General features: G+C 47.4%; 2 protein-coding genes and 2 pseudogenes across 2 annotated transcripts; 3 read left to right on the top strand and 1 right to left on the bottom strand.

The window, feature by feature from the left end:
• Positions 1 to 62,525: 62,525 nt before the first annotated feature.
• Positions 62,526 to 113,272, top strand: LOC147087201 (putative G protein-coupled receptor 139). Its single transcript, XM_085978086.1, has 4 exons — positions 62,526 to 62,610; positions 65,781 to 66,684; positions 112,561 to 112,731; positions 113,185 to 113,272. The coding sequence occupies exons 1-4, from the start codon at positions 62,541 to 62,543 to the stop codon at positions 113,270 to 113,272; spliced, it is 1,233 nt and encodes a 410-aa protein (XP_085834212.1). The 5' UTR covers positions 62,526 to 62,540.
• Positions 113,273 to 128,580: 15,308 nt separating this feature from the next.
• On the bottom strand, positions 128,581 to 161,166 carry LOC147087200 (uncharacterized; annotated as a pseudogene).
• A 5,399-nt stretch (positions 161,167 to 166,565) lies between these two features.
• LOC147087199 (putative G protein-coupled receptor 139) lies at positions 166,566 to 225,087 on the top strand. The gene is made up of 4 exons (XM_085978085.1): positions 166,566 to 166,626; positions 173,408 to 173,473; positions 218,596 to 218,733; positions 224,183 to 225,087. Exons 1-4 carry the CDS (start codon positions 166,566 to 166,568, stop codon positions 225,085 to 225,087), a joined length of 1,170 nt encoding a protein of 389 aa, XP_085834211.1.
• Positions 225,088 to 276,266: 51,179 nt separating this feature from the next.
• Positions 276,267 to 277,314, top strand: LOC147087198 (uncharacterized; annotated as a pseudogene).
• Positions 277,315 to 288,358: the final 11,044 nt, after the last annotated feature.

Here is a 288,358-nt window from a genome sequence, read left to right as displayed (position 1 = left end):
AGTTTGAGAGACTTACACTCTCACATGGGCGGAGGACGGACCATGGGGTGAGTTTGTGACACTTACTCTCTCACATGGGCAGAGGACGGACCATGGCGGAGAGTTTGTGAGACTTACCCTTTCACTTGGGCGGAGGAATGACCATGGGGGAGAGTTTGTGAGGCCTCCCCTCTCAGATGGGCTGAAGAAGGACCATGGGGGAGAGTTTATGACACTTACCCTCTCACATGGGCGGAGGAAAGACCATGGGGAGAGTTTGTGAGACTTACCCTGTCACATGGGTGGAGGAAGGACCATGGGGGAGAGTTTGTGAGACTTACCCTCTCACATGGGCGGAGGAATGACCATGGGGGAGAGTTTGTGAGACCACCACTCTCACAAGAGCAGAGGAAGGACCATGGGTGTGTATGTGAGACTTAACCTCTCACATGGGCGGAGGAATGACGATGGGTGAGAGTTTGTGAGACTTACCCTCTCTCATGGGCGGAGGATGGACCATGCGGGAGAGTTTGTGAGACTCACCCTCTCACATGGGCGGAGGAAGGACCATGGGGGAGTGTTTGTGAGACTTACCCTCTCACATGGACGGAGGACTGTCCATGGGGGAGAATTTGTTGGACTTACCCTCCAACATGGGCGGAAGAAGGACCATGGGGAAGAGTTTGAGAGGCTTACCCTCTCACATTGTCGGAGGAAGGACCATGGGGGAGAGTTTGTGACGCTTACCCTCTCACATTGTCGGAGGAAGGACCATGGGGGAGAGTTTGTGAGACTTACCATCTCACTTGGGCGGAGGAAGGAACATGGAGGCGAGTTTGTGAGACTTACCCTCTCACATTGGCGGAGGAAGGACCATGGATGAGATTTTGTGAGACTTACCCTCTCACATTGGCGGAGGAAGGACCATGGGGGAGAGTTTGTGAGACTTACCCTCTCACATGGGCGGAGGAAGGACAATGGGGGAGAGTTTGTGAGACTTACCCTCTCACATAGGCGGAGGAAGGATTATGGATGAGATTTTGTGAGACTTACCCTCTCACATTGGCGGAGGAAGGACCATGGGAGAGAGTTTGTGAGACTTACCCTCTCACATGGTTGGAGGAAGGACCATGGGGGAGAGTTTGTGAGAGTTCCCCTCTCAAATGGTTGGAGGAAGGACCATGGGGGAGAGTTTGTGAGACTTACCCTCTCACATGGGTGGAGGAAGGACCATGGGGGAGAGTTTGTGAGACTTACCCTCTCACATGGGCGGAGGAAGTACCATGGGGGAGAGCTTGTGAGAGTTACCCTCTCACATAGGCGGAGGAAGGACCATGGGGGAGAGGTTGTGAGACTTACCATCTCACACGGGCGGAGGAACGACCATGGGGGAGAGTTTGTGTGACTTTCCCTCTCACATGTGCGGAGGAAGGACAATGGGGGAGAGTTTGTGAGACTTACCCTCTCACATTGGCGGAGGACGGACCATGGGGGAGAGTTTGTGAGACTTACCCTCTCACATGGGCGGAGGAAGGACTTGGGGGAGAATTTGTGAGACTTACCCTCTCACATGGGCGGAGGAAGTACCATGGGGGGAGCTTGTGAGAGTTACCGTCTCACATAGGCGGAGGAAGGATCATGGGGGAGAGGACGTGAGACTTACCATCTCACATGGGCGGAGGAAGGGCCATGGGGGACAATTTTTAAGGCTTAACCTCTCACATGGGGGTAGGAAGGAACATGGGGGAGTGTTTGTGAGACTTACCACCTCACATGGGCGGAGGATGGACCATGGGGTAGAGTTTGTGTGACTTACCCTCTCACATGCACGGAGGTAGGACGATGGGGGAGAGTTTGTGAGACTTACCCTCTCACATGGGCGGAGGACGGCCCATGGGGGAGAGATTGTGAGACTTACCCTCTCACGTGGCGGAGGAAGGACCATGTGGGAGAGTTTGTGTGACTTGCCCTCTCACATGGGCGGAGGAAGGTCCAAGGCGCAGAGTTTGTGTGACTTTCCCTCTCACATGTGCGGAGGAAAAACAATGGGGGAGAGTTTGAGAGACTTACACTCTCACATGGGCGGAGGACGGACCATGGGGTGAGTTTGTGACACTTACTCTCTCACATGGGCAGAGGACGGACCATGGCGGAGAGTTTGTGAGACTTACCCTTTCTCTTGGGCGGAGGAATGACCATGGGGGAGAGTTTGTGAGGCCTCCCCTCTCAGATGGGCAGAGGAAGGACCATGGGGGAGAGTTTATGACACTTACCCTCTCACATGGGCGGAGGAAAGACCATGGGGAGAGTTTGTGAGACTTACCCTGTCACATGGGTGGAGGAAGGACCATGGGGGAGAGTTTGTGAGACTTACCCTCTCACATGGGCGGAGGAATGACCATGGGGGAGAGTTTGTGAGACAATCACTCTCACAAGAGCAGAGGAAGGACCATGGGTGTGTATGTGAGACTTAACCTCTCACATGGGCGGAGGAATGACGATGGGTGAGAGTTTGTGAGACTTACCCTCTCTCATGGGCGGAGGATGGACCATGCGGGAGAGTTTGTGAGACTCACCCTCTCACATGGGCGGAGGAAGGACCATGGGGGAGAGTTTGAGAGGCTTACCCTCTCACATTGTCGGAGGACGGACCATGGGGGAGAGTTTGTGACGCTTACCCTCTCACATTGTCGGAGGAAGGACCATGGGGGAGAGTTTGTGAGTCTCACCATCTCACTTGGGCGGAGGAAGGAACATGGAGGCGAGTTTGTGAGACTTACCCTCTCACATGGGCGGAGGAAGGACCACGGGGGAGAGTTTGCGAGACTTATCCTCTCGCATAGGCGGAGGAAGGACTATGGGGGGGATTTTGTGAGACTTACCCTCTCACATTGGCGGAGGAAGGACCATGGATGAGATTTTGTGAGACTTACCCTCTCACATTGGCGGAGGAAGGACCATGGGGGAAAGTTTGTGAGACTTACCCTCTCACATGGGCGGAGGAAGGACAATGGGGGAGAGTTTGTGAGACTTACCCTCTCACATAGGCGGAGGAAGGATTATGGATGAGATTTTGTGAGACTTCCCCTCTCACATTGGCGGAGGAAGGACCATGGGGGAGAGTTTGTGAGAGTTACCCTCTCACATGGGCGGAGGAAGGACAATGGGGGAGAGTTTGTGAGACTGATCCACTCACATGGGCCGAGGAAGGACCATGGGGGAGAGTTTGTGAGACTTACCCTCTCACATAGGCGGAGGAAGGATTATGGATGAGATTTTGTGAGACTTACCCTCTCACATTGGCGGAGGAAGGACCATGGGTGTGTTTTTGAGACATACCATCTCTCATGGGCGGAGGCAGGACCATGGGGAGAAATTGTGAGCCTTACCCTCTCACATGGGCGTAGGAAGGAACATGTGGGAGTGTTTGCGAGAGTTTACCTCTCACATGGGCAGAGATAGGACCATGGGGAGAGTTTGTGAGATCACCCTCTCACATGGGCTGAGGAAGGACCAAGGGTGAGAGATTGTGAGACTTGTCCTCTCATATGGGCGGAGGATGGACCATGGGGTAGAGTTTGCGAGATTTACCCTCTCACATGGTCGGGGGGCGACCATGGGGGAGAGTTTGTGAGGCTTACATTCACACATGGGCAGAGGAAGGACCATGGGGAGAGTTTGTGAGGCTTACCCTCACACATGGGCGGAGGAAGGACCATGGGGAGAGTTTGTGAGACTTAGCCTCTCACATCGCCGGAAGAAGGTCAATGGTGCAGAGTTTGTGAGACTTACCCTCTCACATCGGTGGAGGAAGGACAATGGGTGAATGTTTCTGAGCCTTACCCTCTCTCATGGGCGGAGGAAGGTCCATGGAGGAGAGTTTGTGAGACTTACCCTCTCACATCGGTGGAGGAAGGACAATGGGTGAATGTTTCTGAGCCTTACCCTCTCTCATGGGCGGAGGAAGGTCCATGGAGGAGAGTTTGTGAGACTTACCCTCTCACATGGGGGCAGGAAGAACCATGGGGGAGATTTTAAGAGACTTACCCTCCCACATGGGTGGAGGAAGGACCATGGGGGAGAATTTGTGAGGCTTACCCTCTCACATGGGCGGAGGAAGGAACATGGGGGAGAGTTTGTGAGACTTACACTCACACATGAGCGGAGGAAGGACCATGGGGGAGAGTATGTGAGAATTACCCTCTCACATGGGTGGAGGAAGGACAATGGGGGAGAGTTTGTGTGAGTTACCCTCTCACATGAGCGGAGGAAGGACCATGGGGGAGAGTTTGTGAGACTTACCCTCTCACATGGACGGAGGAAGGACCATGGGGGAGAGTTTCTGAGACTTACCCTCTCACATGGGCGGAGGACGGACCATGGGGGAGAGTTTGTGAGATGTACCCTCTCACATGGGCCGAGGAAGGACCATGGGGGAGAGTTTGTGAGACTTACCCTCTCACATGGGCGGAGGAAGTACCATGGGGGAGAGCTTGTGAGACTGACCCTCTCACATAGGCGGAGGAAGGACCATGGGGGAGAGGTTGTAAGAGTTACCATCTCACACGGGCGGAGGAAGGACCATGGGGCAGAGATTGTGAGACTTTCCCTCTCACATGTGCGGAGGAAGGACAATGGGGGAGAGTTTGTGAGACTTACCCACTCACATTGGCGGAGGACGGACCATGGGGGAGAGTTTGTGAGACTTACCCTCTCACATGGGCGGAGGAAGGACCATGGGGGAGAATTTGTGAGACTTACCCTCTCACATGGGCGGAGGAACTACCATGGGGGAGAGCTTGTGAGAGTTACGGTCTCACATAGGCGGAGGAATGATCATGGGGGAGAGGACGTGAGACTTACCATCTCACATGGGCGGAGGAAGGACCATGGGGGACAATTTTTAAGGCTTAACCTCTCACATGGGGGTAGGGAGGAACATGGGGGAGTGTTTGTGAGACTTACCACCTCACATGGGTGGAGGATGGACCATGGGGTAGAGTTTGTGAGACTTACCCTCTCACATTTACGGAGGTAGGACCATGGGGGTGAGTTTGTGAGACTTACCCTCTCACATGGGCGGAGGACGGACCATGGGGGAGAGTTTGTGAGACTTACCCTCTCACGTGGCGGAGGAAGGACCTTGGGGGAGAGTTTGTGTGACTTGCCCTCTCACATGGGCGGAGGAAGGTCCAAGGGGCAGAGTTTGTGTGACTAACCTCTCACATGTGCGGAGGAAGGACAATGGGGGAGAGTTTGAGAGGCTTACCCTCTCACATGGGCGGAGGACGGACCATGAGGGAGAGTTTGTGAGACTTACCCTCTCACATGGGCGGAGGACGGACCATGGCGGAGAGTTTGTGAGACTTACCCTATCACTTGGGCGGAGGAATGACCATGGGGGAGAGTTTGTGAGGCCTCCCCTCTCAGATGGGCAGAGGAAGGACCATGGGGGAGAGTTTATGACACTTACCCTCTCACATGGGCGGAGGAAAGACCATGGGGAGAGTTTGTGAGGCTTACCCTCTCACATGGGTGGAGGAAGGACCATGGGGGAGAGTTTGTGAGACTTACCCTCTCACATGGGCGAAGGAAGGACCATGGGAGTGAGTTTGTGAGACTTACCCTCTCACATGGGCGGAGGAAGGACCATGGGGGAGAGTTTATGAGAGTTACCCTCTCACATGGGCGAAGGAAGGACCATGGGAGTGAGTTTATGACACTTACCCTCTCACATGGGCGGAGGAAAGACCATGGGGAGAGTTTGTGAGGCTTACCCTCTCACATGGGCGGAGGAAGGACCATGCAGGAGAGTTTGTGAGACTTATCCTCTCACATGGACGGAGGACTGAACATGGGGGAGAATTTGTTGGACTTACCCTCTAACATGGGCGGAGGAAGGACCATGGGGGAGAGTTTGAGAGACTTACCCTCTCACATGGGCGGAGGAAGGATCTTGGGGGAGAGTTTGTGAGAATTACCCTCTCACATGGAAGGAGGACTGAACATGGGGGAGAATTTGTTGGACTTACCCTCTAACATGGGCGGAGGAAGGACCATGGGGGAGAGTTTGAGAGACTTACCCTCTCACATGGGCGGAGGAAGGATCTTGGGGGAGAGTTTGTGAGAATTACCCTCTCACATGGGCGCAGGAAGGACCATGGGGGAGAGTTTGTGAGACTTTCCCTCTCACATGGGCGGTGGAAGGATCTTGGGGGAGAGTTTGTGAGACTTACCCTCTCACATGGACGGAGGACTGAACATGGGGGAGAATTTGTTGGACTTACCCTCTCACATGGGCGCAGGAAGGACCATGGGGGAGAGTTTGTGAGACTTACCCTCTCACATGGGCGGAGGAAGGATCTTGGGGGAGAGTTTGTGAGAATTACCCTCTCACATGGGAGGAGGAAGGACCATGGGGGAGTGTTTGTGAGACTTACCCTCTCACATGGATGGAGGACTGACCATGGGGGAGAATTTGTTGGACTTACCCTCTAACATGGGCGGAGGAAGGACCATGGGCGAGAGTTTGCGAGACTTACCTTCTCACATGGGCGGAGGAAGGATCTTGGGGGAGAGTTTGTGAGAATTACCCAATCACATGGGCGGAGGAAGGACCATGGGGGAGAGTTTGTGAGACTTACCCTCTCACTTGGCGGAGGAAGGACCATGGGGGAGAGTTTGTGAGACTTACCCTCTCACTTGGGAGGAGGAAGGACCATGGGGGAGAGTTTGTGAGACTTACCCTCTCACTTGGGCGGAGAAAGGACCATGGGGGAGAGTTTGTGAGACTTACCCTCACACTTGGGCGGAGGAAGGACCATGTGGGAGAGTTTGTGTGACTTACCCTCTCACATGGGCGGAGGAAGGACCATGGGGGAGAGTTTGCGAGACTTATCCTCTCGCATAGGCGGAGGAAGGACGATGGGGGGGATTTTGTGAGACTTACCCTCACACATGGGCGGAGGAAGGACCATGGGGGAGAGTTTGTGAGATTTACCCACACATTGGGGAAGGAAGGACCATGCGGAGAGTTTGTGAGGCTTACCCTCTCACCTGGGCGGAGGAAGGACCATGCGTGTGTTTTTGAGACATACCATCTCTCATGGGCGGAGGCAGGACCATGGGGAGAAATTGTGAGGCTTACCTAACTCTCACATGGGCGTAGGAAGGAACATGTGGGAGATTTTGCGAGAGTTTACCTCTCACATGGGCTGAGGAAGGACCAAGGGTGAGAGATTGTGAGACTTTTCCTCTCACATGGGCGGAGGATGGACCATGGGGTAGAGTTTGCGAGATTTACCCTCTCACATGGTCGGGGGGCGACCATGGGGGAACGTTTGTGAGGCTTAGCCTCTCACATGGGCAGAGGAAGGAGCATGGGGAGAGGTTGTGAGGCTTACCCTCACACATGGGCATAGGAAGGACCATGGGTGTGTTTGTGAGACATACCCTCTCTCATGGGCGGAGGCTGGACCATGGGGAGAGTTTGTGAGACTTAGCCTCTCACATCGCCGGAAGAAGGTCAATGGTGCAGAGTTTGTGAGACTTACCCTCTCACATCGGTGGAGGAAGGACAATGGGTGAATGTTTCTGAGCCTTACCCTCTCTCATGGGCGGAGGAAGGTCCATGGAGGAGAGTTTGTGAGACTGACCCTCTCACATGGGGGCAGGAAGAACCATGGGGGAGATTTTATGAGACTTACCCTCCCACATGGGTGGAGGAAGGACCATGGGGGAGAATTTGTGAGGCTTACCCTCTCACATGGGCGGAAGAAGGGCCATGGATGAGATTTCGTGAGACTTACACTCACACATGGGCAGAGGAAGGACATTTGGAGAGGGTTTGTGAGACTTACCCTCTCGCATAGGCAGAGGAAGGACCATGGGGGAGATTTTGTGAGACCTACCCAATCACATGGGCGGAGGGAGGACCACGGGGGAGAGTTTGTGAGACACACACTCTCTCATGGGTGGAGGAAGGACCATGGGTAGAGTTTGTGAGACTTACCCTCTCACATGGACGGTGGAAGGACCATGGGGGTGAGTTTGTGAGACTTACTCTCTCACATGGGCCAGTCACAAATTAGACTGTGGTAGAGCGGAGATGGACCCAGTTAGAGTCCGCGGTCCCTACCACGAAGCCCACCAACAACACCCGCTCTGATCAGAAGCCGAATGATCCGTTGAGTCTATAGTAGTAGACTTATTACCAACCGGTATAGTAACAAAGACCCACTCCCATACCAACTCTCTGGTGTGGCCAGTGCAGAAACCAGATGAATCCTGGAGAATGACCATTAATTATACGGCTCTGAATCGGGTCACTGCCATGCTCCATGCCTTAGTGGCGAATCCCGCCACTATTTTAAACGGCCTCCACCCAGCCCTATCCATATTCACGGCACTGGACATCCAAAATGGATTTAGGCATGTCCTTTGGATCCCGGTTCCCAAGAGCCCTTCGCTTACACTGTCTGATCCACCCAATATACTAGGACCCGGTTGCCTCAGTGATTTCACAATGCCCATATTATTTTTCACGAGAGCCTGGAGAATGTTCTCCAATCAGCTTTGGCAGTTACCCGAATGCAAGATTCTGCCTGTCTTCAAGCTGTTGATGACATTCTCATTGGTAGTTCCTCTCCCTCAGCTCATCTGGACGCCCTGACGTGTGTCCTGGAGACTTTAGTTCTAGGGGTTTTCAAACTAAATCCGATCAAAGCTCAAATTGGGCTTGCTCGGGTTACCTACCTTGGTCAGATCAACTCCCCAGAGGGGAGGACCCTGACCCTCGAAAGTGTACAAGCGCTCTTGCAGATGCATCGACCCGTCACTGCCTCTGGCCTGCGAAGTGTGATGGGATTGTTTAACTTTTGCCGTACCTATGTATCTGACTTCACCAAATTGGCAAGCCCTCTAAACGATCTCCTAAAGGGAGGGCCCCCGGGAGAGGCAAGGCTGAATTGGACATCAGAGGCAGTTGAAACCTTTGAGATGGTCCAAATCACTTTGGCCAACGCACCTGCCCTGGGTCTCCCAGACACAGTGAAACCATTCCACCTGTGGAATTGGGTGGGGAATTGGGCATATAGAGCGGTAGTGGGACAATCCCGGAACGATCGAATGCGACCGGTAGGATATTACTCGTGCCCAGTACCATCCTCCATGACGGGACAGGCCCCGTGCCTGGCGGCCACTGATTCTGCAGCCTGGGCGGTAGAAGCAATAGAGTCCATGGTCGGTCCCAGGAAGGTAATCCTTCATACCCGCCACAGCCTCGTGAAACCTCTTGCACCTAGCCTGATAACTATTTCCAACCAGAGGTGTGCGAGATGGGAGACTTATTTATTGGGTAGGGGGTTGTGGATCGAGGTGGTAACCGGCCCTGGAGTGAATACAGCATCCTTCCTATTCGAGGAAGGGACCCCCCATGACTGCACCACTATATTACATTGCGATAGTCAGGGACCCGTCCTAACCGAACCCATAGCTGAGGCTTGGCTAGAGATGTACGTGGCTGGGTCTAGTTATTAACACGAGGGCCGACGGGTCACTGGATGAGCAGTAGGATGTCCGTCAGGACAGACCCTCACCCAAGAGGACCTGGGCATGGGAGGAGCCCAGTTGGCGGAAATCACTGCCCTCACTAGAGCCCTTCAATTGGCAGAATGAACAACCGCCAATATCTATACAGAGAGCCAGTATGCCTACTCCATCGTCCACAACTACTCCCGCCTATGGCAGCGGCGGGGATATTTGACTACTTTAGGCAACACTATTAAACACACTTCCGCGATCGCCGAACTCCTTCGGGCAACGGATGGCCCCACGCTGGGGGTGGTAGTCAAGTTTCGCGCCCACCAGGCAGGGTAGAACCCAGAAATCCAGGGTAACCGACATGCCAATTTCACCACCTGATGGGCCGCGTTGGCTCTCCCTGTGATGGCCGTTAGTCCTAAGGAAGCAGTACAAAATGAAGAGGCTTCCCTGGCTGACGATTTACCGAACGATCCGCTCCTAACCGCGTACCTTTCCGAGTCCCCAGAGAATATACATTTTTGGTTTCATGATGGAGCGTACAAAGACCCAAGTGGGTTTTGGCATCACGAGACAAAGTACATGTTTCCTACGTCACTTTCACGTGCCCTGATACAATCTTATCACGAGCCTGCGCATTTGGGAGGGCATAAGTTATATTTCATTTTCGCTGACACCTGGAGGTGGCCCAGCATGGCCAGAGAGATCCACGCGTATGGGCGCCTATATCTACCTTGCCTCCAAACGGGATTCGGTTGTCACATGTGTATGTATGGGGCATGCCTGGCGGCCCAGGGGACACTGGACCACCGGGCGTGCCCCTTACCCCACAGCGGCATCGACATTCTTACCCGTTGGCTCGAGGCCTTCCCCTCTAGGAGGAATACAGCCGTAGCAGCTACGAAAATCCTAGCGATGGAAGTCATTCCCGGATGGGGGGTGCCTTACCAGATAGATTCCAACCAGGGAACACACTTCACCGGCAAGGCCATGAAAAAGGCTTTAGCCCTCCTGGGGGTTCGACAACGGTTCCACATCCCTTACCATCTGCAATCCTCAGGAATGGTGGAACGGATGAGCCGTACTTTAAAACAGTCTGTGACTAAGGCCATTTTACAGACCGGAAAGGGGTGGCACGCTGTTCTCCCCACCATTCTTTGGGGCATACGAGCCCCACCAGCCAAACGCCCTGGCTGAACCCTTTTCCAACTAATGACAGGACGAGCTATGGTGTTACCCCAAGACGCACCCTCTCAGGGTACTGGGGACACTGCCCAATTCCAGACAACTCTCCTGACATATCAATACCTGATCCCTATGGCCAATCAGGCCAACCACTTTCGGGTTCAACACTTACAGGAGGCACATGATGCCAAAAGACAAAGGGGAATTGAGAAGTTCCGCCTTGGGTTCGAGGTACCTTTGAGCCATGGTTGGATGGGCCCTTCCAGATCCTCCTAAGTACAGGAACCTCCGTTTGCCTACAGGAAAAATTGGATGTATGTTCGAGACACTGGAGCCAGAACAAGCCGGTGATGGAGCCCGGGGAAGATATTTCCACATCTCTTGGGGACCCTATGATTAAAAGGAAATAATAACGTGTCTTTTGTCCCTGTATTTGATCAGGACCGGATTTCGAAGGACTAATCGATTCTTCGGGTCGCTATTTTACCTGTCTCTTTCTTACAGATGTGCAGGCCCGACCTCATTAGTGCCACCACTTCCGGGGATGTCGACCTTTCAACGGTCCAGTTTTTCGACTTAACCAGAGATCCTGCGAACTCTCCCTACTATATTACACTAACCTTCCTCGGAACTCATTCCTTGACTCTCTTGTTCCGATTATCTCCCTTTTGTGGTAGGACTACCGGATCCCTCTTTCTACATCCCAACAGAACTCAGAATCTTTTATTTACCCTTCCCCGCACAGAGGAGATAGATCGGTTCCGAGACACAGCTGCTCTTTGGGAACAGCTGGTGTCGGGACTGGAGGACCTTCCCGAGGGGATATCCATCCCCTTTTATAGGCCCTCCTACCTCCGAAGGGGGACAGTCCAAACGAACTTCACACATTCCCGTCCGACGGCTGCTAACCATCACCAAATTACGTTAAGTCAGGTAACTTTCATTGAACCACTGTCACAAGGCCACCACCTCCACCTCAATGCCATATATGCGTAGCCTTAATCCTGCTCCAGCCTTGTGCTCATGGCTAATAGCAGGACAGACTGAAAGGGGGCCGGAGACAGAGGGTCAGAGGGGGAGAGAGAGAGAGTCTGCTAGTTACCACAAGCTAGTGCCAAGACGGGTAAAGGAACTGGACACCTTATGCCTAGTGCTGGTAAAGGATAACGATGGGCTGGCTTATCTTGGGAATGATAGGGTTACTGTTCGGTGTACAAACACATACCATGGCGCTGAGGTTCTACATCGACCGGCCGGGAGCCCCCTTTTTCTGTGAGATGACCACTGGTTCACACAAAACAGACAAGCGGGCATGTATCGGTAAAAGTGAAGGAAGGACAGGATATGCTGCCAGAATAATGCCGGGCGCTGGCACCCCTTATGTACGCCCACCATAGAGAGATGTCAAACTTTCGGAATTACAGAACAATGCGAGGAGCCCGGGCTACCACCTGTGATTGACTGCTACTGGGGTGCCCCACCCACACCCCTGCCCCAGTGTTTTCTGTGACACCATCCTCCCCAGTGACCTGTACTCCCCTCATAACAGAGGGACCTGCTAGTGGGCTAACGTTCACCCGTACTGGGGATATATTTAATGATAACATGCGTCATGAATTAGTGTCAGTGGGGCTGAACTTGGCCAACAACACCCTGCCTGCTTCGTGTTCACCACAAACTCAACAGATTTACCAGCATCTTCTAACACAGATATTGAAACAAGGCGCGTTTTAAAAAAAACATGTTGTATTCATTGATGGGATGTGGGCGTCGCTGGCTGGCTAGGCCTCCATTTAGTGCCCATCCTTAATTGCCCTTGAGAAGATGGTGGTGTGCCGCCTTCTTGAACTGCTGCAGTCCATATGGTGTAGGTACACCCACAATGCTGTTAGGAAGGGAGTTCCAGGAAATTGGCCCAGCGACAGTGAAGGAACAGCGATACAGGTCCAAGTCAGGATCGTGTGTGGCTTTTAGGAGAACTTGTAGGTGGCGATGTTCCCATGCGTCTGCTGCCCTTTTCCTTCTAAGTGGTAGAGGTCGCGGGTTTGGAAGGTGCTGTTGAAGGAGATTTGGCGAGTTGCTGCAGTGCATCTTGTCGATGGTACACTCTGCAGCCACGGTGCGCCGGTTGTGGAGGGAGTGAGTGTTGAAGGTGGTGGATGGAATGCCAATCAAGCGGGCTGCTTTATCCTGAATGGTGTCGAGCTTCTTGAGTGTTGTTGGAGCTGCACTCATCCAGGCAAGTGGAGAGTATTCCATCACACTCCTGACTTGTGCCTTGTAGATGTAGGAGTCAGGAGGTGAGACACTCGCCGCAGAATTCCCAACCTCTGGCTTGCTCTTGTAGCCACAGTATTTATATGGCTGGTCCAGTTCAGTTTCTGATCAATGGTAACCCCCAGGATGTTGATAGTGGATGATTCAGCGATAGTAATGCCATTGAATGTCAAGGGGAGATTGTTAGAGTCTCGCTTGTTGGAGATGGTCATTGCCTGGCACTTGTGCGGTGCGACTGTTACTTGCCACTTGTCAGCCCAAGTCTGAATGTTGTCCAGGTCCTGCTGCATATGGACACGGACTGCGTCAGTATCTGACGAGTCTCGAATGGTGCTGAACAGTGAGCAATCATCAGCGAACATCCCCACTTCTGACCGTATGATGGAGGAAAGGTAATTGATGAAACAGCTGAAGGTGGTTGGGCCTAGGACACTGCCCTGAGGAACTCCTGCAGTGATGTCATGTGATTGAGATGAATGACCTCCAACAACCACAGCCAACTTCCTTTGTGCTAGGTATGATTCCAACCAATGGAGAGTTTTCCCCTTGATTCCCATTGACTTCAGTTTTTCTAGGGCTCCTTGATGCCGCACACGATCAACTGCTGCCTTGATGTCAAGTGCAGTCACTCTCACCTCACCTCTTGAGTTCAGCTCTTTTGTCCATGTTGGGCCAAGGCAGTAATGAGGTCAGTAGCTGAGTGGCCCTAGCGGAAGCCAAACTGGGCGTCAGTTTGCAGGTTATTGCTGAGTAAGTGCCGCTTGATAGCACTGTCGATGACACCTTCCATCACTTTGCTGATGATTGAGAGTAGACTAATGGGACGGTAATTGGCCGGGTCGGATTTGTCCTGCTTTTTGTAGACAGGACATACTTGGGCAATTTCCCACATTGCCGGGTAGATGTCAGTGTTGTAGTTGTACTGGAACAGCTTAGCTAGGGGCGCAGCTAGTTCATAGCAGAGAAAGATACTGACAGAAAAGCAGGTGCATATGGCGACTTCAGAGGTCTTTAGTTAGTGATGCAGCGACAGTCTTTAACACTGTCATATCGGTTGTTAACACCATTGATCTGGCTACCATAGGTCAGAAGGTCCGGGAATGGGTTCCCACATTAAAGCCATCTTACAAGAGCAGAATAAGAGTTCAAGGAGGACCAGATATTTATTGTATACCTCCAGGATATAGCAACTGTATTAGAAACAGATGCACAGACTATAAATAAGTTAATTAAAGAGGAATACAATGCCTCACAGCAGGCAGCAGCAAACGGAGCTTGCAGCACATATGGGAATTGGATAGTGCAGCAAACTCGAGACAACTTGGAAAAGATATAGGCGGGGGAGGTACCCCTGTGGATTACCAACCAACAGTTAAAAGGGGCACCGACTCATGGACATGCTGGGGCGGGTACACCCAAACGTTTCTTAACGAGCCTCAATATGACAATTTGACAATTCTGTGCCATGGTACAGGTATACCCCACGCAGGTCGAATGCAAACCAGACGGGGGGCTCCTGGGTTTAGTTTTGTTCATCCCGGTGATGACACTGGAGACACAAGGGCGGGAGGTATATCAGGTACAAAATATTGGTAAAATAAAAGATGGCATACATATGTCTTACCACAACATGTTACCTTACGCAGTGATGGTGAAAGAAAACCGGATGGGTACCAAGCTGGAAGGACGTGTCTCCAGACATGCCATCATCATGTGCCCGCATGCAATCAGCCAAAGCCCGCAAGCCCAATGTGGTTTCAATAACACAGGCATGGAGATTAACTGCACCATGGCGGCACTGGTCGCAGCCTGAAAGCCCACCCAAGTGGCATATGCCAGAAAAGGCGAATACCGTGTACTGACCAACTTGGAGACGTTTGAATATGCCAATCTAACTTGCGACATCACCAGTCCAGTGTTCTGCTTCACACCAGCAGTTCTGGTATGGATTGGACACGAGGAGTTGCTGGACATACACCAGTTTAATATTGCCTCTCTTCAAGTGTCTGAAGATATCAAGTATGGATTGTGGAACTACATCAACACATTTGAGTATCATATACCCCTACTGCCCGAACACTTTATGCAGTTGTGGAAGGAGATACGGCTCTCCCAAAATGTGTAATATTCTCTGCAACAACGGAACACGGATTTGAAGAAAGACATCGACGCAATCAAGGTGACCACATGGGTGGATGGCATTTGGGACTGGAGACTAAATATACAGATCCATCCATGGATCCGACTGATTTCACATGTATTAGTCGAGGTGCAGTTAGTAATTGTCCTGACCTTGTTATGTATGACGTGCAGAGAATGTAAACGGACCCGGGCTGTTTGTGGTCTACATTAATGATTTGGATGTGAATGTAAAAGGTATGATCAGTAAGTTCGCAGATGACACGAAAATTCGTGGGGTGGTAAATAGCGAGGAGGGAAGCCTCAGTCTGCAGTACGATATAGAAGGGTTGGTCAGATGGGCAGAACAGTGGCAAATGGAATTTAATCCCTGAAAAGTGTGAGGTGATGCATTTTGGAGGGACTAACAAGGCAAGGGCATACTCAATGAATGGTAAGACCCTAGGAAAGACAGAGGATCAGAGGGACCTTGATGTGCTTGTACATAGATCCCTGAAGGCAGCAGAACAGGTGGATAAGGTAGTTAAAAAGGCATATGGGATAATTGCCTTCATTAGCCGAGGCATAGAATATAAGAGCAGGGAGGTTATGATGGAGCTGTACAAAACGCTGGTTAGGCCACAGCTGGAATACTGTGTGCAGCTCCGGTCACCACACTATAGGAAGGATGTGATTGCTTTGGAGAGGGTGCAGAGGAGATTCACCAGGATCTTACCTGGGCTGGAGCGCTTCAGCTATGAAGAAAGACTGGACAGGCTGGGGTTGTTTTCCTTGTAGCAGAGAAGGCTGAGTGAGGACCTGTTTGAGGTGTACAAAATTATGAGGGGCATAGATAGGGTAGATAGAAAGGAACTTTTTCCCTTAGTAGGTGGGTCAATAAAAAGGGGGCATAGATTCAAGGAAGGGGCAGGAGGTTTTGAGGGGATTTGAGGAAGAACTTCTTCACCCAGAGGGTGGTTGGAATCTGGAACTCACTGCCTGAAGGGGTGGTAGATGCAGGAACACCCAAAGCATTCAAGAAGCATTTAGATGAGCACTTGAAATGCCATAGCATACAAGGCTACGGACCAAATGCTGGAAAATGGGATTAGATTAGACAGGGCCCGATGGATGGTGCGGACGCAATGGGCTGAAGGGCCTCTTTCTGTGCCGTATAGCTGTATGACTCTAAACAAATTGCAAAACAAGTGATTAAAACTGCTACTGCCTGTACTGCACCTACTCCAAGAGTTTCAGATGATGACTTTAACAACTTGTTGGAAAAATCAAGTGTATGAATAATGAAGCAATCTTTTAAGGAATCGGGGCATGCCTAAATATTAACTTTACTCATCTGATTCATATCTGGTGCCCCGACGGGTACCCACCCCTACAGGATTCACACCAGATCATATGCAACAAATGTGCTGCCTACCTGGAATAGACAAAGGCCCAGGGGCTGGGGAAGTATAGAACAAATTGGGGGTGGGGGGGGTGGTGGTTATAGGAAAACCTTCATCATTCTTGCTATTTGATCTGGAATAACCTATATACGCATCTGACATACTTTAAAACCATCAGCGTATCACACTATCGTAGTGTAGAGAGCACACTCTCCAACCCCGCTTTAAGGGTCCTTTCTGGGTCTTGGAAGTGGATCTGAAAGGTCCAGCTTGTACCCAATGAATCCTGGGATACTTGACTATGTTAACCGTCTCAACGAAGGGAATTGTAAGAAATAGCTGTTACATTCAAAGATGGGTTTTAAATCTTAGAACAGAGACTGACAACATGCAACTGGGAACAGAGAGCAAAACATTAAGCAAGGCCGAATATCAAGCATCAAAAGACAAATAGAAGTGATAAGGGAATCGTAAAATGCAAGGAAACAAGCACATTTGCAGACTGCAAGGCGCCACTTCACTAATCAAGCTTCGGAATGTGTGTTCACAGCACCTCAGTAGAGCAATTGTCCAAATACGACCTGCACTCCCAGGAGATAAGGGTACAAATTAACAACCGACATTGTACTAGTCGCAGAATACATGAATCACAGTGGTCTTGTAGTCACCCTGCTTGCTCGACAGTTAAGGAGAAAAAATGTTTGCTCAAACAATCAACTATGCGTACAACGATGAAGAGATAACAGCAGGAATGTGGGGATTAGGATGAAACCACTAACATATGTGACTGGCATGGTCAGATAGTACCCGAGTTCAAGGGTTGGGCACGACAGTTGAGTGACTAACCACATAACCAATAAAGAGTAACTGTTGTGACACTGTTTGTACGTATATGCCCCATTCTGTAGTAGGTGGGCGTTGCTTATAGAATTGTATAACTTGAAGGAACAACTGCTTGTCCCTTCTGAGTGCACCTCGAGCTCGGTGGCTCTGCCTTCTGCACAAGTTATCTTAGTCATTTTAATACATTCTGTAGTTGTCCTCAATTCCGTCTCCGTCTGGGGTTTCTCCAAATTCGAATCTAACAAAATGTACTCTGAAATATTTCTGCCAATCATTTAAAATGACGACATCTCATGTTGTTGTGTGCAGCATTTTTTATATTGCAAAGGCTTAGAGAGGGTGACGGGGAAAGCTGGAGTGAGACAACATCAGTAACAATTTGTATTTGTATAGTGCCTTTAAGGCAGTAAAACCTCCCAGGGCGCTTTACAGGAGTGTGATAAAACAACATTTGACATCGAGCCACATAACAGAGGGAGGTAGCGATAGGCATGCAACTGAGTGAGCCCTGATCGAGAGAATCCAACAGAGGGAGAGAAGAGAAAGATGTGTAACTCTGTGCAGTGATAGAGAGACACCAGCAGAGGGAGCGAGAGAGAAAGGTGTGTAACTCTGTACTGTGATAGAGAGAGACCAGGAGCGAGAGCGTGAGACAAAGCTGTTTAACTCTGTGCAGTGATAGAGAGACACCAGCAGAGGGAGCGAGAGACAAAGGTGTTTAACTCTGTGCAGTCAGTCATACAGATGGAGAGGGAGAGTGAAACCACAAGCCCCACAGAGGAGCGGGTCCAAGAACAGGCCCCAGTGAAACAGCTCGATTCCATCAACAGCTCACACCCAAGCTCGCAGAGAGATTGGAAGGAACAAGTATGGATTGGGACCTACTCCTTCCCCATCCTCGCTCCTTCTCCCTCTCCCTCTCGCCTGCTGTAACCTCCCCCACCCCGGGGTGTGTATTCCAAGCCTGGGGACATCCCTCGTTTCCCAGCAAGTGCGAACCTATATCTTTACACCGGAATAAAGCTGCTGATTCCTTTGGGACACTTATTAAAGTTGCCGTCATCCTCATTATGAAAACACAGACACTGGTGATCCCCGTACATCTCCCACTTAGTGCCCCGTACCAAGTCGGCACAGGATTGGTGCTGTGCCTAATAAATGTTACAGTGCATCTCCCACTTCTGGTATTTAATATTCGGCGCCATCTGTGTCTCCCTCTCTCCCTCTGTCCCTATCTCTCTCTCCCTCTCTTTTGTTCTCTCTGTTCATATCGAGGCCGCCACCTCTGTCCTTCTTTTTCTTTAACTCATATGCTGTCTCTCTGTTTCTTTCTCTCTATCTCAGCTTTAATCATGCTTCTGTCTCTCATTTAAAATGAAGACAAATTACATTGCTGTGGGTGGCGTTTTTTACATGTTAAGGGGGGGAAACTCGGCTGCTTTGCAAAGAGAGAGAGAGAAAGCGAGACAGCAAGAAAGCTAGAGAGAGAGAGAAAGCTAGAGAGAGAGAATGCTGCAGAGAGACGGGAGAAAGCTGGAGGGAGATAACAACAAGAACTTCTGTTGCTATAGTGCCTTTAATGTAGTAAAGCCTCCCAGGGCACTTCACATGAGTGCTCTAGAACAAAATTTGACATCGACCCACTTAACAGAGAACGACGGAGAGAGAATATTATTATGAAAAGCGATATTACGTTGCAATGTGCTATTGTTGGCTCGAGGGGCCGAATGGCGTACTCCTGCTCCTATCATCTATGTTTCTATGTTAAGGGCAGTTGACGTAGAAGATCAGCCATGATCTCAATTAATGGTGGAGCAGGCTCGAACGGCCAAATGGCCAACTCCTGCTTCTATTTCTTATGATCTTATATTCGTAGAGCTCCCTGAATACTGTCCCATCAAACAATTCCAGGCAGGTGCAAAAAAGCAAAATACTGTGAATGCTGGACATTTCAAGTAAAAACAGAAAATGCTGGAAACACTCAGCAGGACAGGCAGCATCTGTGGACAGAGAAACAAAGAAACATAGAAGATAGGAGCAGGAGTAGGCAATTGGGCCCATCGAGCCTGCTCCGACATTCAATGAGATCATAGCTGATCAACCAAATTCAGTACCCCGTTCCTGCCTTCTCTCCATATCCCTTGATTCCTTTAGCTCCTTCTTGAATATATTTAATGAATTGGCCTCCACTGCCTTCTGTGGTAGAGAATTCCACAGGTTTACCACTCTCTGGGTGAAGAAATTACTCCTCATCTCTGTCCTAAATGGCTTTCCCCTTATCCTTATACTTTGACCTCTGGTTCTGGACACCCCGATCATCGGGAACATCCTTCCTGCATCTAGTCTGTCTGGTCTTGTTAGAATAATATAATTTTCAATGAGATACCCTCTCATTCTTATAAACTCCAGCGATTATAAGCCCAATCGACCCAATCTCTCCTCGTCATTCCTGCCATCCCAGCTATCAGCCTAGTGAATCTTCGCTGCACTCCCTCCATGGCAAGAACATCCTTCCTCAGATAAGGCGACCAAAACTGCACACAATACTCAAGATGTGGTCTCACCAAGGCCCTGTACAACTGTAGCAATACATCCTTGTTTCTGTACTCAAAGCCTCTCGCTATGAATACAAACATAAACTTTGCCTTCTTAATCGCCTGCTGCACCTGCTTGGTTACCTTCAATGACTGGTGCACAAGGATACCCAGGTCACGTTTCACTTCCCCTTTTCCCAATCTATTGATATTCAGATAATAATCTGCCTTCCTGATTTTGACACCAAAGTGTATAACCTCGCATTTATCCACGTTATACTGCATCAGCCACGCTTCTGCCCAATCACCCAACCTGTCCAAAGCATTCTGGCGTTTCTCAGCATCATCCTCACAGCACACACGCCCACCCAGCTTTGTGTCGTCTGCAAACTTGGAGATATTACATCTAGTTCCCTCGTCTAGATCATTAAAATACATTGTGAATAGCTGGGGGTCCAATGACCGATCCCTGCGGTACCCCACTAGTCACTGCCTGCCACTCGGAAAAAGACCTGTTTATTCCAACTCTTTGCTTTCTGTCCGCCAAACAGTTCTCTATCCAAGTCAATACCTTGCCCCCAATCCCATGTGCCTTAACTTTACATGCTAATCTCTTATGCGGGACCTTATCGAAAGCCTTTTGAAAGTCCAAATACAACACATCCACTGCTTCTCCCTTATCTATTCTACCAGTTACATCCTTAAAAAATTCCAGTAAATGATTCAAGCACGAATTACCTTTTGTAAACCCATGTTGACTTTGTCCGATCCAGTCACTGTTTTCCAAGTGCTCTGCTATTACATCTTTTATAATGAATGCCAGGCTTACCAGTCTGTTATTCCCCGTTTTCTCTCTACCACCTTTTTTGAACAGTGGGGTAACATTATGTACCCTCCAATCCATGGGTGCTATTCCAGTGAATATCGAATGTTGCAAGATGACCAGCAATTCATCTACTATTTCTAGCGCCACTTCCTTAAGTACCCTAGAGTGTAGCTTATCAGGCCCTGGGGATTTATTGGCCTTCAACCCCGTCAATTTCCCTAACACCATTTCCCTAAAAATACTGATTTCATTCAGTTCCGCCCTTTCATCAGACCCTTTGTTCCCCGACATCTCTGGGAGTTTATTTGTGTCCTTCTTGGAGAAGACAGAACTAAAATATGTATTTAGTTGGTCTGCCATTTATTTGTTCCCCATTAAAATTCTCCTGATTCTGACTGCAAGGGAACTACGCTTGACTTCACCAATCGTTTACTCTTCACATATCGATAAATGCTTTTAAAGTCAGTTTTAATGTTCCCTGAAATCTTACTCTCATACTCTATATTACCCCTCTTAATTAATCGCTTTGTCCTCCTTCGTTGAATCCTAAACTGCTCCCAATCCTCAGGTTTACTGCTTCCTCTGGGCAATTAATATGTCCTCTCCGTGGATCTTATGCTATCCCCAATTTCCCTTTATGGCAACTGTTGAGTCACCTTTTTGTTTTATTTTTACGCCAAACTGGGATGAACAAATTCTGCAGCTCATCCATGCAGTCTTTGAATTTTTGCCATTGCCTATCCACCGTCAACCCTTTGAGTGACATTCCGCAATCAATCCTATCCAACTCGCACCTCGTACTATTGTAGTTTCCTTTATTTAAATTCAGGACCCTAGTCCCTGAGTCAACTACTTCACTCTCCATCCTAATGAAGAATTCTATCAAATTATGATCGCTCCAACCCAAGGGGCCTCATACAACAAGACTGCTAATTAATCCTTTCTCATTACATAATACCCAGTCTAACATGGCCTGATCTCCAGTTGGTTCCTCGACAAATTGTTGCAGGAAACCATCCCGTATACACTCCAGGAATTCCTCCTCCACAGTATCGTTACTAATTTGGTTAGCCAAATATATATGTAGATTAAAGTCACCCATGACGACTGCTGTGTTCAGAGTTAACTTAACAGTTCTTTGAACTTTCATTGGAACAGGCAGCTCCACATGTGTTAGATCGAGAGTAATGCTCCACTCACCTCACTGTAACACTTTGAAATACCCCAACCTTTCCCTTTAAGACTCTGATTTACCTCTCACTTTGCTCCTCTCTTACATATCCCAAACCTCTCCCTGTAACAGAACGATAAACCCAACTGACCTCACTTTAACACTCCGGTGCACGCAACACCCCTCAATTTTACACTCTGATATAACCAACTCTGTTCACTTTAAAACACTGATATAACCCATAACCCTCATTCTAACATTCTGGTATACCTCACAACACTATATCCAGCACCCCTCACTGTAAAACTCAGATACACCCCACTCTCATAAATACCATAAACCTCTCACTGTAACATACTGATATACCCCACACCCCTCACTGTAACACTCTGACATACCCCTCACCCCTGAATGGAACACTCTGATATAACCAACGACCCTCATTGTAACACCCTCGGATATACACCACACCCCTCACTGTAACACACTGATATACCCCATACTCCTCACTGTAACACTCTGATATACCCCACACCCCTGAATGTAACACTTTGATGTAACCCACGCCTTTCATTGTAACACCCTAGTATATACACCACACCCATCACTGTAACACTCTGATATACCCCACACCCCTCACTGTAAGTCTCTGATATACCCCACACTTCTCACTGTAAGTCTCTGATATACCTCACACCTTTCACTTAAGCACGCTGATGTATCCCTTACTTAAATCCACTCTTTCATATCCCAAACCTCTCACTGTAACAGATCGATAGAACCAACTCACCACACTTTAACACTCTGATGTACTCCGTACCCCTCAATGTTAAACCCTGACATAAACAGTACTGCTCACTGTAACACTCTGATATACCCCAGAAACCACACTCTAACATTCTGGTATACCTCACTACACTCTGATATATCCAGCACCCATCGCGGAAACACTCAGATACAACATGTAGTGTATGTACCTTTAAGAGGAAATATGTTTTTGAAGCACCTGTATATTGTAGTACCAGTAGTGCCCACTCGGGTATATAAGCCTGTGCAGCGTCCTGTGTAGTTAGTTCACCTCCAGACTTTGTTCAGTAAACACTTGTTAAATCAACTCCTGCATTCCATATCTCCATTAACACACGGATCTAACAGTGGCGACGAGATAGAAACAAACTTAGCTGCAATTCGGCAGCACCTCAAGGGGATCGATTCCTCAGACGAAGGTCGAAGCCAGAAGCAAGAAAAAAAACCTGTGGTTTCACCAGCTAATCGGGCTGGTGGCAGGTAGTGCACTGATCCTTCCTGGGCTGCGGCGGGCTAGAGCTCGATCGGGTAGCTCTGCAAGGGGGCCTGGCAGCGAGTCGGGAAGCAGAAGCAAAGAGAGAGAGAGGGTGGAGCACTTATGGTGCGACCGGTGCTGCAAAGCAGGTCGGCGATTGGACCGAGCAGAGGGAGGGGAAAGTCCCAGAAGGTCCGCTCCACGACGGGAACGGTTCTCCAAGGAACGGAGAAACTATTGAAGAGATATATATTAAAAAAAAGTAGAAATACCGCGAAAAGCTGCAGGTCGCAATGGGAACCACGGAGAACGGCGTTGGCAGAAGCGGAAGCGGCGGGAAAGCGCGGAAGGCGGCATCTTAACTCGGTGGAGGAAGAAAGAAATGCACAGGAGGCGCCATTTTGATCCATTGGGGATGGAGGAAAAGCACCGGAAGTGCCATTTTAGATTTTCAAGATGCCGAAGACTGGCAATATTACTGCTTTCGATAGTGATATAGAAGATTGGACCACATATGTGGAAAGAGTGGAGGTATATTGCAAGACAAATGAAGTAGCGGATGATAAAAAGGCATCGTTACTTCTAAATCTGATGGGTGCAAGGACATACGTGCTGTTACGAAACTTGATCACTCCAGCCAAACCGTTGGACAAGAATTTTAAGGAGATTGTTGATATCTTACTGGAGCACTTAAACCCAACACCGCTGCTGATAGTGGAAAGATTCAAATTCTTCAGGAGGAATGAGCACAAGAATGAAAGTAACGCTGATTACCTCACCGAATTACGAAAGTTGTCAAAGCACTGCCAATTCGGGGCAGGACTGGCAGATTCTCTACGAGACAAATTCGTCTGCGGTGTCCTAAGTGAAGGAACACAGAAAACACTACTTTCTGAGGAAGATTTGACACTGGACAAGGCTTTCAGTGTGGCTGTATCATACGAAGCAGCAGCAAGAGGAGATGCAGAGATACAGCTAAAGCCAGATGATTTCGGCATCCATGAAATGACACGTGGTTTCGAGAAATTTTATCGCTGCGGCAGATCCAACCATGACCAGAAGGACTGCTGGTTCAAGGACAAAGCATGCAGGCAATGCGGAAAGATGGGACACATTGCAAGTGTATGCAGATCTGGAAAAAAATCTGCTGACCGTAAAAAGGTCAATAAGGAAAAGTACAGAAAGCTACAAATGATGACAGACAGTAGCTCCGAAGAGCAGAAGAGCAATAGCGACTCCGGAAACAAGAGACTAAGCTGTCTCAAATTACATAATGCAATTGCCAAAGAAGATTACCAGACCATTTGGGTTACCCTCACGATAGCGGGGTCCCCAGTCAAAATGGAGCTAGATACAGGATCAGCTCTGACCGTCATGAGTCGACGGGATTACGAGCGGCTATTTCCACATATACCTTTGAAAGCCACATCCATTATCTTGAAGACATATACGGGGCAGAAAGTATACCCCAGAGGGAAAATAAGGGTGCCTGTTGTATACAACGGCAAGGAAATACAGAAGTTGTATTTATACGTTCTGCAAGATGGTGGTCCTCCGTTGTTGGGATGCGAATGGAACAGAAAGATACGTTTAGACTGGTATTCCATTCAGGCACTGACGGTGACCAGTAAGAAAAAAAATGATGAAGACGTCATATCTGGACGATTAAAAGAAATCTTGGCAAATGCCAAAGAAGTGTTTCAACAGGAACTACGAACCCTGAAAGGCGCCACCGCCTCAATAAAAGTGGAAGATGCGGCAATTCCCAAGTTTTTTAAGGCAAGGCCGGCAATTCGTCCAGACATCGAGGCAGAGCTGGAGAATTTGGAAAAAGCAGGAGTGTTATCCAAGGTAGATTGGAGTGAGTGGGCAACACCCATCGTCCCGGTCATGAAGAAAACGTTGAATAATGATAAATCTGAAGAACTGGGAAAAATTCGCATCTGTGGGGACTTCAAGGTGACTGTAAACCCGGTTCTGCACACGTTACAGTATCTCGAGGATAGAAGATATTTTGCATCACTATCCGGAGGGAAACCTTTCACCAAAATTGACTTAGCTCAGGGATATCTACAGATGGAGGTTGAGGAGGCCTCTAAAAAGTATCTCACGATAAACACACACAAAGGCCTGTACCAGTACAATCGACTGGTTTTCGGAGTAGCATCAGCTCCGGCTATCTGGCAAAGAGCTATGGAGCAAGTCCTGCAAGGGATTACCGGGACTCAATGCTACCTAGACGACAATCTTGTAACAGGAGAAAACGACAACGAGCACCTTGCCAACTTGGAGCAGGTGCTCACGAAGCTGAGAGAACGGGCCCTACGAGCAAATCGCCCCAAGTGCGAATTTTTCCAGAAACAATTATCATATTGTAGCCATGTCATTAACGAACAAGGGTTGCATAAGTCACCTGAAAAATTGAAGCGGTCGTAAAGGTCCCAGCGCCTGAAAATGCCTCACAATTAAGGTCGTTCCTGGGATTAATAAATTACTATCATAAATTTTCACCAAACTTGTCGACGGTTCTGCACCCCCTTAACGCACTGCTACAAATGGGAGAAGTTTGGAAATGGATCGAAGACTGTTAAAGTGCCTTCCATAAATGCAAAGCCTTGATCACGTCCAGAGAAGTATTGGCTCATTACAACCCATCACTGCCAATCAGACTGGCGTGCGATGCATCCCCTTACAGCATGGGAGTGGTATTATCGCATAGATTCCTTGATGGCTCGGAACGGCCGATAGCTTTTGCGTCACGCTCATTGAAATCAGCTGAGCGTAACTATGCCCAGATCGACAGGGAAGCTCTCAGCCTGGTGTGGGGGGTGAAGAAATTCAAACATTACCTACACGGACAAAAGTTTACCTTGTTGACTGACCATCAACCCCTCGTCTCCATATTCAACCCTAAAAAGGGCGTTCCCATTATGACAGCGTAAAGGCTACAGAGGTGGTCCCAATTCCTAGGGGCACACCAATATGACACAGAATACAAAGGAACCAAACAGCATGGGAATGCTGACGGGTTATCGCGCCTACCATTGCCAATGGTAGAAGAGGCGCCTACAGAGGACCCAGTGGAGATGTTCCACTCGACCATATTGGAATGTCTACCGGTGATAAAATTCTACCATTGAAAAGGAAACGAGAAATGACCCGACTCTATCACGAGTCTACAATTTAACGGTGAAGGTATGGCCAGCACATGGCGAACCACTGTTGCCAGCATTCTCGCAAAGAAAAGAACAGCTGTCAGTGTGCCGAGGAACCTTGATGTGTGGATCCAGAGTGGTGATTCCACCCAAACTCAAGGATAATGTGCTAAAGGAACTTCACGAGGGGTATCTGGGTGGAGTGAAAATGAAGAACTTAGCCAGAGCGTTTGTGTGGTGGCCAGGTATCGATGGAGACATCGAAGAAATGACCAAGAGCTGTCTAGGATGCCAGAAGGTCCAAAACGCCCCACCACAAGCCCCCTACATCCATGGGAGTGGCCCTCATCTCCGCGGCAAATGGTACATATCGACTTTGCTGGTACATTTATGGACACAATGTTCTTAATCGCGGTGGATGCACACTCCAAGTGGCTGGAGGTAATTAAGATGTCCTCCACCACCACGGAAAAAACCATCACAGTATTAAGGACCATATTCGCCAGGAATGGGCTGCCTGAACAGATCTGTTCTGATAATGGACCGCAATTTGTATCAGAAGAATTCAGGAAGTTCTTAAAAAACAATGTGGTTAAGCACTACACCTCCGCCCCATACCATCCCGCCACCAATGGATTCACTGAAACGTTTGTCCAGACCTTCAAGAAGGCCATAAACGCCATGGGTAATGAAGACATAAATCTTCAACATAAGGTAGATAACTTCTTGTTTGCGTACAGGAATGCAACACATGTGGTTTCAAACCAAACCCCTGCCATGATGTTTTTCAATAGAAGACTAAGTTGCCGGCTGGATTTGGTCAAGCCAAACGTCAGAAGGGACGTAGAGAACCGGCAATTTCAAAGCATGAATGAAAGGCCAACTAGAACCTTCCAGATATGTCAACCAGTTTTGGCCCAGGACTACCGTACCGAGAAATGGCAGTCTGGAACTATTTGCACATGACTAGGACCGCTGATGTATACCGTGGACATTGGAGAAAGCATAATAAGGCGCCATGCTGACCAGATCATAGAGTCATCCGAAAAAGGACAACCTACACCACAACTCTATACGCCTAGTAATGAAGAAGAGATACCCATAGTATGTACCTCCGATTCGGTGATACTGGAACCAGATGAACGCGACACTGGCATTGAAGCCGAATCGACCTTGCCAAAAGAACCTACTACACCATCGAAACCTACTACACCACCGAGGCGTTATCCGGACCTAGTCAGGAAGCCTCCAAAGAGACTGAATTTGTAATTGATTAACTTCAGCCAATGTGTACATTATTGTTCTTGTAAAAATGTTATTTAATGAGTACTTAAAATGTTATGTACTATTTATCTAAAAGGGGAGGAATTGTAGTGTATGTACCTTTAAGAGGAACTATGTTTTTGAAGCCCTTGTATACTGTAGTGCCAGTAGTGACCACTTGGGTATATAACCCTGTGTAGCGTCTTGTGTAGTTAGTTCACCTCCAGACTTTGTTCAGTAAACACTTGTTAAATCAACTCCTGCATTCCGTGTCTCCATTAACACACGGATCTAACACAACCCACTCTCATAAATACCATAAAACTCTCACCGTAACACACTGATATACCCCACACCTCTCACTGTAACACGCTGATAAACCCCACACCTCTGAGTGTGAAACTCTGACATAACACACGCCCCTCTTTGTAACACCCTCGGATTTACACCACACCCCTCACTGTAACACTCTGAAATACCATACACCCCTCACTGTAACACTTTGTTACACACCACACCCCTCGTTGTAGCACTGGTATACCAACTACACCTCAATGTAAAGCTCTGATATACGCCACAGCCCTCACTGTAACACACTGATATACCCACACTCCTCAATATAAGACTAATCTACCCCACAACCCTCACTCTAACACTCTGAGATACTCCACCTCCTCACAGAAACATTCTGATATAACCCACACCAATCACTATGAAAATCTAATAATTCCCTTACCCCTCACTGTAACACGCTGATATACCCCACATCCCTCACTACAACATTCTGATATACCCCACGCCCCTGAAATTATCAGTCTGATATATCCCACGTCCCTCACTGTAAGATCCTCGGATATACACCACACACCTCACTGTAACACTCTGAAATACTACAGACCCCTCACTATAACACCCTGTTATACACCACACCCCTCATTGTAACATTGATACACCTCATACCCCTCAGTGTAACGCTCTGATATACCCCACAGGATTCACTTTAACACTCTGATATATCCCATACCCCTGAATGTAGCACTCTGATATACCCCTCACCCTTCACTGTAACGCTCTGATTTACCCCATACTCCTCAGTATAACGCTCTGACATTCACCACAGGATTCACTTTAACGCTATGATATAATCCTCACATAAATCCTCTCTTAGGTATCCCAAACCTCTCAGTATGACTACAGATATATCCCACTCACCTAACGTTAACACTCTGATATACCCCACACCCCACAATGTAACACTATGATATAACCCACACCCCTCACTGTAAAATTCTGATATATCCCACAACCCTCACTCTAACATTCTGGTATACCTCACTACAATCTGATATATGCAGCAGCCCTCACTGACAGACTCAGATACAAACCACTCTCTTAAATATCATAGAACTCTCAATGTAACACTCTGATATGCACCACACCTCTCAATGAAACACTCTGATATGGCCCACACCCATGAATGTAACACTCTGATATAACCCGCGCCACTCACTGTAACACCCTAGGATATACCCCATACCCCTCACTGTAACACTCATATATCCCATGCCCCTCAGTGTAACGATCTGATATACCCCACACCCCTAACTGGTGCACTCTGATATACCCCACAACTGAATGTAACACTCTGATGTACCCCATACACCTGTAAGTAACGCGAATCTACCCCACACCCTCACTGTAACACTCTGATATATTCTATCACTCTCACAGAAACATTCTGTTATAACCTACACCAATCACTATAACAATGTGACATATCCCACACCACTCAGTGTAACACACTGATATACAACACACCCCTCACTGTTACACACTGATATATCCCACACTCCTCACTGTAACACTCTGAGATATCCCACACCCCTCATTGTAAAACTCTGATATACGACACACTCCTCACTGTAGCACTCTGATATACCCCACACCCCGCACTCTAACATTCTGATATTCCTCACACTCCTCCCTTAACACTCTGATATATCCCACACCGCTCACTGTAAAACTCTGATATACCGCACACTCCTCACTGTAACACTTTGATATACCCCACATGCCACACTGTATCACTCAGGTATACCCTACACCCCTCACTGTAACACTCTGATGTACTCCAAACCAATCTCTGTAACACTCTTGTAAACCCACTGCCCTGCTTATAACAATCTGATAGGTCCCACACACCCCTCACTGTAGCACTCTGATATACACCATACCCCTCACTGTAACACTCTTGTAAACCCACTCCCCTGACTGTAATAATCTTATGTACCCCACAAACACCTTATTGTAACACATAGATATAATCCACGTCCCTCACTGTAGCACACCAATATAGTCCACATCCCTCACTGTAATACACCGATATACCTCACACCCCTGACTGTAACACTGATATACACCACACCCCTCACTGTAACACTCTGATATACCTCACACACCTGAATGTAAAACTCTGATATACCCCACAACCCTGAATGTAACACGAATCTAACCCACACCCTCAGTGTAACACCCTGAGGTACTCTATCCCTCTCACAGAAACATTCTCATTTAACCCACACCAATATCTATAACAATGTGATATATTCCACACCACTCAGTGTAACACTTTGATATACACCACGCCCCTCACTGTAACACTCTGATATATACCACACTCCTCACTGTAACAATCTGATTATACTTCCGACACCCCTCACTGAAACAATCTGATATAACCCACACCCATCACCATAACAATCTGATATACCGCACACCCCTCACTGTAACTCTCTGATACACCACACGCCCCTCAATGTAACACCCTCTGATATACACCACACCCCTCACTCTAACACTCTGTTATACACCACATCCCTCAGTTGAAAACTGTGATATACCCCACACCCCTCACTGTAACACTGCTGTACACCATACACCTCACTGTAACGCTCCGATATGCAACATACCCCTCACAGCAACGCTCTGATATACCTCATACCCGTCTCTGTAACGCTCTGATATTCCCCACTGCATTCACTGTAACACTCTGATATACCGCTCACATTAATGCTCTCTTAGGTATACCAAACCTCTCACTGTGACCCACAGATCTATCCCACTCACCTCACTTTAAAACGCTGATATACCCCACACCCCTCATTGTTACACTCTGATATATCTCACACCCCTCACTGTAACACTGAGATATAGCCCACACCCTTCACTGTAAAACTCTGACACACCCGACACCACTCACTGTAACACTCTGATAGACCCCTTACTTGAATCCTCACTTACATGTCCCAAACCTCTCACAGTACATATCGATATACCTCACTCACCTCACATTAACACGCTGATATACCACTCACACACCAATGTAACACTCTGATATAAACCAGACCTCTCACTGTAATGCTCTGACAAACCCACACCCCTCACTCTAACACTCTGATATACCTCACTACACTCTGATATACCCAGCACCCCTCACTGCAACTCTCAGCTACAACCCACTGACTTAAACACCACAAACCTCTCTATATAACATTCTGATATACCCTACACCTCTCATTGAAACTCTACTAGATATCGAACGACCCTCACTGTAACACTCTGATGATACATCCGACAACCCTCACTGAAACATTCTGATATAATCCACACCCATCAATATAACAATCCGATATTTCGCACACTCCTCACTGTAACACGCTGATACCCCCCACGCCCCTCACTGTAACACCCTCTGACATAAACCACACCCCTTAATGTAACACTGATATACCACAGACCCCTCACTGTAACACTCTGTTATACCCCACATCCCTCAGTTGAAAATTGTGATCTACTCCACACCCCTCACTGTAGCACTGATATACCCCATATCCCTCACTGTAAGGCTCTGATATTCCCCACAGCATTCATTTTAACACTCCGATATACCCGTCACTTAAATCCTCTCTTAGGTATCTCAAACCTCTCACTGTGACCCACGGATATATCCCACTCACCTCACTTTAACCCTCTGATATACACCACACCCCTCAATGTAACACTCTGATATACCCCAAACCCCTCAATGTAACACTGATATACCCCACACCCTTCAATGTAACACTTTGATAAAACCCAGATCCCTCACTATAAAACTCTGACATACATCACAACCCTCACTCTAACACTCTGGTATAACTCATTACACTCTGATATATCCAGCACCCTTCACTGAAACACACAGATCGACCCCACTCTCTTAAATACCACACACAGCTCAAACTAACACACTGATAAAACCCACAACACTCATTGTTCCCCAGACCCTTCACTGAAAAATTCTGATATAAACCACATCCATCATTATAACAATCTGATGTACCCCTCACCCCTCACTGTAATACCCTGATATACACCATGATCCTCACTGTAGCACTCTCAGATACACACCACCCCCTCACTATAACCATCCATCAGTAAGAAAGTCCTTGACTACACAAACCACTCTGGGTCCAGGTACATTGTGCATCAGTAAAGCAGTTCATGACTACACAAACAACTCCGGGTTCAGGTATATTGTGTATCAGTAAAAAAGTCCGTGACTACACAAACCACTCCGGCTTCAGGTATATTGTGTATCAGTAAAGCAGTCCATGACTACACAAACCACTCCTGGTTCAGGTATATTGTGTATCAGTAAAACTGTCCATGACTACAAAAACCACTTTGGGTTCAGGTATTTTGTGTATCTGTAAAACACTCCGTGACTACACAATCCTCTCTGGGTCCAGGTATATAATGTATCAGTAAAACATTCTGTGACTACACAAACCACTCTGGGTCCAGGTATATTGTGTATCAGTAAAAGCGTCCGTGACTACGAAAACCACTCCGGGTCCAGGTATATATTGTTTCAGTAAAACAGTCCGTGACTGAACAAACCACTCTGGGTTCAGATATATTGTGTATGAGTAAAACAGTCCGTGACTGCACAAACGACTCCGGGTACAGGTATATTGTGTATCAGTAAAATAGTCCGTGACTACACAAACCACTCCGGGTCCATTTGTATTGTGTATCAGTAAAACAGTCCGTGACAACAAAAACCACTCTGGGTCCAGGTATATTGTGTATCAGTAAAACAGTCCATGACTACACAAACCACTCTGGGTCCAGGTATATTGTGTATCAGTAAAACAGTCCGTGATTACGCTAACCACTCCGGGTCCAGGTATATTGTGTATCAGTAAAACAGTCCATAATTACGCAAACCACTCCGGCTCCAGGTATATTTTGCATCAGTAAAACAGTCTGTGACTACACAAACCACTCTGTGTACAGGTATATTGTGTATCAGTAAAACAGTCCATGGCTACACAAACCACTCAAGGTCCAGGTATATTGCATATCTGTAAAACTGTCCGTCACTGCACAAACCACTCTGCGTCCAGGTATATTGTGTATCAGTAAAAAAGTCCGTGACTGCACAAACCACTCTGGGTCCAGGAATGATCGCAAGATACTGCAGATGCTGGAAATCGAAAATAACAACAGAGAATGCTGCAAAAACACAGTCAGTAAAACAGTCCGTGACTGCACAAACCACTCTGGGTCCAGGTATATTGTGTATCAGTAAAACAGTCTGTGACTAAAAAAAACACTCTGGGTACAGGTATATTGTGTATCAGTAAAACAGTCCATGGCTACACAAACCACTCAAGGTCCAGGTATATTGCATATCTGTAAAACTGTCCGTCACTGCACAAACCACTCTGCGTCCAGGTATATTGTGTATCAGTAAAAAAGTCCGTGACTGCACAAACCACTCTGGGTCCAGGAATGATCGCAAGATACTGCAGATGCTGGAAATCGAAAATAACAACAGAGAATGCTGCAAAAACACAGTCAGTAAAACAGTCCGTGACTGCACAAACCACTCTGGGTTCAGTTATATGGTGTATCAGTAAAACAGTCCGTGACTACACAAACCACTCTGGGTCCAGGTATATTGTGTATCAGTAAAACAGTCTGTGACTAAAAAAAACACTCTGGGTTCAGGTATATTGTGTATCAGTAAAACAGGTTTATTAAGCATTAAACATCCAGTACAAGGCAGTAATACTGAACAAGGAAATAGTCACAGTCTGTTCCTCGATCCCAGCGGTCCTTCCCAGTGACTGTGTCCCACTCTCCTGATGCATGTTGCTGTGTTCTCTTGACCGATGCTCGCTTCCTTGGGATCTTGCTGTGTTTTGTTGACCGAAGTTCCAGTCAATCTCTTGTTACATGGTTCGCTGCTTTCGAAGTTCCAATCCTGTCTCTTTATACCCTTTTCCCTCTCGTTTTGCCTACGTGGCAGTAATTAACCCTCTGACACCTGGTAAAATGTCTTGCTTCCCTCGTTAGTCATCTTATGACCTTGTTGATCCCACTAGGTTTTTCTCTATGGATAACAGAGTACCCTTATCTCAGATGTTCACTTTTCACAGAACACTTCCTAGAATGTTGACAAAACAGTCAGTCCATCCGATAGCTGTACCAATGAAGGATGTCTCCAACTCTTATCTATCTCTCTAGTTTTTATCTCTTTAAGCATAATATTGCTGAATACCTCACCTGCATAAACTTAGCACAACATTGCGTTACTTCAGCAAATTTTAAACAATGGTTTTTAGTCAGGTTGGCATTATCCCATCCTGCTTTGCTCAGCCATTCACCATTTTATACAGGTGTTTAGACATTTGACAAACTATTTCACTCATTATAGTTATAGAAAAATGGTTATAGAGTCTTAATAATGTTTACTAAATCCTACAGGTACACCCTATCCTATATATCCCTACCTTGAGGGCGAGACATTTGCCGACCCCGTAAAACTAAAATCTTACATATGGATTATTTTGCTTCTGTTTATGTACCTCTAACATGTTCTGGGTTGTAATCACATTTAAACATGATCGCGTTTCGTGCATTAAGTTTTTCAGGTAGCAGCTGTAAACTAGTAAGCATATCAGTACAACATGTGTTCCTACATCCCACCAGTGTGCCTGATCCTCGATATCTGGGAAGTCCTCAGCTATTGCTTTATTCCCTTGCACCAGGGCGTAATAATGGCGTTGGTAGGTGCTCAGTTCATATATTAGTTGTTTAATGCTTCAGGTAGCTCAAGGATATCATATCTGAATGTAGTGACGAAATCTTGTAGGTTTATTTTTAAATAGTCTTCTGCTTGTAGTAGCTGTTGGCCATGTGAGGCCAATGCGAGGAGGATTCGTCCTTCTATCAATGGAGTCTTTGTAGGGTTAATAGAGTAGTTCCCTACACATTCAAGTGTTCCGTGACTATAAGAGTTTTCTAAGGTGGTAAAACAGCACTTAGGCTATGCCAGTCCATACATCTAAGGGGCCTGCCACTTCCATAGTACATTGTAATCTTTCCTTATTCCAACTATATCCACAGGTGTGTTTTGATTCGTCGTTTAACTTTTTGTGCAACAAGGGCGGCCTCATTTGTATTGGAGCCTTTAAGGTTTGGTTCAATCCAGGTTAGTTTTTCTAACTGTATTAACACTTATGGTGCCATGAGAAATCGACTAACAGTATTTCCTTTTACTACTCCTATATTCTCTGTTCTAAGTAGGGGGTTGGGCATCTTTGACCCCCTAACTCGTGGCATTCGTATTTGGCAGGGAGAATTCTAACTAAAATCTTGACCTTGCATAATTCCTCATCACCGTAATAACTGGATAGCCCTGACAGGTGTTTGCTAGTGACCTAAGTTGGGAGGCAATGGGCTCCGCAGATTTACCGAATCAATTACAGAGGGTAAGGCAAAAGTTGAAGGAGATACTTAGTAAAGAAAACAACATTGTAAGTGAGGAGCTAAGGAAAGATCAGGTAACGACCATACGCCTATAGGATATCACACATGCAATAAAACATGGCATAAAAGGAGCAGCGAGGAGAGGCCCGACCAGGGCGGACCTGGGAGTGGAACAACGAGCGGGGCTATAAAGGAGCAGTGAGGCAAAGCCCAACCAGAGCGGACCTGAGAGCGGAGCAGTGAGCGTGGCATATAAGGAGCAGCGAGGCGATGCCCGACCAGTGTGGACCGGGAGTGGTACAGTGAGCGCCGCTATAAAGGAGCAGTGAGGCGAGGCGGGACGAGAGCGGACCTGGGAGTGGAACAGTGAGCGCCGCTATAAAGGAGCAGTGAGGCGAGGCCCGACTAGATCGGACCTGGGAGTGGAACAGTGAGCGCGGATATAAATGAGCAGCGAGGCGAGGCCCAACCAGAGCGGACCTGGGAGTGGAACAGCGAGCGTGGCTATAAAGGAGCAGCGAGGGGAGGCCCGACCAGAGCGGACCTGGGAGTGGAACAGCGAGCGCGGCTATAAAGGAGCAGCAAGGTGAGGCCCGACCAGAATGGACCTGGGAGTGGAACAGCGAGCGCGGCTATAAAGGAGCAGCGAGGTGAGGCCCGACCAGAGCAGACCTGAGAGTGGAACACCGAGCATGGCTATAAAGGAGCTGCAAGGTGAGGCCCAACCAGAGCGGACCTGGGAGTGGAAAAGTGAGCGCGGCATAAAAGGAGAAGCGAGGCGAGGCCTGACCAGAGCAGAACTGGGAGTGGAACAGTGAGCATCTCTATAAAGGAGCAGTGAGGCGAGGCCAGACCAGAGCGGACCTGGGAGTGAAACAGTGAGCGCAGCTATAAAGGAGCAGTGAGGCGAGGCCCGACCAGAGCGGACCAGGGAGTGGAACAGCGAGCGCGGCATAAAAGTAGCAGCGATGCGAGGCCCGTCCAGAGCAGACTGGGGAATGGAACAGCGAGCATGTCATAAAAGGAGCAGCGAGGCGATGCCCGACGAGAGCAGACCTGGGAGTGGAACAGCGAGCGCGGCATAAAAGGAGCAGCGAGTTGAGGCCTGACCAGAGCGGAACTGGGAGTGGAACAGCGAGCACGGCTATAAAGGAGCAGCGAGGCGAGGCCCGACCAGAGTGGACCTGGGTGTGGAACAGTGAGCGGAGCTATGAAGGAGCAGTGAGGCGAGGCCTAACCAGAGCGAACCTGGGAGTGGAACAGCGAGTGCGGCATAAAAGGAGCAGTAAGCTGAGGCCCGACCAGAGCGGAACTGGAAGTGGAACAGTGAGCGCAGCTATAAAGAAGCAGCGAGGCGAGGCCCGTCCAGAGCGGACCTGGGAATGGAACAGTGAGGGCGGCTATAAAGGAGCAGTGAGACGATGTCCTACCAGAGCGGACCTGGGAGTGGAACAGCGAGCATGGCTAGAAAGGAGCAGCGAGGCGAGGCCCGACCAGAGCGGACCTGGGAGTGGAACAGCGAGCCTGGCTATAAAGGAGCAGCGAGGCGAGGCCATGCCAGAGCAGACATGGGAGTGGAACAGCGAGCACGGCATAAAAGGAGCAGCGAGGCGAGGCCCTACCAGAGCGGTCCTGGGAGTGGAACAGCGAGCACGGCATAATAGGATCAGCGAGGCGAGGCCCGACCTGAGCGGGTTGGGAGTGGAGCAGAGAGCATGGAATAAAAAGAGCAGCGAGGCAAGGCCAGACCAGAGCAGACCTGGGAGTAGAACAGCGAGCGACGCATAAAAGGAGCATCGAGGTGAAGCCCGACCAGAGTGGACCTGGGAATGGAACAGCGAGCGTGGCATATAAGGAGCAGCGAGGTGAGGCTTACCAATTGTGCAGCGGGAGAGAGAGGTAAAAAGTAATCAAAGTGTGACGTCAGCAGGAAGCAGGGAAGTGATTCGTTGGTGAGTATTTCTCTCTTGTTTAAACTTTAAATGGTTTGTAGTTACTAAGCTCTCTCTGGTGAGCTGCAACTGCTGACAGACCGCATTGCGGCACTGGAGATGTGAATTGATGCATACTGGAGCATTCACGATATTCGGAGCGTCGCGAATAGCACGTTTACAGAGTTGGCCACACCGCAGGTAGAGATTGAACAGGCATAAAGGGATTGGGTGACCAACAGTCAGAGTACAAGCCGCAGGCAGGTAGTGCAGGGGTCCGCTGTGGACATCCCCCTCTCAAACAGATACACCACTTTGAGTGCTATTGGGGGGGATGTCTTCTCAGAGGAAAGCAGCAGCAGCCAACTTCCTGGCAACAGGGGTGGCCCTGCTGTACAGGACGGGAGGAAAAAGAGGTGTGAAGCTATAGTGATATGGGTTTCTATTGTAATGCGAATAGATAGGCGTTTCTGCGGCCGCATACGAGACTCCAGGATGATGTGTTGCCTCCCTGGTGCAAGGGTCAAGGATGTCTCAGAGCAGCTGAAGAACATCTTGGAAGTGGCGGGTGAACAGCCAGTTGTTGTGGTGCATATAGGCACCAACGATATAGCTAGAAAGCGGGATGAGTTCATGAAAGCAGAATATAGGGAGTTAGGAGGTAAATTAAAAAATCGGACCTCACAGGCAGTAATCTCAGAATTGCTACCAGTGCTACATGCGAGTCAGAGTGGAAATAGAAGGATATTTCAGATGAATAAGTGGCTAGAGGAATGGTGCAACGGGGAGGGATTCAAGTTCCTGGGACATTGGAACTGGTTCTGGGAGAGGTGGGACAATTTCAAACCGGACGGTTTGCACCTGGGCAGGGCTTGAACTGGTATCCTAGGGGGAGTGTTTGCTAGTGCTCTGGGGAGGGTTTAAACTAAAATGACAGGGGGTTGAGAACCTGAGCAGGGAGACAGAGGAAAGGGAATCAAGGATAAAATCAAAAGATATTAAGGAGAATAATAAAATGGCAGTCAGAGAAATAAACGGTTTAAATCAAACGTGGCCACAGTAAATAATAATTCTAATAGGTCTAAGAGCGTTAAAGAAACAAGCCTGAAGGCTTTGTGTCTTAATGCGAGGAGCATTCACAATAAGGTGGATGAATTGGCTGCGCTAATAGAGGTAAAGAAATATGATTTGGTTGGGATTACGGAAATGTGGCTCAAGGATGGCCAAGGCTGGGAGCTCAACATCCAGGGGTAGTCGATATTCAGGAAAGATATGCAAAAAGGAAAAGGGAGGTGGGGTAGCATTACTGGTTAAAGAAGGGATTAATACAATTGTACAGAAGGATATTAGCTCTAATGGTATGAAATCTGTATGTGTAGAATTGAGAAATACTAAGGGGCAGAAATCGTTAGTGGGAGTGATATATAGACCTCCAAAGAGTAAGGCGGAGGTTGGGGATGGCATTAAAAGGGAAATTAAAGAAGCGTGCAATAAGGGCACAGCAGACATCATGGGTGACTTTAATCTACATATAGATTGGGCGAACCAAATTAGTAACAATACTGTGGAGGAGGAATTCCTGGAGTGTTTACGGGATGGTTTCCTGGACCAATATGTCGAGGAACCAACCAGAGATCAGGCCATCTTAGACTGGGTATTATGTAATGAGAAAGCATTAATTAGCAATCTTGTTGTACGAGGCCCCTTGGGTCGGTGCGCTCATAATATGTTCGATTTCTTCATTAAGATGTGGAATGAATTAGTTGACTCACAGACTAGCATCCTACATTTAAATGAATAAACTACAATGGTCTAAGGCGTGAGTTGGGTAGGATTGATTGGGGAATGTCACACAAGTGGTTGATGGTGGATAGGAAATGGCAATCATTCAAAGACCGAATGGATGAGCTACAGAATTTGTTCATCCCAGTTTGCCATAACAATAAAACAAAAAAGGCGACTCAACCGTGGCAACAAGGGAAATTAGGGGTAGCATAAGATCCAAGGAGAGTACTTATAAATTGGCCAGAATAAGCAATAATCCTGAGGATTGGGAGCAATTTAGCATTCAACAAAGGAGGAAAAAGGGATTAATTAGGAAGGGGAAAATAGAATATGAGAGTAAGATTCCTGGGAACATAAAAACTGCCTGTAAAAGCGTTTAATGATATGTGAAGAGAAAACGATTGGTGAAGTCAAGCGTAGGTCCCTTGCAATGAGAATCAGGGAATTTATATTGGTGAACGAAGAAATGGCAGAACAACTAAATAAATTGATGGGCCTTCAATAACCACAAAGCTAGAAGTTATAGACTTAAACAAGTTGGCTTTTATTCACTAAGATCAGAGCTAACATCTCAACACGCCGACTGGTTCACAGGAATGAGTCATACAGATCCTGGGATCTTTATTTTAGAGAAGTCAGGGGCGGAACCAAGAGCCAAGACCTGGAACCTCCCAGGTTAATCGGGAAGAAGGAAGTGTACCTATACACAGTGGGGAGGGTAATATACATGAGTGCAAAACGAATACAGGATCAAGACAAACAGATTTCATTACATTCACCCCTTCTATAGATTTAGTCCATCGGGGTGATGTTTCTTAAAATTTGGTATAAGTGAGTCTGTCAGGAGGTTTTGCAGTTCTCAGTGATCGGTGCAAAGCCGGTTGGGGTGCCTCTAGGGGAGTGGATTCTGGTTCCTCCACTGCCCGGGCCTCCGCAGTGTCTTCCAGGTTATCTGCAGTGTCCTCCAGGTTAAAGTTGGGTATCGATACCTCTGGGCGTCCTGTCTCTTTGTAGTGTAGGGCTTCATCGGGTAGTCTCCCATCATTCTCTCCGCTCCCCAAGGGAGCGAGGTCTTTTATGGAAACATTGTCCTCTCGCCCGTCAGAGTATTCGATATAGGCGTACTGAGGGTTTGCATGGAGGAGCTGTACCTTTTCCACAATGGGGTCCGTTTTATGGCCTCTCACGTGCTTCCGCAATAGTACTGTCCCCGGAGACGTCAGCCACGCGGGTAGAGATATGCCCGAGGTGGATTTGCGGGGGAAAACAAACATATTTTCGTGAGGGGCAGCGTTAGTGGCAGTACATAACAGAGACCTTATGGAGTGGAGCACGTCTGGGAGGACTTCCTGCCAGCGGGAGGTCGGATGACCTTTTGACCTTAAGGCTAACGTGACAGCCTTCCAAACAGTAGCATTCTTCCTTTCCACTTGCCCAATACCCCGGGGGTTGTAGCTAGTGGTTCTGCTAGTGGCTATCCCTTCGAGAGCAAGAACTGGTGCAGCTCGTCACTCATGAATGACGTCCCCCTATCGCTGTATATGTAGTTCGGCATGCCAAACATGCAGAATAGATTACAGAGACACTTGATGACCGTGGCACTGGTCATGTCTGGGCAGGGAATGGCGAAGGGGAAGCGGGAATATTCATCAATGATATTGAGGCAGTATACGTTACGGTCGGCAGAGGGAAGGGGTCCCTTGAAGTCCAGACTTAGGCGCTCGAATGGCCGTGTGGCTTTGATAAGGTGTGCACGGTCAGGCCTGTAGAAACGAGGCTTGCATTCCGCACTGATGCGGCAGGCTCTGGTCATTGCCCTGACCTCCTCGATGGAGTGGGGCAGATTGCGGGACTTCATTAAACTGTATAGTCGGGTGACCCCTGGGTGACAGAGGTCGTTGTGGAGACCCTGTAATTTGTCCGTATGAATGCTGGCACACATTCCCCGCGATAGGGCGTCTGGGGGTTCATTAAGGGCTCCCGGCCTGTACATAATATCATAGTCGAACGTGGATAGTTCGATCCTCCACCTGAGTATTTTGTCATTCTTGATTTTCCCCTTTGTTTGTTATTAAACATGAAAGCCACCGACCGCGGGTCGGTGAGCAGGGTGAAACGTTTGCTGGCTAGGTAGTGTCTCCAGTGCCACACTGCCTCCATTATAGCCTGTGCCTCCTTCTCGACAGAAGAGTGCCTGATTTCAGGTCCCTGAAGGGTTCGGGAGAAGAAGGCCACAGTTCTCCCAGCCTGATTGTGGGTCACAGCTAAGGCAAAGTCTGACGCATCGCTTTCGACTTGAAAGGGAATGCATTCGTCCACTGCACACACTGCAGCCCTTTCAATGTCCTGTTTAATACTGGTGAATGCCTCCCGAGCTTCAGCTGATAGTGGGAAGGACGTCGATTTAATGAGGGGTCGGGCCTTATCGGAGTAATTGGGCACCCATTGGGCATAATACGAAAAAAATCCCAGGCACCTTTTTAAAGCTTTGGGATTGTGTGGCAGGGGCAGTTCCTTTAGGGGGCATAATCGGTCAGGGTCCGGTCCAATTACACCATCTTCCACCGCACAGCCGAGGATACAGAGACGGGTTGTGATGAAGACACATTTGTCTTCGTTGTAGGTTAGATTCAGCTTTAGAGCAGTTTTTAAAAATCTCGCAAGATTTAGATCGTGGTCTTGCTGGTTGTGCCCGCAGATAGTGACATTGTCCAGATAGGGGTAGGTAGCTTGTAATTTATTCTTGTCAACCATGCGGTCCATCTCACGTTGGAAGACCGAGACACCATTTGTTACCCCGAAGGGCACTCTGAGAAAATGGTAGAGGCGCCCGTTCGCCTTGAAGGCGGTGTATGGGCGGTCCTCCATTCTAATGGGGAGCAGCTGATGCGTGGATTTGAGGTCGATAGTCGAGAAGACTCGGTATTGCACAATCTGGTTGACCATTTCTGATATGCGGGGTAAAGGGTAGGCGTCCAGCTCGGTATAAATATTAACAGCCTGGCTGTAATCAATTACCATCCGTTTCTTTTCGTTATTTTTAACTATGACTACTTGGGCAGGCCACGGGCTGGTACTGCATTCAATAATGCCTTCCCGCAGGAGTCTGTCCACTTCCGCCTTGATAAAGTGTCTGTCTTCCAGACTGTACCATCTACTTTTGGTCGCTATGGGCCTACAGTTCGGAGCGAGATTAGCGAATAAAGAGGGCGGGCTGATTTTTAAGATTGATAGGCCACAGACTGTGAGTGGCGGCTGGGACACACCATATGCTAGCGTGACACTTTCATAGAGATAGGAACAGGAGTAGGCCATTCGGCCCTTCGAGCCTGCTCCGCCATTCAATGAGATCATGGCTGATCTTCGTCTGAGATCTTAGCTGATCTTACCAGTTCAGTACCCCGTCCCCGCCTTTTCTCCGTAACCCTTAATCCCCTTAGCCTTCAGAAATATATCCAATTCTCTCTTGAAAATATTTATTGAATTAGCCTTCACAGCCCTCTGTGGCAGGGAATTCCACAGGCTCACCACTCTTTGAGTGAAGAAATTCTTCCTCATCTCTGTTTTAAATGATTTGCCCGCTATTTTTAGACTGTGGCCCCTGGTTCTGTGCTCCCCTGCCATTGGAAACATTCTCTCTGAATTCAGCCTGTCCAGGCCTGCCATAATTTTATATGTTTCGATGAGATCCCCTCTCAATCTTCTAAACTCCAGTGAGTACAAGCCCAAACTATTCAATCTCTCCTCGTAGGTCATTCCCGCCATTCCAGGTATCAGCCTGGTGAATCGCCGCTGCACTCTTTCCATGGCAAGAACATCCTTCCGCAGATGGGGCGAACAAAACTGTACACAATACTCCAGATGCGGTCTCACCAGCACCTTGTACAGCTGTAGTAAGGTATCCCTATTCCTATACTCGAACCCCCTTGATATGAAGGCCAACATACCATTTGCCTTCTTAATCGCCTGTTGCACCTGCATGCTCTCCTTCAGTGACTGGTGCACAAGAACACCCAGGTCCCTCTGCACTTCCCCATCTCCCAATCTATTGCCATTTAGATAATAATCTACCCTCCTGTTTTTACCCCCAAAGTGGATAACCTCGCATTTATCCACATTATAGTGCATCTGCCACGTATCCGCCCATTCCCCCAACCTGTCCAAATCGCACTGTAGCCTCCTGACATCCTCATCAGAGCCCACCCCTCCTCCTAGTTTAGTGTCGTCAGCGAATTTGGAAATATTGCATCCAATTCCCTGATCCAGATCATTTATATATATTGTGAACAGCTGGGGTCCCAGGACAGATCCTTGCGGCACCCCGCTGGTCACTGCCTGCCACTCCGAAAACGAGCCGTTTATTCCAACTCTCTGTTTTCTATCCGCCAGCCAGTTCTCTATCCACGTTAATACTTTGCCCCCAATCCCATGAGCCTTAATTTTGCATGATAATCTTTTGTGTGGAACCTTATCGAAGGCTTTCTGGAAGTCAAGGTACACCACATCCACTGGCTCTCCCCCATCTATTTTACCAGTTACTTCCTCAAAAAATTCCAGCAGATTAGTCAAACACGATTTACCCTTTGTAAATCCATGTTGACTCTGTCCGATCCTTTCCCCATTTGTCAAGTGCTCCGCTATTTTATCCTTAATAATGGACTCTAGCATTTTGCCCACAACCGATGTAAGGCTTACTGGTCTATAATTCCCTGCTTTCTCTCTACCCCCCTTTTTAAATATTGGGGTAACATTAGCTACCCTCCAATCCACGGGTACTGTTCCCGAGTCAATGGAGTTCCGGAAGATGATCCTTAGAGCATCTGCTATCTCCAGGGCCACCTCCTTAAGTACCCTAGGATGTAGTTTATCAGGCCCCGGGGATTTGTCGGCCTTCAGTCCCCTCAACTTACCCAACACCATATCCCTAGAGATACTAATTTCTGTCAGCTCCTCCCTCTCATTAGTCCCTATGTTTGCCGATATTCCTGGGAGGTTATTTGTGTCCTCCTTTGTGAATACAGAACCAAAGTATGAGTTTAATTGGTCTGCCATTTCCTTATTCTCCATTATATATTCTCCCGAATCGGACTGCAAGGGACCGACTTGGGATTTTACCAGTCTTTTCCTCCTGATATACCGATAAAAGCTTTTGCAGTCTGTCTTTATGTTTGCTGCAAGTTTACTTTCGTATTCTATTTTCCCCTTCCTGATTAATCCCTTTGTCCTCTTTTGCTGTATCCTGTACTGCCCCCAATCTTCCGGTCTGCTGCTTTTTTTTGCCAGTTGATATGCCCTTTTTTTTGATTTTATGCTGTCCCTAATTTCCCTCGTTATCCACGGTTGAGCCACCTTTTTAGGTTTATTTTTATGCCAAACCGGTATAAACATGTTCTGGAATTCTTCCATTCTATCTTTGAATGCTTGCCATTGTCTATCCACTGTCAATCCCCCCAGAAACACCACCCAATCAATCTTACCCAATTCCCGTCTCATACCCTCGTAATTCCCTTTATTTAAGTTCTGGACCTTAGTCTCTGATTCAATTTCCTCACTCTCCATCTCGACTGAGAGCTCGATCATATTATGATCGCTCTGACCCAAGGGGCCTCGTACAAGAAGATTGTTGATAAGTCCCTTCTCATTGCACAATACCCAGTCTAAAATGGCCTGATCTCGAGTCGGCTCCTCGACATATTGGTCCAGATAACCGTCCCGAAAACATTCCAGGAATTCCTCCTCCTCAGAATTTTTACTAATTTGGGTAGTCCAATCAATATGTAAATTAAAGTCACCCATGATGACAGCTGTGCTCTTATCGCACGCTTCTCTAATTTCCCTTTTTATGCCTTCCCTCACCTCCATATTACTATTTGGAGGCCTATATATCACACCCACTAACGTTTTCCTCCCCTTGCTATTTCTCATTTCTACCCATACAGATTCCGTTTCATCCGAGTTAATATCCTTCCTTTCCATTGCATTAATCCCCTCCTTTACCAGCAATGCTACCCCACCTCCCCTACCTTTTTGCCGATCCTTCCTAAATATTGTATATCCCTGGATGTTAAGTTCCCAGCCTTGCCCACCCTGCAGCCACGTTTCTGTAATCCCAATCAAATCATACTTGTTTACCTCTATTTCCACAACTAATTCATCCACCTTGTTCCTAATGCTTCTAGCATTAAGATACAAAGCCTTCAGGCTTGCTTTTTTCACACTCTCATTATGAATTAGTTTGGCCCTTTGTGTTTCTCTCCTTTGCTTATTGCTTCTCACCTTTCTACCATCTATTTCTGACTTCATATGACTTCCCTCTTTTCCACTACCTAGGTTCCCATCCCCTAGGTAGTGGACTTTCGTGGTGGCACTGGAAGTCCAGGCCCAAGATTACATTAACACAGAGTTCTGGCATCACGAGGAGTTTAAAATCCTTGTAGTCCATGCTTTTACAGTCAGTGTTACCACACAGTAGCCCAAAATGTCCGAAGTGTGGGCCTTAGCAGCCATAGCAATTCTGCTCCATGTAGGAGTTACCGTTAATGAGTGCCGCCGTAGCAGGCTAGTGTGGATAAAACTCTCGGTACTCCCACTGTCAATTAAACATTTCGTTAAATTCCCGTTTACCTGTATGTCCATCATGGATTTTGTCAACGGGTGTGGCTTGGATTGATCCACCGTGATCGAAGCCACTGTTGGGCCCTGGGCGGCCGTTGAGTCGGGATAAGATGGCGGATCCCAAGATGGCGGCACGCATGGCACGCACGATGCTGTGACGGAGTTGGAAATCGGATTCCCCCTGCAGACTTTGCTAAAATGCCCCTTTTTCTTACATTTGGAGCATGTAGCGTCCTTCGCTGGACATCGTTGTCTGGGGTGCTTGGCCTGGCCACAGAAGTAGCATTTCCGGCATCGAGACATTGCCGCTGTAGTAGGACTCCTGGGTGAACTTCTGTGTGGGGACTCCGGCGGCGTAGAGCTGGTCTGAGACCTGGATGGGGAAGATGGTTGATTCCAAGATAGTGGCCCCCTCGGTGTGCACGAGGCGGTGAGGGCCGCATGGCCAGAAGATTAAGAGTCAGAGTTTTTCCGGGCCACGTCCAGCGATCGCGCAGTGGCCACTGCCTTTTTTAAGCCCAGGACCTCCTTCTCCAGCAGTCTCTGCCGGATATAATTCGATTTGAGGCCCGTGATGAAGGAATCGCGGACCAATTCTTCAGAGTATGTTTTGGCCGTCACGGTCTTGCAGTTACAATCCCGGACCAGGTCCTTTAGGCCCTGTAAGAAATCGTCCATTGATTCCTCTGGTCGCTGCCTGCGTGTAGCCAGCAGATGTCTGGCGTACACTTCGTTTACTGGCCTCTGGTATTGGGCCTTCAGGATAGTGATGGCCTCCGTGTAAGAGGTGGTGTCCCGGATGAACGAATAAATCCAATGACTTACGCAAGTAGTCAGTAGACTAAGTTTATCTACCTCGCTAGTGGATGAGGCCCCCGCGAAGAGTTCGAAGCATTTGAGCCAGTGTCCAAATTGATTTGATGCTTCAGCATAATGTGGATCCAACTCCAGATGCTCTGGTTTTAGGAGTCGATCCATCCTGGTATTCATTAGTGATTAATATTGATGGGCCTTCAATAACCACAAAACTGGAAGTTATAGACTTAAACAAGTTGGCTTTTAATCACTAAGATCAGAGCATACATCTCCACACGCCGACTGGTTCACATGAATGAGTCATACAGATCCTGGGATCTTTATGTAAGAGAAGTCAGGGGCGGAGCCAAGAGCCAAGACCTGGAATCTCCCAGGTTAGTCGGGAAAGAGGAAGTGAAACTATACACAGTGGGGATGGTAATATACATGGGTGCAAAAAGAATACAGGATCAAGACAAACAGATTTCATTACATAAATGATTTGGTTCTGTCTTCTCAAAGGAGGAAACAAATAACATCCCAGAGATGCCGGGGAACTTCGGGTCTGATGAAAGTGTGGAACTGAAAGAAATCAGTATTTGTAGGGAAATGGTGTTAGGAAAATTGATGGGACTGAAGGCCGATAAATCCCCAGGGCCTGATAATCTGCAGCGTAGGGTAATTAAGGAAGTGGCCCTAGAAATAGTAGATGCTTTGCTGGTTATCTTCCAGAACTCGATAGACTCTGGAACAGTATCCATGGACTGGAGGGCATCAAATGTTACCGAACTATTCAAAAAAGGTGGTAGAGAAAAAGCGGGGACTTATAGACCAGTAAGCCTGACATCGGTAGTGGGGAAATTGCTAGAGTCCACTATAAATGATGTAATTGCAGAGCACTTGGAAAGCAGAGACAGGATCGGACAAAGTCAACACGGATTTACAAAAGGTAAATCGTGCTTGACAAACCTACTGGAATTTTTTGAGGATGTAACAGGTAAAATAGATAAGGGAGAACCAGTGGATGTGGTGTATTTGGACATTCAGAAGGCTTTCGATAAGGTCCTGCATAAGAGATTATCGTACAAAATTAAGGCACATGGGAGTGGGGGCAAGGTATTGACTTGGATAGGGAACTGGTTGGTGGATAGAAAGCAAAGAGTTAGAATAAAAGGGTCATTTTCCGAGTGGCAGGCAGTGACTAGTGGTGTACCGCAAGGATCGGTCCTAGGACAGCAGCTGCTCACAATATATATTAATGATCTGGACGAGAGAATTGGATGTAATATCTCCAAATTTGCAGGCGACACAAAGCTGGGTGGGAGGGTATGCTGTGAGAAGGATGCCGTGAAACTCCAGTACGATTTGGACAGGTTGGGTGATTGGGCAGAGACATGGCAAATGCACTATAATGTGGATAAATGTGAGGTTATAAACATTGGTGGCAAAAACAGGAAGGCATCTTATTATCTGAATGGCAATAGATTGGGAGAAGGGGACGTGCAAAGAGACCTGGGTGTTCTTGTGCACCATTCGCTGAAGATAAGCATGCAGGTGCAGCAGGCGGTTAAGAAGGCAAATGGTATGTTGGCCTTTGTAGCGAGAGGGCTCGAGTAGAGGAACATGGACGTCTTGCTGCAGTTGTGCAGGGCCTTGGTGAGACCGCACCTTGAGTATTGTGTGCAGTTTTGGTCGCCTTATCTGAGGAAGGACGTACTTGCCATGGAAGGAGTGCAGCGAAGATTCACCTGGGATGGCAGGAATGACGTATGAGGAGACATTGTGTCGATTGGGCTTTTACTCACTGGAGCTTAGAAGATTGAGAGGGGATCTCATCGAAATCTATAAAATTCTGTCAGGCCTGGACAGACTAGATGCAGGAAGGATGTTTCCAATGGCCGGGGTGTCAAGAACCAGGGGTGATAGTCTAAGGATAAGGGGTAAGCCATTTAGGACTGAAATGAGGAGGAATTTCTTCACCCAGAGAGTGGTGTACCTGTGGAATTCTGTGCCACAGAGGGCGGTTGAGGCCAGTTCATTAAATATATTAAAGAAGGTGTTGGATATTTTTTTTAATGCTAAAGTGATCAAAGGATATGAGGAGAAGGCAGGGACAGGGTACTGAATTTGGATGATCAGCCATGATCTCATTGAATGGCGGAGCAGGCTCGAGGGGCCGAATGGCCTCCTCCTGCTCCTATCTTCTATGTTTCTATGTCTGAAGGTTTTACCTAGATTGTTCAAACAGCCAATTCCCATACATAACGCATAAGTCATTATTGGCTGCTTGTTCAGAGGTAATTCTGTGTTCTCTAATTAGATCATTAATTCTTTTGGCATGATCCTCTAATTCATGTATGATATCCTATAGGCGTACGGTCATTACCTGATCTTTCCTTAGCTCCTCATTTACTATGTTGTTTTCTTTACTAAATATCTCCTTCAACTCTTCCCTTACCGTCTGTAATTGACTCTGTAAATCTGCAGTTGTCATTGCGTTGATTACTCAGGTTACTTTGTTGGAATCCGTGAGGCCATCATTTATTAATCATCTTTTCTGTCTATTCTTTTCCTGGCTTTCCTCTTGAGTGGTACTAAGCTCATGGCGGAAGGCCCCTTCTGTTTTCTGCATGCTTGCCAACAAAGTCGCATTTTCCCAGTATTGGTTAAAAACTTGCTGCAACATTCTTTCAGTCAATTGCGCTGTTTTGTCAGGGCAGCACTTTGGTAGTATTAGTTCTGTTAAACTGAGGATAACAGGGGCCAATTCCGGTATTACTTGATGATAAACTGCTTTAGAGGTGGGTATAATTACATGGCCGTTCCCAGGTCCCGGTTTTAAGTGGGGACATTGTTTCTCCAGTTCTTCCTGGGGTTCTGAATGGCTTGTTTTCTTATAACGTGTGAGTTCAACGCTGTAGACATATCCACCTTCCCTCATACACCCAGTTATTGAATCTTTGAATTCTACCATGGTATTTTCATGCCCGGGATCCTGGTAACTGACAAATCTGGAATGCTTCTAATTTCCCCCAACGGCTAAAGGGTACCATATAGTGTTTGTTTTCTGCTGAGGTGATCTCTACATTATCTTTGGGAATCTCATATCCTGCTGAATTAGTAATCTTTACATTATATTCGTGGATAGGAGGCCATTCATCATCCTGATTTTTAAGTTTCGTGATAATATTTGATCCAATATAAGAATACTGACCGGTCTTTTTCTTACACCACCGAGCCCAGCACAATTGTATATTTTCCTTCCTTTTCGAGACCACTGGGCCCTGGTTTGATTCTTGTACATGTTCCCAGATCCAATTACTTTTCTTCAGGAATTTCCATATATTTGGGCTTTTGTTGTCCCTTTCCTGCATCTGAAACACACACCATCTCCGTGATTTATTTCGCAACTATACACCTTGCCTTGTAATGTACCACAACCCATTACGTATGGTGTTGTTATATTATCTTTTGTACTATTTCAAATCCAAACGTGAACATCTTCCTTATATGTCTCAGATGTACCATTACGGTCTTTTGATTGTTTATGTCCACCAATGATTGGAGGTTCCATTCCATAGATGGGGAATGGGGCGCATTTGCCTCCTTCGCCCAGTGTACAGATGTACCTCCAGAAGTTTCACTGCACATCCAATCATCAATATCAGTTAGCAGCGCTACATCTCTGATCTGTGGGTAGACCAGAATGTAACATCTTAATTCGTAACAGTTTCCATCTGGCTGATATGGATCCATTTACGTTTACATTCTCCCTTTGGACCATATGGAACATTCAGTAGGTACACTGGATAAGGGGTAAGCCATTTAGGACTGAGTTGAGGAGGAATTTCTTCACCCAGAGAGTGGTAAACCTATGGAATTCTCTACCACACAGGGCAGTTGAGGCCAATTCATTAAATATATTCAAGAGGTAGATAGATATATTTCTTGAGGCTAAATGGATCAAGGGATATGGGGAGAAAGCAGGGGTAGGTTTCTGAATTCGGATGATCAGCCATGATCTAATTAAATGGCAGAGCACGCTCGAGGGGCCGAACGGCCTTCTCCTGCTCCTATCTTCTATGTTTCAATGTTTCTATGTTACACAGCTGGATTTCTTTTATCTGCTAAGGTATGCAGGCCTGTCCATTTTACCTCGAATGAGTGTTTCCTTGGAGAGAAATTTCGTAACATCACTTGGTCTCCAACATCATACTGAAATGGTTGACCCTCTTATCATAATATCGCTTGATTTGTTCACGTGATTTGCCTGTGTCAATGGACACTATTCTGTTCACCTCGGCCATATAATATATCAGGGTTTGTAACCATTTTTGGCTACATGGTTGCAATTTTAAAGTTGTATTATTCCCCAGTGTTTGATGTCCTGGTATTTGCATCTGCCTCCCAGTCATGGCTTCATATGGCTTTACCCTCGTAGTCTCGTGTGGGGCTGAACGTATTGCCATTAAGCATAAGGGCAACATGTCAGTCCATTGAGTGGGGTGTTCAGTACACAACTTCTGCAACATTGTCTTTAAAGTTCGATTCCACCACTCCACGATCCCTGATGATTGTGGATGGTGGGCAATGTGCAAATGATATTTTATTGTAACATTTCTTGTGGGGTTGTGAAAACTGCCCCCGTATAGTGTGGACCCTAATCGCTATCCACTTGTAGTGATAATCCCCACCTACAGAACACCTCACTCCATAGAATTCGGGCTGCTGTGCGTGCTGTATTATTTCTTGTGGGAAACGCCTCCAAACATTTAGTGAACTGAACAATGACAACGTGTGTGAACTCGTAGTTACACTTGGATATTGTTAGCGGGCCAATAAAGTCAATCTGCAGGTGTGTCCATGGTCCCTCGGTAGGAGGCTGTGACCTAAGTAAGGAGTGATTAGAATATGAAGGAGGGTTTGTTTGTCGGCATGGCAGGCAGCGATTAACATATTGTTCCACATGCTGCTCCTTTTCAGGCCACCAAGAAACGGGTAATACGTTTTGGAGTGTAGTGGCCACTGAGCAATGTCTCGCTGTAGGGTGAGAATGGAAAAGGACCAGAATCTCTTCCTTCAATTGGGGAGGAATGCAAACTACTAAGTCTCCCTCTATATTCCTCGCCATGAGCAGGGGAGGGTTTTTCACCGCACCATGTTGTACTAAAGTTAAGTCTGCCCATGAGGCTGGTGCAGATAATGGGCGCCCTTGCTCATGCTAGGCTATTACTTGTGCATAGGGTGTATGTGAGTCCTGCATGGCCAAGAGATCAATGGTTATAACTTTGGTAACCGCTACCACTACGGGTGCCTGTGTGTCATTCATCACCCACCAAGGTATTGGATAGACTGTTAACAAGGCGATCCGCTGCTAGGTTACCAAGGAGTGGGGGATCAAGCTTTCTGATGGGCTGCTACCTTTCCTACATGACAAGGGGCGAATCGCTCCTGGAGCACTTCCCATAGCTTACAGAGAAGAGCAGAATGTAATAAAGAATTACCATCTGATGAGCAAAAATCATTTATATGATATAGGGGAAGGGCCAGACGTAGCTGCTGTCGGACCAGATATTAGTTTCATCCGTAATTGTGTAGTGAGTGGCGAGAATTACTACAATTACTTCTGCTTGTTGAGAGGATTGGGCGGGAACGTGAAATCCCACCGGCAATTTTGGGGTGTCCATATCAATGAGGGCACATTCAGTTATAGTTTGGCCATCCACATAGTATGATGATCCGTCTATGTACACATTTCAAGTTCCAGGTATGACATTAGCCTTTATTGGATTTGGTTCCATATCTAGTACTGGGAATGGACACTGGTGTAAGCTTCCCTCATAGGCGAGCATAAGGGGTATCAGTGTAGTTCGTTTAGGAGAAAGGTATGATTCGCTGAGAGGGCATCTTAGTCTCACTTGGTTTTAGCAGCAGATTAAGGGGCGTGTGTGGTAAATGCAAAATTACTTTCTGTAGTCCGCTGATATAAGTAAAATGATTGACAGCCCAAAATATTGCCAACCGGTGCCGATCACACACTGAGAATGTGCCTTCCAGCCCTCGTAAGATATGTGAGGCATAAGCGATGGGGTGTAGTATCTCATTAATTGCCTGGTTCTGACTTAAAATGGCACTTTAGCTGGAAGGGGTGGAGCCTACTTCAAGGTGAAGGGGCTGAATATGATCCGGGGAAATGAGAGCTGTAGCCTGTATCTTGACTCGTTTCAAAGCACTAACCGCAGCAGAATGGTATTCTCCCGATACGGGTTGTATCTCTTCCACGTCGCCCTTTAAAAGATCATACAAAGGTTTAGCCAAGTCTGCAAAGTTCGGAATAACATTTCATTGATATCCAACCAGGCCTAGAAAGGATCGCAGTGCAGTCTTTGAAACTGGCAGTGAAAGCCGCTGAAAAGTCTCTACATTTAGATCGTCCAGACACAGGCCGTTTTCTGAAATTTTTACTCCCAAAAATGTAACCTCATCATTTGCCAGCTGAGCCTTTTTTGGATTTACTTTGAGCCCTGCCTTCTGTACTAACCCTATCAATTCATCTAGAAGTTCTAGGTATTCCTCCATTGTTTCAGTAGCAAGGAGCAGGTCATCAACATACTGTAGATGGACCGATGGTTTAGAAAAATCTTTAACTCTTGTGCCATTTATTGATGAAAGATCGATGGCGAGTTATGAAGCCCCTGCGGTTAACACTTAAATGTGTAGCCCTGCCCTTCAAAAGTGAACGCAAATTTATGCTGGTTCTCCTGAGCAACAGGAGTACTCCAGAAACCATTCGCTATGCCTAGAGCAGAGAAGACTGTGGCCTTGGTGGGTATGGATGTTAACAGAGAAGGGGCTCGACTAACAGTCGGACTCTGACGTGGGGAAGCTTTGTTTAGGGCTCGGTAATCAATAGTAAGCCTCCACGATCCATCTGGCTTCCTTACCGGCCATGCAGGGGAATTAGTGGCAAACGACCCTGTTCTTCTAATGAGACAATGGCTGTTCGCAAATACAAAATACTTTCTCGGGGAATCGGGTACCAGTTGCCTGCACGATGGAGTGGCTCATTAATTTGTGTTTCCCCTTCCTTTCTCCCGCAGTCGTGTTCAGATATAGCAAAGGCAGCTGCATGTTTGGTCACTAAGGATTTAACAACAGGCAGGGAATGTTTCGGCAGCGTGATCTGCTCAGGCTTCTTTATAGCAAACACCGTGAGCGTCTGAAATCTGCACTATGTCTCCTGGTTTAGGTTCAAAGCATATACAGTTCTGATTGTAATCTATAATAGCTGTCATTCCCCTTAGGGTATCATTCCCAAGTATTCCCATTCTATTTGTCATACACATATACAATGGATCGGTATTTTTACGGGGAAGGTCTCAAGGTAAATACTAAGTGCCTCCCCTGGATATACGGGTGCTTGTGCACCGGTGACTCCCGTTATGACGACGCTACTTTTGCCTATTTCAAGTTGGAGTTCGGTGTCTGGGGAATGCAGGATTGTAACAGATAACCCAGTGATTATTAGCATAGTCAGCTGTCGGCCCGCAGGCAGCAAAGCTGAGAAAACTGGTCGACCATGGCCATCTCGTCTGAACCCCACTTCAGACCAGGCCAGTGGGGTGGGACTCCGTCATTGTGGGCCATTAAATTGTTGGGGCGGTGGTGAGGGTGGGAATAATGAGCTCATGGCTGGAGCCACTGGACTCCCCGAACTCTGGTTCAATGCAAGAGTTTGCATTATTCTCTCCTTTTGTGAGCCTAGGGCATCTATTTTACAGTCCATTGGATTGGGTGAGCGGGACGAACCATATTTCGAGTAATTATTATTCTTCCTCCCACCTCCTGAGCCTGTCTGTCTCGGATTCTGCCAATCCTTTGCAAAGTATCACACGTTTCCACAGTTATAACATATGAACTGTTTTCTTCAGGAGTTGGACACCGGAGGGGCCTGAGGCCCCTGAACTACATTCACTGGCGTTTCTGTTATTGGTGTCCGGACCTGAATTTTACATAATCCCATTCAGAAGTAGCATCTCTTAATAGGTTGGTCCGCTGTGAGTTGTGGGTGACAGTGTGCCCCAAGGCTGTTCGCAGTGAGGTCTGAATATTCTTTAAGTATATTGTCTTAAATGCTGCTTCATCTTTCCCGTTTAATGCATCAGCATTGGGGCGGGCCTGTGTCATCTCATCAATAGTGTACAACCGATCCCCGATTGCAGCAGGGGTCTCATGAGCCCCTTGTTGGGTCTGGTTTAATTCCTGGACCAAATCAATAGTATCCAAACCTAGAGCTGTCTTTATGTATGTGATTAAAGCATTTAGGGTATTTCCCACATTAAATGCCAGGAATGGGAGACTGGTCCATATATCCGGAGTCAGGGTAGACAGTACAACATTTTTCATGTCACTATCCTCAAAATTGGTGTGTTAATTCCGGAATGCCACTGTACGTTGCCTTAGCTCTAGACAGCATTTATGTGGGTTAACTGGTCCGAATTGCTGGCCACATCCCTGTAACTCTGCATAGTTCAGGGGCTTGGATCGTTCGTAAGTACCTGCCCACAACATTCCCGGAGGGCCTGCCGCTGGTGGTACTGCTTGTGCTGCTTGAGCCTTATCACCTACCGCAGCTGGTGCTGGTGGTGGGTTAGGAATCACTTGGGTGCGGGTCAGAATTTTAACTGGGGCTTTAACAAGTACAGGCTCGCTCACTGAGGATTTTATACTGTTATTCGCGTAGGCTGGGGGCCTCCCAGCCAAGTTATTGGTGGCATACGAGATGGGGGCCTTTTGGGAAGCAGACACCAAGGGAGAGAATAGCTGTCCATTTAACCTCTCGTATTGCTGATCGCAACACCCGGGGGAGTCTATTCCTGTAACTGCCGCTGTTCCAGCCCATTGTTTCCCCAACAGTTTTTCTAATTGTTGTATAGTACTGTGGCATTGTTGGTGGTCTAACTCCCTGTGGGGACACTGAAGAGCCTCTCTAAGGGACCCTCGTGACTCATTTAGTTGACTGATCAGGCCGTCAATGGCCCAGAAATTCGGGTCGGGGGCTTCCCGCAGGTGAAAGCCCCCGACCTACACTAAACTAGCGCACCGACATTTGAGGCTTGGGCCTGCGTGGATTTCCTCTCTGTGGCCCGTTCCAGCTCCCGGCATGCTGCGCTTGCGTGATCCAGCGGCGTAGTTAGTGCAATGCGTCCACTGGGATCACTTGAGCCATGGGCAACCAATTGGAGCGGGTAAAAGCCCATTCATATGATTGACAGACAGACCTGTCAACCTTATGTATACTCCAGCCACCAAAACAGTAGTTAACCTTCAAATAATTTTTTTAAACACATCACACTTTTTAAATAAATTATAAATAACATTACATAACAATTTGAACAATAATTTAAATTAAAAAAAAATAATAATTTTTTTAAAGCGGAGCTAAAAATACACCTACCTTAGATTAAAGTATTTAAAAATATTAAACCTGTGGAAAAAAAATTTCAATTTTAAGTAATTGACCACTTACCTTTTAAAATGACGTCCTTATGCCTGGTTATTACATTTCTAAAATGTAGAGACTTATGTGCACGGAAAAACCTGTAAAAAAAAGGAAGTTCAACACGCACGCACAGACTCCCGCACGCATGTGTTCGACCTCTGAACCCCTTCGTTCAGATGAACGGAAGTGCCGGCTTTCCGCGCATGCGTAGTGCATGCAAGATACCGGCAGTTCCATTTGGTCCATGCGTGATTGCTCCGTGCATACTCACGTGTTGGGACCCGAATTTCTGGGCCATTATCTTTTGTTCAGAAGGCTATTTGGCTTTTAGCCTCTTCAAGGTTCTGCATTGCAGCGCTGGCGTGAACGGTGTTAATAATCTGTTGCTGCATTATTGCTGCCGAGTCACCGACATGTCCCTGAACAATTGTATTCTTGTTTTTTAACTCTAAGGCTTCTTTCTCCGATTTTGACTTTTCACTCTGTAACGTTAGATTCTCTCTTAACTTTTCCCACTGAAACGTTAAATTCTCCTCTACATGCTGCGAGTTTGCACCCGTAAACGTTAGATTGTCTTGTATCACCCGTAGTTTGTCTTTTTCTAATTCATCCTGATCATCTTCCATTTCTAGGAAGGTTTCTTTATCTTGTTCCACACAATACACTGCGGCATAGATCAGTAGCTGCACTGCCCTATCCGCCTTCCATCACTTCTCCTTAACTTGCTTTTCAATGAATGCAAAAACGTCCTCCAAAGATACTCTCACATCCTTTGTTAGACATTCTACTATCAATGGCTGCAATTGTGCATCATCGCACTTCTTCATTAACTTCGCTTTATAATCTAAAAAAAACAATCTCACTCGACATTCTAATATCAACTTAAAGAGACACTATCTGATAGATAACCTAACCTTTCACAACAACTTTAATTGATCAGACGAAAAGCCAAACGAAAATCCAAACGCCTGCCTTATGCACAATAGACCTGATCTCAATTAATATTCACTACCCCACGTTGGGAGCCAATCTGTAGCTTTTAAAAGCTCTTATAATAATGTGTCCGTGACTACACAAACCACTCCGGGTTCAGCTATATTGTGTATCAGTTAAACAGGTTTATTAAACATTAAACATCCAGTACAAATCAGTAGTACTGAACAAGGAGATAGTCAGAGTCTGTTCCTCGAACTCGGCGTTCCTTCCCAGTGACTGCTGCGTGGTCTCCTGATTTTATGTTGCTGTGCTCTGTTGACTGAAGCTCGCTTCCTTGGGAGTTTGCTGTGTTCTGTTGACCAAAGCTCGCTTCCTTGGGATTTTGCTGTGTTCTGTTGACCGAAGCTCGCTTCCTTGGGATTTTGCAGTGTTCTGTTGACCGAAGCTCGCTTCCTTGGTATCTCGCTGTGTTCTGTTGACCGAAGCTGCTATCAATCTCTGGCTACATGGTGCGCTGCTTTCGATGTTCAAAACCTGAATCTTTATATCCTTTTACCTCTCGTTTTGCCTACGTGGCAGTAATTAACCCTCTGACACCAGGTAAAAAGTCTTGCTTCCCTCGGTAGCCATTTTATGACCAGGTTGATCCCAGTAGTTTTGTCTCTATGCATTACTAAGTATCCTTATCTTAGATGTTCACTTTGCACAAAGGATTTCCTTGAACATTTTCTAAACAGACTCTCCATCCTATAGCTATACTACTGAAGGATGTATCCAACTCCTATCTCCCTCTCTAGTTCTTATCTCTTTACGCATAATATTGCTGAATTCCTCGTCTCCATAAACTTAGCACTACATTCCATTACTTCATTAATTGTAAACTCAGCAGTGTTTTTAGTCAGGTTGGCATAATTTCCCATCCTGCTTTGCTCTCAGCCATTCGCGATTTTATACAGGCTTGTATGCTTTTAACATACAATTTCACATATTATAGTTATGTAAAAATGGTTATAGAATCTTAATAATTTTTACTAAATCCTATGGTTACACCCTATCCTAAGGAACCACAGTGCCGTGGTCAGTTTGCCCATCCTCCCTGCATTCTTTTTTCTCATCCATACAGGTAGAAATTACCTTGTCCCTGTTGGAAAAGGTCCAGGCAGAGGCTCATCCATCACTACATCCTGGTTCCCCAAACCTTCCTGAATCGCAGTCACTACTTCCTGTCCCTGACAACTGATGAAATCTAAAGTGCTACTTAATCTGAAGGCTGTGACTGCCTCCTGGAATTAAGTGACCAGATCATTCTCCCCATCCATTCTGCATGGCAATGTCTTAAGCTCGTATTCCGGCTCAACAATTCTGAGCCCAAGTTCCTCGAGTTGCAGAGACTTACTGCAGATGTGGTGGCTCGGGATCGTGATGCTCTCCACAGAATCCAGTCGCTGCAGTTACGACACACCACCTGTCCTACCATCACAAAACTTGTTTTATTTATTAATTATTAGTTAATGATTTTATTCAATCGATATTTTTCTGGTTAATTGTTGTATCATTTTATTTAGTTTAATTTAGTAATTTAATAATACTAGCAAGTTATTGTTTATCAGCTCTTAATTTCCCCCCTTCGCTAACATAGAGAGCAAAACAGAGCTGCAACACTCACTAACCAATCACCTGTCTGCTCCTCTAAAACGTCACTCTTTGTTGTTTTACATTCGGAGCCTCCCGCTGACGCACCTTTTGACACAATTTTATTGTAGCATGTCTTTGCCACCCGTATTAACTTTTTCAATTCCCTCCTGTACTTTACATAATGTTCCTGGTTATTAACGTAATCTTTTTTCTGGCATTTTTCATAAGGCTACTTCTTTTTTAAAGCTCTGTGATCTTTCAGTGCAGGGCTGAATGTTGTACAGGTCTGTGTCCTTACACTGCAGGGCTGTGTGTTGTACAGGTCTATGTCCTTACACTGCAGGGCTGGATGTTGTACAGGTCTGAGTCCTTACACTGCAGGTCTGTGTGTTGTACAGGTCTGTGTTTTTGCACTGCAGGGCTGTGTGTTGTAACGGTCTGCGCCCTTACACTGCAGAGCTGCATGTTGTACCGGTCGGTGTCAGTTTATTCATCAGGCATTGATGAGCATTTTGATATCGGATTGTATGAGGATGCAATGGAGGTTTACGTAGGGCATCATTGCTATGGAATGACAAATAGGACTGAAGCATAAATAATGTTCAACAAGTGTCATTCTGAGCTAACAGCTAAGGTGGAACTTATGGTTATGATATAAAGCAGGTGCCTGGGACTAAAGATGCAGGCTTCAGTCTTGTCAATGTGTGCATCGAAAAATTTGTGATGCATCCAAAAAGGAATGTTGGCCCAGTAGTCAGACGACATGGTGACAGAGTGGAGGTGGTAGGATGTGCGGTGGGGAGGGGGATCGAGAATGATAGAATTTTAACGGGGGTACAAGAAGAGAAAGTTCGGTGGGAGTTTGGGCACAAATCTTTGAAGGTGACAGGACCGTGTAACCAAGCAGCTGATAAAGCCTAAGCAGTCCTGGGCTTTATAAACATAGGCGTAGATTACAAACACCAGAACGGTATGTTAAACCTATATAAATGGGGGCAGGTGGAGTGTTTTGCCCAATTCTCGGCACTGCAACTTAGGAAGGACGTGAAGCATTGCAGAGGGTACCGGAGGTATTTACTATATAGGATCCAGAGATGAGGAGTTGCAGTTACGTGGATAGATTGGATAATGTACGTTTTAATCGTTCATTGGAAGTGGGCATCGATGGCATTTATTTCCGTCCCTAGTTGCCCTTGAGAAGTTGGTGAAGAGCCAGCTTCTTGAACCGCTGCAGTCCCTGTGGTGAATTCACACCCACAGTGCTGTTAGGGAGGAAGTTCCAGGAATTTTACCCAGCGACGATGAAGGATCAGCGATATACTTCCAAGTCAGGATGGTGCGTAACTTATAGGGGAGCTTGCAGGCGATGGTATTCCCATGCTCCCGCTCCACTGTGCTTCTAGGTGGTAGAGGTTTCGGGTTTGGGAGCTGCTACCGAAGAAGCCTCGGCGAGTTGCTGCAGTGCAACTAGTAGATGGTCCACACTGCAGCCACGGTACGCCGATGGTGGAGGGAGTGAATGTTTAATGTGGTAGTTGAGGTGCCAATAAGGCGAGCTGCATCATCCTGGATGTTATACAGCTTTTACAATGTTGTTCTATCTGCACTCATCCACGTAAGTGGAAGTTATTCCATCACACTCCTAACCTGGGCCTCATAGAAGGTGCCAATGTTTTGGGGAGTCCCCAGGTTACCCTGCTTCTGACCTGGTCTGGCCAAGCTGGGGTTGTTCTCCTTAGAGCAGAGAAGGGTGGAGGAGATTTCATAGAGTTTTTTTTATATCTAGAGCGGTTTCAGATAGAGTAAATTAAGGTAAACTGTTTCCACTGGCTGAAGGGTCGAAAGCCTTAGAACACATATTTAAGATGGTTGGGGAAAGAACCAGAGTCGACATGAGGAAAATCAGTTTTATCCAACGAGTGGTTAGGATTTGCAATGCACTGCCTGATAGTGTGGTGGATACAGATTCAATAGTCGGCTTCAGATGGGCATTGGAAAACACTTGATGGAGGAACAAGTGTGGGGATGTGGAAAAACATCAGGAGAGTGGGACTAACTGGATTGCTCTTCGAAAGAGCCTCGATGGGGCGAATGGATGAACTATTCTATGACTCCATGATTTTGCAGTACTAGGAGATGGAGTTAAAACGATTGTCGTCAGCGTACATTTAAAAGCTGATCGCATATCCATGGATGAAATCTCTAAATGGAGCATGTAGATGAGGACAAAGAGCGGCCGATGATCGATACTTTAGAGGCAACAAAGGGAACGGAGCTGTGGGGTGGTGGCTGTGGAGAGAAAGCATTGCTGGAGATTCTCTTGCTCCGATCAGATAGGTAAACGTGGAAATATCAAGGGGAGTCACATCAGAAGGGAGGCCAAGGTCAGAGAAAATAAGAGGCAACGGAGCAGAGGAGAGACGGAGTTTCTACAGTTGATAAATGTAAGATTGAGGGTTTCAGTCTCAGCTGAGGCAGGGCAGAGGACGGCCATGTTATGCTGACAGAAGTACACGCCTCTTGTGATGGAGATGATATTCGGTCGGATTGTCAGGTGAGAGATGAATAGGGATCTGAGGTTAAAAATCCTCATACTCAGCCTGAGACAACAGCGAGGGATGAGGATGGAATCAGCGACAAGGGTATGGAGTTTGCGTTGGGGCCAAATATGAAGGCCACGCTATTCCCAATATTTTACTGGAGTAAATAGCATCTCATGGAATCAGGTTGTTGCAGTTTGATAACACAGAGGGTGTGGAGAGTCGAAAGAGATGGCGGCGAGCCGGAGTTGGATGTTGTCAGCAGACATGTGGAAACAGACCACATGTCTGTAGATGATGTCACAAAGGTCAGCATGTAGATGAAGAAGAGGAGAGGCAAGAACCGAAAGTTCAGAGACTCCAGAGATAAATGTGCTGCTATGGGAAGAGAATCCATTGCTGGAGATGCGCTGGCTACGATCAGATCTGTAAGACTGGAAACAAGTGAGGGCAGCCCCACCGAAAGAGGCCAGTGTCAGAGGTATGGAGAGATCACGGGTGGGTTTGCTGCTGGTTCGGAGGCGAGGTTGGAGATGGCGAGGGGTGAGGTCATGGAGGGATTTAAATCAAGGATGAGAATTTACATTTAAGTCGTTGGCAGACTGAGGGACAATGAGTCTCAGTGAGGGCGAGAGTGATGGGAAAGCGGGATTTGAGCAGGGCTGGAGGTTGACAGCAGAGTTTGGGTTCGGTTGAAGTTCATGGAAGGTGGAGGTTTGGTTCCGGCCAGGAGTGAACAGGAAGAATGGAGTCAGCTGTTGGCACTGTTCTAAATTTACTGGAGCCGTTAACCTATGTAGAATAAACAGGTAAATTTCTGCTGTAAAATAGCTGAGAGAGGAATGTCAATGGGGCACGTTCAGTTACTGAATCCTAATATAATCCACGGTAATTTCTAGTTTCAAATCCTGAACATGGACTTTAACTGTCCCTGAGTCAGAGACTGAAACTTCACATTTTAACTGGGAAACTCCAGGAACAGAGTGCAGCGTGTCTGCTCGAGTCCCTGGGTTCAGCGTACACTGCGGAGAAATCATTAACAATTATAATCGATCGATAGCAGTGAACGTGGCCAATACAACTACAGGAAACTGTAAATGAAGGCGCTCATTATTGTTGGATCCGCCCTGTAGGTGAGAGCTTTCTGCCTTATTCCCCAGAGAGGTGTGATTAACTTGTGGTCATTGAGATGTTTGTGTTTTATCCACCACATTAATTGGATCAGTGTCAATGATGTAATGTGTTTGTTCAAGTGACTGTAAATAATAGCAATGATCAGGGATATAACTGTGTCATTGGAGACTTATCCCCTGTATAAATCAGGGCCCATTGGAACGGATCAGCTCGGTGTGTCTGCCGGAGCTGTGGGTTCCACTCCAACAGCAGTCACCGCTTCTCACGGAAATGGGATATCCAGTAATCTATCAGATAGAAGACATTTACTATACTGTCCTTGCAGCCGTTGGAGTTCCTGGTAAGCCTGTATCTTTGCTACTAATGGTGTAAATCGGTGTTAACTGTGCTGCTGCACTGGGTAATGTTTCACTCTCTCCATGTTTTACACAGCTGCCTGTTCATTTCAACCAGTGGAAGAATGAAATGTCCTCAATCTCTGCTCTTTCTGTCTTGTCGCAGCTGCAGTATATCTGTAATGATCTTTGTACATCCAGCCCTGGCATTGCTCTGGGATTATTATCTGTACTGAATCAGCTGCCTGGGCTAAGAGTATGTATTAGCTGTTATCAGTTTCATCTTGTGGAACTACCCTGTTCTGGAATATTTTTACCGCAAATGTTTTTTCAGTGATTAATAATGAGAAAGTTCACGGTGTCAGTGTTACAATGAGGGAGTGCAATGTATTCCCTCCCCGATAACATGGTTCAGTTTGACTGTGATTTCAATGTGTGCATTGGTTATCACTGTTATGAAATATTATTTCACTGTGTGTGTATGTGACGGCGCTCCAGAGGTCTGTCGACTGAACTAAGATTGCTGCTGTCTCTTTAACATCTCCTTCTCTCCTTCAGTGGCGATGGATTCACTGACTGTCACTGGACCTCATTGTAAAATGAAATGTTTTGAGGTTATGTTTTATAAGTTTGCACTGTATCTGTTGGAATCAATAGCCCTTCTATTGATCCGGAGCTTATAGATAGCAGCGGTGAGGTTGGAGTTGAGTTAATTGTACATTCCCGCCATCTAACGCTGTATTTTATAATTACCGGAGAAGGGACTTCAAGTTTTGTCAGCTCTGTCTGGAAGAGGCATTCGAGTCTGTCTCTTCCTTGCATTGCAGATGAAGTTAACTGTGCAGAGGAACAGGTGGCGAAATGAGTGCCCTGAATAAACATTAAACGGTTCACCATTGGACAAACTTACGCTGATAATACGATCACTGAGCAAGGAGCTGGTGAGCAGAATTTGGGCGTAGGATTTTAGGATTGAATCGGATATGAACATGAGCTTTGACAGAGAGATTACAGACAGTGTGGAAATATAGAGGAGGGATATAGAAAGAGAGAAGTAGAGAGTGCTTTGACAAAGCGAGCAATGACAGTGTGGAAATATAGAGGATGGATAGAGAAAGCGAGAGGGAGAGAGAGCTTTGAGAAAGAGAGCACAGACATTGTGGAAATATAGAGAAGGGATAGAGAAAGAAAGAGGGAGAGAGAGCTTTGACAAAGAGAGCACAGACAGTGTGGAATTATAGAGGAGGGGTAGAGAAAGAGAGAGGGAGAGAGAGCTGTGACAAAGAGTGCACTGACAGTGCAGAAATCTAGAGGAGGGATAGAGAAAGAGAGAGGGAGAGAGAGCTGTGACAAAGGGAGCACAGACAGTGCAGAAATATAGAGGAGGGATAGAGAAAGAGAGAGGGAGAGAGAGCTTTAACAAAGAGAACACAGACAGCGCAGAAATATAGAGGAGGGATAGAGAAAGAGAGAGGGAGAGAGAGCTTTAACAAAGAGAACACAGACAGCGCAGAAATATAGAGGAGGAATGGACAAAGAGAGAGGGAGAGAGAGCTTTGACAAGGAGGGCACAGAAAGTGCAGAAATATAGAGGAGGAATAGAGATAGAGAGAGCGAGGTAGAGCTTTGAAAAAGAGGGTATAGATATTGAAGAAATATAGAGGAGGAACTGAGAAAGAGAGAGGGAGAGAGAGCTTTGACAAAGAGGGCACAGACAGTGCAGAAATATAGAGGAGTAACTGAGAAAGAGAGAGGGAGAGAGAGCTTTGACAAAGAGAGCACAGACAGTGCAGAAATATAGAGTCGGGATAGAGAAAGAAAGAGGGAGAGAGAGCTTTGACAAAGAGAGCACAGACAGTGTGGAAATATAGAGGAGGGATAGAGAATGAGAGAGGGACAGAGGGCTTTGACAAAGAGGGCACAGACAGTGCAGAAATATAAAGGAGTAACTGAGAAAGAGAGAGGGAGAGAGAGCTTTGACAAAGAGAACACAGACAGTGTGGATATATAGAGGAGGTATAGAGAAAAAGAGAGTGAGAAGGCAAGAGAGAAGCAAATGTTAGAGTGAAAGTGATTGAGAGAGAGCTACTGAAACTTCAAGTATAATTATAAGTAAGAGATGTGTTATTAGGTTGTGGTCAAATTGGGAGAGATTATATTGTTGTGTGTTTGTCCGTCAGCACTTCAGTCTGTTTTGGTAAATATTATTTTTCCTTACGTTATGAATTATTATTGCACGTAATTCTATTGATTTAAATAATAGGATCCATGATTTATTGATCATAATGAGTTATTAAATCGTGGATTGTAAATGCTGTACATCAGTTGAATTCAATAAAAAATGAGGTTGAACTCATTTGAATTTGATGCAACTGATGTGCTGAGTAAAAATATTGATGACAATTTACACCAACGAACCGTTCACCGACACCGGTAACCACAGACATTACTGATTGAATGCATTAATTGAGTTGTGTTACTGAAATGTATGAATTAGATTTCCACTAACTCTGCTACCGTCTCTCCCTGTGAATGCCATCCTCTCCTCCGACTGCATTGAATCCTCTAGCTCCTCCTCCGTTGCTTCAGGTTGTAGGATTTCCCAAAACCTGTGCTCCTGACTCCCCTGCAGCTCCCACATGTCCTTTTCCTTTTCTCCGCTTCAATCTCACTCACTGGCTCGGCCTGCAGCTGCCTCTTTCAATCTGATCCAAATCCTCAAACACACCACAGCGGCTCTCGGCCGTTCCCGTTTAATGCCAGCCCCTGTCGGCTCTCTGAACCCAGAGCAACGAACCAGCTGCACCTCCACCTGTCCCCAAACCTTCCCGCTTGAATCACTTTCCCTCGGTCTGGAGATCAAATCCAGATTTAACACTTTGGATTCCGACTCTGTAAAACCCCTTTTCTCTTCCCCACCGGCAATGTGCCCTCAGTCAGCCCTTCCAGTGTATCCGGTGCTTATTCACTTTCTGTGTGGATTTCACAATTCATTCTCGATAATTGTGTTTTAAAAAATATTACTTGCTGGAAAGTGCTGCCCAGGTCCATGAATGAGTTTCCACTGTTCGATGCAGCAACAATTCTGGAAATTTCAGCCCAGATCCTGTCAAACTGCTGCTTGGGCTCCAGGCCTGATCAGTAATTTATCTGCTTCTTTTTCTCTCTCTTACAGTTAACGTGGTGGCGATTGTGATCCTGTCCCGAGGAAAGTGCGGTCTCTCCAAATGTATCACTCACTACCTGGTGGGAATGGCAGCGGCAGATCTCCTGGTCGTTATCACTGATCCCGTATTGAAGTGGATTGTTCTGATCTATTTCCCATTTTCATTCTTGAACATTACTCCTGTGTGCAGTCTCGTTGGCTTCTTGGGTTTTGCAACCACGGTGGTTTCTGTCTGGCTCACAGTCGCTTTCACCTTTGATCGGTTTGTGGCCATTTGTTGTGAGAAGCTGAAAACTAAATATTGCACCGAGAAAACTGCGGTCGTGGTTATCGGGACAGTGAGCATGCTCGGCTTTTTAGTGTCTGTCCCCTGGTACTTCAGATATGAACCTGCCTATATATTTCATAATGTTCCCTGGGAATGTTCCATTCAACCGAGCTTCTACACTTCCGTTGCATGGGGAGCATTTGAGTTGTTGCACCTCATTTTAACCCCTTGTGCACCGTTCTTCCTGATTTTGCTGCTCAATGCTCTGACGGTCAGACGTATTTTAGCGGCCAGTAGAGTCCGCAGGGGACTCCGGGGCCGCAGCAATGGAGAGAATCACAAGGACCCAGAGATGGAAAACCGAAAGAAATCCATTGTTTTACTCTTCAGCATAACCGGCAGCTTTATAATGTTGTGGGTGACCCAGGTTTTGTTTAACATTTACCGGCGAATTTCAGATATTCGGTTTTATTACTCCTTCACCGACCCTCGTTATATCACAGAACTGACAGCAACAATGCTTCAGCTTCTCAGTTCCTGCACCAACACTTGTATTTATGTCCTGACCCAGAATAAATTCAGAGAGGAGCTGAAGATCGCGGTGAAATACCCATTCAAGCGAATTGTTAAATTAATTAAACCATAGTTAGATAGATAGATAGATAGATAGATAGATAGATAGATAGATAGATAGATAGATAGGTAGATAGATAGATAGATAGACGGACAAATAGACAGATAAACATACATAAAGAGACAGGTGAAAAGTGAAAATGTGAGATAGCGTGAGCCCTAAAAAGAGAGAAAAGCAGAGGTCAGAACTGGGAACCTGAGAGAGAGACAGAATGGAAACGTAGAGAAACAGAGATTGAAAGTGATTGCCGAGCATAGATTTGCGATATAACAAGCTAAAGAAAGCAAAAACAGCAAATAAGCAAAGATTACGAGATGGAGATGTTGAAATGGATACAAAAAGGAGCGAAAATGGAATAGAGAGAAAGAGGGAGAGTGGGAGAAATTAGACGTGTAGACACACTGAGAAGGCAGAGAGAGAAACCGGTAAAAGTTGAGGTGGCGAAAAATAGAAAGAGACAAATATAAGGAGATAAAATACACAGAAGAAAAGCAGAAACAGGAAAGGCACATGCACATGCATAAGAAAACATAGAACGTATAACACAGATTAAGGGAAAGAGAGGAGATTGTGAAAAGGGAAAGTTGTGTGAAGTTGTTAGACAAATTGAGAAAGAAACTGCGAGAGGCAGAGGGTAAGTTAAACAGGAATAATACAGACAAATAGCGAGATTAAAAGAGATACGTTAAACAAATATTCTGTTTCTGCCTTCACATTGGAAGACACAAAGAACAGACCTGAAATTTTCGGGAACCAAGGACCTATAGAGCGTGAGGAACGTAAAGTGATTAATATTAGTAAAGAGAAAATGCCAGAGAAATGAATGGGACTTAAAGCCGACAAATCTGCTGGACCTGATGGCCAACATAATAGGGTTGTGAAAGAGGTATCTGTAGATGTAGTATTGGTTTTGATCTTCCAGAAGTCCCTAGGTTCCAGAAAAATCCCCATGGATTGGACTGCAACAAAGGTAAACACAATGTAAAATAAAGGAGGGGGATTGGGCAGAAAACGGGGAACTGCCGTCTGTAGTTGGGAAGGGAAAAAATCTACTATTAAGGAAGATGTAACAGGGCACCTGGACAATCACAATGTGATTCGTTAGAGACAACACGGCTTTATGAAAGGGAAATGGTGTTTGACAAACCTATTAGCGTTTTTTCCAGGTGCAACTAGCAGGCTAAATAAGGCGGAACCAATGGATGTACAATTGGATTTTCAGAACCCATTCCATAAGATGCCACACAATAAGTTGTTAAACAATAATCGGGCTCATGGGATTGAGGGTACCATATTAGCACGAATTGCAGATTTGTCAACGGACAGAAAAGAGAGTAGGAATAAACGGGTCACTTTCATGTTGTCAGGGTGGAACTAGTGGAGCACGCAAGGAAGTGTGAAATTATCCACTTTGGTTGGAAGAATGGAAAAGCAGAAGACATTACATAAATCAACAGACTTGTAAATGTCGGATACAGAGGGATTTGTGTGTCCTGTTTCACGATTAACAGCAAGTTAATATTCAGGTACAGCGAGCTGTTAGGAAGGCAAATTAAATGTTCAGCATTATTTTAAGGGGCTTGCTTTATAAAATAAGGAGGTCTTGCTACAATTAAATAGGGCATCGGTGAGACCACACCTGGAGTACTGTGTACAGTTTAATCCACTTAATTAAGGAAGGATATACTTGCATTAGAGAGGGTGCAACAGAGGTTCAGTAGATTGATTCCTGGTATAAGAGGTCTGTTCTATGAGAAGATATTGAGTAGAGTGTGATTATATTATCTGGAGGTTTAGAAGAATGAGAGGTGATCTTATTGAAACGTATGAACTTCTTCGAGGGCTTGACAGGGGAGATGCTGAGGGGCTGTTCCCCTACTGGAGAGTATAGAACTAGGGGTCATGGACTCAGGATAAGGGATTGGACATTTAGGAATGAGATGAGTGGAAATTTCTTCACTCAGAATGTTGTGAATCTTTGGAAGTCTCTCCACCAGAGGACTTTGGATGCTCACTAATTGAGTATATTCAAAACTGAGATCGATAGATTTTTGGATATAAAGGGAATCAGGGGATGCATGAATAGGTTGGGAAAGTGGCTTTTGTCTAGCAGTTCAGCAATGAACCTACTAAATGATGGTGACTGCCCAAGGGGTCCTATGGCCTACTCCTGCTGCTCGTTCTTAATTGTTATGTTATTATAGGCAGAATAAGGCAATCAAAGCAAACTAGAGACACAGAAATAAACAATGCAGGAGATCTACAGACAGCAAATGAGACAAAGTGAGACTAAAATTTTGCGGCTACATTCTCGTCTACAACTGAACAAGTTAATTAATTAAAAATGAATTTTTTAAAGTGGCTATTATATTTAGGTGTCTCAAAACACTTTACACAATGAATTACTTCTGAAGTGTGGCGATGGTTCTGTAGGAAAATGTTGAAATGAATATAGTTTCATGCTATGTGTCTGAACAGATACAAATAGTGTCTTTATCTTGATTTACGAATTTTGCATTATAGATTTAATTTTCCTTTTTGGTATCAATGCTAATGTTCGAGTGATGTGCAATTATTCGTAATGCAGTTATGTAGTCTACGAGCCAAAAATTACAATTGATTGTATAATCACGTTAAATACAGCTGAAGAACATGAGGGGACAAACAGAGACTTTTAGATAGGGCAGAGAGACAGAGAAGGAAAGAGGTAAAAAGAGAGACTGAAGAGAAAAAGAAAAGCACATACGATAAATGTACAGAAAGGACACAGAGTGTGTAAGAAAGAAATATATACTTGGATTAATATAACGCATATCACGACCACCGGACGCCCCAAAGCGCCTTACAGCCAATGACGTACGTTTTTTTGAAGTGTTCTCAGTGTTGAAATCTGGGAAATGCAGCAGCCAATTTGCACACAGCAAGCTCCCACAAACAGCAATGTGATGAGGACCAGATAATATGTTTTAAATAAAACGAGCAAACTGTTGCTTGATGGATAAATATTGGCCCCAGGACACCTGGGAGAACTCCCCTGCTCTTCTTTGAAAGAGCGCCATGGGATCTTTTACATGCACTTGAGAGGGCAGATGGGGACTCGGTTTAACATCGCATCGGAAAGATGGCACCTCTGACAGTGTAGCACTACCACAGCACAGCACTGGAGTGTCAGCCTAGACTTTGGAGCTTGAATCTCTGGAGTGGAACTTACACCTACAACCTTCTAACTCAGAGGCATACACTGTGGTACAAAGCAATGATGAAAATGAGTTACATAAGACAGACAGACCAGAGAGGGAGTGAAACGAGAGATGGAGCAAATGAGTTGCAGTAGAGAGAGAGATCAAGCAATGCACAAAGGGAGAAATGGAGAGACAGAACACACAGACAAAGGCACACAATCAGAGAGATCAATTGAGAAAAAAAGAGGAACGAGATAGAGATAAAGCTGAATGGAAAGATGGAACACAGAAAGAAAGATACGGAAGAGAAGGAAATAATGAGATAGAGAGGGAGAAATGAAAATATAAAATATCAGGGGTAGATGAAAAGGAGATGGTCTATAGAAAGTGAGAGAAAATAGTAAAAGAACGAAAGATAATGACAGAACAGCGAAATGGAATGAAAGACCATCGGGATGGTACAGAAAGACTGAGATGAAAATACAAACTGAACGAAGTAGAAAAGAGGAAGTGATGCAACAATTGAGTCGGAGATAGTCAGAGGGAGACGGAAAGAGATAGAAAGAGTTGTAGACTGGGAGGAAAGGTAAAAAAAGAGAGACAGGCAGAGATGAGAGAAACAGCCAGGGTGAGAGCAAGTGAAATGGAAAGAGGAGACAAAGAAGGCTGAGACAGAGGGGAGGCAATTGCAGTAATTGGCAAAAGAACCAGCGGAGAGACGAGAAGAATTGTTTTACACAGCGAGGTGTCATTGGGGGGGGGGGGGTTTCCTGGAATGCACTGCATGAATGATGGTGGAAGAAGATTCAATTGTAACTTTCAAAAGATAATTGGATAAGCATTTGAAGGGGAGAACATTGCAGGATTATGGGGAACGAGTAGGAGAGTGGAATGTCTTGGAGAGCTCGATTAAAGATATGATGGGCACAATAGCATTATTCTATTATATAAGATTCTAAGAAGACATGAAGCATGATAGAGATACAGAGTGAGACAGAGTGTGATAGAAAACAAAAAAGGGAAATAGAAGAGTGAAAAACAGATATTAAAGATACTTCAAGAAATAAGACAAAAAAAGACTGTGATTACCATATATGCACAGGGAGAGCGAGAAAATGAAAGACAGACAGCTACAAATAAAAAAGGCCGGCAGAGATAGAAATTAGATTAACACACATAAAGCACTAGAACATACATTTCACGCTCGCATTGTAATCAGCCTTGTGAGTGGGAGAGCAGACTGGCAGAAAAGCAGATAAAGCTAAGGGGTCAGTTAATGTGTTTTCTGGGAAAACAACGTTTTGGGACTAACTTTGACAGTTGTAAAGGTGACTCCTGGAGTCTGCACAATGAAGGCACCGAGTCTTGTGTAACTGACCCTGCCCATTTATTACTGTAGGAGGTTTCCAGTGTCAGAGCTGATCTGTGCAATGCGTAACTATCCCAGTGACCTGCTTTATTGTGTAATATATACAGATGTACTCTTAACCTGTGTTACAAAAATGGACAGCGTCACGCAGCACTGTAACAAAAAAATAAAGTGTTATAAATCTGCAGTAAAACCCAGAAAATGTTAGAGATACATAACAGGACAGAAAGAATAAAGTTTAACGTTTCGTGCAGGGCAATCGTCTTGCTAAGTGAAACATAGAGAAAAAGATAGATCTATCACACCATATATATACATGCGTGTGTGTGTGTGTGTGTGTGTGTGTGTGTGTGAGAGAGAGAGAGAGAGATAGAGAGAGAGAGAGAGAGAGAGAGAGTGAGAGAGGGAGAGAGAGAGAGACTTATAAACTTCCTTGAGGAGCAAAATGTATTGAGTAAAATCCAAATTGGGTACTTACCAAATTATGTAACATCGGATCATATCTTCACTCCACACACCCTAATTGGCAAACATGTTCACCAAAACAAAAGCAAAATTTTTGCCTGCATAATAGATTTCCAGAAGGCTTTCGATTCTATTTGGCACGATGGTCTATTCTTGAAACTTATTGAAAGTGGTGTAGGGGGAAAAACATATGATGTAATTAAATCAATGTATACAAACAATAAATGTGCAGTTAAAATTGGAGACAAATAAACAAAATACTTCTCAAGGGGTGTGGTGTGGCGCAGGTCTCGCCCATCTCACCGACACTCTTTAATATTTACATAAATGAATTGGCAAAACTATTTGGACGATCTACAGCACCTGGCCTCGCACTAGATGACTCAAAGGTTAAATTCCTCCTCTATGCAGATGACCTGGTCCTGCTCTCACCAACAGAGGAGTGTCCACAGCAGAACCTGGATCTGCTAGATTCGTTCTGTCAGACCTGGGCCCAGACAATAAACCCCCAACAAAACAAAGTTCTTGTGTTCCAGCAAAGATTCAGACATCAGGGACCCAGAATAAATTTCACACTAGGAACAACTAAAATTTAACAAACTACAAACTACACATACTTAGGCTTAAAAATCAGTTCTATGGGAAATTTTCATCTGGATGTGAATGAACTGAAAGAGAAAGCAAAAAGGGCTTTCTATGCCATTAAAATATCAATACAAATAGAAATCCCAATTGGCATTTGGCTCAAAAAATTTAAATCAGTCATTGAACCAATTGAACTCCCTGGCAGTGAGGTGTGTGGTCCGCTAACACAACAAGAATTAGCAAAATGGGACAAACACCCAATTGAGATCCTACATGCAGAATTCTGTAAAAGCATCCTCCGGACTCAGAGGAAAACCGCAAACAATGCATGCAGGGCAGAACTAGGCCAATATCCACTACTAATCAATATCCAAAAAAGAGCCACCAAATCTTGGAAACACCTAAAAATGAGCAACCCCCACTGCTATCGTTACGAAGCCCTGAAATGCCAAGAGAGGATCATAAAGAAGAGTCCCCTCAGTCAACTAGTCCTGGGACTCAGTGATGTAACTACTAACAGTACTAATAATAACCAGCTCCAGGACAGTGACATCGTAGCACAGAGAATTCGACCCAACACAATTGTCACTAAACAAAAGGAAAAATATCTGACCTATTGGACAGAAACAACAAAAACCCAAAACAAACTCGATTGCTCCTTGGCCCTAAACAGACATTACACCATGGCTGAATACCTGACCACGGTAAAAGATAGCAAATTGAGAAAAACCTTGACTATGTACAGACTTAGTTAGCATAGTCTGGCCATCGAAAAAGGCAGACACAGGCAGACCTGGCTGCCAAGAGAGGGCAGGATATGCTCTCACTGCAGTCAGGGAGTGGTGGAGACAGAGATGCACTTCCGCATAGCTTGGGGAAACTATCAGGGCAAAAGGGGGAATATCTACCCAAAATTCATAAAAATATGCCCTGAATTCAAAAATTTGAATGACGACCAAAAACTCCCATACTTATTAGAGGAAAAGAGAAATTGTGTAAATTAGCGGCACACTATGTTACAGCTTGCCATATGCAGAGAGACAACCATTAAACCTAAGAAAAAATTATATGCATATTATATGAGTGTATATTTATACACACAGGGATATATATGTTTATACACTGTATGGATAGATCTGCGTTTATGTGTTCCACCATAAATGTTTCTTTGGTGCTTTTGCAACATAAGATGTACTTTGTCATGCCAATAAAGCAATTTGAATTGAATTGAAATTGAGTGAGAGAGAGAGAGAGAGAGAGAGAGAATATGTTTGTGTGTTCTGATATATTTAAAATTACAAACCCAGGCAGGAACCATGATTAGAGGGTATAACAGATTCCCACATGCATGAATCCTACACACAACAATAGCAAAAGAAGGGATTCCATACATAGAGCTCTCTGGATGACGAAAACCATAGAGATTAAAATTAAACAGAAAAAGGAAACTTTTGGTAAACTTGTATACACGTAGGGGGAGAGAGCAGATAAATGCATGGCTGGAAAGTTGGCGAGAGAGCTTCAGATTCATTGGACCTTGGGACCGCTTCTGGGAGATGAGCCCTTTGCAGGACTGACGGTTTGTACCTCAACAGAACCGGGACCAATGTTTTCGCTGAGGGTGGCGCCGAGTGAGCCGTTCCATAGTGCTGTTGGGGATGATTTAAACTAATTTGGCAGTGGGTCGGACACCAGGGTGTAAAATTAGGAAGGAGAAACAAGGTGCACAAAGTTTTGGGAGAGAAATATAGCACTCGAGTAAGAAATAGTACGTTATTAGAGAAGGTCAGACATTAAGAGAATATAAAAAGTTCTAAGATAGATTTACAGTGCATGTATGTAAACGCACAAAAAGTGGTGAGCTGTAGGCTCAAGTAGCCAAATTTGAAGATGATGCAGTAGCGATAACGCAGACCTGCAAAGAAAAGGGCGGGATTGTGTACTAAATATTCCTGGTTGTAAGATGCTCAGGCGTCCATCTTGCTGGTCTATCTAAAGACACCAACACTGCCCTTGTGACAATTTCCTCCACCAGCAGCAAAACATTATTTACCGCATCCTGCTCATAAGTCTGCTGGTCGGATCTTTGGTTCAATGAAGCAAGAGGAGGACGAGTGGTGGGAAGGGCATAGAGTAGTGAGAGTTCACATAACGAGGTCAGGAGACAGGATTAATGAAGGCTAATTTTTGGTGGTTGTGCTACCAGCTTGGTACGTCGTTAGACAGGATCTGGGGTCTGAGGCAGGTTCATCACACTATAGAGCTGATCCTGTCACATGTGCTCCAGTCCAGTGACATTGCACCACGTGCAGAGCCTTGCCATGTGACCCTGTCTTACCGCCAGTGTGCGGAGCCTGTGCTGGCTGCTGTGTGATTGTCTGCTGGCACCGTTTGTGCTGTCAGCAGGAGACTGGTTTCAGACCCTGGTTACGGTTCATCAGTTGTCATTACCGTGGGAAGGAGCTGGAGTTGGCAGCTGACACTGTGAGTGAATTTACTCCATCCAAATAGAGGAAAGGACAGAAACGCACAAATTAATATTAAAGTTATTTAATCAAATACTATTAATTACAAATATAGTGAACATGATTATAATCAGAGTTACAAGTAGTGCCCTATTCTATTCCAGGTACAGATTCTCGACTCAAACCAGCCGCTAGGACTGGTACGACTGTTGCCCATTATCTCTCGGCCTGTAATGGTTCCTCTCCTCCTTTGGTAAGCACCATTATCACTTCCAGTGCGACGAGGGTGTAGCGGGTGAACACCGAGGGGCAAGCACAACAGCCTCCACCCCAAGTTGCGGAGTACCAATGCACAATAGCTCTGCACACATCTGACTACTCACTTCAGCCATGACAACTTAAATTAGTATGGTACTCCGCATATACAGAGAGATGGCACAGAATATTGTGTATATGGCAGGGGCACCCACTGGGGCAAGCATGTGAGAAACATTGTAAATGGTATAGCGTGTTGAGCACTGAGTGAGGGAGAAGGTTATTGAGGAGGGTTTTTGAGGCAGGGTATATGGGGACTAGTTGAGGGCTGGAGTTCCAGATGCTGTGGGCGCAGTTCCTTGAGGAACATCTTGCGATGGTGGAGCAGGAGCAGCGGTTGCTGAGGAATAATGCAGTGCCACAGGAGCGCAGCGAGAAGTGGAGAGCCCGCATTGGGAATGATCGCTGTAGGAGATCGCTGTGGTTGGATGGAAGTCAGACACAATGCGATTGGAGGGGGTGGGCAACGATCTACATATCAACTCACAGGAGCACAGGGGGGGAGTGGAACATCGCATGAAGGCACAACACGGGACTGACTTTTTTTCATTTCAAGATGGGTACTGTGGAATTCTGGTTACGGTTTAGTTTGTGAAGCTGTTGTGGGGAGAATGGTAAGGAGAGCGCTGGAGACTTTGGACATCGAAGTGATGAAGGTTGAATAATGGTTTTGGCAGCGGTGGGTGAGCAGGCAATGTATTGGTGGTGATCTATAACAGGCTGGTAATGGATTGGGAGTGGGGTGAGGAAGCTTTTTTCTGGGTCGAGCAGGACACAAAGGTTCCACACTAATGGACTTATCATGAGGTTGCTTTGGGTTGACTGATAAAGTCAATGCTGCTATTGCGATGGTGCTCGTGGGAGTAATAGAGGGCAGCATCAGTCTGCCTGACATTAATCTGGAGCGAATGTTGACTCAGCGAGATTTCACGGTTGGACAAGCAGTTGAGAGTGGCAACACTCTGGGGTCATTTAAGGAGGCGTAGGGAGTCGCTGGCTACCTGTCACAGAGGGATATCATGTGTCTGGGGACAAAGGACAATGCCCCGGATTGCATCATATAAGGGAAGGAGGAGGAATTGTCGGATGTGATTCAGGCCCCTGAATTCCATTACTATTCATTTGGAGAATCGTTGTCCCGAGTTGCAAAGCTGGCGAAAAGGGTGGAGACACGTGACGCTGTCCCTCCATCCCTAGAATTCCCAAAGCTTCCCCTGGGATAGTGGTGGAGTATCTGTGCTCAGAACATGCGTAGTCATTGTAAAGGCAGGAGAATGAGGCAGATGGGCCGAACGATGTCTCCCAGTTGTTGTTTCTCCAGGTGGTGGCAACACTTTGAAGTGTGCATTAGGAATCTGTCATCAGCCCTTGTGGCTGGTCCCCTCTGAGCGGAGGTTCTGAGCGGGACTGGAAATAAAGCTGACTAAACAGGTAGGCTACAATTTCTCAACACAGGAATCTGGTACATATTTGAGGATGTCTAAAAACAACCGTCAGATGCCTCCAGCCCCAGGATGGTGTTAGGTTGTTGTGATCGTACTCACACTTTATTATCACAGAAAAAACAAACACAGAATCTCTCGAGTGGAGCAGTTTCCATTTACTGAGCAAGCACACCGAGGATTTAAGCTGCGGGAGAGAAAGTGAGACCCAGACTCACTGACAGAAGCAGCGGTGAGGGGGAAAATAAACACAGGAATTGATGTCATAGGAGAGGTGGTAACAGATTGGTTGTCAATGGTTGTATCGATTTCCTGTCAATTCAGATTCCGCTCTGGTAAGCGTCATAGTTTTTTTTACTTGACTAATGTTGTTTAGACTTTAATTTAGGGCAAATGGGAATACTAAATGTTTTGTTAATGTATCAAATAAATAGAGGCTTGGCAGGGCAGCTCAGTCCCATGGAGTGCACATCCTGTCACAAGCAAGAACCCCTGGATGCTTCTCCTAGCCTGGACGACAACGTGAATGGGAAGTGCCTCCAGTTACAGCAGGTCGAGTTCCCGGTTTCGGATCGTGAGCGGCAGTTGGGGACACTGCAGTTCTTTCGCAAGGCTGAGAACTTGTGGATAGCACGTTTCAGGAGGTGGTCATCTCCCAGCTTATTAGTGTGCAGGCAGAGATGAAATGTGTAAATGGCAAACAGAGGAGGAGGACCAGGCAGGTAGGGCAGGAATCCCCTGAGCGCATCTCGCTCGGTAACCGATTTTCAGCTCTGCCTAATGGTGAGGTCGATGGATGTCACTGAACAGCTGAAGGACATTCTGAGGGAGGACGGTGAGCAGCCAGAGGCCTTAGTCCATATCGGTAACAACATAATAAGTAGAACGACGGATGAAGTCCTGCAGGCAGCTTTTAGGGAGCAAGAATAGACTAAAAAGCAGGTCTTTAAAGATAGCAATCCCCGGGTTACTCCAGGTGCCACGTGCCAGTGAGTACAGAGAGAGTCTAGTAGATCAGATGATTGTGTGGCTGGAGAGACGTTGCAGGAGCGAGGGCTTTAGATTTCTGAGGCATTGGGAATTACTGGTCAGTGAGCATAACATCAGCGGTAGTGAAATAATTGGGGAAAAAAGTCTGAGGGATGCAATTATTCTCCACAGGGAGAGGCAAGAATCAATCAAGTATAGCCAGCATGGCTTTGTCAGTGGGAGATCATGTCTAACCAATTTGATTGAATTTTTCGTGGGGTTGACTAGATGCATGGATGAGGGTAGTGCAGTGGATGTAGTCTACATGGACTTCAGTAAGGCTTTTGATAAAGTCTCGCATGGGAGACTGGTCAAGAAGGTAAGAGCCCATGGGATCCAGGGCAATTAGGCACATTGGATCCAAAATTGGATTAGTGGCAGGAGGCAAATTGTAATGGTCGAAGGTTGTATTAGTGACTGGAAGAATGTGTCCAGTGCTATACCGCAGGGATCGGTGCTGGGTCCTTTGCTGTTTGTAGTGTACATTAATGATTTAGATATGAATGTATAATTCTTCATTAAGATGGAGAGTGAAGTTGTTGCCTCAGAGACCAGGGTCCTGAATTTAAATAAAGGAAACTAAGATGGTATGAGGTGCGCGTTGGGTAGGATTGATTGGGGAATGTCACTCAAATGGTTGACGGTGGATCGGCAATGGCAAACATTCAAAGATCGCATGGATGAACTACAGAATTTGTTAATCCCAGTTTGGCATAAAAATAAAACAAAAAAGGTGATTCAACCGTGGTGAACAAGGGAAATTAGAGATAGCATAAGAACCAAGGAGAGGGCAGAAAAAGTAGCCAGAAAAAGCAGTAAACCTGAGGATTGGGAGCAACTTAGGTTTCAACAAAGGAGGGGAAGGGATTAATTAAGAGGGGGGAAATAGAGTGTGAGAGTTAGGTTGCAGCGAACATTAAAACTGACTGTAAAAGCTGTTGTAGATATGTGAGGAGAAAAAGTTTGGTGAAGTCAAGCGTAGGTCCCTTGCATTCAGAATCAGGGGAATTTATAATGGAGAACAAAAAAATGGCGGGCCAGTTAAATACATACTTTGTTCTATCTTCACAAAGGAGGACACAAATAACCTCCTAGAGATGTCACGGAGCATAGGGTCTAATGAAAGGAAGGAAATGATAGAAATCAGTATTTGTAGGGAAATGGTGTTAGAGAAATTGACAAGATTGAAGGCCGATAAATCCCCAGGGCCTGATAATCGACATCCTAGGGTATTTGAGGATGTGGCCCTAGAAATAGTAGATGCATTGCTGGTCAGCTTCCAAAATTCAATAGATTCTGGAACATTACCCATGGATTGGAGAGTAGCTAATGTTAACCCACTGTTCAAAAAGTGTGGTAGAGAGAAAACGGGGAATTACAGACTGGTAAGCCTGACATCGGTAGTGGGGAAAATGATAGAGTCCAATATAAATGATGTAATAGCAGAGCACTTGGAAAACAGTGACTGTTTCGGACAAAGTCAACATGGATTTACAAAAGTTAAATCGTGCTTGACTAATCTACTGGAATTTTTGAGGATGTAACTGGTAAAATAGACAAGGGAGAACCAGTGGATGTGGTGAAAGTGGAATTTCAATAGGCTTTTGATAAGGTCCTGCATAAGAGATTAGCGTGTAAATTTAAAGCACATGGAATTGGGGGCAAGGTATTGACTTGGATAGAGAACTGGTTGGCAGACAGAAAGCAAAGAGCTGGAATAAATGGCTCTTTTTCCGAGTTGCAGGCAGTGATTAGTGGGGTATTGAACGGATCTGTCCTTGGACCCCAGCTATTCGCAATATATGTTAATGACCTGGACGATGGAACTAGATGTAATATCTCCATGTTTGCAGATGACACAAAGATGGGTGGGCGTGTGTGCTATGAGGATGATGCTGCGAAACTCCAGTATGGTTTGGACAGGTTGGTTGATTGGGCAGAAGCATGGCAGATGCAATATAACGTGGATAAATGCGAGGTTACCCACGATGGTGTCAAAAACAAGAAAGCATATTATTATCTGAATGGCAATAGATTGGGAGAAGGGCAAGTGCAACGAGACCTGGGCGTCCTTGTGCACCAGTCGCTGAAGGGAAGCATGCAGGTGCAGCAGGCGGGTAAGAAGGCAAATGGTATGTGGGCCTTCATAGCGAGAAGGTTTTGAGTACAGGAACAAGGATGTCTTGCTGCAGTTGTACTGGGCCTTGGTGAGATCACATCTTGAGTATTGTGTGCGGTTTGTTCGCCTAATCTGAGGAAGGATGTTCTTGCCATGGAAGGAGTGCAGTGAAGATTCTCCAGGCTGATAGCTGGGATGGCAAGAATGAAGTATGAGGAGAGATTGGGTCGATTGGGTTTGTACTCGCTGGACTATGGAAGAATGAGAGGCGATCTCATTGAAAATTATGAAATTCTAACAGGACTAGACAAATTACATGCAGAATGGATGTTCCCGATGGACAGGTAGTCAAGATCCAGGGGTCACAATCTAAGGATAATAGGTAAGCCATTTAGGACAGAGATGCGAAGGAATTTCTTCACCCAGAGACTGGTGAACCTGTGGAATGATCTACAGCAGAAGTCAATAGGGGCCAATTCATTAAATATATTCAAGAAGGATTTGGATATATTTCTTGAGGCTAAAGGGAGCAAGGGATATGGGGAGAAAGCAGGGACAGTGTACTGAATTTGAAAGATCAGCCCTGATCGTATTGAATGGCGGAGAAGTGTCGAGGGGTCGAATGGCCTACTCCTGCTCCTACCTTTTATATTTCTATTTAGCAGGTATGATCATTAAGTTCGCAGATGACACGAATATTGGGGGAGTGGTAAATAGCGAGGAGAGAAGCCTGAGGCTACAGGACGTTATTGAAGGTTTGCTTAGATGGGAAGAAGAGAGGCAAATGGAATTTAACCCTTTAAAGTGTGAAGTGATGCATTTAGGGAGGACTAACAAGGCAACGGAATACACAGTGAATGGTAGGACCCTAGGAAGGATAGAGGATCAGAGAGATCTTGGTCTGCATGTACATTGATACCGAAAGGAAGCAGGACATTTTGATAAGATTTTTAAAATTCATGTAGGATACTTGCCTTCATTACTCGAGGCATCGAATATAAGTGAAGTTATGATGGAGCTTTATAAAACGTTGGTTAGGCCACAGCTGGAATACTGTGTGCAGTTATGGTCACTGCACTTTGGGAAGGATGTGATTGCATTGGAGAGGGTGCAGTGGAGATTCACCAGGATGTTACATGGGCTGAGGTGCTGCTGCTATGAAGAGAGACTGGAGAGGCTGGGGTTGATTTCCTTAGAGCAGGGAAGGCTGATGCGGTACCTGATTGAGGTGTATAAAATTATGAATGGCATAGATTGGGTAGATAGAAAGGAACTTTTCCCCTAGTAGAGGGGTCAATATCCAGGGGGTTTAGATTCAATGTAAGGGGCAGGAGGTTTAGAGGGGATTTGAGGAAATGCTTTTTCTCCCAGAGCGTGGTTGGAATCTGGAACTCATTGCCTGAAAGGGTGGTAGAGGCAGGAACCCTCACAAGATTCATGAAGCAGCATTTAAGTGGGCACTTGAAACGCCATAGCATACAAGGCTACGGGCCAAGTGCTGGGAATGGGATTAGAACAGATGGGGCTTGATGGCCGACGCGGACACCATTGTCCGATGGGCCACTTTCTGTGCTGCATAACTCTATGATTATAAGACCGTTTCTGGTGCTAGTCGAACCTGTACGAGCCGGACGGTTGACACCTCAACAGAGCCGCTTCAAATATTTTCGCGAGGGAATGGGGGCGGGTCGGGGGTGGGGGGTGTGTCCTGGTTTGCTCGTGCTGTTGGGGAGGGTTTGAACTAGCTCGGCAGGGCGATGGGAACCTGAGATTATTTTCAGAAGGGAGAGAAGCAAAGCTGGAAATTGCGGTAGAAAATTAGTTTAGCGAGTTGGGAAAGCAGAGGAAACAAGGGCTAGCAAATAGACAACAAGGCAGTTTGGCAAGGCTGAATGTTATATACTTCAAGGAAAGGAGTCTAGGAAATAAAGGAGATGAGCTCTTGGCACAAATAGACAGGTGGGTGTATAATAAGAAAGCCATTACTGACGCATGGCAGAAAGATGGGTAGTAATGGCATACTGGTCGCAGCATTTTCAAGCGAGATAGAGAGGCAGTGAGAACATCAACGGTGGGTGCCATATTGATTAAAGAGTCAATTTCAGTTGTGTGGAGTTGTGATATTTTGGGAAGATCATCAAATGATGCCACATCGGTTGAACTAACTAACAAACAAGGGTCAATCAGACTGCTGGGTGTATGCTATAGAACGCCAAAGAGTCCGATGGAGTTAACAGAGCAAATTTGTATGCAACTTTCTGACAAGTGCAAAAATATTAGGCAATAATAGTGGGGGATTTCAATTACACCAATATTAAATGGGATACTACCAGTGTAAAACGTATAGAAGGCACAGACTTCCTAAATGGTATTCTAGAGAACCATTTTAGCCAATACGTAGCAAACACAAAAGGAGGGGGCGCAGTTCTCGATTTAGTTTTAGTGAAAATAGCTGGCCAGGTGGAAGGATTATTAGGTGGAGAGCATTTTTGTAATGGTGATCATAATTCATTTAGTTTTTGCATAATTACGGATAAGGACAAATAAAAAACATGGGGAAAGGCTTCTAAGTTAAAGTGCAGTTTTGGTTTCCATATTGAAGAAAAGATATACTTGCTCTCGAGGCAGTTCAGAGAAGGTTCACTCGGTTGATTCCGGAGATGAGGGGGTTGACATATGAGGAAAGGTTGAGTAGGTTGGGACTCTACACATTGGAGTTCAGAAGAATGAGAGGCGATCTTATCAAAACATAAAAGATTGTGAGGGGGCTTGATCGGGTGGATGCGGTGAGGATGTTTCCACTGAAGGATGAGTTTAGAACTAATCCTTGAATAAGGGGCTGCCCTTTCAAAACTGAGATGAGGAGAAAATTCTTCACTTAGAGGGTAGTAAATCTATGGAATTTGCTACCCCAGAGAGCTGTGGAAGCTGCAACATTAAATACATTTAAAATGGAGATAGACATTTTCCTAGCAGATTAGGGAATTGGGGGTTATGGGGAGAGGGCAGGGAAGCGGATGTGAGTCTAGATTCCGATCAGCCATGATCCTCTTGAATGGTGGAGCAGGCCCGAGGGGCCGTGTGGATACTCCTGCTCCTATTTCTTATGTTCTAAGGCCAATTTTACTAGGCTGAGAAGTGATTTAGCAAAAGTAGACTAGAAACAGTTACTTGATGGTAAATCAGTGTCAGACCGGTGATGGCATTCAAGAGGGAGATAAATGGAGTTTAGGGTAAACATGTTCCCCGAAGGAACTGCCCAAATTAGAGCCCCCTAGATGACAAGGTGCATACAGGGTAAGGTAAGGCAAAAAAAGGGAAGCCTATAGCAGATACCCTAAGTTCAAATCTGCAGAAAGCCAAGAAGAATTTAGAAAATATAGGGTGAAATTAAGAAGGAAATTAGGAAAGCAGAAGTGGGCATGAAATAATACTGGTAGAATCAAAGAATACACAAAGATCTTTTATAATTACATAAAACTTAAAGGATAATTGGAAAGATAGTCGGGCCTATCCGGGAACAAAGTGGTGATCTATGCGTGGAGGCGGAGGAGACATTAAAGTGTTGAGCAGCCTTGTATTAAGGGGTTGAGCGTCGTTGGTATTAGATAAGTCGCCAGGTCCAGATGAAATATATCAGAGGCTATTAAAAGAAGCAAGTGAGGAAATTGCGGTGGCTTTGACCATAATTTCACAATCCGACCTGGCTGCAGGAATAGTGCCACAGAATAAAAGAACGGCTAACTTTGTACCATTATTTAAAAAGGGAGGAAGGGATAAAACATGCAATTACAGGCCAGTTAGTTTAACCGTGGTGGTGGGCAAATTACTGGAATCAATTCTGAAGGACAGTATAAACCTTCATTTAGAAAGACACAGATTAATCAAGAACAGTCAGCATGGTTTTTTTAAGGGAAGATCGTGTCCGAATTACCAGATTGAATTCTATGAGGAGGTAACATGGAGGCTCTGTGAGGGCAGTGCGTTTCATGTTGTCCAGATGGCTTATAGCAAGACTTTTCACAAGATCCCGGTTGGCAGGCTGATCCAAAAATAAAAAGCCCACGGGATCCAAGGGAGAGTGGCAAATTAGATTCAATATTGGGTGAGTGGCAGGAAGCAAAGCGTAATCGTTGAGGGGTGTTTGTGCGACTGGTAAGCTGTTTCCAGTGGTGTTCCAAAGGGCTCATTGCTCGGTCCCTTATTTTTGTGGTATATATTAATGATTTAGTTAGAACTAAAGTGGGCTTGATAAAGACATTTGCAGATGACAAAGAAATTGGCTGTGTGGTTGACCGTGAGGAGGAAAGCTTTAGACTGCAGGAAGATATCGACAAACTGGTCAGTTAGGCAGAAAGGAGGCAAATGGAATTCAGTCCGGAAAAGTGTGAGGCAATGCATTTGCGGATGGGCAACAAGGCAAGGGAATAGACAAGTAATGGGAGGATACAGAGAGGTGTGGAGGAACAGAGCGAGCTTGGCGTATATGTACACAGATCCTGAAAGGCTGTAGGACACGTTGAAAAAGTAGTTAAAAAGTCTTGTTGAATGTTTTCCTCTATTAGCCGATGCATAGAATAAAAGAGCAGGAAAGTTGTGCTAGTACTGTATACAATACTCATTCGGCCACAGCTTGATACTGCGTGCAGTTCTGGTCACCCTATTACAGGAAGAATGTGATTACACTAGAGTCGGTGCAGCGGAGTTTTACGAGGATGTTGCGTTGACTGGAAAAAAATAGTTATGAGGAAAGATTGAATAGGCTGGGGTTGTTTTCCTTAAAACAGAGGAGGCTGAGGGGAGGTTTATTTGAGATGTACAATATTATGAGCAGCCTAGATAGTGTGGATGGGATTGAGCTCTTTCAGTTAGTAGAGGGGACAAGACCCAGGGGGCATACATTTAAAGGAGTTGGTAAAAGAATAAGAGGGTGCTGAGGAAAACGTTTTCCACCCAGAGGGTGGTGCGAAGTTGGAACTCACTGCCTGAAAGGTTGATAGAGGGAGAAACCCTCATCACATTTAAAAAGCACTTGATTATGCACTTGAAGAGCCATAACCTACAGGGCTACGGAACTAGTGGTAGTAGGTGTGATTAGGCTGGTTAGCACGGATACGTTGGGCCGAATGGTCTCCTTAAGTGTGTATTTGTTTCTATAATTCTACGATTCTATGATTTTCGAGGCAAACATGTGTGTATTCTGTAATGTCAATCCCAGACAACCAGCTGCCCAGAGGTGAATGAATTCATAACCTCACTGTAACAGGTTAGGAAACTGAATCTTGAATTAGGGCAATTGATGGGCTGGCGGCAGGAAAATAACCATGAAACAAGCGGGAGGTCGTAAAAAGTCAACTGGATAATTAATCTCCTTCAGGGAAGAGAATGATAGTCTACAGTATGGGGTGAATTGTCACACCGCCGGGTGGAAAACGGGCGGTAGAGATTTGGAGGCCCGTTTCTCAACCCTCCTGATTTGTGTTGCCAGTGATTAGTGTCTAATAATCCAACGTTGTCACGTTGGACCTTTCAACTTTCCAAACCATATTGCATTCCAGCATGTAAAAATAACTCAGTGTTGTTGCTTTAATTTTGGGGACCACCTCAATTCCTCCCAGGCTCTCTTTCTGCTCTCATTGCCTCCACGCTTCCGGGAATGATCTTCTGCGAAGTGGAGCAAGAGACTCAGTTGCTTTTCTTACAGCTCTCAAGTCTCAACGCAGGTAACACTAGAACATGGAGAGAGCCGCCATGTTAATGCTGTTTGGTGAGTCGTGAACAATTTTATTCCTAAATTACTGGATTCCGGGTCTGTGAGATAAATGAGTGGGCAAAGATAAGTGGGAAACTGGGACTGAGTCCGTTGGTCTCCGATCTCCGGTAGCTCAGTGGCTTAAAGCAGCTCCTAGTTTGGTGTGGACCACTTTAGATTGGGAACCTTTCGGAGCGGTTCCATGCTGGTGCTGAATTCTCCATGTGTAACATTGAAAGATTGCAAGTGGTATCGATTTTCGGGAGAGGTGGTGGGTTCAGTGCGTACATAGAAGTAGAGAGAGTGCTCGCTGCTGATCGTTAACTCGTGGCCCCGTTGTACAGCGTTGATGAGTGGATATCCACTGAGGACACTGATGTTTACACCTTCTGTAATCAACCGTTCATGGACACACAGCGTCTGAGCTCAGACATGGAAATTGTCCACTATAGGCGAGGGCAAAACAGAAAAGCCACGCCCTTACAACCGTATTCCAGAGTGAGTCGCCTCCTTCACAAAGGAAAGGGGAAAGATTAGACTAATTGAACTGAGACGGTTAAGTTTATGTCTGATAAAGCACAATATCAGCTAATGAGATTTGAGGTTTCACAAAGGTGTTCAGTTGAACTAAAAGTTCTTCTGTCGATTCGGCAACACATGGTAATTTGTGGAACAGAACAGAAAGGTGTCCAGTGGACAAAGGAAAATCCTTTCCAGCCGACACAGATACGATGGGCCGAATGGCCTCCTGTGTCGTACACTTCTATGATTCTATGGTTCAGGAGCGTTGGAGAGAGAAGGAGGAGAAACATCTTAACACAGTGGATACTCCAGTAAATATATTTTTAGCTCTGCCGTTGGTCCTAAGAAACTATTATTTCTGTGAGCAGATTAGTTCCTCTTTCTTTAAACAAAAGCTCCTTCGAGTTGAAACCGCAGCCTTCAGTTTTCACACCAAACTGCTGCTCCTGTTCTCTTCTGTATTGATCATTTCCCCTTTGTTTACTTATTTTTCGTTCTCTTTTCGATCTTGCATCTCAATTTAAGGTACTTTTTGATATCTGTGAGCGTGTGTGTACTGTCTGTACAAGTAAATCATTCTGATGAATATTTCAGGCAGCGTTCAGGTCTAGGAATTTATTTTAACTCCACTTCCACATTCAATGTGCAGGAGCTGAGCACCTCACTGAGATATAGATCTGCACAGTGGGCGGAGTCTAATGTTCTTCAACAAATACAGTGCTGCAGCTGCCGTTTGTGCATAGAATTTGATCTTAAACTTAATGTTTTTCAATCTCAATTCCCACCGTTAATGGCTCCAACCATTCCATAAAGAACCTTCCAACCTAGACTTGCCAAAATGTTCTGTGGTATGGTCGCATGTGGGGCTCTGTAAAGATGCTCAGTGTTTTCGAACACCCACTGTCCTGTTGCTTCCCTTTGTGTTTCAGTGCTGGTTTCACCCAGTCACAAAATGGACCGCTTTTTTACCTGCACATCATTTAACGTTTATTTTTCCTTTAAGCCCAAAGGCAGATCTTGCTCCTAGCCATGAATTATTATAATTGTTCACAAACGGTCTTCTGAATAGACCTTATTCAGTTAGAATCTTGGAATCTTACATTGCAGAAGGAGGCCCTTCCGCATATCGTGTCTGTGTCGGGTCTTTGAGAGATCTGTCCAATTTAGTCCTACCCTCGATCTTTTAACCCATAATCATGAAAATTAGTGCTCTTCAAGTACATGTTCATTGACCTCATGAAATTTCCCATGGAAGCTGATTCCACCACCCTTTCAGGTGCTGCTCCAACTGAGCTGTAACCAGTGATTTGTATATGTTTAGCATGACTTCCTTGTTCTTGTGTTCAGTTCCTCATTTTTAGAAGCCAGTTATCCCATACACGTGTTTTACTGCCTTATCAATTTGACCTGTCACTTTCAATGATTTGTGAGCATGTACTCCAGGTTCTGTCTTCTCTTTCACCACCTAACATTAGTGCCATTTAATTTATACTGCCTATCCATGGTTTTTCTCCCAAAGTGCTTCACTGCACAATTAGCCGCAGTAGATTGCACCTGACATATTTCTGCCCATTTCACCACTCTGAGTGTAACCTCCTGAAGTCTGCTGCTATCCTGCTGAAGCTTACAAAGTTTAGAATCAAACACAATATTCTAAATGTTATCCCTTATGCAGAAGTCTACGTCATTTATATATAACAGGAAAATCACCGACCCCTTGGATGTACCTGCACATGGTCAGAACAACATCTGTTCACGACTATTCACTGCCTCTTATCCCTTAGCCATTTAAGAATACAATTCACCACCGTCCCTTTAATACCATGTGCTTCTACTTTTCGAGTGAGTTTGCAATGTGATACATTATTTAAATTCCAGATATACAACATCTAGTTCACTACCTTCATCAATCCTCATTGCTACTTCATCGAAGAACTCAATCAGGTCAGTCAAACGCGATTATACTTGAAAAATATATTTCATTAAGTGACAGCTGGCTACCCTTATTAAACCAAATAATTTTCTCAATGACTGTGGTTTCCAGGAGTTTTCCCACTGCCGAAGGTAGACTGATTAGCCTGTAGTTATCAGGTTTATCTCTCTCCCCGTTTTTGAACATTCAGTGACATTTGCAATCCTTCAGTCCTCTGGCAACACTCGCATTTCCATGGAGGATTGGAAGACTGTGGTCAAAGCTTCGGCAATTGCCACCATGGATTCTCTCAGCAAAGTACGATGCATCCCATATGGACCAGGTGACTTGTTACCTTTGAGTGATTCCAACCTATTAGCAAGCTCCTTTCTATCTATTTTAACCTATCCGATATATATAAACCCCTCCTGTACGGAAACATTAATTTCAGCCTCTTCTTTTGTGAAGACAGATCTAAAATCCTCATTCAGTACCTCAGTCATGCTCTCTGACTCCACACAAATCAATTTTTGCATTCGCTTTCATGTTATCAACTAATTTGTTTTCAAAATCTCTCTTTGCCATTCTTATATCGTTTTTCAATTGCCGCCTGCAAACTTGGACTCTATGTGATGTTCTGCACTTGACATCTGTCATAAATTCCCGTCTCTGTTTATTTTAACCTCTATTCCTTTCTCATCCGGCAATCCAGTTACGGAAACCCCATCTTTCCTCCTTATGGGCACATGTTTGGTTTGTACCAAGGGGAACAACCACAGATTCTCCAGTCTCTCCACATAACTGAAGTTCACCATCACTGGAACCAGTGATGTAAATCTTCCCTTATACCTCTCTGCCATAAGGAGACCATACCAGCTTCTCTAGTTATTCTACACAACTGAGTATCCTCATCCCTGCTACCATTTTGGTAAATTTCCTCGCAGCCTCTACAAGGTCGTGACATGCTTCTTCATATGTGGTGCCCAGAATGGGGCACAATGCTTCCACTGAGACCGAACCAGTGATACATGGCGGTTTAGCATAACCTTCTTCCGTTTTTACTTTATGCTTCTACTTTTAAGGACACAGACTTTAAAGTTTTCGTTGAACATATTGACCAAGTTCTCCTCTTTACAGGCACTCTGATCCTGAATGCCATGTAACATTTTATCATTTCCTTTATATTGTATTTTCTCATTCATGTTCCCAAAGATCATCACATCACATTTCTCTGCATTAAATGTCATCTGCCATGTGTCTGCCCATTTCACCAGCCTGTCTCTGCCCTCCTGAAGTCTATTGCTATCCACCACACTGCTTACTACAATGTCAAGTTTACTACATTTCCAACCGTGCTCCAAGAAGACTTGATTTTAGATAAAAGAAATATAAAACAACAGGATTTCATTTTCTTGCAAAGGGGGTTTAAATTTGTAGTTTCGGAGCAGTTTACTCACTTAATTCTTTCAACTCTGAAACAATCTACATTGATTTCAATGGACAATTACATCTGTAGCACAATACAAGACTAAGAGGCAGTTTGTATCCTCCTGTTTCTCACGTTGTGTTTGTGTACACAGCCCTTAATTTATAGTTTAGGAGATTCTAGGTAGAATATTATCACTCATGTATTTTAAGAGACTTGAGGTAAATTTTATTAATAAATGAATGTCTAAGACTCAATCCATTACTGCACTCCAAATTTAAATGCCCAAAGTGAATTGGGTAAATGCTTGCACAGAAAGCAACTTTCAGGGCTCCGTGGAAGAAACATATGAGAGGGTATTTGAAAGAGCCTCAGAGGCAGGTTGGACCTAGTGGCCTCATTCTCTGCTCTAAAGTTCTATAATTTTATTATTCTATCTGTGATGGTATTCAAAGCAGTAACTAATTATACACTTAAACAATATCACAGATTGCTACGCTGCATTTTCATTGAATATGTTTAGCATCAGTCTGTATTCTGACGCCCTGATCTTACAGTCAGGGGTTAAATTCCTCATAGCCCGAGATAACACGCTTCTGAGCAGACACCACAGGTTTCTGTCGTAAGGATTTTCTGTCACTTTAAACTTCTGCCTCAAATATGGTCATATTCTTCGCTTATCAGTGCTTGTTTCACGCAGATTGCACCCGAACTGCCCCAGGCTCTCTCATCTCACTTCAGTCCCTTTCCCTGTTACCACACTGGTAAATCTCCACTTAGAACTCTCTGCTCTAAGGGGAAGAATCCCACATTCCCTAGTGTCTCCACAGAACTGAAGCCACGCATCCCATGTACACAACTGGTGAAACTCCCCTGAAATCTCTGTGCTCTAAGGAGAAGAATCCTAATTCTCTAGCCTCTCTACATAGCCGAAGTCACTATGATTCGGACCATCCGTTCAGTTGCCTCTGCTACATCCCATAATTCCACTTGTCACAACGTTTACACTCCTTTGTGCCTCCGTCATCTCCAAGCTCTGATTCTGACTATTCCCACAATATATCTCCTATCCCACACATGTTCTTCTGCTGTTTAGTTTGCAAATGACAATCACCACCTTTACCTTGACATTATTCGCAGTATGCAGTCTCTGTAGGGACCAAAGTGGCAATCTATGTTTAGAACCGAAAAATGCAGGTGAGGTTTTAAATGAATAGTTTGCATCTGTGTTCACTATGGAACGGATGAAGTAGGCATAGAAATCAGGCAGGGGGATTGTGAATTACTTGATCAAATTAGTATTGAGAGAGAGGAGGTATTAGCGCTTTTAGCAGGCTAAAAGTGCAAAAGTCCCCAGGCCCTGACTGGATGTATGCCAGGCTGCTGTGTGAGGCAAGGGAGGAGATGGCAGGTTGTCTGAAACAAATTTTAAGAATCTCTCTGGCCACAGGGGAGGTGACAGAGGACTGGAATCCAACTAACGTAGTACCATTATTCAAGAAGGTTAGAGGGAATATATATTAGGGAATTATAGGCCAGTGAGTCTAACATCAGTGTTCGGGAAATTATTGGAAACAACTCTGAGGGACAGAAATAGTCTCCACTTGGTGAAGCAAGGATTAAGCACGGATAGTCAGCGGGGCTTTTTCAGGGGGAGATCATGTGCAATCAATTTGAATGAATTTTTCGAGCGGTGAGGAGGTGTTTGGATGAGGTTAGTGCATTTGATGTAGTCTACATGGACTTCAGTAAGGGTTTTGAAAAAATCCCACATGGGAGAATGGTCAAGAAGATAAGAGCCCATGGGATCCAGGGCAATTTGGCACGTTGGATCTAAAATTGGCTTAGTGGCAGGCGGCAGAGGGTGAGGGTCGAACGTTGTTTAAGTGACTGGAAGCCTGTGTCCAGTGGTGCACTGGAGGGACCAGTAAGTTCGCAGATGACACGAAAATTGGTGGAGTGGTAAATAGCGAGGAGGGAAGCCTTAGGCTACAGGACGATATAGACGGGTTGGTTAGATGGGTAGAACAGTGGCAAATGGAATTTAAAACTGAAAAGTGGGAGGTGTTGCATTTTTGGGAGGACTAACAAGGCAAGGGAGAACACAATGAATGGTAGGACCCTAGGAATAAAAGAGGATCAGTGGGACCTTGGTGTGCATGTACATAGAGCCCTGAAGGCAGCAGGACAGGTAGATAACGTGCTTAACATGGTATATGGGATAGTTGCCTTCATTAGCCGAGGCATAGAATATAAGAGCAGGGAGGTTATGTTGGAGCTGTACAAAACGCTAGTTAGGCCACAACTGGAATATTGTGTGCAGTTCTGGTCGCCACACTAGAGTAAAGATGTGATTGCATTGGAGAGGGTGAAGAGGAGATTCGCCAGGATATTACCTGGGTTGCAGTGCTGCAGCTATTGAGAGATATTGGACAGGCTGGGGTTGCTTTCCTTCGAGCAGTGAAGGCTGAGGGGGGACTTGATTGAGGTACACAAAAAAATGGGGGGCATAGATAGGGTAGATAGAAAGGGACTTTTCCCCTAACTCGAAGGGTCAATAACCAGGGGGAATAGTTTCAAGGTAAGGGGCAGTAGGTTTAGAGGGGTTTGAGGCAAAACCTTTTCACCCAGACTGTGGTTGGAATGTGGAACTCACTGCCTGTAAGTGTGGCAGAGGCAGGAACCCTCAAAACATTCAAGAAGCTTTTAGATGAGCACTTGAAACGCCATAGCATACAAGGCTACAGACCAAGTGCTGGAAAATGGGATGAGAATACACAGGGCTTGATGGCCGGCGCAGACACGATGAGCTGAAAGGCCTCTTTCTATACTGTATAACTCTCTATGACTCTCTATGACTGCTGACCATCTAACTTCCTTTCAGAGCTGAAACCAGCTGAAGTTATGCATCATCAGTTTCTTCAGTTACTGTCATTCTCTTGGAAAACTGCATTGTGGCAAAGAGTATCATCCGATTGATCCCATTCTGCTCGTGTGGTCTCCCTAACATCATCGCCTTTTCATAGTTTAGTAGATAATAGTGGAATATGCAATAACGTTTTGAATTTTCATAATTTGAATTGAATTGTATTAATAAATGACAGTATGGAGTTTCAGCCTGATACTGCACCACACATGGTGGTGTTTGATCCAATAATTTATTAATTATTCGGTTGAAAGTGTATGAGAAAATTACCACAAGGTATTTATTTCACTGTGTTAATACACATTCTTGGTTCTGATGAGCTGCTCTTACTGTCAGGGGTTAAATTACTCTCTCTCTGAGCTGATGTGCGTCTGAGCTGAAAACACAGGCTTCCCTTTACATCATGTGCTGTCACTGTGAACTTCAGCCTGAAATTAAATAGAATTACATGGAACTTACAGCACAGAGACAAGGCCATTCGACCCCAACAGGTCTATGCCGTTGTTTATACTCCACACCAGCCTCCCCCACTCTATTTCAATTCTAATTCAGCTGACACTTTCAGCATATCCCCCTATTCCTATCTCCCGCATGTTCCCAACTAGGTTCACGTTAAATGCTTCTGTTATTATCGATAACTACTCAATGTGCTACCATGTTTCATTTTCTAACCATTCACTGAGTGATGAAGTGTCTCTTAAATTCTTTACATCCCCAGCAGCGAAGCTCTGACCACGCTCAATCAGCTCTGATGGACGGGTCACATTGTCAGCATGCCCGGTATGAGACTCCCAAAATAAGCGCTCTACTCGGAGCTCTGGCATGGCAAGAGAGCCCCAGGTATGCAGAGGAAATGCTTCAAGGACACCCGCAAAGCCTGCTTGATAAAGTGTAACATCCCCACCGACACATGGGAACCCCTGGCCCTAGACCGCACAAAGTGGAGGAGAAGCATCCGGCAAGGTGCCGAACACCTTAAGTCTCATCGCTGGGAGCAAGCGGAAGCCAAGCGCAGGCAGAGCAAGGAGCGCACTTCAACCCAAGCTCTCACCTCACCCACCCCTTCAACCACCGTCTGCCCCATCTGTTTCAGAGACGGTAGGTCACGCATTGGACTCATTAGTCACCAGCGAACTCATTTTTAATGTGGAAGCCAGTCATCCTCGGTTCTGACGGACTGCCTAAGAAGAAGAAGATATTTGTGGAATGCAGAACCAGGGGGCAGAATCGAATAAGACCATTTATTGATAGCTTAGGTGATGATCAGTAATATTAAATATCTTTCTGTATTTGAAGTAACTAAAATTTAATTATATTAATAAATGTATATATGAAGAAACTCTGTGCTACTGCGTCTAATATGTGGGTGTTTTATAAGGTTGAAAGCGTATCAGAAAGATTGCCAGTTTATATTTTCATTCAATTTGTTTGAGCACATTCTTTTTTCTCCTGCACTGTTCTTGCTGTCAGGGGTTAAATTCCTCTTTGGACGAGGTGAAGCGCTTCTGATCTGAAACCACAGGCTTCCTTTGCAAGCATTTGCTCTCACTTTTCAATTAAGCCTGATATATTTTACATGCTTTACTTATCGGTATTTAATTTTCCTTCCTTCTTCCATCCAGATTACTCATCAGAGTGATATTTGTGACAGGGTTGAAATTTTGGTATAAGCACCAGTGTCAACTGAGTTCAAACACCATTCGGTTCTAATTATATAGAGTCCATTTCCTCCTTCAGTATGCTTCAGTTGCCGTATCACTGACATTCAGATCTGCACAGTGGGCGGAGAATAATTCCCTTCAAAAAGTAGTGCAGCAGATGCACGTTGTGCCCAGTTTATACACCTTAAGCTCCAATTAACCCCTTCACATAATTGTCTATGTCAACCGCCATGGCCCTGATTCAGCTTCACATGTGCAATTTAATAATTTAGGTAATACTGCCTACCCTCCTTATTCCTCCCAAATGCATCACTTTACACATCTCTGCATTAAATATCATCCTTTTGGAAATCCCCTTCTCTTACCGTTATCTCTATCTCCACAAATATCTACCCATTTTAATTTTAATAGTTGGCCTCTATTTCCCTTCCAAGGCAGGTGTAACCTTCCTTAGATAAGGAGGTCAGAACTGTGCAGAGCACTCCAGCTTTGATCTCAGCAATGCCCTGTACAATTGTAACAAGACTTACTTACTATTATACTTAAATCTCCTTTCAATGAAGGCCAACATGCCGTTTGCATTCCTTATTGCTTGCTGTACGTCCATGCGAGATTTCTGTGTTTCTTGCACGAGGACACATAATTCTCCCTGAGCACCAACATTTGAAAGTTTCTCACCATTTAAAAAACATTCTGTTTTTCTATTCTTCCTGCCAAAGTGAATAACCTCACATTGCAATGCATTATATTCCATCTGCCACCTTACTGCCAACTCACTTAGTCTATCTATATCCCTTTGCAGACATTAATGTTCTGCTCACAGCTTACTGCCCCAACTAGCTTTGTATCATAAGCAAACTTAGATACAATACACTCGGTCCCTTCGTCCACGTCAACAATATATATTGTAAGTAGCAGAGGCGCCAACAATGACCCCAGCGGCTCACCGCTAGTTGCAGCCTGCTAAACTGAAAAAATCCGTTTAATCCCTACTCTCTGTTTTCTGTCTGTTAAGCAATCATGTACCCATGCTACTGTAATGACCCCAAACCCCATGAGCCCTAATCTTGTGTAATAAACTTTTATATGGCACCTTATCGAATACCTTTTGGAAATCCATATGTACTACATTCCCTGGTTCCACTTTCTCTACCCTGCTTGTTACCACCTCAAAAATGTTTAATAAATTTCTCAAGCTCGGATTCCCTTTCATAAAACTATGTTGACTCTGACTAATCATGTTTTGATTTTCTAAGCGCCATGATACAGCCTCCTTAACGATGGATTCCAGCATTTTCCCGACGACTGATGTCAGGCTAACTGGTTTGTATTTCTCTCTTATTACTCTTCTTCCTTTATCTAATAGTGGTGTTTCATTTCCGACCTCCCAATCCGCTGGGACCATTCTAGAATCTGGGGAATTTTGGAAGATCAAAACCAAAGCCGCCACTATCTAGAAAAAGATTGGTGAAGTCAAGCATAGGTCACTTGCAGTCAGATTAAGGGGAATTTATAATGGAGCACAAATATATGGCATAAGAATGAAATACATATTTTGGTTCTGGCTTCAAAAAGGAGGGAACAAATAACCTCCCAGAGATGTCGGGCAACATAGGTTCGAATGAGAGGGAGGAATTGAGCGAAATCAGTATTTGTAGGGAAATGGTGTTAGGGAAATTGACGGGATTGAAGGCTGATAAATCCCCACGGCCTGATAATCCACATGCTAGGTTACTTAAGGAAGTGGCCCTAGAAATAGTAGATGCATTGCTGAAATTCCATAAACTCTGGACCAGTTCCCATCGATTAGAGGGTAGCTAATTTAACACCACAATTTAAAAAGGGTGGTAGAGAGAAAACGGGGAATGATAGACTGATAAGCCTGACATCGGTAGTGGGGAAAATGCTGGAGTCCATTATAAAAGATGTAATAGCAAAGCGCTTGGAAAGCAGTGACAGGCTCTGTCAAAGTCAACATGGATTTACAAAAGGAAAATCATGCTTTACTAATCTACTGGCATTTTCTGAGGATGTAACTGATAGAATAGATGAGGAAGGAGCAGTGGATGTGGTGTGTTTGGACTTTCATAAGGCTTTTGATAAGGACCCACATAAGAGATTAGCTTGCAAAATTAAAGCACATGGGATTGTGGGTAAGGTACTGTCTTGAATAGAGAACTGGTTGGGAGACTGGAAGCTTGTGTTGGAATAAACGGGTAATTTTCTGAGTGGGAGGCAGTGACTAGTGGGGTACCGCACGGATGGGTGCTAGGACCCCAGCTATTCACAATGTATAGAAATCATCTAGACGAGGGAACTAGATGTAATATCTCCAAGTTTGCAGACGACACAAAGCTGGATGGGCGTGTATGCTCTGAGGCGGATGCAGAGAAACTCCAGTATGATTTGGACAGGTTGGTTGATTGGGAAGATGCATGGCAAATGCAGTATATGTTGGATAAATGCGACGTTATCCACTTCAGTAGCAAAAACAGGAAGACAGATAATTATCTCAATTGCAATAGATTGGGAAAGGGGGAAGTGCAACGAGACCTGAGTGTCCTTGTGCACCAGTCGCTAAAGGTAAGCATGCAGGTGCAGGCGGTTAAAAAGGCAAATGGTATATTGCCCTTCATAGCGAAAGGATTCGAGTACAGGAGCAAGGACGACTTGCTGCAGTTGCACAGGGCCTTGGTGAGACCACACCTTGAGTATTGTCTGCAGTTTTGGTCGCCTTATCTAAGGAAGGATGTTCTTGCCATGGAGAGAGTGCAGCGAAGTTTCTCCAGACTGATACCTGGGATGGCAGGAATGACTTATGAGAAGAGATTGGGTCGATTGGGCTTATATTCGCTAGAGTTTAGAAGAATGAGAGGGATCTCAATTTAACTTATAAAATTTTAACAGGACTAGACAGACTAAATGCAGGAATGATGTTCCCGATGGCAGGGAATTCCAGAACCAGGAGACACAGTCCAAAGATAAGGGGTAAGCCATTTATGACCGAGATGAGGAGGAATTTCTTCACCCAGAGATTGGCGAATCTGTGCAATTCTCTTCCACACAGGGCATTTGAGGCCAATTCATTAAATATATTAAAGAAGGAGTTGGATATAATTCTTGAGGCTAAAGGCATCATGGTATATGGGGAGAAGGTTGGGATAGGGTACTGTGTTTGGATGATCAGCCATGATCTCATTGAATGGCGGAGTGGGCTGGAGGGGCCGAATGGCCTATTCCTGCTCCTATATTCTATATATCTATATTTCTTTCTCATCTGCCACCTCTTTCAGAACACTAACATGTAGACCGTGTGGTCCAGGGTATTTGTCGGCTTGTAGTGCCATTAATTTATCTAGTACTTTTTCTCCACTTATGTTATTTACATTACGTTCCTCGCCCTATTTAGACCCATGGTTCCCCACCATTTTTGTTACGAGTCTTGTGTCTTCTATTGTTTTAGACAGGTAAAAAATAATTGTTTAACGTTTTTGCCAAACATATATTTTGTATCTGTCACATCCGCAAATAATTCTCTCCGCTTTGACAAGTATATTCTTACTTTCTGAAAACTGTGTTTGCTGCATCTGATTATTTTACTTTCAGCTACATTTGTAGTGATTTCATCTTGAATTAAAGTTTCAGATCATTCCCATGGCACAGATTTAACCTCCGCAGCTTTAAAAACCGAAAATACTGGAGATACTCAGCAGGTCAGGCAGCGTCAGAAGAAAGAAATAGAGTTAACGTTTCAGGTGTATCACCTTTCGTCAGTTCTGGAAAACAGCAGTAAATGGAACCGATTTTTAAGCAAGTGTCGGGGCTGAGAAATGGGGGAGTGCCCGAAAGGGCAAAAGGGAAGGCCTGTGAATGGAAGGCCGGAAAGTTTATGAGATATTAAGAGATATTCAAGGCAAAAGGACATGTTAATGGGACAGGTTAAGAAACAAAGACTGGCTCCACATGAAGTGTAAATTGCGCTGGCAGAATGAAAGGCAGCAGCCTTGTGGAAGAGAAGAACAGAAAGAGTGGATAAAAATATATATATGATAGGGGCCAGGTTATGATCTGAAATTGTTGAACTCTATCTTGAGTCCAGAAGGCTGTAAAGTGCCTAATCGAAAGATGTGGTGCTGTTCCTCGAGCTTACGATGAGCTTCCATGGAACTATGGAAGAGGCCGAGGACAATTACCTTTAACTGACACATTTGTACAATAAGGTTCTGTTTTCTACCGTTAACAGATTCTGCGGGTTAGCTCCCTAGAACACGTGTATTGTATTGGCCACTCTTCAGTTCTACAGCAGACATCATCTCTCTATAGGACACTGAAATTTGATTACTACAGCAATGTCTTCCCCCATATCTCCTAGGATTCATCAATGGCTCTCGCTACTTTGCCCTACTTCCAGCTTAAATAACTGATTTGAAACTTTCCTTTTATTTAATCTAATTGTTCTGATCTTACTTTTAACCTGTGCATGATTCACCCACTTCCCATTAAGCTTCTGCTCTGTAAACACGTGAATGTAGAAATCGCTAAGCACCCAGAGCTATGTTCTGTACTGACTTACAATCCTCCCCTCTCAGTCTACCACCTCATGATGAATAATTATTTTTTACTGATTCACTTGTACAATAAGGTTCTGTTCTTCTACCGTTTGAAAATTCTATCCTCCCACTCCCTCCTTGCTTTACTTATCATTTTTCATTACCATATTTCTTATTTTCTCATATTCACTCTTAGATTTTTTTAAATTAATCTTGGCGACTAAATATGGATCATTCTCCAATTTTATTTTGATTCTAATCTCTTAGCTACAAGATTGTGAACGATAAAGTACTAATTTCCAATTGTATATCTTTATCCTGCAACTTTACAATAGGCTTCTGCAAAATGTCCTATTGCTTGTCTTTAACCCAGAGTACCAATGTGTCTTTCCATCTCACCTTGCCAAGCACAGGCTTCCTCTTTCTAACACATGGCCCATTCCAATCTAGTGCCCCAATCTCTCTCCATTATGTGTTCGCTCACTAATGGACTTTATCAATTATAATATAATGGTCATTACCTCTAAGGATCTCTCCCACAAATGAATCATCTCCCTGATCTATATTATTACTGGTAACTATGTCTAACATTAACTCCCCTCCAGTAAGGTTCCAATATGTTGCTTGAGGATTGAAAACCCCTCGCATTTGATGAAGTTCATTATTTTTACTCTATTTTTAATCCCTGTTCTGATAGATTATTCGGTAATTATGACCTCTCAGAACAACAATTTATTCCGACTCATCCCTGATCTGTCAATTTACTTCATAATTGGGGCCCATTACTACTACCCCAGTAATTTAACAATCCCTTTGTTATCTTTGACCTCTGAACATACTGATTCTGTTTCAATCATTGTTTTGTGTAAATTAGTCCGCTCTACAGCAGATTTTACCTCATTCGCAGTGCAACCTATTCTTCTCTATTGCATACCTCTTCAATAGAATATAACGTGCTATGTTTATATTCCTCACTTGGCCAGTTGATAGGCATGTTTTGTTACTGATATTACATCAATATCTTCCGGTGATATAATTGTTTCTAATTCCCCCAAAGTTTTTTCCACACAGAGTAAAATAATACAAACAATTTAGAATTTTGTCCATATTTAAGGCAATTCCCTTTCCCTTGACTCCTTTGTCCAAGTTACACTGTGTTCCTGTTTCTCAGACTTTCCCCTGGTTATATCACGTGACTAAGCTAGTGTGAAGTGCGTTACATCATTTCTTTACAGTAAAGCCGCCAACTAAATGTCTGATCTTTCTGTAGCTCTTGGATTTACACTGAGGTTGGTGAGAATGCAGAATACTCTGGCACGTGTCATTCTCGAATCACAGTCCATAAAAAGTTACAAATAAAATTGGGCTCTGCCTCGAGAAGAAGTAATGTAAAAGCTGATGGGAAGTGAGCAGGGGAGCGGATTTACACCAGGGGAATAATACTGTGCATAATTGTTCGACAGTATGATATATTTCTGTACTGCCGAATGAGAAATATTTCCACAATATATTTTCATTCAGTATGTTTAATCACATTCTCAGTTCTGATGCACTGTTCTGAGTGTCAGCGTTCGCTTCCTGTTGCTCCAAGGTGAACACGCTTCACCCTGAAACCACAGGTTTCCATTGGAAACTTTAAGCGTCACGGCTAACTTCAGCCTGAAATATTTTCCGATACCTTACCTATAGCTGTTTAATTGTACTTCCTGCCTCCATACCGATGAAAGGCGAATTGTGATATGTGTGTTATTCCTGCTTTTCAGTGGATTGACGGAGAATTTGTTATTAATTATTTAGATCAAACTTCCTCATTCAGCATGCTAGATTTCTTCCTGTCACTGAGATATAATTCAGCACAATGGGTGGATATAGCTTTCCTTCAATGAACACAATGCTTCAGATAACCTTTGAGTTCATCATGTCACTGAGATATAAATCAGCACAATGTGTTTAAACTGCTGTCCTTCAATAAACGCAGTGCTTCAGATAACTGTTGAGTTCACCATGTCACTGAGATATGGCACAGCGCAATGGATGGAAACAGCAGTCCGTCAATAAAGCCAATGCTTGAGCTGCCCGTTGAGCTCTGCAGTTATCTATTAATATCCAACTTTTGAGTCGCGATTCCCAACTGTAATACATCCATCCATTCAAAAATGGAGCTCCGAATAATGAATTGCAATTGTGGTTCATTGTGTGGCCGCATTAGGAGATCTGTAAAGATGCTCAATATTTACACACACTCTCCACCGAGCTGCTTTCCTCTTCTTTCAGTGACGGTTTCTCCGCCACAAATTGAAGGCATTGTCTATTTTGAGTTACTTTTCACGCTGGTTTCTATTAGGCACAAGGACATATTTTGAAACTTGCCAACAATTATTGGAAATAACTTCTCCTGATAAAGTATTCAGTTATACTGAGGTAATCCATATTATTATTAAACCTAGGACATTTACGAGTGAATTTAGGAAGTATTCATTCAAGCATCGAGTTGTGGAAATCTGGAGTAGTCTCACATAAGGCTGCGGATGGTGGGTCACTGATGGTTAAAGACTGAGATCTTTAGTTTTTTTATTTAATTTTATCAATGAATACAGACCATAGGCTGGAGGTACACATTAGTTGAGGTACAGATCAGCCATGATCTAACTGAACTGCAGAACGCATTCGAGTTGCTGAATGGCCCATTCGTCTTTCGTTGGGCAGATATTGGCATTACATTTTCACAGGAGTTTGAAGTAACGGCGAATAAAGTTCATCAAAATGACTAGGGACTCGTGACGTTCAGTAAACCTGGAACAGCAGCTGTTCTTCCAGTTCTGTTTTCACTGTTTAAACATAACTTATGGTTTGCGAACACACTGTTATCACGTGAACCACTGGAGTCAGCAGATATTATATAGATAAAGCTGAATGTATTGCATTCAAATTCAGGATATATGACGCAGTCTTTAATCCATCTTTCTTAACAGTTGTGTTCAACCAGGCACAGCGCTGGTGGATATTCTACGGACACATAGGCGGATGAGATTTCCCCCTGAATGTCTTATTTTCATTTAATCTATATTTCTCCTCTGTTTTTTGGAACAAGTATGTTTCATTCTACCTCATATTTATGACTCAAAGACTCTCTCAGATGTTCCTCTGCTCTCTGTTCATTTCCAGGACTAGTCTTTCCTAAATTGTCATTGCTATGGAACCCGAATTCGTTCTGTATTCATTCGGCTGCGCATTCTGGCTGACTTTGAACAACAGAGTCCATTTTACTTCTATCTTCCAATTTTTGATTGATCTGTTTACCTTCACTCCTGTTGGGCTGTTCTTTCATGTCTCCTCCCGTTCCTTTGACAAAGTCAGGACACCTGCCATCTCTCCACGTTCGGGTACATAACTCTGTTAATCTGTGCCACAAACATCCACTATTGCTTTGAGTTTCTACTCTAATGACGCCGTTCCAGGCTTGAATATGGCTTGAATAAGCCAAGGACGATCACTGTGCCTCGTTCGGCATTCTCGACAGGCCCCATGGAGGTATCCGTCGCTGCAGACTGCTGAACACCAACCAAAACTGCACCAACCAACTCTCCCACCGACCTTCCTGTCTAGTGTGCACTGCAGTATCGAACCACGCCAATATTATTCCTGCTCCTCAAACGTCACCCACATTAGACTACTGGCCTCTGTTGGAAGATCAGCAACCAATGTCGCCCGCTGTCTTTCCCGGCAGAATGTCCATTCATTCTCACATAAATCGTTTCCCATCTAGCACCATAGTGTGTATTAATGTAATCTTATCATGGCTTTGACGGATCTTTTCTCAGTTATGGTAATAACTTGCCCTTCGTTGAAACGACCTGCCTGGATATTACTTCCATTATTTGGTCCTCTCACTGCAGTGGCAGTGTGGCCATCATCTGAAAATCTCAGTTTCATATGTTCTCAAACTCATCTGGCACCATCCCAACTGAGGAGCTCACCCTGTTCCATCTCTTTCGAATCTTATGTTTTCTAATTTACAACCGCAGTCCATAGCAACACTCTGAGTTTCTCTTCGGGAGATGTCCACTCACATTCTACCTTAGCCTAATCAGTTACAGACTCCTCATCTTCTGTGATTTCACTCTCCATCTCAGCTCATTGTTATGCGTCTGCTCTGAGCTCACTGCCCTACTATTCTTCCTTTAGCTCCTGCCAATATTCACGACCGTACTTTTGACTTTGTCATGTCACGTAGTTTCTAAATTCGTTGAGCTAAATTCAGAAACTATGATCTGTACAGTAAGGGGCGCACTTCAGAGGTTTGCTTTGAATCACTTTGTCATTAATTTTCCTCTAGTGCGCATGACTTTTGATTGTTTGATGCTGACACCAAGAGGCTGAAGTATGAAGCGATCTGTCGCCAGAACTTGAGTTTCTGACCATGTTGAGAGTGACGGTTCTAACTAATGACAAATTATTGATGGGGTTGTACTGTGTTCATTGTCCAATCTAGGCTCTTCATCTGAGGTTATGGTGTGAAATTAAAATGCTCCCATGTTGGACCTTGCTAAGATCCAATCCTTATTTTATTGTGGTGCTGTTCATTTAATTGTGGGGCCACATCACTTCCTCTCAACCTCTGTTTCTGCTCTCATTCTCTGAACGCTTCCAGGTATGATATTCTGGGAGGCGTTGCAAGCGACTCAGTCACCGTTCCTGGCAGCTCTCATGTCTCAAAGTAGCTCACTCTAGAACATGGACACAGCCGCCTTGTTACTGATGTTTGGTGAGTCGCGAAACAATTTTGTACCTAAATTATTGCATTCCAGTTCTGTGAAGTAACTGAGTGGGCAAATGTAAGCTGTAGTTCGGGACTGAGCCCGGCGGTGTCCGATGTCCAGTCGCTCAGTGGATGAAAGTATCTCCTCGTTTGGATTGAAACTGTTTAGATTGGAAAGCCTTCGGAGTGGATACTTGTTTCTGCAGAATTCTCAGTTAAAAGAATGCTCCTGGTGTCAGTTTTCCGGAGAGATGAGTGATTTTGGGCGGAGTGTGAAGTAGAGAGAATGCCCGCTGCTGGACATTACCACGTGTCTCCTTTATAAAGTGTTGATTAGTGGATGTCCACTGAGAACACTCTCAGGGTCCATGTTTACACCTTCTGTAATCAGACTGTTCACGGACACACAGCGGCTGGGCTCAGACATGGAAAGTTTCCACTCTCCCCAAGGGCAAAACAGAAAAATGTCGCCCTTACAATCGCATTCCAGTGTGAGTCGCCTCGTTTAAAAAGGAAAGGGGAAGGATTAGACGAATTGAAATAAAACGGTTATATTTGTGTCTGATAATTCACAATAGCAGCTGATTATGTTTGAGGTTTCACAAAGATGTTCACTTGAAATAATGTTATTCTGTCGGTTCTGTAAAGCCTGGTAATTTGCTGAACAGAACAGGATTGTTTTCAGTGGGCAAAGGCAAAGTCTTTCCGGCTGACGCAGGCACAACGGGCCGAATGATCTGTGCCTGTGCTGGACGCTTATCTGATTCTATGATTCAGGAGATTTGGAGAGGGAATCAACAATAAAAAATATTAACAGTCAGTGGATTATCCAGAAAATATATTTTCAGCTCTTCCGTTGGTGCTGAGACACTGTTCTTTCTGTGAGCAGATCAGTTCCTCTTCATTTGAACTAAAGCTCCTTCAATTTTAAACCACTGCCTTCCGTTATGACAACTAACTGCTGTTACTGTTCTCTGCAGCACAGACCATTTTCCCTTTGTTTGCTTATTTTTCATTCTCTTTGACATCTTGCACCTCCATTTAAGGCACTTTGAGGTATTTATGAGCGTGTGTGTATTGTCTGTAAAACTAAACTTTTCTGGTGAATAATTTAGGCTGTTTTCAGATCTATGAATTTATTTAAAGTCCCCTTCCTCATTCAGTCTGCTAGAGCTGAGCAGCTCACTGAGAGATAGATCTGCACAGAGGGCAGAGACCAACGTCCTTCAACAAACACTATGCTACAGCTGCCTTTTGTGCTCAAAATTTATCTCTTAATCTCCATCATGTTCAATCTGAATTCCCACCGTTAATGCCACCAGCCAGTCCATAATGGATCTACGTCACTTGCATTGCCATCCTGTTCCGTGGTATGTTTGCATGTGGAGATTTGTAAAGATGCTCAGTGTTTGCACACATACTCCACCCAACTGCTTTCCTTTAGCTTTTACTGATAGATTCACTCAGTCACATAATGGACTGTTTGTGTATCTGATCATCATTTAAAGCTGCTTTGTTTCATTAGGCCCAAGGTACAGCTTTATCCTAGCCTTGGGTTATTGGAATTGTTTACAAACGCTCATCTCAATTGACCTTATTTAGTTAGAATCATAGAATGAGGTATTCGGCCTGTCCTCCATGTGTCGGCTCTTTGAAAGATCTGTCCAAATTAGTCCCAGCCTGGAACATTTTACCCGTAACCATGCAAATTAGTGCTCTTCATGTATATGTCCAATGGCCTTTGGAAAGATCCTATGTAACCTGATCCCACCACTGCTTCAGGTGGTGCTTTCCAGATATTACCAACATCCCGTGTCAAATAATTTCCTGTCATTTCCCCTATCTGCGATTTTCAGTTTAATTTTATATCTGTGACCTTTGGTTGCCGACCCACTTTTAAGGGGAACAAGTTTGTCGCTATTTGCTCTATCAAAGCACCACATTATTGCGAGTACCTTTATCTGCTCTCCCATTGCCATGTTCTGTTATAAGGTGAACAAGTTCAGCCTCTCCAATTGAGGTCCCTCATCCCTAGTATCATGCTGGAAACCTTCTCCCTACCCTCCAAAGAACTTGACATCGTTCATAAAGTGCGGTGCTTAGAATTGTACACAATGCTCCAGCTGAGGCCTAAAAAGTGATTTGAAAATGTTTAGCATGACTTTATTGTTGTTGTATTCAATGGCTCTTTTTTGAAAGCCAATTATCCCACGGATGTTGCCTGACTTGCTGAGTTTTTCCAGCATTTTCTGTTGTTATATCCCATACACGTTCTATGCTGCTTTATTTACTTGCCGTGCCAGCTTCAATGCTTTGTGAGTGTGTTCTCTTTGAGCTTTTACCCCTTGAAGATATTGTGACTTACATTATGCGGCCTCTCCATGGCTTTTCTCCCGAAGTGCTTCACTGCACAGTTAGCCGCAGTAAATTGAATCTGTCATATGTTTTTCCATTTCAACACTCTGACTATATGCGCCTGCAGTCTGCTGCTATCCTGCTCAAAATTTACAACTTTGCCAAATTTAGCATGAAACGCAAATTCGAAATTTTATCCCTTAATCATAGGTCCAGCTCATTTCTACATAACCCGAAAATCAATGGTCTTAACACCGACTCCTGGGGTACACCACTGCGTACTTCCACATGGTCAGAACAACACCTGTTCACCACTACTCTCTGCCTCTTATCCCTTAGCCATTTAAGAACACTATTCACCACCGTCCCTTTAATACCACGTGTTTCTACATCTCTAGTGAATCTGTTATGTGATATATTATTGAAATTCGTGATATACACAACAGCTACTGCAATACCTTCTCCAACCCTCATTCCCACTTCATCAAATAACTCAATCAGGGCAATCAAGCAATATTATCCCTGAACAATATACATTAATAAGGGACAAATGGCTCTCCCTTACTAAACCATGTTTCTCTAAATGAGAATTAATGTTGTCAATGACTGTGGTTTCCAGTAGTTGTCCCACTGCTGAACGTAGACTGATTAGCCTGTAGTTACCAGGTTCATCGGTCTCCCCGTTTTGAACAGTCACTGACATTTGCAATCATTCAGTCCTCTGGAAACACTCACATTTCCAAGGAGGGTCGCAAGACGGTGGTCAGAACTTCTGCCATCTCACCATAGATTCACCAAGCACTGTAGAATGCATCCCTTGTGTACCAGAAAACTTGTTACCTTTGAATGATTCCAACACATTTATCACCACTTTTCTACCTATATTTATCCTATCCAATATATATACTTCCCATCTTCTACTGCTATTTCATCCTCTTTTGTGAATACAGATGCAAAATACTCATTCCGCACCTCAATTATAGCATCAGCCTCCACAAGAATATTGACCTTTTTACTCTGATCGGCCCCACCATTCCTTTAACTGAACTTTGAGGTTTTATATATGGAAGGTTGTTGTATTTCTGTTAATGTTACCCGCCAATCTGTTTTCATAATCTCTCTTTGCCCTTCTTATATCGTTTTTCAATTGCCACATGCACTCTCTGGATTTTACGTGGTGTTCTGCTGTATTTGTGCACCCTCCCCCTGCCCCGGCCCTCCACCGACCCTCCCCCAACCTTCCAACGACTCCCGCCAGAACGCGGACCTGACCAACCCCCGAACCTCCCCCGGCCCTCCCCCGACCCTCACCTGACCCTCCCCTGATACCGCCCCTCCCCTTCCCCCGGCCCCGAACCACCCCCGATCCGAAAGCCCTCCCCCACCCCTGCACCCGGTCCTCCACTGGCCCTCCACAGACCCAGCCCCCGCCCGACCCAAACCCACCCCCGGCCCACCCCCGGCCTTTCCCCGACCATCCCCCGACCCGGCCCCGACCCTCCCTCGACCTCGACCCTCCCCCTACTCTCCCTCGACCACGACCGACCCCAACACAGGCCCTTCCCCAGTCTTCCCCTGGCCCCGTCCCTCAACCGGCTCTCCCCCGCCCTCGAGCCCGCCCATCCCCCGAACATCCCTCGAACCCGACCCTCCCCGACCCTCCCTCGAACCCGACCCTACCTCGACCCCGTCGCTGCCCCTCCCCCCGACCCCGGCCCTCCCCTGGCCCTGGCCCTCCCCCGACACTCCCCTGGCTCTGACCCACTCCGACACTCAACCGGCCCTCCCCTGGCCCTCCCCCGACCCTCCCCCAGCCCTCCCCCGACCCTCACCCGAGATTCCCCCGACACCGGCCCACCCTGCCCCCAACCCCGGCTCTCTGCCGACCCTACCCCGACCCCGCCCCGACCCTCCCCCTCCCCCTCCCCCGACCCTCCTTCTCCCCGAACCGCGACACTACCCCGACCCTCTCTCGACCCCTACCCTCCCCTGACCCAACCCTGCCCGCCCCCGGCCCTCCCCCGACACTCCCTCGACCCCTCCCCTCCCTGGACACCCCCCCGGCAATCCCCTGACCCTCCCGCAACCCGCCCCCGACCCCGACCATCCCCTGGCTCTCTCTCGAACCCGACACTCACTCGACCCTCCCTCGACCGGACCCTCCCCTGAAACTCCCAACCCCGAACCTCCCCTGACCATCCATCGACACCGACCCTCCCCCGACACCGGCCCTCCCCCTCCCGCGGCCTTCCCTCGACCCTGGCCCTCCCCCAACTTTGGCCCACCTCGACACTCCCCCGACCCCAGCCCTCCCCCGGCTCTCCCCCAGCCCTGCCCCGGACCTCCCCCGGCCCCCAACCTCACCCGGCTCGGCCCTCCACCGGCACTCCCCGACCATCCCTCGACCCAGTCCCTCCCCCAGCCCGCCCCGACCCCTGGCCGTGAACCTCCCCCGGCCCTTCCCCTCACCTGGCCCCGGCCCTACCGCGGCCCAATCCTCCCCCAGCCCTGGCCCTCCCCCGACCCCGGCACTCCCCCACCCACTGCCACGGACCTCTGCTGACCCCGGCCCCAAACCTCACCCGACCCCGGCACTGACCCTCTTACGACCTTCCCAATCCCCCGACTCTCCTCCGGCCCCGACCCTCCCCCGACCCTCCCCCGGCCTTTCACAGCTTTCCCCCATCTCTCCCTCAACCAGGACCCTCCCCCAACCCTCCCCCGACACTCCACCGACCACGGCCCGACCCTCCCCTGGCCCTCCTGTGACCCCGGCCCCGGCCCTCCCCCGAACCCGTCCGCTGCCCTCCACCGGCCCTCCCCTGACCCTCCGCCGACCCTCCCACGAAACTGGCCCCGACCCTCCCCCGAACACGGCCTTGACACTCCCCAAACCCCGGCCTTCCCCCGGACATCCCCGACCCTCCACCGACCACAGCCCTCCTCCGACCCTCCCTCGACCCCGGCCCTCCTCCACGCCACTTCGACCTCGACCCTCCCCCGGCCCTCTCCCGAACCTCCCCCGACACTCCTCGAAGCCTCGACCGACCCCGACCCTGCCTCGACCCCGACCCTCCCCTGACACTCCACCAACCCGGCTCTGACCCTCGCACGGCTCTCCATTGATCCCGACACTTCTTCGACCCTCCCTCGACCTGCCCATCCCCCAAACCTCCCTCGAAACTGACCCTCTCCCGACCCTTTCTCGACCCCGACACTCCCTCGAGCCCGACCCTCCCCTGAACTTCCCTCGAACCCAACTTTCCCCGGACCCACCCCCGGCCCTCCCCCGACCCTGCCCCAACCCGCACCCAACACCGATCATCCCCCGGCTATCCCTCCACCCCAACACTCCCTCAAATCTTCCTTGACCCGTCCCTCCCCCGAAACTCCCAACCCCGACCGGCACCCGACCCCGGCCCTGAACCTCCCCCGACTCTCCCCCGACCCTCCCTCGAACCCGAAACTGACCTGACCCTCCCCCGATCCTCCATCAACCCCGACCCTCCCCCGACCCCGGCCCTCCCCCGATACTCCCTCGACCCTGGCCCTCTCCCACCCTCCCCCGACCCCGGCACTCCCCGATACTCCCTCGACCTCGGCCCTCCCCCGGCACCAGCCCTCCCTCGGCCCCGGCCCTCCCCAGGCTCTCCCCCGACCCTACCCCAAACCCGGCCATCCTCCGACCCTCCCTCGACCCCAGGCCTCCCCCAACCCTGGCCCTCACCATGCCCTCCCCGACCCTCCCCCGACCCCAGCCCTCCTCTGACACTCTCTCGACTCCGGCCCTCCTCTGACCCACTTCGACCCCGACCCTCCCACGGCCCTGCCCCAACCCACCCCCAACACTCCCCCAACACTCACCATAACCCGACCCTGCCTCGACCCCGACCCTCCCCCTACCCTCCCCCAACCCGCCTCTGACACCAACCCTCACCCAGCTCTCCATTGACCCCGACACTTCCTCGACCCTCCCTCGACCCGCCCCTCCCCCGAACCTCCCTCGACACTGACCCTCCCCCAACTCTCCCTCTACCCGGACCCTACCTCGACCCCATCCCTCCCACTCCACTGACACCAGCCCTCCCCTGGCCCTGGCCCTCCCCCGGCACTCCCCCGGCATTCCCCGACCCTCCCCTGGCTCTCACCCGACCCTCCCCCGGCCCTCCCTCGGCTCTCCCCCGACCCTCCCCCGGCCCTCCCCTGACACTCCCCCGACCCTCCCTCGACCCCGACACTCCTTCGATCCCGACCCTCCCCCGACCTTCCCTCGACCCCGACCCTCCCATGACCCTACCCTGGCCCTCCCCAGCCCTCTCCGACCTTCCCTCGACCGGACGTTCCCCCGAAACTGCCAACCCCGACCCTCCCCCGACCATCCATCGACACCGTCCCTCCCCTGACATCGGCCCTCCCCCGACCCCGGCCCTCCCTCGACCCTGGCCTTCCCCCGACTTTGGCTCTCCCCAACACTCACCCGACCCCGGCCCGACCCCGGCTCTCCCCCAGCCCTGCCCCGGGCCAGCCCTCCGCCTGACCCGACCCTCACCCGGCCCCGACCCTCCACCAGCCCCGGCCCTCCCCGACCATCCCACGACCCAGAACCTTCCCCAAACCTGGCCCTCCCCTGCCCTCCCTTGTCCCCGGCCCTCCGCCGAACCTCCCTCGACCCTGGCCCTACCCCGACCCCTGCTTTCCCCTGACCACGGCCCTCCCCCGGCGCAGGCCCTCCCGCGACACGACCCCGACCCTCTTCTGAACCTCCCTCGACCCCTGCCCTCCTCTGAACCTCCCTCGACCCCGACCCTCCCCCAGCCCCAGCGCTCCCTCGGACCCGGCCCTCCACAAGCCCTCAGCCGACCCTATCACAACCCCGGCCCTCATCTGACCCACCGTCGAAACTGGCCCTCCCACAACCCCGGCCCTCCCCCGGCACTTCCCCAACCCTCCCACGAGCCTGGCCCTCATCCGACCCTCCCTTGACCCCCGCCCTCCTCCGACCATCCCCCGGCCCTCCCCCAGCCCTCCGCTGGCACTCCCTCGACACCGACTCTGCCCCGAACCGCCCTCGACCCCGATACTCGCCCGACCCTCCCTCGACCCCAGCCCGACACCGACCCCGGCCCTCCCCCAAATGTCCCTCGACCCCGGCCCTCTCCCGACCCTCCCCCAACACTGGCCCTCTCCGGCCCTCCCTCGATCCCGGCACTCCCCCGAACCTCCCTGGACCCCGGCCCTACCCCGACCCCAGCACTCCACCGAACGGGGACCTCCCCCGGCCCCGACCCACCCCCGGCCCTCCCCCGGGCCTCCACTGGCCCTCCCTCGACCCCGAACCTCGTCCGACCATGGCACGACCCCGGCACAGTGCCTCCCCCGGCTCTCCTCCATCGCCGACCCCGACCCTCCCCGACCCTCTTCGAGCCAGACCCTCCATCAACCCCTGCCATCCCCCATCCCTCCCCCCGGCCCCGAAACTCCCACGGCCCTCCCCCGACCCCATCACTCCCCCTCCCCCAGCCACGGCCCTCGCTGACTCTCCCCCGACGTCGGCCCTGACCATCCGCCGACCATGCCCTGATCCTCCCTCAGCCCTCCACCTCCCCCGACCCCAGCCCGCCTCTGACCCCGGGCCTACCCCGACCACGACTCTCCCCCGACCCTCCCTCGTCCCCGACCCTCCCCCGACCGCCGCTCACCCCCGAACCTCCCTTGATCCCGACCATCCCCCGACCCTCCCCTGGCACAATCCCAATCCTCCCGCGGCCCTACACTGACCCTCCCTCGACCCCGACTCTCCCTCGACCCGACCATCCCCCGACACTCCCCCGACATTCCGCCGACCCTCATCTGACCCTCCCCCGACCCCGGCCCCGAGCCTCGCCCTAACCACCCCCGGCCACAGCACTCCCCTACCCCTCCATCAACCCCGACCCTCCCTCGACCCCGACCCTCTCCCAGCCCTCCCCTGGCCTACCCCGACCTTCCCACGACCTCGATCCTCACCTGACACTCCCCTGGCCCACCCCAGCCCTCCCCTGACCTTCCCTTTACCCCGGCCCTCCATCTACCACAGCCCTCCCCCAAACCTGGCCCTCCCCCGGCCCTTCCCCTTCCCCTCCCCCGGCCCCGACCCTCCCCCGAACGTGAATCACCCCCGGCCCTCCCCCTCCTCTCCCTCGTCCCTGACCCTCCCCTGTCCCTGGCCCTCACCCGATCGTCCCCAGACCCCGGCCCTCCCCTGACCCTCCCCCGGCTCTCCCCGACCCTCCCACATCCCCAGCCCTACCCCCGAGCCTCCCCCGGCCACGACCCTCCCCCGGCTCGCCCCCTCACCCGGCCCCGACCCTCCCACGACCCCGACACTCCCCTTCATTCCCCCGACCCCCCTCAAAACCGGCCCTCCCCCAACCCTCCCCCGGCCACGACCCTCCCTCGAACCCGACCCTCCCTCGACCCCGGCCCTCACCCGGCCCTCCAACAAACCTCCACTGAACCTCTACTGACCCTCCCCCAACCCTGGGCTGGACCCTCACATGGCCCTCCTGGGTCCCCGGCCCAGACCCCAACCCTCGCCCTACTCCGGCCTCAGCCCTCCCCCGACCCTCCCTGGCCCTCCCCCGACCCTCCCCCGAACCTACCCTTACCCCGGCCCGGACCCGACACTGACCCCGGCCCCGAGCCACCACAGACCCTCCTCAGCCCCAGACCCTCCATCATCCCTGACCCTCCCCCTACCTTCCACCTCCCCCGACCAGCCCCCGACCCGATCTCAGCCCCGACACTCCACTGGCCCTACGCCAAACCTCCTCCAGCCCCTTCCATTCCCCTCCCCCGGCCCTTCCCCGACCCCGGCCCCAACCCTCCCCCGACCCTGGCCCCAACCCTCCCCCAGCACCGACCCTCCCCCGGCCCTCCCCCAAACCCGAACATGACCGTCCTGAACCATGGCCCTCCCCCGGCCCTCCCCCGACCCCAGCTCTCCCCCGACCCCATCCCGGAGCCTCCCTGATTCAGACTCTGATACTTACTATTTCTCTCCCTGATCCCCAGTCTACAGGCTGTCGGTCTCAAAGATTCTTGTGCCAAGGATCTCGCCTCCGCTCTCAGTACAAACCGCTCGCTGACGGTTATGAACCTGGGTAATAATAAACTGGGAGATTCAGGAGTGAAACTTCTGTCTGTGGCTTTGAGGAACCCGGAATTTAAAATACAGAAACTGCGGTAAGTACCAGACTGTGTGAGATTGTGTTTATAATAACTGGATGTCTGACACTGAATATTTATTATTAGTATCAGTAACAGTGTTATTAATAAACTCTGGGGATTTACTCCGATTCTTGTTATTTCTCTGATCCCCAGGTTGGTTGATGTCGGACTCACAGATTCTTGTGCCGAGGATCTCGCCTCCGCTCTCAGTACAAACCGCTCACTGACTGTTCTGTCGCTGGGATTAAACTCCTTCACAGACCGATCTGTCCCTGCTGGTGTCTGGAGTGGATTGGGTGAGTGTTTGTGGTAATGTTTAATGTTATAAATAAAATATCAATGGGATTCAGTCACTTTTCTGGGTAATATTTGACTGTAATTATTATTGAAATATTAACCCCAGTCTCGCGGTTATTTACACTGTTGTTCAATCTGTTTATTTCCTGTTTAATCTTTAATCTGTTTCAGGCTGAGGAGGAATCAGTTCACTGTAAATGGAAGGAAACAGCTGAAGTTACTGCGGGGAAGAAGACCCAGTCTGATTGTGACAGTGTGAACATTCCAAGTGATGAAATCACTGCTCCGATTGTGTGACCTTTCCAAGAGATGACGTCACTGCCCCATTGTGTGAATTGTCCAAATGATGACGTCACTGCTCCCATTGTGTGAACATTACAAGTAATGACATCATTGCTCCCATTGTGTGACCATTCCAAGTGATGACGTCACTGCTCCTATTGTGTGACCATTTCCGGACGATGATTTGATTTGAATTTAATATAAGTGTTTCCAGCTCGAGCTGATCGCATCATCTCCCATTGTGAGGTCAGAGGCCCAGCCACAGGGTCACCCCTATCAAAATGCTTTGTGCATTGAGTGCTGTTGGAGTTTTGCTAAGTGGGAGAAAAATCATTTAAGGGTATTTTGTGAATTTTAGTGTGTTAAGAAGTCAATTATTTGAAGTAAGTTTAATTTTTTAAGGGTTTTTTAAACTCTTGGGCAGTTTAAACAGGAAGTAGAATCCGGGTATAAAAGGGGAGGGGCTAGTGCGGTGCACGGAGTACTTTGTGCATTGAGTGCTGTTGGAGTTTTGCTAAGTGGGAGAAAAATCATTTAAGTGTATTTTGTGAATTTTAGTGTGTTAAGAAGTCAATTATTTGAAGTAAGTTTAATTTTTTAAGGGTTTTTTAAACTCTTGGGCAGTTTAAACAGGAAGTAGAATCCGGGTATAAAAGGGGAGGGGCTAGTGCGGTGCACGGAGTGGTTTGTGCATTGAGTGCTGTTGGAGTTTTGCTAAGTGGGAGAGTTCGGATAAGTGGGAGGTGAGGGTGTGTTTTTTGCTCTGTTTTGTTCCCCACTCCCAGGCTTAGACATCACTGCAGAGGCGGAGCAGCGAGACGAGTCAACCAAACAGGCTCCACAGACAGTATTCAAGGAGGAGGTTGGTGATCAGCTGGTTGGTTGGTTTTCTTCCTTCTCTTCTCTTTCATACCTTTAAGTTGGTAAGTTCTATTGAATAGTGGTGTGATATTATCATATATATCCAGGCAGGGTCTTCATAACTAATAATAAGAAATTAAATTAATTATATAGAATGGAGCAAGTGATGTGTTACTGTTGCGAGATGTGGGAGCCGGTGAACCCCATTGAGGCTAACGGTGATTACATCTGCGACAAGTGTTTGCTGCTAGAGGAACTCAAGTTCCATGTTATGGAGCTTGAGACCGATCTTCGGACACTGCGACACATCAGGGAGGGGGAGAAGTTCCTGGACTCTATGTTTCAGGAGATGGTCACACCTATGAAGTTAATTACTGCAGATGTAGTCCGTGGTCAGGGACAGGACGGTGTGACTACGAGTGAGGGAGGTACAGGGATCCAGGATGTAGTGTTGAAGGAGACGCAGCCCTTGTTCTTGTCCAGCAGGATCGAGGTTCTTACTCCCTGTGAGGGCGGGAGCGGGGACTGCAGGGAGGATGAGCAACCTGGCCACAGCACCGTGGTACAGGGGGCCATTCAAGTGGAGGGAGTAAAAATAAATGTTGTAGTGGTAGGGGATAGTATCATTAGGGGGATAGATAGGGTTCTCTGCAGTCAAGAGCGGGAGTCCCGAAGGCTGTGTTGCCTGCCTGGTGCCAGGGTTAAGGACATCTCTTCTGGGCTGGAAAGAAACTTGCAGTGGGAGGGGGAGGATCCAGTTGTCGTGGTCCATGTTGGTACAAACGACGTAGATAGGACAAGGAAGACGGTTCTGTTAAAGGAGTATGAGCAGCTAGGGGTCAAATTATAAAACAGAACCTCAAGGGTAATAATCTCTGGGTTATTACCTGAGCCACGAGCGAATTTGGCTAGGATAAATAAAATTAAAGAGTTAAATGCGTGGCTCAAAGACTGGTGTGGGAGAAATGGGTTTTGCTTCTTGGGACACTGGCACCAGTACTGGGACAGGAGGGAGCTGTTCTGTTGGGACGGACTCCACTTGGCCAGTGCTGGGACTAGAGTCCTGGCGAATCATATAACTAGGGCTGTAGAGAGGGCTTTAAACTAATTAGTGGGGGGGAGGTTTCTATAGAGCAAATCATAGAAATGACAACAGAGAAGGTCATAGACTTAGGTAGCAGTGGGGGAATTAAAAAACAGAATGTGTCAGGAAGGGACAGAAGGTATGGAGTAAAAAGTAAAGTACTAAAAAGGGAAAAAACAGGAACTAAGTGTTACAAAACATATTTGAAAGTTCTTTATCTGAATGCACGTAGCATTCGTAACAAAATGAATGAGTTAACGGCACAAATAATGACATATGGGTATGATCTTGTGGGCATTACAGAAACATGGCTGCAGGGTGACCATGACTGGGAATTAAACATACCATGTTATTTAACAATCAGGAAGGACAGTCAGGAAGGGAGAGGAGGTGGGGTGGCTATGTTAATAAAGGATGGAATCACTATAATACAGAGAAATGATATTGGGTCAAAGGAGCAGGATAGTGAAACAGTTTGGGTGGAGGTAAGGAATAATAAGGGGAAAAAAACATTAGTGGGTGTAGTCTATAGGCCTCCGAACAGTTGCAACTCTGTTGGACGGAGTATTAATCAGGAAATAGTTGAGGCTTGTAATAAGGGAACAGCTATAATTATGGGGGATTTTAATTATCATATTAACTGGACAAATCAAATTGGGCAGAGCAGCCTTGAGGAAGAGTTCATTGAGTGTATTAGAGATGGGTTTCTTGAGCAGTATGTAACTAAACCGACCAGGGGGCAAGCAACCTTAGATTTGGTCCTGTGTAATGAGACAGGATTAATTAAAAATGTCCTAGTAAAGGATCCCCTTGGAATGAGTGACCATAACATGGTTGAGTTCCATATTCAATTAGAGGGTGAGAAGGTTGGATCTCAAACAAGCATGCTGAGCTTGAATAAAGGAGACTATGAAGGTATGAGAGCGGAATTAATTAGAGTGGACTGGGAAAATAGATTAAAGGGTAAGACGGTACATGACCAGTGGTGTACATTTAAGGAGTTATTTTACAACTTCCAAGAAAAATATATTCCACTGAGGAAAAAAGGGTGTAAAAGAAAAGATAGCCATCCGTGGCTAAGTAAAGTAATTAAGGATAGTATCCGATTAAAAACAAGGGCATATAAGGTAGCCAAATCTATTGGGAGGATGGAAGATTGGGAAGTCTTTAAAAGACAGCAAAAAATAACAAAAAGATTGATTAAGAAAGGGAAGATAGATTATGAAAGTAAATTAGCAAAAAATATAAAAACAGACAGTAAAAGTTTCTATAGTTATATAAAAAGAAAAAGGGTGGCTAAAGTAAATGTGGGTCCCTTAGAGGATGAGACCGGGAAATTAATGGTGGGAAACATGGAGATGGCAAAAACACTGAACAATTATTTTGTATCAGTCTTTACAGTAGAGGACTTTAAGAATATCCCAACACTGGACAAACAGGGGGCTCTAGGGGGGGAGGAATTAAATACAATTAAAATCACTAAGGAAGTGGTACTTGGTAAAATAATGGGACTCAAGGCAGATAAATCCCCTGGACCTGATGGCTTGCATCCCAGGGTCTTGAGGGAAGTAGCGGTAGGGATTGTGGATGCATTGGTAATAATTTTCCAAAACTCACTGGACTCAGCAAAGGTCCCGGCAGATTGGAAAACTGCTAATGTAACACCATTATTTAAAAAGGGTAGTAGGCAGAAGGCTGGAAACTATAGACCTGTTAGCCTAACATCTGTGGTTGGTAAAATGTTAGAGTCCATTATTAAGGAGACAGTAACGGGACATTTGGATAAACATAATTTAATAGGGCAAACTCAGCATGGTTTCATGAAGGGGAAGTCATGTTTAACAAATTTGCTTGAGTTTTTTGAGGAAGTAACATACAGGGTGGATAAAGGGGAACCAGTGGACGTAGTGTATTTAGACTTCCAAAAGGCATTTGACAAGGTGCCACACAAAAGATTATTGCTCAAGATAAAAAATCACGGGATTGGGGGTAATATTCTGGCATGGGTGGAGGATTGGCTCTCTAACAGAAAGCAGAGAGTTGGGATAAATGGTTCGTTCTCAGATTGGCAACCAGTAACTAGTGGTGTTCCACAGGGGTCAGTGCTGGGTCCCCAACTCTTTACAATCTACATTAACGATTTGGAGGAGGGGACCGAGTGTAACATATCAAAGTTTGCAGATGATACAAAGATGGGACGGAAAGTAGTGAGTGAGGAGGACATAAAAAACCTGCAAAGGGACATAGACAGGCTAAGTAAGTGGGCAGAGATTTGGCAGATGGAATACAATGCTGGAAAGTGTGAGGTTATGCACTTTGGCAGGAAAAATCATGGAGCAAGTTATTATCTTAATGGCAAGAAACTGGAAAGTACTGTAGTACAAAGGGATCTGGGGGTCCTGGTGCACGAAACTCAAAAAGTTAGTATGCAGGTGCAGCAAGTGATCAAGAAGGCCAATGGAATGTTGGCTTTTATTGCTAGGGGGTTGGAATATAAAAACAGGGAGGTATTGCTGCAGTTGTACAAGGTATTGTTGAGGCCGCACCTGGAATACTGCATACAGTTTTGGTGTCCATACTTAAGAAAATACATACTTGCGCTCGAGTCAGCACAAAGAAGGTTCACTCGGTTAATCCCGGGGATGAGGGGGTGGTCATATGAGGAGAGGGACTCTACTCATTGGAGTTCAGAAGAATGAGAGGCGATCTTATTGAAACATATAAGATTGTGAAGGGGCTTGATCGGGTGGATGCGGTGAGGATGTTCCCAATGATGGGTGAAACTAGAACTAGGGGGCATAATCTTAAAATAAGGGGCTGCTCATTCAAAACTGAGATGAGGAGAAACTTCTTCACTCAGAGGGTGGTAGGTTTGTGGAATTTGCTGCCCCAGAAAGCTGTGGAAGCTACATCATTAAATAAATTTAAAACAGAAATAGATAGTTTCCTAGAAGTAAAGGGAATAAAGGGTTACGGGGAGCGGGCAGGAAATTGGACATGAGTCTGGGTTCGGAATGGTCATGGCCCTGTGGGTAGTGGAGCGGGCCCAGGGCCCGTGTAGCCTTGTTCTGCTCCTACTGTGTTCTAATTCTGTTAGATTTCAGGAGATGGTTTTATTCATGTTCCTGGCTGGGGTGGAGATCGCCTTTACAGAAGGTAAGTACTGTAGAAAATATAGGGACAGAGTGATCTCCTGGAAGAATTTCGATCGCCTAGATGGGTCGGAGAGGAATTTCCCAGATTTTTTTCTCCCAAATTGGCCATTGGGTCTTTATCTGGTTTTTCGCCTCTCCCGGGAGATCACATGGGTTCGGGTGGATGCAGAGTGATAGAAGATTTGAGGTTAGGATCAGATCAGCCATGATCTTATTGAATGGTGGAGCAGGCTCGAGGGGCCGATTGGCCTACTCCTGCTCCTATTTCTTATGTATGTTCTTATGAATGTGAGAGTGTCTGCAAATTGCAGAGTCTGTCAGAGTGTGAGTTTCTGCAAATTGCAGAGTCCGTTTGCATGTGCCTGTATGTGAGTGGGTGTCTGTGTTTCTGCCATTTGCAGAGTCTGTGTGAGTGTGTGTATCATGTAGCTGTAAATTTCAGTTCAATGTGGGTATGAGGGAGACTTTGAGTGAGAGAGACAGACAGACAGACAGTCAGTGAGAGCGAGAGAGACATGAAATCAATAGGCAAGTAGCAGAATAGAAAGCCTGTTTCTGTAGGCCACAAAGTGAAATGATAAGATACTGAAAACTGTCTTTTTGCTTTTAATCATCCAACATGGCAGTCATCCCTCTGCAGGCTGGCCAGGTTGTGAGTGTGTGTGTGTGTGTGAGTGAGAGGGCAATAGCTGGTGTTTGTGTGAGGTATGATCTGCTGTCTTATTAACTGCTGTTGTTGTATTAAACCCTTCTGAATTCATTCTTACGTGGTCCACATGTAATGCTGCTGTGTATCACTTTATTGCACTTTTTTTCATTTCACTTCACTTCAAGACTGACAGTCAGTCAGTGAGATACTGAAAAATGTATTTTTGTACTTTCTGACAATAAAAGCTGCTCTGGGATCTTTGCATATGTTCCACCCCTTCTCAAATCAAGACAAGGCAGGCAGGCTGGCAGGCAGTGAGAGAGACACATGGAATCAAGTCAACAGGCAGAACAGAAATAAAAACAGAAAATGCTGGAAATACTCAGTATGTTAGGCAGCATCAGTGGAGATACAGAGAAACTGAATAAATGTTTCAGCTCGATGACTTTTCATCAGAACCTTGCCAGAATCTCTCAAAGGTAATGAGCTGAAACATTAACTCTAATTCTCTCTCTCTCCACTGATGCTGCTTTGCCTGCTGAGTATTTCCAGCACTTTCTGTTTTTATTTCAGATTTCCCACATCCACAGCATTTGCTATTGATGCAGAATATAAAGCCTTTTTCTGTAGGCCGCAAAATGAAAAGTTATAATACTGAAAACTCTGTTTATATTTAAACTGCCGAACATAGCAGAGGAATGATAGAAATCAACCTTCTTTCAATGCTATATAATTGCACAATACTGCGGATGCTGGAAATCTGAAATAACAACAGAAAATACTGGAAATACTCAGCAGGCCAGGCAGTATCCGTGGAGAGAGAAACAGAGTTAACGTTTCAGGTCTGGGACACTTCATCAGAACTAGAAAAAGCTGGAGATGTAACAGATATTAATCAGGTGCAGAGACCGGAGGTGATGGTTAGGAGGGGAGGAAGGAGTAGAAAGAACATCCTGTACTTTTGTAAGAGGCAGGTAACATTAAATGTTGCAAATGGGAATGGCAAAAATCATACTGCATGAAAAATGGGGGCAGGGATAATTATCTGAAATTGTTGAACTCAATGTTGAGTCCGGCAGACTGCAAAGTGCACAATCGAAAGATGAGGTGCTGTTCCTCGAGCTTACATTGAGCTTCATTGGAACAATGTAATAGCCCGAGGACAGAGAGATCAGAGTGGGAGTGAAGCGGTGAATTAAAGAGACAGGTGACCGGAAGCTCAGGATCACCCATACGGACTGAATGGAGGTGTTCCACAAAGCGGTCGCCCAATCTGCGTTTGGTCTCCCCAAAGTGGAGGAGACCGCATCGTGAGCAGCGAATAGAGTATATTAATTTGCAAGAAGTACAAGTAAATCGCTGTTTCACTTAGAAGGACTGTTTGGGGCCCTGGGCATTGGGAAGGGAGGAGGTAAAAGTGCATGTGGTGCATCTCCTGCGCTTGCACGGGAAGGTGCCAGGTGAAGGAGCAGGGCTGTTGGGGGTGATTGAGGAGTGGACCAGGGTGTCGCGGAGGGAGCGGTCCCTTCGGAATGCTGAAGGGGAGGTGAGAGGTAGATGTGTTTGGTGGTGCGATCACGTTGGAGGTGGCGGAAGTGGTGGAGGACGATCCGTTGAATGTGGAAGCTGGTGGGGTGAAAGGTGAGGACAAGGGGAACCATATCATGGTTCTGGGAGGGAGGGGCAGTGGTGAGAGCAGAAGTGCGGGAAATAGAATGGACATGGTCAAGGGCTGTGTCAACCACGGTAGAGGGGAATCTTCGGTTGAGGAAAAAGGAAGACTTGTCAGATGCACTAGTATGGAAGGTGGCATCATCAGAACAGATGCGGCGGAGACAGAGGAACTGGAAGAAAGGAATAGAGTCCTTAAAGGAAGCGGGTTGGGAGGAACTGTAGTCCAGATAGCTGTGGGAGTCGGTGGACTTGTAGTGGATGTTTGTTGAAAGCCGATCACCAGAAATGGAGATGGAGAAGTCAAGGAAGGGAAGGGAAGAGTCGGAGTTGAACCATGTGAAGGTGAGGGCAGGGTGTAAATTGGAAGTAAAGTGAATGAACTTATCCAGTTCAGGGCGAATGCAAGAAATTGCACCAATACAGTCATCGATGTACCGGAAGAAGAGGTGAGGGAGGGGACCTGAGTTGGACTGGAACAAAGAATTTTCTACATGTCCCATGAACAGACAGGCATAACTGGGGCCCATGCGGGTTCCCATAGCAACACCTTAATTTGGAGGAAGTGAGTGGAGTCAAAGGAGAAGTTGTTCAATGTGAGAACAAGTTCAGCCAGGCGGAGGCAGGTGGTGGTGGATGGGAACTGGTTGGGCCTCTGTTCAAGGAAGAATCAGAGCGCCCGAAGGCCGTCCTGGTGGGGGATGGAGGTGTAGAGGGATTGGACGTCCATGGTGAAAAGGAGACGGTTGGGGCTAGGAAATTGGAAACTGTTAAAGTGACGGAGGGCGCTGGAAAGGTCAGGAATGTAGGTGGGAAGAGACTGGACAAGGGGAGAAAAAATAGAGTCGAGATAGGAAGAGATATGTTCCGTGGGGCAAGAACAGACTAAAACGATGGTTCTACCAGGGCAGTCCTGTTTGTGGATCTTGGGAAGGAGGTAGAAGGGGGCTGTGCGGGGTTGGGGGACTATGAATTTGGCGGCCATGGAGGGAAGATCTCCAGAGGAGATGAGGTCAGTGACACACTTGTAAACAATGGCTTGATGTTTGCTAGTGGGGTCATGGACCAGGCGGAAGTAGGAGGCTGTGTTGGAGAGTTGGCATTCAGCTTCCACACGTTAGAGGTCAGTTCGCAAAACAACAACAGCACCGCCCTTATCAGCACATTTAATGATAATGTTAGGGTTGGATCTAAGAGAATGGAGTGCTGCAAGTTCAGAGGGAGTTAGGTTGGAGTGAGTGAGGGGAGCAGAGAAATGGAGACGGCCGATATCACGTCGGCAGTTGGCAATGAAGTGATCTAGAGAGGGTAAGAGGCCAGAGGGAGGTTGTAGTGTATGTAACCGTCCACCTTTAAGAGAACTATTTTAGGTGTGGCACTACTTTATCTTGTCTGCTGTATACTGTAATACCGATGGTGACCACACCGGTATATAAGTGCTGTGTCAGGATTTATTGGGCAGATGCGCCCTGACCTTCGAATAGTAAAGTCCTGTTAAAGTTACTCTTGTAGTCTGTGTATTAATTCGCCATAATACCTACAGACTTTACAATGGCGACGAGTTCGAACTTACCCTGCGGCAATAATACTTCTGAAGCAGTTAACGAACGTCGAGAAGAGGCACCCGCCCTCGTCGTTCTGCTGAGAGAAAACTCGAGTCTGCAGAGCAAGGAAGAAGGAAGAATTCAGACACGAAGCCTTCCATCAGCAACAGGCAGTGATTGTCCCTTCTGCCACGGTGGTGAGTGAGTCGATCAGCACGAGAAACAAGTCGGCCACGGTGACTGTGAGTAAAGGGAAAATAAAAAAATAAACGGAGGATAAGGGCGGTGAACTCGACCACGGTCGGGGGAAAGGAGCCGGACAGAAGTCGGGCCCAGAGGCGCTGAGACTGGGGCAGCGTGGAGCATGGAAGCCGCAGTACAATTGGGCTGGGAGACGCAAAGGCGTCGTGAGACAGCTAGGCCGTGACCGGCGAAAAAGGCCGGGCAGCTACTGAGGCCACGAGGCACTGCGACCGGGATCGTAAGGCGCGGGAAGATATAAAATTACATAAACCGTGGTGAACTCAGCCGCAGCCGGGGAGGAAAGCACCGGACTGCGAGAGGGCTGGGAGGCGCGATTGGAGTGAAAAAGGCCGGGCAGCGAGGAGGCCACGAAGCGCTGCGACCGGCATCATAAGGTGCGGGAAGATATAAAAATAAATAAATCGCGGAGAACTCAGCCGCAGCCGGGGAGGAAAGCACCGGACTGCGAGAGGGCTGGGAGGCGCGATTGGAAGCCGCTGAGGGAGAGACAGAGCCTGAGCGAGCGGGAGAGACAGAGCCCGAGCGAGGGAGACTGAGCGAGATCCAGCCCAGCGGCTGAAACTGTTCGCCGTCAACGGGTTGTACCCAGCGCCGGTTGCCCTGCCGAGAAAAGGGGACAAGGAATGCACTGAAGCCGACGCGCAGGCTGCGAACCCCGAAATCCAGCGGTCGTCACCCGAGGGAAAAGCTTACCCCTCCCGCCAGGGGAAGCCGCCAGTAGGCGGGGAAGAAGACAGAAGCGGGAAACCGCCATTTTGAAAGTGGGCGGGGAAAGAAGACAAGCGCGGGAAACCGCCATTTTGGAAAAAAAAACATTTAAAGAAATATTTCGTTGTTGTTTCTCAAGAAGAGTGTGAAGATGCTTAAGCGTAGTAACATCAATGGTTTCGATTCCGATGTGGAAGATTGGGCCACGTATGTAGAACGCATCGAGATATATTGTAAGGTCAATAAGATAGCAAATTATGACAAAGCTCTAACCTTACTAAACTCAATGGGTGCGAAGACATACGGGTTATTGAAGCATCTTCTATCACCAGCTAAACCGACGGATCAGTCTTTCGCTAATATTGTTGCTGTCCTGAAGGATCATTTTAACCCCGCACCGCTGATGTTAGCGGAACGATCAAAATTTTACGTGAGAACGCAACGAAAAGAGGAAAGCAATGCGGAGTACCTGGTTGAACTGCGTAGGCTAGCAAAGTACTGTCAGTTTGGGGTAAATCTGACAGAGGCACTGAGAGACAAGTTCGTGTGCGGGATGTCGAAGGAAGGACCACAAAAATGACTGCTCGAAGAGAACGATCTTACACTTGATAAGGCTGTCCCTATTGCAGCATCGCACGAAGCCGCAGCGAGAGGCACGGCGGAAATGTAGCGGAAGACAGCGGTACTCAGTGTGGATCAAATGACTTCGGGTACAACGAAATGTTATCGTTGTGGGAAGACAACACACGACCAGAACCAATGCTGGTTTAAAAACCAGGAATGTAGAAAATGTGGCAAGCTTGGTCACATAGCTAAGGTATGCCGGTCAGGAAAGAAGACCAGCAATAATAAGTCACCGCAGAGGAAGTACAGAAAGGTACATGAGGTGACTGGGAAGAGTCCAGATGAACAGAATTCGGACTCAGACTCCAACAGCAAGGAACTGGGTAGTCTGAGGATTCACAATGTGAGTAAAGAAGCTGCCCGACAAACTATCTGGGTCACACTACAGATTGCAAAAGTCCAAGTGAAGATGGAAGTGGACACCGGATCGGCGTTGACGGTCATGAATAAGCAAGATTACAAAAAGTTATTCAAACATATTCCCCTACGGGATACGGAGATAGTATTGCAGACATACACGGGGCACAAAGTATACCCCATCAGAAAGATAAAAGTCAAGGTGAGATACAAGGACAAAGATCACCAAGGGATGGACATGTATGTGCTGCCCAAGGGAGGTCCACCACTTCTGGGACGGGAGTGGATCAGGAAAATAAAGATAGACTGGCATTCACTAAACACAATGACGGTAGATTCCGGAAAGGAAGATGTCAAACCTGAACGGTTGTCCAGAATATTGGACGAAGCTAAAGAGGTATTACAGCAAGGACTGGGAACACTGAGAGGAATTAAAGCAAAAATCAAGATTGCAGAACATGCAAGCCCAAAATTTTTCAAAGCCAGATCGGTACCTTACGCGATACGACCTGCTGTGGAGGCAGAACTGGAAGAGCTTGAACGTTCAGGGGTACTGTCTAAGGTGGACTGGAGTGAGTGGGCCACGCCCATTGTTCCCGTCATGAAGTCTTCATCAAGTAACAAGCCAGGGGGACCGGGAAAGTACCGCATCTGCGGAGACTTCAAGATCACGGTTAATCCGGTGCTTCACACGGTACAATACCCGCTCCCGCGGATTGAGGATATCTTTGCTTCATTGCCTGGCGGGAAACACTTCACCAAGATAGACCTGGCACAAGCATACTTACAAATGGAAGTCGAGGAAGAGTCGCGCCAGTATCTCACAATCAACACGCACAGAGGCTTGTATTGTTATAATATACTGGTTTTTGGAGTAGCTTCGGCTCCAGCAATTTGGCAGAGGGCCATGGAGCAGGTCTTAAAGGGTTTTCCAAGCACGCAGTGTTACTTGGACGATATCCTGATTATGGGAGAAGACGAGGAGGAACACCTCACAAATTTGAAACTGGTGCTCACCAGGTTGAAGGAATATGGCCTTCGAGTTAATCGCCAGAAATGTGAGTTCTTCCAGAAACGGATCTCGTACTGCGGTCATGTCATTGACCAAGAGGGGCTGCACAAGTAACCTGACAAGATAGAAGCTGTCACGAAGGCCACCGCTCCGGAAAATGTAGCACAGTTGAGATCGTATCTGGGGTTGATTAATTATTACCACCAGTTTCTGCCAAATCTATCCACGGTGCTGCATCCGCTGAATGCTCTGTTGCGGAAAGAAGTACCATGGAAGTGGAGCGAGGACTGTAAGAAGGCCTTTCGCAGAAGGAAGGCATTGATTACCTCTGAGGAAGTGTTGGCTCATTTCAACCCAACGTTACCTCTTCGTCTAGCTTGTGATGCTTCCCCTTATGGAATTGGAGCAGTACTTTCACACAAGTTACCAAATGGCTCGGAAAGGCCAGTCGCATTTGCGTCCCGATCTTTGACCTCTGCTGAGCGAAATTATGCTCAGATAGATAGGGAGGCCCTCAGCCTTGTGTGGGGAGTAAAGAAATTCAATCATTACCTGCAGGGCAAGAAGTTTACATTACTGACAGACCACCAGCCGTTGGTGTCCATATTCAACCCTAACAAGGCCGTTTCCACTATGACAGCGCAAAGGCTACAGAGGTGGTCCATGTTACTTGGGGCGCACCAATATGACATCGAATACAAAAGTCCAAACAGCATGAAAATGCTGATGGGTTATCGCGCCTACCGTTGCCAGTAGTAGAAGAGGCGGCTACAGTGGACCCGGTAGAGATGTTCCACTCATCCATAGTGGAATGTCTACCAGTAACAAATTCGGTGATCGAAAATGAAACAAGAAATTACCCGACTCTCTCACGAGTCTACGATTTAACAGTGGAGGGATGGCCAGCACATGGCGAACCAACGCTGCCCGCATTTTTGCAAAGAAAAGAACAGCTGTCAGTGTGCCGAGGAACCTTGATGTGTGGATCGAGAGTGGTGATTCCACCCAAACTTCAGCATAAGGTGCTAAAGGAGCTTCACGAGGGGCATCTGGGTGGAGTGAAAATGAAGAAGCTAGCAAGAGCGTTTGTGTGGTGGCCAGGTATTGATGGAGACATCGAAGAAATAACCAAGAGCTGTCTAGGATGCCAGAAGGTCCAAAACGCGCCACCACAAGCTCCTCTGCATCCATGGGAGTGGCCCTCATCTCCTTGGCAAAGGGTACACGTCGACTTTGCTGGTTCATTTATGGACTCAATGTTTCTAATCGCGTTGGATGCACACTCCAAGTGGCCGGAGGTAATAAAGATGTCCTCCACCACCACGGAAAAAACCATCACAGTATTAAGGGCCATATTTGCCAGGAATGGGCTGCCGGAACAGATCTGTTCTGATAATGGACCGCAATTTGTGTCCGAAGAATTCAGGAAGTTCTTAAAAAGGAATGTGGTCAAGCTCTACACGTCAGCCCCATACCATCCCGCCACCAATGGATTAGCTGAAAGGTTTGTCCAGACCTTCAAGAAGGCCATAAAGGCCAAGGGTAATGAAGACATCAACCTACAACATAAGGTAGATAACTTCTTGTTGGCATACCGGAATGCAACACATGCGGTCACAAACCAAACTCCCGCCATGATGTTTTTCAATAGAAGACTAAGATGCCGGCTGGATTTGATTAAGCCAAACGTCCGAAGGGACGTAGAGAACCGGCAATTTCAGGGCATGAATGAAAGGCCAAATAGATCCTTTCAGATAGGTCAACAAGTTTTGGCCCGGGACAATCGTACCGAGAAATGGCAGCCTGGAACTATTGGGAAAAGGCTAGGGCCGCTGATGTATACCGTGGACATTGGTGACAGCATAATAAGGCGCCATGTTGACCAGATCATAGGGTCATCCACAAAGGACCAACCTACTCCACAACCTTACACGGCTAATGTTGAAGCAGAGATACCCAGAGCACCTACCTCCGATCTGGTAATACTGGAATCAGATGAACCTGACACTGTCCTTCAAGCCGAATCGACCTTGCCAGAAGAACCTACTACCCCGCCGAAAACTACTACACCACCGAGGCGTTATCCGGACAGTGTCAGGAAGCCTCCAGAGAGACTGAATCTGTGAACTGTTTTGCATAAGTTGTATATATGTTATGATGTTATGTTAATGGGGAATAAGTATGTTGTAAGCTAAAAAAGGAGGATCGTAGTATATGTAACTGTTCTACCTTTAAGAGAACTATTGTATGTAACCGTCCACCTTCAAGAGAACTATTTTAGGTGTGGCACTACTTTATCTTGGCTGCTGTATAATGTAATACCGACGGTGACCACACCGGTATATAAGTGCTGTGTCAGGATTTATTGGGCAGATTCGCCCTGACCTTCGAATAGTAAAGTCCTGTTAAAGTTACTCTTGTAGTCTGTGTATTAATTCGCCATAATACCTACAGACTTTACAGAGTTGTCCAAGTAGAACGAGAATTTTGAATGCTGGAGAAAGGATCAGCCGTGCGGGGGGAAGACTCATGACCAGAGGAATGGGCACGGAGATGAAGGCGATGGAAGAAGAGATCAGCATCGTGCCGAGCTCGAAATTCATTAAGATGGAGGCATAAGGGGATGAAGCTCACGCCTTTGCTGAGGACTGATCGTTCGCGGTCAGAGAGGGGAATGTCAGAGGGGATAGTGAATACATGGCAGGGGGTTAGATTGGAAGAAATGATAGGATCGCAGGAAAGTAATGGGGAAGAAGGTTCTGGGGGGGGGGCGTTGGTGTCCACGAGTTGATGAAGCTTGTGATCCTTGACATCAGAAAGGAAGAAAAAATGTTTTTTGTTGAAGCGTTGGATGAATCGAAGGATGAAATGGAACTGTGGACCCGGACAGCATTGATATAGAGTGCGTCGGTGCTACTGAATATAAGAAGTCACACAACACCAGGTTATAGTCCAACAGATTTATTTGAAAGCACAAGCTTTCGGAGCGCTGCTCCTTCGTCAGGTGAAGTGGAGAAATGCATAAAGACACAGCTTATATGGTCAGAGAATAATGTCAGATGTTTACAAGTAATCTTGCCAACTGCCATTTATCACACCTCGGCAGAGAGATGATCACAGCAATGAAAGGTGTGAATGGTGTCCAAACAGGTCATTCAGGAAAACATTACATCAAAGAACAACGAGGTGGGGTCACAAGGGGTCAAATATTGCAGATGCTGGGGTCTGTATGAAAAACAAAAAAAGACAAATATCTTTTTTTTTTTTGCTGGAAATCACAGCAGGTCCGGCCGCATCTGTGTAGAGAGAACAAGCCAATGTCGACTCGAGTCTGGATGACCCTGCATCAGGTGGGGTTACATGTAGCGTGACATGAACCCAAGATCTCGGTTGAGGCCGTCTTCATGGGTGCGGAACTTGGCTACCAGTTTCTGCTCGACGATTTTGCGTTGTAGTGTGTCTCGAAGGTCGCCTTGGAGAATGCTTACCCGAAGATCGGAGGTTGAATGTCCTTGACTGCTGAAGTGTTCACCGACTGGGAGGGAACACTCCTGCCTGGTGATTGTTGTGCGGTGTCAGTTCATCCATTGTCGCAGTGTCTGCATGGTCTCGCCAATGTACCATGCTCCGGGGCATCCTTTCCTGCAATGTATGAGGTAGACAACGTTGGCCGAGTCACATGCGTATGTACCATGTACCTGGTGGGTGGTGTCCTCACGTGTGATGATGGTATCTGTGTTGATGATCTGGCATGTCTTGCAGAGGTTGCTGTGGCAGGGCTGTGTGGTGTCATGGTCGCTGTTCTCCTGAAAGCTGGGTAATTTGCTGTGAACGATGGTCTGTTTGAGGTTAGGCGGCTGTTGGAAAGCGAGTAGTGGAGGCGTGGGGATGGTCTTAGTGAGGTGTTCGTCGTCATCGATGACATGTTGAAGGCTGCGAAGAACATGACATAGTTTCTACGCTCCGGGGAAGTACTGGACGACGAATGGTACTCTGTTGGTTGTGTCCCGTGTTTCTCTTCTGAGGAGGTCGGTGCTGAAGAGAGAGGTCAAGTTTGTTCAAATGGCGGCGCATGGCGTTGAGCTTGGATCTCAAGATGCGGTGAGAGCAGTAGTTTGAAGAACGATGAATGTCGAGGAGATATTTGTAATCCTGGGTGGATTGAAAACATGAAAGGTGGAAGTTTAGTTGGAATCCACGTGGAATAACTCTGAACCGGAGACAGTTACTGAGGAAAGAGATGTGGCTGTGAAACCGAATCCTTGGAAGGTACCTGGTCAAAAACGAGAAGGGAAACTGAAAGCAATGAAGATGAACAAGATTGAATAGATAAACGGAACTCCCGTCGGAGAGAAAAGCAGAACTTCTTCAAGGTAGGCGTTCCCAGCAGAGAGGTGGCAGTGAATCAAACACTAATATAATTGCAAAATACTGCGGATGCTGGAAATCTGAAATAACAACAGAAAATGCTGGAAATACTCAGCAGGCCAGGCAGCATCCATGGAGAGAGAAACAGAGTTAAAGTTTCAGGTCTGGGACACTTCATCAGAACTGACAAAAGCTGGAGATGTAACAGATATTAAGCAGGTGCAGAGACAGGGCGGGGGGTGGTTAGGAAGGAGGAAGAAATAGAAAGAACATCCTGTACTTTTGTAAGAGGCAGGAAGATAAAATGTTGCAAATGTGAATGGCAAAAATCATACTGCGTGAAAAATGGGGGCAGGGATAAATATCTGAAATTGTTGAACTCAATGTTGAGTCCGGCAGTCATGAAGAGCCCAATCGAAAGATGAGGTGCTGTTGCTCGAGCATACGTTGAGCTGCATTGGTACAATGCAATAGCCCGAGGACAGAGAAATCAGAGTGGGAATGATGCGGTGAATTAAAGTGAGAGGTGACAGGAAGCTCAGGGTCACCCATACGGACTGAATGGAGGTGTTCCGCTAAGCGGTCGCCCAATCTGCGTTTGGTCTCCCCAATGTAGAGGAGACAGCATCGTGAGCAGTGAATACAGTATATTAAATTGCAAGAATGCACGTAATCCTCTGTTTCACCTGGAAGGGGTGTTTGCGGCCCTGGCCAGTGGGAAGGGAGGAGGTAAAAGGGCATGTGTTGCATCTCCTGCACTTGCATGGGAAGGTGCCAGGTGAAGGAGCAGGGTGGTTGGGGTGATTGAGGAGTGGACCACGGTGTCCCGTCATGAGCTGTCCCTTCGGACTGCTGAAAGGGGGGGAGGGGAAGATGTGTTTGCTGGTGGGGGGATCATGCTGGAGGTGGCGGAAACGGCGGAGGATGATCCGCTGAATGTGGAGGCTGGTGGGATGAAAGGTGAGGACAAGGGGAAACATATCGTGGTTCTGGGAGGGAAGGGCAGGGTGAGTGCAGAAGTGCAGGAAATAGAACGGACATGGTCAATGGCCGTGTCAACCACGGTAGAGGGGAATCCTCAGTTGAGGAAAAAGGAAGACATGTCAGAAGCACTAGTATGGAAGGTGGCATCGTCAGAACAGACGCGGCAGAGATGGAGAAACTGGGAGAATGGAATAGAGTCCTTACAGGAGGCGGGGTGGGAGGACTTGTAGTCCAGGTAGCTGTGGGAGTCGTGGGCTTGTAGTGGATGTTTTTTGAAAGCCGATCGCCAGAAGTGGAGATGGAGAAGTCAAGGAAGGGAAGAGAAGAGTCGGAGATGGAGCATGTGAAGGTGAGGGAAGGGTGGAAATTGGAGGTAAAGTGAATGAACTTATCTAGGTCAGGGCGGGAGCAGGAAACTGCACCAATACAGTCACCGACGTAACGGAAATAGAGGTGATGGAGGGGACCTGAGTAGGACTGGAACAAAGAATGTTCCACATACCCCATGAACAGGCAGGCATAGCTAGGGCCCGTGCGGGTTCCCATAGCAACACCTTTAATTTGGAGTAATTGAATGGAGTCAAGGGAGAAGTTGTTCAATGTGAGAACAAATTCAGCCATGCAGAGGAGGGTGGTGGTGGATGGGGACTGGTTGGGCCTCTGTTCAAGGAAGAAACGGAGTGACCGAACGCCGTTCTGGTGGGGGATGGAGGTGTAGAGCGATTGGATGCACATAGTGAAAAGGATACATTTGGGGCCAGGAAACTGGAAAATGTTAAAGTGACGGATGGCATCGGAAGAGTCGTGAATGTAGGTGGTAAGAGTCTGGACAAGGGGAGAAAAAATAGAGTCGAGATAGGAAGAGATAAGTTCCATGGGGCAAGAACAGGCTGAAACGATGGGTCTACCAGGGCAGTCCTGTTGGTGGATCTTGGGAAGGAGGTAGAAACGGGCTGTGCGGGGTTGGGGGTCTATGAGATTGGCGGCCATGGAGGGATGATCCCCAGAGGAGATGAGGTCAATGACACACTTGGAAACAATGGCTTGATTTTTGCTAGTGGGTTCATGGTCCAGGCGGAGATAGGAGGAGATGTTGGAGAGTTGGAATTCAGCTTCTGCACGGTAGACGTCAGTTAGCGAAACAACAACAGCACCGCCCTTATCAGCAGGTTTAATGATAATGTTAGGGTTGGATCGGAGAGAATGGAGTGCTGCAAGTTCAAAGGGAGTTAGGTTGGAGTGAGTGAGGGGAGCAGAGAAATGGAGACAGCCGATGTCACGTCGGCAGTTAGCAATGAAATGATCTGGAGAGGGTAGAAGGCCAGAGGGAGGGGTCCAAGTAGAACGAGAATTTAGAAAGTGGTAGAAAGGATCAGCCATGCGGGGGGAAGACTCATGACCAGAGGGGTGGGCACGGAGATGAAGGCAATGGAGGAAGAGCTCAGCATCTTGCCGAGCTCGAAATTCATTGAGATGGAGGCGTAAGGGGATGAAGCTCAGGCCTTTGCTGAGGACTGATCTTTCGGGGTCAGAGAGGGGAAGGTCAGAGGGGATAGTGAAAACATGGCAGGGGGTAAGATTGGAAGAAGTGATCGGATCGGAGGAAAGTAATGTGGAAGAAAGTTCTGGGGGGGCGTTGGTGTCCACGAGTTGATGAAGTTTGCGATCCTTGACATCAGAAATGAAGAAAAAATGTTTTTTGTTGAAACGTTGGATGAGTCGAAGGATGAAATGGAACTGTGGACCCGGACAGCATTGAAATAGAGTGCGTCGCTGCTACTGAATGTAAGATGTCACACAACACCAGGTTACAGTCCAACAGCTTTATTTGAAAGCACAAGCTTTCGGAGCGCTGCTCCTTCGTCAGGTGAAGTAGAGAAATATATAAAGACACACCTTATATAGTCAGAGAATAATGTCAGATGTTTACAGGTAATCTTGCCAACTGCCATTTATCACACCTCGGCAGAGAGATAATCACAGCAATCAAAGGTGTGAATGGTGTCCCATAAGATCAGCCAGGAAAGCATTAAATCAAAGAACAATGAGGTGGGGTCACAAGGGGTCAACTATTGCAGATGCTGGGGTCTGTATGAAAAACAAAAAAAGATAAAACATTTATTTTTTTTTGCTGGAAATCACAGCAGGTCCGGCTGCATCTGTGCAGAGAGAACAAGCCAATGTCGACTCGAGTCTGGATGACCCTGCCTCAGGTGGGGTTACATGTAACGTGACATGAACCCAAGATCTCGGTTGAGGCCGTCCTCATGGTTGCGGAACTTGGCTATCAGTTTCTGGTCGACGATTTTGCGTTGTCGTGTGTCTCGAAGGCCGCCTTGGATAATGCTTACCCGAAGATCGGAGGCTGAATGTCAGTAATTGCTGAAGTGTTCCCCGACTGGGAGGGAACACTCCTGCCTGGTGATTGTTGCGCGGTGTCACTTCACCCATTGTCGCAGTGTCTGCATGCTCTCGCCGATGTACCATGCTCCGGGGCATCCTTTCCTGCAACGCATGAGGTAGACAACATTGGCCGCGTCACATGTGTATGTACCATATACCTGGTGGGTGGTGTCCTCAAGTGTTACGATGGTATCTGTGTTTATGTTCTGGCATGTCTTGCAGAGGTTGCTGTGGCAGGGTTGTGTGGTGTCGTGGTCGCTGTTCTCCTGAAAGCAGGGTAATTTGCTACAAACGATGGTCTGTTTGAGGTTAGGTGGCTGTTTGAAAGCGAGTAGTGGAGGCGTGGGGATGGTCTTAGCGAAATGTTTGTCGTCATCGATGACATGTTGAAGGCTGCGAAGAACATGGCGCAGTTCCTCCGCTCCGGGGAAGTACTGGACGACGAATTGTACTCTGTTGGTTGTGTCCCGTGTTTGTCTTCTGAGGAGGTCGGTGCTGAAGAGAGAGGTCAAGGTTGTTCATATGGCGGCACATGGCATTGAGCGTGGATCTCATGATGCGGTGAGAGCAGTAGTTTGAAGTACGATGAATGTCGAGGAGATATTTGTAATCCTGGGTGGATTGAAAACATGAAAGGTGGAAGTTTAGTTGGAATCCACGTGGAATAACTCTGAACCGGAGACAGTTACTGAGGAAAGAGGTGTGGCTGTGAAACCGAATCTTGGCAGATACCTGGTCAAAACGAGAAGGGAAACTGAAAGCAATGAAGATGAACAAGTTTGAATAGGTAAACGGAACTCCCGTCGGAGAGAAGAGAAGAACATCTTCAAGGTAGGCGTTCCCAGCAGAGAGGTGGCAGTGAACCAAACTCTAATATAATTGCAAAATACTGCGGATGCTGGAAATCTGAAATAACAACAGAAAATGCTGGAAATACTCAGCAGGCCAGGCAGCATCCATGGAGAGAGAAACAGAGTTAACGTTTCAGGTCTGGGACACTTCATCAGAACTGACAAAAGCTGGAGATGTAACAGATATTAAGCGGGTGCAGAGACAGGGCGGGGGGCGGTTAGGAAGGAGGAAGAAATAGAAAGAACATCCTGTACTTTTGTAAGAGGGAGGAAAGATAAAATGTTGCAAATGTGAATGGCAAAAATCATACTGCGTGAAAAATGGGGGCAGGGATAAATATCTGAAATTGTTGAACTCAATGTTGAGTCCGGCAGTCAGCAAAGAGCCCAATCGAAAGATGAGGTGCTGTTGCTCGAGCATACGTTGAGCTGCATTGGTACAATGCAATAGCCCGAGGACAGAGAAATCAGAGTGGGAGTGGTGCGGTGAATTAAAGTGACAGGTGACCGGAAGCTCAGTGTCAGCCATACGAACTGAATGGAGGTGTTCCACAAAGCGGTCGCCCCTATCTGCGTTTGGTCTCCCCAATGTAGAGGAGACATTATCGTGAGCAGCGAATACAGTATATTAAATTGCAAGAAGTACACGTTAATCGCTGTTTCACCTGGAAGGAGTATTTGGGGCACTGGCCAGTGGGAAGGGAGGAGGTAAAAGGGCATGTGTTGCATCTCCTTCACTTGCACGGGAAGGTGCCAGGTGAAGGATCAGGGCTGTTGGGAGTGATTGAGGAGTGGACCACGGTGTTGCGGAGGGAGCTGTCCCTTCGGACTGCTGAAAGGGGGGGAGGGGAAGATGTGTTTGCTGGTGGGATCATGTTGGAGGTGGCGGAAATGGCGGAGGATGATCCGTTGAATGTGGAGGCTGGTGGGATGAAAGGTGAGGACAAGGGGAACCCTATCGTGGTTCTGGGAGGGAGGGGCAGGGTGAGTGCAGAAGTGCGGGAAATAGAACGGACATGGTCAAGGGCCATGTCAACCATGGTAGAGGGGAATCCTCAGTTGAGGAAAATGGAAGACATGTCAGAAGCACTAGTATGGAAGGTGGCATCGTCAGAACAGATGCGGCAGAGATGAAGAAACTGGGAGAATGGAATAGAGTCCTTACAGGAAGCGGGGTGGGAGGAATTGTAGTCCAGGTAGCTGTGGGAGTCGTGGGCTTGTAGTGGATGTTTGTTGAAAGCCGATCGCCAGAAATGGAGATGGAGAATTCAAGGAAGGGAAGGGAAGAGTCGGAGATGGAGCATGTGAAGGTGAGGGAAGGGTGGAAATTGGAAGTAAAGTGAATTAACTTATCTAGTTCAGGGCGAGAGCAGGAAACTGCACCAATACAGTCACCGATGTAACGGAAAAAGACGTGATGGAGGGGACCTGTGTAGGACTGGAACAAAGAATGTTCCACAAACCCCATGAACAGGCAGGCATAGCTAGGGCCCATGCGGGTTCCCATAGCACACCTTCAATTTGGAGTAAGTGATTGGAGTCAAAGGAGAAGTTGTTCAATGTGAGAACAAGTTCAGCCAGGTGGAGGAGGGTGGTGGTGGATGGGGACTGGTTGGGCTTCTGTTCAAGGAAGAAACGGAGCGCCCGAACGCCGTTCTGGTGGGGGATGGAGGTGTAGAGCGATTGGATGCCCATGGTGAAAAGGAGACATTTGGGGCCAGGAAACTGGAAAATGTAAAAGTGATGGAGGGCGTCGGAAGAGTCGCGAATGTAGGTGGGAAGAGTCTGGACAAGGGGAGAAAAAATCGAGTCGAGATAGGAAGAGATATGTTCCGTGGGGCAAGAACAGGCTGAAACGCTGGGTCTACCAGGGCAGTCCTGTTGGTGGATCTTGGGAAGGAGGTAGAAACGGGCTTTGCGGGGTTGGGGGACTATGAGATTGGCGGCCATGGAGGGAAGATCCCCAGAGCAGATGAGGTCAATGACACACTTGGAAACAATGGCTTGATTTTTGCTAGTGGGTTCATGGTCCAGGCGGAGGTAGGAGGAGGTGTTGGAGAGTTGGAGTTCAGCTTCCGCACGGTAGAGGTCGGGTAGCGAAACAACAACAGCACCGCCCTTATTAGCAGGTTTAATGATAATGTTAGGGTTGGATCGGAGAGAATGGAGTGCTACAAGGACAGAGGGAGTTAGGTTGGAGTGAGTGAGAGGTGCAGAGAAATGGAGACGGCCGATGTCACGTCGGCAGTTAGCAATGAAAAGACCGAGAGAGGGTAGAAGGCCAGAGGGAGGGGTCCAAGTAGAACGAGAATTTAGAAAGCGGGAGAAAGGATCAGCCGTGCGGGGGGAAGACTCCTGGCCAAAGAAGTGGGCACAGAGATGCAGGCGACGGAAGAAGAGCTCAGCATCGTGCCGAGCTCGAAATTCATTCAGGTGGGGTGTAAATGGATGAAGCTCAGGCCTTTGCTGAGGACTGATCGTTCGGAGTCAGAGAGGGGAAGGTCAGAGGGGATAGTAAATACACGGCAGGGGGTGAGATTGGAAGATGGGATCGGATCGGAGGAAAGTAACGGGAAAGAAGTTTCTGGGGGGCGTTGGTTTCCACGAGTTGATGAAGCTTGTGATCCTTGACATCAGAAAGGAAGAAAAAAAGTTATTTGTTGAAGCGTTGGTTGAGTCGAAGGATGAAATGGAACTATGGACCCGGACAGCATTGAAATAGAGTGCGTCGGTGCTGCTGAAGAGAGAGGTCGAGGTTGTTCATGTCGCAGCGCATAGTTTTGAGCTTGGATCTCAAGATGCAGCGACAGCAGTAGTTTGAAGAATGATGAATATCGAGGAGATATTTGTAAACTTGGGTGGATCCAAAACATGAAAGGTGGAAGTTTAGTTGGAATCCACATGGAGTAACTCTGAACCGGAGACAGTTACTGAGGAAGGAGATGTGGCTGTGAAACCGAGTTTTGGCAAATACCTGGTCAAAAACGAGAAGGGAAACTGAAGGCAATGAAGATGAATTTGGTTGAATAGATAAACGGAACTCCCGTTGGAGAGAAGAGCAGAACTTCTTCAAGGTAGGTATTCCTATAAGAGAGGTGCCAGTGAACCAAACACTAATATAATTGCAAAATACTGCGGATGCTGGAAGTCTGAAATATCAACAGAAAATTCTGGAAATACTCAGCAGGCCAGGCAGCATCCGTGGAGAGAGAAACAGAGTTAATGTTTCAGGTCTGGGACCCTTCATCAGAACTGGAGAAAGCTGGAGATGTAACAGATATTAAGCAGGTGCAGAGACAGGGAGGGGGTTTTAGGAGGGGAGGAAGAAATAGAAAGTACATCCTGTACTTTTGTAAGAGGCAGGAAAGATAAAATGTTGCAAATGGGAATGGCAAAAATCATACTGCATGAAAAATGGGGGCAGGGATAATTATCTGAAATTGTTGAACTCAATGTTGACTTTCACAATCTCTAGCTCACTCTCTCCCTATCTAGCTCTCTGTCTCTGTCTGTGTCTGTCTGTCTCTCTCTCTATCTCTCTCTCTGTTTCTCTCTCTCTCTCTCTTGCTCTCTCTCTCTCTATATATATCTCTCTCTCTCTCTCGCTCTCCATGTCTGTCAGTCTCTCCATTTATTTGCAGTGCTCCTATTTTGATCAGGCCCACAGCAGCGACTGTGATTGGCGGGTTTGCCCATTGTTCTTTCGGTGCAGGGCGGCCATTTACTGGATATCCAGCTGAGCTCTTTAGTGCCGCCTTTTTGAGCAAAAAGCCCGCCTCAATAGGTCAGACTATCAATAAAATGTAACATCAGATTAAGATCTTAGATCATTTCAGTGCTCTGTGCTGCTAATATTAGATGTAGTTTAGGTCCAGTGGGGAGTGTAGGGGAATGGAGTACTCTTGGTGATCTTTGCCAGAGTAAAACCCTAACACATTGTCACAGTGAGGAGACGGACAGTAACACAGGACATATTTGCACAACAGGAAAAAAATTACGCAATAAGGAACATGTTTACAAAGCAGACAACAACTCTAAACAACAGGAAAAAACTTAACACAACAGAAAACATCTACAGGAAACAAATTTCCCTAACAGGGAACATCTTTACACAACAGATAATTAATTTAATCAGCAAAATGCACCTTCAAGAAAGTCTCTCTCTTCATCTCAACTCTGTTTCCCTCTCTCTCTACCTCTGTCTCTCTCTCTCTCTCGCAGTTTCGGTCTTTCCCACAGTCTCTGTTTCTCTGTCTCTCCCTCGTGTTATTCAGTCTATTTTTTTTTCTCTCTCTCTGGTTTCCTCAGTGTCTTTCTCTGTCCCACCATTTGTGTGGCCTAAAATAATTTGCTGGTTTTCTGTGTGTCATTCTGTCTCTGTCCCTTTGTGGCTGGTGCAATACTGAGTGTCCTTATGACATTGTGCAGCCGTGTGAGCCTCCCAACCTCTGGGCTGTTTGAGGCAATGCTATAGCTTAAATGCTAAAATTTGTCTCTGAACTGTCCCCTCTCTCAGACTAAACCACTCACTCTCTCAGACTGAAACGCCCCCTCTCTCAGACTGAACAGTCCCTTCTCAGACTGAACCTCCCCCCTCTCAGACTGAACCATCACCTCTCTCAAAATGAACACCCCCCTCTCTCAGACTGAACCGCCCCCTCTCTCAGCCTGAACCGTCCCCTCTCTCAGACTGAACTGTCCCTCGGTCAGAATGAAACGACGCATCTCTCAGACTGAACCATCCCCTCTCAGACAGAACCGCCCCCTCTCTGATTCAACCAGGCCATCTCTCAGGCTGCACTGCCCTCTCTCTCAGACTGAACCCCCTCTCTGTCTGGACTGCCCCCTCTCTCAGGCTGCAGTCTCACTCTCAGACTGAACACCCCCTCACTAAGGCTGAACCGTCTCCTCTCTCAGGCTGATCCACTCCCTCTTACAGACTGAACCCCCCTCTCTCATTCTGAAGCAGCCTTCTATCAGACTGAACTGTCCCCTCTCTCAGTCTGAACCCCCTCTCTCAGACTGATCCCTCCACTCTCTCAGACTGAACCTTCCCCTCTCTCAGACTGAACCGCCCCCTCTCTCAGATTGATCCCTCCACTCTCTCAGACTGAACCTTCCCCTCTGTCAGACTGAACCGCCCCCTCTCTCAGACTGATCCCTCCACTCTCTCAGACTGAACCTTCCCCTCTGTCAGACTGAACCGCCCCCTCTCTCAGACTGAACCATCCCCTCACAAACTGAACCGTCCCCTCTCTCAGACTGAAACACCCCCTCTCAGACTGAACCGTCCCCTCTCTCAGACTGAACCATCTCCTCTCAGACTGAACCGTCCCCTCTCTAAGACTGAACCGTTCCTTTCTCAGACTGAACCGGCCCCTCTCTCAGAATGAACCGCCCCTCTCTCAGAATGAACCATCCCCTCTCTCAGACTGAATGCCCCCTCTCTCAGACTGAACCGTCCCCTTTCAGACTGAACCATCACCTGTCTCAGACTGAACACCCCCCTCTCTCCGTCTGAACTGCCCAATCTCTCAGTCTGAACCATCCCTCTCTGAGACTGATCCGACCCCTCTCATACTGAACCGCCCCTCTCTCAGACTGAACTGTCCCCTCTCTCAGAATGAACCTCCCCCTCCCTCAGACTGAACAGCCCCCTCTCTCAGGCTGAACCGTCCCTTCTCTCAGACTGAACCATCCCCTCTCAAAATGAACTGCCCCTCTCAGACTGAACCATCCCCTCTCTCAGACTGAACCCCCCTCTCTCAGACTGAACCGTCTCCTCTCTCAGACTGAACCCTCCCCTCTCTCAGACTGAACACCCCCTCTCTCAGACTGAACCGTCCTCTCTCAGACAGAACCACTCCCTCTTACAGACTGATCCGACCCTCTCTCAGTCTGAAACCCCTCTCTCAGACTGATCCATCCCCTCTCTCAGCCTAAACCATCCCCTCTCTCAGTCTGAACCCCCTCACTCAGACTGATCCCTCCCCTCTCTCAGCCTAAACCATCCCCTCTCTCAGACTGAACCATCCCCTCTCAGACTAAACAGTCCCCTCTCTCAGACTGAACCACTCCTCTCTCAGACTGACCCGCCCCCTCTCTCAGGCTGAATCCCCTCTCTCAGACTGAACTGCACCCTCTCAGGCTGAACCGTTCCTCTCTCAGATTGAACCCCCCTTGCTCAGACTGAACCGCCTTTTCTCAGACTGAACCGCACTCTCTCAGACTGATCCATTCCTCTCAGACTGAACCGACACCTCTTTCAGACTGAACCGTCACTTCGCAGTCTGATCCCCATCTCTCAGAATGAACCGTCCCCTGAACTGCCCCTCTCTCAGACTGAACCGACACCTCTCAAAGACTAATCCGCCTTTCTCTCAGACTGAACCGCCCCTCTCTCAGACTGAACCGCCCCCTCTCTCGGACTGAAGCGGCCCCTCTCTCACGCTAAACCCCCCTCTCTCCAACTGAACCGTCTCCTCTCTCAGACTGAACCGCCCCTCTCTCAGACTGACCCGTCCCATCTCTCAGACTGAACTGCACCCTCTCTCAGACAGAAACATCCCCTCTCTCAGACGGAACCATCCCCTCTCTCAGACTGAACCGCCACTCTCTCAGACTGAACCATCCCCTCTCTCAGTCTGAACCGACCCCTCTCTCAGACTAATCCACCCTTCTCTCAGACTGAACCGTCCCTCTCTCAGACTGAACCGCCACTCTCTCAGACTGAACCATCCCATCTCTCAGTCTCAACCGACCCCTCTCACAGACTGAAACCCCCGCTTTCAGACTGACCTGCCCCCTCTCTCAGACTGAACTGTCCCTCTCTCAGACTGAACCGTGCTGTCTCAGACTGAACTTTCCCCTCAATGTAGCTCAGTGTGCACAGTGGTGATGGGTGAACAGGGAGTGGCCCTGAATAACATCCAGTCACCTGAGAGATGTAACCCTGGATACATCATTTCTTCCCTCAGACTGAACCGTCCCCTGTCTCAGACGGAACCGCCCCTTTCGTAGACTGAACCGTCCCCTCTCTCAGACTGAACCGTCCCCTCTCTCAGACTGAACTGTCACCTCTCTCAGACAGAATCGTCCCCTCTCAGTCTGAATCCCCTCTCTCAGACTGAAACACCCACTCTCTCAGGTTGAAAAAAACCCTCTCTCAGAGTGTTATCCCCGCTCTCAGACTGAGCTGTGCCCTCTCTCAGACTGATCCCCGTCCTCTCTAATTCAGAGCTATGCCCTCTCTCAGATTGAACTGCCCCCTCTCAGACTGATCCGTGTCCTCTCTCAGACTGAAGCCCCCTCTCTCAGACTGAACCCCCCTCTCTCAGACTTAAACCCCCTCTCGCAGACTGAACCGTCCCCTCTCTCAGACTGAAGCCCCCTCTCTCAGACTGAACCCCCTCTCTCAGACTGAACACCCTCTCTCAGACTGACCGCACTCTCTCAGACTGAACCTCCTCTCTCAGACTGAACACCCTTCCTCAGACTGAACGCACTCTCTCAGACTGAACCCCCTCTCTCAGACTGAACCCAACTCTCACAGACTTACCCTCTTCCTCTCAGACTGAACTATTCCCTCTCTCATACTGAACCCCCCTCTCTCAGACTGTACCGCCCCCTCTCTCAGACTGAACCGCCCCCTCTCCCAGATTGAAACATCCCCTCTCTCAGACTGAACCATGCCCTCTCTCAAATTGAACCGCATCCTCTCTCAGACTGAAACATCCCCTCACTCATACTGAAGCCCCCTCACTCATACTGAACCCCCCTGTCTCAGACTGAATCCATCCTCTCTCAGACTGAACCGCTTCCTCTCCCAGACTGAACGCCCCTCTCTCAGACTGAACCCCCTCTCTCAGACTAAACCACCCCCTCTCAGACTGAAGTGCTCCATCTATCAGACTTAAACCCCCTCTCACAGACTGAATCGCCCCTCTCTCATATTGAACCATCGTTCTCTCAGACTGAACCGTCGCCCTCTCAAACTGAACGGCACCTCTCTCAGACTGAACTGCTCCCTCTATCAGACTGAACCCCCCCTCTCATAGACTGTAGCGTCCCTCTCTCAGACTGAACAACCCCCTTTCTCAGACTGAACCACCACCCTCTCAGACTGAGCGGCCCCTCTCTCAGACTGAACCGCCCCCTCTCTCATACTGAACCATCCCCTCTCTCAGACTGAACCGCCCCTCTCTCAGACTGAACTGCCCCGTCTCAGGCTGAACCACGCCCTCTCTCAGACTCTACCATCCCCTCCCTCAGACTGAACCGCTGCCTTTCTCAGACTGAACCCACATCTCAGACTGAATCGCGCCCTCTCTCAGACTGAACCACCCCCTTTCTCAGACTGAACCCCCCCTCTCAGACTGAAACCCCCTCTCTCAGACTGACCTGCCCCATCTCTCAGACTGAACCAACCCCTCTCTCAGACTGAACTGTCCCTCTCTCAGACTGAACCGTGCTATCTCAGACTGAACTTCCCCCTCAATGTAGCTCAGTTTGCACAGGGGTGATTGGTGAACAGGGAGCGGCACTGACTACCATCCAGTCAACTGAGAGAAGTAACCCTGGAGACATCACTTCTTCCCCATTCCAGGGCAACGTCATTCAGCAGTTAAATGGTTCGACGTGGCTCGCCCTCCCCGCACTGAAACACCAGTCACTGGCTCTGAGGTGTTGGTCTGAAAGTTCAAACATCAGTGAATCTGTGGAACGGTTCTTAAAGTCCCAGGTAGAGGCATTACAATTCATTCCTAGAGCTGGGTCTCTTTTATTGTGATAATACGTGACAAAGAATTGATTTGAACTAATTTTGTTCATAGCTAAAAGAGTTGTCAAACCGGTTCGATTGATATTTTGAAACAGCAGCTTTCAGTCAGAGGGCGGAGATTGGCTCAAATCTCAAATAACAAGGATCAGCTCCAATTACCAAACTGTGATTGGCGGGAAGAAAAGCAGGAAAAGCCTCCTGATTGGTGGCAATGTGTTTACAAAGACAGAACTAGCAGGCTGCACACAGAAAGGGTGAATCTGCGGATCCAGGTAAGGTTCGTGTAGTTCGCAATCTGTGTCCAGTGTCTAACTTTAATTTCCCTGTTTAAAGCCGGTGTCTCCCGGGGAGATTATGTTCCTCGGGCCCTCTCCCCGTGGCTCTAGCCAGCCTCTCAGTGTGAGCTTGGATAGTGACCCAAGGCAGAGGCTGTGTTTAACAGCGTAGGTTCCGGCCGGGTACCTGGCCACTCATGTTCTGCACTGCCCTTCTCAATCTTCAATGGGATGGAGGGAGATGAATGAGAGCAATACCCACCCTCGGCAGCTGAGCCTGCTGCAGGCCCTGGACCCTCTTCCTTTCAGAGGATGTTCACTACCACAAACACTGTGTTCACACACTGCCTCTTCTGGGGGACCCTCTCAGTTTTCAAGGTGAAGGGGACCAGGTTGAGGAACTCTGGCGCTCACCACCCACACACCGTGTGTTCACACACAGCCTCTTCTGGGGGGCGCTCTCAGTTATGAATGTGAAAGGGACCAGGTTGAGGAACTCTGGCGCTCGCCACCCACACAGTGTGTCTGCGCCCATCCCCTCACTCGGTCCTCAGTACCTCAGCTGATGAAAGCGCTCTCAGGTGCTTGGCCCAGTCTCCAAACCTCAGTCGATCGGTGGGACTTTCCACAATGTCCCAGATGTTAATGCAACAATTGGTGTCTAATGCTGGGCCTGTTTTGCTTCACTGACTGAACAGGAAGTGATAAAGAAATGTTTCTAACTCCCTTTGTCCACAGTTAAACGGGGCGAGGACTTGTCAAACTGGCTCGATTGGTGTTTACCAGAAACTCCACTCCTCTTTCCAAAGATAGAAATTCCTCAGATAGGAATCAATCTCCGAGCAGAAACAATCTTTTCACCAGAAGGTGAAACTCGGGCACAAATCTCAGAAACAAGGAGCAGCTCAAATGATCAAACTGTGACTCGCTCCATGAAAACCAGCCATTGGCTGCAATGAATCTCCACAGACAGAGCTTTCAGAGAGACGGAGAATCGGGCACCAATGTAACGTGAATCCAGCTCTGAACCTGTCATCTGTCTCACTCTGCATTGATTCTTTAAACTTCCCGTTTAAAGCCTGGCTCTTCCAGGGAGATTCGGGGACCAAGATATTGTGAATGGAGCTCTGAACATGATATCTGTCTCTCTCTGCATTGATTCTTTAAAGTTCCCGTTTAAAGCCAGGCTCTCCCGGGGAGAATCAGGGACACAGGTATTGTGAATGGAGCTCTGAGCTTGTAATCTGCCTCACTCTGCATTGATTCTTTAAACTTCCTGTTTAAAGCCAGGCTCTCCCGGGGAGATTCGGGGACCAAGGTAATGTGAATGGAGCTCTGAACCTGTCATCTGTCTCACTCTGCATTGATTCTTTAAACGTCCCGTTTAAAGCCAGGCTCTTCCGGGGAGACTCGGGGACCCAGGTAATGTGAATGGAGCTCTGAACCTGTCATCTGTCTCACTCTGCATTGATTCTTTAAACTTCCCGTTTAAAGCCAGGCTCTCCCGGGGAGATTCGGGGACCCAGGTATTGTGAATGGAGCTCGGAACCTGTCACCTGTCTCACTCTGCATTGATTCTTTAAACTTCCTGTTTAAAGCCAGGCTCTCCCGGGGAGAATCGGGCGCCAAGGTAATGTGAATGGAGCTCTGAACCTGTCATCTGTCTCACTCTGCATTGATTCTTTAAACTTCCTGTTTAAAGCCAGGCTCTCCCGGGGAGATTCGGGGACCCAGATATTGTGAATGGAGCTCTGAACCTGTCATCTGTCTCACTCTGCATTGATTCTTTAAACTTCCCGTCTAAAGCCAGGCTCTCCCGGGGAGATTCGGAGACCCAGGTAATGTGAATGGAGCTCTGAACCTGTCATCTGTCTCACTCTGCATTGATTCTTTAAACTTCCTGTTTAAAGCCAGGCTCTTCCGGCGAGATTCGGGGACCAAGGTAATGTGAATGGAGCTCTGAACCTGTAATTTGTCTCACTCTGCATTGATTCTTTACTCTTCCTGTTTAAAGCCAGGCTCTCCCAGGGAGATTCAGGGACCAAGGTATAGTGAATGGAGATCTGTGCCTGTAATCTGTCTGACTCTGCATTGATTCTTTACTCTTCCTGTTTAAAGCCAGGCTCTCCTGGGGAGATTCGGGGACCCAGGTAATGTGAATGGAGCTCTGAACCTGTAATCTGTCTCACTCAGCATTGATTCTTTACTCTTGCCGTTTAAAGCCAGGCTCTCCCGGGGAGATTCGGAGACCAAGGTATTGTGAATGGAGCTCTGAACCTGTCCTCTGTCTCACTCTGCATTGATTCTTTTAACATCCTATTTAAAGCCAGGCTCTCCCGGGGAGATTCTGTTACACGGGCTGCTGTGGTCAACTCATTCCAGAGTAAAGATCGCCATTCTCTGTGTCCGCTCAGACAAGGACCGAGGATGATCTGTTCAACATTGGGACCCTCGGCTCAAACTGTCCCCGTTCCCCACAACAACAAGTTGTATTTATATAGCATTTTTAACGTAGCAAAATATCCCAAGGCACTTCACAGGAGTTTCATAAGACAAATAAATTGACACCGAGCCACATAATGAGATATTAGCGGCAGGTGAGCAAAAGCTTGGTCAAAGATTCGGTTTTAAGGAGAGCCTTAAAGGGGAAAAAAAGGGGGATAGGTGGAAATGGTTAGGTAGCGAGTTCCAGAGCTTCTGGCCGAGGCAGCTGAAGGCACTGTCAGCAATGGCTGAACGATTTCTAATCAGGGAGGCTCAAGAGGGCGGAATTTGAAGAGTGCAGATATCTTGGTTGTGGTGCTGAAGGAGATTACAAATATAGAAAGGGCCGAGGCCATGGAGGGATTTGCAAACAAGGATGGGAATTTTGAAATTGAGGCTTTGCTTAACCGCGAGCCAATGTATGTCAGCGAGCACAGGACAGATGGGTGCGAGTTAGGACATGGACAGGTGAGTTTTGGATGACTTCAAGTTTATGCCACCATCACAGTCATTAAGTGGGCTCGAGCGAGAGTGACCAGGAACATGGACTCCAAAGTGTCCGCCAGTCCTCGGCTGGTCAGGCAGACAGTGGTGGGATTGTAGAATTGTTCAGAGTGAGAGCTAGATGAAGCGACGAAGCTATGATTAGAGATTGGTTTACGTTACTTATATTTCCAGGGATAACCCAGTGATCGAATTTAATATTATCCCCCTTGTTCTGTTTTACCCAGAGTGACAATTCTTTCTCTGTATTATCCTGTGAATTCCCTTCATTGTGATAAACGTGGGCTGGTAAAGAATTTTCACCCTGTTCGGGCAAACCAGGAAATGGGGACAGAATATTAAAATGATAAGGGACCCGGTTAAAAGCCGATGATAAATCATTGATCCTGTTATGAAGGACTGTGGAACTACAGCCCGCCCGGTGATATATGATGGATTAATTGTTGTGTTGCAAAGTGGGCGTTGTTGATCACGGAGTAGAAGGGGAGGGAGAGAACAGTTCAGCAAAGGCCCCTTGTAACCCTATCTGTAAATCACACCTTGGGCTGGCTCTACTCCTCTGGCAACCTCTCCCCCTTCGAGCATCTGTCCCTGTTCCAGGCCTCTTGCCTCTCATTCCCGCCCTGCACCGTTGCCCCTGGAATCCCCAAGGATCTATCCTGTGCTCCCTCCTATTTCTCAGCTGCATGTTATATTTCGTCGGTTTCCACATGTACACTGACAACATCCAGCTCTACCTAACCACCACCCTCTCCCTGGACCCAATGCCTCCGAGTTATCAGACTGATTGTCGAACATTCAATCCAGGATGAGACACCATTTCCTCCAATTAAACATTGGAAAACTTTGTCTTCAGCCCCACCCCCACCCGCTACAAACTCCATACTCTCGCCATGGATTCCAGCCCCTCTGAACCAGACTGACCGCATCCTATTTGACTCTGAGCTGAGATTTCCACCCAGATCCCCTCCATCACCAAGATAGCTGAGTTCCACCTCCGTGACATCGCCTGTCTCCACCTCTGCTATTCTGCTGTTGGAATCTTTTGTTACCTCTGGTCCCGATATTCTCCTGGCTGGCCTCCCATCTTCCACTTTCCATAAACAGAAACTCATCCAAGACTCTGACAGCTGTATCATAACTGGCACCAAGATTGGTCCACCTGCCCCACTGAGATCAACACCCCATTAGCTTTTTAAATTGGTTTCTGTACCTGTGTGCTGGTGTGTAACCATTTATGTACTTGGACTCTCAAATCTCTTTGCTCCTCCGACAGTTCCTACTTCCTCACTATTGAGATAATAATCCGATTTATCTTTGCTGGGTCCAAAGTGGGTGACCTGAGACTTGCCCACGTTCAACTTCATTTGCCGCAGTGTTTCCGCTCAATTACTCTCTCAATGTCCCTTTACAGCCGCCTGCTCCAGTCCGCACTACTTACTGTCCCCTGAACGGAGAATCATCCATAAGTTTGTATATAAAACTCTCTTTTCCTTCATCCAAGACATTAATAAATAAGGTGAAAGGTTGGGGCCCCAGAACTGAGCCCTAGGCAACATCACTTGTTACTTCAATGGTAATACACATTGGGAATGATGTAAAACGGGTTGCCGACTCGCTATCACTTGTTTTACACAATTGCATAAAGCCAAGATTCCCCCCCCTTGTTAAATAATAGCAAATGAGAAACAAATACATCGCCCGGGGTGGAGCATAGGTGCCAATTCGCTACCTCCTCTTTTAACCAGGTGACTAATGTTTTCTGACATTTCAACAGTGACTACACTTCAAAAGTACTTCATTGGCTGTAAAGCACTATGGAACGCCCTGAGATCCTGAAAGGCGCAATAGAAATGCAATTCTTTCTTTCTGACTAAAATTACCCCCATGTCCAACATTGATTAAAAGAAAATCTGCTGAGGACTTTAACAATGTTCCAGGTTTCTCCAACACCATGTCCTGAATGTACAGAGTCTATTTCTGCTGTAACCTCTCGTCAAAATCAGTGACCTTTCAGTATCAATTCATGGATTAACTTGTCCATGACTTGCTTCAACTTCTGTCCACAGCTCCAAATGCCACAATCATTGAGATGCTCCAAAAGTGGGATGATGTCCAGCTCTACAAACTGTGACATTCTCCCGGGACAGACTGGAACAGGCGATGAAGGAGGGCTGGACGGTGTCACGGTGGGGTTAAACTAAGGGGAAGAACTCAGTGGATTACAACATCGGGTAAGTGGCAGAAACACAGATTGAGTTTGGTTGGTTTCAATATCATACCAGCAGCAGGAAGCTGCAGCCCAGAAATTGCTGATAATGATTTTGGATGATAAACACGTCACACTTTACTGTGAGGTTGCTCTCGGAGCTATTTTAGCAAAAGGTTTATCCCCTTCAAGTAAAAAAATTCCAGGGCAAGGTGATCTGATTGTGTGAAATGCTCATCTGCAAATATCGCCAATGACAATTGCTGCCTCGTGTTTCTTCCCGTCACATGCCCTGAAAGACTTTATTTCTGATCAACTATTAAACACGTTGGGGTTCAAGTTAGAGGGATGATTTCCAAATTGTGATTCGGTTGGGGGGCGGTACTGGGTCGGTGAGGGGCGCGGCTGGGTCAGTGGGGTGGGGGCAATGGGCGGGGTCGTTGGGGTGCATGTCTGGGTCAGTGGTATGTAGGCTGAGGCACTGGGTATCGCTGTGGGGCTGCGTCAGATGGGTTGGGACTTGTTCAGTGGGGTGTAGTACATAGAAACATAGAAACATTGAAATACAGGAGCAGGAGTCGGCCATTCGGCCCCTCGAGCCTGCTCCGCCATTCAATGAGATCATGGCTGATCATCCAAATTCAGTAGCCTGTCCCTGCCTTCTCCCCATATCCCTTTAGCCTCAAGAAATATATCTAACTCCTTCTTGAATATATTTAATGAATTGCCCTCAACTGCCTTCTGTGGTAGAGAATTCCACAGATTTACTACTCTCTGGGTGAAGAAATTCCTTCTCATCTCTGTCCTAAATGGCTTACTCCTTATCCTTAGACTGTGACCCTTGGTACTGGAGTCCCCCGCCATCGGGAACATCCTTCCTGCATCTAGTTTGTCTAGTCCTGTCAGAATTTAATAAGTGTCAATGAGAGCAACTCTTATTCTTCTAAACTCCAGCAAATATAAGCCTAATCGAAACAATCTCACCTCATATGTCATTCCTGCCATCCCAGGTATCAGCCAGGTGAATCTTCTCTGCACATCCTTCCTCAGATAAGGCGACTAAAACTGCACACAATACTCAAGGTGTGGTCTCATCAAGGCTTCCTTGCTCCTGTACTCGAGTTCTCCCTATGAAGGCCAACACACCATTTACCTTCTTAACCGCCTGCAGCACCTGCATTCTTAGCTTAACGACTGGTGCAGAAGGACATCCAGGTTTCGTTGCACTTCCCCTTCTCCCAATCTATTGCCATTCAGATAATAATCTGACTTCCTTTTTTTGCCACCAAAGTGGATAACCTCACATTTATCCACATTATAGTGCATTTGCCATGTTTCTGCCCAATCACCCAACCTGTCCAAATCGTACTGGAGTTTCATGACATCCTCCTCACAGCTTACCCTCCCACCCAGCTTTGTGTCGTCTTCGAATTGCGAGATATTACATTCAATTCCCTCGTTCAGATCATTAATATATATTGTGAACAGCGGGGGTCCTAGGATTGACCCTAGCGGTACCCCACTAGTCACTGCCTGCCACTCAGAAAACGATGCTTTTATTCCAACTCTTTGCTTTCTGTCCACCAACCAGTTCTCTATCCAAGCCTTAATTTTGCACACTAATCTCTTAGGCGGGAACTTATGGAAAGCGTTTTGAATGTCCAAATACACCACATCTACTGGTTCTCCCTTTTCCATTTTACCAGTTACATCCTCAAAAAATTCCAGTAGGTTAGTCGAGCATGATTTACCTTTTGCAAATCCATGTTGACTCTGTCCGATCATGTCGCGGCTTTCAAAGTGCTCTGCTATTACATCTTTTACAATGGACTCTAGCATTTTCCCCACTACCAATCTCAGGCTTACCGGTCTATAATTCCCTGCTTTTTCTCTGCCACTTGTTTTGAATAGTGGGGTAACATTAGCTACCCTCCAATCCATGGGTACTGTTCCAGAGTCTATCGAGTTCTGGAAGATGACCAGCAATGCATCTATTATTTCTATGACCATTTCCTTAAGTACCCTGGGATGTAGATTATCAGGCCCTGGGGATTTATCGGCCTTCAGTCCCATCAATTTTCCTAACACCATTTCCCTACAAATAGTGATTTCTTTCAGTTCCAAACTTTCATCAGACCCTATGTTCGCCGGCAATTCTGGGAGGTTATTTGTGTCCTCCTTTGTGAAGACAGAACCAAAATATGTATTTAGTTGGTCTGCCATTTCTTTGTTCCCCATTATAAATACCCCCGATTCTGACTGCAAGGGACCTACGCTTGACTTCACCAATCTTTTTCCCTTCACATATCTATAAAAGCTTTTACAGTCAGTTTTTATGTTCCTGAAAGCTTACTCTCAAATTCTATTTTCCCTTTCTTAATTAATCCCTTTGTCCTCCTTTGTTGAATTCTAAACTGCTCCCAATCCTCAGGATTATTGTTTTATCTGGCCAATTGATATGTCCTCTCCTTGGATCTTATGCTATCCCTAATTTCCCTTGATAGCCACGGTTAAGTCACATTTTTTCTTTTATTTTTATGCCATACTGGAATGAACTTTTCTGTAGTTCATCCATTCGGTCTTTGAATGATTGCCATTGACTATCCACCGTCAACTCTTTGAGTGTCATTCCCCAATCAATCCTACCCAACTCGCTCCTCAGACCATCGTAGATTCCTTTATTTAAATTGAGGACCCTAGTTTCTGAGTAAACTACTTCATTCTCCATCTTAATGAAGAATTCGAACATATTATGATCACTCCGACCCAAGGGGCCTCGTACAACAAGATTGCTAATTAATCCTTTCTCGTTACATAATACCAAGTCTAAGTTGGCCCGATCTCTGGTTGGTTCCTCGACATATTGTTCCAAGAAACCATCCCGTAAACAATCCATAAATTTCTCCTCCACAGTATTGTTACTAATTTGCTTAGCCCAATCTATATGTAGAGTAAAGTCACCCATGATGACTGCTGTGCCCCTATTGCACGCTTCTTTAATTTCCCTTTTAATGCCATCCCCAACCTCCGCCTTACTGATTGGAGGCATATATACCACGCCCACTAATTTTTTTTCCACTTAGCATTTCTCAATTCTTCTTTGTCCGATCTTGCCACTGTTTTCCAAGTGCTCTGATATTACATCTTTTATAATGGACTCTAGCATATTACCCACTACCGTTGTCAGACTTACCGGTCTGTGATTCACCATTTTCTCTCTACAACCATTTTTGAATAGTGGGGTTACATTAGCTACCCTCCAATCCATGGAACTGTTCCAGAGTCTGTAGAATTTTGGAAGATGACCAGCAACGCATCTACTATTTCTAGGGCCACTTCCTTAATTACCCTAGGATGTAGATTATCAGGCCCTGGGCATTTATCGGCCTTCAATCCCATCAATTTTCCTAACGCCATTTCCCGACAAATACTGATTTCATTCAGTTCCTCCCTCTCATTAGCCCCTATATTACCCAACTTCTCTGGGAGGTTATTTGTGTCCTCCTTTGTGAAAACAGAACCAAAGTATGCATTTAATTGGTCTGCCATTTCTTTGTTCCCCATTATAAATTCCCCTGATTCTGACTGGAAGGGACCTACGCTTGACTTCACCAAACTTTTTCTCTTCCCAAATCTATAAAAGCTTTTGCAATCTGTTTTTATGTTCCCCGCAAGCTTACTCTCATACTCTATTTCCCCCTTTTTAATTAAACCCTTTGTCCTCCTTTGCTGAATCCTAAACTGCTCCCAATCCTCAGGTTTGCCGCTTTTTGTGGCCAATTTATTTCTCCTCTCCTTGGACATTAGGATATCTCTAATTTCCCTTGTTAGCCACGGTTGAGTCTGCTTCTTTGTTTTATGTTTATGGCAAACAGGGATGAACAAATTCTATAGTTCATCCCTGCGATCTCTAAATGATTGCCATTGCCTATGCACCATCAACCCTTTAAGTAACATTCACCAGTCCATCCTAGCAAACACACGCCTCATACCATCGTAGTTTCCTTTATTTAAATTCAGGGTCCTAGTCTCTGAGTCAAATACTTCACTCTCCATCTTAATGAAGATTTCTATCATACTATGATCGCTCCACCCCAAGGTGACTAGCACAACAATATTGCTAATTAATCCTTTTGCATTACATAATACCCAGTGTATGATGGCCTGATCTCTAGTTGGTTACTTGACATATTGGTCCAGGAAACCATCCCGTATACGCACCAGGAATTCCTCCTCCACAGTATTGTTACTAATTTGGTTAGCCCAACCTATATCTAGATTAAAGTGACCCGTGGTAACTGCAGTGCCCTTATTGCATGCATCGCTAATTTCACATTTAATGCCATCTCCAAACTCGGCATTATTGTTTGTGGGTCTGTATATAACTGTTACTAACGTTCTCTGCCCCTTGGCATTTCTCAGCTCTACCCATACATATTCCACATCATCAGAGCTGACATCCTTCCTTACTATTGTGTTAATCACCACTTTAACCAGCAATGCTACCCAAACTCCTTTTCCTTTTTGCCTCTCCTTCCTATATATTGAATACCCCTGGATGTTGAATTCCCAGCCTTGGTCTCCCTGGTGACATGTCTCCATAATCCCAATTATATCATGTCTGTTTACATCAATTTGCGCAGCTAATTCATCCACCTTATTACGAATGCTCCTCGCATTAGATCTGGGTCATTGGGGAGTAGCCTGGGCCAGTGGGTGTCGCTGTGGATCCGCATTAGTGGGAGGCTGGGGCCGTGGGGTGCGGGGTTGGGTCAGTGGTGGGCGGGGCGGAGTCAGGGGGGAGCGGGGCTGTGTTAGTGGGGTGCGGGGCTGGGTCACTGGGGTGTGGGGCTGGGTCAGTGGGGTGTGGGGCTGGGTCAGTGTGGAGAGGGGCTGGGTCAGTGGGGTGTGGGGCTGGGTCAGTGGGGTGTGGGGCTGGGTCAGCTGGGTGTGGGCTGGGTCAGTGGGGAGAGGGGCTGGGTCAGTGGGGTGTGCGGCTGGGTCAGTGGGGCTGGGTCAGTGGGGTGTGGAGCTGGGTCAGTGTGGTGTGGGGCTGGGTCAGTGGGGTGCTGGGCTGGCTCAGTGGGTGTGGGGCTGGGTCAGTTGGGTATGGGGCTGGGTCAGCGGGGTGTGTGGCTGGGTCAGTGGGGTGTGGGGCTATGTCAGTGGGGTGCGGGGCTGGGTCAGTGGGGTGCGGGGCTGGGTCAGTGGGGTGCGGGGCTGGGACAGTGGGGTGCGGGACTGGGTCAGTGGGCTGCGGGGCTGGGTCAGTGGGTTGTGGTGCTGGGTCAGTCGTGTGCGGGCTGGGTTAGTGTGGTGCGGGACTGGGTCAGTGGGGAGTGGGGCTGCTTCGCAGGGGTGCGGGGGGCTCTGTTATTGGGGTGCGAGGCTGGGTCAGTGGTGTTTAGGATTGGGTCAATTGGGTGTGGGGCTGAGTTAGTGGGGTGTGGATATGGGGCTGGGACAGTGGGGTGTGGAGTTGGTTCAGTGGGGTGCGGGGCTGGTTCAGTGAGGTGCTGGGCTAGGTCAGCGGGGTGCGGGGCTGGGTCGGCGGGGTGCGGGGCTGGGTCGGCGGGGTGCGGGGCTGGATCGGCGGGTTGTGGGGCTGGGTCGGCGAGGTGCGGGGCTCGGTCGGCGGGGTGCGGGGCTGGGTCGGCGGGGTGCGGGGCTGGATCGGCGGGTTGTGGGGCTGGGTCGGCGAGGTGCGGGGCTCGGTCGGCGGGGTGCGGGGCTGGGTCGGCGGGGTGCGGGGCTGGGTCGGCGGGGTGCGGGGCTGTGTCGGCGGGGTGCGGGGCTGTGTCGGCGGGGTGCGGGGCTGTGTCGGCGGGGTGCGGGGCTGTGTCGGCGGGGTACGGGGCTGTGTCGGCGGGATGTGGGGCTGGGTCGGCGGGGTGCGGGGCTGTGTCGGCGAGGTGCGGTGCTGCGTCGGCGGGGTGCGGGGCTAGGTCGGCGGGATGTGGGGCTGGGTCGGCGGGGTGCGGGGCTGGGTCGGCGGGGTTCGGGGCTTTGTCGGTGGGGTGCGGGGCTGTGTCGGCGGTGTGCGGGTCTGTGTCGGCGGGGTGCGGGGCTGTGTCGGCGGGGTGCGGGGCTGTGTCGGCCGGGTACGGGGCTGTGTCAGCGGGCTGCGGGGCTGTGTCGGTGGGGTGTGGGGCTTTGTAGGTGGGGTGTGGTGCTGGGTCACTAGGGTGCGGTGCTGTGTCTGTGTGGTCCGGGGTGGGCTCAGTCATGTGTGGGTGCGGGGCTGGGTCAGTGGGGAGTGGGCCTGGCTCAGTCGGGTTTGGGTGTGGGTGCGGGGCTGTTTCAGTGTGGTTTGGTGCTGTATCAGTGGGGTGTCGGGCTGTGTCAGTGGGGTGCGGGACTGGGTAAGTGTGGTGCAGGGCAGGGTCAGTGGGGAGCGGGGCAGGCTCAGTGGGGAGTGGGGCAGGGTCAGTGGGGAGTGGGGCAGGGTCAGTGGGGAGTGGGGCAGGGTCAGTGGGGAGTGGGGCAGGGTCAGTTGGGAGTGGGGCAGGGTCAGTGGGGTGTGGGGCAGGGTCAGTGGGGAGTGGGGCAGGCTCAGTGGGGAGTGGGGCAGGGTCAGTGGGGAGTGGGGCAGGGTCAGTGGGGAGTGGGGCATGGTCAGTGGGGAGTGGGGCAGGGTCAGTGGGGAGTGGGGCACGGTCAGTGGGGAGTGGGGCAGGGTCAGTGGGGTGTGGGGCTGGGTCAGTGGGGTGTGGGGCTGAGTCAGTGGGGTGTGGGGCTGTGTCAGTGGGGTGCCGGGCTGGGTCAGTGGGGAGTGGGGCAGGGTCAGTGGGGTGTGGGGCTGGGTCAGTGGGGTGTGGGGCTGGGTCAGTGGGGTGTGGGTCTGGATCAGTGGGGTGTGGGGCTGGGTCAGTGGGGTGTGGGGCTGAGTCAGTGGGGTGTGGGGCTGGGTCAGTGGGGTGTGGGGCTGAGTCAGTGGGGTGTGGGGCTGTGTCAGTGGGGTGACGGGCTGGGTCAGTGGGGTGTGGGGCTGGGTCAGTGGGGTGTGGGGCTGGGTCAGTGGGGTGTGGGGCTGGGTCAGTGGTTTGTGGGTTTGGGTCAGTGGGGTGTGGGGCTGGGTCAGTGGGGTGTGGGGCTGAGTCAGTGGGGTGTGGGGCTGGGTCAGTGGGGTGTGGGGCTGGGTCAGTGGGTTGTGGGTTTGGGTCAGTGGGGTGTGGGGCTGGGTCAGTGGGGTGTGGGGCTGAGTCAGTGGGGTGTGGGGCTGGGTCAGTGTGGTGCGGGGCTGTGTCAGTGGGGTGCCGGGCTGGGTCAGTGGGTTGTGGGTTTGGGTCCCTGGGGTCTGTGTCAGTGGGGTGTCGGGCTGTTTCAGTGGGGTGCGGGACTGGTTAAGTGGGGAGCGGGGCAGGGTCAGTGGGGTGTGGGGCAGGGTCAGCGGGGTGTGGGGCAGGGTCAGCGCGGTGTGGGGCTGGGTCAGCAGGGTGTGTGTCTTTGTCAGCGGGGTGTGGGGCTTTGTCAGTGGGGTGCGGGGCTTTGTAGGTGGGATGTGGGACTGGGTCACTTGGGTGCGGTGCTGTGTCCGTGTGGTGCGAGCTCAGGGGTGTCTCTGGCTCAGTTGTGTGTGGGTGCGGGGCTGTGTCAGTGGGGTTCGGGCCTGGCTCAGTCGAGTGTGGGTGCGGGGCTGTGTCAGTGTGGTTTGGGGCTGTGTCAGTGGGGTGTCGGGCTGTGTCAGTGGGATGCGGGACTGGGTATGTGTGGTGCAGCGCTGGGTCAGTGGGGAGTGGGGCAGGGTCAGTGGGGAGTGGGGCAGGGTCAGTGGGGTGTGTGGCAGGGTCAGTGGGGTGTGGGGCAGGACCAGTGGGGTGTGGGGCTGGGTCAGTGGGGTGTTGGGCTGGGTCAGTGGGGTGCGGGGCTGGGTCAGCGGGATGCGGGTCTGGACCGGCGGGGTGCGGGGCTGTGCCGGCGGGGTGCAGGGCTGTGCCGGCGGGGTGCGGGGCAGTGCCGGCGGGGTGCAGGGCTCAGTCGGCGGGGTGCGGGGCTGGGTCGGCGGGCTGCGGGGCTGGGTCAGCGGGCTGCGGGGCTGGGTCGGCTGGGTGCGGGGCTGTGTCAGCGGGGTGCGGGGCTGTGTCGGCGGGGAGCGGGGCTCTGTCGGCGGGGCGCGGGGCTGTGTCGGCGGGGTGCGGGGCTGTGTCGGCGGGGTGCGGGGCTGTGTCGGCTGGGTGCGGTGCTGTGTCAGTGTGGTGTGGTGCTGTGTCAGTGTGGTGCGGTGCTGTGTCAGTGCGGTGCGGGGCTGTGTCAGTGGGGTGTTTGCTGGGTCAGTGGGTTGCGGTGCTGGTTCAGTGGGGTACGGGGCTGGGTCCATGGGGTGCTGGGCTGGCTCGACGGGGTGAGGGGCTGGGTCAGCGGGGGGAGGGGCTGGGTCAGCGGGGTGCGGGGCTGCGTCAGCGGGGTGCGGGGCTGGGTCAGCGGGGTGTGGGGCTAGGTCAGCGGGATGCAGGGCTGGGTCAGCGGGATGCGGGTCTGGGCCAGCGGGCTGAGGGGCTGGGCGAGCGGAGTGCGGGGCTGGGCCAGTGGGGTGCGGGGCTGGGCCAGCGGGGTGCGGTGCTGGGCCAGCGGGGTGCGGTGCTGGGTCAGCGGGGTGCGGGGCTGGGTCAGCGGGGTGCGGGGCTGGGTCAGCGGGGTGCGCTGCTGGGACAGCGGGATTCGGGTCTGGGCCAGCGAGGTGCGGGGCTGGGTTAGCAGGGTGCGGTGCTGTGTTAGTGGGGTGGGGGCAGGGTCAGTGGGATGGAGGAACAACAACAAGTGAACTTTACAGCGTCAGTGAGGATCCAAGCTCCAGATTACACAGCCTCACTGCAAAGAAAACTAACATTTAAGGGAAAGCTGGAGAAACACATGAGGGAGAACGGAATAAATGTTTATGCTGATGGTGTTAGATGAAAATCGGTGGGAGGAGGAGTGTGTCGAGCATAGACGCCGGCACGGAGTTTGGCTGAAAGGCCTCTTCCTGTTCTGTACCTTCTATTTAATTCTATGTTTAAAGGGAGGTGACGATGACACATTTTCTGAAGCAGTTTTGTACAAAGTAAATATCGAAGCTTTGCTCTAATTCTGTAGCTTGCAACCAGCAAACTCCTCCGGTGGATCTGGGAGATTCCAGTCACCCAGCCAGAGCACGTGGATTATTCTGCAAAAGTGAAATGAGTTTAACTGTTTCTATAACATTAAACCATAAATCAGACTTGTGTATTTCAGAGGAGAGGCTTTGATCTAAGAAATACGTTCAGTTTCACACGTGGGTGTAGAGTTCGCCACGTGTATCTCATCTTTAACCTTCATTTCCTCCCAATGTTTAGTTGCCTCCCGAATCTCTGCGCACCTTTCACACAACTCCATATTTCAATCTCTCCAATCGGGTTTCAGCTCCTGCCACAGCCCTGAAATGCCAATAATCAAGGTCTCAAATGAAACGCTCTATGACTGACCATGGTAAACGATCCCACCTCATTCTCCTCGACTTCAGCCTTCTTTGACACAGTCGAGCACAACATCTTCCAACGCCTCTCCTCCGTTGTCCAGCTCAGTGGGACTGCCCGCACTTGGTTCCACTTTTACCCATCCGATCGTACCAAGAGAATCTCCATCAATGGCTTCTCTTCCCGCTCCCGCACTGTTACCTCTGGAGTCCCCCATGGATCTCATGTTAGCCCCTCCTATATCTCATCTACATGATGCCCCTCGGAGACATTATCCAAACATAATAGATCAGCTCTTATATGTACACTGACAGCAAACTGCTCCCCCTCTCCGACCCCTCTGCTCTCCCTCTCCGGCTCCTCTGCTACCCCTCTCTGACTCCTCTGCTCCCCCTCTCCGGCCCCTCTGCTCCCCCTCTCCGGCCCCTCTGCTCTCAATCTCTGGCCTCTCTGCTCCCCCTCTCCGGCCCCTCTGCTCTCCCTCTCCGGCCCCTCTGCTCCCCCTCTCCGGCCCCTCTGCTCTCCCTCTCCGGCACCTCTGCTCCCCCTCTCCGGCCCCTCTGCTCTCCCTCTCCGGCCCCTCTGCTCCCCCTCTCCGGCCCCTCTGCTCTCCCTCTCCAGCCGATCTCTGCCTCTCCAGCCCCTCTGCTCTCTCTCTCCGGCCCCTCTGCTCTCCCTCTCCAGCCGATCTCTCCCTCTCCAGCCCCTCTGCTCTCTCTCTCCGGCCCCTCTGCTCTCCCTCTCCGGCCCCTCTGCTCTCCCTCTCCAGCCCCTCTGCTCTCCCTCTCCGGTCCCTCTGCTCTCCCTCTCCAGACTCTCTGCTATTCCTCTCCAGCCGATCTCTCCCTCTCCAGCCCCTCTGCTCCCCCTCTCCGGCTCCTCTGCTCTCCCTCTCCGGCCCCTCTTCTCTCCCTCTCCAGACCCTCTGCTCTCCCTCTCCAGCCGATCTTTCCCTCTCCAGCCACTCTGCTCTCTCTCTCCGGCCCCTCTGCTCTCCCTCTCTGGCCCCTCTGCTCTCCCTCTCCGGCCGCTCTGCTCTCCCTCTCCGGCCGCTCTGCTCTCTCTCTCCGGCCCCTCTGCTCTCCATCTCCGGCCCCTCTGCTCTCCCTCTCCAGCCCCTCTGCTCTCCCTCTCCAGCCCCTCTGCTCTCTCTCTCCAGCCCCTCTGCTCTCCCTCTCCAGCCCCTCTACTCTCTCTCTCCAGCCCCTCTGCTCACCCTCTCCAGCACCTCTGCTCTCCCTCTCCAGCCCCTCTGCTCTCTCTCACCGGCCCCTCTGCTCTCCCTCTCCGGCCCCTCTGCTCTCCCTCTCCAGCCCCTCTGCTCTCCCTCTCCGGCCCCTCCGCTCTCCCTCTCCGGCCCCTCTGCTCTCCCTCTCCGGCCCCTCTGCTCTCCCTCGCCAGCCGCTCTGATCTCCCTCTCCGGCCCCTCTGCTCTCCCTCTCCAGACCCTCTGCTCTCCCTCTCCAGCCCCTCTGCTCTCTCTCTCCGGCCCCTCTGCTCACCCTCTCCAGCACCTCTGCTCTCTCTCTCCGGCCCCTCTGCTCTCCCTCTCCGGCCCCTCTGCTTTCCCTCACCGGCCCCTCTGCTCTCCCTCTCCAGCCCCTCTGCTCTCCCTCTGCAGCCCCTCTGCTCTCCCTCTCCGGCCCCTCTGCTCTCTCTCTCCGGCCCCTCTGCTCTCCCTCTCCGGCCCCTCTGCTCTCTCTCTCCGGCCCCCCTGCGCTCCCTCTCCGGCCCCTCTGCTCTCCCTCTCCAGCCCCTCTGCTCTCCCTCTCTGGCCCCTCTGCTCTCCCTCTCCGGCCCCTCTGCTCTCCCTCTCCGGCCCCTCTGCTCTCCCTCTCTGGCCCCTCTGCTCTCCCTCACCAGCCGCTCTGCTCTCTCTCTCCGGCCCCTCTGCTCACCCTCTCCAGCACCTCTGCTCTCTCTCTCCGGCCCCTCTGCTCTCCCTCTCCGGCCCCTCTGCTTTCCCTCTCCGGCCCCTCTGCTCTCCCTCTCCAGCCCCTCTGCTCTCCCTCTCCAGCCCCTCTGCTCTCCCTCTCCGGCCCCTCTGCTCTCTCTCTCCGGCCCCTCTGCTCTCTCTCTCCGGCCCCTCTGCGCTCCCTCTCCGGCCACTCTGCTCTCCCTCTCCAGCCCCTCTGCTCTCCCTCTCTGGCCCCTCTGCTCTCCCTCTCCGGCCTCTCTCTCCCTCTCCAGCCCCTCTGCTCTCCCTCTCCGGCCCCTCTGCTCTCCCTCTCTAGCCCCTCTGCTCTCCCTCTCTGGCCCCTCTGCTCTCCCTCTCCGGCCTCTCTCTCCTTCTCCAGCCCCTCTGCACTCCCTCTCCGGCCCCTCTCTCCCTCTCCAGCCCCTCTGCTCTCCCTCTCCAGCCCCTCTCTCCCTCTCCGGCCCCTCTGCTCTCCCTCTCCAGCCCCTCTGCTCTCACTCTCCAGCCCCTCTTCTCTCTCTCTCCGGCCCCTCTGCTCTCCCTCTCCAGCCCCTCTGCTCTCCCTCTCCAGCCCCTCTGCTCTCCCTCTCCGGCCCCTCTGCTCTCCCTCTCCGGCCCCTCTGCTCTCCCTCTCCGGCCCCTCTCCTCTCCCTCTCCAGCCCCTCTGCTCTCCCTCTCCGGCCCCTCTGCTCTCCCTCTCCGGCCCCTCTGCTCTCCCTCTCCAGCCCCTCTGCTCTCCCTCTCCGGCCCCTCTGCTCTCCCTCTCCGGCCCCTCGGCTCTCCCTCTCCGGCCCATCTGCTCTCTCTCTCCCGCCCCTCTGCTCTCCCTCTCCAGCCCCTCTGCTCTCCCTCTCCAGCCCCTCTGCTCTCCCTCTCCGGCCCCTCTGCTCTCTCTCTCCAGCCCTTCTGCTCTCCCTCTCCGGCCCCTCTGCTCTCCCTCTCCAGCCCCTGTCTCCCTCTCCGGCCCCTCTGCTCTCCCTCTCCAGCCCCACTCTCCCTCTCCGGCCCCTCTGCTCTCCCTCTCCAGCCCCTCTGCTCTCCCTCTCCAGCCCCTCTGCTCTCCATCTCTGGCCCCTCTGCTCTCACTCTCCGGCCCTTCTGCTCTCCCCCTCCGGCCCCTCTGCTCTCCCTCTCCAGCCCCTCTGCTCTCCCTCCCCAGCCCCTCTGCTCTCCCTCTCCGGCCCCTCTGCTCTCCCTCTCCGGCCCCTCTGCTCTCCCTCTCCGGCCCCTCTGCTCTCCTTCTCTGTCCCCTCCGCTCTCCCTCTCTCTCCGGCCCCTATGCTCTCCCTCTCTGGCCACTCTCTCCCCCTCTCCAGCCACTCTGCTCTCCCTCTCCGGCCCCTCTGCTCTCCCTCTCCGGCCCCTCCGCTCTCCCTCTCTCTCCGCCCCTCTGCTCTCCCTCTCCAGTCCCTCTCTCGACCCTCCATTGCTTATGGTTTCTCACACTGCTTGTCCCACAGCCAGTCTGTGATGACCTACATATTTCTCCAATTACACATTGGGAAGACCCAGGACATGGTCTTCGCCCCCTGCCATGAATTCTGTTCCCTCGCCGGTGATTCCCTCCCCGTCCCAGCCAATGTCCCGGATTGTTCACAACCTCAGTGTTCTACTGGCACCAAGCTGAGCTTCTGACCTGATCTCCTCTCATCACAAAAACCGTCTACTTCCAACTGAGTAACATCAGCATTCATCATCCCTGCTTCAGCCCATCTGCTGCTGAAATCCTCTTCCATGCTTTTCTCACTGTAGACTTGATTTTTCCAATGCTGTACGGGTTGGCTTTTATCCTTTCACGCACCGTGAATTAAGTGCATCAAAACCCTGCTCACTGCTCACCCTGTCCTTGTGAACCTACCTTGGCTCCTGGTCCCCCAGCAACTCCAAATTAAAACTCTCACTCTCGTTTAAACCCCATTCATTGATCCGGCACTCCTGTCTCTGTAACCTCCTCCAGTCCTACACTCCCCCACCACCAATATCTCTCTGTTCCTCAGACTCAGGCCTCTTGTGCATTTCACCCTCTCCTCACTCTAACCAGATCACATCTCCATGAACCCACGACAACCTCACTGCTCATGGAGACCAGAGGAATCCCGACTAGCTGTATAATCTGTATGTGGATACATAACATATTCATAAAATACCATAATTAATATCCAAACTCAACAAATATCTGTAAATAACATAAGTCAATACCGCCACTTTGTGTACAGTGAAGGATCATATAATTTATCAATGATCACCCGCTCCATATTTACCTGCAGAATATTCTCTACCTCAGTAATAAGTCTGGTTTTGGCCTGCACTGTTAGGGTACATCTCACCAATGGGTGCTCCCAGTGCAGAGTCTCGGCCTGCACTGTTAGGGTACATCTCACCAATGGGTGCTCCCAGTGCAGAGTCTCGGCCTGCACTGTTATGGTACATCTCACCAATGGGTGCTCCCTGTGCAGAGTCTCGGCCTGCACTGTGTGAGTAAATCTTACCAATGGGTGCTCCCTGTGCAGAGTCTCGGCCTGCACTGTATGAGAAAATCTCACCAATGGGTGCTCCCAGTGCAGAGTCTCGGCCTGTACTGTGAGTAAATCTCACCAATGGGTGCTCGCTGTGCAGAGTCTCGGCCTGCACTGTATGAGAAAATCTCACCAATGGGTGCTCCCAGTGCAGAGTCTCGGCCTGCACTGTGTGAGTAAATCTCACCAATGGGTGCTCCCAGTACAGAGTCTCGGCCTGCACTGTGTGAGTAAATCTCACCAATGGGCGCTCCCAGTGCGGAGTCTCGGCCTGTACTGTGAGTAAATCTCACCAATGGGTGCTCCCAGTGCAGAGTCTCGGCCTGCACTGTATGAGTAATTCTTACCAATGGGTGCTCCCTGTGCAGAGTCTCGGCCTGCACTGTGTGAGTAAATCTCACCAATGGGCGCTCCCAGTGCGGAGTCTCGGCCTGTACTGTGAGTAAATCTCACCAATGGGTGCTCCCAGTGCAGAGTCTCGGCCTGCACTGTGTGAGTAATTCTTACCAATGGGTGCTCCCTGTGCAGAGTCTCGGCCTGCACTGTGTGAGTAAATCTCACCAATGGGTGCGCCCAGTGCGGAGTTCGGCCTGCACTGTGTGAGTAAATCTCACCAATGGATGCTTCCAGTGCAGAGTCTCGGCCTGCCGTGTGTAAGTAAATCTCACCAATGGGCGCTCCCAGTGCGGAGTCTCGGCCTGCACTGTGTGAGTAAATCTCACCAATAGTTGCTCCCAGTGTAGAGTCTCGGCCTGCACTGTGTGAGTAAATCTCACCAATAGTTGCTCCCAGTGTAGAGTCTCGGCCTGCACTGTGTGAGTAAATCTCACCAATAGTTGCTCCCAGTGTAGAGTCTCGGCCTGCACTGTTAGGGTACATCTCACCAATGGTTGCTCCCAGTGCAGAGTCTCGGCCTGTACTGTGTGAGTAAATCTTACAAATGGGTGCTCCCTGTGCAGAGTCTCGGCCTGCACTGTGTGAGTACATCTCACCAATGGGTGCTCCCAGTGCAGAGCCTCGGCCTGCACTGTGTGAGCAAATCTCTCCAATGGGTGCTCCCAGTGTGGAGTCTCGGCCTGTACTGTGAGTAAATCTCACCAATGGGTGCTCCCAGTGAAGAGTCTCGGCCTGCACTTTGTGAGTAAACCTCACCAAAGGGCGCTCCCAGTGCGGAGTCTCGGCCTGCACTGTGTGAGTAAATCTCACCAATGGTTGCTCCCAGTGCAGACTCTCGGCCTGTACTGTGTGAGTAAATCTCACCAATGGATGCTCCCAGTGCAGAGTCTCGGCCTGCACTGTGTGAATAAATCTCGCCAATGGGTGCTCCCAGTGCAGAGTCTTGGCCTGTTCTGTGAGTAAATCTCACCAATGGGTGCTCCCAGTGCAGAGTCTCGGCCTGCACTGTGTGAGTAAATCTCAGCAATGGGTGCTCCCAGTGCAGAGTCTCGGCCTGCACTGTGTGAGTAAATCTCAGCAATGGGTGCTCCCAGTGCAGAGTCTCGGCCTGCACTGTTTGAGTAAATCTCACCAGTGGGTGCTCCCAGTGCAGAGTCTCGGCCTGTACTGTGAGTAAATCTCACCAATGGTTGCTCTCAGTGCGGAGTCTCGGCCTGTACTGTGTGAGTAAATCTCACCAATGGTTGCTCCCAGTGCAGAGACTCGGCCTGTACTGTGTGAGTAAATCTCACCTATGGGTTCTCCCAGAGCAGAGTCTCGGCCTGCACTATGTGAGTAAATCTCACCAAAGAGTGCTCACAGTGCGGAGTCTCGGCCTGCATTGTGTGAGTACATCTCACCAATGGGTGCGCCCAGTGTGGAGTCTCAGCCTGTACTGCGAGTAAGTCTCACCAATGGGTGCTCCCAGTGCGGAGCCTCGGTCTGCACTGTGTGAGTAAATCTCACCAATAGTTGCTCCCAGTGCAGAGTCTCGGCCTGCACTGTTAGGGTACATCTCACCAATGGTTGCTCCCAGTGCAGAGTCTCGGCCTGTACTGTGTGAGTAAACCTCACCAATAGTTGCTCCCAGTGCAGAGTCTCGGCCTGCACTGTTAGGGTACATCTCACCAATGGTTGCTCCCAGTGCAGAGTCTCGGCCTGCACTGTGTGAGTAAATCTCACCAATGGTTGCTCCCAGAGCAGACTCTCAGCCTGTACTGTGTGAGTAAATCTCACCAATGGGTGCTCCCAGTGCAGAGTCTCGGCCTGCACTGTGTGAGTAAATCTCGCCAATGGGTGCTCCCAGTGCAGAGTCTCGGCCTGTTCTGTGAGTAAATCTCACCAATGGGAGCTCCCAGTGCAGAGCCTCGGCCTGCACTGTGTGAGTAAATCTCACCAATGGGTGCTCCCAGTGCAGAGTCTCGGCCTGCACTGTGTGAGTAAATCTCACCAGTGGGTGCTCCCAGTGCAGAGTCTCGGACTGTACTGTGATTAAATCTCACCAATGGTTGCTCTCAGTGCGGAGTCTCGGCCTGTACTGTGTGAGTAAATCTCACCAATGGTTGCTCCCAGTGCAGAGTCTCGGCCTGTATTTGTGAGTAAATCTCACCAATGGGTGCTCCCAGTGATGAGTCTCGGCCTGTACTGTGTGAGTAATTCTCACCAATGGGTGCTCCCAGTGATGAGTCTCGGCCTGTACTGTGTGAGTAAATCTCACCAATGGTTGCTCCCAGTGCAGAGTCTCGGCCTGTTCTGTGAGTAAATCTCACCAATGGGTGCTCCCAGTGCAGAGTCTCGGCCTGCACTGTTTGAGTAAATCTCACCAGTGGGTGCTCCCAGTGCAGAGTCTCGGCCTGTACTGTGAGTAAATCTCACCAATGGTTGCTCTCAGTGCGGAGTCTCGGCCTGTACTGTGTGAGTAAATCTCACCAATGGTTGCTCCCAGTGCAGAGACTCGGCCTGTACTGTGTGAGTAAATCTCACCTATGGGTTCTCCCAGAGCAGAGTCTCGGCCTGCACTATGTGAGTAAATCTCACCAAAGAGTGCTCACAGTGCGGAGTCTCGGCCTGCATTGTGTGAGTACATCTCACCAATGGGTGCGCCCAGTGTGGAGTCTCAGCCTGTACTGCGAGTAAGTCTCACCAATGGGTGCTCCCAGTGCGGAGCCTCGGTCTGCACTGTGTGAGTAAATCTCACCAATAGTTGCTCCCAGTGCAGAGTCTCGGCCTGCACTGTTAGGGTACATCTCACCAATGGTTGCTCCCAGTGCAGAGTCTCGGCCTGTACTGTGTGAGTAAACCTCACCAATAGTTGCTCCCAGTGCAGAGTCTCGGCCTGCACTGTTAGGGTACATCTCACCAATGGTTGCTCCCAGTGCAGAGTCTCGGCCTGCACTGTGTGAGTAAATCTCACCAATGGTTGCTCCCAGAGCAGACTCTCAGCCTGTACTGTGTGAGTAAATCTCACCAATGGGTGCTCCCAGTGCAGAGTCTCGGCCTGCACTGTGTGAGTAAATCTCGCCAATGGGTGCTCCCAGTGCAGAGTCTCGGCCTGTTCTGTGAGTAAATCTCACCAATGGGAGCTCCCAGTGCAGAGCCTCGGCCTGCACTGTGTGAGTAAATCTCACCAATGGGTGCTCCCAGTGCAGAGTCTCGGCCTGCACTGTGTGAGTAAATCTCACCAGTGGGTGCTCCCAGTGCAGAGTCTCGGACTGTACTGTGATTAAATCTCACCAATGGTTGCTCTCAGTGCGGAGTCTCGGCCTGTACTGTGTGAGTAAATCTCACCAATGGTTGCTCCCAGTGCAGAGTCTCGGCCTGTATTTGTGAGTAAATCTCACCAATGGGTGCTCCCAGTGATGAGTCTCGGCCTGTACTGTGTGAGTAATTCTCACCAATGGGTGCTCCCAGTGATGAGTCTCGGCCTGTACTGTGTGAGTAAATCTCACCAATGGTTGCTCCCAGTGCAGAGTCTCGGCCTGTTCTGTGAGTAAATCTCACCAATGGGTGCTCCCAGTGCAGAGTCTCGGCCTGCACTGTGTGAGTAAATCTCACCAATGGGTGCTCCCAGTGCAGAGTCTCGGCCTGCACTGTGTGAGTAAATCTCACCAGTGGGTGCTCCCAGTGCAGAGTCTCGGCCTGTACTGTGAGTAAATCTCACCAATGGTTGCTCTCAGTGCGGAGTCTCGGCCTGTACTGTGTGAGTAAATCTCACCAATGGTTGCGCCCAGTGCAGAGTCTCGGCCTGTATTTGTGAGTAAATCTCACCAATGGGTGCTCCCAGTGCGGAGTCTCGGCCTGCACTGTGTGAGTACATCTCACCAACGGGTGCTCCCAGTGTGGAGTCTCAGCCTGTACTGTGAGTAAATCTCACCAATTGATGCTCCCAGTGCGGATTCTCGGCCGACGGGAGCCCGCGTGGTACTCGGTTGTGATGCTCAGCGGGACTCACTGGATTTCACTGGGCAGCTGTCTGTGTCACACCTGATATGGAGTGTTGATCGTAACACTATGGAAATGTTCGCTCCCAGATCTAACTGCTGTTGTACTGATGGGGAGGAGGGACTTGATATCATCTTTAACAAGGCAACGTTCTGCTTTTTATTTCAATATTTCCATCTAGACCTCTTAATAATATTGTATTTAATGCAGAGCGTTAGAATCTGGGAACGCCTGTCACCAACATGGCTGAAGCTCCAAACAGGGGAGAATATCCAACATCTTCAAGAATGAGAAAGGACAAAGGTAGGTTCAGAAAATTCATTTAAATATCATTTCTGTCCCAACAAAGGGTCCAGATCTCGTGCAACAACCTGCAGCTCACACAGGAAGAGGGAATAGAATAGGGGCTGAGTAGGAAGAGGGAAGTGAGTGACGATATGGAGGGGCACTGCAGTCACAGGTGGAGCCAGACCCTGAATACTGGAAATGTCCAATACATACCTAGAATTGGTGACTGTAATGTGGATAGAGACAGTGACTCAGAGGATGGTCTTCCTGAGCAGGAAGCCACTCCGAGTGGGCGTTCTGGAGAGGCAGGTGGGGTACAAGAATAGGAGAGCAATAAGGGAATATTAAGACTGAGGCTCAGGTCTAAAAATCACGGCCTCAAGGTGGTGGTCTCTGGAATGCTTTGCACTGCGCTGCATAAGGAGGGAGATATGAGGCAGGTCAATGTAGGGCGGCAAGGCTGGAGCAGGAGGGAAGAGTTCACGTTCTTGGAGCAATAGAGTGAGTTCATGGAGAAGGGAAGGGACGGCCGTGATCTGCACCGACCAGCAGCAATCATTTTATGGAATCGGTGAATGGAGCAGCGGGAGGGTGGGTGAATGGAGCAGCGGGAGGGTGGGTGAATGTAGCAGCGGGAGGGTGGGTGAATGGAGCAGCGGGAGGGTGGGTGAATGGAGCAGTGGGAGGGTGGGTGAATGGAGCAGTGGGAGAGTGGGTGAATGGAGCAGCGGGAGGGTGGGTGAATGGAGCAGTGGGAGGGTGGGTGAATGGAGCAGCGGGAGGGTGGGTGAATGGAGCGGCGGGAGGGTGTTTGAATGGAGCAGCGGGAGGGTGGGTGAATGGAGCAGTGGGAGGGTGGGTGAATGGAGTAGCGAGAGGGTTTGTGAATGGAACAGTGGGAGGGTGGGTGAATGGAGCAGCGGGAGGGTGGATGAGTGGTGCAGCGGGAGGGTGGGTGAATGGAGCAGTGGGTGGGTGGGTGAATGGAGTAGTGGGAGGGTGGGTGAGTGGAGCAGTGGGAGGGTATCGGTTGATTTGACTGGAAGGTGGGGAATGTGCAGATCCGAGACTAGAGAGTGGAATAAATAAAATTGTTGAAACAGGAACACTTGGGTAGAGGTTTCCATGATTTTGACCCAACGATGATGACTAACAGGTCGGGCCTGGTCCAAGTGTGGTCGCTGTGTGACTTGGAGGGTAAATGGGAGGTTATGGGGTCCCCATGCACCTTCTGCCCTTGTCCACTGGGTGCTGTGATCTATTAACTATGAGACAGAATTTAGTTTTGAATGGGTGTCGGAAAGAAACGATCCTGATTATAACATTTTGAGGAGAGTGAAAATATATTTGTGGATACCAGTATTACTACATGGTTCTATGTCCACCCTGGAACACTAGGATGTTCCCTGGAGCTATCTTAAGATATAATCTATATGTACACAGTTAAAGAATAGGAATGTAAATAGGATATTTTGTGGTGGGAATGAGATAGAGGGGAAGACTGTGTTGTGAGCAAACTCCTGGAATCTCTATTTGAAGGACAAATTAGTGAACATTTACAGATAGAGGGGATGATCCGGGTGGCTAGAACTGATTAGCTGTCAATAAGTCGTGTTTGACAAATTTGCACACAGAATTGCCTATATAGATTGATGGAATGTAACACATGTGATGTATGCGGGTTTTTAGAAGCTGTTTGTTAATGTGGTTCTTTGTGTTCACAGATCCGAACTCGACAATCAATAAGTTCTTCACAAAGTGCGATGATTACCAGCTGTTCCAGTTGACGAAATTCTACCGGGACAGACTGGAACAGGCGGTTGAAGAGGGTGTGGAGGGACTCGGTCTCTGGTTAACAGGCGAGGACCATTTCAGTGGACAAGAGTATCACGTGAGTGGAAGGGACAAAGAATGAGTTTAGATTATTCTAACATCGCAGCGCTGACAGAATATTCTAACATAGGAGCCAAGGAATTGCTTGATGAGCAAAGACCAAGGTCTGTGTAAGTCTCCTCCAAACCCTGGTATTGAATGCTGCAATGATGATGGAGTTGTTGACTGACCGATCTCTATTAATTAATCTACAACAGACTCATGAGTTGAGGAAAACCCCAGAGGTGGAGAGCTTTGTGAACCTTAGATCCAAAGTCATCTCTTCCTCCCAAGCATGCTACATACCACCTGTCATATCTCAAAATATTCATATACTGCAACCCAACATATGATTTTCTGAAATCAATCTATCTAATTTGCCGTTTAATGATTCAATATTAACTGCTTCCAACGTCTCCTGAGGGAGCCTGTTCCCCAGATTGACCACTCGCTCATTGAAATGTTTTTCCACAGAGTAGTTTTGAATTTACCCTTCAAGCACTTGTTGTGTCCTCTGTTTCTAATACACTGGACAAAGTGAACCAGTAATCACATCACCTCTCAACCTTTTCTCTTCCAGTGAGAACAGGCCCAATTTACACAATAGCTCCTCCTAATCCAACCCCTCCACTCTCTCAATCACTCTAGTCGATCTCTTCGATAGCTGCGATAACCTTGTTAACTGAGGAAATCAGAACAGTATTCTAAGTACCGTCACACCAATGATTAATAAATTAGCGGGATTATCTCACTACATCTGCTTAATATTGATCTGCTAGCACATCCAACATCTGATTTGATTTGGTTTCCTCACTGCCACTGAGAATTGTTGCAATATCAAATATTGGAATCGTAGAATGTTAAAGAATGGAATTGGCAAAATATCAAAGAAATGGATAAAACTGCAAATATTGTGAGTCTGAAACAATGATACGAAGAGGTGAAAATACCCAGCGGATCCATCAGTATCTGTACAAAGGACAGGGGAACGGTTCAGGTATAACTCTTGTGCGGACTGAAAACAAAGGGAAACGGTTTTACTGGGACTGGGAAAGGAGAGACCGGAGGCAACAGACAGGAGTTAGAGGGAAGACAATGAGCTGAGTGACCAGGAAACTATTTGTTAGTAAATCGGGGAAATGTTAGATGACACACAAAAATCACCTCTGGGTTAAAGAAAAGACATTAAAAAACAGAAGAGCTCATATGGTGAAAGATTGAGACAAAAATAAAGGAAAAAATCCAAAAAAGCAGTGTGGGGATGGAAAACGGGACTCTCCCCATTCAAAATAGTGCAATTGTTTGTTTTCTCGTCCGAGGCACCGAGGTTAATCCCAACCTCCTGCTCACTGCCCATTACCGTTAATATCACACCTAGTTAATCCCAACCTTCTGCTTTCTGTCCATTAACGTTAATATCCCACCTAGTCTAATCCCAACCTCCTGTTCACAGTCCTTTTCAATTAATATCCCACCTAGTCTAATCCCAAACTCCTGCTCACTGCCTATTACAATTAATATCCCACCTAGTCTAATCCCAACCTCCTGCTCACTGTCCATTACAATTAATATCCCACCTAGTCTAATCCCAACCTCCTGCTCACTGCCCATTACTGTTAATATTCCAACGAGCCTAATCCCAACCTCCTGCTCACTGTCCATTAAAATTAATATCCCAACTAGTCTAATCCCAACCTCCTGCTCACTGTCCATTAAAATTAATATCCCACCTAGTCTAATCTCATCCTCCTGCTCAATGCCCATTACAGTTAATATCCCACCTAGTCTAATCCCAACCTCCTGCTCACTACCCATAACTGTTAATATTCCACCTAGTCTAATCCCAACCTCTGCTCACTACCCATTACCGTTAATATCCCACCTAGTCTAATCCCAACCTCCTGCTCACTGCCCATTACTGTTAATATCCCAACGAGCCTAATCTCAACCTCCTGCTCACTGTCCATTACAATTAATATCCCACCTAGTCTAATCCCAAACTCCTGCTCACTGCCCATTACAGTTAATATCCCAACGAGTCCAATCCCAACCTCCTGCTCACTATGCATAACTGTTAATATCCCACCTAGTCTAATCCCAAACTCCTGCTCACTGCCCATTACAGTTAATATCCCACCTAGTCTAATCGCAAACTCATGTTCACAGCCCATACCGTTAATATCCCACCTAGTCTAATCCCAAACTCCTGCTCACTACCCATTACTGTTAATATCCCATCATTTTAATCTCAATACCCTGCTCTCTACCCATTACCGTTAATATCCCACCTAGTCTAATCCTAACCTCCTGCTCACTACCCATTACCGTTAATATCCCATCAATCTAATCTCAACATCCTGCTCTCTACCCATTACCGTTAATATCCCACCTAGTCTAATCCTAACCTCCTGCTCACTACCCATTACCATTAATATCCCATCTAGTCTAAACCCAACCTCCTGCTCACTACCCATTATCGTTAATATCTCAGCTAATCTAATCTCAACCTCCTGCTCACTACCCATTACCGTTAATATCCCACCTAGTCTAATCCCAACCTCCTGCTCACTACCCATTAACGTTAATATCCCAGCTAGTCTAATCCCAAGGTCCTGTTCACTACACTTACCATTAATAACCCACCTAATCTAATCCCAACATCCTGTTTACTACCCAGCACTGTTAATATCCCACCTAGTCTAATGCTATCCATCTGTTCAATCCATGCACTCTAACATTGCTTTTTCTCGAAAGCAAATTATCTTATATAACAATTTATCGACTTGCTTCCTCAAAGTTTGTGGGAGTAAATTATACATTCTAACCACCATGTACGGAAAAAAGTGTGTCCACCCTCACCCTTAATACTTCGAATTTGCCTAAATTCGTGGCTTTTGACCAGAAAGTGGAAACCATCTGTAAACATTTCTTTCATCATAAATTTTCAGAAATTGAAGACTTCCATCAACTCCTCACCTAATCCGCTCAACTCGCAAAGCATGAGCCCTAAGTTCTCAAACTCCCTTTATAAAAGGAATTCCACATCCCAGTGAACGTGCTGAACAGTTTTTCAAAGAGATGTATTTCCTTCCTATAATTGAGTTTCCAAAACTAAATGCATCTGTGTAAATGACCTGCCGCTGCGATCTTGGTGTGGAACGTCACTCCCCATTTTCCTCCAGTTAAACATTGGAAAGACTGATGCAATCGTCTGCTACCCCACCAGAAATTCCATCTCCTCATTGCTTGATTCCATCTCCCTCCCCGGCCACTGCTGGTGACTAAGCTAGGCTGTTCACCACCTCCACACCCAACCTTGAGCTGTACTCCCTGCACCATATACTCGCCATCACAAAGATCGCCTACTTCTATCCCCGTAACATTGCCCGCCCCTGCCTCGGCCCATCTCTAAACCCGACTGTCCCAATGCTCCCCTGGCCGGCCTCCCTCCTTAAACCCTCTCTAATCTTCAGCAACTCCCAAATTCTGCTGCCTGCAACCTGCCCAGTTGTCATTCAAATATCTCTGGTGTGCTCACTAACCTTTCCTGGTTCCCGCTCCTCGAATGCCTTCATTTTAAAATTCCCATTCTGCTCTTTAAATAACTTAAAGTCCTCGACCCTTCCTATCTCTCTAACCCACTCCAGCCCTAAAGCCTGCCATGCCATGGGAATTCTCCGTTGCTCTGATTCTGGCTTCTTTTGCACGCAGTCCTTCACACCACCACTGGTGGCTGAGCGTTCAGTTGTCTTGAGCCCCACGCTCAGGAATTCACTCCATCAACCCCTCTGCCCCCACCTCCCTCTGCTCCTTAACCCTTACCTTTCCTCCAGCTTCAGAGCACATCCGCTAATTAAAATGCTTTGCCTCGGGTTCATTGTTTGATTCCGCCTCTCTGAAACACCCTGGGACTAGTTTCTACTTTAAAAGCCCTATATAGATATCAGTTGGTGATTGAAGTCCTGACTATCCATTGGTGGACACGTGCTTCCGGTTACTGAGATTTCATACCGGCAGTGATTGTGCAAAAATTCAGTGTCTTTCATTTCAATTGCAGGAGAAGCATTCGATTGGCGTGATTGGAGTTGTTGTCCTTATTTTTATTATTGGTCGATTCTGCTGACGAATTAACCAACAGTGGTTTTTTCCATCAGTCAGTTTAATTTCCCAGGAAGTTTTGCAGCTGCTTCCCTCACTTCAGATTCATCCCTTTCCTGCCAGGGGAGTTCTGATTCGCTGGTGTTTTAGTTCTCAGTATATTAAAAAAGTGTGACAGCAGGAAGTAAGTGTGAGAAACGAGTGTATCATATTGTCAATCAGGAATCTGATGTCATGTTGGACACTGAGGGAGAGAGAGAACTAATCCCATTAAAACTATTGCTGATTCTCTTTGATTCCTCACTCTCCTAGAACAATATTTCTGATTTCTATTTTCCTTCTATCTCAATTATTTCCCGTTAATGAGCGAATCAAGATGTTTACAGAATATTTAGCTCTTGTTCAAAATGGATCAGTACCCGTCCCAGTGATTACCTTCTGTGCTCAGAACAATGGGGAGATCCCATCACTATGCAGACCCTTTCCATCTCATTATCAGTGCTTGTCTTTGACTCCGCACCTCAATAGATTCATTACTATTCTTTACAGAAAGTCACTGAGCTCGCGGAGGAGGGAAACCGGGCAGACAGTTCCAAACTTCTCCTAACTTTGGTGATGGAGAAAGGCTCTGGGGCCCGAAGGGTGATGTGGGAATCCTTGATGAAAATGCACCACAGGTTACCAAAGCTGGACAAAATACTGAAAGAAATAGAGGAACATGGTACGGTAACATCACACATGGAATGCAAATTCAGATTCAAACACTGCAGAGTTTACTATAATATCACACAGATCTGATTTCATGAAAGGTCATTGATTTCAACAGGTTGTGACCCATTTGTTTGCATGAACATCGGACAAGGTTTATCCGAAGTACCCAGTCACCTGAAAGGTAAGTGAGGAAAGTTTATTTCACTTGAGAATCAGAATGTTTGACAGTAGCCGTTTGTTGAGAGGTTGTCAGAATCTGCCAGTCAGTGGTACAAAGGCTGGAGATACAGCATTAAACGGCATTTGGATTCGTGATTAATCCACCAAAGTTCTGCATAGTTTCAAATTACAATTAACTCAGATTTTGAATTATTGGTAAATTTAGAGGTCTTGTATTCTCCAGTTAATCCAACTGCTCATTGCCTACACGTGGCAGGATCCTGGTAGATTGTGAAACCCCAAACACACATCGCAGGGTCCTGGTACACTGTGAAACCCCAAACACACATCGCAGGGTCCTGTTACACTGTGAAACCCCAAACACACATCGCAGGGTCCTGGTACACTGTGAAACCGCAAACACACATCGGAGGGTCCTGGTACACTGTGAAACCGCAAACACACATCGGAGGGTCCTGGTGCACTGTGAAATCCCAAACACACATCGCAGGGTCCTGGTACACTGTGAAACCGCAAACACACATCGGAGGGTCCTGGTACACTGTGAAACCGCAAACACACATCGGAGGGTCCTGGTGCACTGTGAAACCCCAAACACACATCGCAGGGTCCTGGTACACTGTGAAACCGCAAACACACATCGGAGGGTCCTGGTGCACTGTGAAATCCCAAAAACACATCGCAGGGTCCTGGTACACTGTGGAACCCCAAACACACATCGCAGGATCCTGGTACACTGTGAAACCCCAAACACACATCGCAGGGTCCTGGTACACTGTGAAACCCCAAACACACATCGCAGGGTCCTGGTACACTGTGAAACCCCAAACACACATCGCAGGGTCCTGGTACACTGTGAAACCGCAAACACACATCGGAGGGTCCTGGTACACTGTGAAATCCCAAACACACATCGCAGGGTCCTGGTACACTGTGAAACCCCAAACACACATCGCAGGATCCTGGTACACTGTGAAACCGCAAACACACATCGGAGGGTCCTGGTACACTGTGAAATCCCAAACACACATCGCAGGGTCCTGGTACACTGTGAAACCCCAAACACACATCGCAGGGTCCTGGTACACTGTGAAACCCCAAACACACATCGCAGGGTCCTGGTACACTGTGAAACCCCAAACACACATCGCAGGGTCCTGGTACACTTTGAAACCCCAAACACACATCGCAGCGTCCTGGTACACTGTGAAACCCCAAACACACATCGCAGGGTCCTGGTACACTGTGAAACCCCAAACACACATCGCAGGGTCCTGGTACACTGTGAAACCCGAAACACACATCGCAGGGTCCTGGTACACTGTGAAACCCCAAACACACATCGCAGGTTCCTGATACACTGTGAAACCCCAAACACACATCGCAGGGTCCTGGTACACTGTGAAACCCCAAACACACATCGCAGCGTCCTGGTACACTGTGAAACCCCAAACACACATCGCAGGGTCCTGGTACACTGTGAAACCCCAAACACACATCGCAGGGTCCTGGTACACTGTGAAACCCCAAACACACATCGCAGGGTCCTGGTACACTGTGAAACCCCAAACACACATCGCAGGGTCCTGGTACACTGTGAAACCCCAAACACACATCGCAGGATCCTGGTACACTGTGAAACCCCAAACACACATCGCAGGGTCCTGGTACACTGTGAAACCCCAAACACACATCGCAGGGTCCTGGTACACTGTGAAACCCCAAACACACATCGCAGGTTCCTGATACACTGTGAAACCCCAAACACACATCGCAGCGTCCTGGTACACTGTGAAACCCCAAACACACATCGCAGGGTCCTGGTACACTGTGAAACCCCAAACACACATCGCAGGGTCCTGATACACTGTGAAACCCCAAACACACATCGCAGCGTCCTGGTACACTGTGAAACCCCAAACACACATCGCAGGGTCCAGGTACACTGTGAAACCCCAAACACACATCGCAGGGTCCTGGTACACTGTGAAACCCCAAACACACATCGCAGGGTCCTGGTAAACTGTGAAACCCCAAACACACATCGCAGGGTCCTGGTACACTGTGAAACCCCAAACACACATCGCAGGGTCCTGGTACACTGTGAAACCCCAAACACACATCGCAGGGTCCTGGTACACTGTGAAACCCCAAACACACATCGCAGGGTCCTGGTACACTGTGAAACCCCAAACACACATCGCAGGGTCCTGGTACACTGTGAAACCCCAAACACACATCGCAGGGTCCTGGTACACTGTGAAACCCCAAACACACATCGCAGGGTCCTGGTACACTGTGAAACCCCAAACACACATCGCAGGGTCCTGTTACACTGTGAAACCCCAAACACACATCGCAGGGTCCTGGTACACTGTGAAACCCCAAACACACATCGCAGGTTCCTGATACACTGTGAAACCCCAAACACACATCGCAGGGTCCTGGTACACTGTGAAACCCCAAACACACATCGCAGGGTCCTGGTACACTGTGAAACCCCAAACACACATCGCAGGGTCCTGGTACACTGTGAAACCCCAAACACACATCGCAGGGTCCTGGTACACTGTGAAACCCCAAACACACATCGCAGGGTCCTGGTAAACTGTGAAACCCCAAACACACATCGCAGGTTCCTGGTACACTGTGAAACCCCAAACACACATCGCAGGGTCCTGGTACACTGTGAAACCCCAAACACACATCGCAGGTTCCTGGTACACTGTGAAACACCAAACACACATCGCAGGGTCCTGGTACACTGTGAAACCCCAAACACACATCGCAGGGTCCTGGTACACTGTGAAACCCCAAACACACATCGCAGGGTCCTGGTACACTGTGAAACCCCAAACACACATCGCAGGGTCCTGGTACACTGTGAAACCCCAAACACACATCGCAGGGTCCTGGTTCACTGTGAAACCCCAAACACACATCGCAGGGTCCTGGTACACTGTGAAACCCCAAACACACATCGCAGGGTACTGGTACACTGTGAAACCCCAAACACACATCGCAGGGTCCTGTTACACTGTGAAACCCCAAACACACATCGCAGGGTCCTGGTACACTGTGAAACCCCAAACACACATCGCAGGGTCCTGGTACACTGTGAAACCCCAAACACACATCGCAGGTTCCTGGTACACTGTGAAGCCCCATACACACATCGCAGGGTCCTGGTACACTGTGAAACGCCAAACACACATCGCAGGGTACTGGTACACTGTGAAACCCCAAACACACATCGCAGGGTCCTGGTACACTGTGAAACGCCAAACACACATCGCAGGGTCCTGGTACACTGTGAAACCTCATAGACACATCGCAGGGTCCTGGTACACTGTGAAACCCCAAACACACATCGCAGGGTCCTGGTACACTGTGAAACCCCAAACACACATCGAAGGGTCCAGGTAAACTGTTAAACCCCATACACATATTGCAGGGTCCTGGTACACTGTGAAACCCCATACACACATGGAAGGATCCTGATATACAGTGAAACCCCATACAGACCTGGAAGGATCCTGATATACAGTGAAACTCCATACACGCCTGGCCGGATCCAGATACACTGTGAAACCACATACAGACCTGGCAGGATCCTGATATACTGTGAAACCCCATACAGACCTGGCAGGATCCTGATACACTGTGAAACCCCATAATGACCTGGCAGGGTCCTGATATACTGTGAAACCCCATACAGACCTGGCAGGATCCTGATACACTGTGAAACCACATATACACCTGGAAGGATCCTGATACACTATGAAAACACACACACACCTGGTAGGATCCTGATACACTGTGAATCCCCATACACAACTGGCAGGATCCTGATCAACTGTGAAAAACCAGACACATCTGGCGGGATCCTGATACACTGTGAAGCCCCATACACACCTGGCAGGATCCTGATACACTGTGAAACAACATACATACCTGGCAGGTTCCTGATACACTGTGAAACCCCATACACACCTGGCAGGATCCTGATACTCTGTGAAACCCCATACACACCTGGCAGGATCCTGTTACACTGTGAAACTCCATACACACCTGATAGGATCCTGATACACTGTGAAACCCCATACATACCTGGCAGGTTCTTGATACACTGCGAAACCCCATACATACCTGGCAGGATCCTGATACACTGTGAATCCCCATACACACCTGGCAGGATCCTGATACACTGTGAAACCCCATACAAACCTGTCGAGATCCTGATAAACTGTGAAACCCCATACACACCTGGCAGGATCCTTATACACTGTGGAACCCCATACACACCTGGCAGTATCCTGATACACTGGGAAACCCCATACACACCTGGCAGGATCATGATACACTGTGAATCCCCATACACACCTGGCAGTATCCTGATACACTGTGAAACCAAATACATATCTGGAAGGATCCTGATACACTGCGAAACCCCATACACACCTGGCAGGATACTGATACACATTGAAACCCCATACACACCTGGCAGGATCCTGATATACTGAAACCCCATACACACCTGGCAGGATCCTGATACACTGTGAAAACCCATTCACATCTGGCAGGATCCTGATATACTGTGAAACCCCATATACATCTGGCAGGATCCTGATACACTGTGAAACCCCATACACACCTGGCAGGATCCTGATACACTGTGAAACCCCATACACACCTGGCAGGATCCTGATACACTGTGAACCCCCATACACACCTGGCAGGATCCTGATACACTGTGAAACCCCATACACACCTGGCAGGATCCTGATACACTGTGAAACCCCATATACACCTGGCAGGTTCCTGATACGCGGTGAAACCCCATACACACCTGGCAGGATCCTGATACACTGTGAAACCCCATACACACCTGGCAGGTTCCTGATACACTGTGAAACCACATACACACCTGGCAGGATCCTGATTCACTGTGAAACCCCATACACACCTGGCAGGATCCTGATACACTGTGAAACAACATACATACCTGGCAGGTTCCTGATACACTGTGAAACCCCATACACACCTGGCAGGATCCTGATACTCTGTGAAACCCCATACACACCTGGCAGGATCCTGTTACACTGTGAAACTCCATACACACCTGACAGGATCCTGATACACTGTGAAACCCCATACATACCTGGCAGGTTCTTGATACACTGCGAAACCCCATACATACCTGGCAGGATCCTGATACACTGTGAATCCCCATACACACCTGGCAGGATCCTGATACACTGTGAAACCCCATACAATCCTGTCGGGATCCTGATAAACTGTGAAACCCCATACACACCTGGCAGGATCCTTATACACTGTGGAACCCCATACACACCTGGCAGGATACTGATACACTGGGAAACCCCATACACACCTGGCAGGATCATGATACACTGTGAATCCCCATACAAACCTGGCAGTATCCTGATACACTGTGAAACCAAATACATATCTGGAAGGATCCTGATACACTGCGAAACCCCATACACACCTGGCAGGATACTGATACACATTGAAACCCCATACACACCTGGCAGGATCCTGATATACTGAAACCCCATACACACCTGGCAGGATCCTGATACACTGTGAAAATCCATTCACATCTGGCAGGATCCTGATATACTGTGAAACCCCATATACATCTGGCAGGATCCTGATACACTGTGAAACCCCATACACACCTGGCAGGATCCTGATACACTGTGAAACCCCATACACACCTGGCAGGATCCTGATACACTGTGAACCCCCATACACACCTGGCAGGATCCTGATACACTGTGAAACCCCATACACACCTGGCAGGATCCTGATACACTGTGAAACCCCATATACACCTGGCAGGTTCCTGATACGCGGTGAAACCCCATACACACCTGACAGGATCCTGATACACTGTGAAACCCCATACACACCTGGCAGGTTCCTGATACACTGTGAAACCACATACACACCTGGCAGGATCCTGATTCACTGTGAAAACCCATACGTACCTGGCAGGATCCTTATACACTGAAACCCCATTGACACCTGGCAGGATCCTGATACACTGTGAAACCCCATACACACCTGGCAGGATCCTGATACAGTGTGAAACCCCATACACACCAGGTAGGATCCTGATACACTGTGAAACCCCATACACACCTGGCAGGATCCTGATACACTGTGAAACCCCATACACACCTGGCAGGATCCTGATACACTGTGAAACCCCATACACATCTGGCAGGTTCCTGATACACTGTGAAACCCCATACACACCTGGCAGGTTCCTGATACACTGTGAAACCCCATGCACACCTGGCAGGATCCTGATACACTGTGAAACCCCATACACACCTGTCAGGATCCTGATACACTGTGAAACCACATACACACCTGGCAGGATCCTGATTCACTGTGAAACCCCATACACACCTGGCAGGATCCTGATACACTGTGAAACCCCCCACACACAACTGGCAGGATCCTGATACACTGTGAAACCCCATACACACCTGGCAGGATCCTGATACATTGTGAAATCCCATACGCACCTGGCAGGATCCTGATACACTGTGAAACCCCATACACACCTGGCAGGATCCTGATACACTGTGAAACCCCATACACACCTGGCCGATTCCTGATACATTGTGAAACCCCATACACACCTGGCAGGAACCTGATACACTGTGAAACCCCATGCACACCTGGCAGGGTCCTGATACACTGAGAATCCCCATACACACCTGTCAGGTTCCTGATACACTGTGAAACACCATACACACCAGGCAGGCTCCTGATACACTGTGCAACCCCATACACACCTGGGAGGATCGTGATACACTGTGAAAATACATACACACCTGGCAGGTTCCTGATACACTATGAAACCCCTTACACACCTGGCAGGATCCTGATACACTGTGAAACACCATACACACCTGGCAGGACCCTGATACACTGTGAAACCACATACACACCTGGCAGGATCCTGATTCACTGTGAAACCCCATACACACGTGGCAGGATCCTGGTACACTGAAACCCCATACACACCTGGCAGGATCCTCACAGCGGGGAGGTTTGCTAGCACTGCTGGTGTGGGTTTAAACTAACTTGGCAGGGGGATGGGGTAAAGAGTGGAGCTATAGTATGGGGTGATTTACAGCCAAATACGGAGGAAAAAACAAGTCAGCTGGGAAGGCAGAGCAAACATGTGATGGCAAAAGGGAATATGGCAGGGCTGGAAGGCATTTATTTTAATGCAAGGAGTCTTGCAAATAAGGTGGATGAACTGAAGTTGTTGTTGAACACATGGGAGTACGATATTGTTGCTATCACAGAGACATGGTTGAGGGAGGGTCAGGACTGGCAGCTCAATATTCCGGGGCATAGAATCTTCAGGCGAGACAGAGGGGGGTGTAAAAGGGGAGGGGGAGTTGCAATATTAATTAAGGAGTCAATTACTGCTGTAAGGAGGGATGATATATTAGCGGGGTCCTCTAATGAGGCCAAATGGGTAGAACTTAAAAACAGAAAGGGGGCAAGGACTTTGCTGGGAGTGTACTATATGCCCCCAAACAGTGAGGGGGAGATAGAGGAACAGATATGTAGGCAAATCTCAGAGAAGTGCTAAAATAATAGGGTAATAATCGTGGGGGATTTCAACTTCCCCAATATTAATTGGGATGGTCAGAGTGTGAAAGGCTTAGAGGGTGCAGAATTCTTAAAGTGCATCCAGGAGAGCTTTTTGAGCCAGCATGTAGAAAGTCCTACAAGAGAGGGGACGGTACTGGACCTAATTCTGGGGAATGTAGCTGGGCAAGTGGTGGAAGAGTCAGTAGGAGAGCATTTTGGCGACAGTGACGATAACTCGGTGAGATTTAAGGTGGTCATGGAAAAAGACAAAGACGGCCCGGAAATAAGGGTTCTAAATTGGGGGAAGGCCGATTTTAATACGATAAGGCAGGATCTGGCCAAACTGGACTGGGAGCAGCTACTTATAGGAAAATCCACATCAAAACAGTGGGAGGCTTTCAGAAGGGAAATAGAGAGAGTACAACGCCAACATGTTCCTGTAAATGTCAAGGGTGGGACCAACAAGCAAAGGGAACCTTGGATGACAAGGGATATACAAAAATGCATTAGGGAAAAAAGGGGGGCTTTTGGCAGTTACAAAAGACTAAAGACGGCAGAAGCCCGAGAGGAGTATAAAAAGTGCAGGGGCATATTTAAAAAAGAAATTAGGAGGGCGAGGAGGGGCCATGAAATAACACTGGCGAGCAAAATAAAGGAAAATCCTAAGATGTTTTATAAGTATATTAAGGGCAAGGGGATAACCAGGGAAAGGGTAGGGCCCATTAGGGACCAAAGTGGCAATCTGTGTGCAGAGCCAGATGATGTAGGCGGGGTTATAAATGAATTTTTTGCATCTGTGTTCACTATGGAGAACGACGATGTAGACATAGAAATCGGGCAAGGGGACTGTGACATACTTGAACATATTAGCATCGAGAGGGAGGAGGTACTAGCGGTTTTAGCAGGCCAAAAATTGGATAAATCCCCAGGCCCGGACGAGATGTATCCCAGGCTGTTGTATGAGGCAAAGGAGGAGATTGCAGGGGCTCTGACACAAATTTTCAGAACCTCTCTGGCCACAGGGGATGTACCAGAGGACTGGAGAACAGCTAACGTAGTACCATTATACAAGAAGGGTAACAGGGATAAACCAGGGAATGACAGGCCAGTGAGCCTAACATCTGTGGTAGGGAAATTATTGGAAAAAAATTCTGAGGGACAAAATTAGTCTCCACTTGGAGAGGCAAGGATTAATCGGGGATAGTCAGCATGGCTTTGTCAAGGGTAAATCATGTCTGACAAATCTGATTGAATTTTTCGAGGGGGCGGCTAGGAGTGTGGATGAGGGAAATGCTGTGGATGTGGTTTACATGGACTTCAACAAAGGTTTTGACAAAGTCCCGCATAGGAGACTGGTCAAGAAGGTAAGAGCCCATGGGATCCAGTGTGCCTTGTTGCGTTGGATCCTAAACTGGCTGAGTGGCAGGAGGAAGAGGGTGATGGTCGAAAGTTGCATTTGTGACTAGAAGCCTGTGTCCAGTGGGGCACCTCAGGGATCGGTGCTGGGTCCCTTGCTGTTTGTGATCTACATAAATGATTTGGATGAGAATGTGAAAGGTATGATCAGTAAGTTCGCGGATGACACGAAAATTGGTGGGGTGGTAAATTGCGAGGACGAAAGCCTCAGGCTGCAGGACGATATAAACGAGTTGGTCAGATGGGCGGAAAAGTGGCAATTGGAATTTAACCCTGAAAAGTGCGAGGTGATGCATTTTGGACGGACAAATAAGGCAAGGGAATACACAATGAGTGGCAGGATCCTAGGAAGTACAGAGGGTCAGAGGGACCTTGGTGTACATGTACATAGATCCCTGAAGGCAGCGGAACAGGTAGATAAGGTGGTTAAAAAGGCATATGGGATACTTGCCTTCATTAGCCGAGGCATAGAATATAAGAGCAGGGAGGTTATGATGGAGATGTACAAAACGCTGTTAAGGCCACAGCTGGAGTCTTGTGTGCAGTTCTGGTCGCCTCACTATAGGAAGGATGTGATTGCTTTGGAGAGGGTGCAGAGAAGATTCACCAGGATGTTACCTGGGATGGAGCGTCTCAGCTATGAAGAAAGACTAAACAGGCTGGGGTTGTTTTCCTTGGAGCAAAGAAGGCTGAGGGGGGACCTGAGTGAGGTGCACAAAATGATGAGGGGCATAGATAGGGTAGATAAAGAGGAACTTTTCCCCTTAGTAGAGGCGTCAATAACAAGGGGGCATAGATTCAGGGTAAGGGGCAGGAGGTTTAGAGGGGATTTGAGGAGGAACTTTTTCACCCAGAGGGTGATTGGAATCTGGAACTCAATGCCTGAAAGGGTGGTAGAGGCAGGAACCTTCACAACATTCAAGAAGCACTTGGATGAGCACTTGAAATGCCATTGCATACAAGGCTATGGACCAAATGCTGGAAAATGGGATTAGACTGGACAGGGATGGATGGGCGGCGCAGACACGATGGGCCAAAGGGCCTCTTTCTGTGCTGTATAACTCTACGACTCTATGAATCTATGATACTGCTACACTGTGAAATCCCATACACACCTGGCAGGATTCTGATACACTGTGGAACCCCATACACACCTGGCAGGATTCTGATACACTGTGAAATCCCATACACACCTGGCAGGATTCTGATACACTGTGAAATCCCATACACACCTGGCAGGATTCTGATACACTGTGGAATCCCATACACACCTGGCAGGATTCTGATACACTGTGAAATCCCATACACACCTGGCAGGATTCTGATACACTGTGGAACCCCATACACACCTTGCAAGATCCTGATACACTGTGAAACCCCATACACACCTGGCAGGTTCCTGATACAATGTGAAACCCAATACACATCTGGCAGGATCCTGAAACACTGTGCAATCCCATACATACCTGGCAGGATCCTGATACTCTGTGAAACCCTATACACACCTGGCAGGATCCTGAATGCACTGTGAAACCCCATAGACACCTGGCAGGATCCTGATACACTGAGAAACCCCATACACACCTGGCAGGATCCGGATACACTGTGAAACCCATACACACCTGGCAGGATGCTGATACTCTATGAAAACACATACACACCTGGCAGGATCCTGATACACTCTGAAACCCCATACACACCTGGCAGGATCCGGATACACTGTGAAACCCATGCACAACTGGCAGGATCCTGATACATTGTGAAACCCCATACACATCTGGCAGGATCCTGATACACTGTGAAACCACATACACACCTGGCAGGATCCGGATAAACTGTGAAACCCATACACAACTCGCAGGTTATTGACACACTGTAAAACCCATTAACACCTGGCAGTATCCTGATAAACTGTGAAAACCCATACACACCTGGCAGGATGCTGATACACTGTGAAACGCCATACACACCTGGCAGGATCCTGATACTTTGTGAAACCCCATACACACTGGCAGGATACTGATACACTGTGAAACCCCATACACACCAGGCAGGATCCTGATACACTGTGAAACCCCATACACACCTGGCAGGATCCTGATACACTGTGAAACCCCATACACACCTGGCAGGATCCTGTTACACTGTGAAACCCCATACACACCTGGCAGGATACTGATGCACTCTGAAACCCCATACACACCTGGCAGGATCCTGATACAATGTGAAACCCCATACACACCAGGAAGGATCCTGATACACTGTGAAACCCCACACACACGGCAGGATCCTTATACACTGCGAAATCTCATACACACCTGGCAGGATGCTGATACACTGTGAAACCCCATACACACCTGGCAGGATCCTGATACACTGTGAAACCCCATACACACCTGGCAGGATCCTGATACACTGTGAAACAACATACACACCTGGCAGTATCCTGATAAACTGTGAAACCGCATACACACCTGGCAGGATCCTGATACACTGTGAAACCCCATACACACCTGGCAGGATCCTGATACACTGTGAAACCCCATACACACCTGGCATGATCCTGATACACTGTGAAACCCCATAGAAACCTGGCAAAACCCTGATACACTCTGAAACCACATACACACCTGGCAGGATCCTGACACATTGACAAAACCCTTAACTACCTGGCAGGTTCCAGATGCACTGTGAAACCCCATACACACCTGGCAGGATACTGATACACTGAATCCCCATACACACCTGGCAGGATCCTGATAAACTGTGAAACCCGATACACACCTGGCAGGATCCTGATAAACTGTGAAGCCCCATACACAGCTGGCAGGATCCTGATACTCTATGAAACCCCATACACACCTGGCAGGATCCTGATACACTCAGACACCCCATACACCCCTGCCACGAAGCGGATACTCTGTGACACCGCATACACACCTGATCGGATCCTGATACACTGTGAAACCCCATACACACCTGGCAGGAAGCTGATACACTGTGACACCCCATACACACCTGGCAGGATCCTGATACACTGTGAAACCGCATACACAACTGGCAGGATCCTGATACACTGTGAAACCCCATAAACACCTGGCAGGATCCTGATACACTGTGAATCCCAATGCACACCAGGCAGGATCCTGATACACTGTGAAACCCCAATCACACCTGGTAGCATCCTGATACATTGTGAAACCCCACAAACACCTGGAAGGATCCTGAAACACGGTGAAACCCCACACACACCTGGCAGGATATTGATACACTGAGAAACCCTTTAACTGCCTGGCAGGGTCCTGATACATTGTGAAACCCCATACACATCTGGCTGGATTCTAATACACTGTGAAACCCAATACACACCAGGCTGGATCCTGATACATTGTGAAACCCCATACACACCTGGCAGGATCCTGATACACTGTGAAACCCCATACACACCTGGTAGGATCCTGATACACTGTGAAACCCCATACACACCTGGCAGGATCTTGATACACTGTGAAACCCCATACACACGTGGCAGGATCCTGATACATTGTGAAACCCCACACACACCTGGCAGGATCCTGATACACTGTGAAACCCCACACACTCCTGGCAGGATCCTGATACACTGTGAAACCCCACACACAACTGGCAGGATCCTGATACTCTGTGAAACCCCATACACACCTGGCAGGATACTGATACACTGTGAAACCCCGTACATACCTGGCAGGATCCTGATACACTGTGAAACCTCATACAAAGCTGGCAGCATCCTGTTACACTGTGAAACCCCATACACACCTAGCAGGATCCTGATACACAGTGAAACCCCATACGCAGCTGGCAGGATCCTGATACACTTTGAAACCCCATACATACCTGGCAGGATCCTGATACACTGTGAAACACCATATGCACCTGGCAGGATCCTGATACACTGTGAAACCCCATACACACCTGGCAGGATCCTGATACACTGAAACCCCATAAACCTGGCACGATCCTGATACACTGTGAAACCCCAGAGACACCTGGCAGGATCCTGATACATTTTGAATACCATACCCATACACACCTGGCAGGATCCTGATACACTGTTAAACCCCATACACACCTGGCAGGATCCTGATACACTGAGAAACCCCATACACACCTGGCCAGTTCCTGATACACCGTGAAACCCAACAGACACCTGGCAGGATCCGGTTACACTGTTAAACCCCATATAGACCTGGTAGGATCCTGATGCATTGTGAAACCCCATACACACCTGGCAGTTCCTGATACACTGTGAAACCCCATATACACCTGGTAGGATCCTGATGCATTGTGAAACCCCATACACACCTGGCAGGATCCTGATACACTGTGAAACCCCATAAACACCTGGCAGGATCCTGATACACTGTGAAACCCCATACACACCTGGCAGGATCCTGATGCACTGTGAAACCCCATACACACCTGGCAGGAACCTGAAACACTGTGAAACCCCATACACACCTGGCAGGATCCTGATACACTGTGAATCCCCATACACAACTGGCAGGATCCAGATACACTGTGAAACCCCATACACATCTGGCCAGATCCTGATACACTGCGAAACCCAACAGACACCTGGCAGGATCCGGTTACACTTTTAAACCCCGTATACACCTGGTAGGATCCTGATGCATTGTGAAACTCCATACACACCTGGCAGGCTCCTGATACACTGTGAACCCCATACACACCTGGCAGGATCCTGATAAACGGTGAAACCACATACCCACCTGGCAGGATCCTGATACACTGTGAAACCCCATACACACCTGGCCGGATCCTGATACACTGTGAAACCCCACACACACCTTGCAGGATCCTGATACGCTGTGAAAGCCCAGACACACCTGGCAGGATCCTGATACAATGTGAAATCCCTTAAACACCTGATAGGATCCTGATACACTGTGAAACCAAATACCCAACTGGCCGGATCCTGATACACTGTGAAACCACATACACACTGCTGGAATATGGGATTAGATTAGACAGGGCTTGATGGCCGGCGAGGACACGATGGGCCGAAGGGCCTCTATCCGTGCTGTATTACTCTATGACTCTATGACTCTATGACACCTGGCAGGATCCTGATACATTGTGAAACCCCCAAAACAACTGGCAGGATCTTGATGCACTGTGAAACCCCATACACACCTGGCAGGTTCCTGATACATTGTGAAACCCCAAAAACACCTGCCAGGATCCTGATAAACCGTGAAGCCCCATATACATCTGTCAGGATCCTGATACACTGTGGAAGCCACCTACACACCTGGCAGGATCCTGATACACTGTGAAACCCCATACACACCTTGCAGGATCCTGATACACTGTGAAACCCCATACACAACTGGCAGGATCCTGATATACTGTGAAACCCCATACACACCTGGCAGGATCCTGTTACACTGTGAAACCCCATACACACCGAGCAGGATCCTGATACTCTGTGAAACCCCATACACACCTGGCAGGATCCTGATACACTGTGAAACCCCATACACACCTGGCAGGATCCTGTTACACTGTGAAACCCATACACACCGAGCAGGATCCTGATACACTGTGAAACCCCATACACACCTGGCAGGACCCTGATACACTGTGAAACCCCATACACACCTGGCAGGATCCTGATACACTGGGAAACCCCATACACACCTGGCAGGACCCTGATACACTGTGAAACCCCATACACACCGAACAGGATCCTGATACACTGTGAAACCCCATACACACCTGGCAGGACCCTGATACACTGCGAAACCCCATACACACCTGGCAGGATCCCGATACACTGTGAAACCCCAGACACACCTGGCAGGACCCTGATACACTGCGAAACCCCATACACACCTGGCAGGACCCTGATACACTGTGAAACCCCATACACACCTGGCAAGATCCTGATACACTGTGAAACTCCATACACACCTAGCAGGATACTGATACACTGTGAAACTCCATACACACCTAGCAGGATACTGATACACTGTGAAACTCCATACACACCTGGCAGGATCCTGATACACTGTGAAACCCCATACACACCTGGCAGGATCCTGATACACTGTTAAACCCCATACACACCTGGCAGGTTCCTGATACACTGTGAAACCCCACACACTCCCCGCAGTATCCTGATACACTGTGAAATCCTATACACACCTGGCAGGATCCGGATACACATTGAAAACCTAAACACACCTGGCAGGATCCTGATACACTGTGAAAACCCATACACACCTGGAAGGATCCTGGTACACTATGAAACCACATGCACACCTGGCAGGATCCTGATACACTGTGAAACCCCATACACAACTGGCAGGATCCTGATATACTGTGAAACCCCATACACACCTGGCCAGATCCTGATACACTGTGAAACCCAACAGACACCTGGCAGGATCCGGTTACACTGTTAAACCCCATATATACCTGGTAGGATCCTGATGCATTGTGAAAACCCATACACACCTGGCAGGTTCCTGATACACTGTGAAACCCCATACACACCTGGCAGGATCCTGATACACGGTGAAACCACATACCCACCTGGCAGGATCCTGATACACTGTGAAACCCCATACACACCTGGCAGGTTCCTGATATACTGTGAAACCCCACACACATCTTGCATGATCCTGATACACTGTGAAAGCCCATACACACCTGGCAGGATCCTGTTACAATGTGAAGTCCCATAAACACCTGCCAGGATCCTGATACACTGTGAAACCACATACCCACCTGGCAGGATCCTGATACACTGTGAAACCGCATACACACCTGACAGGATCTTGATACATTGTGAAAACCCATACACACCTGGCAGGATCCTGATACATTGTGAAACCCCAAAAACACCTGCCAGGATCCTGATACATTGTGAAACCCCATACACACCGGGCAGGAACCTGATAAACCGTGAAGCCCCATATACAACTGTCAGGATCCTGATACACTGTGGAAACCACCTATATACCTGGCACGATCCTGATACACTGTGAAACCCAATATACACCTGGCAGGATCCTGATACACTGTGAAACCACATACACACCTGGCAGGATCCTGATACGCTTTGACACCCCATACACACCTGGCAGGATCCTGATACACTGTGAAACCCCATACACACCTGGCAGGATCCTGATACACTTTGAAACCCCATACACACCTAGCAGGATCCTGATACACAGTGAAACCCCATATACACCTGGCAGGATCCTGTTACACTGTGAAACCCCATACACACCTGGCAGGATCCTGATACACTCTGAAACCCCATACACACCTGGCAGGATCCTGATACACTGTGAAACCCCATACACACCTGGCAGGATCCTGATACACTGTGAAACCCCATACACACCTGGCAGGATCCTGATACACTGTGAAACAACATACACACCTTGTGGTGTATGTAACCTGTTCCACCTTAAGAGAACTTAAGCCTGTTCCACCTTAAGAGATGTACTACTTTCTCTGGCTGCTGTATACGTAATACCGGTGGTGACCACCGGTATATAAGCACTGTGTAGTAAGATTGTATTTAGTATAGTCCTGACCTCCAACCAGTAAAGACCTGTTGAACTTTAATCTTGTAGTCTGTGTTTTATTAATTACAACTAGAACACACAGACTTTACAATGGCGATGAGTCAGATTCTTACCCTGTGGCAGTTATATCCACCGCGGCTTTGTCACAGAACGGACGTCGAAGAGAGGCTTCCACCCTCATCACCGTGCTGGAAGACACGTCGCGCCGCAGACATCGAGAAACCAGAGTGCAGAAGATATCCTGAACTCGAAGCCTTCATCAGCGGCAGTCAGCTATCTTCTTTCTACCTTGGTAGTGGGTAAGCCGGGCAGCGACGTGACCAGAAAGTCGGCCGCGTTGGCTGTACAGACGCGGAGGGAAGACGGAGGAATAAGGGCGGTGAGATCGATCGTGACCGGAGATAAGAGCCGGGCCGCATTCGGGCCGAAAGGCGCAGCACGGGGACAGCGATCGCAGCTGGTGATAAGGGCCGGGCCACATTTGGGCTAAAAGGCGCAGCGTCTGGGGGCAACTGAAGGCGCGAGAGCCGCGGTGAAGCTGAGACAGTGTCGGGGGACGGGTGAAGATCGCCAAGCGCGGGAAAACCGCCATTTTGTAGGCGGAGGATGAAGACAAGAGCGCGGAAGCCGCCATCTTGGATAAAAATAAAAATGAATTAAATTGCAACGATGCCTAAACATGGGAACATTAATACCTTTGATAGCGACAACGAAGATTGGGCTATGTATGTATCATGCATACAAAATTATTGTAAAGCAAATAAAATCCCAGATGAAGAGAAAGCACTAACATTATTAAACTTAATGGGTGCGAAGACATACGGGCATTTGAAACACCTTTTAACACCAGATGAACCGGCGGATAAGACGTTCGAGGAGATTGTTACTGCCTGAAAAATCACCTAAACCCCACGCCGCTGATGCTAGCGGAACGATTTATATTTTACAGCAGAAGGCAGCTGAAGGAGGAAAGCAATGCTGAATATTTAATGGAATTGCGTAAGCTAGCAAAGTACTGTCAATTTGGAACGAGACTGACAGAGGCACTACGAGATAAATTTTTGTGTGGTTTATTAAAAGAAGATACACAAAAGCGATTGCTCGAGGAGAATGAGCTGGCACTTGAGAAAGCGGTCACTATGGCAGCAGCACACGAGGCCACAGCGAGAGGCATGGCAGTAATGCAGCTACGGTCACCGGAACTCAGTACAAATCAATTGGTTTTGAGTACTGTAAAATGTTATCGTTGTGGAAAGACAACGCACGATCAGAACCAGTGTTGGTTTTAAAACCAAGAATGCAGAACGTGTGGCAGGCTTGGCCACATAGCTAAAGTCTGCAGGTCAGGAAAGAAGACCAGCAACAAAAAGTCACCGCAAGGAAAATACATAAAGGTACACAAGGTGACAAAGAACAGTTCGAACGACCAGAAGTCAGATTCAGACGCCAGCAGTAATGAACTGGGTAGCTTAAGAGTACACAACGTTGGTAAGGATGCAGATCTCCAGGCAATTTGGGTCACTCATCAGATAGCAGGAGTCCAAGTAAAGATGGAATTGGACACTGGATCGGCATTGACGGTCATGAATAAGAAAGATTACAAAAGGTTATTCCAACATATTCCCCTACGGGATACGGAGATTATATTGAAAACATACACGGGTCAAAGAGTGTAACCCATCGGAAAGATAGAGGTAAAAGTGGTCCACAAGGGCAAAGAAAGCCAAGAAATTGACTTATATGTGCTACCTGAAGGAGATCCACCACTACTGGGACGGGAGTGGATTAGGAAAATGAATATGGACTGGCACTGCTTAAAGGCACTAACGGTAGATTCCGGGGAAACAGATGTCAAACCTAAACGATTGTCCAGAATATTGGATGATGCTAAAGAGGTGTTCCAGCAGGGACTGGGAACACTGAGAGGAATTACGGCAAACATCAAGATTGATGAACATGCACACCCAAATTTTTTCAAAGCCAGACCGGTACCCTATGCAATACGACCAGCTGTAGAAGCGGAACTGGAAGCGCTAGAACGTTCAGGTGTACTGTCTAAGGTAGATTGGAGTGAGTGGGCTATGCCCATTGTTCCCGTTATGAAACGTCCTTCGAGCAACAAGCCAGGAGAACCAGGGAAGGTTCGCATCTGTGGAGACTTCAAGATCACCATTAATCCAGTGCTTCCCATGGTGCAGTATCCGCTTCCACGGATTGAGGATATTTTTGCTTCGTTGTCTGGCGGGAAACACTTCACCAAGATAGGCCTGGCGCAGGCGTACTTGCAGATGGAGGTTGAAGAAGAGTCACGACAGTCCCTCACGATCAACATGCATAGAGGTTTGTACCGGTATAATAGGCTGGTTTTTGGAGTGGCATCGGCTCGAGCAATTTGGCAGAGGGCCATGGAGCAGGTATTACAGGGAATTCCAGGCACACAATGTTACCTGGACGATATTCTGATTACAGGAGATGGTGATGAAGAACACCTCGCAAACTTGGAACTGGTGCTCAACAGACTGTAAGAGTATGGACTTCGAGTTAATCGGCAGAAATGTGAGTTCTTTCAGAAGCGGATCTCTTACTGTGGTCATGTCATTGACCGGGAGGGGCTTCATAAGTCTCCTGACAAGATAGAGGCAGTTGTAAAGGCTCCCGCTCCGGATAATGTCTCTCAGTTGAGGTCGTTTCTAGGATTGATTAACTATTACGATAAGTTTCTACCGAATCTGTCCACGGTACTGCACCCACTGAACGCTCTTTTACAGAAGGGGGTACCATGGGAATGGAGCGAAAAGTGTAAGAAGGCATTTCGCAAAAGCAAAGAATTGATCACCTCAGAGGAAGTGTTGGCTCACTTCAACCCAACACTGCCTATTCGGTTGGCTTGTGATGCTTCTCCATATGGTATTGGGGCAGTACTCTCACAGAAGTTGCCAAATGGCACAGAAAGGCCAGTCGCGTTTGCATCCAGATCATTGACCTCCGCTGAGCGCAACTATGCGCAGATCGATAGGGAGGCTCTCAGCCTTGTATGGGGAGTGAAGAAGTTAATCATTACCTGCAGGGCCAAAAATTCACACTTCTGACAGACCATCAGCCGTTGGTATCCATTTTTAACCCTAAGAAGGGTGTTTCGGTGATGACAGCACAGAGACTCCAGAGATGGTCCCTTTTCCTAGGGGCACATCAATATCAAATAGAATTCAAAGGTACAAAGCAGCATGGCAATGCTGATGGGCTGTCGTGACTGCCACTACCTGAAGAAGAAGAGACGACGAAAGTTGACCCTGTTGAGTTATTTCATTCGACCATCATCGAGTGTTTACCAGTCACCAATGCAAGTATTGAAAGAGAGACCAGGAACGACCTGACACTGTCCCGAGTCTACGAGGTGACAGTGAAGGGATGGCCAACACATGGTGATCCTCTGTTACCGGCATTTTTGGCAAGGCGAGACCAGCTGTCCGTCTGCCATGGTACTTTGATGTACGGGACAAGGGTGATTATTCCTCCCAAGTTAAGGGAAAGAGTTCTAAAGGAACTGCATGAAGGTCATCTGGGGGGAGTTAAGATGAAAAGTCTTGCTGGGGCTTATGTATGGTGGCCGGGTATTGACCAACAGATAGAGGAGTTGACGAAAAGCTGCGCTGGGTGACAAAAAGTGCAAAATGCCCCTCCGATCGCACCACTACACCCATGGGAATGGCCTTCAGCCCCATGGCAACACGTACATATTGACTTTGCTGGTCCATTCATGGACTCCATGTTCCTAATTGCGGTGGACGCACATTCCAAATGGCCAGAAGTGATCAAGATAAATACCACTACTTCAGAAAAGACAATTGCGGTGTTAAGAACAATATTCGCAAGGAACGGATGGCCAGAACAGATATGTTCAGACAACAGACCACAGTTCGTGTCGGAAGAATTCCAAAAATTCTTAAAGATGAATGGGGTGAAACATTATAGCTCTGCCCCATATCATCCGGCGACAAACGGGTTGGCCGAGAGATTTGTCCAAACATTCAAAAAGGCAATAAAGGCCATGAACAATGATCAGATTCCGCTACAACACAAGGTGGACAATTTCCTAATGGCATATCGAAACGCCGCTCATGCAGTGACTAACCAAAGTTCTGCCATGATGTTTTATAACAGGAGGTTGCGGTCCAGGTTGGACTTGTTAAAACCAAATGTGCGGAGGGAAGTGGAAAACAAACAGTTCTGGCATATTAATAACAAGACCACTCAAAGTTTCAACGTAGGACAACCAGTGTTGTCAAGGGACTACGGAAACGAAAAATGGCAGTCCGGAGCAATTCGGGCCAGACAAGGGCCTCTGATGTACACAGTAGATATTGGTAACAATGTGATAAGGCGTCATGCGGATCAACTGGTAGAATCGAGAGCAAGGATCGAACCCATGGTTGCGACAGAGACAACTGTGGAAGACGTTAATGAACCTGAAGCATCTACCTCGGCAGGGAATGTACCAGATGATGATGTCCAATACATAGGAAACCAACTAGAGGAGTCACCTCAGCAACAAGAATCAGAGACCACTGAAAGGCGTTATCCAACCCGAATCAGAAGGCCTCCTGAGAGACTGAACCTTTGAACTGTTTATACCTGAAGTTATATATGTATAGGTGTTATTATGTTATGTTAAATGGGGATATGACTGTTAAGTTAAAAAGGGAGGATTGTGGTGTATGTAACCTGTTCCACCTTAAGAGAACTTAAGCCTGTTCCACCTTAAGAGATGTACTACTTTCTCTGGCTGCTGTATACGTAATACCGGTGGTGTTCACTGGTATATAAGTACTGTGTAGTGATATTGCTGTTAGTATAGCCCTGACCTCCAACTAGTAAAGACCTGTTGAAACGTTATTCTTGTAGTCTGTGTCAGTAATTAATCTTAAATACAACTAGAACACACAGACTTAACAAATACAGTCCCTCAAACTAATACTGTCCCTGAAACTAATACAGCCATTCAATCTAATACAGTCCCTCAAACTAATACAGTCCCTCAAAATAGTAAAGACCCTCAAATTAATAAATTCACTCAACTTAATACAGCACCTCAAACTAATACAGTCCCTCATCCTAAGACAGCTTCACAACTAATACAGACCCCATAACTAATAAAACTCCTCAAACTAATACAGTCCCTCAAAATAATACCGGCCCTCAAAATAATATAGCCGCTCTAACTAATAGAGACCCTCAATCTAACACAGACCCAAAAACTAATAAAATTCCTCAAACTAATACAGTCCCTCAAAATAATTCAGCCCCTCAGACTAATACAGTACCTCAAACTTATAAAGCCCCTCAAACTAAAACAGTCCCTCACACTAATCACAGAAACCACACAGTGCAGATAGAGGCCATTTCGGCCCATTGAGCCTGCACCGACACATATCCCACCCTATCCCCGTAACCCCACGTATTTAATCCCCCTAACACTAAGGGTCAATTTATCATAGCCAATCAACCTAACCCGCACATCTTTGGACTGTGGGAGGAAACCGGAGCACCCGGAGTAAACCCACGCAAACACGGGGAGAATGTGCAAACTCCACACAGACAGTCGCCCGAGGCCGGATTCGAACCCGGGTCCCTGGCGCTGTGAGGCAACAGTGCTAACCACTATGCCACCGTGCTAATACAGACCCTCAAAATAATACTGCCCGTTAAACTAATACAGCCCCTCAAACTTATTCAGACCCTCAAACTAATACAATCCCTCAAACAATACTGCCCCACAAACTAATGCAGTACCTCAAAATAATGCAGCCCATCAACTGATACAGTTCCTCAAACTAATACAGACAGATAAAATAATACAGTCCCTCGAACGAATACAGCCCCACAAACTAATACAGACCCGCAAACCAATAAACCCCCAAACTAATACAGCCCCTCAAACTAATACAGCCCCTCAAACAAATAGCGCAACTCACACTAACACAGCCACTAAAAGTAATACAGCCATTCAAACTAATACAGCCCATCAAACTAACACAGCCCCTCAAACTAATACAGTCCCTCAAACTAATACAGTACCTCACGACAATACAGACCCTAAAAGTGATACAGCCTCTCAAACTAATGCAGCCCCTCAAATATTACAGTCAATAAAACTGATACAGTCCCTCAAATTAATACAGCCCCTCAAACAAAAACCGCCCCTCAAACTAATACAGACCTTCAATTAGTACAGCCCCTCAAACTAATACCTCACCTCAATCTAGTACAGCCTCTCAAACTAATACAGCAACACACGCTGATACATCCTCTAAAACTTATACAGCCCTTCAAACTAATACAGCCCCTGATACTAAAACAGCTCCTAAAACTAACAAAACCCCTGAAACTAATATAGCCCCTAGAACTAATGCAGCCCCTGAACCTAATACAGTCCCTCAAACTAATACAGTCCTTCAAACTAACACTGACCCTGCACTCTTACAGTCCCACAAACTAATACAGACCCTCAAACTAATGCAGTCCCTCAAACTAATACAGCCCCTCAAACTAAAACAGCACCTCAAACTAATTCAGAACCTCAAATTAATACAGTCCCTCAAACTAAGACAGCCCCTCAAACTAATACATGTAACTCCTTCACGGTTCTCTAGATATATGTGAGATGTGGTCTCTGTTGTAGACAGTTTTCTATAGTCCAGTAAGGAGATCACTGCTACAATGGCTTAGTTCTAATTATCTTACTTTATAGTTTTAACGTCAGACAGTATAAGAAGATTACAGGTCAATGAACTAAATTAGACATTTGCATATATTAGAATGAATCTAGACATAGTAAACATACATTCTCCATTTACATGGATTCAAAGGATAATCTGTCCCTGTGTCCAAAATGGGTTTTCTCTCTTCTGGAACAAAGTTTTCCTGTTTTCTCGTTTTTTCCTTCTTCTTCTCTGCAGGGTTCTCCTACTAGGTGTCGGCTCATTATCCGCTGGCAGATCCAGATGCACTTGCTTTCCCAATGGCAGGATATGATTCCGGTGCAGTATTTCTATGGATCCATTCCCACCTGCAGGTTTTAGCCGAAACACAGGTAGTTGTGACATTTGACTTTCAACAATGTAAGGTGTAGAAGCCCAGTGGTCTGCTAACTTATGTTTCCCTTGAAGTCCTAGGTTCCGTATGAGAACACGGTCACCAGGCATGAGTTGGGAAAAACGGATCTTCTGGTCATACCTCTGCTTATTTCCTTTATTCTGTTTGGCAGAAACAGAATCAGCAAGTTCATAAGCAGCTTGCAATTCCTTTCTCATGTCAGATACATACTTGAGGTAAGTTCTCTGTGATGTGCCATCACTGGATACTCCGAAGCACAAATCCACCGGCATCCTCGCTTCATGTCCAAACATGAGGTAGTGCGGTGAAAAACCAGTAGCGTCATTTCGGGTACAATTATAAGAATGAACAAGATGTCCAATGTGCCGACTCCACTTGTTCTTTCGCTTTGAATCCAGCGTTCCAAGCATGTCTAACAAATTACAGTTAAACCGCTCAGGTTCAGGATCTCCCTGAGGATGGTATGGATTTGTTCTTGACTTCTCAATCCCGAGCATGGACAACAACTCATGTATAAGTCTACTTTCAAAGTCTCTACCTTGATCACTGTGTATTCGCTTTGGCAGTCCATAGTGGATGAAGTATTTCTCCCACAACACTTTGGCAACGGTGGATGCTTTCTGATCCTTTGTGGGAAAAGCTTCGGCATAGCGAGTATAATGATCTGTAATGACCAAGACATTTGCGGTATTGCTGGAATCGGGTTCGATGGACAGAAAATCCATTCAGACAAGGTCTAGAGGTCCATCACTTTGCATGTGAAACAGAGGAGCAACTCTTTTAGATAAAGTCTTTCTCTGGACACAACGTGCACAGGACTTGCAGAACTTCTCAACCGCAGACTTCATACGCGGCCAGTAGAATCTGTCCTTGACCAACCCATAGGCCTTATCTACTCCCAGATGACCTGCGTCATCATACAAAGACTTCATCACTATTTCCCTGTACTTTTCAGGCAGGACCAACTGTGAATGGCATGGTTTAGTGGGTGGGTGAGTGATTCTACACAACACTCCCTCTCTAATTTCCAAGTGGTCCCATTCTCTTAGGAGCAGACGACAGTCAGGATGTTTTGATTTGTCGATCTATGTAATATCACCCAGACGGAGAGCTGAAAACACCTCATGAATACAGGGATCCTCCTGTTCTTTGGCTATTTCAGATGAACACAACATGGGTAAGTTTTATACATCCAAACTGGAAAGGTTGCAAAATGCCTGGGGAACAACATGCATTGACGCTCCCAAGTGGTCAATCTCTCGGGCATGAAATGAATTCTTTGGTCCAGATACCACGGACATCTGACACATTACTTTCACATTTGCTGAAGCAACATCTTTCCACTCTGGTTTCTGGTAGTGTGGGCGACGAGACAGAGCATCTGCGTCAATGTTCTGGTTCCCAGGTCTGTACCTGAGACTAAAGTCGTAAGCAGATAGTGCAGCAAGCCAGCGGTGGCCGGTGGCATCAAGTTTTGCCGAAGTCAACACATAGGTTAATGGATTATTGTCTGTCATCACTTCAAACTTCGCTCCATACAGATAATCCTGCAGCTTATCCACCACCTCCCAATTCAGCACCAAGAATTCTAGCTTATGAGCTGGGTAGTTACGCTCTGATGGCGTAAGACTGCGACTGATGAACGCTACAGGTCTCAACCCTGCTCCTTGGTCCTGATACAACACACCACCCAACCCTTCTTGACTGGCAGCCACGTGTAGCACATATGGCAGCTGTGGGTTTGCAAAAGCCAATACGGGGGCTTGAGTAAGAATTTGCTTTAAGGTGTTGAAGGCCTCTTCGCATTTCTCATCCCATCTAACACCAAAAGGCTGAGAGGGTTTGAAGTAGTCCTTGTTCTCTTTACCTTTAGCCTTTTTCTTCCTCTTGGCTGGTGGGAGGTAAGCAGCCAGCAGCTGATTCAGAGGATGGGCCACTTTGGAGTAATCCTGCACAAAGCACCTGTAATATCCACAGAACCCAAGAAATGACCGCAAGGCAGTAACTGTGTTCGGTTTGGGCCATGTGGTAACAGCTTCGATCTTGGATGGATCTGTGGCAACTCCATCCTGTGATACAATATGCCCCACATAGGACACGGATGTTTGGCAAAACTGACACTTGTCCAATGATAGCTTGAGACCTTCATCCTCCAGGCGACCAAGCACATTCAGCAACCGAGATTCGTGTTCTTCAAGGGTTGCCCCAAACACAATGATATCATCCAAGTACACCAATACTTCGAGCATGTTCATGTCCCCAACTGTTTGTTCCATTATTCTTTGAAAAGTTGCTGGAGCACCTGAAACTCCCCGTGGCATCCTTTCAAATTGGTAGAACCCAACTGGACATAAAATTGCTGTCTTTTCTTTGTCCGATTCACTCATTGGTATTTGGTAGTATCCACTTCTGAGATCCAACACACTGGACCACTTGCTTCCATTAAGACAAGCCAGTGCATCCTCAATTCTTGGAACGGTGTATTGGTCGGGAACAGTACGTCTGTTCAGCGTCCTAAAGTCCACACACATCCGAATCTTTCCGTTCTTTTTCCTCACCACCACTATAGGAGATGCATAAGGACTCCTGGACTCGGTAATGATCTCAGCTTCTTTTAACTGCGACAGGTGCTATCTCATTGCTTCGATGTCAGCTGGTGCCAGCCGTCGAGACCTCTCCCGAAAGGGTTTATCCTCGGTAATTCTGATAGAATGGCGAGAACTCTTACTACAACCAACATCAAACTCATGAGTAGAGAAAACTCCTCTCCGCTCCATCATCTTCCTGACTAATCGGTCCTTCCATTCTTTAGGAACGAATGAATCTCCAAAGTTGAAGGAGGAGAGTGTCAGATCTCCGGTTGAGTTAACTTTGGACTCTTCCTTCACATGTGACGACATTACATTTACAGGAAACAGATGCGCAATCGGCATTCCTTTCCTCAATGTGATTCCTTTGCCTGACATATTCCTCACGGTCACTGTAACTCTCCTTGACATCAGAGCTGTCGGGGTCTGCAACTCTGGTCTCACCAGAAGCTCATTTGGAAACCGTGACACTTCTGCAGGATTATCAGGTGACTCTATCAGAATGGCTTCAGTACCTGGCGTTCCAGGGAATTTTGGTATCCCAGGGATTCTAGCCACTCCTCCAGGACGCAGGGTGATAGGTTTGGCTCGAACGTACCACACAGTTCCTCTTTTGCTATCATCTACGTCAGAAGAAAGTTCAGGCAGTTTCTCAAAAGCCTTTTTGAAAACAGGGTGAATGTGTCTGGTGCTCAAGAAGTTTTCACGTCCCTGCTCTTTGCAGCTTGTCAGGAGTCATAGAGTCATAGAGTCATAGAGTAATACAGCACGGATAGAGGCCCTTCGGCCCATCGTGTCCGCGCCGGCCATCAAGCCCTGTCTAATCTAATCCCATATTCCAGCATTTGGCCCGTAGCCTTGTATGCTATGGCATTTCAAGTGCACATCCAAATGCTTCTTAAATGTTGTGAGGGTTACTGCCTCCACAACCCTTTCAGGCAGTGAGTTCCAGACTCCAACCACCCTCTGGGTGAAAAAGTTCTTTCTCAAATCCCCTCTAAACCTCCCGCCCTTTACCTTGAATCTATGCCCCCTAGTTATCGACCCCTCTACTAAGGGAAAAAGCTCCTCAGCATCCATCCTATCTATGCCCCTCATAATTTTGTACGCCTCAATCATGTCCCCCCTCAGCCTCCTCAGCTCCAAGGAAAACAAACCCAACCTGCCCAGTCTCTCTTCATAGCTGAAGCGCTCCAGCCCTGGTAACATCCTGGTGAACCTCCTCTGCACCCTCTCTAACGCGATCACATCCTTCCTGTAGTGTGGCGACCAGAACTGCACACAATATTCCAGCTGTGGCCTAACCAGTGTTTTATACAGCTCCATCATAACCTCCTTGCTCTTATATTCAATGCCTCGGCTAATGAAGGCAAGTATCCCATATGCCTTTTTTACCACCTTATCCACCTGTTCCGCCGCCTTCAGGGATCTGTGTACTTGCACACCCAGATCCCTCTGACCCTCCGTCTTGCCTAGGGTCTTTCCATTCATTGTGTATTCCTTTGCCTTGTTAGTCCCCCCAAAGTGCATCACCTCGCACTTTTCCGGGTTAAATTCCATTTGCCACTGTTCCGCCCATCTGACCAACCCATCTATATCGTCCTGCAGACTGAGGCTACCCTCCTCGCTATTTACCACCCTACCAATTTTTGTATCATCCGCGAACTTACTGATCATACCCTTTACATTCATATCCAAGTCATTAATGTAGACCACAAACAGCAAGGGACCCAGCACCGATCCCTGTGGTACCCCACTGGCCACAGGCTTCCAGTCACAAAAACAACCTTCGACCATCACCCTCTGCCTTCTGCCACTAAGCCAGTTTTGTATCCAATGTGCCAAGGCACCCTGGATTCCATGGGCTCTTACCTTCTTGACCAGTCTTCTGTGCGGGACTTTATCGAAGGCCTTACTGAAATCCATGTATACCACATCCACTGCGTTACCCTCATCCACACACCTAGTCACCCCCTCAAAAAATTCAATCAAATTAGTCAGACATGATCTTCCCTTGACAAAGCCATGTTGACTATCCCTGATTAATCCTTGCCTCTCCAAGTGGAGACAAATGTTGTCCCTCAGGATTTTTTCCAATAATTTTCCTACCACTGATGTTAGGCTCACTGGCCTGTAGTTCCCCGGTTTTTCCCTACTACCCTTCTTGAATAATGGTACTACATTAGCGGTTCTCCAGTCCTCTGGCACATCCCCTGTGGCCAGAGAGGTCCTGAATATATGTGTTAGAGCCCCCGCAATCTCCTCCTTTGCCTCACACAGCAGCCTGGGATACATTTCATCCGGGCCTGGGGATTTATCCATTTTTAGGCCAGCTAAAACCGCCAATACCTCCCCCCGCTCGATGTTAATATGTTCGAGCATATCACAGTCCCCCCGCCCTATTTCTATGTCTACATCGTCCTTCTCCATAGTGAAAACAGACGCAAAAAATTCATTCAGAACCCCTCCTACATCTTCCGGCTCCACACACAGATTGCCACTTTTGTCCCAAATGGGCCCTATTTTTTCCCTAGTTATCCTCTTACCCTTAATATACTTATAAAACATCTTCGGATTTTCCTTTATTTTGCTTGCCAGTGTTATTTCATGGCCCCTCCTTGATCTCCTAATTTCTTTTTTAAGTATCCCCCTGCACTTTTTGTACTCCTCTAGGGCTTCCTCCGTCTTTAGCCTTTTGTATCTACCAAAAGCCCTCCTTTTTTTCCTAATCCATTCCCGTATATCCCCTGACATCCAAGGTTCCCTGTGGTTTTTGGAACCACCCTTGACCTTTACGGGAACATGTTGCCATTGTATGATCTCAATCTCCCTTCTGAAAGCCTCCCATTGCTCCGATGCGGATTTTCCTACAAGTAGCTGATCCCAGTCCATTTTGGCCAGATCCTGCCTTATCCTATTAAAATCGGCCTTCCCCCAATTTAGAACCTTTATTTCCGGCCCATCCCTGTCCTTTTCCATGGCCACCTTAAATCTTACCATATTATGGTCACTATCACCAAAGTGCTCACCTACTAGCACTTTTTCCACTTGGCCGGCCACATTCCCTAGAATTAGGTCCAGTACCGCCCCCTCTCTTGTAGGACTTTCTACATGCTGGCTCAAAAAGCTCTCCTGGATGCACTTTAAGAATTCTACACCCTCTGAGCCTTTCACACTCTGACTATCCCAGTTAATATTGGGGAAGTTGAAATCCCCCATTATTATTACCCTATTATTTGCACATTTCTCTGAGATTTGCCTACATATCTGTTCCTCTATCTCCCCCTGACTGTTTGGAGGCCTATAGTACACTCCCAGCAAAGTGCTTGCCCCCTTTTTGTTTTTAAGCTCCACCCATATGGCCTCATTGGAGGACCCTGCTAATATATCATCCCTCCTTACTGCAGTAATTGACTCCTTAATTAATATTGCGACACCCCCTCCTCTTATACCTCCACCTCTGTCTCGCCTGAAGATTCTGTACCCCGGAATATTGAGCTGCCAGTCTTGCCCTTCCCTCAACCATGTCTCCGTGATAGCAACAATATCATACTCCCATGTGTTTATCAACACCTTCAGTTCATCCACCTTATTCGCAAGACTCCTTGCATTAAAATAGATGCCATCCAGCCTTGCCCTTATATATTTGCCCTGTCTACCAAGCTGACTTGTTTTTTTCTCTATAATTGGCAGCACATCCCCCCCTATTTCAGCTCCCCTCTGTATCCCATCCCCCTGCCAAGTTAGTTTAAACCCCCCCCAACAGTGCTAGCAAACCTCCCCGCAAGGATATTTGTCCCGCTCTGGTTCAGGTGCAACCCGTCCGACTTGTACAAGTCCCACCTTTCCCAGAAGCAGGCCCAGTGATCCAGGAAAGTAAAACCCTCCCCCCTACACCAACTCTTTAGCCACGCATTCATCTGCTCTATCCTCCCATTCCTATACTTACTAGCACGTGGCACTGGGAGTAATCCAGAGATTACAACCTTTGAGGTCCTGCTCTTTAATCTGTTACCTAGCTCCCTAAATTCTTGATGCAGGACCTCATCCCTCTTTTTACCTATGTCGTTGGTACCAATGTGGACCACGACCATTGCCTGTTCACCCTCCCCCTCCAGAATGCCCTGCAGCCGCTCAGTGACATCCTTGACCCTGGCACCAGGGAGGCAACAAACCATCCTGGATTCACGTCTACGGCCACAGAAACGCCTATCTGTTCCCCTTACTATAGAATCCCCTACCACTATTGCTCTCCCACTCTTTTTCCCCCCTTCCTGGGCAGCAGGAGCACCCCCAGTGCCAGGAAGTTGGCTGCTGCTGCCTTCCCCTGGTGAGTCATCCCCCTCAACAGTATCCAAAGCGGTATACTTGTTTGAAAGGGGGATGCCCGCAGGGGTTCCCTGCACTACCTGCCTGCCTTTGTTGCTCCGCCTGATGGTCACCCCCTGTGCCGCCCTGCCCTGAGGCGTGAACAACTCGCTAAACGTGCTATCCACGAGCCTCTCAGCATCGCGCATGCTCCAAAATTCATCCACCTGCAGCTCGAGCGCCGCAATGCGGTCTGCAAGTAGCTGCAGCTGGATGCATTTCCCGCACACATGGTCGTCAGGGACACTGGCAGCTTACCTGATTTCCCACATGGAGCAAGAGGAGCAGAACACGGGTCTGAGCTCTCCTCCCATGACTTACTCCTTTAATTAATTAAAAATTTTATTCAATACCCCAGTTACAGGTATACTCTAGGGCGCTTTATTTACCAACTGTCCCCACTACACCACAGAAATGTAACACCACAGAATTCAAGCTTGTATTGAAAAGAGAGAAATACTCACCAACCAATCACTTACCTGCTCCCTGGTGACGTCACACTTGGATTACTTTTTACCTCTCCTCTGCTGTTGATTTGGTGGGCCTCTGCCTTGGCGCCGGTTTTTATACCGGGCTCACCTCCGCTGCTGCTGCTCTCCCCCGAACTGGTCGGGCCTCTGCCTTGGCGCCGGTTTTTATACCGGGCTCACCTCCGCTGCTGCTGCTCTCCCCCGAACTGGTCGGGCCTCTGCCTTGGCGCCGGTTTTTATACCGGGCTCACCTCCGCTGCTGCTGCTCTCCCCCGAACTGGTCGGGCCTCTGCCTTGGCGCCGGTTTTTATACCGGGCTCACCTCCGCTGCTGCTGCTCTCCCCCGAACTGGTCGGGCCTCTGCCTTGGCGCCGGTTTTTATACCGGGCTCACCTCCGCTGCTGCTGCTCTCCCCCGAACTGGTCGGGCCTCTGCCTTGGCGCCGGTTTTTATACCGGGCTCACCTCCGCTGCTGCTGCTCTCCCCCGAACTGGTCGGGCCTCTGCCTTGGCGCCGGTTTTTATACCGGGCTCACCTCCGCTGCTGCTGCTCTCCCCCGAACTGGTCGGGCCTCTGCCTTGGCGCCGGTTATTATACCGGGCTCACCTCCGCTGCTGCTGCTCTCCCCCGAACTGGTCGGGCCTCTGCCTTGGCGCCGGTTTTTATACCGGGCTCACCTCCGCTGCTGCTGCTCTCCCCCGAACTGGTCGGGCCTCTGCCTTGGCGCCGGTTTTTATACCGGGCTCACCTCCGCTGCTGCTGCTCTCCCCCGAACTGGTCGGGCCTCTGCCTTGGCGCCGGTTTTTATACCGGGCTCACCTCCGCTGCTGCTGCTCTCCCCCGAACTGGTCGGGCCTCTGCCTTGGCGCCGGTTTTTATACCGGGCTCACCTCCGCTGCTGCTGCTCTCCCCCGAACTGGTCGGGCCTCTGCCTTGGCGCCGGTTTTTATACCGGGCTCACTATGCGTGTATTACTGCCAACCAGTATGGAAACCTCACCTTTTACCATGTGGTCAGGGCAAACCAACACAAGTGCATCAATGGTCTCAGTGGTCCCTACATCAGCTTCCAAGAACTCCAACCTCAGCGACAAATAGCCATCATATGGGTAATCAGCAGGACTAAGGCCCCAGATCTGCAGAAGACTGATTGGGGTTAATGGCAAATGCGTCAGGTATCGGTCATGGAAGGATCTGTACAGTATGGTAACCTGAGAACCCGTGTCGAGGAAAGCTTTTGTATAAATTCCTTCAATCTGTATTGATACAGCAGAACTCAGCCCTACTAAACCTTCAGGTATGATGTCTTTCATATCCACTCGTCTATTTTTGCACTTAGCGGAACGTGTCTTAACTACAGGGACAGCAGGCCGTTCCGTTACTGTGCCCCTTTGTAGTTTCCCGACTTCTTGGTAAGTTTTATGAGACGGTCATTTACTTTTTTTTAGATTTTCCTTAGCTCTACATTCTCGCTTGAAATGTCCATCCTTTCCACAGTTATAACAAAAGACTCAAGGTCTATCTCCTTCATGGGGATATCCTTTAGAGGAATCATTCATTTTGCTGCTAGACTTCGCAGGGTGTTCAACCTTTTGCACCCGTGCGTCATCCCTTTCTGTGTTGGGCTTAGACCGAAAATATGCCATCTCGGCTCTCATGACATTTATTTCCTTCTTCAGCTGTTCCATCTCAGGGTTGACAGCACCCTTAGGAGTAGAAACTGTAACAGGGGTCACAAGCTTGGACATCACAGCACTCTTTGCTACATTCCGGGCCTGAAGCATATCCTCCTCCTCTCTGACTTCCCTTCGGAGCTCAGTGAAGGTAGGTGGATCTCGCAACTTATGGGTCATGCGTATGCGAAGAGCAGTCACGTCTTCGAGCAATGCACTTCACACAACCTGTTCAATGCGGAATCGATTCATTTCAGGCCACTCAATCCCTCTTTTCCGTAACATACAATGCAGCAGTTTGTCTATTCTCAGCAGATAACTGGACAGCTTCTCTCCCTCACACTGGAATGTGCTTCTGAATCTGACCATCAAATCTGAAATGGTTTCAGTAGTTCCAAAGGCAGTTTCTAGAGCCTGCATGTAGTCAAAGGAAATAGCAGAGCTGTTCTGCGCCTTTAAGAATCTTACAATATCAGCAGCAGGACCACTAAGGCTTTCTACTATTCTCTGCCTCTTCACATGGTCACTGCACTGCCATTCCTCTAGCAGAGGCAGGGTCTGCTCAGCCCAGGGGTCGTACTCCTCTTCCCCACTGGGAGCTGGTCTCACTCCTGAGAAGATACGGAGCTTACGGTATCCCTGAGCCTCGAGGGGCAGATTGGAGCATTTATCCACCAGAGAACTAATGGCACTGACCAACTGAGTGTTCATATCCTGGGTCGAAGGACCTATCAGACTTTTGACATCAGCAACAGTCTTTCCTTCTTGTCTCAATAATGACAACAACTTGGTCTGAAACCCTTCTTCTTCCTTAGTAGTGATAGGGACAAACTGAACTGGCCAGGGACCAGCCTCTTCAGAAAGCCCAACTGCCCCAGGTAAACCATGACCTCGCAGGTTCTCTGATGTCTGGATCAACACAAACTGCTTCTTGGTAGCTGTATCCAAGCAGCGCTCAACTATCCTAACCTTTCCAAAGGCTTTGACACAATTCAGAGCCCTTAGCAAGAAATCATCAGGGTCATCGTTAGCAACACCATTCAGCACAATGGCATGGGTAGTAGCTATCTGCTTCCGTTTGCACCAAGCTTCACCCTCATTAACATCCATCTTTTATGCTCAAACAGCCCAGTAGATACCACAAACCACTCTCTTAGCAATGAGCATTCAATACTGTTAGTTTACTAACATAAATAGACCACAATCCCGGACGAGCCCCCAAAATGTAACCCCTTCAAGGTTCTCTAGATATATGTGAGATGTGGTCTCTGTTGTAGACAGTATTCTATAGTCCAGTAAGGAGATCACTACTACAAAGGCTTAGTTCTAATTATCTTACTTTATAGTTTTAACGTCAGACAGTATAAGAAGATTACAGGTCAATGAACTAAATTAGACATTTGCATACATTAGAATGAATCTAGACATAATAAACATACATTCTCCATTTACATGGATTCAAAGGAGAATCTGTCCCTGTGTCCAAATTCGAGTGTACTCTTTTGTTGGCACGCTTAATTTGGAGCTCATGGTATGTATAATGTCTGCAAGACTTACGACTCCGAACACGTTCGTTGAATTCTCTTCACGATCACTGAATCCCACTTTGAGTTCTGGGTGCAGAGCTACTAATACGAAAGGCGGCGGCCGAGTTTGGAAGCCCGGGACGGGATGCGGCAGCCATTTGCCTCCTGAGCCCTCTTTTCAGAGCTCCTGCCATCTTTTCAGAGCTCTTGCCCTCTTTTCTTCCAGTCGCTCGCGTTTCCCGCTCGAAAAACTCGACCCCACCCCTTCCTCCTGGGGTTTCTGCCTGGAGACTGCGCAGCCTCACTGTCTGCAACAGTTGATATTGGTGCAGAATTATGGAAAGTCTGCTTTTAGTCACATTGTGTCCTTAAATGTTCTTGCCGAAACTTCACATGGGCAACTTTAACCCAGGGATTTATAACAATGATAATACAGTGTCTAAGTTAAAGATTGATAACCATACTTAGCGTACATAACATTTCCAGTGGGTATTACATAGAGTACCTCAAAATAATACAGCCCATCAAACTAATATAGTCCCTGTAACAAATACAGACACTAAAACGAATACAGGCCCTCAAACTAATACAGTCCCTTAAAGTAATACAGCCCCTCAAACTAATACAGTCCCTCAGCCTAATAGAGCCCCTCAAATTAATACAGACCCAAAATCTAATAAAACTCCTCAAACCAATACATTGCATCAAACAAATACAGACCCTGAGTCTTTTACAGTCCCACAAACTAATACAGACCCTCAAACTAATACAGTCCCTCAAACTAATACAGCCCCTCAATCTAATACAGTCCCTCAAACTAATACAGTCCCTCAAAATAGTAAAGACCCTCAAATTAATAAATTCAATCAACTTAATACAGCACATGAAACTAATACAGTCCCTCAACCTAATACAGCTTCAGAAACTAATACAGACCCCAAAACTAATAAAACTCCTCAAACTAATACAGTCCCTCAAAATAATACAGGCCCTCAAAATAATACGGCCACTCTAACTAATACAGAGCCTCAATCTAACACAGACCCAAAAACTAATAAAACTCCTCAAACTAATACAGTCCCTCAAAATAATTCAGACCCTCAGACTAATACAGTACCTCAAACTTATAAAGCACCTCAAACTAAAACAGTCCCTCAAACTAATACAGACCCTCAAAATAATACTGCCCGTCAAACTAATACAGCCCCTCAAACTTATTCAGACCCTCAAACTAATTCAGTCCCTCAAACAATACTGCCCCACAAACTAATACAGTACCTCCAAATAATACAGTCCATCAAGCTCATACAGTTCCTCAAACTAATACAGACAGTCAATATAATACCGCCCCTCGAACTAATACAGCCACACAAACTAATACAGACACGCAAACCAATAAACCCCCAAACTAATACAGCCCCTCAAAGGATTTGGACCATGGAGTGGATCCCCTCCACCTTCAACGGAGCCTGGGCCTCTCCTGGAAACTGGAAACAGACATCTTCCCATTCCTGGTGTCCCGTGAAGAAAGGCCATTCACACGGAGAGGTGTCCTGTCCACATTCAACAGTTTGTAGTACCCTCTGGTGTTCGTAGCTCCCATAACAATGCAAGGAAAAGCATTAATACAGTAACTCTCATCTGATCAGAGTGAGTGGGATGCTCCACTCCTCCCAGAAAAAGAAGCAAAATGGAACCTATGGAAGGAGCCCTTGAAGGCTCTCGAAGACCTGCAAAAGAAAGGATGCACGTGGATGTTTAACCCCCTGCATTCATCCCAAATGGGTGGGTCATGGAAGAGGCTCATCGGAGTTGCCAGGCCTATTCTGGACGCTATGCTGTTTCGGACGGGACCCACTCGTCTCACACACGACGTCTTGAGCACTCTCACGGCTGAAGTCATGGCGATCATGAATGCAAGACCCCTGGTACCGGTGTCCACCGACTTAGGCATGCCTGCAGTCCTCAACCCAGTGATGCTCCTGACTCAAAAGATGAGTGCTATTTCAGTCCCCTCTGGAAATGTCGACATGGCTGAGCTGCACGGGAAGCAGTGGAAGCAAGTCCAGTGTCTTGAAGAGACGGAGAGGAGAGGATTTTTCCACCCTACAGAGCCGTGGGAAATGGACAGAGGACAAGCCAAATGTCAAAGTGGGAGATGTTGTCTTGCTGAAAGACAGCTAAGTGCACAGAAATGAATGGCCAGTGCGACTGGTTGTCAAAACTCTGCCGAGCAGGGACAAGAGGGTCCGCAAGGTGGAGGTGAAGATTGTCAAGGACGGGACCGTCAAAGTGTTTCTGAAGCCAGTCTCAGAGATCGTAGTCCTCCTTTCTGAAGAAACCTAGAGAAAGGATTCTGAGTATGTTTGCAGCCAAAGGACGTTTTCTTTAGGTTTTATTTTCTATCTGTAGTGGTACAATGGAATTGTAGCGGGGAGTGTCCTGCCTTCAATAGGAATTTATGTTAGTTTTCAATTTAATTCAGGGGTTTAATTAATTTGGGTCGATTCCCATTGTGTGCCGCCAACTAGTGGATATTTGGTACCTAGCAAGTGAAGTAAAGCCCAGTAAAGTGCGGTAAATAAGTGATGTAAAGTAAATTGCTGTATATCACAAGACCTGCAGCTCAGCACATGGTGTTGGAAGTTATTTTCCTGTTACATTTCGGTCTTGGACACTATGGCCTAGAAATTCAGTATAACCACTTTTGGGGTGGAAAAGTCGGGCGGCCGCTAAAGTTTGCGCCCGGCGCAAAGTCGAGCCCCCTTCGCCGATATTCAATCGCATCGCCCTAAGAGGTTGCTGCTGCGCTAAACCAGGCGATGCACGACTATCATTAGGCGCTAAGCCGGTGGCCCGGGGCGCTAACACCAGAAGTTGGGTGCAGGGCAGGTGCGGCGAGCTGCTGATTGACGGCAGACACTCTGGCTCCGGTGAGCTCTTAAAGGGGGAGGGTGGATTTGTTTTTTTGAACGGCCGCTGTATTTGTGTTTTTGAGGCGAGCTTCTCTCCATCAGTCTGTTATGTGGTACCGGACGACCACCACCACCACCACCACCACCACCACCATGAATCTACCTTTGTCGCTCACAAAGAAGGAGCAGGAGTGCCCTTTAATTTGCGCTCCCCGCGGCCCGCATCGGCTGAGCACCGTTCGACTCAACAGTCGCTAGGGCCACCCGGCACACAATGGACTGGCACGACTGAAGATCCAGTTGGGGGCGCACAAAGGGCGTTGCACGACGTTGCATGAGGAAATGACGTAATGATCTCTGCGCGCAGCTGAGCGCGCGCAAAGACTTTGCGCCGGCGCTAAATGTCTACTGAAGTTGGGGCGAGGCGCAGATCACACTGCGTCCGGGCACTAAGCGCCTAGCGCTCGACATCTACTCCTCCTAAGGTGCTAACGGCTGGCGCAACCAACTGAATTTCTAGGCCTATATGTCTGTAACGACTTGAGAATGTTATAGATGATTAGTGTACCCTATATTTTGCAGAAAATGTTTAGTTTTGCAACCTTTCTCTGTAAGCAAACCTGCACAGCTAGCCGTGAATTGCTCGCTCTCTGTGTCTAGCCAATTAACTTGTAGCTGTATTTTGATGCAATATTTACAGGGCTAATTTAAAGTGAATGTAAGAGAATGCCTTTCAGTTTGCTAAATGTATATTCACAGTAAGCTGTGTTTTCACGTGTTTTGGTAAGTTACATGCCAAACGTACTGTGTTGCTCATGCTTACCCATGTTTGTGTATGCATATCAGTTATGTGTTTGTGTACTAATGTATGCTTCCACTTCTGTATTGTATTTCTGTTTCACAGTAAGAATCTTCCAGAAAAGTTTACAAGAAAAGTCAAGCCTTGTGATTTTTATGGGAAAATATCAAGTTGTTAGATACCTGTCTAGCTCTGCATAGGAACGCGCTGCAAGGGCAGAATATTGACTAAAATTTATTTGTGCAACGATGAAATGCTCCAATGAGTTTGTTTTACAAAGTTAAGATTCAGCTTTAAGGTTATGTTGGCTATGATGTCTGATAGGAAATCAATTTGAACTCTTCAAAACACTTGTTTTAAATTGGGTTACTGTTAAAAAAAATCTCTTACTACCTTAGACATTTTTTAAAAAGGCGAAGTTACAAATTAAATTAATTTGAACGTTTGAAAAGCACACCTAACGTTCCCTACCCGCCTCGAAATTAAAATTTCGGTCTCAATTACTGCAATTTCTGGAACTACAATTGGAATTATATCTTTTCCCAACCACTAAGTTTTTTCAAAGTCAGAAGTAATCATAAATTTTAATTTGTGTTGAGAGAAAAAATCTACGGTAATTTATGCTGGAATAAAGAAGGAGAATAGGGAACGAATCTATTCCTTTTCTACTGTCACAGCGTGTAGGAGATATTTTGTTTTCAACCAATGTCTCTTTATAAAAGCCTGTTGGAATGGTTAGGAGCCCACAAGCTGTGGGAAGCGCTGTTCTCTTTTCACTTTTTGCTAAGAGCGTTAAATATGTCTTTTATTGAAAAAACGTTTTTCTGCAGTTAGATTCAACATTTTACCTGTTATTTGTTAAAATAGCTGAAGGCAGACAAGGAATGATGACTTAATTTATTTGTTTATATCAACAGGTTTTATGCTGTTTTAATTATTATATTATTTATTGTGTTTATTTAATAATATATTGACCTGAATTAAATTGGAATTATTCAGATTAACTCACCTATTACACTGTGAAAACCAGTGTCTTGCTGTGACCACAGACATTCTGGTTGTTGTAAGTTGTGTGAAAGTCTCTAGTTCCAGACATAAGTCTATTAAAAATAACTGGAAATTTTGAATTTTTGACCAGCGCCAAGGAAACAAAGAGTAGTGATGATTCTGACTTTTTAATCATTTTGATGGTGTGGGTGAACAAAGCGGAATGCTGCTGCTACCGAGCAGTATGGTGATGGTCGGGAGACCCCCCGCAGTAGGACTGAACTGCAGAAATGTTTCACAATATCTTTAATTTTTATTGTGGTGTTTTAACGATTTTTGCTGTTTTAACTGAGTTTTATTTGATAGGGATCGATAAAGCAATTCTAACATGTTTATGCCTTCCTGGTTCACGTTGTGAAAATTCGAAATAAAGGAAAATCTGAAATTCGATTCTGCAGTTTGATTTTATCAGGACATTTTGAGCAAGTTTGAAAAAGTTCAATGACTGAAAACAATAACATTATGTTTGGTTCTTTTTGGATTCGGAAAGTTTTATTTAAATTTAGATGAAGTTATGCAACGGTCTCTGACAATGTTTCTCTCCACCTTCTTATAAACCTCCAACGGAGTTAACCCTTTCCACTGACAGCTGTCTTTTTAATACAACGGGCATCTCATATTTCATTGCTGAATGTACATTTATATATTGGGCATTAATAAATATTAAATTCATTATTTAAATGGTTATTTCCCAACCTTGACAGAAGTAAATTATAAACTGATAAACTAACCCCTTGGGCTTGTAAGCCGAACCACATTGGTTCTCTGTTTCTCTTTTCTTATAAACAGGAGAATGCCGTTTCCTGGACCAGATGGAGGTTGATGACATCCACCTGATTTAACAATTTGAGACCTTATCTGCATTAAACGGCACAGAATGGTCATGATCTCGAATATAGCTCTTGCCTTTCAAAGACTCGGCCTTTACCAGTCAAACCATTTATTATCTTTTGCATCAGAGTGCTCTGGAGGGGGCTTTTATGGAAGTTACCTTCAAAGTAATTGCAAACAATTCTGTCTCTAATGTAAAACCATTCATCCTGGGCATCACGTGTTTCTGGATTTGGAATTAATAAGAAAAATTGATATGTGTTTACCTGAAGTTTAACGGGACATTCACATTTATATTGAATGGAAAGAGTGAAGTGCAGCCCAGTTGATTCCTTTATATCAAGGAAGATTTTTTTTGAGCTAATAAAATTGAATATTGCAAAGGTCTGTCAGTCAAACAAAACTGCTCTTTGAAATTGGAATCATTTCCTAAAGATAAAATGGAACGAGGCATAACATATCAGGTAATTTGGAAAATAGAGGGTCCAACAATATGTTTGGTTAAGTAAAATGTAACTAAACGAAACAGTAAAACATTGGACAAGGTTTGACCAATATCTCAATGATCTTATGATCATAATGTATTGGACGGTACATTTCCTGGCAGGCTCATGAATCAGATGAAATGTTAATCACTGTGTAAAATTGAATGAGACGAATTGGTTGAGGCTATATGGTAAAAAAAAGGAAAATGAATTTCTGAGGTGAATTGGAATAAGTCACCTGAATGCAATTCACCACAGATATCCAACAGATATTACTGCGAAATTCAGGGAACGTTAGGAATGTATAGTCAAGAATACTAAACTGACAGCTTTCTCTTGGAGATAGTTGACTCGTTGCTTCTGAAAAATAAGCAAACTGCATTTGATAATCTGGCCACTACAAGAGACATCTGGACCATACATGTCTACGACTTTCTCCTACTACTGTTCGGTATTTGAGAATTAAAACAACAATGACAGGTAAGTTTGTGATCACTAAAAGTGGTCTTTATTCACTTTACAATTTAAAAATAAAAGCTTACATAGAAGCACCATCGGCGATGCCTATGCCCGCAGTATATTAATTCACTCTGGCAATGTATGTGGCCACAGTTGAGTACATAAATGTACATCCATAATATGTGCATATATGCCCACACTTTAATAAATCCATACTTAGATGTACCCCCAGCAATATATCACCCTGGCTATATATATGTGCACACTTTATTCGAACGTTCATAAAAGTATCCCTGCAATTTATATGCCCACAGTAACCATATATAAAATTACCCCCAACAATATATCCCCAGCAATATATCCACTGCATATCTGACTTTCATAAATAAATACATACACTCCTCCACGTGTGATCAGTCTGGAAATGGTTCTCATCAACTTGCCATTTCAACAGCCCCCTTTGCCCGTCTAATGTTTTCGCTCCTGTTTTTTTCCTGTATAGAGCCCTCCGGCATAGGCTCCCTGGTATTTCTCCATCTGCCTGCCTCTGATAGGCCAGTTTGAATCCCAACCATCCCTGATTGGAGTTCTTTCTGCATGACATGTTCATATTCTTGTGATGTGTGTGTGGACGTGACTTCCTCTTCATCTGGTATTTCTCTTTCCTGTCCATGTGTTCTTCCAAACAGAGGACATTATGCTGACCACCTGCATTTTGAATCCGTACAGACAAAGGATCCCATGCTGACATCTGCCATTTTTAATCCATCAGTGATCATCTCAAAATTCGCTCACAATTTCGATCTCCACTCCGTAGCAGCGGTTTTGTTACGTGTATTGCAGCTTACAAGGTGTAGATGAGCAAATATCTCCAGACACCTCCGATCTTTTGATAAATTCACCTGAAAGCCCAGGAACGGTTTTAATCAGATTTTACATATCGCTTGATATTGCAAATGTGATTTCTTCTGTGGAAATCAACTAGAATACGGAAACACGGTGAATTTGCACTGCAGAACTGATATCAGACATTCTCAGTTATGGATATGAAATGGTTAATGTAGCTCAGCATATTCAGATTTAATAAAAATCTTCAAGGCACAGTCATATACGCCGACGTCGAAGCAATAAAGAACGATTAAAACACGTTGGTACCTGTAAGAGGGACTACAATTAAAATTAAGCAGAATGGTGTTAAAGTTAGGATATCCTTACAGTTAGTTTCAAGGCACCCATTAACTTTTGAACAAAGAAACCTTGTAGGGAGGATGAAAACAAAGATAAGGAAGGCCTAACCCTTGTCTCTATCTGGACAAGGGGCCTTGGTTGTATTGAAAGCAGCTACAAGCTGAAAATTGGAGACAAGGAGGCCATATCTTATAGCCTCCAAAATATGGATCTAAGTAAGATGTGACTTAAATGAGGAAGAATAGGACACAAAATAGGTTGGGTTTGGACATCAAGCTCTATCTTGTAATCCCGATTCAGTGACAAGCCGAGGAATAGCCTCTCAAAACATATTTTCAATGTTATTGCAGAAAGAGACATAAGCCGGACTCTCTAGGAAGATTGAGAGTCCCACAGAGACCAGGAAGGTTCCCCTAAATCCGAGTGGATGGGATATACCCTGACCCAAACAGTAAATTGGTTACGGATGTTGAGACATCATATAGAATTGAGAAGGGAAGTCATGCACTGTGATGATGGGGGTGGGACGAATGGAGTCATCATTCTGGCACTGACAAACTAACCATGTACACAAAAATGACACGCCATCTAAAGGAATGAACTGTCCAGTCCAGCAATAATAAACATATGTTAATAGTCTAGATGTAATGGAATCAGGAACAGCATTATGTTACGATGCTCCGCATGAAATCATACCTATTGTGATAAATAAAAGCTTTGTGAAGATTTGTGAAGGGAGTTGTTCACAATTAAATAAAAAACGGTGGTAGAATTAGTGAAGGAATTGTGAGTTTAAATAGAAAACAGGAACCATGTGCTGTGGAAGATAGGGAAGATAAGGAGAATCAGTTACAATCTCTAAGAAAGCGAGGGTTGACATAATGACTAGTAATAGAAGCCACGACAGGGTTAGCAGGACTAAACAGAGAGACATAGATAGTTTCTGGGAAGGTGATGATGTAATGAAGCATTAGAAGACATTGTTGTCTGCGGAAGAATTGATGCGAGAGCTTGGGAATTCAAGGGTAATACGAGCAACCAATGAGTCTAACTAATATCAGGACCTTTCTAGAAGTGGCATGTGCAGCCTGCATGTGACATTTGTGATAAATGTTTTACAGAAGGGAGTGGACGAAAGAGAGTCCAGTCGAATCATTTTGTGTATTCATGAACACCAACTGAGTAAAATGCTTCAAAGAAATCGCGGATATAGCAAATAATATGATGGTTCAGCTGGGAATAGCTTTATTAGTCGCTCGAAATAAAGTCCGGGACGAGGATATCACAGCAGTGGTACTAGTACTACCATTGTTAGCAAAGAATTAGAGGTAACCTTTGAAAGTGTACCAGCTAGAGTCTTCCGGAGTGATTGAAGGCTCTGGCATAGGACGATACATAAACAATATGAAGAATCCCCATGGCATCTGATAAAGAACGGTGGAACTTAGACAGCACTGGGCATATAATGCTGCACCCTAACAGGGAGCACTGAGCGCACTTGACCCAGCAAAGGCTCTCGGCCCTGACAACATCGCGCCTGTCGTGCGGAATACTTGTGCTCCTTTACTAGCCGCACCTCTAGCCAAGCTGTTCCAGTACAGCTACAACAATGGCATGTACCCGACAATTGGAAAACAGCCCAGGTATGTCCCTTACACTAAAAGCAGAACAAATCCCATCCAGCCAATTACCGCATCATCAATTTACCCTGAATCATCAGCAAACTGACATGCTCAGTTTTGGGTTCTGCCAGGACCACCCGGCTCCAGACCTCAGTAGAGCCTTGTTCCGAACATGCACAAAAGAGTTGAAATACAGTGGTGAGGTGCCATCAAGGAACCCATTAAAATTGAAGTCAATGCGAATCAGGTGGGAAACTTTCCACTGGCTGGAGTCATGCCTAGCATAAAGGAAGATGTTTGTGGTCGTTGGAAGCCAATCATCTCAGTCGTTGGACAGTGCTGCAGGAGCTCCACACGGCAGGGTTCTAGGTCCAACCATCTGCAGCTGCTTCATCAGTGTGCTTCATTCCGTCAGAATTTCAGAATTGGGGATACTCACTGATTTTTGGAAAGTGCTCAGTGCCATTCGCAACTCCTCAGATAATGAAGCAGTCCATGTCCGCATGCATCAAAACTTCATAGCTTGGCTTGATAAGTGGCAAGTAACATTCACACCACATAAGTGCCAGGCAATGACTACCTCCAAGAAGTGATTATAAACAGCGCCCTTTATTTTCAATGGTATTACCATCGCCTAAGCCCTAGCGTTTTCATCCTGCAGGTTACCATTGTCTTGAAGCATTATTGGAGCAGCCTCATAAGTTTGAAGCCACAAGAGTATTTCAGATGCTGGGTATTCTGTGGCGAGCGTCTCACCTCCTGAATCACCAATGCCTTTCCATGATCTACAAGGCACAAGTAAGGAGTGTGATGAAATAGTTTTCACTTGCCTGGATGACTGCAACTAAAACAAAACTCAAGAAATTTGTCACCATCCAGGACAAAGCAGCTCGCTTGACCAGCACCCATCCACCACATTAAATATTCCCTCCCTCCACCACCGGCGTACAGTGGCTGCAGTGTGCACCATCTACAACATGAACCGCAGCAAATCGCCAAGGCTTCTTCGACAGCACTGCCCAAACCCGGGACCTCTACCACCAGGAAGGAGAAGTGCAGCATGTGCATGGGAACATTATCACCCACAAGTTCCCATCCAAGTTACGCACCACCCTGACAGGGAAGTATATCACCATTCCTTCATCAGTGCTGGGTAAAATCTTGGAACTCCCTCCATAACAGCACAGTGGGAGTAAATTCACCACACCGACTGCAGCTCACCACCAACTTCACAAGGGTAATTAGGGATGGGCAATAAATGCTGGCCTTTCCAGTGAAGCCCACAGCCCATCAACGAATAAATAATGTCGCTGAACTTGGAATCGCTGCCCAGATAAGCTGAGCAATGAAAGTTGAATTCTCCACAGATCCCCAACTGGCTGGTGCACCAAAGCATTTGGATCGCAGGCACCGAAATTGCAGCCAAAAGCAGCAGCCATCTAAGGTGAGCAGTAAGGCGTTGAATCAGAAATCGCTGATGGAGTTTCGAAACCCGCCGACTACAGGTGAGTTTGTCTGGTCTGAAAAAGTTCGATTTTTGCACCATTCCAATTGTTCCAATTTGGTTTCTGTTCCGAGACACTTGCCAAACGGCTGCATTCATATGATGTCCCTGGCAGGCACTTCACTGCAATATGAGAGCAGGGCATCACGAAATAGCTCGGCCATAACAAATACCTTAAATTTCTTAGAACCTCACAAACTGGTCCTGCAACATAGTGGGTCTGATTGTAATGGAGGAAAACAATTTTAGGGCAATGAATGGGCAATGTGGAGAATTAAACACAAAACCTCGAATAAATAGGAAATGGAGACAAGACACTGCACAGAAGAAGTCACTTCACTCAAGCCAACAATATTGACAGTCTGTGGTTTCGTATTAGAGAATATAAAATCATACCAGTCGGGATATTGACAATAAGGGCCGAGTTCTAATCAGGAAAGAAGCAGATATTGATATGGTTCAGAGTCTTTAATAGACACAGCTGCACAAGTAACTTGAATTACAAGGAACATCGATAAGTTGATTTGGACTATTGATCAAAAGTGGAATGTGGCTGGGGCTAAGATGAGGCCTTTAGTCTTGCCAATGTTTGATTGGAGAAAATTGTGGCTCATCCAAATAGAATGTGGGACAAGTAGTCTGACAACACAGGTAGCGGGCTCTAGAGAGTGAATGGAGTGTTAAAACTTGTACTGACAACTTACATATAAAAGCAGATCCCATATATATGGAAGAAGCATGTAGATGAGGAACAAGAGACGGGGACGATAGATACCTGGGTGGCATCATAGGGAACGGTGCTGTGGGCCGGAGATGATTGTGAGAGAAACCATTGCTGGAGATATGGTATCTTATATGGGATGTTGGGCTTCATAAATAGGGGCATTGAGTACAATAGTAGAGATGTTATGCTGAATCTTTATAAATTGATAGTTAGGCCACAACTTGAGTATTGCATCCAGTCCTTGTCACCACACTTAGGAAGGATGTGAAGGGACTTGAGCGGGCGCTGAGGAGATATACCAAAATGATTCCGGCGATGGGGCATCTTAGCTACAAGGACAGGTTGTAGCAGTTGGATTTGTTTTCATTTGTGCAAAGGAGGTGGATGGGTGATTTGATAGAAGTGTACAATAATATGACGGGTTTGGATAGGCTAGTCGGGCACAGGCTGTTCCCAGTAGTTAATGGTACAGGGACTAGGGGACACAGACTTACGGTTTTGGGCAAGAGTTACAGCGGGGTTGTGAGGAAAAACCTTTTTTCGCAGCAAGTGTTGAGGTCCTGGAACTCGCTGCCGACAGAAGTGATGGAAGCGGAGATACTCAATATTTTCAAGGGGAGACTGCATCGGCATTTGAGAGAAATAAAGTATCAGGCCTACGGGGATAGAGCGGGGGAATGGGATTGACTCGATTGCTGTGCAGAGGGCCGGTATGGGCTCGATGGTCCAAAGGACCCCCTTCTGTGTCGTTACATCTCTCTATTCCCTGTTTCCGATCAGATAGATAATCATGGAAACCAGCAAGTCAAGCCCTACCAAAGAGAGGCCAGTGTCCGAGGAATGAAAAGGAGACAGATTGGAGGAGAGGACGGAGAGTCTGGAGCTGATAAACTCCTGATTGATGGTTTTAATGCCGATGGGCTGAGGCAGGGGCAGAGGCCGGCGTTATTATGGGGGCGGAATTAGGTGTCTCTTGTGATTGAGAGGATACGAGCTCGGTAGCATAGCACAGGACAAATAGGGGTCAGAGGTTACATATTCAGCCTGAGACAACAGCCAGGAGGGGGAATGGAATCGTTGAAAAGGGTTAGCAGATTGTGGTGGGGCCAATAGTGGAGGGTTGGTCTTCACCGTGTGGAACAAATCGCAGCTCATGCAAAACAGACTGTTGCAGTCTGATAACACAGAGGTAGTGGAGTGTAGACAGAGATGGTGGAGAGCTGGAGCTGGGTCTTGTCAGCAGACATGTGGACGCTGACCCCATGTCTGTAGCTTATGTCACAAAAGGCAGCATGTAGATGAGGAAGAGGCGGGGCAAGAATGGAAAGTTCAGAGACTCGAGAGTTAACGCTGCTGGTATGGAAAGTTAAGACGTTGCTGGAGATGCTCTGGCTATGGTCAGTTTGGTAAGACTGGAACCGAGAGAGGCAGTCCCACCAAAAGAAGCCAGAGGCAGAGGTATGCAAGACCATGGGTGGGTTAACTGCAGGGTAGGATGAGAGGGTGGAATTGGCGAGGGGTGAGGCCATGGAGGATTTAAACTCCAAGATCAGAATTTTAAATGTAAACCTTCGAGGTGGGGTTTCTGGGAGACACTGGAGCTCAGTGAGACCGAGAGCAATGGGCGAGTGGGACTTGGGCAGTGCTGGACACTGACAGCAGAATTTAGGACTGGTTGGCATTGATAAAAGGTACAGGTTGGATGGCTGGCCAGGAGAGAATTGGAGGAATGTAGTCAGGAGGTGGCACTGTTCTAACTTTATGGGATCTGTTAACCCATGTAGAATAAATGGTAAACATCTGCAGTAAAATAGCGGAGATAGGAATGTCAATGAGGCACGTTCACTTTCCGTCCCCTAATATCACGCACAGTAATTTCTAGGCTTCAATAGTGAACATCATCTTTAACTGTCCTTGTGCTAGGGACTGATACATCAAACTTTTAATTGTGAATCTACAGGGACAGCTTGAAAGGGGTCTGCTTGTGTATCTGGATTCTTTATACACTGCGGAGAAATAAATAACATTTATAAATGAACCGGTAGGAGTGAACATGGTCAATACAATTACATGATAACTGTAAATGGAGCCGCCCCTTTTGTTGGGTCAGTCCTGAATGAGCACAGCTTTCAGCCTCATTCCCCAGCGAGGTCTGATGAGGATAATGCCCTTGACTTTGAGTTGTTTGTGATTTATCCACCACATTACTTACTTCAGACTCATAGGTCTTGATGTAATGTATTTGTTCATGTGTCTGTAACTAATAGCAATGATCAGGGGTATAAAAGTGTCAGTGGAGACTTATTTCCTGTATAAATCAGGGCCCATTGCATAGTATCAGCTCAGAGTGCCTGCCGGAACTGTGGGTTCCACTCCCACAAAAGTCACCCCTTCTCACAGAAATGGGATATCCAGTAGTCTATCAGATAGAAGACATTTACTATCCTGTTATTGCAGCCGTTGGAGTTTCTGGTGAGCCGTTATCCTAGCTCGTTATGGTTAAATCTGTGGCAACTGTGCTGCTGGACTTGGCCATTGATTTCTAGAAGCATGTGTTACACGATCATCTGTTCTGCTCCATCAGTTGAATGAGGGATTGTACAATTTTTCTGAAGTTTTGTAATAGCTGCGTTATATCCATAATGATATTTGTTTACCCATCCCTGGTAGTGTTCCAGGTTTATTTTCTTCACTGCCTGTATTGGAGACAGAGCTAAAAGCAGGAATCAGACCATCAGAAGTAGTTCACAGTTTCACGATGTGGAAGTAATCTGTCCTGAAATATTTTTTTCATGAATGTGTTTCCAGTGATTGATAATGAGGCAGCTCACGGTCTCAGTGTTCCAAGGAGGCGGTGTAATGTCCTCCCCACAATAACATGGTTCTGTTTAACTGGGATTTCAATGTATGTAATGTCTTTCACTGTTGTGCAATATTATTTTGCAGTGTCTGTATCTGACGCCGTTTCAGAGGTCTGGCGACTGAAATGAGTTTGCTCCTCACTCTTTAACATCTCCTTCGCTGCTTCAATGCGGATGGATTCACTGACTGTCGTTGGACTTCATTGTAAAATTAAATGTTTTGGGGTTATGCTGTGTCAGTTTGCAATGTATCTGTTGGAAGCAGGAGCACTTCTATTGATCATGGAGATTATAAGGAGCAGTGGTGGTTTTGGCGTTTTGTTAATTCAACAATCGCGCCATCTAACGTTGTACTTTATAATTACAGGAGAAGGGGCATCAATTATTGCCGGGTCTATCTGGAAGAGACATTATGTTCTGTTTATTGCAGGCATTACAGATGAGGTGAAGGCGAACAAGTGGAGACTTCGGTGATCTGCAGAAATATTAAACTATTCACGGAGTCTACAACATTGAACAAACTGACTCAGAGAATAAGATCATTGAACATGGGAATGTTGAACAGAATTCAGGCGCAAGATGTAGGATTAATTCGGATTTGAAAAGGGGCATTGAGAGAGACAGCAGAGATATTGCAGGGAGATAGAGTGGAGCAATCAACAGACAGACTTAGAAGGATAACGCCGGGTAGAATGAAGGGAGAGAGACAGAGACAGCAGTGTGAATAATTAATCGGAATGAACAGCTGAAACTTATTCTGGAAACACACAGCAGTTCAGGCAGCATCGTAGAGAGAGATGCAGAGTTAACATTTCAGGTCGATAACAGGTCATCAGAACTGAGTGTTTCCAGCATTTCTGTTGCTGTTTCAGATTTCCCGCATTCGTACTATTTTCCTATTGTGCTCAAGCTTATTAACTGTATAAATGAAAATATAATTGAATGGTATTGAAAAATAGAATCAGGCATTTGTTGATCGTCATGAGGATACTCCATTTTAAAAACTCGGCTAGATCATAATTAACTAAAAGCGAGGCTGGTTAAATTATTACATTTTTAGTGTCATTTTAATTGAATATGCTAAGTAAATTTATAGAACACATTATGTCTCCAACGAGTTCGTATGTGACATCATTAATCACATATATTAATGGGAGAATGTATGAATTAAGTTGTGTTACTTCGATCTATGTATTAGATTTCCTCTAACACTCTGCTGCACTCTCCCTGCGAATCACATCCTCTCCTCCCCTGGCAGTGAACCTTCTGTCTCCTCTTCCATTGTTTCAGATTATCCGCTTTCCTAAACCTTCAGCCCCTGACTCCCCTCCAACTCCCACATGTCCTTTTCCTTGTCTCCCTCCCACTCTCACTCACTGGCTCGCCCTCCAGCTGCCTCTTTCAATCCGATCCGAAGCCTCAAACTCAGCGGCTCTCGGCATTTACCGTAATGTGCCAGCCCCTGTCGGCTCTGTTAATCAAGAGCAACAGATCAGCAGCACCTCCCTCTGTCCCCGCACCTTCCAGGCTTTCAGTCAGGAGCCCAAAAACCGGATACAACACTTTGGATTCCGGATCTGTAAAATCCCTTCTCCCTTCCCCACCAGCACTGTACCCTTGACTCGACCCTTCCAGTGGATCCGGCGCTCACTTTATTCACTTTCTGCATCGATTTCCCAATGTATTATCGATAATCATGTTTAAAAACATTTCACTGCCCGAAAGCGCTGCCCAGGTCAATGAACCGGTATCCACCGCTCGATGCAGCAACAAAGCTGGAATGTTCACCCAGAGCCCGTCAAACTGCTGCTTTGGCTCCAGGTCTGATCAGTAATTTATCCGCTTCCCTTTTCTCTCTCTTACAGTTAACCTGGTGGCGATTGTGATCCTGTCCCGAGGAAAGTGCGGTCTCTCCAAATGCATCACTCGCTACCTGGTGGGAATGGCCGCGGCCGATCTCCTGGTCGTCATCTCTGATCCCATATTGAGTTGGATTGGTCAGATCTATTTCCCAGATATATTCCTGCACATTACTTCCGTGTGTAGTCTCATTTACCTCCTGATTTCTGCGTCCACGGTGGTTTCTGTGTGGCTCACAGTCGCTTTCACCTTTGATCGATTTGTGGCCATTTGTTGTGAGCAGCTGAAAACAAAATATTGCACCGAGAAAACGGCGGCTGTGGTTATCGGAACAGTGAGTGTGCTGGGCTGTTTAGAGTCTGTCCCCTGGTACTTTGCATATGAACCTAAGCATATAATTGATGATGTTCCCTGGGGATGTAACCCTAAACTGAGCTTCTTTACTTCCCCATTATGGGGAGTCTATGAGTTGTTTCACCTGATTTTAACCCCTTGTGTCCCGTTCTTTCTGATTTTGCTGCTCAATGCTCTGACGGTCAGACGTATTTTAGCGGCCAGTAGAGTCCGCAGGCGACTGCGGGGCCGCAGCGATGGAGAGAATCACAAGGACCCAGAGATGGAGAATCGAAGGAAATCCATCGTTTTACTCTTCAGTTTATCTGGCAGTTTTATATTGTTATGGGTGGTCCTGGTTTTCTATAAACTTTATGCGCGAATTGCAGATATTCGGCTTTATTACTCCACCACTGACCCTCATTATATCACAGAACACACAGCAACAATGCTGCAGCTTCTGAGTTCCTGCACCAACACGTGTATTTACGCTGTGACCCAGACTAAATTCAGAGAGGAGCTGAGGAATGCAGTGAAATACCCACTCAATCTAATTATTAAATTAGTTAAGTCATAGCTGAAGGCTTTCAAGCACTACAACACAATCCCATTTCATCCCCCATTTACCCCATTTCACACTGGGCAGAAATATAATTTTACATTAGCAGCAGAGAGCCCAGACATTATCTTAAACGTGATATTACATTGTATTGATGATCTGACATATTGAGGCGACAATAGGTCAGGTGACCTGCAGACGTCACCTGAATTGTTGCTCTAAAAGGCGGCACTAAAGAGCTCAGCGGGACTTCTGGTAAATGGCCCGCCCTGCACCGGCAGCACAATGGGCAAACCCACCAATCACAGTCGCTGCTGTGGGCCTGCTCAGATTGGGAGCACTCCACATAAACGGAGAGACAGAAAGACATAGATAGATAGAGCGATAGATAGAGGACGGCAAAGACAGTGAGAGAGAGAGAGTTACTTAAAGAGATGAACATACAGATAGAGGCAGGAAGCAACTGGAAATGAGAGATAGTGAGATTCGCAAGCAGAGAGAGAAACAGAGATCAGGACTATGAAGCGAAGAGAGAGGCAGAAAGGAAATTTAGAGAAACAGAAAGTGAAAGTGATTACAGAGCGTAGAGTGGCAGAGAAGACAAGTTAAAGAAAGAGACCAATCGAACTATGTAAAGAAGAAAAGAGTATGAGCTGCTGATGGTGAAATGGATAGAGAGAGAAAAGAGAGAAAACGAAATATACCAAAGGAGGGAGAGAGTGAGAAATTAATGGGTAGAAAGACTGAGAAGGCAGAGAGAGAAACCGGTAAAAGATGAGCTGGAGAAAAATAGAAAGAGAAAAATAGGATTAGAAAAAAATACAAGTGGGAACACCATCAACAGGAAAGGCACATGTGTATATTAAAGAACAAAAAACGTATAACACAGATTAAGAGAAAGATGGAATTTGTGAGAAAGAGAAAGTTGAGTTAAATTTTTAGACACATGGAGAAATAAACTGAGAGGCAGACGGAAAGTTATACAGGAATCAAACAGACACGCAGGGGAAATTACAAAGAGAGATATTTTAAACAAATATGTTGTTTCTGCCTTCACAGTAGAAGACACAAAAACACAAAGGAAATTGTGGGGAACAAAGGGTCTAACGAGGGTGAGGAATTTAAAGTAATTAATATTAGTAAATGAAAGGTAATAGAGAAATTAATGGGACTAAAAGATGACAAATCTTCTGGACCTGGAGGCTTATATCCTTGGGTTTAAAAATGGGAGGCTGCAGAGTTAGTTGATGCATTGGTTTTGATGTTCCAGAAATCCCTAGGTTCTAGAAAGATGCTCGAGGATTGGAAGGTAGCAAATGTAACCAAACTGTAACAAAAGGAGAGACGGAAAACAAGGATCTTAAGGCCAGTTAGCCTGACATCAATAATAGGGAAATTGCTAGAATCTGGTATTAAGGACGTTGTAACAGGGCACTTGGAAAATTAAAATGTGATAAGGCAGCTTCCACACGGTTTTATGAAAGGGAAATCTCGTTTGACAAAACTATCAGGGCTAGAAATTCAGAGAAACTGGAAGAATGGAATAGAGTCCTTACAGGAGGCGGGGTGGGAGGAAGTGTAGTCCAAGGAGCTTTGGGAGTCAGTGGGCTTGTAGTGATTTCCGCTGCCTCCAAAATAATCCCACCTCCAAACGCATCTTCCCCTCCCCTTTAAGCATTCCATAGGGAACGCTCCCTCCGAGACACCGTGGTCCACTCCACTATCAACCCAAACAGCCCTTCCCCTTCGCCTGGCACCTTCCCGTGCAAGCGCAGGAGATGTAACACCGGCCCCTATACCACCCCCCTTCCCACTGTCCAGGGCCCCAAACACCCCTTTCAGGTGAAACAGCGATTTACTTGTACTTCTTGCAGTCTAGTATACTGTATTCGCTGCTCACGATGTGGTCTCCTCTACATTGGGGAGACCAAACCCAGATTGGGTGACTGCTTTGCGGCACACCTCCGTTCAGTCTGTAAGGGTGACCCCGAGCTTCCGGTCGCCTGTCATTTTAATTCACCGCTCCATTCCCACTCGGACCTCACCCTCCTTGGCCTCTTGTATTGTTCCACGGAAGCTCAATGTAAACTCGAGGAAGAGCTCCTCATCTTCCGATTTGGCACTTGGCAGCCTTCCGGACTCAATATCGAGTTCAACAATTTCAGGTCATTACCTCGGCCCCTATTACTTTTTTACTTAAAAATTTTTCCACCCCTTTGTTTTGGGTCATCCTTTCCTCCCCCCCCCTTTCCTTTTGTTTCCCTCAACCACCTGGCAGCTATCTCTTATCCTGACAGTACACTTCACACCTAATCTCAGCCTATTACCATCTCATCTGGTTTCAAATACCTTTTATTGTCACTTTTACTTCTGTTGTCTGATCGCAGCCCTGCCTTCGGTCTATTTTATTTTCTTTCAGTTTTGAAGAAGGGTTTCGACCCGAAACATCAACTCAAATTTATCTCCACGGATGTTGCCTGACCTGGTGAATTGTTCCAGCATTTTCTGTTGTTATTTCGGATTTCCAGCATCTGCAGTATTTTGCTATCGAGGAGTGGGACAATTGGAGAGTTCTTCACAGGGCCGGCAGAGGCAGTATGGGCCGAACGGCTGACTTCTATGCAATAAGATTCTATGAAGGCATGCAGCAGCATAGATATACAGAGTGAGATAGAGAGAGGGAAAGAGAAAGCAAAGGCTGCCATAAAAAGAGAAATGAGAAAGCGATAGACAGAAATTAAAAGAAAATTGAAAAATGAGAGAGAAGCAGACTGAGATTAACAGTTATACAACAGAGAGACAGAGACGATGAAAGACAGACAGACACAAATACAAACAGGTCGGTAGAGACAGGAGTGAGATTAAAACACATAAAACACTAGATAATGCTTTTCAAACTCTCATTGTAATCAGCCTGGAGTGTGGGAGTGCAGACTAGCAGAACAGCAGCAGGTGAAGCAGGCGGGCCAGTTAATGTATGTTCTGGGATAATACACTGTTGGGTTTAATTTTGACAGTTCTAAAGGTGATGCCTGGAAGCTGCATAATGAAATCACCCAGTCTGCTAAGCTGACCCTGTCCATCACTTACTGCAGTAGGTTTACCAGCTGACCTGTACAAAGTGTAACATTCCCAGTGACCTGCTGTATTCTGTAATAAATCGTAATGTACTCTTACCTTTCCGGTGTTTTAATAAACTGGACTATAACAACAAACAAAACAAAGTCAACGTGAAATAAACCCCCAAAACTGCTGGAAATACACAACAGGTCAGAAAGAATAAGGGTAATTATTTCGGGATTGGACAATCGTCTTCCTAATTGAAACAAGGAGACACAGATTGATAGATTAATCCATAACTATATTTGTGTGTATGTGTGTATTGACATATGTAAAAATTACAACCCCAGGGAGAAACATCAGTAGAGTGTGTAACAGATTATTTCAGTCAATGATCCCATTCACAAAAATAGAAAAAAATAGCATCCAAAGCTCGAACTCATCTGGATGACTAGAGATATAAACATTAAAATGAAACAGAAAGAACGAAGTTTATGCTAAACGACAGCTTCATAATTCAATCTAGAACCAAGCAGTATACTAAAAGTAGACAGGAGAACGGGGGGTAAAAGAGAGTTTATGAAAATAAATTAGCGGCTAACATAAAAGCAGACCCAAAAATATTTTATAAACATATAGATAGTAAAAGGGTAGTGAAAAGCAGGGTTGGCCGGTTAGGGTTAAAAAAGAGGGCATGCTTTTGTTTTCACTACAGAAGAGGATGCTGACAATGTCACAGTGCTGGAGGAGGTAGTAGAGAAATGGGATTCGATAAAATATATTAAGAGAAGACAATTACAAGGTTGGCAGTGCTCAAAGTAGCAAAGTCACCCGGTCTAGATAGGATGCATCCTATGTTTCTGAGGGAAGTAAAGGTGAAACTTGTGCAGACTTTGGCCACAAGCTTCCGATCTTCCTTGGATATGGGAGTGGTGCTAGAGCATTGGAGGATTGCAATTGTTACACACATGTTTCAAAAAGGGGAGACTGATAAACATAGTAATTGCAGTCCATGTAGCCTAACGTTAGTGGTGGGTAAGATTTAGAGACATTAATCAGTGACAAAACGCATTGGCATTTGGAAAAATACGGGTCAATAAATGAAAGACAGCAGGGATTTTTTAAAGCCAAGCCGTGTTTCACTAAGTTCATTGAGGTATTTGATGAAGACACGGTAAAGGTTGATGAGGGTAGTGCGGTTGATGTTGTGTATATGGACTTCCATGAAGCAATGGATAAAATTTCACATAATAGACTGTTTAGAAAAATTGAGGATAAACTTGGGAACAGGCTGCATGGATATAAAATTGATTAAGGAACAGAAAGCAAAGAGTAGTGGTGAATGGTTATTCTTCACACTGGAGGGTAGTGCGCATTGGAAGGACTAGGCAGACTAGAGAAATAGGCAGACATTTGTCAAATGAAATTTAAATGGGTGACCCCCTTATCCTGAAGAGATGCACCCAAGTTCGAGATTCCCACATGAGGATTAACGCCTAAAGAGGCCAAAAATGGGGCGCTAGCCAAGTTCCGGCTGGGTGCAAGGAGCTTAGTGCCTCGCCCCAAATTGAGCATCCATTTAGCGCCGGTGCTAAATCGTAGCTCCCGCTCATGGGCACAGGCAGATTATAGCGTCATTTGAGTGTGCAACGCCTTTTGGGCACCCCAGACCAGGAATTCAGTGGTGCTCCACTCCATAGGGCCTGGCACTTACAGTGACAGCTTACCTGGAGCCTTACCCGGTCGCTCTCAGCCTGGGGGTGCGTTATTTAAAGTGGACTGGTGTGGTTTAAAAGCGGCAGCCATTTTTGGAGCACAACTTCTTCGAGAGCAACAGAGAGTTGCTGAGCTGCACACAGAGAGCCTTTTCGCCACTGAGTCCGCGCAGGCAGAGGAACTTCAGCCTTCTGACCATCACCTTGCTGTTGGTGTGCATTTACAACGGGAAAACTTCCTGTGCGCACTTATTTGGGGGCTGCATTGGAGGGGAGCGTCCTGCTGCTGAATCATCTGGAAAGGGCACGGAGACGCAGGGAGAGAGGGGCAGGCATGGCCAGAGGGAGGACGGCCAACAGACGTCGCCAAACCAGATTTTACACTGGCAGTGTTTTCCGACAGCAGTTTTCCTACATGAACATGTTGGAAGAGCAGTGATTCAGAAGGTTGCGATTTAGAAAGGAGGTTGTGAATGTGCTGTGCGACCTGCTTCAGGCAGAACTGCAGCCTCAGATAAGGTGCAGGACATCTCTGTCGGTGGCTGTGAAGATGACTGTTGCCCTGAACTTCTACGCGAGCGGCGCTTTTCAGGCTGCATCTGGGGACATAACCAGCATCTCGCAGTTTGTGGTGCATTGCTACATCCGTCAAGTGACTGATGCCCTGTTTAAAAGGAGGCGGCATTACATCTCCTTCAAAATGACCCCGGACAAGCAGTGGGAGCGCGCAGAGGGCTTCGCTGCAATAGCAGACTTCTCAATGGTGCAGGGTGCCATTGACTGCACGCACGTGGCTTTGCAGGCACCTGCATTCAATTCGGAGGAGTTCCGCAGCCGCAAGGTGTTCCATTCCTTGAATGTGCAGCTGGTCTGTGACCACTGACAGCTGATCCTCACAGTGAATGCGCAGTTCCCAGGCAGCAACCATGACGCCTTCATCCTGCGCCAGACTTCGGCAGCAGACCTTTTTGAGGCCCTGACTCACACAGGAGGCTGGCTTCTAGGGAACAAGGGCTATCCTCTGTGCCAGTGGCAAATTGAGCCGCCCCTTTAATAGTTGTCCGGCACCACTGTGTCTGGGGGAAAGTGATTATTGACAGCACCTGCACTGCGCACCATCGCCGCAAATTTGGGTTGCACCGCCGGGTTAGCACCTTAGGAGCCTCGTGCAGTGCTTGATTTAGTGCCGCAATCAACTTCAGGGGCGCAACGACCCAATATCGCACTAGGTGGCGCTAAATTGCGCCTGGCGCCAAACTTTGCACATCGCCAGGACTAGCGCCCCAAAAGCGGCTATATGGCCTAGAATTGGGTTGGATGCACCAGGAATTAGCGCCTAAAGAGGGCAATAACTGGGGCGATAGCCAAATTCTGGAAAGTGTGAGGTTATGCACTTTGGCAGGAAAAATCACAGAGCAAGTTATTATCTTAATGGCAAGAAACTGGAAAGTACTGTAGTACAAAGGGATCTGGGGGTCCTGGTGCACGAAACTCAAAAAGTTAGTATGCAGGTGCAGCAAGTGATCAAGAAGGCCAATGGAATGTTGGCTTTTATTGCTAGGGGGATGGAATATAAAAACAGGGAGGTATTGCTGCAGTTGTACAAGATATTGGTGAGACCGCACCTGGAATACTGCATACAGTTTTGGTGTCCATACTTAAGAAAAGATATACCGTAAGGAATGACCCAGATTCTGCCTCGCCTCGCCACCAGGGGGCTCCATGAACTCTCATAATTGTGTCCTTCTTTATTCATTATTGTATTCACCTGTGCATTGTTAGATGCCTACTATTTAAGTGGTGTTCACTTTACGTTCATTGCTCAGTCTTGAGTTGCACTGCCTGGTGATACCTCTTGCTGGCCTGCTGGCTTGTATTCTGTGCTGTTGTTAATTTGTTTATGTCAAGTAAAGTCTACCTTTGTTTTACAACCTAACCTTCGTCTCAGTTTGCCTTACTGCAGTTGGGTCCACCGAGTTCCGGTCCTTACAGCAAGACTGAGCCAAAACATGGACCCAGCAGAGAAGGACCAATGGCTAAGAAAAATTTCTGAACAGCTACAACTGATCTTGAGCGAACTGCGGTGCCTCGCCACGGCATTCTCCCGAAGCCAGAATCAGCTGGAGGCCCTCGTCATTGCTTTTTATCGGAGCCAGAACCAGAATCAGGTGATCCAAGCTGCTCCAGCACCGTTACCCGCTCCTACGGTTGCGCCTTTCCCTCTGAAAGAACCCCGATTACCTGCACCCGAGCGCTACGATGGTAATCCAGGAGGATGTCGAGGTTTCCTAACCCAGTGTTCCCTGGCTTTCCAACTGCAGAGTTCATTATTTCCCAGTGACTGTTCCCGAGTGGCCTACATCATTTCGCTACTCACAGTCAAGGCACTTACCTGGGCTACGGCCGTCTGGGAACAGCAAATTCTGGCATGTTCAAACTACCAACTTTTCTCGGAAGAAATGAGAAGGGTTTTTGATCACCCTGTCAGTGGGAGAGAGGCATCGAACAAACTGCTTCGGCTTCGCCAGGGGGTTCGTAGCATTGCGGACTACGCAATTGAGTTTCGCACTCTCGCTGCAGAGAGCCAATGGGATTCGGAGGCGCTCATCGCTACTTTTTGCCACGGTCTCACGGATGAGATCAAGGACAAACTGGCATCCAGAGGTCCGGTGAGTGATTTGGAGTCTCTCTTTGATATCTCCATTCATGTGGATAATCGTCTGCGTGAGAGGCGAAGAGAACGCCACTCCTTTTGCACCCCGCTTCCAGAGACCAGAGCCTTTCCTGCTTCGAAGCCATCTGAGAACCTTCGAGCCATCCCGAGTCCATCTTTGACCGATCCAGAGGAGCCCATGCGGGTGGGAGTAACCCGCCTCTCGCAGCCCGAACGTGATTGCCGAATGAGAGAGGGATCTTGCCTCTATTGTGGGGAAACTGGCCACTTTCGCTCTTCCTGTCCAGAGTTGGTGGGAACAGCCAGGGCTCGTCCAGGACGGAGGGACCTGAGACGAGCGTAACCATCCCTTCCGACACCACTGTTTCTAGGGTTTTGCTGGCATCCTCCCTTTTCTGGGGCAATCAACAACATGATCTTAAGGCCCTGGTGGATTCGGGGTCTGATGGTAACTTCATAGATCTGGCGTTAGCTAAACAGCTCAAGATTCCCCTGACCCATCCTGATCACCCCCTCACTGTTGTTGCCCTGGATGGAAGACCCCTGGGCTCTGGAACCATTCACCATCATACTGCCCCCCTGTGTTTGGACGTGGAAGGACAACATTTCGAGACCATCCAATTCTCCCTTATCCACTCTTCCCAGTTTCCATTAATTCTGGGTTATCCTTGGTTGGCCTGCCATAATCCTCGCTTGGATTGGGCCACCGGCCGGCTTACGGAATGGGGCTCCGCCTGCCATACTACCTGTCTTCGTGCCAAGTCTCCTTCCCAGCCCCAGGAGTCCCCATCACGCTCTGAATTGTCCCGAGTGCCACCTGAGTATGAGAATCTAAAGGAGGTCTTCAGTAAGGCTCGAGCCACATCACTTCCCCCTCATAGGCCATATGACTGTGCCGTTGACCTCCTGCCTGGGACATGCCCACCTAGGGGTAGGATCTTTTCCCTATCTGCTCCTGAGACCGCTGCGATGGAGGAGTACATCCGTGACGCCTTCGCCGCTGGCTTCATCCGTCCGTCCACCTCTCCTGCTGGTGCCGGTTTTTTCTTCGTGAGTAAGAAAGATGGAGGTCTCCGTCCCTGCATCGACTACCGTGGCCTTAACCGGATTACTATAAAGAACCGTTATCCTCTTCCACTCATGTCGACGGCCTTCGAGCTACTTCAGGGAGCCCGGTCTTCACAAAATTGGACCTCCGCAACGCCTACAACCTCATCCGCGTCCGCGAAGGGGACGAGTGGAAGACGGCGTTCAACACACCTACTGGGCACTACGAGTACCTGGTTCTGCCTTTTGGATTGACCAACGCTCCTGCTGTGTTCCACGCGCTCATCAACGACGTTCTCCGAGACATGCAGAATCGCTTTGTTTTTGTCTACCTGGATGACATTCTCATTTTCTCCAAAACTCTTCACGATCATGTCCAGCATGTAAGACAAGTCCTGCAACTTTTGTTTAACAACCTCTTGTTTGTCAAAGTGGAGAAGTGTGAATTTCACGTTTCCACGGTTTTATTTCTGGGCTTGTTCATCTCCAGCGGCAACATCCAAATGGACCCTGGCAAGATTCAAGCTGTCCGAGATTGGCCACCACCCACCTCTCTCAAACAGGGGCAACGTTTCTTGGGGTTTGCTAACTTCTATCGGAGATTCATCAGAAACTTCGGCACCATTGCTGCCCCTCTTAACACCCTCAGCAAGACCGCCTCTACCCGGTTCAGTTGGTCCGCTGAGGCTGCGCAGGCTTTCGAGGATCTCAAGCGACGCATCACGTCTGCTCCTGTCATCGTGATTCCGGATCCCTCACTCCCCTTCATTGTCGAGGTGGATGCCTCGGATATAGGAGTGGGCGCCGATTTATCCCAACGGTCTAACGACAACAAATTGCACCCTTGCGCCTTTTTCTCTCGCCGACTCACTTCCGCTGAACGAAACTACGATATTGGGAACAGGGAATTACTTGCAGTTAAGTTGGCACTGGAGGAGTGGAGACATTGGTTGGAGGGGTCTAAACACCCGTTCATTGTCTGGACTGACAATAAGAATCTGGCCTATATCCAGGAGGCCAAACGACTTAACTCTCGTCAAGCTCGCTGGGCACTGTTTTTAAATCGTTTTGACTTCGTCCTGTCATATCGTCCATGTTCCAAGAATCTCAAGCCTGATGCTCTCTCCAGGCAATTTGATCCACCCGAGCGGGAGAGACAACCAGAATCTATTATTTCTACTTCTCGAATTGTAGCACTGGTTTGCTGGGGGATCGAGACGCTGGTCAGAAAGGCGCAACAGAGGGAGGCAGACCCTGGCAACGGCCCACCCGGTCGCCTTTTTGTCCCCAACACGACTCGCTCACAAGTCCTGCAGGGGGGCATTCGTCGCGACTCACCGGTCATCCAGGCGCATCCAGGACGCTGGAGTTTCTTCGCAGACGGTTCTGGTGGCCCAGCACGGAGAAGGACGTAAAGGCGTTCGTGGCAGCTTGTGCCATTTGTGCACGAAACAAGAACCCTCGATCTCGGCCCCAGTGTTTGCTCCATCCTCGCCCCATTCCCCTTCGCCCCTGGTCACACCTCTAGGTGGATTTCATCACAGGCCTTCCACCATCTCAAGGCAACACTGTCATTCTGGTCATCGTAGATCGCTTCTCCAAAGCCTGTCGTTTTCTGCCCTTGCCCAAGCTTCCCTCAGCCCAAGAGACAGCCGAGCTCATGGTCCAGCATGTTTTCAGGTTGTTCGGTTTACCCCTTGACATCGTTTCTGACCGTGGTCCACAATTCGTCTCCCGGTTTTGGAGTGCCTTCTACAAGCTCATTGGAGCTACTGTCAGTCTTTCCTCGGGTTTCCACCCTGAGTCGAACGGCCAAACAGAACGGATCAACAAAGACCTGGAGACGACCCTGAGGTTTCTCGTGTCCGCTAACCCTGCGACCTGGAGTCGTCGCATCGTCTGGGCTGAGTACACGCACAACACATTGCGCTGCTCCCCCACAGGACTATCGCCGTTCGAGTGCCAGTTCGGTCTTCAGCCTCCACTGCTCCAAGAGCAGGAGCTCGAGGTGGGGGTTCCGTCCGCGGAGAAGTTTGTCCAGCGTTGTCGGCGGACCTGGAGGACAGCGCGGCTGGCCTTACAACGAGCTTCTCGACAATGGCAGATCCAGGCCAACAAGCGGCGCAGACCGGCTCCTTCATTCTGTCCTGGTCAGAGGGTCTGGCTTTCTACGCAGGATCTCCCGCTGCGAGTGGAGTCCCGCAAGCTGGCGCCCCGTTTCATCGGTCCCTTCATGGTGTTGAGGAACGTCAACCCAGAGTCCTACCGTCTCCAGCTGCCCCGCTCCATTCGGATTCATCCTACCTTCCATGTCTCCCGGCTTCGGCCAGTGGCCAGCAGTTCCCTGGCACCCGCCACGAGGCCTCCTCCTGCTCCCCGCATCATCGACGGCCAGCCTGCTTACACGGTCCGTCGCCTGATGGACTCTCGCCGTGTTCGCGGGGGCCTCCAGTTCCTGGTGGACTGGGAGGGATATGGTCCGAAGGAACGCTCTTGGGTCCCGGACCGGGACATCCTGGATCACGATTTAGTACGGAATTTTTTTCGTCGTCACCATGGACATTCTGGGGGAACGTCAGGGGCCGTTCCTAGGGGGGGGGGTCCTGTAAGGAATGACCCAGATTCTGCCTCGCCTCGCCACCAGGGGGCTCCATGAACTCTCATAATTGTGTCCTTCTTTATTCATTATTGTATTCACCTGTGCATTGTTAGATGCCTACTATTTAAGTGGTGTTCACTTTATGTTCATTGCTCAGTCTTGAGTTGCACTGCCTGGTGATACCTCTTGCTGGCCTGCTGGCTTGTACTCTGTGCTGTTGTTATTTTCTTTAAGTCAAGTAAAGTCTACCTTTGTTTTACAACCTAACCTTCGTCTCAGTTTGCCTTACTGCAGTTGGGTCCACCGAGTTCCGATCCTTACACATACTTGCTCTCGAGTCTGTACAAAGAAGGTTCACTCGGTTAATCCCGGGGATGAGGGGGTGGTCATATGAGGAGAGGTTGAGTAGATTGGGACTCTACTCATTGGAGTTCAGTAGAATGAGAGGCCATCTTATTGAAACATATAAGATTATGAAGGGGCTTGATCGGGTGGATGCGGTGAGATGTTCCCAATGATGGGTGAAACTAGAACTAGGGGGCATAATCTTAAAATAAGGGGCTGCTCTTTCAAAACTGAGATGAGGAGAAACATCTTCACTCAGAGGGTGGTGGGTTTGTGGAATTTGCTGCCCCAGAAAGCTGTGGAAGCTACATCATTAAATAAATTTAAAACAGAAATAGATAGCTTCCTAGAAGTAAAGGGAATTAAGGGTTACGGGGAGCAGGCCGGAATTTGGACATGAGTCTAGGTTAGGAATGGTCATGGCCCTATGGGTAGTGGAGTGGGCCCAAGGGCCGTGTAGCCTGCTTCTGCTCCTACTGTGTTCTAATTCTGTGTTAGATTTCAGGAGATGGTTTTATTCCTGTTCCTGGCTGGGGTGGAGATCGCCTTTACAGAAGGTAAGTACTGTAGAAAATATAGGGACAGAGTGATCTCCTGGAAGAATTTCGATCGCCGAGATGGGTCGGAGAGGAATTTCCCAGATTTTTTTCTCCCAAATTGGCCATTGGGTCTTTATCTGGTTTTCTGCCTCTCCCGGGAGATCACATGGGTTCGGGTGGATGCAGAGTGATAGAAGATTTGAGGTTCAGATCAGATCAGCCATGATCTTATTGAATGGTGGAGCAGGCTCGAGGGGCCGATTGGCCTACTCCTGCTCTTATTTCTTATGTTCTTATGTTCTTATTCCGGTGGGGCACAAGGCGTTTAGCGCCTCGCCCCATATTGAGTATGCATTTAGCGCCGGCGCTAACGCTTAGCGCCCGCTCATGGGCGCAGGCTAATTATGATGTCATCTGAGTGTGCAACGCCTTTTCGGCGCTCCAGACGGGAAATTCAGTGGCGCCCCCCTCCGTAGCGCCTGGCGCTATTAGTGACAGTTTTCCTGGGCCTTACCAAGTCACTTTCGGGCTGGAGGAGCGTTATTTAAAGGGGACTGGTGTGGTTTAAAAACGGCACACATTTTTGGTGCACAACTTCCTCGAGAGCTACAAAGAGTTGCTGACCTGCACACAGAGCCATTTGACCACTGGGCCCACGCTGGCAGAGGAACAGCAGCCTTCTGACCATCGCCTTGCTGTTGGTGAGCTTTGACAACGGGGAACCTTCCTGTGGGCACTTATTATGGGTCCTGCATTGGAGGGGAACGTCCTGCTGCTGAATCATCTGGAAAGGGCACTTAGATGCTGGGAGAGGGGGGCGGGCATGGCTAGACGGAGGAGGGCCAACAGACGTCGCCACAGCAGACATTACGCTGGCAGGGTTTTCCGACAGCAGTTTTCCGACATGAAAATGCTGGAGGAGCAGTGTGTCAGAAGGCTGCGATTTAGAAAGGAGGTGGAGACTGAGCTGTACCAGCTGCTTCAGCCAGATCTGCAGCCGGTCTAATACCCCCATGCCTGTGAAGGGCAAGATGCATGTAAATAGCAGGCATGGCCTTTGTAAATGAAGAAAGTGTTTCATTACACAAAATGTGGTTCCTTCAAACATGAGAAAGCTATTGCAACAGAAAGCAAAACTAATACTTTAGCACATAACTGGCTCTCACACCCGGGAGACTGTCCAAAACATAAATCACATTCCGACCATCTTCCTTGGCCTTGATTCCACTTCACCAACCGAAGCTTCCAATGCCCCATCAGTGAGGCTTTCCGCCCTCTGCCTCACCCTTTCCATTTCTTGCTAGGCTGGTGCGCCACAGGTAGGCTCCCACCGCTTTGAAGGCCTACAAGGCAGTGAGTGTGTCTGGTGATGCCAATTGACCTGCCTCTTTAAGAGCTGGCCGGCGCCAGTGTGTCTCAGGGAAAGTGATTATTGAAAGCACCTGCGCTGCGCCCCGCCGCAGCGATATTGGGCAGCGCCTCCACGTTAGTGCCTTAAGAGTCGCGTGCAGCGCCTGATTTACCGCCGCAAACACCATCAGGGGCGCAATGACCAAATATCGCGCCAGGTGGCGCTAAGTCGCAGTTGGTGGTACTCTTAGCGCTTCACCAGATCTAACGCCCCAAACGGGGCTATACCGAATTTCTAGGCCTATATATTTTAGTAAGATCACCTCTCATTATTCTAAACTGCAGTGTGTATGGGCCCAACCTGTTTAACCTTTCTTCATAAGACAACACCTTCATCTCCGGAATTAACCTAGTGAACATTCTCTGAACTGCCTCCAATGCATATATATCATTCCCTAAATAAGGAGACCAAAACTGAACGCAGTACTCCAGGTGTGGTCCCACCAGCGCCCTGTAGAGTAGAAACAAGTCTTTCCTAATGTTATACTTCATCGCCTTGCAATAAAGGCCAACATTTCATTAGAATTCCTAACTACTTGCTGCACCTGCAGGCTAGCTTTTTGTATTACATCTACGAGGCCGATCAGATCCCTCTGTACCACAGCATTATGAAGTCTCTCTCCATTTAAATAATAATTTGTAGTTTTATGTTTCCTACCAATGTTGATAAACTCGCATTTTCCCACATGATACTCCATCTGCCAAATGTTTGCACACTTAACCTAGATATTCGATTGGTAGCACCAGCAATTAGCGCCTAAAGAGCCCGAGAATTGGGGCGTTACCCAATTTTCAGGCGGGCGCAGTCAATATAGTGCCACCTCCCATATTGAGTATCCTTTTAGCACCGGCGCTAACTCTTTTCGGTCACCCGCGGGCGCAGGCAGATCATGATGTCATTTCAGTATGCAACGCCTTTTTGGTGCCCCAGACCGGATATTCGGTGGCGCCCGCAACCTTTCGCCTGGCGGTATTAGTGACAGTTGGATGGAGCGTTCCCAGGCCATTCTCGGACTTGGGGGGTGCTATTTAAAGGGACAGCACTAGTATAAAAGCTGCAGCCATTTGGCCTGGCCATTCTGATCGTGGCTGGAGAGAGTTGCTGACCTTCTGTTGGACAGCAATTTTCTCATTGAGCCTTCGGAGGCACTGGCACTGGCAGCTTGAGGGCCCAGCTCCCGAGCTGGTGATGCAGCATCTGAAAGCAGTCTGGAATCTTAAGTGCCTAATCGAATGATGAGGTGTTGTTTCCCGAGCTTACGTTGAGCTTCTTTGGAACAGTGTAGGAGACCGAGGACGGAGAGGTTAGTGAGGGAGTTGAACGGAGAATTACAGTAACACTATTCAATGGCCACACCTCCCAAGGTCTGCTCATCATTTCCTACACTTTGCAACTGGGAGCTATATCTCTATCTGTCCCCTCAAACAATCAAAATGCAGGTACAGCACGGGTTAGATACAGAGTAATGCTCCCTCTACACAGTCTCATCAAACAATCCCAGGTCAGGCTCAGCACGGGTTAGATAGAGTAAAGCTCATTCTACACTGTCCCCATCAAACATTCCCAGGGCAGATACAGCACTGGTTAGATACAGAGTAAAGCTCCCTCTATACTCTCCCATAAAACGCTCCCAGGGCAGGTACAGCACTGGTCAGATACAGAGTAAATCTCCATCAACACTGTCCCATCAAACACTCCCAGGACAGGTACAGCAAGGTTTAGATACAGAGTAAAGCTCCCTCTAAACTGTCCCATCAAACACTCCCAGGGCAGGTACAGCACGGATGTGATACAGAGTAATGCATATCCGGCAGCTGTGTGTATGAATCCAGCAGTTTTCTGTGTGATAATTTTAATGCCCTGGATTTCCTTTCTTTTGTTATAAAGGTACCGTTTTACAGTGTAACAATGTGTTTGATGAATCACGGAACACCCGGTGATTGTTTTGAGCGAAGTGGTGTGCGAGGGTGGGTTTCGGTACTTGCTGGGTTCCTTTCAGAGCTTCCCCCTCCCAACGGCATCCATAAATAACGTGTGGATCTTGTCACCAACCTGTACAGGAGATATGGGCGGAAAGGGCGAGAGGTGTGGTTTGCAGATCCTGCAATCAATCACTAGCCCCCAACGCATCCCGTGTGTTGCAGTGGCTCACTGTCTGCGTTCCCGACTCTGAAGCAGATGGTCGGGGGTTCGAGCCCCACTGCAGAGACTCGAGTACATAATACAGGTCCACACTCCAATGTGCCAGTACTGAGGGACTGCTGCAATGTCGGAGGTAGATGTATATAGTTTAGGTCCCGAACCCCACAATCCAAGCTTCCATTCCTGGTGCCAGCATTGGCGAAGTGGTGCATTGTCAGAAGTGCTGTCTTTCGGGCTGAGACATTAAATATAGGGCATTGGTGGTTGAATATAAAAGATCCCACGGCCATTAATGGAAGAAAAGCAGCGCAGAGCTCTCCCCAGGGTCCTGGCCAGTATTTGTCCCTGAACCAACATCACAAAACCGTATTGTCAGGTCATTCTTAAATTACTGTATGTGGGATTTTCTGTGCGCAATATGGCTGCCTCATTTCCTACATTACAACAGTGACAACACTTCAAAAGTACTTAACTGGCTGTGAAATGCTTCGGGACGCCCTGTGCTGGTGAAAGGTGCTGTAGAAATGAGAGTCTGATTTATTGCGCAGCTCTGTCTAGTTTAGTAAGCGGGTTACCATAGAAATAATAACTCCCATGTGGGCTTTGGGCGGCCCCCCAAAGCAGCACGGATTTGGGCTGCGAGGTGAGAGGGACCCACACCACTCATCAGCTCGTCACATGTCCAACCGGCAGAGGGAGACAATTAAACCACGGGGTTGTTGAAAGACGCCCCGACTCTCCCATTCTCCTCCCTCGGCCGACGCTCCTCCCGCCACCAGCACTAATCACGATGTTCGATCTGGCCAGCCGCGTGTCCAGCCTGCTATCTGTACGCCTTCGGTGGGCCCCGAGTGGCTGCCCGTGTTGTGCCCTCGCTGCGACAGTGGTCACGCTTCAAAGGTAGATTTGTTGGCCGTTTGCAAAGGGAAGGTCGCTGGAGAAAGCGAGATTCATCAGCCAATCGATCCTCTGCTGTTGCTCTCCCCCTCTATCGACCCTCACCAGGCAGATGGGCAGGAATGGAGACACTCAACACTCTCCTGGTCAGGCTCCCATCTTCCGCCCTCCTTAAACTGAAGCTCAACCGAAACTGTGCTGCACGCGTCTTAACTCGCACCAAGTCCCGTTCACCCATCACCACCTGTGCTCACTGATCTACACTGCCTTGCAGTCCGGTAAAACATTAATCCAAAATTATCCTCCGCTCATCAACAGAAGGATGAGAATTGTAGGGCTGGAAGAGGTTAAAGAGATAGGGTGGGGAGAGGAAATGTAGACATTTAAACACGACGATGTGAATTGTAAGGCTGGAGGATGTTACGGAGAAAGGGAGTGTTGAGCCCATATAAGCCGGGTACAAAATAAGAAATTTAAGATCGAGGCTTTGTCGGACCGTGAGTCCATGCAGTTACACACTAACAGAAACTTATGGTTCACTGTCTGGCAGATAGGAAGAGAAGACATTGATGTCCACAGAGGAGCAGTCAGGGTCACAGCAGCAGTCGAGATCGCAGTCTCCGCCAGTCAGGTCATAGGTACAAATGGGAGCAGCTGCAACAAGGCACACAGGGAGAGATCTTACAACAGAGCAGGACGGTCTCAAAGACCAGCTACCTCCCTTACCTTAATCTGCAAACACCGCCTTTTCCATCTCACAAAATCAATCTGAAAATGTAAACTCCCACTGTTGTTTACTTACCCAATTTCAGCTTCCAGAGATGATGCTCATAACTTCCAATTAAAATTACAATGATGTTATTCATTGATATAATTTTAATGGTGGTGCAGGAACAGGGGTTCAAGTAAAAAATCTTTGAACGTGACATGACAAATTGAGATGGGTGTTCAAAAAGCATACGGGATTCATGGCTTGAAAAACAGAGGCAAAGAACAAAATCAAGGAATTTAAGCTAAAACTTTATAATCGCTGGCTAACTCCCAGCTGCAGTATTGTCTCCAATTATGGGCAGCACACGTTAGGAAGCCTGTCATGGCCTTCTGGAATGGGACCAAGAATGGAGCCGAACCAGTCTTTTCTAGGCTGAAACAAAGAGCAGTTCAGCATTACACTCTGCTTTCTCTTGCTTCGTCAATTCCGTATCCACGCAGCCACAGCCATATTAATCCCATGGCTTCAAGTTTGCTAACATGTTTATCATATGGTACTTTTGTAAACGCCATTTGATAGACCATATATAAAACATCAACCGCATACGCTCCTCAAAATTTTAATATTCTTCATCAAATAACTCAATCATGTCAGTCAAACAGGATTTGCTTTGAACAAATCCGTGCCAGCATTCATTTATTGACCCATATTATTTCGAAGTGCCAATTAATTTTGTCCCGGATTAATGTCTCTAAACCTTCCCCCCCCTAACGTCACTCTGCCTGGCCTGTAATTGCTGGGTTTATCCCTCTCCTCTTTTTAACACCTGTGTAACAATTGCAATCCTCTTGTCATTTGGCACCACTCCCATATCCAATGAGGTTTGGAATATTGTGGCCGGAACCTCCACAATTTCCCACTTTGCTTCCTTCTGCAACCTAGGTTGCATCCTACCCGGACCGGGTGACTTTTCTACTTTGAGCGCTGCCAACATTGTAAATACCTCCTCTTTATCGATTTTTCCATCCAATTTCTCTCCTACCCCAACATTTTCTGTGGCATGCGCAGCATCATCTTCTGTAGTGAAGCAGATCCATGCCCTCCTTTCTGCCCCTGATCGGCCCCATCCTTCCTTTCACTACCTTTTTACTGGTTATATGTTTATAAAATACTTTTGAGTTGCCTTCTATGTTACCCGCTAATCTATTCTCAAACACTCACTTTGCCCTTCTTATTTCCATTTTCAGACTTTTTCTGCACCTTTTGTGTTCAGCTTCGGGCTCTACTGAATCATGAGCCTGGTGTTTACCATAAGCTTCCTTCTCAGTTTCATCTTAACCTCTCTATATTTAGTCATCCAGAGAGATCTAGCTTTATAGATGGAATGTTGGACACTCGCGGAATCATGGGACACGGGATCGGGCGCTAAAGTGGAGTTGAGTTCAAAGATCAGCGATGTGTTTACTAAATGGTGAAGCAGGCTCGAAGGTCGGTATGGACGAATCCTGCTCCTAATTCTTTCATTCATATGTTCTTATTTTCTTTGGGTGCCCTTCTTTTTCTATTTTTGTGTATGGGTTCATTGACTGAGATAATCTGTTACCCCCTCTACTCATGGTTTCTCCCTGCGTTTGTAATTATTACATATATCAATACAGGCACATATAAATGTTATATATATATATATGGATTAATAGATCTGTTTGTTTCTCAATGTTTCAATTGGGAGGACAATTATCCCTGACATGCTGTGTTTCCCCAGCATTTTCTGGGCTTTATTTCAGATTTACTGTGTCTTGCTTGTTGTTATAGTGTTGCAGAACCTTGTCCAGTTTAGTAACACAGCGGAATCAGTTCGTTCTGATTGATTACAGAATAGAGCAGATCACTGGGTAAGTAACACATTGTACAGAGCAGCTGGGAAATCTCCTGCTCTTATTGATGGGCAGAGTCAGTTACACAAGAGTGAGCGACTTCATTGTGCAGCCTCCAGGCATCACCTTTAGAACGAGCAAAATTAAACCCAAAAGTGTGTTACCCCACAACAGGCATTTGTAAGGGAGAACCAGTGGATGTGGTGTATTTGGACTTTCAGAAGGCTTTCGATAAGGTCCCACATAAGAGATTAGCGTACAAAATTAAGGCACATGGGATTGGGGGCAAGGTATTGACTTGGATAGAGAACTGGTTGGCGGACAGAAGGCAGAGAGTTGGAATAAACGGGTCGTTTTCCGAGTGGCAGGCAGTGATTAGGGTACCACAAGGATCAGTCCTAGGACCCCAGCTGTTCACAATATATATTAATGATCTGGACGAGGGAATTGGATGTAATATCTCCAAATTTGCAGACGACACAAAGTTGGGTGGGAGGGTAAGCTGTGAGGAGGATGTCGAGAAATTCCAGTACGATTTGGACAGATTGGGTGATTGCGAAGAAACATGGCAAATGCACTATAATGTGGAGAAATGTGAGGTTATCCACTTTGGTGGCAAAAACAGGAAGGCAGATTATTACTTGAATGGCAATAGATTGGGAGAAGGGGAAGTGCAAAGAGACCTGGGTGTTCTTGTGCACCAGTCGCTGAAGGTAAGCATGCAGGTGCAGCAGGTGGTTAAGAAGGCAAATGGTATGTTGGCCTTCGTAGCAAGAGGGTTCGAGTACAGGAACAAGGATGTCTTGCTACAGCTGTACAGGGCCTTGGTGAGACCACACCTTGAGTATTGTGTGCAGTTTTGGTCGCCTTACCTGAGGAAGGACGTTCTTGCCATGGAAGGAGTACAGCGAAGATTCACCAGGCTGATACCTGTGATGGCAGGAATGACGTATGAGGAGAAATTGTGTCGATTGGGCTTATACTCACCGGAGTTTAGAAGATTGAGAGGGGATCTCATCGAAACCTATAAAATTCTGTCAGGCCTGGACAGACTAGATGCAGGAAGGATATTTAAGATGGGCGGGGAGTCCAGAACCAGGGGTCATAGTCTAATGATAAGGGGTAAGCCATTTAGGACTGAAATGCGGAGGAATTTCTTCACCCAGAGAGTGGTGAAACTGTGGAATTCTCCGCCACAGAGGGCGGTGGAGGCCAGTTCATTAAATATTTTCAAAAAGGAGTTGGATATATTTCTTTAGGCTGAAGGGATCAATGGATATGGGGAGAAGGCAGGGACAGGGTACTGAATTTGGATGATCAGCCATGATCTCATTGAATGGCGGAGCAGGCTCGAAGGGCCGATTGGCCTACTCCTGCTCCTATCTTCTATGTTTCTATGTTTCTATGTAACAGGCCTGCCTGCTTCATCTGCGGCTGCTCTTCTAGTCTGCACTCCCACACTCCATGCTGAATACAATGAGAGGTTGATAAGTATTATCTATTGCTTTATTTGTGTTAATCTCATTCATGTCTCTACCGCCCTGTCTCAATTTGTATCGGTCTGTCTTTCATTGTCCCTTTCTCAGGTGTATATCCCTGAATCTGAGTTTTTTTGTCTCATTACTTTTATATCTCCTTTAATTTTTGTCGATCACTGCTATATTTCTATTTTTAAGTCACCCTTTGCTTTCTCTTTCAATCTGTCTCACTCTGTATCTCTCTGTTGTTGCATGTCTTCATAGAATCTTAAAGGATAGAATAAGGCCATTCGGCCCATCATGCCTGTGCCGGCCCTTTGAAAGTTCTCTCCAATTCGTTATCTCCGCTGCTAATTTCCCCATAGTCGTGCAATGTTCTCTCCTTAGATAATGTATCCAATTCCCTTTTGAATGTTACGATAGAATCTGCTTCCACCATCCTTTCAGGCAGTGCATTCCAGATCAAAGCACCTCACTGAATAAAAGAATTCATCTCGTCTCAACATTGGTTCTTTTGTAAATTATCTTAATTGTCTCCTCTGTCTCTGCCTTCTTTGTCTCCCCTTTCCTTATCTCTCACTCTCACTCTGGGTCGTTCTCTCCTCTCTCTCTCTCTGGGTAATTTTTTACATTTTCACTTCATCTACACCTCTTCCTCTCTTTCCTTCTGTCTTTGATTTTCTCCGAGACTCTGTGTGTATCTGTTCCTCTTTACTCATCCTTTCCGTGTGACCTTTCATATCATCTTTCTTTACCATCCTGTTTGTCTCTTATTCTGTTTCCTTCTGTTTTCTCTATATCATTCTCTATTGCTAAAGTAGTAACATTGTGCAAGAAGGGTAGCCGGGATAAACCAGGGAATTACAGGACAGTGAGCCTAACATCAGTGGCAGGGAAATTATTGGAAAACATTCTGAGGGACAGAATTGGTCTCCACTTGGAGAGGCAGGGATTAATCAGGGATAGGCAGCATGGCTTTGTCCGGGGGAGATCATGTCTGAGCAATTTGATTGAACTTTTTGAGGGGATGACTAGGTGTGTGGATGTGGTTAGTGCAGTTGATGTAGCCTACATGGACTTCAGTAAGGCTTTTGACGAAGTCCCACATGGTGAGAGCCCATGGGATCGATGGCAATTTGGCATCTTGGATCCAAAATTGACTTAGTAGCAGGAGGCAGATTGTGACGGTGGAAGGTTGTTTTTGTGACTGGAAGCCTGTGCCCAGTGGTCTACCACAGGGAGCGGTGCTGGGTCCTTTGCTCTTTGTAGTGTACATTAATGATTTAGATATGAATGTAGGAAGTATGATCAGTAAGTTCGCAGATGATTGGTAAATAGCGAGGAAGGAAGCCTGAGGCTACAGGGCGATAGGGAAGGGATCGTTAGATAGGCAGAATAGTGGCAAATGGAATTTAACCCTAAAAAGTGTGAGGTGATGAATTTTTGGAGGACTGACAAGGCAAGGGAGTACACAATTAATGGTTTGACCCTAGGGAGGACAGAGGATCAGAAGGACCTTGGTGTGCATGTACATAGATCCGTAAATGCAGCAGGACAGGTACATAATTTGGTTAAAAAGGCATATGGGTTATTTGCCTTCGTTCGCCGAGGCATAGAATATAAGAGATGGTAGGTTATGATTGAGCAGTACAAAATGCTAGTTAGGCCACAGCTGCAATACTGTGTGCAGTTCTGGTGGCCACACTACAGTAGGAAAGTGATTGCATTCGAGAGCGTGCAGAGGATATTCACCAGGATGTTACCTGGGCTGGATTGCTTCAGCTATGAAGAGAGACTGGACAGACTGGGGTTGTTATCCTTAGAGCAGAGAAGGCTGAGGGGGGACCTGATTGAGGTATCCAAAATTAAGAGGGGCATGGATATGTTAGATCGAAAGGAACTTGTCCGCTTAGTAGATGGGTCAATAACCAGGGGCATAATTTCAAAATAAGGGGCAGGAGGTTTAGAGGGGATTTGAGGAAAGACTTTTTGATCCAGAAGGTGGTTGGTATCTGGAACTCACTGCCTGAAAGGGTGGTAGAGGCAGGAACCCTCACAATAATCAAGAATCATTGAGATGAACGCTTGAAATGCAATAGCTTACAAGACTACGCGCTGTAAAATCGGATGAGAATAGACAGGTTTTATGGCTGGCGAGGGCACGATGGGCCGAAGGGCCTTTTTCTGTGCTGAATAACTCTATGACTCTATGATTCTACTTCTATGTTTTAATAGTTTTGTCTCTCTTTCTATCTTACATATTTTGATCTCTCTGCCTTATATTATATATTTCCTTCTCTCTCTCTTCTATCTCCTTATCTCCATCTCTTGCGTTTGTTCCAGTCTGTCTTCCAGCTCTCCATCTAATCTCTGTATCTTTCTCTCCCATTTCTCTTTTTTCTCATCTGGTCTCTATGTTTTGTGCCCTTGTGTGTTCTGTCACTCCAATTCTCCCCTTTTGCCTTTCACTCCCTCTCTCTCTTCTGCAGCTCAGTTTCCACATCTCTCTTTTCTGGAACACCATTTCTCCATCTCTCTGTTCCTTACTGTCTCTCTGGTCTGTCTCTCAACTTCCCCGTTTATGCCTTTTATCTCTCTCTCTTATGTAACTCGTTTTCAACATCTCTCTGCGCCTTATTCTCTCTCTGTTTTGTTTCTCTGTTTAACACCTGTGCCTTTCTTTTTCTCTTCAGTCTCTCCTTGTCGCCATTTCTCTCTCTCTGTTCTATCTCAATGTCCCCATTGCTCCCTTCCTCTTTAGCTTTTGTTTTTATGTGAATTTATAATGGTCTTTAATTATTTGTTCTCTGACTATGTAACTGGTTTACATATTATTGCAAGTTACTCGAACATTTTCCTTTCTACCAATAAAAAAACTTTACACTATAATGCAAAAATAGTAAATCAATATAAAGACACTATTTGCATCTGTTCAGACACATATCAATTCGTTATATGCAATAAACCATTTGGCTACATAACCGGCACCACTCTTCAGAAGTAATTCATTGTGTAAAGTGTTTTGACATATATGAACATAAAAAACACTTTACACATTCATTTTTTCATTAATTAAATTGTACATTTGTTATCTAGAAGGAAGCCGCCTCTTTCTTTTTGGTGACACTTTGTCTATTTTGGTACTGTGGCTCTCCTGTGCTTTTTCTATCTGTGTCTCCACCTCTGCTTGATTGCCTTCTTTTGTCTATAATAAGATAAGAGCATAAGACCTAGGAGCAGGAGTAGTCCATACGGCCCCTTGAACCTGCTCCACCAATCAATAAGATCATGGCTGAACTTCGACCTCAAATCTACTTTCCCCCGTTCCATATATCCCTTGATTCCCTTAATATCCAAAAATCTACCGACCTCTCTCTTGAATATATTCAACAACTGAGCATCCACAATCTCTAGGGGGGAGAATTCCAAAGATTCACCAGCCTCTCAGTGTAGAACTTTCTCCTCATCTCATTCCTAAATGTCCGTCCCCTTATTCTAAAACTGTGACCCCGAATCCTAGACTATCTAGCCAGGGGAAATAGCCTGTCAGCATCCCCCGTATTAAGCCATCAAATAATGTTATACATTTCAAAGAGATCATCTCTCGTTACTTAATAACTGCAGAGAATATAAGGCCATTCTGCTCAATCTCTCATCATAGGACATCCCAGGAATCAATTTAGTGAACCTTTCTTGCACCCCTTATAAGGGAAGTATAAACATCCTTATGTAAGGAGGCTAAAACTGTACACAATACTCCTGGTGTGGTCTCACAAAAACCCAATATAATTGCAGCAATACTTCCTTACTCATGCAAGCCCCATGCAATAAATGCTGACAGCCTACTCACACTGGTTCCCCCTTATCTTCCCTACTAGTTATACACTGAAAACTCCAATAGGTTTTTCAAACACGATCTCCCTTTCATAATACCGAGTTGTCTCTGACTAATTACATTGTAATTTTCTAAGTGCCCTGTTACCACGTCCTAAACAATAGATTATATCATTCCCCCACTATTGATGTCAGGCTAACTGCCCTATAGATCCCAGTTTTCTCTCCCGTCCTTTCTTTTTACAGTTTGGTTACATTTGCTACCTTCCAATCCAAGGGGACCTTTTGTAGAATCTACGGGTTTCTGGAAGATCAAAACCAGTGCATCCAATATCTCTGCAGCTAACTCTTCTAAAACCCTAGGATGAAGGCCATCAGGGCCAGGGGATTTGTCGGATTTTAGTCCCATTAATTTCTCTAGTACTTATTCTTTACTAATATAAATTACTTAAATATCCACACTCTCATTAGACCCTTGGTTCCCCACAATTCCGGTGTGTTCTTTGTATCTTCAACAGTGAAGGTAGAAAGTAAATATTTGTTTAACAAATCTCTCTTTACTTTCCCCTGGGTGTCTGTATTATTCCTCTTTAAGTTACCCTCTGCATCGCTCAGTTTATTTCTCCAGTTGTCTCACAATTTATCTCAACTTTCTCTTGCTCACAAGCTCCCTCTCTTTCTCTTAATCTGTTTTATACCTTGATGCGCTATCAATTCTAATGAGAGGCTGAGCAGAGTTCAGAACGACAGGCTTTTATTAACTACTGAATTTCACTTCAGACAGATCAGGGCTATGCCTCTAGTGGATGACCGAATGCCTGGAGCTGCCATGCGGCCGTCCTTATACTCGGTAGCCGAGGGCGGAGTCAGCTGAGGCATAGTCAGACATAACAGTTAAACAGGAGTGAACGACAAAAACAACAACAACAACAACAAGTGAACACAGTGAACTACAGTGGTTTACCACATTCACCCCTCGTTTAAAATTAAGTCCGGCGGGGTGAAGTGTATCAAAAGTTCGAGTAGGCGAGTCTGTCGGGCGGCCTCGTTTGCCGTCGAGATCTTCGTGGCGACGGTTGCGATGTTACAGCTTCCAACGACGCGTCTTGAGCGGGGTCGGGCACCGGTGTATCGTCCCCTTTGGTGTTGGGTGGGCGAGTGGACTCCGGCTGGTCCTGGGGTCGCGGCATGCCGTCTACTGGGGTGGAATGGATAGGGGTGAGAATTTGGTCTACTGAATTTTGGGCCGTGTCGAAGGGGGTCGTGGTGGAGGGCAATGGTGACGGGTCAGTGGACCCCGAGGGTGCCAGATCTCTAATGGAGACTGTATCCTCCCGCCCGTCCGTGTATGCCACGTAGGCGCACTGGGGGTTGGCATGGAGGAGGTGAACCTTCTCTACCAGGGGAGCCGTTTTGTGGGACCTTACATGCTTCCTCAGCAGGACGGGCCCTGGGGACAGTAAGCCAGTGTGGTAGTGAGGTACCGGATGTGGACCTCCGGGGAAAAACGAACATTCGCTCATGGGGGGTGGCGTTGGTGGCCGTACACAGCAGTGACCGGATGGAGTGGAGCGCATCAGGTAGGACATCCTGCCAACGGGAGGTCGGAAGGCCCCTAGATTTTAAGGCTAGGAGGGCCGCCTTCCAAACCGTCGCGTTTTCTCTTTCAACCTGTCCGTTCCCCCGGGGGTTGTAGCTGGTGGTCCGGCTTGAGGCAATGCCTCTCATGAGCAGGTACTGACGGAGTTCGTCGCTCATGAAGGACGAGCCCCGGTCGCTATGAATATAGCTGGGAAAACCGAACAGAGCAAAGAGGTTGTGCAGGCATTTAATGACCGTAGCGGTGGTCGTGTCCGGGCAGGGGATGGCGAAAGGGAAACGGGAGTACTCATCAACTATGTTGAGGAAGTACACATTACGGTCAGAGGAGGGGAGGGGCCCTTTAAACTCGACACTCAGGCGCTCAAAAGGGCGGGTGGCCTTGATCAGGTTTGCTCTGTCAGGCATATAGAAGCGCGGCTTGCAGTCTGCACAGACTGGGCAGCTCCTGGTCATGGTCCTGACCTCCTCGATGGAGTAAGGCAGGTTGCGGCCTTTAATGAAATGGAAGAACCTGGTGACCCCCGGGTGGCAGAGGTCGTTGTGGAGGCCCCGTAGTCTATCGATCTGCGCGGTGGCGCATGTGCCTCGCGATAGAGCATCTGAGGGTTCATTGAGTTTCCCGGGCCGGTACAAGATGTCGTAATTGTAGGTGGAAAGTTCAATTCTCCACCTCAAAATCTTGTCATTTTTGATTTTGCCCCTCTGCTTGTTGTTGAACATGAAAGCGACTGAACGTTGGTCAGTAAGCAGGGTAAATCGCTTTCCAGCCAGGTAGTGCCGCCAGTGGCGCACCGCCTCCACAATGGCCTGGGCCTCCTTTTCCTCAGAGGAGTGTCTGAGTTCGGAGCCCTGGAGGGTTCGTGAAATAGAAGGCCACGGGTCTTCCCGCCTGGTTAAGGCTAGCGGCCAGGGCAAAGTCGGATGCATCGCTCTCCACCTGGAAGGGGATGGACTCGTCTACCGAGTGCATGGTGGCCTCGGCAATGTTGTCTTTTATACGGTGAAAGGCTGAGCGGGCCTCCGCCGTCAGGGGGAAGGAAGTGGACTTGATAAGTGGACGGGCTTTGTCCGCATAATGAGGGACCCACTGGGCGTAATAGGAAAAGAAGCCCAGGCACCTTTTGAGGGCCTTGAGACAGTGGGGCAGGGGAAGTTCCATCAATGGGCGCATCCGGTCAGGGTCAGGGCCGATGACTCCGTGTTCCACCACGCAACCAAGGATAGCGAGGCGGGCTGTGCGGAATATGCACTTTTCCTTGTTGTACGTGAGGTTTAGGAGTTGGGCCGTGCGAAGGAACTTATCAAGATTGGCGTCATGGTCCTGCAGGTCATGGCCGCAGATGGTCACGTTGTCCAGGTAGGGAAACGTGGCCTGTAACGCACTCTCGTCGACCATCCGGTCCATCTCCCTCTGGAAGACGGAGACACCGTTGGTGACGCCGAAAGGAACCCTGAGGCAGTGAAAAAGACGGCCGTTTGCCTCGAAAGCTGTGTACTGGCGGTCCTCAGGGCGGATAGGGATTTGGTGGTATGCTGCCTTGAGGTCAATGGTCGAGAAAACGCGATATTGCGCTATCTTATTAACCATGTCGGCTATGCGGGGGAGAGGGTGTGCGTCCAACTGGGTGTACTTGTTGATAGTCTGGCTGTAGTCAATGACCAGGCGCTGCTTGTTGCCAGTCTTAACGACTACCACCTGAGCTCACCAGGGGCTGGTACTATCCTCAATAATCCCCTCTTTCAGGAGCCGCGTCACCTCAGATCTTATGAAGGATCTGTCCCCGGTGCTGTATCGCCTGCTCTTTGTGGCGATAGGCTTGCAGTCGCGGGTGAGGTTGGCGAACGGGGGGGGGGGTGTGATTTTGAGGGTGGAGAGACTACAGGTGGGGCGCGGCGGGCAATTTAAAAACTGCTGGTTGCAGACAGTGAGCGGGGGAAGAGGTCCACCGTATGTCAAGGTGACGCTCTTAAAGTGACAATGAAAGTCCAACCCCAGTAGAACGGCAGGGCAGAGATGTGGCAGGACGAATAGCTTTACATTTTTATATACGGAGCCCTTCACCAAAAGGGTCACTACTCAGTAGCCGCCGATGACTGCTGAGTGAGATTTTGAGGCCATGGAGATCCGATGGCGCGTTGGCCGGACCGAGAGGGAATAATGCCGTACCGTATCAGGGTGTATGAAGCTCTCTGTGCTCCCGGAATCAAAAAGGCAAGTTGTGGCGCGGCCATTTACCTGGATGTCCATCGTGGACCTGGCTAGCTGATGGGGTCTGGATTGATCCAGCGTAATGGAGGCCGCTGTGGAGTCAGGAGCGTCGCTGTAGAACCTCGGTGAGGCGGCGGTGGGTGAGTCGGGGGCCCGTTGGCAAAATGGCGGCGTCAGAGAAGAAGGACAAAATGGCGGCGCCCATGACGATCCCGATCCCCACGAGGCTGGAGGAAGGCAAGATGGCCGCTCCCACGAATCGCACGCGGCGCTGCTGGAGGTAGGGGTCTTCTGACTTCTGCAGACGCCAGCGTAGTGTCCCTTCTTACCGCAGGCAGAGCAGACCGCGTTTTTCGCCGGGCAGCGCGCCCTGGGGTGTTTGGTTTGGCCACAGAAATAACATTTCTGGCTCAGGCGGGACATCGCTGCAGCAGTTGAGGCCGGGGCCTGTGGCAGCACCGCGTCCCAAGATGGCGGCGGCTGCGGCATCCATGAGGTGGCCGCGCGGTCCGGGGAGTAGGCCTCCATGTTCCGGTGGGCTACGTACAACGAAAGGGTGAGTGAAATCGCCTTCTTCAGGTCGAGCTTGCTACTTTCCAGCAGTCGCTGCTGTGTGTGAGGGGACCTGAGGCCCACAACGAGGGCGTCACGGATGAGCTCCTCTGTATGTTCCGTGGCTGATACTTGCTTGCATTCGCAGGCTCGGCCGAGTTCCTTCAGCGCCCGTATGTATGCTTCTGTGGGTTCCCCGGGCTGTTGTTTGCGGGACCCCAGGAGATGTCTTGCGTAAACATAGTTGACCGGGCGTGCGTATTGCTCCTTCAAAATGTCGATAGCCCCCTGGTAGCTCGTAGCATCCCGGATAAGGGCAAAAGCTCGGTGGTTTACTTTAGAATTCAGCACCCTGAGCTTGTCGGCATCGGCGGCGACGGTCTCGCCGGATGCAGCCAGAAAGGACTCAAAACAGTTCAGCCAGTGCGAGAACTTAGCAGTCGAGTCCGGTTCTTGCGGGTTGAGTTCCAGGCACTTGATCTTAAGTATCTGCAGCATCGTTATTATTATTATTTTTTTTTTTTTCAGTAGTTAATAAAATTGATGCGCTATCAATTCTAATGAGAGGCTGAGCAGAGTTCAGAACGACAGGCTTTTATTAACTACTGAATTGCACTTCAGACAGATCAGGACTATACCTCTAGTGGATGACCGAATGCCTGGAGCTGCCATGCGGCCGTCCTTATACTCGATAGCCGAGGGCGGAGTCAGCTGAGGCATAGTCAGACATAACAGTTAAACAAGAGTGAACGACAACAACAACAACAACAACAACAAGTGAACACAGTGAACTACAGTGGTTTACCACATACCTTTTCTGTTTTTCTATATATAAACATAAGTTTATTTCCTGTTCATGGTTTTCCTCCGGGTAATTGTTCCTATTTTTTTTCTCTTTCAATTTTTCTCCACCTCATCTTTTGCTGGTTTCTCTCTCTGCCTCTTTCTACCTCATTAATTTCTCCCTATTGCTCTCTTTCTGTATATTTCGATTCCTCTCTGTTTCACTCTATCCATTTGAACATCTACATCAATTACTCGTTGCTTCTTCACGTATGTCTTTTGGGAACTTGCTGTTTTTGCTTTGTTTAATTTGTTATTTCTTACAATCTGCTCTCTGCAATCACTTTCAATTGATCTTTCTCTACCTTTACTTTCTGTCTCTCTTTCTTCAGTTCTTAGATTTTTCTCTGTTTTGGGCTCTCACAACCTCTCATGCCCACTTCCCACCTGCCTCTGCATGTATGTTCATCTCTCTATTTAATTCTCTCTTCTTGTCGTTGCCTTTCTCTATCTGTGGAGTATCTATCTCTCCATCGAGACATGCCCTTCTTTCTCTCCACTTATGTGGAATGCTCCCGGTCTGATCAGGCACACAGCGGCGACTGTGATTGGCGGGTTTGCCCTTTTTGCTGTCGGTGCAGCTGTAAACATTAGTGCCGCCATTTTGAGCAACAATTCACGTGTCGTCTACAGAGCGAGTCCCGCCTCCATTGGTCAGATTACCATTAAGGTATAACAGAGTCAGGTTTAAGATCATTTCAGGGCTCCGGGCTGCTAATATCAAATGTACATTCCACCCAACGGAGAGATACAGAATGGAGTATGAAATGGGATTTAGTTCTAGTGCTTGAAACACTTCAGATCTTTCGATGGTTTAATTCATTTAACAATTAGATTGAGTGGGTATTTCACCGCATTCTTCAGCTCCTCTCTGAATTTAGTCTGGGTCAGGACATAAATACACGTGTTGGTGCAGGAACTGAGAAGCTGAAGCATTGTTGCTGTGTGTTCTGTGATATAAAGAGGGGCACTGGCGGAGTAATAAAATCGAATATCTACAATTCGCGCATAAATGTTATAGAAAACCAGGCCCATCCATAACAATATAAAACTGCCGGTAATACTGAAGAGTAAAACGATGGATTTCTTTCGATTCCCCATCTGTGGGTCCTTGGGATTCTCTCCATCGCTGCGGCCACGGAGTCCCCTGCGGGCTCTGCTGGCCGCTAAAATACGGCTGACCGTCAGAGCATTGAGCAGGAAAATCAGAAAGAACGGGACACAAGGGATAAAATTATGTGAAACAACTCAAATGATCCCCATGCGGGGGAAGTAACGAAGCTCGGTTTAGTGATACAACACCAAGGAACATTATCTATTCTGAAGTAAGGTACATCTGTAAAGTACCAGGGGACAGACTCTAAACAGCCCAGCACACTCACTATCCCGATAACCACAGCCGCCGTTTTCTCGGTGCAATTTTTTGTTTTCAGATTCTCACAACAAATTGCCACAAATCGATCAAAGGTGAACGTGACTGTGAGCCAGAGAGAAATCATCGTGGTTGCAAAGCTCAAGACGGCAATAAATCTACACTCGGGAGTAATGTTCAGGAATGAATATGGGAAATATATCGGAGCAATCCAGTTAAATATGGGATCACTGATGACGACCAGGAGATCGACTGCTGCCATTCCCACCAGGTAGAGAGTGATGCATTTGGAGAGACTGCACTTTCCTCGGGACAGGATCACAATCTCCACCAAGTTAACTGTCAGAGAGAGATAAATTACTGATCAGACCTGGAGCCAAAGCAGCAGTTTGACAGGATCTGGGCTGGAATTTCCAGCTTTGTTGCAGCATCGAATGGAGGAAACTGATTTGTGGATCTGTGCAGCGCAGAGCAAGAAATGACTGGTTCTCGTCTTTAAATACCTTTCAATTATCTTGCTTTATTCATTCACTAAACAAGTAAAATAGGCATTCACCAAAACAGACCGAAGACCTGAAAGCGATAAAAACACACGTGTAAAATCAGACTCTCACTATCTGACAGCATTCTAACATCACCTTCAAATCACAGTTCCTGACCATAATAGTACTAGAAGTTTCAGTAGTTCAGTCCGCTGAATGATTCACACCGCTGCCTCGCTCTTCTCACGTTCCTTCTCCCCTCCCTCTCGCTTTCCTTCTCTGTCTCTCTCTATCGCACCTCACTTTACTTCGCCGCACTCTCTCTACTTTCTTTCACAATGCCCCCTTTCCAATCCGCTTCCACCCTAACATCCTGCGGCTCGACTCTGTTCACTAACTCCCTTGAAGCGATCCTGTTCTCAGAATCTGTGTGAACAATGCTGAAACCTCAGTGGAATAGTTTAATGTATCTACTGATCATCCAAGTCTCCACCTTTTCACCTAATTGATCCGCAGTGCACGCAATAAACAGAATCGAATGTGTCTTCCAGACAGACCTGACAATAATTGAATTCCCTTCCCCTGTAATGATAACGCAAACATTAGATGGCACAATTGTTCAATTAACATAACGCCAATATTACCGCTGCTAATTATAATCACCAGAAAAATAGAGGGGCTCCTGATTCCGATAGATACAGTGCAAACTGATGCAACATAACATCAAAACATTTCATTTTACAATGGAGTCCAGTGACATTCACTGAATCCACCAAAACTGAAGCAGAGAAGGAGATGTGATAGAGTCAGCAGCAAGCTCAGGTCAGTCACCAGACCTCTGACGCGTCGTCAGATACAAACACAGTGAAATGATATTACATAGCAGGGAAAACCAATACATTCATTGAAATCCCAGTTAAACTGAACCATGTTATTGGGGAGGGATGACATTGCACCGCCTCCTTGTAACACTGAGACTGCGAGCTGTGTCATTTTCAATCACTGGAAACACATTTATGAAAAATATTCCAGGCCAGGTTAGTTCCACAACATCAAACTATTCCCAGCACCTGATGGTCTGGCACCAGCTTTTAGCCCAAACTCCTGATTCCAGTGCAATCAGTGCAAGAATAATTCAGTAAGAGAGCAGGGACTGGAGAAGCTAAGATCATTACAGATATATTGCAGCTACTACACGACAGAAATAACAGAGACTGAGATCTTTACATCATTCAACTACTGGCACAGAACAGGCGGCTGTGTAAAACATGCAGGGGGAAAAAATACAAGTAGAGCAGCACAGTCAACACCGATTTACATCATTCACAGGAAAGATAACCAGAACCTCCAACGGCTGCAAGTAAAGGATAATAAATGACTTCTATCTGAACGATTACTGGTTTTCCCATATCTGTGTGAAGCAGCGACTTCTGTAGGAGTGGAACGCACAGCTCCGGCAGGCACTCTGAGCTGATCCATTCCAATGGGCCCTGATATATAAAGTCGATAAGTCTCCATTGACATGGTTATACACCTGATCATTGTTATTAGTTATAGTTACTTGAACAAACACTTTACATCAGGACCTTTGACACTGGTGAAAATAACGTGGTGGATAAAACTCAAACATCTGAATGAACAGGACATTATGTTAACCAGATCTCTCTGGAGAATAAGTGTCATACAGGATAGATCCAACAATAATGAGCAGCTTCATTTACAGTTTTCATGTAATTGTACTGATCATGTTCACTCCTGCCAATTCATTATTAAATGTTATTTATTTCTCCGCAGTGTACACTGATTCCAGGGACTCAGGCACATCCTTTTCACTCTGTCCGTGCAGATTCCCAGATAAAACATGGACCTTCAGTCTCTGACACAGTGACAGTTGAAGGCCATGTTTCAGTAACGAGTCCAGAAATTATTGTGGGTGATATTAGGGGGCGGACACTGAAAGTACCCCATTAACATTTCTCTCTCCGTTATTTTACTGCAGATATTTACCTGTTTATTTTATATTGGTTAACGGCTCCATTAAAATGAGAACTGTGCCGGCTCCTAACTCCATTAAGTTCACTCCTGGCCGACCACCCAACTTCCACCTTCCATCAATGTCAACTGATCCCAAAATCTGCTGTCCATGTCCAGCCCTCCCCGAGTCCAGCTCGCCCATCACTCTCGCCCTCACTGAGCCTGATTGTCTCTCTCTCCCCCAACGCCTTAACAGTAAAATTCTTATCCTTGCATTAAACACCTCCATGGCCTCAACCCTCGCCATCTCCACGATCTCCTTCAAACCTGCAGCAACACACCCGTGATCTCTCCATAACTCTGACACTGGCCTCTTTCTGTGGAACCGCACTATCTTGATTCCAGTCTTACCGATTCGATCATATTCAGAATGGCCCCAGCACTGGCTTCCCTTCCTACTGCAGTACCATTGCCGCTGGAGTACGGCAACGTTCGAAAACATTCTCCCTCTTCTTTCTCATCTAAATGCTGCCCTTTGTGACATCATCTACAGATCTGGGGTCAGCTTCCACATTTCGACCAACATCACCCAGCTCCAGCTCTCCTCTATCTACCCCCGCCTTCCACTGAATCTGTGTTGTCGGACGCCATGTGCAACTGACTGTTTCACATGATGTGACATTTGCGCCAATTGTACATTAGGAATACCGAAGCCGTCACTTTTGGATCAGCCACAATCTCCTTACCCTTATTTACTGTTTCATTCCCATCACTGGCTGTCTTAATAGGCTGAATATGATATTTTGTAAGCTCTCATCCTAATTCATCTTCTGATGTCATATCCTGTCCTTCACAAAATACGCCTATTTCCACCTCCATAACTTCGCCGGCCTGTCCCCTGCCTCAGCCCATTTGGAACTGAGATGATGAATCATGCATTCATCACGTCCAAGACTCTCCGAGCTCCTCTCCAATCTGTGACCTCTTTATTCATCTGACACGAGCCTCTTCATACGAACTAAGCTGCTTGTTTCAAGTCTTACCTATCAGCTCCTAAGCAGATAATCTCAAGTAATGTCTTTCCTTCCCAAACAGACCGTGACTGATAAGAATCTATCTTGGCCTCCCTCAACTACATGTTTCCCATTTGTTGAAATAATCTGCAGATATAGATCTAGCTGTTTAGATGTACGTTACTGGCAACAGCTTCATCTCTCCACCCTATCTCTCGACGACCCACACTTCCCTCTGTGTTGCCAGGCTACTTTTCAATCAACCCACTTTGGATGTGTCACCGTTTCCTCCAAATAAAATCATTGGCATGACTGAAGCCATCACCCTTGGCGCCGCCACAAATTGCATCCTTGCAACCAATTGCAATCCCCACCCTGGCTGTTGCCTCAAGCTGACCCTCGGACTCTATTTTACATTAATTTATTATTTTCGCACTTTATCCCCTCCATCCCAAAGGCCGGCTACTTCTGCATCACACACAACACCTGCCTCCACCCTTCCCTCTGCACATCATGTACTGAAATGCTCATCCATGCATTTGTCACATCCAGACTGCACTATCCGAAAGGGCACCTCGCCGGCCCCACGTCTACTGCCGTCCATAAACTGCAGTTTATCCAAATATCTGTTGCCCACATCCTACCTCCCACTAAGTCCATCTTACCAATCTCCCATCTCGTTGCTGATCCCAATTGGATGTAAGTTCCATAAAAGCTCCTGTGTATTTTTTATTCATCCTGGCCTCACCCATCCCTAAAAGGAAGAAAGTCTTACATTTTATAGCGCCTTTCACGAGCTCAGGACGTCCCAAAGCGCTTGGCAGCCAAGGAAATAATTTTGAAGTGTAATCTCATTCCTCTATCTGTAACCTCCTACAGCACGTCTATCTCCTTCCCAAAATCTATGTTCTATTTTTTATGGCTGCTTGTTCATCCGCCCTCGCTTTTTCCCACTGAATTGGAGCCGGGCCTTTAGCCATCCTGCTCCAATGTTCCAGAACTCGTCACTGAATTTCCTCCACCATCTACCACTCGCCTCCTTTAGGCTGTTGAAACACCCCATCATTATGACTGAGCTGATGGGCTCTCCTCCCACGAGCTCCTTTTTGACTGGGGTCATTTCTGTCCGCTTATACCTCGGTAAAATGCCCTGGGATAATTTTGTCTACTTACAAAGCGCAATATAAATTCATCCCGAATCTCCATTTCCGACACCCATCAACATTTCCTTTTATACGCTCATTGAACCCCATTCCGATTAAGCGTGTGGTCACTTCTCTTAATATTTCCTTATAACCTTTGTGCCTGTTTTCTCTCATGCCTCTGTGAAACACCTTAGAAATGTCTGACAGTGAAGGCGGCCTCTTAATGCAAGTTGTTGTCAGTCAGGGCAGTGTGTTCATAAGTTTTCCACTTCATGAGCAACAGCGCACATTTCAAAATGAATGATATTGCTTGACAAACCTCATATAATTCTGTCACAATACACGAGACATAAATGTGGAAACTGCAATGGATGTAGTTTAGACACACTTCAGGAAAAACTTTAACAAGTACCACACTGGTGATTACAAGAACAGCTTAAGGGATATGGAATTCGGGAAGGACAGCAAAGTGGCTTTAAAATTGTTTAGAATGGAGCAAAAGAGATTATGAGTGAAGTATAGTTTTGTTTAGTGGTTGGAGATGGGTCGAGGTACACCACAGGTATCAGTTCTGGCGTCACTTTGCTCATGAAGTATATCAATGATTTGGATAAAATCGTAGAGGAATAGGGTTGAAAATTGCAAATGATGCCAAAATAGGAGGTAACATTAATTCTTTAGAAGACCACAGGAAGCTGAAAAAGGGTATGGATTCTGCGAGCGAATGGCCGAAAATGGACAGACAGAATTGGAGGTCAGAAGATCTGAGGTATATTTCAGTTAAAACAATAACAGCAGAATAATATTCTGAACGAAAGCTGCTTCAGTGCTGTGCAGGAGCACCTTGATGTGGGGGCATCGGTTCACTGGTGGTTTCGGCTCTACCTCAGGTTGAATAGGTCATAAAAAAGCTAACAGAATTCCAAATTTTCCCACGTGTGGTAGAGAATACGATACTCTAGTGATAGAAACATAGAAGATAGGAGCAGGAGTTGGCCATTCGGCCCCTCGAGCCTGCTCCGCCATTCAATGCTGTAGTGTATGTACCTTTAAGACAGAACTACTTTTACAGCTCCTGTATACTGTAGTACCGGCAGTGACCACACCTGTATATAAGCCTTGTGCATGCCTCTGTACCCCCAGTCTTGAGACTACCCTCCTCCAGTAAAGACCTGTTTATTGTTAAGTGACAGCATCCGTGTGGTTATTGAAAAAATCATACTTGCAGACTCACGGATCTAACAGTGGCGACAAGTGTCGATTCGAACCTACCTGCAACTCTGCTTCTCCCTTCGAGGATTCGCTCTGGGAGGGTGGTGTAAGAAAGTCGAGGCCAGGAACACGGGCGTCGACCACGAGCAACCGCCCAGTCGTCCGGCAGAGAGTGAACATCTCAGGGGAGGCTGTGGAGAGCCGGGCTTGGTTCCCCAGCCACGACGATCAGCAAGAGACTGATGACAGGTCCAGCACAGACCCTTCCCGAACAGCGGCGGCTGGAGCCGGCCGACGGCGGAGCGAAAGCCGAGCAGCATCGACGGGGTAAGACAGAGTGTGAAGCACACAGGGCGCAGCTGGGGGTTGAAAACCGAGCGGCGTCGAAAGAAAAAAAAAAACTGGACAGAAAGAGGGTATAGCACAGCCAGGGCACAAGGGATGAACAGTGACGGGGGAGAAGAAGGAAGAGCACGGGAGACGCAATTTTGTGCCAGCGGAGATAAAGGGGAAGCGCGGGAGATGCCATTTTTAACAGTTAAATCACATCCAGGGATGCCGAAGAGTGGCAGTATCTCTACGTTCGACAATGAAGTGGAAGATTTGGCGACATATGTGGAACGTATTGAGGTGTGCTGCAGGGTGAATGAAGTGCCAGATGCTAGTACAGCACTGGTTTTGTTAAATTCCATGGGTGCAAAAACTTATGGTTTACTGCGAAATCTACTTACCCCAGAGAAGCCGGTGAACAAGAATTTCGAATGCATAGTATAAATCCTACAGGACTACTTAAACCCCACACCGCTGCTGATAGCAGAACGATTTAAGTTCCATAAAAGGAACCAACACAACGATGAAAGCAATGCTGAGTACCTAACAGAACTGCGCAAGCTATCAAAACACTGCCAGTTTGGAGTGAGATTGGCAGATACGTTAAAGGACAAGTTTGTGTGTGGGCTACAAAATGAAGGAACCCAGAAACGGCTTCTATCAGAAAAGGACCTTACGCTTGACAAGGCTTTCAGTAAGGCAGTATCACAGGAACCAGCCACAATGGGCGCTGCAGCGATACAACGAAGACCGCAAGAATATGGCACCAATGAAATGTCCTATGGAACAGGGAAGTGCTATCGCTGCGGCAGAACAAAACATGACCAGAAGGATTGTTGGTTCAAGGACCAAGTGTGCAGACAGTGTGGAAAAGCAGGACACATAGCAAGAGTCTGCAGGTCTGGGAAGAAAACCAACAGTCAGCATTCTTCACAGGAGAAGTACAAAAAGGTACACCAGTTGATGGACAGTGGTTCAGACGAACAGAAAAGTGACACAGACTCCGGAAGCAAGGAGCTGGGTTGTCTGAAACTACGTAAGGTAACCAAGATGGAGGATCACCAGACTATCTGGGTTACACTCAAGATAGACGGAGAAGGATCAGCCCTAACAGTCATAAACCAAAGGGACTACAAGCAGCTATTTTCACATATACCCTTGAAAGCGACAGAGATTGTCTTGAAGACGTACACGGGTCAAAAAGTCTACCCCAAAGGAAAATTAAGGGTGAAAGAGATATATAAATGCCAGGAAATACCTAAAATGGATATATATGTATTGCCAGATGGAGGACCACCACTGCTAGGACGTGAATGAATCCGGAAGGTACAATTAGATTGGCATTCCATACAGGCACTGAAGGTTGCGGCCAAAAAGGATGATGATGTCACACCTGGACGACTGTCAAAAATGCTAACTGAGGCAAAAGACGTGTTCCAGGAGGGACTCGGCACACTAAAAGGCATAACAGCAACGATTAAAATAGACGAAAATGCAAGGCCAAAGTTTCTTAATGCCAGACCAGTGCCTTATGCGATCAGACCAGCTGTCGAAGCAGAGCTGGAAGGGTTGGAACGTTCAGGAGTACTGTCCAAAGTGGACTGGAGCGAATGGGCTATACCCATCGTTCCTGTAATGAAGAGGTCGTTGAGTAATACGCCTGGGGAACCAAAGAAGGTCAGCATCTGTGGGGTTTTTAATATGACAGTGAAACCAGTCCTTCACATGGTACAATGTCCACTTCAACGAATTGAGGATATTTTCCCCTCGTTGTCTGGAGGTAAACGCTTCACCAAAATTGATTTAGCCCAGGCGTACTTGCAAATGGATGTAGAAAAAGCTTCGAAAGAATAACTTACGATTAACACTCATAAAGGCCTCTATCAATACAACCGGCTGGTGTTCGGGTTAGCCTCGGCTCAGGCTATCCGGCAAAGGGCAATGGATCAAGTCCTGCAAGGGATTCCAGGGACCCAGTGTAATTTGGGCGACATCCTGGTCACGGGCGAAAATGACAGTGATCACCTCGCCAACTTGGAGAAGGTGCTCACCAGATTAAAGGAGTATGGGCTACGAGCTAATCGCCACAAGTGCGAGTTTTTCCAGAAACAGATCTCGTATTGTGGCCACGTCATCGATGAAGAGTGCTTACATAAGTCCCCTGAAAAGATTGAGGCAGTAGTCAAGGCTCCAGCACCGGAAAATGTGTCAGAACTGAGGTCGTTCCTCGGGCTGGTAAACTACTACCACAAGTTCTTACCAAATTTGTTCACGTGATTACACCCACTGAACACCCTACTGCAAACAGGGGTACCATGGAAGTGGAATTACAAAAGTAAACGAGCTTTCCAGAAGTTTAAAGAATTGATCACATCAAAAGAGGTGTTTGCCCATTGCAACCCAGCACTACCAATTCGTTTGGCATGTGATGCATCACCCTATGGTATTGGAGCGGTGCTGTTGCACAAATTCCCGGATGGGTTGGGGAGGCCAGCAGCTTTTGCGTCTCGGTCACTAACCTCAGCCGAGCGCAACTACGCCCAGATTGACAGGGAGGCCCTCAGCCTGGTGTGCGAAGTGGGAAAATTCAACCACTTTCTGCATGGGCAGAAGTTCACTTTGCTGACTGACAACCAACCACTTCTCTCCATCTTTAATCCAAAGAAGGGCGTTTCGGTGATGACTGTACAACGGTTACAATGATGGTCCCTTTTTCTAAGGGCGCACCAATATGAAATAGAATATAAAGGCACGAAACAGCATGGAAACGCTGATGGGCTATCACGCCTGCCACTGCCTACGGTGGAGGAAGCACCAGCAGTGGACCCTATCGAGATATTTTATTCGTCAATATTTGAAAGATTGCCAGTAACTAATGTGGATATAGAGAAGGAGACCCGCAATGAACCGACACTGTCTCGGGTATATGCTTTGACGGTGAGGGTATGGCCAACACATGGCGACTCACGGTTGCCAGCATTCTCATCCAGAAGAGAACAGCTGTCAGTATGCCAGGGGACAGTGATGTGTGGATCCCGAGTGGTAATTCCACCCAAGTTAAGGGAGAGAGTGCTAAATGAGCTTCATGAAGGTCATCTGGGAGAGGTAAAAATGAAAAGCCTTGCTAGGGCTTATGTGTGGTGGCCGGTGATCGATCAACTAATCGAGGACCTAACCAAGAGCTGCTCAGGATGCCAGAAGGTCCAAAATGCACCACCACATGCCCCTCTACACCCTTGGGAGTGGCCCTCCTCTCCATGGCAACGGGTGCATATTGATTTTGCTGGTCCAATCATGGACTCAATTTTCTTAATAGCAGTGGATGCTCATTCGAAGTGGCCTGAGGTGATAAAAATGTCCTCAACCATTACAGAGAAAACGATTGCTGTCCTGCGGACCATATTTGCCAGAAACGGTTTGCTAGAGCAGATTTGCTCTGATAATGGACCACAGTTTGTGTCCGAAGAGTTCCGAAATTTAGGAGAAGGAATGGGTTAAGGCATTACACATCCGTCCTGTATCATCCAGCCACAAATGGATTGGCTGAGGCGTTCGTACAAACCTTTAAGAAGGCGATAAAGGCCATGTGCGGTGATGAAATTCCACTACAGCATAAGGTTGACAATTTCTTATTAGCCTACAGAAACGCGACACGTGCAGTTATCAACCAGACCCCGGCCATAATGTTCTTTAACCGCAGGTTGAGATCTCGTCTGGGCTTGCTCAGACCAAATGTGCAAAGAAATGTTGAGGACAAACAATTCCAGCACATCAATGAGAAGCCGACAAGGAGCTTCAATGTAGGACAACCAGTCTTAGCCCTTGACTATCGAACAGAGAAACGGCAACCCGAAACTATATGCACAAGGCAGGGGCCATTAATGTACACAGTGGATGTCAGGGATAACATTGTGAGACGCCACGTCGATCAGATCTTAGCATCACAGGAACGAGTCAACCCCATGTCTCGAGTACCTGGGGATGAACCCGACATACCGGTAGCATCTACCTCAGAACCAGTAGCAGTGGAAACCGATGAACTACCCAATGAAAAGGGGCCAGAATCGCCGCTGCACCAAGAACAAGAACCTCAGGAAAGGCACTATTCCGAAAGGGTCAGGAAGCTGCCACAAAGACTGAATCTATCAGTGGACTATTGTTGTTTAATGTACATGTTAAAGTGTTAATTGTTATTTGAATATTAGGGGTACTACTAATCTAAAAGGGGAGGAATTATAGTGTATGTACCTTTAAGACAGAACTACTTTTACAGCTCCTGTATACTGTAGTACCAGCAGTGACCACACCTGTATATAAGCCTTGTGCATGCCTCAGTACCCCCAGTCTTGAGACTACCCTCCTCCAGTAAAGACCTGTTTATTGTTAAGTTATAGCATCCATGTGGTTATTGAAAAACATCATACTCGCAGATGATGATGTTGGCTGTTCATCCAAATTCAGTAACCTGTCCCTGCCTTCTCCCCATATCCCTTGATTCCTTTAGGCTTAAGAAATATATCCAACTCCTTCTTGAATATATTTAATGAATTGATCTCTACTGCCTTCTGCGTTAGAGAATTCCACAGGTTCACCACTCCCTGGGTGAATAAATTCCTCCTCATTTCTGAACTAAATGGTGTACCCCCTATCCTTAGTGTGTGATCCCTGATTCTGGACACACCGACAATCGGGATCATCCTTCCTGCATCGAGTCTGTCCAGTCCTGTTAGAATTTTATCAATGTCAATGAGATCTCCTCTCATTCTTTTAAACTCCAGCGTGTAAAATCCCAATCGACACAATCTTTACTCATACGTCATTCTTGCCATCGCAGGTATCAGCCTGGTGAATCTTTGCTGCACTCCCTCCATGGCAAGAACATCCATCCTCAGATAAGGCGACCAAAACTGCACCCAATAATCAAGATGTGGTCTCAACAAGGGCCTGTACAACTGCAGCACCACACCTTTGTTCCTGTACTCAAACCCTCACTGCCTTCCTGTTTTTGTCACTAAAGTGGATAACCTCGCATTTAACCACGTTATATTGCATCTGCCATGCTTCTGCCCAATCACCCAACCTGTCCAAATCATCCTGGATTTTCTCGGCATGCTCATCACAGCATGATGAGGAAACGTTACAAACTTTAAATGAACATGAAATATAAGTAATTGTGTTCGATAAATGCTGGTTCTGAGGAGTTGTGGTCACTCATGTCTCATTCCCCCGTGTCTGAGCCTCTATAATTACATGCAATCTTAAGCACAAAAATAAGTCTTCGGCCCAACCGATTTCTGCCGGTGTTGATGCAGTCTTCTTCATTTAATTAATTTCCCCTGATCAACATCTCCTCCTATTCCTTTCTCCATCTGTATTTAGCTACCTTCCATTTAAATGCATCTATGTTATATGCCACAATTTTTCCATATGCTTGCAAGCTCCACATTCTATCCACTTTCTGGATGAAGAAGATTATCCTTAATTCCCTAATGCATTTATGAGTGAGGATTTATATTTATGGCCCTTAGTTTTAGATTCGCTACGTCCAAATTTGGGTTTGGATTAGGAATTGCCTCTAATTCCACAGCTAGAAAAGGTGTAGCTAAGCGGTGCAGTTCCCCCTGGCGAACTCATAGAGTCATAGAGTCATAGAGTTATACAGCACGGATAGAGGCCCTTCGGCCCATCGTGTCCGCGCCGGCCATCACGCCCTGTCTAATCTAATCCCATATTCCAGCATTTGGTCCGTAGCCTTGTATGCTATGGCATTTCAAGTGCTCATCCAAATGTTTCTTGAATGTTGTGAGGGTTCCAGCCTCCACAACCCTTTCGGGCAGTGAGTTCCAGACTCCAACCACCCTCTGGGTGAAAAAGTTCTTTCTCAAATCCCCTCTTAACCTCCCGCCCTTTACCTTGAATCTATGCCCCTTAGTTATTGACCCTTCTACTAAGAGAAAAAGCTCCTTAGTATCAATCCTATCTATGCCCCTCATAATTTTGTACACCTCAATCATGTCCCCCCTCAGCCTCCTCTGCTCCAAGGAAAACAAACCCCATCTGCCCAGTCTCTCTTCATAGCTGAAGCGTTCCAGCCCTGGTAGCATCCTGGTGAATCTCCTCTGCACCCTCTCCAAAGCTATCACATCCTTCCTGTAGTGTGGCGACCAGAACTGCACACAGTATTCCAGCTGTGGTCTAACCAGTGTTTTATACAGCTCCATCATAACCTCCTTGCTCTTATATTCTATGCCTCGGCTAATGAAGTCAAGTATCCCATATGCCTTTTTTACCACCTTATCCACCTTTTCCGCCGCCTTCAAGGACCTGTGTAATTGCACACCCAGATCCCTCTGACCTGTTCCTAGCGGTGTGGCCCAAGGATCGGGCCTGGGCCTGCTCCTCTGTATTAATGGCCTGTACAGTGTTTTGTTAGTATGGTAAGAAAGTTTCAGATAACACCAAAATATTTGGAAGGATTGAGGCAGCAGAGGAGTTCAATCAAATCCATAAAGTTTTAGATAGGCTAAGGAAGTGGGCCACACAAAAGGCATTTAAGTTTGATAAATGTTGTGCTATGCATGTTGGTCAGGCCAACACAGCGTACAGGCATCATTTACAGGGGAAAATATTGATAGAGGTTGAAAGAAACAAATCCAGCTTTTACTGTGCACATGAGGCTCATGGCCAATGTAGAGAAATTGTAGCTAAAACTACAGGGGAGCTGATTTGTTTTAATTGAAATATTGAATTTAATTCAAAGGACAACATTTTATACAATACCAGTCGTTGGTCAGAATGCATCTGTGGGAATGTGCCGAGTTTAGTTTCCCACCACACCGCCAAAATGGTGGGTGATATAGTGGCCTTGCAAAAGGTCCAGAGGAGAGCGACAAGAATGATTTCTCCCTTAAAGCTGCTCAATTATTCAGATAGGCTCCAGGACCATGATCTATTGCCTTTAGATCAGCGTAGGTTAGAGATTTGATAAAGGCCTCTAAAATAATTAAATGGCTAGATAGCGTCCCTAATAATGATTCGACCAGTTTAACAAACTGGGGAGACCAGGGCATGCCAGTTTATTCAATGTAAGTGTTAGAATATACTGAACGTTAGGCGGCTCTCCTTTTCCCAGGGAATTGTGAGTCTCTGGAATTCATTACCAGCTGAACTATAGAGTGCTGACTCGCAGCATGGCCTTCTCAAACAAATACACCGCTCTGGATATTATCGAGGGAGATGGCTTATCGGAGGAAGGCAGCAGCAGCCGACTTTCTGGCACCATGGGTGGTTCTGCTGCACAGGACATAAGAACATAAGAACATAAGGAGTAGGAGCAGGAGTAAGCCATATGGCTTGTCAGGCCTGCTCCGCCATTTAATAGGATCATGGCTGATCCGAATCTAAACTCACATCCACTTCCCTGCCCGTTCCCCGTAATCTCTAATTCCCTTATCAGCTAGGAAATTGTCTATATCCGTTTTAAATTTATTTTATGTCACAGCTTCCACAGCTCTCTGTGGTAGCAAATTCCATAGATTTACTACCCTCTGAGTGAAGAAGTTTCTCCTCACCGCAGTTTTTTGAAAGGGCAGCCCCTTATTCTAAGATCATGCCCCTTAGTTCTAATCTCACCCATTAGTGGAAACATCCTCCCCGTATCCACCCGATCCAGCCCCCTCACAATCTTATATGTTTCCATAAGACCGCCTCGCATTATTCTGAATTCCAATGAGTAGAGCCGAAACTACTCAACCTTTCCTCATAAGTCAACCCCCTCATCTCCAGAATCAACCGAGTGAAACTTCTCTGAACTGCCTCGAGAGCAATTAAATATTTTCTTAAATATGGAAACGAAAACTGGACGCAGTATTACAGGTGTGGCCTCACCAGTACCCTGTATAACTGCAGCAAGACTTCCCTGAAATTATTCTCCATCCTCCTTGCAATAAAAGCCAAGATTCCATTGGCCTTCCTGATCATCTGCTGTACCTGCATACTAACCTTCTGTGTTTCATGCACCAGGACCCCCAGATCCCTTTGTACTGTAGCACTTTGCAGTTTCTCTCCATTTAGAAAATAACCTGCTCTTTGATTTTTTCTGCCAAAGTGCATAACCTCACACTTTCCAACATTAAATTCCATCTGCCAAATTTTTGCCCACTCACTTAGCCTGTCTAAGTCCTTTTGCAGGATTTTTATGTCCTCCTCACTCACTGCTTTCCCTCCCATCTCTGCATCATTGGCAAACTTGGGGACGTTGCACTTGGTCCCTTCCTCCAAATCGTTAACATAGGTTGTAAAGAGTTGTGGTCCCAGCACTGACCCCTGCGGAAAATCCAATTACTATTTGCCAACCCGAGAATGAACCAATTATCCCAACTCTCTGTTTCTGTTAGATAGCCAATCTTGCACCCATGCCAGTATATTGCCCCCAATCCCGTGATTTTTTATCTTGTGCAGTAATCTTTTGTGTGGCACCTTCACAAATGCATTTTGGACGTCCAAATACACCACATCCACTGGCTCCCCTTTATCCACCCTATTTGTTATGTCCTCAAAGAATTGGAGCAAGTTTGTCAAACAAGACTTCCCTTTCGTAAAGTCATGCTGACTCTGTCCGACTAAATTATGCTTATCCTAATGTCCTGTTACTGCTTCTTTAATAATGGACTCCAACATTTTACCAACCACAGATGTTAGGCAAACTGGTCCATAGTTTCCAGCTTTTTGTCTGCCTCCCTTTTTAAATAAGGGCATTACATTAGCAGTTTCCCAATCTGCTGGGACCTTTCCGGAATTCAGGGTGTTTTGGAAAATTACCACCAATGCATCCACAATCCCTACCGCTACTTCTGTCAAGACCATAGGATGTAAGCCATCAGGTCCAGGGGATATATTCGCCTTTAGTCCCATTATCTTACCGAGTACCACCTCCTTAGTGATTTTAATCGTGTTTAGCTCCTCCCCCACTATAGCCCCCTGTTTTTCCAGTGTTGGGATAAATTTAGTGCACTCTACTGTAAAGACTGATACAAAATATTTGTTCAGCGTTTTTGCCATTTCCATGTTCCCCCCACTAATTTCCCGGTCTCGTCCTCTAAGGGGCCAACATTCACTTCAGCCACCCTTTTTCTTTTTATATAACTGTAGAAACTCTTGCTATCTGTTTTTATATTTTTGCTAGTTTACTTTCATAATCTATCTTCCCTTTCTTAATTAATCTTTTAGTTATTCTTTGCTGGCTTTTAAATGCATCGCAATCTTCTATCCTCCCACTAGATTTGGCTACTTTATATGCCCTATTTTCAGTCGGATACTATCCTTTATTACTTTATGCAGCCACGGATGGCTGTCTTTTCTGTTGCACCCCTTTTCCCTCACTGGAATTTATTTTTCTTGAAAGTTGTAAAATAGCTCGGTGAATGTACACCACTGCTCATGTACCGTCTTACACTTTAATCTATTTTCCCTGTCCACTTTAGTCAACTCTGCTCACATACCTTCATCGTCTCCTTTATTTAAGTTTAGTAGGTTTGAGCTCCAACTCTCTCACCCTCCAACTGAATTCGGAATTCAACCATGTTATGTTCATCCATTCCAAGGGGCTCCTTTACTAGGACATTTATTATTAATCCTGTCTCAATACACAGGACCAGATCTAAGATTGCCTGCACCCTGTTTGGTTTATTTACATACTGCTCAAGGAACCCATCCCTAATACACTCTATGATCTCTTCCTCAAGGCTGCCCTGCCCAATTTGTTTTGTCCAGTCAATATGAAAGTTAAAGTCCCCAATGATTATAGCTGTTCCCTTATTACAAGCCCCAACTATTTCCTGATTTATACTCCGACCAAAAGAGTTGCAACTGTTAGGAGTCCTATAGACTACGCCCAATAATGACTTTTTCCCCTTACTATTCCTTATCTCCACACAAACTATTTCACTATCTTGATACTTTGACCCAATATCATTTCTCACTATTGCAGTGATTCCATCCTTTATTAACACAGCCACACCGCCTCCCTTTCCTTCCTGTCTGTCCTTCCCAATAGTCAAATACCCCTGGATGTTTAGTTTCCAGTCATGGTCATCCTGCAGCAATGTCTCCGTAATGGCCACCAGATCTTACTCATGTGTAGTTATTTGTACCGTCAACTTGTCTATTTTGTTACAACTGCTGCGTGCATGCAGGAAAAGAAAATTGAAATATGTTTTGTGACAATTTATTCCTGCTTTTAACCCCTTTACTACTCTAACTTTATCTTTACACATCCTCTCCCTTCCTGACACTCTCTGGTTTTTAATTCCCCCACAGATACCTTGCTCTATTGCCTTCTCCGCTGACATTTTCTTTTTTCGCTCTCTTGAAACGTCCCCCCCACTGTTAGTTTCAAGCCCTCTTGACAGCCCTAGTTATTCGATTCGCCAGGATTCTAGTCCCAGCACTGTCCAAGTGAAGTCCATCCCAAGGGAACAGCTCTCTCCCGTCCAGTACAGGTGCCAGTGCCCCAAGAAGCAAAACCCATTTCTCCCACACCAGTGTTTGAGCCAGGTATTTAACTCTGTGATTTTTTTTCCCTAGCCAAATTTGCTCGTGGTATAAGGTAGTATTCCAGAGATTATTACCCTTGTGGTTCTGATTTTTAATTTGGCCCCTAGCTGCCCATACTCCCTCAGCAGAACCTCTTTCCTTGTCCTATCTATGTCGTTGGTACCAACATGGACCACGACAACGGGATCCTCCCCCTCCCACTCCAAATTTCTCTCCAGCCCAGAAGAGATGTCCTTAACCCTGGCACCGGGCAGGCAACACAGCCTTTGGGACTCTCGCTCTCGGCTGCAAAGAATCCTATCTATCCCCCTAATGATATTATCTCCTACCACGACAACATTTATTTTAACTCCCCCCACTTGAATGGCCCCTCGTTCCATGGTGCTGTGGCCAGGTTGCTCATTCCCCCTGCAGTCCCTGTTCCTGTCCTCACAGGGAGTAAGAGCCTCAAATCTGTTGGACAAGAGCTAGGGCTGCGGCTCCTCCAACACTACCTTCTGTATCCCCGTACCTGCCTCACTCATAGTCACACCCTCCCGCCTGTGACCACGGAATACATCTGAATTTGTTAATCTAATTGGTGTGACTACTTCCTTGGAACACAGAGTCCAAGTAACTCTCCCCCTCCCTGATGTGTCGCAGTGTTTGAAGCTCGGACTCCAGTTCTTCAACCCGAAGCCAGAGTTCCTCGAGCAGCCAACACGTAATGCAAATATGATCACCGTGAGCATCAATGGTGTCCACCCGCTCCCTCATATTGCAGCAGTAACACATCACCTGCTCTGCCATTCTATGTAATTAATTAAATTCATTATTATTATTTTTAAATTGCCTTTTCCACGATTCCAGATGATGAATATCAAACCTCTATTTAAATGAACTTACCAACTTATATAGGTTTAAAAGGAAAACAAATGTAATCACTAACCAGCCAATCACCTACCAGCTTGGCTGTGATGTCACTTTTGAATTCTGACCTCCCTTTGGAATGTTGCCTGTGGAGCCTGTTTAGGCTGCCTCACATCGCTGCTCTGAATCGACACCCACTGCTGCTCCCGGCTGTCTCGACTGGACCTCACCTCGCTGCACCGCCTCTGCGATGCCTGCTTATCCTGAGACTGGCAGGAAAGACAAGACAAAAACAAGACAAAAACAACACCTCACACCCCAACTCTCTCACTTACCCAAACTCTCAAAAGGTACTCTCTGCTGCGAGCACTCCGTGAGGGGCCGGCCATTTTGGACTGAGACCGGGAGGCATTTCTTCATTTTAAGGCAGCGGTTCTCAACCTTTTCCTTTATGCGAACCACTACATCGTTATCAAAAGCTTCTGTGGACCACAACAGAAGTAAGTGGTTTAAAACATTTTGAGAATAAAGTCCCAGCTTTCCTCTGGCAATATTTTTACCCATCTCTTCACTTGCCATGTTCAATGTGAAATTGTTGTTCGCCATTCTGTTGCAGTTTTTACACTCTTGTTTTGCAACCGCCTGAATTCAGTGCCATTCACCGTCAGCACCTTATATTCTTTTTTTCTCTTCTGGATGAATTGTTTGTTAGTTCCGCTGAACCAGGCTGGACTGTAATGACATTCAGTACCTTTGCTTTTCATGGGAACACGTTGATCCATTGCATTCAGAATCACATCCTTGAAGGAACTCCATCGAACAACTACAGGAACAACCTCCACATCTAGGCTAAGCACTCCCCACTTTCTATCTGTCCTGCCTGTCAACACCTCCATCCCTTTTGATTCGGTGGAACCCATCAGGTCTCTACAAGCTCCCTCTATTCCGAATGATGTAGCACTGTTTCATGAACGGAACCCCTGTTTCAGTACAACATAGGCTCAGCGACGCTTGATCTGCCTAATTCCCTCAGTCTCTCTTGACGAAACACATGACACGGGTAGAATTTCAGAAAGTGCTTCAATTGACGCAGTATTGGGGACTCCAGTGCAAACCATGAGGTGGGTGTGTAGAACATGTTTTGAAATTAGCTGGAGAGAAATGTGTGGTGACATGTCTCGAGGGGCAGATTGAGGAGAGGGTCTGTACAATTGAATGGGGAAATGTCAAGAAGAGCCACAAGAATTAGGTATTCAGAAACACAAACCTCTCGGAATGGTTACTTCCTCCGCGCCTATTCCGAACTTTTGACAGACACTTTTCAGGCCTAACATGGATGGTGGGGTAGGGGGTGGTATTCGTGTCGTCACAATCAACCTGCTTCCCGAGCCAGACGCCCACAGTCACAGGATTAGAATGGCATAGGCCATAGGTTACCCTACATTGTTGGTGCAGTAACATCTGGCAGCCGTAGAATTCGAGTCCACGCCTTTGGAACTTAAATACAGCGCCTTAGACCACTCGGCCACGGTACCACGTTGATTTGATTTAGTTCTGAAACTGGTAACTGATGATTGAAATGTGTCTTTGTCTTGTTAAAAAAAGAGAGAGCACGAGGGAAGAAGGAAACAAAGAAAGATTATCAAATTCTACAAATCTTATCTGCCTCTCAATAACAACTGAAGGGAAAGGTTAGCACAGACCCATGCAGAAAATGTCATAACATGGAATAAACCGCCCTGCACATTTGCAGACTGCGAGACTCCACTTCACTAATTAAACTTCGGAATGTGTGTTCACAGCCCTCTGTAGAGCCATTCTCTAAACACGGTCGGTCCTCCCAGGAAATAAGGGTAAAATTAACAACCAACATTGTACTAGTCGCAGAATACATGAATCACGGTGACCTTTGTAGTCACCCTGCTTGTTCGACAGTTAAGGATAAGAACATGGTTACTCAAACAATAAACTATGCCTACAACGGGGAAGAGATAACAGCAGGAATGTGGGGAGTATGATGAAACACTAACATCTGTGACTAGCATGGTCGGAGGGTACTTGAGTTCAAGTGGTGGGCCCGACAGTTGAGTGACTAACCACGTAAACCAATAAAGAGTAATTGTTGTGACACTGTTTGTACGTTTACGCCCCCATTCTGTAGTAGCTGGGCGTTGTTTATAGAACTGTATATGTTGAATGAACCGCCTACTTGGCCTTTAAGAGTGCATCCCTAGCTTGAGGAAGCTGAGCGGATCTCCCTTGTGTACAAGTATTTTAATTGTTTTAATAAATTCTGAACTGATCCTCAATTCCGTCTCCATCTGTGGTTCTCCAAATTCGAATCGAACAGTTGGTGTCAAAAGTGGGATACTGCAGGTAAGGACCATCGGATTTACGCACTGGAATTGACGGCTGAGGCGAGAACTGCGTCGTGTCCTAAGGAAATAAGTCAGAGTAAGGCTTCTAGGAGGAACAAGGACACGCTCGTTAAACAGGGTGGCTAAAAACCACGTATGGGCCAGTCAGGATTAAATTTGCCACATAGTAAATTATTCTTCATGGAGACCACGGACTGACAGAATTGATCCGACATAAATGTATATTTCTGCTTTAGTTTATAAGGTGATACATTTGTGCCAATAAATTATAAGATAGAGTATAAGAATATACGTAACAATTAATGCGGGTCACATGGGTGACGAGCGGAGACATCTTTCACCGGACTTTCCGGCTATGACCACCAGTGTCACTGTCGTAAATCAGGTCCGAGAGGCTAATTTGAAATTTCAAAGTGAGATAATTAGAAAGGGGTGGAAAGAAAGAATCCCAGTAGTTGACCAAATAAAGTGGTGGGAGGAACAGAAGGATGCCAAACAAGCCAATTACGGGGCGGTTTTACGTGCTAGTTGGATGGATCAGATGGGACACATCATCGTGGGCAAGGGGGGGAGAACGGCCCTGTTACAAGAGGTCTGGAGACACGTGCAGGAGGCTAAAGTCAAAGTCCAACCTCAAGCCACCAGGGACTGATAATCTACACGAATTAAAATGATGGGATGACATTGTCGAGGCTCTACAAGAAGAGGCTCGAGATACATCGACCTTAAATCCCAAGCCCCCGTTGGGGACCATAGAGGTTCGACGAGTCGAGATCACCCAACACACGTGCCCCCCGAATACACTCGTATCTACCCCCCTTACTGTTTCAGTCTGGGGCCGAAAAATCCAATCCCGTGGCCCCCGTGCGAGTTAATCAGGCGGTAGGTGCCCAATACCCAGAGATAGGTGGACGGGGTGCGATGGGTGAGGCACAGTCTTTAACGCCCCAGGAGAGATCCAGCGTCATCGTTCTCATTCCCGAACTCAAAAGACACAATCCTAACCTCAAGTATGGGCACGAATAGGAAGTGTTGCTCTACACTTTAATTTATCCATACAAGACATAAAATATATTATCGAGGTGAAATGTCCCTCTGCTGTTTATGGGGCATTGGGACATCATGCCATGAATGCCCCAGTCACGGCGAAGGAGTACGAGATCCAATTCGATGGTTTGAATACTTGGGTTCAGACCGGACTGGGCAACGGCACCGCCACCTGGACGGGGCTCACTGCCCTGCGCCAGAGTCCCGGAGAAAACCCCAATGTCTACATTGATCGAGCAATCGGTTGGTATGAACATTGGGGCCAGGCAAATGACATTCCCGCTAATCACGACGACCCACGGTTTATAGATCGTCTACTCCAGGGATTGGAAAAGCCTTACCACACCACCCTTTGAATGGTGGGCACACTCGGCATCAACAGGCCGACTGTTACCGATAGGGTGGAGGGAGAGAGGAGCAGAGTTCGAACCGACCCGCTTCATGCCCTCAGGGACAACCCAAGAGAGGTTTGTCAAACCAAGAGATGGAGGTGCTCCGAGCCCTCCACGCCAGCTACTAGGGCGAGTCTGTTTCCGCGGCCGCGGAGCCGCGGTCCACACATCCGTGCCTAAATGGCCAGCAGCACTGTGCCATTTTAGACACGGGGGTCTCGGTGTTGATAAACGACACCGAATTTCCCACCATAGATCAAAGCATTCAGATAACCAGGGTTAGTGGAGAAAGGTGGTTCTCCATCGGAGTGTTTTACTTCCCCTGCAACTGTCGCCAGGGGTTCATACCTGGTGGATCACCTTGTGGGTAGCTCCCAGCAGTGAGGGCCTGCTCTTAGGTATAGACATGCTCCATCAGATAGAGGCACATTTGCTCCAAGGGAACATCTAATGGAAGTAGGGGGTCCATAAGGTTGGAGATTTCCCTTCCAGGAATATAAAGCCCGACAATACAGAGTGCAAGACCTCTGCCCGCTGAAGTGCACATGGGTGGAGCAAGGCCCATGGGGGAGAGTTTGCGAGGCTTACCATCTCACATGGGCCACCCACAAATTAGACTGTGGCAGAGCGGAGATGGACCCTGTTAGGGCCCACGGACCCTACCACGAGGCTCACCGGCAATACCCGCTTTGATCACGAGCCCCACGGGCCGTTGTGTCAATAACAGTAGACTTATTAGAAACCAGTATAGTGACAAAGTCCCGCTCTCGCAGCAACTGCCCGGTATGGCCAGTGCAGAAACCAGATGGATCCTGGAGAATAACCATTGATTATACGGCACTGAATCGGTTCAATCCCAAGCGCCACGCTTAGTGGCGAATCCCGCCACTATTTTAAACGGCGTCCACCCAGACCTGTCCATATTCACGGCACTGGACATCCAAAACGGATTTTGGATATGTCCTTTGGATCCCGGATCACAAGAGCACTTCCCTTTCACTGTCCAGTCCATCCAATATACTTGGACCTGGTTGCCTCAGGGATTTCACAATGTTCCTACTATTTTTCACGAGAGCCTGGAGAAGGCTCTCCAGCCGGCATTGGCAGATACCCGAATGCAAGATTCTGCCTGTCTTCAATATGCAGATGACATTCGCATTGGTAGTCCCTTACGTTCAGCTCATCTGGACGCCCTGACGTGTGTCCTGGAGTGTTCAAACTGAATCCGATCAAAGCTCAAATTAGGCTTCCTCGGGTTACCTGCCTTGCTCAGATCATCTCGCCAGAGAGTAGGGCCCTGTCCCCCGAAAGGGTTCAAGCACTCTTGCAGATGCCGCGACCGATCACTGCCTCTGGCCTGCGAAGCGTGATGGGATTTTTTAAATATTGCCGTACCTACGTCGACAACTTCACCGAATTGACAAGCCCTCTAAACGACCTCCTAAATGGAGGGCCCCTGGGAGAGGCAAGGCTGAATTGGACACCAGAGTCAGTTGAAACCTTTGAGATGGTCAAAATAACTTTGGCAAACGCAGCTGCCATGGGTCTCCCGAACCCAGCTAAACCACTCCACCTGTGGAATTGGGTGGGCAATCTGGCGTATAGTGCGGTAGTGGGACATTCCCAGAAGGATCGAATACGACCAGCAGGACATTACTCGTGCCCGGTACCATCTTCCCGCCACAGCCTCGTGAAACTTCTTGCAGGTAGACTGAAAACTATTTCCAACCAGAGACTTGCGAGATGGGAGGCTTGTTTATTCGGTAGGGGGGTTCGGATCGAGGTGGTAACCGACCCTCGAGCAAACTCAGCATCCTTCCTAATCGACGAAGGGGCTCCCATGACTGCATCACTAACTTACATCTCAATAGTCAGGGACCCCACCTAACCGAACCCATAGTGGAGGCCTGCCTAGACATGTATGTGGATGGGTCCAGTTATTACCACGAGGGCCGACGGGTCACCGGATAAGCAGTAGTAGGTCCATCAGGACAGACCCTCGCCCAGTGGGCCCTGGGGATGGGAGGAATCCAGCTTGTGGAAATCACTGCCCTCACTAGAGCCCTTCACTTGACAGAAGGAACAACCGGCAATATCTATACAGACAGCCAATATGTCCACTCCGTTGCCCACGACAACTCCCGCCTGTGGCAGCAGCGGGGATATTTGAGTACTTTAGGCAACACGAGTAAACATGCTTCCACGATCGCCGAAATCCTTCAGGCAGTGGACGGCCCCACGTTGGGGGCGGTAGTTAAGATTCTCGCCCAACAGGCAGGGGAGACCCTCGAAATCCAGAGTAACTGAGCCGCCGATTTTGCCGCCCGACGGGTCGCATTGGCTCTCCCTGTGATGGCCCTTAGTCCTAAGGAAGTAGTACGAACTGAAAAGGCTTCCCTGACTGAAGATATACCGAACGATACGCTACAAACCGCGTACCTTTCCGAGCCCCCTGAGAATATACAGTTTGGGTGCGTGAGAGAGCGTACAAAGATCCACGTGGGTTTTGGCGTCACGAGGCCCAGTACGTGGTTCCTATGTCGATTTGACGCACCCTGATACAATCTTACCACGAGCCTGCGCATTTGGGCGGGTATAAGTTATATTACATTATAGCTGACAACTGGTGGTGGCCCAGCATGGCCAGAGAGATCCACGAGTATGGGCGCCTATGTCTACCTTGCCTCCAAACGGGAATCGGGTGTTGCATACATATACTTTGGGGGCACGCCCGGTGGCCCAGGGGACCATGGACGCACTTACAAATGGATTTCGCAGGACCCCTACCCCCCAGCGGCGGGTATAACCATGTCTTTGTAGTCATCGGCCTTTTTACTCGTTGGGTCGAGGCCTTCCCCGCTAAGAGGAACACAGCCGAAGCAGCTGCGAAAATCCTAGCGATGGCAGTCATTCCCCGATGGGGGGTGCCTTACCAGATAGATTCCGACCAGGGAACCCACTTCACCGGCAAGGCCATGAAACAGGCTTTAGCCCTCCTGGGGGTTCGACAACGGTTCCACATCCCTTACCATCCACAATCCTCAGGAATGGTGCAACGGATGAGCCGTATTTTAAAACAGTCTGTGACTGAGGACAATTTACAAACCGGAAAGGGTTGGCACATTCCTCCCCCCCATTCCTTGGGGCATACGAGCCACGCCGACCAAAGGCACTGCCTTAACCCCGTTCGAACTAATGTCTGGACGAGCTATGGTGTTACCCCAAGATGCAGCCCCTCAGGGTATGGGGGACACTTCCCAATTCCAGACAAATCTCCTATCATATCTATGCCTGATCAATGAGACCAATCAGGATAGATACTTTCGGGTTCAACACTTACAGGAGGCAGATGATGCCAAAATACAAAGGGGAATTTAGGAAGCGCCCCCTCGGGTAGGACAGTGGGTGGTGGTTCAGCGACCGGTTCGAGGTACCTTTGAGCCCCGGTGGGATGGGCCCTTCCAGATCCTCCTAAGTACAGGAACCTTCGTTTGCCTACAGGAAACATTTGATGTAAGATAGAGACACTGGAGCCAGTCCAAGCCGGTGATGGAGCCCGGGGAAGATATTCGCCCATCTCTTGGGGACCCTATGATTAAAAGGCAATAATAACGAAATAATAACCTGTCTTTTCTCCCCTATATTTGACCCGGACCGGATTTCGAAGGACGAAGTCGATTCTTCGGGTCGCTATTTTACCTGTCTCTTTCTTACAGTAGTGCGGGCCTGACCTCATTACTGTCACCACTTCTGGGGTTGTTGAACTTTCGACGGTCCAGTTTATTGACTTAACCGGAGATCCTGCGAACTCTCACCACTATACAACTCTAACCTTCCTCGGAACTCATCCCTTCACTCTAGAGTTCCGATTATCTCCCTTTTGTGGTCGGACTACCGGACCCCTCGTTCTACATCCCAACAGAACTCAGAATCTTTTATTAACCCTACTCAGCCAGAGGAGATACACCGGTTCTGCGACACAGCTGCTCTTTGGGAACCGCTGGTGAGGGACTAGAGGACATTCCCGAATGGATATTCAGCCCTTTTAGAGGCCCTCCTGCCTCTGAAGGAGGACAGTGCAACCTGTATTCTTACATTCCCGTCCGACGGCTCCTAATTCTCACCGAATTATGATAAGTCAATTAAGTTACATTGAGCCACTGTTGCACGGCCACCGCCTCCACCTCAATGCCACGTATGAAGTAGCCTCAATATGAGAGTTTGCCAAAGCCGAGCCATGGTATGGGTATATCCCACGCAGGTCGAATGCAAACCAGACGGGGTTGGGGAGCTGGGTTTCATTTTGGTCGTCCCACTGATGACACCGGAGACACAAGGGCGGGCGGTATATCAGGTACAAAATATTTGTATGCTAAAAGATGGCATACATATATCTTACAACAATATGTTACCTTACACAGTGATAGTGAAATGAAACTGGATGGGTACCAAGCTGGAAGGATGTGTCTCCAGAGATGCCATCATCATATGCCTGCATGCAATCAGCCAAAGCCCGCAAGCCCAATGTGGTTCATTTACACAGGCATGGAGATTAATTGCACCATGGAGGCATTGGATGCAGCCTCAAAACCAACCCAGATGGCATACGCCGGCAAAGATGAATACTGTGTAACACCGACTTGGAGACGTTTGAATATGCCAATCTAACTTGCGACATCCCCAGTACAGAGTTCTGCTGCACACCAGCAGTTCCAGTACGGATTGGACATGCGGAGTTGGTGATCATACACCAGTTTAATATTATCTCTCTTCAGGTGTCTGAAGACATCAAGTATGGATTGTGGAACTACATCAACACCTTTGAGTATCCTATACCCCTACTGCACGAGCACCTGAGGCAATTACGGAAGGAGATACGGATCTCCCAAAAGGTGTAATATACTCTGCAACAACGGAACACGGATTTGAAGACATCGACGCGATCAAGGTGACCACGTGGGTGGATGACATTTGGGACTGGGGACGAAATATACAGATCCATCCATGGATCCGACTGATTTCACATGTATTAGTCGTGGTGCAGTTAGTGATTGTCCTGATCTTGTTATGTATGACATGCAGGAAATGTAAACGGACTCGGGCGAAACAAATTGCAAAACAAGTGGTTAAAACTGGTAATGCTTGTACTGCTCCTACTCCAAGCGTTTCAGATGATGACTTTAACAACTTGTTGGAAAAATCATGTGTATGAATAATGAAGCAATCATATAATGAATCAGGGAATGACTAAATATTAACTTTACTCATCTGATGCATATCTGGTGACTCGACGGGTGGCCACCCAGACAGGATTCACACTATACCATATGCAACAAATGTGCGGCCTACCTGGAATAGCCAAAGGCCTGGGGGGGGGAAGTAGAGAACAAATTGGGGGGGTGGTTACAGGAAAACCTTCATCATTCGTGCTATTTGATCTGGGAAAACGCATATGCATTTCTGGCATACTATAAACCCAGCAGCTTATCAGATTATCGTAGCGTAGAGAGCACACTCTCCAACCCCGCTTTAAGCTCCTTTTCTGGGGTTCGGATGGGGGAACTGAAAGGTTCAGCTTGTTCCCAATGAATTCTGGGATACTTGACTATGTTAACCTCCTATTTAGCCATAGTGTAGGTTTAGCTGACTGAAGCAGATTTGCAGACTGCAAGATGCCATTTATTTAACAAAGTTCGGAATGTTTGTGTTCACAGCCTCAGTAGAGCCATTGTCCAAACAAAGCCTGTCCACCCAGGAGATAAGGGTGCAATTAACAACGAACATTGTTCCAATCACAGGGTACATGAATCACTGCGGCCTGTATCCATCCTGCTTGATCGACAGTTAATGTTAAAATATATTTTCTCAAACTATAAACTATGCCGACAACGGGGAAGAGATAACAGCAGGAATGTGGGGAGTAGGATGAAACGACTAACATCTGTGACTGGCATGGTCAGAGGGTGCCCGAGTTCAAGTGGTGGGCACGTCAGTTGAGTGACTAACCACATAAACCAATAAACAGTAACTGCTGTGACACAATTTGTACATGTACACCCCCATTCTGTAGTAGGTGGGCGTTGCTTATAGAAATGTATAACTTGAATGAACCGCTCTTTGTCCCTCGAGAGTGCACCCCTAGCTTGAGGAAGCTGGGTGGCTCTCCCTTGTGCACAAGTCTTTTGGTTGTTTTAATAAATTCTGAACTTGTCCTCAATTCCGCCTCCATCTGTGTTTTCTCAATATTCGAATCGAACCCCATTGCAATGTTCTATGGCACTGCAACTGACGGTACTATTGCAGAGAAATTCCTTTGCAACGTTCTATTGCATTGCAAATTCCTTTTAAATAGCAAAGTGATATTCCATTGCAAAGTTTTCTTCATTGCAAATGACGATCATATTGCAAGGCGTTATTCCATTTCAATGTTCTATTATATTGCTAATGACTGCTGTATTGCAAAGTGATGTTCCATAGTAAAGTCCTATTGCATTGCAAATGACGATCATATTTCCAAGCGATATTCAATTGCAATATGCTTTTGCATTGCAAATGACGATCATATTACAATACGATATTCAATTGCTATGTGCTATTGTACTGCAAATGTCTATTTTATTGCAAAGTGTTATTCCATTGCAATGTGCAATTGCATTGCAAATGAATATTATATTGCAAAGTGACATTTCATTGCAATATTCTATTGAATTGCAAAAGACATTCATATTGCAAACTGATACTCCATTGCAATGTTCCATTTCACTGCAATGACTATTCTGTTATAAAGGAATATTCTATTGCAATGTTCTATTGTATTGCAAATGACGATTGTTTTGCAGTGATATTCCATTGCATTCTTCTGCTGAAATGTAAATGACTACTATGTTGCAAACTGCAATTCCATTGCAATGAGATATTGCATTGCAAATTATTATAAAATTGCAAGTTAAAATTCCATTGCACTGTCTATTGCATTGCAAAAGAATATTATATTGCAAAGTGAAGTTCCATTGCAATGTTCTATGGCATTGCTAATGACTATTATATTGCAAACAGATATTCCATTGCAATGTTCCATTGCATTGCAATAATTATTATATTGCAAATTGATATGCCATTGCAATGTTCTATTGCACTGCAGCTGATGAAAGTATTGTACTGAAATTCCATTGCAATATGTTATTGCACTGCAAATTGCTATTATATTGGAAAGTGATATACCACTGCAATGTGTTATTCATTGTAGATGGCGATTATATTGCAAGGCGATATTCCATTTCAGTTTGCAATTGCATTGCAAAAGACTATTATATTGCAAAGTATTATTCCATTGCAATGTTCCATTGCGCTCCAATGACTATTCTGTTGTAAAGAAATATTCTATTCCAATGATCTGTTGCATTTCAAATGCCGATTGTTTTGCATTGATATTCAATTGCAATGTTCTGTTGCAGTGCAAATAACTACTATGTTGCAAAGTGCTATTCCAATACAAAGTCCTATTGCATTGCAAATGAATATAATATTGCAAATTAAAATTCGATTGCAATGTTCTATTGCATTCCAAATGAATATTATAGAGCAAAGTTATATTCCGTTGCAATGTTCTACCATATTGCAAGTTACTAATAAATTGCAAAGCGATATTCAAGTTCAATGTTCTATTACATTGCAAATGACGATCACATTTCAAGGCAATACCCCATTGCAATGTGCAATTGCATTGCAACAGACTAAAATCTTGCAAAGTGATATTCCATTGCAATGTTCTGTTACATTGCAAATGATGTTTATATTGCAGCGATATTCTATTGCAATGTGGTATTGCATTGCAAGTTAAATTAAAATTGCAAGTTGATATTCCATTGTAATGTTAAATTGCATTGCAAATGACTATTATATTGCAAAGTGATATTCCATTGCAAAGTCCTATTGCATTGCAAATGATGATCATATTGCAAAGTGATATTCCATTGTAACGTGGTAGTGCATTGCAAATGAATAAAATATTGCTAGTTAAATTTCCATTGCAATATTCTGTTGCATTGCAAATGGCTATTAATTTGCAAAGTGATATTCCCTTTCAATATGCTTTGCATTGCAAATGACTATTATACTGCAAAGAGATATTCCATTGCAATGTTCTACTGCACAGCAAATGCCATCATATTGGAAATCGCTATCCTATTGCAATGTGCTATTGCCTTGCAAATGACTATTATATTTGAAGTGATATTCCACTGCAATGTTCTATTGCATTTCAAATGACGATTATATTGCAGTTATATTCCATTGCAATGCTCTGCTGCATTTCAATTCACGACTTTGTTGCAAACTCATATTTCATGGCATTGGCCTACTACATTGCAAATGGCGATCATATTGCAGTGATATATTACATTGCAATGTGCTATTATATTGCAAAGTGATATTCCACTGCAATAAACTATTGTACTGCAAATGACATTTGTATTGCAAACTGATATTCCAATGCAATGTTGCATTCATAGAGTCATAGAGTCATAGAGTTATACAGCACAGAAAGAGGCCTTTCGGCCCATCGTGTCTGTGCCATCCATCAAGCCCTGTCCAATCTAATCCCATTTTCCAGCATTTGGTCCATAGCCTTGTATGCAATGGCATTTCAAGTGATCATCCAAATGCTTCTTGAATGTTGTGAGGGTTCCTGCCTCTACCACCCTTTCAGGCAGTGAGTTCCAGACTCCAACCACCCTCCGGGTGAAAAATTTCCTCCTCAAATCCCCTCTAAACCTCCTGCCCCTTACCTTGAATCTATGCCCCCTTGTTATTGACCCCCCTACTAAGGGGAAATGTTCCTCTTTTTCTACCCTATCTATGCCCCTCATCATTTTGTACACCTCAATCAGGTCCCCCCTCAGCCTTCTTTGCTCCAAGGAAAACAACCCCAGCCTGTTTAGTCTTTCTTCATAGCTGAGGCGCTCCATCCCAGGTAACATCCTGGTGAATCTTCTCTGCACCCTCTCCAAAGCAATCACATCCTTCCTATAGTGAGGTGACCAGAACTGCACACAGTACTCCAGCTGTGGCCTTAACAGCGTTTTGTACAGCTCCATCATAACCTCCCTGCTCTTATATTCTATGCCTCGGCTAATGAAGGCAAGTATCCCATATGCCTTTTTAACCACCTTATCTACCTGTTCTGCTGCCTTCAGGGATCTATGTACATGTACACCAAGGTCCCTCTGACTCTCTGTACTTCCTAGCGTGCTACCACTCATTGTGTATTCCCTTGCCTTATTTGTCCATCCAAAATGCATCACCTCGCAATTTTCAGGGTTAAATTCCATTTGCCACTTTTCCGCCCATCTGACCAACCCGTTTATGTCGTCCTGTAGCCTAACGCTTTCCTCCTCGCAATTTACCACTCCACCAATTTTCCTGTCATCTGCGAACTTACTGATCATACCTTTTACATTCTCATCCAAATCATTTATGTAGATCACAAACAGCAAGGGCCCAGCACCGATCCCTGAGGTACCCCTCTGGACACAGGCTTCCGGTCACTAAAGCAACCTTCGACCATCACCCTCTGCCTCCTGCCACTCAGCCAGTTTAGGATCCAACATGCCAAGGCACCCTGGATCCCATAGGCTCTTACCTTCATGACCAGTCTCCTATGCAGGACTTTGTCAAAAGCCTTATCGCAGTCCATGTATACCACATCCACAGCACTTCCCTCATCCACACACCTAGTCACCCCCTCGAAAAATTCAATCAGATTGGTCAGACATGATTTACCCTTGACAAAGCCATGCTGACTATTCCCGATTAATACTTGCCTCTCCAATTGGAGGCTAATTTTGTCCCTCAGAATTTTTTCCAATAATTTCCCTACCACAGATGTTAGGCTCACTGGCCTCTAATTCCCTGGTTTATCCCTGCTACCCTTCTTGAATAATGGTACTGTGTTAGCTGTTCTCCAGTCCTCTGGTACATCCCCTGTGGCCAGAGAGGTTCTGAAAATTTGTGTCAGAGCCCCTGCAATCTCCTCCTTTGCCTCACACAGCAGCCTGGGATACATCTCATCCGGTCCTGGGGATTTATCCACTTTTTGGCCTGCTAAAACCGCTGGTACCTCCTCCCTCTCGATGCTAATATGTTCAAGTATATCACAGTCCCCTTGCCCTATTTCTATGTCTACATCGTCTTTCTCCATAGTGAACACAGATGCAAAAAATTCAGTTAAAACCCCACCAACATCATCAGGCTCTGCACAAAGATTGCCACTTTGGTCCCTAATGGGCCCTTCCCTTTCCCTGGTTATCCTCTTGCCCTTAATATACTTATAAGACATCTTAGGATTTTCCTTTATGTTGCTCGCCAGTGTTATTTCATGGCCCTCCTCGCTCTCCTAATTTCTTTTTGAAGTATGCCCCTCCACTTTTTATACTCCTCTAGGGCTTCCTCCATCTTTAGTCTTTTGTAACTGCCAAAAGCCCCCCTGTTTTTCCTAATGCATTTTTGTATATCCCTTGTCATCCAAGGTTCCCTTTGCTTGTTGGTCCCACCCTTGATCTTTACGGGAACATGTTGGCGTTGTACTCTCTCTATTTCCCTTCTGAAAGTCTCCCACTGCTTTGATGTGGATTTTCCTATAAGTAGCTGCTCCCAGTCCACTTTGGCCAGATCCTGCCTTATCATATTGAAATCGGCCTTCCCCCAATTTAGAACCCTTCTTTCCAGGCCGTCTTTTTCTTTTTCCATGACCACCTTAAATCTCACCGAATTATGGTCACTGTCGCCAAAATGCTCTCCTACTGACACTTCCACCACTTGCCCGGCTACATTCCCTAGAATTAGGTCCAGTACCGCCCCCTCTCTTGTAGGACTTTGTACATGTTGGCTCAAAAAGCTCTCCTGGTTGCACTTTAAGAATTCTGCACCCTCTAAGCATTTCACACTCTGACTATCCCAATTAATATTGGGGAAGTTGAAATACCCCACTATTATTACCCTATTATTTTCG

Source organism: Somniosus microcephalus, unplaced genomic scaffold (assembly GCF_052327205.1).
Source record: "Somniosus microcephalus isolate GS21.2 unplaced genomic scaffold, FLI_Smic_1.0 unresolved_chr6, whole genome shotgun sequence".
Lineage (NCBI taxonomy): Eukaryota > Metazoa > Chordata > Chondrichthyes > Squaliformes > Somniosidae > Somniosus > Somniosus microcephalus.
This window is presented reverse-complemented; position numbering and strand designations above follow the sequence as displayed.

What these genes read in the sequence shown, in the direction of transcription:
- LOC147087199 (XM_085978085.1), top strand. Translation starts at nt 166,566, where the DNA reads ATGGCTGAAGCTCCAAACAGGGGAGAATATCCAACATCTTCAAGAATG. An exon ending in AAGAATGAGAAAGGACAAAG is followed by an intron (nt 166,627 to 173,407) that starts GTAGGTTCAGAA and finishes TGATTTCAACAG; the next exon opens with GTTGTGACCCATTTGTTTGC. An exon ending in TCGAAACCCGCCGACTACAG is followed by an intron (nt 218,734 to 224,182) that starts GTGAGTTTGTCT and finishes TCTCTCTTACAG; the next exon opens with TTAACCTGGTGGCGATTGTG.
- LOC147087201 (XM_085978086.1), top strand. Translation starts at nt 62,541, where the DNA reads ATGGGATATCCAGTAATCTATCAGATAGAAGACATTTACTATACTGTC. An exon ending in TGCAGCCGTTGGAGTTCCTG is followed by an intron (nt 62,611 to 65,780) that starts GTAAGCCTGTAT and finishes TCTCTCTTACAG; the next exon opens with TTAACGTGGTGGCGATTGTG. An exon ending in GTTAAATTAATTAAACCATA is followed by an intron (nt 66,685 to 112,560) that starts GTTAGATAGATA and finishes CCTGATCCCCAG; the next exon opens with TCTACAGGCTGTCGGTCTCA.